We start from the raw sequence: 236,786 nt of genomic DNA, 5'->3' as shown, positions 1-236,786 counted from the left end.
GAAGCAGTTTGCCCAAGGCAGAAGCTGTTCAATCGTGCCCACCACTTCTAGGTCCCCTTGCCTCTAAATCTGTCTCAATTATTCTGTCCCGTCGCCCTCCTACCCTGTCACCACATGTGTCCTGTTTCTCTCCGTCAAGACTCTCTCCTGCTCCTCCTCCCAGAACTCCTCGCACCTTTCCACTGAAGTTGCAGATGGGGAATGGGCTCGGGGTGTCCTCGTCCCCACCACTGCCCAGACCAGGAATGAATCAGGGTGGGGACCCTGCCACCAGCCCAAATTCCAGCCCCCTCCAGCCCAAGACACCAGAAGAAGAATCCCAGAACGGGAAGTGGAGGAAGAAGGCTGCTGGCCCAGAGCCCTGCAGCAGGGGCAGACCGGAATCCACTTCCTCCTTCCCCAATCCCAGGCCTCCAGACTGTCCCCATCGCCACTCAAGGTACCCGGCCAGGGGCAGGTCCAGTTCACGGTGGCAAGAGCTCCAAGAGGGACACTGGGCAGCCCCACCACTGTGGGGGCTGCAAGCACCCCCATTCTACGGAGGCGAAAACGGAGTCCTCCAGGGGTGCAGATCAGCCGAGGCCAGATGGCAAGGAGAAGGCCAGGCCCTGAGCTGGAGGACTGAGCCAGGAGGACGCAGGGATCCTCCTGAGGTCTCTGTCACTGTAACAAAATACCCAAGAAAAATAACGGAAAAGAAGAAAGATCAGTTTTGGTCTCTGGTCTCAAGTTTCAGTTTGCGGGGGGCCTTGCCCCATTTCTCTGGGCCTGCGGTGAGGCAGAACCTCATGGCAGGCCTCCAAGGGCTCCCCACAACAGCCCCCCACAGGGAATCCACCCACCGTTGAATCCACTGAGGAGGTCAGAGCCCTCATGAGCCAATCACCTCCAAGAGCCTCACCTTTGAACCCTGCTGCGTTGGGGCCCAAGCCTTCAACACACGAGCCATGGTGTGTGTGTGGGGGGTACATTTCAGATCCAAATAAGCAATGGGTTTCAGGTACAATGTCATCAACGTGTGGCTCTGTGAATGGCCGGTCCCATTATTCTAGTGTTATTCTCCAAATAAATCAGACTCTTTTGACATTTTGTAGTAGAGATGGATATGTCATCACCAAAATGACAGAAACTAGACCTGGCTGGGTGTCGTGGACACAGAAGGCAAGGAGGATAAGACCGATGCGGAGGGGCGTGGTGGTCAGCTTTCATTACTGGGAGCAAAAGTCTAACAAGACCACTTAAAAAGGAAGGGATTGTTTTGGCTCAGAGTTCAGGTTTCAGCCCATGGTCTGTTGTCTCTGAGGCAGCAATGGCATGGCAGAGGGTGTGGTGGAAGAAAGCTACTCAGCTTGTGGCAGCCAGAGAACAGAGAGAGATGAGAGAGAAGATAAGGCCTTCCAGGGCACACCCCCAGTGACCCACTTCCTCCGACCGGCTCCTGCCTCCCACGAACCCATCGGCTGCCAATGGACTCATCCACAGATGAGGTCAGAGTCCCCACGACCCAATTATTTTCGGAAATAATCGAACACATAAATCTTGGGGAGATGTTCTAGATCCAAGCCATGTCAGGCTGCCCCTGGCCTCAAAGGGTCATGCCCATCTCCCAACGCAGAAGGATTCAGTCTATCTTCAAAACCTTAACATTTCCAGCACAGCTCAAAAGTTCAAGTCCAACGTCTCCACTGAGACTCAAGGCAAACCCTTCCTTGTGGGCCCCTGTAACCATCAGAAAGCAAGCTGCACGTTTCCCATGTGCCCTGGCACAGAGTCGACGCTCCCATCCTAAAAGGGAAGAATAGGCCTATAGAGAGAAGGGATGGTACCAGAGCAACACAGAAACCCAGCAGGGCACATGCTAAGTCCCAGCGCTCCTAGGGGACGTTCAAGGTGGTGAGAGGTGAGTTCCAAATGGCTGGGGCGGCCGCACCCCTATGGCCTTACCAGTTACAGCCCACACGGCCTCTCTCCTGGATTGGGGGCGGATGTCTATATTCCTGGAAGCTCTGACTTCCTGGAATATCCATTGGAGCTTCAAGTTCATGATCACAGCTTCAAGGGCTGCCTGAAGAGATTCCAACCCTGACACACATTTTCTGGCCTCCCGTGTCCTCCCTTTTCAGTCTGTGTGGAAGCTCCCACGACCCTGTAAACCCAGCATTTTTCATTCCTGCAAAACGAGCATCAGATGGATAACACCAAGATCCGAGTGACGGCCATCCCTCCTGGGACCATGGCTGCAGTGGCCCCTTCGTGCCTGGGTGGCTGAACACAGCAAAACAAATCCCAGGAAAACAGTTTCCTAGCCATCCTGTGGGAGCAGGGCACACCCCAGCTCTCTTTTCCAAGCAACATCTTTCAAAAGGACTTTCACTTTTGCACCTTGAACTTGGGAAGGGTGAGGTTTTGCTGATTGCTTCAAGACATCTTCCCTATAGTCTCTATGAAAAAGTTTTCAAACCTTTCTGCTCTGCCTTTTGCTCCCAATAATCACAGTAAACCTGATTAAAAGACAGCCAGCAATCCCCATGCCACAGCCTGAAAAAATGCTGCCTTCAAATTTCCTCCACCAGATTAATTAGTCTGTCACCTTCGCACCAAGTGTTAGGGCATGGACAAAATGCAGACAGGTTCTGAGCTAGAATGTAACACAAATGGCCTCCAGTTCAACTCCTAGTAAGGGTCCTCATTCCCTTCTGAAATCTTATGAGCATGATCATTACTGTCCACCTTCCTAGCAGTATTCTAGATCACTCTAGAATGGTCCATTAAACTCTGTTTACAGCAGTTTAAATCTTCTCCAGCCTGCATCTCCAAACTTTTCCAAACTCTTTCTGCAAACCAATTCCAAAGGTTTCTGAACTAGATAAGTCAAGTTAGTCACAGCAACCACCCCACTCCTGGTACCAATTTTCTGTGTCAGTCAGATTTTCATTACGGTGACCAAAGTACCCAACAAGAGCAACTTAAAGGAGGAAGAAGAGCTCATTTATTTTGGTTCATGGTTTCAGGAGTTGTAGTCCATGGTCTACTGATGGTTTCTGAGACAGAAACATCATGGCGGAAGGGTGTGGTAGAAGAAAGCTGCTCAGTTCATGGCAGCCAGGAATAAGAAGAAGGAGAAGAAGAAAGAAGATAAATTCTTCCAGGGCACAGCCTCAGTGACCCACTGCCTCCAACTAAGACCCACCTCCTAGTAGAACATTCACAGATGAGGTCAGAACCCTCAGCCTCCAAGTTGTCCTTAAAAGCACGGCCCCTGAACACGTGAGTCTGTGTGTGTGTGGGGGAGGCAATCCAGATTCCAACCATAACCAGGTGGACCAGGCTTCTCCCCAAACAAAGGAAGGGACAAACTTTTGTTGTGTTGCTGAGGTGGGTTAGGTGGTATTTCTCCTTGACCATCAGTGTGGTATGCTTATAAGGAATATTTTTCTTGTGAAAGACATGGATTGGTAGTTACCTGGTTTATTCTTGGAGATTGTGTGGCACCCGTATCCTGTCTTTTATGGTGTACCTGATCTCTGTCCTACCTGGTCCTAGCAATAAAATTGTTGAAATACTTGGGAGGGAAGGAGGAAAGACAACAGGGAAAAAAATACCAATTTTAAGGAATAACAGGTCGGGGCGTAAGGGTTTGGGTTTTTCCCCTTCCTTTCCAGATACCATGCTTTTAGTGGGTCACAGGTCAGAGCCTAAAGCCTTTAGGGTTTTTCATTTTCTGTGTCCTGGGTGGTCCCTAAGGGTCTCAATTCCTCTGTGCCTCCTTCTTTATATCATTTCTGTTTCCCACGGACTCGCCATCTCACCTGATTCTCCATTGGGGCTGGGTATGACTTCATGTGCCGCCTGCAAGTCCAAACTCGCCTTTGGCGATTGGCTAAGTGTTGGCATTAATCTATCGTCTCATTTATTTCTTGGAATTGAGATATGCTTTGTCTTTGATTGATGGTCTTCCTTGTAAGTTCTGTTTTTTTTTTAATTTTAAAATTCTAATGTGTTATGTTTGGCAGCAGAGTGCGTTACAATTCACATTACACACCTAGAGCACAATTTTTCATGTCTCTGGTTGTACACAAAGTTCCTGATCACAGCTTGGTGTCTACGTGTACTTAGGGTAATGACGTCCATCTCATTCCTCCGTCTTTCCTATCCCTGGGCCCCCTCCCAAGGGATTCTGGACTTTCTTGTAAGTGCGGAACAGTAGTTCCATGAGCATTTTTCATTTCTAAATAATTTATTTCTTAATATACTCATTTATATGTACGTATATATAAATGAATACTCCACCTTAAATAAGAGTTTAATGAGTTTTGACAAACATGTAGACCTGTGTTATCTCTAGTTCCCTAGTGTCCCCAAACAGCTATCCCCCTCCCCCCGCCCCAGGAAACTACTGTCATCCCTGAGCATTTAAATGCCACAAAGTGGCTGGGCATGGTGGCACACACTTGTAATAGGGGGTGAGGAGGCTGAGGCGGGAGGATCTCAAGTTCAAAGCCAGCCTCAGCAAAAGCAAGGCACTAAGCCACTCAGTGAGACCCTGTCTCTAAATAAATACAAAATAGGGCTGGGGATGAGGCTCAGTGGTTGAGGGCCCTGAGTTCAATCCCTGGTACCAAAAAAAAAAAAAAAGACACAAAATTTCATCTGCAGTAAAAAGGGCTGGGTAGACTGATTTTTCTGACTTTAGTCCTCACTCAGGAAACAACTTAGGTGACACACAAGTGGCTGTAGGAATTCACACCTAAGGGCTCCCTCGGGGTCAGTTTGCAGGTGATTTTTTTTTTATTCATTTTGTCTCCAGTGAATTCAGAGCTTGCTTTGGTTTTGTAAATTAACATTCCAGTGGTGAAAAATGCCACATTTTAAAAATCTGCCTTTGGAAAGCTCTTTTGTCAGTTCAAAGTCTTATAACTCTATTTAGACATGCAGTAAGCTGAACAATCCAGTCGCTGCAAAGGGGAAGTCTTTCCCGCCGTGCGCAGTTCCATTTATAAACTTAGCTGGTTAAACGCTCCTAAATATTTTAAGTTGCACGTATGGTTTGCATAATGTATTCGTTTTTCAGGTTTTCAATTTTGCAATAAACATTTCCAAGTAATAAAGTGGTTCTTGTAAACTTCAGTGCATGAGCAATAAAGTATAATGAGCGGCTCTCTCTCCGCCTCTTTTGGCTGCCCGTCCTTCTTTTGCTGAACAATGGGGTCCTAAGGCCATTCCCTTGGCTGAGTGAGGTCACTGGGTCATTGGTGGGGCAAGGAATTTGAGGTAGCCTTTGTGGGACTCTGAGCTCTCTAGAGAGCAATATGATAAAGAGCAAGCTGGATCCCTCAATCTCTCTATGGCTTCTTGGAATTGACTGTCACCATCCACAAGAACTGGCACTATGTTGTTTGGACTTCCAGCTTCCAAAACTGTCAGCTAATAGACCTATTTGCTTTATAAAATTAGCCTGGCTCAGGTACATTGTTATGGTAACAAAAAAAGTCGAATACATGTCTGTTTTTAACCCTCAGGGACAAAAAAAAAAAAAAAAAAAAAAAAAGGAGACAAATGTAAGTACCAGTCAACTTAGTGGACTCCACAAACTGAATGCTTTGCCAGACTTGGAAAAGTATGGAAGAACTTACTAACATCAACAGGTAATCCCCAAATGGAAAAATTCAGAAGAAATAAATGGATTATTTAGAGCTATAAAGACCCAACAGCAAGCATTTGACCTCTGCAGAGAGAGGAACTGGAGGGGGGTGGGGATAGACGGCTGTTTCATAAAAAAATGCATGCAGCTGGACAGGGGGTGCACACCTGTATTCCCAGCTCAAAGGCTGAGGCAGGAGGATTTCAAGTTCAAAGCCAGCCTCAGCAACTCATCGAGGCCGTCAGCAACTCAGTGAGACCCTGTCTCTAAATACAAAAGGGCTGGGGATGTGGCTCAGAGGTTGAGCACTCCTGAGTTCCATCCCAGGTACCGAAAAATAAAAACAAAAATAAAGTGCCTGCAGGTGTGTCTTCGACAATATTAACATGGAGAGAAAACAGACTCGGCACAACGCCTCGGTCATGACAAAAGTTACACTGATCATCCGACAGGGTAGCGCACTGACCACATTTTTTTGTTTTATTTTACTTTTTACTGGGTGCATTAGAATTACATGTAAGAGTGGGATCGGTTGTCACATTTTTATACATGGGCACAATGTAACAAAAAATAAATGTGGTCAGTTTCATGACCCTGTACCTCTCCTTCCTCTGCCCCCTCCCTCCCCCTGGTCCCCTTCCCGCTCTTCTGGTCTTAGCAATGTTCTGACAGAGCCATCTTTGCTGAGTGGGGGTTCTGCCCTGCTGTGGACACAGATGTGACTGTGGCCCTAAAGTGTGGAAAAAGCAAACTGTGCCCACACTCCCAACGGGAGCAGGGACAGGTGCTGTTCTTTCTGAGTCTTTTTGGTTCTATGTTCAGAGTGTGGACAGGCTGAGCTGGCTCTGGGGCAGCACACGCCCTGCCAGTGACCGGGAGACCACCCGCAAAAACCAGGCGAAGGTGGTCACCTCCCTTTGAGGTGGACATGGCCAATGGCCCCAAAGTAACTGTGAATAATTTCAGGTCCAAGGAGGATCAGCAGGACACAGAAGGAAAGAAAGAAAGAAAGGAAGGAAGAAACCCAAGAATTTTTATATGCATGAATTATCTCCAAGTGAGCTCTTTGGAGAATTTTCTGGAAGCCTGCTATGTTTTTGAAGTACCTCAACTATCAAAAACACCCCAAGGGAGCTGGGGTTGTGACTCAGTGGTGGAGCGCGCCCGCCTCGCACAGGTGAGGCCCTGGGTTTGATCCTCAGCACCTCGGGACAATAAATAAAGATATTGTTTTTTAAAAAAATATTTAAAAAGAAAATACCCCAAGGCCTGGAACAGTGGCACACACCTGTGATCTCAGTGACTCAGAAGGCTGAGGCACGAGGATCGCCAAGTTAGAGGCCAGCTTCAGCAGTCAGTGGTGACGCCAGTGACTTCATAAGGTCCTGTCTCTAAATGAAAATAAGTAAATAAATGCTGAGGCGAGGGGAAGAAAGAAAACAACAACAAAACCAAGGAGAGATGGGCTCACAGAGCTCTATGGTAAAGTGCCCCTGGGTTCAACCCCCAGCACCAAAAAAAGAGAAAAAAGTCAGTGTCATATAAACCAAAAAGGGTGGAGGATGATTTCAAATTCTCAGAGGGGGACGGGACAGCTCTTTGAAATTTCTTTGCTGTTACCAGTCCCTGAGTCGGGTGGGCAACTCTGTAAAAGGTAAAAATAATGTAAGATAAACAAAGGATACAAAATGCTGGGGAGCCAGCCAGGGTACTCCAGGGATGTTCCCAAGGGAAGAAAACGAGTCACACACAGTATGATGGCATGAGAGGGACAGAGCAGCACCACTCACCGTGGACAAAAGATAAAAGTGACCCAAACATCCGTTATAAAGAAGACAAAATTGTACCTCTAGACCCGAGATTAGATCGACATAAAATAGATTAATGGAAGAACATTAAAAACGATGGTTTCTTTCTTTTCTTTCTTTTTCTTTTTGGTGGTGCCAGAATTGACCCAGGGCCTTGTACTGGTGTAAGCTGTCACCACTGAGCTACACCCCAGCTCTGCACTTACACATTTATTGTAAGTTGCACATGTCAGGGAACTCTCCCAAGGCAAAACCTGCTGGTTTGGGTTTTTTTTTTTTTGGCACTGGGGATTGAACTCAGGGGCACTCAACCACTGAGCCCCATCCCCAGCCCTGTTTTGTATTTTATTTAGAGACAGGGGCTCACTGAGTGGCTTAGGGTCTTCTGAGTTGCTGAGGCTGGCTTTGAACTCCTGATCTTCCTTCCTCAGCCTCCGGGGGTCCTGGGACTACAGGCTTGTGCTACCTCGCCAGGTCCAAAGCCTGTTTTCATATCACGATGAACACAGGGGCGAAAGCAGCTAAGTGGTGCCAAGAGGCTGGGGCAAGATAGGAACAAGATAGGAATTATCCTTTTTCTTTCTTCTTTTACCAGGGATTGAACCCAGGGGTGCTGAACTACATCCCTCCTTTTTATTTTTTATTTTGGGACAAGGTCTTGCTAAATTGTTCAGCCTAGCTAAGTTGCTGAAGCTGGCCTTAAACTTGTAATCCTCCTGCCTCAGCCTCCCCAATTGCTGGGATTACAGGCAAGTGCCCCATGTCCGGCTAAAAGGTGCCGATGTTACCAGAATAGTTCAATGAGCTTTGACAAGTGTGAGACCTGTGTGACCACCTCCCCAGTGAGGCTCCCCAGTTCAGCTCAACAGCCAGACGCCCCCTCCCGGGGGAAACCCACGAAGTTTCCTTTGCCTTGACGTAAAGAGGGCTGGGCAGACTGCTTTTTCTGACTTTAGGCCTCTTTCAGGAAACAATTTAGGTTAAAAAACAACAACAACAAAAAACCACCTAATTGCACACAAGTGGCTGTAGGAATTTAACCCCAGGCTCCCTGGAGTCAGTGTGCACGTGACTTTTTACTTATTTTGTAACAGTAAATTCAGGGCTTGTGATAGACCCAACCTGATCTTTTCTTAAAATTGGGAGCCATCTCGCCACAAAGCCATGAAAAGCTAATTTTGGCAAAATTACTGCAAACTCTGAACCTGCTTGGAATGCCTGCCCGTGCCTTGAACTCACCCATGCCTGGCTCTCTGACCAGATAGCAGCCCTCTCTGAAACTTTAGTGGCGCCTCACAAATCTTGGCCTTCCCTGGCCAGACCCTCTCTGAGGCTCTAATGACCTTCATAAATTCTGATGTTGGGGCCAGCAAAAAAATGTAAACTACCATTAGTGTGATGCTGTCAGAGTTCTGTTATCTTTAACCCCCCTTTGTGTAACTTTCTGGGCTATGAAGCTGGGCTGCAGGAAAGCTGCAGGGCTGTTTTGTTCCTGAGGTTTTGGGAGGGAGAGGCAGCCCGGCCGGTCGAGATAATAAGCTTGCTTTAACTTGATCTTAATTGGAGTCATGGTCTTTTCTTGTGTCCTGGTCTAACACTTGCTTTGGTTTTGTAAATTAACATTCTAATAATGTTCAGTTCCATTGATAAACTTTTTAAAATTAAACTTAAACTCTTAAATAGTTTAAGTTGCATATACAATTTTATAATGTGAGATATATATATATATCTAACATTTTTTTTTTCTTTTGTACCAGGGATTGAACCCAGGGTGCTTAGCCACTGAGTCACATCCTCAGCTCTTTTTATTTTTTATTTTGATACAGGGCCTCACTAAGCTGCTGAGACTGACCTCAAACTTGTGATCCTCCTGCCTCAGCCTCCCGAGTCCCTGGGATTACAGGCAGGCTCCACGGCATTGGGCCCTATATTTATTTTTTAGTTTGAATCATCCATTTTCCCAAGGGATTCTTGTAAATTTCAGTGCTCAAACAGTAAAATTCACTGAGTGGCTCTTTCCCCTTCTTCCTTCCCTTTCTTCCTTTTGCCAAAAAAAAAAAAAAAAAAAAAAGAGCTCCCAAGGCCATGCCACGGGTGGAGGGAGGTCATGGGTAGGGAGGCTGCCTGAGCGCTGGCTCACGGAGGTGGACAGGGCTGAGCAGGATGAGGCAGGTGACAGGGGCTGGCAGGAGGGGATGGACTCGGGCCCAAGGGAGGTACCACGCAGAGGTGTTGGGAAAGTGGGGGATGGGGGCAGGGACGGGTGCAGAGGTGGCCCTGGGTCAGTGATGGAAACTGGAGCAGCTCCCAGAAGGAAGGACGGATCCCCAGGCCTGAGAACGTGAACTGCAGTTGGAAGTGTCCCTAGAGAGGAATGAAGAGTCCCTGGGTTGGGGCCAGGGAGGGCACTTAAAAAAAAAAAAATCTCGTGCAAAATCTCCATGACATGGGCTGACACCGTGTCCACCCTGCGTCAGGGAATCCACACGGAGCCACCAGGGGTCTCCTGAGCCTGGCTCAAGCCTGGCCTCTCCCTTGCTGTGTGGCCTGGACAGTGCCCTGGAGGACAGTTCTCTCCTCAGCAGAGTGGGGTGCGTGCGGCCCCCACAGCGACGAGGCTGCCCATCCCTGAGTCTCCCCCTGAACTGGACCTGCTCCTGTCGGGGCGCCTTGGCACAGGTGCCGGGCAGGCCCCAGGGCCCTTGGCCACCGGGGGTGGGGCAGGAGTGGGCAGGGGGGTGGAGTGGGCAGCGCAGGAGGGCTGCTGGGAGAGCTGCTGCTGAGGTCCCCCACGCTCCCTCTCCCTGCCTTCCAGAAACTTCTTTCAGCCCTCCCTCCACTCCCGCACTCTGGGACTCTTCTTGTGGTGTCTTGGGCCCCAGGGGCCTGGAATGGGACCCGTGTTACCAGAGTCTTGACCAATCTGAGGGGGTCCAATACCCAGGCCTGGCCACTTGGCCCAGAAGCCACACAGAAAAGGTAAGGGTGATGGCGCTCGGGTCACAGCACAGTGTAGAGCACTTGCCTGGCACGTGTGAGGCCCTCTGCGCCTTCCCAGCACCACCTACAAACGAATATTCACGACAACTAAAAATACACATAGATTAAAAAAGAAAAAAGAAAAGGTAATGGAGAAGAGCAAGACTGGGGCCAGATGCGGTGACACTCGCCTGTCATCCCAGCGGCGTGGGAATCTGAGGCAGGAGGATGGCAAGTTCAAAGCCAGTCTCAGCAACTCAGTGAGGCCCTAAGCAACTCGGTGAGACCCTGTCCTAAATAAAACATCACAAAGGGCTGGGGCAGGGGCTGGGACTGTGGCTCAGTGGCAGAGCGCTTGCCTAGCATGCGTGAGGCCCTGGGTTCGTTTCCTGGCACCACATAAAAATAAATAAACAAGTAAAATAAAGGTATTGTGCCCATCTACAACTAAAATCATATTTTTTAAAAAGGTGGGGGGGCTGGGATGTGGCTCAGGGGTTAAGCACCTCTGGGTTCGATCCCTGGTACCAATAAAAAGAAAAGCAAGGACGGAACTTTAGTCCATCACTCTGGCCCTCCTGGGAAGGCAACGGGAGCCCCAGCACCCAGCCCGGATGGTGGGGTGCTCACTGAGCTGTAGGTTTAAATAGCGGGAGAGTCGGGCAGTCGCGAGCAGTTGGCACTGTCACTTCCTCAGCTTGCGGTCTGGTTGATCATTATTTCAGTTGTGGACCCGCAAGGTGGCTTGTCACTTGAGGGGACAATCTCCATTTGCTGCTCAAGATGTTTATCCGTCAGGAGGAAGCAGTTTGGGTTCCCAGATGGCTCAGCGGGGGTCGTGGCGTGGCCTGCTGCAGGATCAGCCCTTCCTGGGCAGGTTGTTGGTGCCTGAAGGCATCTGGGCCCTTCCGGAACAGAATTTGCTGACGGTGTCCCTGCAAATCCCGTGTCAGTCTTGAAGGGGCCTCAGGTAGATTCAGGACTGATGAACCTGGTGTTACCAGTTTTTCAATGAACACTCCTTAGATGATGAACACACCCCCGTGCAGAACGAGCACGTCGCACAACGCAAGCCAAGAAAGAGCGATCCAGAGTGAAAGCCAAATGCCCGCTTCCTCCTGCCTGAGGTCCCGCTGGGCATCCGCAGCCTCAGTGCGGCAGCCTGAGCCCTGTCGTGGCAGGGTCCCCACTGGGAATCACTCTCCGCTGGGTGGTTGGGGGACTAGGACTAGGACCCCCCCTCCCTGCTTCACCCCGTTGACAATGGGAGCAGTTCTGGAAGGAGGAGTAAGGAGGGAAACAGGACAGATGTGGGCGGCGGAGCCACGTGTGCCTGGGACCCCAGCAACCTGGGCTCAAGGCCAGCCTCAGCCACTTAGTGAGCCCCTGTCTCAAAATAAAGAGGAGAGGGCTGGGGTGTAGCTCAGTTGGTAGAGCGCTCGCCTGGCGTGCACAAGGCCCTGGGTTCAATCCCCACACCACAAATAATGATAATAAATTAATAAAAAGGAGAGGAGGCTGGGGTGTAGCTCAGTGGTAGGTAGGGTACCCCTGGGTTCAATCCCTAACCCCTAAATTTGTGAGAGAGAGAGATGGAGATTGATTTGGTACAGAATGATGGAGGGAGGGAGAGAGAGAGAGAGAGAGAGAGAGTGAGAGAGAGAGAGGCCTGAGAGATGAGGGACATGATCACACCGTTGAAGAGCTCCTGCCTTTGGGTAAACGGCTTCCTATCCAGCCTCAGTCTCCCCATCTATAAAATGGGCTGATCAGCGCTCCCCGATCTGAGTGCTGTGGTCAGGTCAGTGGTCGTCCAGGCAGCCCAGAGGCTGTTGCTTTGTCTTCCCTGTTCCACTCCCAATCACTGAGCACTGACCACGTGCCCAGCACAGTGCAGGGTGCATCAAGGGACAAAGAGGACACCATCCTGCCCCTGGGAGCTGCCTTTTCTACATTATGGTCCTTGTTACTGTTGTCCTGTTACAGAGCCATAAACTGGGGCCTCCTGGAGCTGGGGTCCACCCTGGGCAGGAGGTTCCAGGCTGAGAAGGAGGAGCCTGAGACCCAGCATGTCCTGCAAGAACGGCACAGGGGTCCTGTGATAGACCCAACCTGATCTTTCATTAAAATTGGGAGCCATCTTGCCACAAAGCCATGAAAAGGTAATTTCGGCAAAATTACTGCAAATTCTGAACCTGCTTGGAATGCCTGCCCGTGCCTTGAACTCACCCATGCCTGGCTCTCTGACCAGAGAGCAGCCCTCTCTGAAACTTTAGTGACACCTCATAAATCTTGGCCTTCCCTGGCCAGACAACGACCCTCTCTGAGGCTCTAATGGTCCTCATAAATTCTGATGTTGGGGCCAGCAAAAAATGTAAACTACCATTAGTGTGATGCTGTCAGAGTTCTGTTATCTGTAACCGCCCCCCCTTTTGTGTAACTTGCTGGGCTATGAAGCTGGGCTGTAGGAAAGGTGGGGCGGCTGTCTTGTTCCCACCGTTTTGGGAGGGAAAGGCAGCCCGGCCGGTCGAAATAATAAGCTTGCTTTAATTTGATTTTAATTGGAGTCAGTGGTCTTTTCTTGCGTCCTGGTCTAACATTTTGGAGGCCCCAGCGAGATGACCCTGCCCGACCAGACCACAAGACCAGACTGCTGGAAATTCTGAAGCCGGCCTTCGCTCCAGGGCTCCGGGCTGGAGAGCCACTCTAGGGGGTGCGCAACTTGAGACGTTCCAAGGCCTCGGGGTGAGCCTCAGTCCCCGGAGCCCTGCAGTGAACTGCCGCACTAAAACTATCAGCAAGCACCTGGTGGAGGAGGCCTCCATAGGTAAGTGGCGCCTTTATAACATCTGGTATCCGGTTAAGGGAGATCTCTTCTGAGGACAGAGAGGTGGCCTGGTGAGGCTCACATATACTCCTGTCCGGACAGTACGAGAAATTGTTCTGTCCTCTGTTCTGTTCTGTAGGGAATTCCTCTGGAAGGGTAGAGAGGTGCCGACGGGCACGCATGCACTCCTACCCCGGAGCTTTGGCAAGACGTTGCATTGCTCCTCTGTTTTTCTGTTTCGGTGCAGGGTTTCTGTTTTCTTGTGTTATGTTCTGTGTTCTATATGTTTTTTGTTTGTTTGTTTTTGTGCGTTTTGTTGTGTGATTTCTGTGGTAAAAACTTAAGGATATTGGACGTGAAAATGGATGATAAAGCAAGGAAGCCTGACACCCCTTTGGACTGTGTTTTAAGGAACTGCGATGAACTTTACCCCCCTTTGTTGAGCAGGAGGAGAGAAGCTGGCTGCTGGAGCGCACCCACTGCAGAGGGCAATGCCTGCTGGGGACCTAAGAACTGAGTATCTCCCAGGTTAACAAGTGAGACTCCTTTAAAACCCCTTGTCCCTCCAGATCAAGAGAGTCACAACCTTTGGGCAGAGTCCCCGGTGTTTCTCCTTTGTTAGCAAAGCAATAAAACTCCCTTTTTCTTTTTCTCAAAACCCTGTCCTCATCGTTAAATTGGCATTAATTGGCTCTAAGTTCAGGAACCGAACTTTCAGTTACAAATTTTGATACCCCCCCCACCCCCAGAACTTTTTGAGAACGAGACTACTGAAATGTTAGGAGATGGAATGTGCTTGGGGTGGAATCCTGTAAGTAAAAGGAGGGACTGAGGGACTCCCAGCAGCTGCCGAAGCCCTGTTGCTTCGGGGAATTCCTGCCTTCCTTCCTTGCACTGTAAGGATTGTGCCACCTCTGTCTTCTTAAAAAAGAGAAAAAGAAAAAAGAGACACTTAATGCAGTAAAGTCGCTATGGAGACCCTTGATTTTATATTTCAGGTTGCCCCTCTGTGAAAACATCTGGTCCCCTTGTGGGGACATCTATGGTGCCACTGGTGTAGGAGATTTTCCTCTTATCTGTTCTGTTTTAAAGGTTTCTGTCTGTCAGCCACAGTCTGGAGCTCCTCTCTGTCTGTCCTGTGTCTTTGTTTCTGACCCTTTAAGACATGTGCAATAGTGTGTTGATATTATAAATTGTTTCTTGGGAATGATCTTGGCTGAATGTGTGGCTAAAAGATGATGTTTTATTGTAACAATCTGGTATCTGAATGGGTTTTTGATGCATTGCACAATGCTGCAGCTAAAAGTTGGGTTTAGGTAATTGTTTAGTTTATGATTTCAGATAATTCATGCCAGAGAACTTAAATACTTAGGATGGAAAACTAAAGAACTCTACTTCCAAGTTGGCAAGTAACTTCCCAATCATTCAGTCTTTTTTTCACCAATTTTGAATTGGGTAGCCTGGGAAAATGTTACTGTGTGTACCAGTGGACAAGGATAGTAAATCATAGTATGGTATCTGTTGACAAAACAAGATGTAAAGATATAAAATTTTGTGAATTGTATCTTAAACTTGTATCATAATTTTCAACATTCGAACCTGAAAATTATGACTTATAGTTAAAATGCCTTAGGCCTGAGGTGTCTGCTCAGAATAGCAGTTTTTCCCTGCTCCTTCAGACCTCAGCGAGGACTTATGTTGAAATGCAAATGAAAGAAGCCTGCAAGCTCAGTAGGAGACTGTTCTGAGACCTAAGGAAAAAAAAAAAGTAAATTGTATGGTATTTACTAATTACTGGCCAGTCATTTTTACTAGGACTCATGGTTCTGATTCAGACAGGGGCCCAGGAATTTGCATTAGGGTTTTCTTTCTTTCTTGGTTTTGTTTTTGAATCCAGGGGTGCTTTACCACTGAGCTACATCACCAGTCCTTTTAAAATTTTATTTTAAGATAGCGTTCTCATTAAGATGCCTAGATTGGCAGAGGATTGTAATCCTCCTGCTTCAGCCCCCCAAGTTGCTGGGATAAGAATCTGTATTTGGGGGGCTGGGATTGTAGCTCAGCGGTAAGAGCACTTGCCTAGCACATGCGAAGCTCTAGGTTGGATCTTCAGCACCACATAAAAATAAATAAATAAAAATAAAGGTATTGTGTCCAACTACAACTAAAAACCAATATTTTTTAAAAGAATCTGTAATTGAAGATGTTGCTCCTCTGACAGGAATCCTGGTGCAGGAGATCCAGAGACCACACTTTGAAAACCCCATAGTCCTCACAAAATGCTCTCCTGATTCACCACAACCAGCAAAGAACCATCATTTGCCTGTGAAGGTGTTTTTCCCTAGCCCCTCTCTAAGTTGGTTTCCTTTGCTTAATATCCTAGATAAGAAAATGCAAAGATTCAATCCCAACTCCTTTATTTATCCTCTCCAAGAGTCAGTTTTCTCATCTGTAAAATGGGGTAATACCGAAGCATAATGAAGATTAAATGAGAAGATACGTCTTGCGCCTAGTTTCTGACATTCACAAGGTGTATAAGAAACCCATGTTCAAAGTTCTTGCTTTCTGATGCCTAGGTTCCTTGAAAAGTAACTGTGATTAAAAACCTTCTTTTGGATTCCCACAGATTTTTAAGCATCCCGCCGCGCCCGGCATTGGTTCGCGCGCGGGGCGCGGAGAACCAGCTTTGCGCGCGGTGCCCGAGAGCACTGCGGTGGCGCCTCCAGCGGAGCTCGGTGGGGTCGGAGCGTCCGCTGTGCCGAGGTTGCCGGGTCGCGGTCCTGGCTCCGAAAGTCCGAGTTGTTTCCCGGGAAGCATGAAGGCCAGGGGCCTCTCCCTACCGCGTCTTCCGTGCGCTGGGAGCCTGGATGGGGCGTCGGGAGGAGAAAAGCGGCTGGGTGGGGCCAGGAGGGCGAGGCCGCGGGGCGTTGAACCCCCGTTTGGGAGGAGCCAGACGTCTCGGGCTGTGAAGGGTCCAGCGGAGACGCGTGGCCGCCGCAGACTCCCAGGGGCTGGGCGGCGGGGCGGGTGGATCTGCGCACTCCCGGGACCCACCCCTCGGCTCCACTCCGATTCCCTGTCCCCGAGCAGCCCCTGGGTCAGGACGGCCTCCTGCACCTTCCTGGGTTTAGAAAAGACGCAAATGACCACCTTCGCCCGCTGCCCGTGGGTGCCCGTGCTGCCAACCCCACTCTTCTCCGGCCACAGTTCCCGCTTCGGTAGTGACAAGAGGGCGAACTTAGTGGCTCCTGCCCAGGGAGCGCTGCATGCCAGCCCCAACTGCCTTGGAACCTATTTCCTCCCCTCAGAGGATCTCCCTGGCACCGCATTCTATGCTAGCATGCAGTAGGAGCTTAATAAATACCTGTTCAATGAATTTACTGCCCCCTGAGCCTTTGGAGGGAGGGGAATTCGAGCTTCACTTTGCGGGGCAGGGAGAGGGCAATGCGGTAGGTCGAGGTCCTGGCTCAGATGGGGGCCACTCCAACCTGGGTGGCTGGCCCAATTGTCTGGGTCACCCACCCGGGATCCAGTGGGTCTCCGTCTTGGGAATGGCCTGTTAGAAGCACAGCTCGCTTGATATTTTGAGCTCCCAGGAGGCCTGTGCACCAGATTGCAGCCGGAAATGGCTTCGTGGGTGTGGAAGGTGTTCGGGTTCCAGGAGCCACAGGGCTTCCTGCAGTGCTCTGGGCGTGGGCCCGGCCCAGGGTGCAGTTTTTTATGCGGCTCTTGTCCTAACCCAGTGCCCTCCGTTCCCTTCCCTGTTGCCTTCCCCGCCTCATGTGGCCACATAATTGTGATCTGGTCACCCCGTGTGCGGCCTCCCTCTCCTCTCTTTGCCTGGCTTGGCTCTTTCTCTGTGCTGTTTCCTATTACACTCTGGTGTCCGTGTGTCTTAATTCCCTTCTCCGCCTCTTCTGCTTCATTTCTGCCTGTCTTATTCTCTTCTCTCCTGCTCACAGGCATGGAGAAGGAGCAGTTGTTACCTAAAATCTCATGGCTGTCCGGCTGTGCCCTTCTCCAAAGAGTCCAGGAAGCACGCGGGCTCTGCAGGACTCTGGCTGGTGGGGCTGGGGGCTGGCTCTCCAGCTGGGCCACCTGTCCCCAGTGGAGGGCGCTCACGCTAAGGCTCCCACAGGCAAAGGGATTAAAGGCTGTGGACCTCAAAGGACCTTTTTTTGCAGACATCAGAGCACAGGGGACACCCACTGTCACATGGGAGGTGACAGGCTCGAGGGGAAAGCCCACCCGGGTTTTGAGAACCTGTTCTCCCCTCTGTCCCTCAAGGGTCCTCGTGGGGTCTCGGTATTTTGTGCATTCCCGTCAGGGTCCTGGCACCACGTCCCTGCCCCCACTTCCAGCACCAGCCCGTCACATCCCTCCAGATCCCCACTAATTCTCCTGTGTTGTGCTGAGGCTGGCCTGGCCTAAGATTGGAGCATTTGCTAAATGGGACCAGAACTGGGTCACTGAACCAGCTGTGGGGACACTTGAGCACCAGGGTGGCCACATGGGGACAGAAGGGGAAGGGAGAGGTGAAGACAGAAAGGGAGCACATTGATGCAATGAGAGAGACCATGGGCCCAATAACTAGACACTGACCCACGCGTGAGTGGGCCTTTGACTTATGGTGAATGAGCTTCTCCATAAACCATCGCATCAGGAGGGAAAATCCCTACAGCAGCCAGGCAGAGACTCTGGAGGCTGAGGCGGGAACACCTTTTGAGGCCAGCCTCACAACTTAGAGAGGTCCTATTTAACTTGGGGACACTCTGTGTCAAAAACATAAGGGCTGGGGAGGCAGCTTAGTGACAGAACACCCTGGCTTCAATGCCCACCCCAAAAGAAAAACTGGGGCACTTCCAAAGGAGGAAGCCGAGCACCTCCCAAAGCCCCACTGCTGACTGCCACTGTGAGCCGACCATGTGGTCTCGGAAACAGCCTGCGGACATTGTCCACTTGAAAACCAGGCTTCTCAGTCCTGTCAGCCTCTAGAGATTTCCAGTAAATCCCTAGAGTACTCACTGGTAGAAAGCACTCAAGAGGGTTCCAACAGGTAACTGCAAAAGCCAGATCCTACAAGTGAAAACAAACACGAATGGGAAAAACCTTTATTATGGGACTTTCTTCATGAGGGACAACGTGGTTAGGACACAAGCCAGCAGGTGGTCACAGCCTCACCTCCGGCAGGGTGTGGGGAAGTGTGAAGGGAAGGAGGTGCACCCAGGAACACCCATTCCACTCCCAGAGACCCAGACACACTCCCGGTGACTCAAATGCCGGGCCTCTTGGGACGCTTTGCTGCAGGCTCACTCTCCTGGGCACTCTCGGGCCTGGCACTGAATGCAGGAGCTTCGGGGGATTCTTGGGCTGCAGGAGCCGGCACCTTCGGTGGATGGACAAGTGCAAAATGAGTCGGGCTAGTAGCGGGGTTGCCAGGTCATGCTTGTCCTGGTTGACTGCACCAGGCAGGAGCCTGAGGGCTGGGAGGAGCGGCGGAATTTAATCCACTGCTGCATCATCGGAAGCCAATCCTGGGGAGACAAGGCAAAACAGAAAGATGTAGAGGGACTTCTCACACCTGCCTGGGCCCCAGGTGGGAAGGTGCATGTGGGTGGGGGCGCTGGGCCCAGGACATGTGCCTCTAATCCAGACATTTGGGTGGCTGAAACAGGATGGTGCGCTCAAGGCCACCCTGGGTCATCCAATAAGGGGCGGGGGGCCAGCTTGGTGGGGGGGAGCTGGTCTGACACTGGGTGCCAAGGCCCTGGGTTCTGTCCCAGCTCTGCAAAAAGAGAACCAAAACAGAGAGGGCCCTTGGGCTCTGGAGGTGAAAGGCCAGGGGGAGAATCCCAGAGGGAGAGGACCCAGAGCCCAGGGATGGGGGGACTCTGCCAGGGGCTCCTCGGGTTTAGAGGTTGCTGGGGTCTGGGTCCTGGAAGGGCACCGGGCAGCCGTCTGGGCTGATCAAAGTTGTGCAGCACAGAAGGCAGAAGCTGAGCTTGGGGTCCAGCCAGAGCCCAGGAGGACCCAGGGTAGCTTGGGCCCCTGTGTGCCCCAGGCTTCTGCAGAGGGAGCGTGGGACGTGGCCCAGCCACAGGGCAGGCCCTCCCCTGCCAGGGCAAGGTAGGGGTGTGGAGTCTCACCCCCACCTTTTGAGGGTCTAGGTGGTCGCTGGAGGGCTTCAGTTGATCCAGTGATAGAAACTGGTGTTTAGGGAAGTGCCCCTCCAGCTCCTCCCTCTGCTTCTTGCTGAGGATCAAAATAGACCAATCCTTGGCCAATGGACCTGGGAGAAGGAGGAAAATCAGAGAAGCCCCAGAGACCATCCCCAGCCGCCCCCCATTGACACTGCCCTTCCCTGGGCCACAGGGACTCAGCTGGCAAGGTGGCAGCAGCACCTTGGACAGGAAGTGATTACAGGCCCTCGCCTGTAATCCCAGGGGCTCCAGAGGCTGAGGCAAGAGGATCCGAGTTCAAAGCCAGCCTCAGCAAAAAGTGGTCTGAGACACGGAGACCAAAGGGAAATGCACTCTGGGCTTTAACTCATGGCCTGACAGCACTCAGCCCCAGACAGCCCCTCCCCAGCCAGGTCACAGAGCTTGGTAAACTGCCCTCAGCCTCAGAAACCAGGAGGCTCCTGTCAGGGATTATAGTCACCAAACCCTGCTTCCAAGTTTCCTGTAAAAAGAGCTGGGAACCCCCAAAGGGCGTCTCCCGCTTGAGACTGGCGCCATTCTTCCTTCTTTACTTGTGGGAGGCCATCCTGGCGCGTGATTTGAGTCACCTCCCTGGCTGGGAGGGAGGCGCTTAGGCACATCTTGGTTCCAGAGCTTTCCCCACCCTTCTCAGGACTTGTACCCCAAAGACCCAATCTTCGCCCCTGACCTTGGGAGACTGCCCCCCTTAATCTTCATTGGATGGGATTTTCCCCAGAGTTTTGTTCCCCAATAAAAGTCCACTCTCTCTCTCTCTCTCTTCAATAAACCTTGCCACTCTAATAGTTAGCTGGAGGCTGCAGGTAGGTGAAGCTGGTTTGAAGGTAATTAGAGTCTGTCTCAAGCTCCCTGCAGGTTCCTCCCATAATGAGCCTCATTTAGGAAGCCCCCCAACTCCAACTTAAAATAAATTAAAGCAAGCTTGTGATTCCAACCATCCGGGACTATCTCTCCAGAAACCTGTGGTTAGAGAACAGCCCCCAGCTCTCTAGGAGCACTGCTTTACAGCACTACAAGTCGCAAAGGGGGTGTCTTGAGAACTTACAGAGAGCAGGATTCTGACAAGCATAACCCAAAGGCAGGCAGTAGGTTAGTGGTCTCAGGGTTCAGCACTGAGGGAGTGAACTGGGACCCAACGTCAGAATTTCTGAGGCACAGCTGAGGTTTCAGAGGGCGTGGTATCTGGTCAGGGGAAGCCAGGCATGGTGAGTTCCAGGCACGGGCAGGCATTCCAAGCAAGTTCAGAGATGGCAGAAATTTATAGTAAAAGAGAAATACTTCAAAGGTCACATTGAAAGGAGTGAACGTCACTTTTCCCTCTTTATCCAGGAACCCAATGGTTGATTGAAATTCTCTGCCTGATTCACTCATGTGGGACCCCAAGTGGGTTCAATCAGTGCCCTTCTGGAAGCGCCTGGATAGAGATAAAAGATGCCAAGCAGTCAGACAGAGACTAATACCCTCCTGCCCTCAAACGACCATTTAAACCCTCCTTCACTGGGCCAGGGCCCCCAGTTACAAAGCTGTGTCTTGATTTCTGTCTTTAAAAACAGTCTCTGCTCTGGACCCAAGAACTGAGCTCAGGACCAGCCATTGCTCTATGACCCAGCCATCCACTCAGGGAACACAACAGTTTTGTGAGCAGGGGTGTGCAAGGACGGTCAAGAGCCTTCCTTGTTCAGACTGGCTGAAAGCAAGACATGGCCCAGTCCTCACCACTCAGGGTCATCAAGTTGTGACAGTCACACTAAACACGGGCAGGCATTAAACTGAGTGAAGTGCAGCTGAAGCAAAAGACTCTCTGCAAATCTCAAAAACCTGGTAAGAGAAAGAACCAACTCACACAATCAGACACTCTGTGTGAAAACAGGTGTACCAAGAGTGTATCAAGAGTCGCCAATGTTCCTTGGCCCTAGGACATGCTAGAGATGGACGGCAGACATAGGACCAAACCCTCAGAGGAAGGAGGGGTCAGGCACCCAGAGCCATGCTGGCTCCCTAATCAGCCCTGTGGGAGGCTGGGGACTAGCTTCAATCAGAACCTTGCTGTGGAAGAGCTGATGCTCCTTAGGCTGCCAGGGGCCAGGTTAGACCAATTCCAAGGTGAGCAAATCTGCATCCCCTGGGTCTCTTCCCCACTATGAACCCTGGGCCAATGGAAGGGAGAAGCTCGACCGCCAATCAAAGGGCCCCAGAGCCTTCTTCTTCCAGTTGCAGCTGCCAGGCATCGAGGACCAATAGAAAGCCCTGCGTGGTGAGTCTCAGGCCTCGTCCACTCTTTCCTCCACACTTGGGGGTGTCTGCTTTCTCACCCTTTGTCCTGCCTTTCCCTTCACCCACCAGCGTCTTCACTCCTGGCCTGGGTCTTGGGCTTTGGCCCACGAGGCCCTCTGCAGTGCCGTGTTCAACCTGCTTTTAGGAAACTCTGCCGACTTCCCATTGTTCTGAGCTGGGTCCCCGGCCAGGCCACCCTGTGTTCACCTGGCTCCAGCTGGTGAGTCACTGAGGAGGCTGAGACCCAGGAGGAAAAGTGGGGTGGGTTCTGAAGTGCAGACGGAGGTGAGGGTCCTGTTATTTCATTGTTTTACCACAGTCGTCAGCTGGACTGGCTTGAGGTGGCCGCCATCTGCTGTGATGCCGTCCAGGTGTGTGGTGATCACTTTCTTTCCTGGGGGGTTGCACCTGCCTTTTTTCTCATCCCACCTCTTAGGGCTTCTCACCTTTTTGTCTCCATGGAGTTCACCGACTTTGTGTCTTGTATCCTTGTTTCTATAATTGGTTTGCCTGTTGGGGCAGATGCAGAGAGGCCAGCAAATGGAGATTTTGTGGGTCCTCCTGCCGGGGTCCTGCCCTAGCAGGGCCAGGGAGTCCGGAGGATGAGTGGCGTCGGCGAAAAGATGAGACCGGAGTCGTTCCGTTGGAGCAATCTCCAGAGAGAGAGCTCATGCAGCTTTCTCTGGGTCATCTTTTATTACAATTTTTCTCATCATTATAGATTCAAAATACGTCATTGATTATATAATTTAAAACTTTGCCAAGACATGACATTTCCTTAACCATGATTGGGGGTACAAACAATGTAACATTAATTTACATTTTTCCAGGATATGACCTTCAGTTATGTAATTATTAAAAGTTCAGAATCATTAGTAAAATAATTTACATTTTTCAGATTTTCCCAAGATTTACTATTTTTCCCAAGATATGTTATTTTCTTATTAACTAACGCCAAACTACGTAACCAGACTCTAAGTCTCCTAACCAATCATTAGCCTAAAGTACACTTGTACTTTATTTCTAATCTAAAATTCCCATCTAAAAGTCCCTTTAAATCTTATACTTAAAACATCCTAAAGTTTATGAATCATTCTTAAAACATATCAGAAATCTTTACAACTAAAAACTTAAGAATCTAAATAAAATAATATTTCTAACACTATTCTAAAACTGTGTCTTATAAAGCTATTTTAATTAATTCCTAAATTTATTCTCATAAAACTGGTTGAGCTGCTTTCTCAAAGAGTTTTTGTTTCTCAGTCAAGGTGCACTAGTTCTCATCTTTATAATCTTTCTCAATAGAAAGTAAGTTCTAAAAATCAATCCACGTTCCACCAATATTAACTATGCTCATCATATATCCCTATGTAAAGCAAGAAAGGGTTTATAAAAAGACAAGAATACATCTTTATATGTTTTAACTTTCCTAAGTGTATAATATAACTTTCCTTAATCAAAAATGAAACTGCATGTGGTGAACTTTGTGAAATAAGCATACTGATTAGGTTTTCTAAGAGGCCGGAAATATGGGCTTGGGTTCTAGTTGATATAATCAATGTGGTGCCTAAAATTCTCATGACCTTTCAGAGGATGATTCTTGTCCCTTATCAGGTTTGTCCACAATGTACTGAGATAGAAGAACAGCCTTCTACTTTGTCCTTGATATGCTGAGGGGTAGTAGAACAGCCTCCAAGGCATGAACTACCTGTTCTGTTCTAGCCATCTGAAATTTAATTTGTTTGGCATTTAACATACTCCTGCCTCCTGTCAGAAACATGAGCATGAAAATGAAAAGTCCCAATTACATAAAAAAGGGTCTCATGGTTTCGGTTGCCCACCAACCAGCGTGGCTTTGCCAGCATTCATCCTCACTGTGACCCTGTCAAGACAGTGAGTGGGGGATCGCCTTCACCATCCTCCCGATTCTTTTCCTCAGTGAGTCCCCAAGATTTTTTCCCTTCATGGCAGACATCATAGGTAAGTCTACTTTACACTGTTTTCATAATTTAGGATTTTCCCTTAGAGCAAAGAAAATCTGAACATATGGCAACTCACACCATTTCCCTTTTTTGTAAATTTTATCAAACTGTAAAATTGTATTAAAATTGATATTTCCCTCTGGTGGCCAGGTTTCTCCATCAGAGAGTTTGTATTGAGGCCAGGCCAAGAAAATTAGGGGCTTTTTCTTGAGTGTCTAAGGGTCAAATCTATCCCAATTTTTCAATACGCAGGCTAGTGGTGCACCTGGTGTACTGGAGAGAGAGAAGCTCCCGTCTGAGTGAGAAGAAAACAGGACTCAGGCGCCCGCGCTGTGCGGGAGAAAACCGTTCTCATTAGGGACGTCTCCCTAAGCTTGAGCTTCCTAAAGGGTCCAGAAAACCCGTCTCTCACCTTGCTTTGCCAAGGGGTTTCTGGTCCCCTTTAGCAAAGTGCTAGGGTCTCAGTTTGCCCTGTGCCAGAGACCCTGGGAGGATTCAGACTTCAGGGCATTACTGCTTATCCTCCCAGCCACTAAAAACCCATTGCAAAAGAAAAACATGCACTCTTTTTTGTCTTTGCTCTGTAGACTAAAGGAATCGCCTAAGGGATATCTACTGGTTGTAAGGTAGGGCTTTCTATCAGAGATTACCAGAGTTGATTCTAAAAACGCCTCTCTAGCAGCTTAAAGAACACAGCTCATTTTAAACATTGGGGTGGTAAAACAGACTAGTGAAAGTTACCTATGCTCCCTAGGGAACCTGGGCAGATCTTACTAATTAACCCAGGCCTTTCTTTTAGTCCTACAACCTGAATTGCTAACATTTCTGACCTGCGAAAGGAGGGGAGCATCCAGGAGGAATGCATGCGGGGTTGGGAGTGTTGTGTAGCCCATACGGAGGCAAATGTGATTGGGGCTTTCCCTCGGTGCCATTCATCTACCGATCACCCTAGATACCCCTGAGGGCTGTCGGGAGGGGGCTCAAGAGAAAGGAACCTTAGGAATATGTCTGAGTGTAGCCCAGACCGGAATTCTGCAGTTGTTCCAAACTCCTTCCTCCACCTCCACGCATCCGAGGCAGATCAGGATTCGGGATACTGTGTACTCATGCCAATTTTGTTCTCCGGGCTCAGACAGAAAAGTTGGAAGCGGCTTTGGCAGAACCCAACATGCCTGCTCTGTATTGAGCAGGTGATTGAGAGCTGCCTAGGCCGGGAAACCTCTCACCAGAGTCTTGAAGATTGGCGGCTGCACTAATTGGATTTAAGTAGCCGTCGGGTGCCCACCTCACCCTCCAGAAAGAGAGAGAGAGAGATGCACCTCAAACAGACATGGGGTGCGTGGAAAGGGCTTACCTTGGTGTAGGTGTAGAATCTCAGTCTGGGACCTCCAATATGTTACCGCTGTTGGCCGGTGACGGGTCCTTGCTTCCCCAATGTTGAAGAATAACATCAGAGAGCACCCCGAGGCAAGGTCAGAGTAGAAATTAGAAGTTTATTAAGGGACAGCAGAAAAGACTTCTCCCGGAGGAAGAAGGGGACCCAAGAGGTGGAATCCGTGGAAGTGCGGTTGTCTCACCTTTTTATAGGTTTGGTGATGGAATGCAAGGGGGAAGGGTTAGGACACAGGTGGGGCAAACGGGCAGGAAGGACTTAATTATCACTTTTTGGGATGGGCTTATCACTTCTCTGGGATGGGCTATCTCCAAATCTGTTGGGGGCTGTTCCTGGGATCCATTAACATTTCTTTGGGGGTGGACTTTGGCCTAGGGCCTTTCTGGGACTTCATTAACATTCCATGAGTGGTCCTGCGGTTCCTGGAATCATTGTCAGCATGGCCTCCATTTTAGATTTCACTCGATATCAGACCCGATTTACCTAACTACACTGACGACCTAATTTTAAGTCTGGCTTCAGTGCTATGGTCTGGTCATCAGTGTTCAACCCATCACCTCAGCCTAGCAACGTCGGGAAATTCACTCATACACTCCCACCTACATAGACAGTTTATGCTTAGGTTGACTAAATTAAAAAAAAAATTGTTTTCACAAGAGAATTAACATTTGATTGAATTCTCAAGTGCACTTTTTAGTTTTCAGTATTCCACCTCAGTTGAAGGGAGTGCTGTGTGCGTGTGTTTAAAAGGGCGGAGAGAGCATGTGTGTTTCTGGAAAAATAAAGGGACTTTAACTGTGGACTGGAAGGTGTTTGAGCCAGAGTCTTGTTGGAAGGTAGAATTTCTTTTACATGTTAAAACAAATAGCTTTCAAAACATGACACACAGATACAGAAGATGAAGTTTGTTATTTCTATGAATTCATTGACAGTCGTCAGCTGGACTGAGGTGGCCGCCATCTGCTGTGACGCCATCCAGGTGTGTGGTGATCACTTTCTTTCCTGGGGGGTTGCACCTGCCTTTTTTCTCATCCCACCTCTTAGGGCTTCTCACCTTTTTGTCTTCATGGAGTTGACCGACTTCGCGTCTTGTATCTTTGTTTCTGAAGACTGGGGGTTGGGTGTAGGGGCACTTGCTCACTAAGCCACGTCCCAGTCCGTTTTTTTAGTATTATTTAAATTTTGAGACCATGTCTTGCCATGTGGCTGAGGCTGGCCTCCAACTTGAAATCGTGCTGCCTGAGCCCCCAGGTTATGGGGACAACAGGCGTGGCCACCGTGCCCAGCTCATTTTTAATGTCACTGGGGAGCCCTCTGTCCTGATGTTCCTTTGTTCTTTGTTCTATGATCTGCTCCTGGAACTTCAAGCTCCTGCCGCAGGCCGCTGTGGCTTCCTGACCTGGCTCAGGCTGTTCCGTGGATGCATGAGAGTAAAGGTCACTTCAGTTCAGGACTGTGTACCCCATTTTCTTTGGCCACACCCTTAGAGCATAGTCCTTGCCTCTGGCACTGTAAAGTTCTGGCGATACGTCGGAGAGGGAGACCACCCAAGAGACTGACTCCACGCAATTGGCAAAAGGGGATATTTATTGGGGATCCATTCCAGCGCGCTGGGGCTCCGTGCTCACTCAAGAAGGGAGAGCAGCCCAGAGCCCAGAGCAGAGTTCAAGCGGAGCTTAAGTACACATTTCGGAGAGGGCGGGGGGGGGGGGGGGGGGGTGGTGGTTTGCATACATCAGAACAAATCATCATGAGGCGCGGGAAAATTGAACAACAACCCTGAGTCAGGATTAGTACATACATTGGCGGGAACAATCAGGGCAGGAGTGATTGGTGCTCCTAGGTGGGGTACACATTCAAACTGATTGGTTTGGACCCTGAATATCTACGTGACAAACTGCACAGGGTCTTGAATGCTTACGTGAGGAGTTGCACAGGACCCCAGTCCATAAACCACTAAATGGCCAGTGGGGCCTTGTCCTAACTGCCTCAGGAATTTAACCCATGCTTTGCAGTTTTAGAAGCAGGTTTACAAGCCTGGTCCTTTACACTTTAACTCAGGCTCTGCGGCTTAGAATCAGCTTGGAAATTTTACCTTTACAGCACCTTCTCCTCATTCCACAGTTGACTCCAGACGTGAATTAGCCACAGCATCCTTGTGGCCAGGTGTTGAAACCTGCTCCTGGGGTCAGTTCAGGGCGGATGGACGAGCCCTCTGTCTTGATGTGTTCTGCAGCTGCTCAAGCAGCGGTGCCCAGAGGAAGGTCTGCCGTGTCTGCAGGCTCCCCGTTTCCTTTGTGAGGCTGGTTCCTGGTGCAGTCCATGAAGTGACCTGGGATACCTGTGCACCTCCTAGGCCTCCCGCCAGCCCTGAGAGCAGGCGTGCCTGGGCCACGTGACTGTCCTCAGGAAAGGCACGGTTTCCCTCCTGTGCCCCGGGGGTCTCCTGGCCTCTGCATCCATGCTGGTGTTCATGGGGGGCTCCTGGTCTGGAGCTCGGAGGGTGAGGGGTGGCTCAGGGCAGAATCTCCATGCTTCCTCTTCATCTCTGGGGTGTCGCTGTCTGATGCCTCCTGAAGCAAGTGTGTTTCTGTCTGCTCAGAGCTCGGTCTCCCTGGACCAAGGAGACCATTGTTTTGTGCATTGAGCACTAAGAGATTCCACCTGCCATTTTTTGGTTTCCTATTTATTCCATCTGTTCCATGTCCCTGTTTCCATCCTCGATGGCTGTTTTCTGGATTTTAGTTTTTCCTTCTATTTGCTTTGGCAGATAAGCCCTCTCTGGTTATATCTGAATTCTAGCATCTGTTTTGGGTTTACTGGAAATTCCTGTCAGATGTTTACTTTGATCATCTTCCCAGACAGGAATGCTGGGCCCTTGATATTCTGGTATTCCTCTTCAGGTTTTTCTGTCTTCTTTCTCTTCCTTCCTTCCTTCCTTCCTTCCTTCCTTCCTTCTAATTAGGCATATATGACAGCAGAATGCATTTTAATTCATTGTACACAATTGCAGCAGGACTTTTCATTTCTCTGGTTGTACACAACGTAGCGTCCCACCACATGTGCAGTCCTACATGTACCTGAGTGATGATGTCCATCTCATTCCACCACCTTTCCTGCCCCATGTCCCCTCCCTTCCCTCCCTTTTCCCAATCACAGTTCCTCCGTTCTCCCCGTGTCCCACCCCCATCAATGATCAGCATCCACTTATCAGAGAAAACATTTGGCTTTCATTTTTTGGGGATTGACTTACTAAGCTTAGCATATACTCTCCAACTCCATCCACTTAACTGCAAATGTCATCGTGTTATTCTTTTTAATGCTGAGTAATATTCTACTGTGTCTATATACCACAGTTTCTTTATTCATTCATCTACTGAAGGGCATCTAGGTGGGTTCCATAGTTTAGCTATTGTGAACTGTGGTACTATGAGCATTGTGGGTGTGTTACTATTCTATGCTGATTTTAAGTCCTTTGGGGGGGGTATAGACAGAGGAGTGGGATAGCTGGGTCAAATGATGGTTCCATTCCAAGTTTTCTAAGGAGTCTCCATACCGCTTTCCAGATTGGCTGCACCAATTTGCAGTCCCATCAGCAATGTATGAGTGTACCTCTTCCCCCACATCACCACCAACACTTATTGATTTATTGTTGTTTGTATTCTTTTTTTTTTTTTTTAAAGAGAGAGTGAGAGAGGAGAGAGAATTTTTTTTTTTAATATTTATTTTTTAGTTCTCGGCAGACACAACATCTTTGTTGGTATGTGGTGCTGAGGATGGAACCCGGGCCGCACTCATGCCAGGCGAGCGCGCTACCACCTGAGCCACATCCCCAGCCCGTTGTTTGTATTCTTGATAGCTGCCATTCTGACTGGAGTGAGATGAAATCTTAGAGTAGTTTTGATTTGCATTTCTCTAATTACTAGAGATGAATATTTTTTCATGTATTTGTTGATCAAATGTATACTTCTTCTCAGGAGCATCTGTTCAGCTCCTTAGCCCATTCATTGATTGGGTTTGGGGTATTGAGATTTCTGAGTTCTTTATGTATCCTGGAGATTAGTGCTCTATCTGTTGTGCATGTGGCAAAAATTTGCTCCCAAATGTAGGCTTTCTCTCACCTCATTCTTTCACTGAGAAGAAGCTTTATAGTTTAAATCCACCCCATTGATGGATTTTGATTTCATTTCTCCTCTTCAGGTTTTCACACTGGCACGGTGATGAATTTCAATTCCGTTCCATACCTCACCACACTCCAAAAGGAATTTTGCTCATTCCCTCAGGCCTCTGGGTTTTCCTAAAGGGCCATCTTCTCTCTCTCTGACAGCGTCTAGAATTCATGAGGGTGTGAATCTGCTGTTGAAAAGATCCTCATGTATGTGCAGGTTTCTGATTGTCATCCTCACACTTGTCTCCACTGACACCTTCACCTTCTTGGGCTTCTAATGGCATCCTCGCTGTGTCTTTGCATCACCTTCTGTGTCTGAATGTGCACCTTGTAGTAAAGACGCCAACCTGTGTGGCTTAGGGGCCCACCACACTGCAGAATGACCTCACCTTAAGTTGGTACATCTACCATGGCCCTGTTTCCAAACCAGTTCACCCTCTGTGGTTCTGAGGGTGACAAGCCCACCTCTGACTTCTGCAGGGGGTCACAGCCAGGCCTGAGGACACACCTGCTGTAGTCTATATGCTATTGCATGGGATCAGGGGAAGACTCTGGAGACTCGGGGGGGGGGGCTAGAAGCCTGTATGTGTCTGTGTAACATGCCACCGCCTAGCTTCTCCCCAGCGTCTGTTCTGGTCTCGTGCCCCTTCTCACAGACTTGCTGGTTTCTGGGTGAGGTCCGGGGTCCCTCCAGGCTTATCTCTGACCCGGGGCCTCCAGCTGTACAGCATCCTCTGCGGAGCACTGCTCTTCTCCATGGAGCTCTTGACAAAAGCCAGCGGTGGGTGTTTGAGGGCAGGGCTCCTCCATTTGTCACTGAGGAGACCATTACCGTCCTCTGTGGGCGTCTGTGCCGGCTTCTGTGTTGAAGGTGCAGGTGAAAGGGGTTGCTGCGCTTGCGTCTCCGGACTATTCCATGCATCCTCCCCCATGGAGATCCTCCGGTCATCCCCCACAGCCTGGAAGGGCAGGCCCATGCCTTCTGCGACCGCCACCGTCTTTGTGGCAGCTGGTTGTACCAGAAGGCTGTCTGTCGGCCCCGGGGAAGCTTCCCTAATGCTAATCCTGGGGGCTCTGTAGGGCTCCCTCCGGGCACTGCCGGAGCTGGGTTGCAGGCAATGCATGTGGACACGGAGGCCAGTGCAGGTTGGTGTCCGGGTCACCACTGCTTTCAGGCCCACATCAGTGAGGAGAGGACAGGATGCCGGTTGGAGGAATCCCCAGCCCTCACCCAGGACCAGCACGAGCTGTGCAAGGCCCTTTCCTTGTGAGTAACTCGGGGCCACCCTGACGTTTCCCTCAGGTTGTCTGATTGTCCTTCCTGGTCCCTGTCTCTGAGCATCTTCCTCTCCGGCCTGGACGAGATGGCAGCGTCTTTCTTTTCTGACTTCCGCCTCATGTGGTACTTGGATGAACTCGAGAAGAAGGAGTTCATGAAGTTTAAGGATCTGCTCCAGCAGGAGACTGTGCAACGCGGCCTCCAGCCCACTCCCTGGGTGCAGGTGTGGAAGGCCATTCCCCATGAACTGGCGAGCTTGATGACCAAGCACTATGGGGAAGTGCTAGCGTGGGACTTGGCCCTCTGTATCTTCCCCAAGATCCACAGGAAGGACCTCTATGATAAGGCCACGAGAGAGAGCGCAGGTGAGTGGTGGGCTCCTTGGGAGAGCGCAGGGGGCTGGGGCACAGGGGCTCCAGGGGGAGTCGCCGTGGGGAGAGCTGCCCAGGCTGGGGGAGTGACCTCATCCCCAGCTTGGCCCTCACGGGCAGTGAGGGCAGGTGGGCATTGTCACCAGAACCCCACCCACGGCTGAAGGACCAAGGGCCCGAGCTCCCCGGGGCCCATGGAGAGGGCTGTGACTGGGCGCAGACTGTAGCAGTTGACAGCCGCTGCCTCTGGCACCTGGAGCCGAGGTTACCTCCATCGTCCTCCTTGGAATACCAAGAATGGGGAAAACGAGGCTCCTGATGAAGTGGACGCTGGCCTGGTCAGATGGTACCCTCGGGCGCTTTGGAAGGGCCCTGAGATGCGGGTGCCCAGCGGACTTCAGTGGATGCCCTGGGGGTGCATCATTTCAGCAGGCAGGGCAGCTGTGACCTCTGGGCTGCGCAGCCCCGGAGACTCACGGTGGTGCTGCGCCTGGTCCTGCGCCTGGTCGGTCTGGAGTCTCTGCCGGGTGTCCCAGGCAGGAGGTGCTGCTAGGGCGGGTGGGGTCTTTCTAGAGTTGCTGCGAGGTGCCCAATGGTGCTCTTCACGCTGGTCCTGCGTGGGCGTCCCCGCGGTCCTGGCCTCTCTGGCCAGCCGCCTTCCTCAGCTCCAGCTTTCCGGCTCTGCCTGTTTAATAGTGGTTTCCGCCCCGGGTGGTCTCCCCACCTCCCCCAGGACCCCCACTGTGCCCTCAGGATAGGGCTCTCTCCTTCTGTGACCTTGGTCCTTCAGCGAGGACCTTGGTCCTTCCACAAGTGACCTTGGTCCTTCCCAGAATTTGGTCCTTCCCCGACCTTGGTCCTTCAGGGAGCAACCTTGCTCCTTCCCAGGCCTTGGTCCCTCTGCGCCCTTGGGCCTTGGCTGCTTTCCTCTGCGGAGTTGTTTGGATTTCCCACTTCCTAACCTGAGAGCTGGCCCAGCCATCCCTGCTAAATTCCTTGGCATTCATTCGTGCACTTCCCGCATTCCTGAGGGCCCTCTGTGCCCTTTCAACCTCACCTGTCTACCACCTGAGTGACAGGGTCCCCTCTGATGTCACTCGGCACCCCGACCTTCCCATGTCACCAGAGCCTGTGGCAACTGCAGAGCAGGACCCAGCCTCAGCTCAGCCTGAAGGGATTCTAGAAGGCTGAGCCCTTTTGTTGTTTGGCTTTTGATTGGATACTTCTAGTCTTCTGCCCTCCAAAGGACAAGAAGGCTCACCAGGATGGAGTTGGGGTGAATCCTAGGGGCCTTGTCACATCTAGTGCACCGGGCTCCCTCCAGGGAGACGAAGGCTGTGCCAGTCTCTTAGACACAGCGGGCAGGCCAAGCCTTCCTCCCGTGCTAACCCTTGTTGGGCAGCACCACAGCCCCCAGGCAGGGTCCTGTCCCCACACAGAGCTCCTGCTTCCGCATGGGGAGGCCCCTCCCTGGTTTGACGTGCATGCCACTCTCTTCACTTGGAAGCCAGCAGGGCTTTGCAGTTCCTTGCTCTCCTGGCAGAGATGAACAGGTGTGTGTGTGTGTGTGTGTGTGTGTGTGTGTGTGTGTGTAGCTGGCCTGGCAGGCCTTTGACCCAGGGGGCTGTCTGGTTGGTGGTTTAGGCTGTGGCCACAGCCTGCAGGCCCTGAGGCCATTGCTTCCCATATGGGAGATTCGGGTTCAAGCCTTCAGGTTGTGTGCGGGTTAAACTCTGATGTGCTGTGTTTTTTCTCTTGCCCTCTCTGACCAGAAAGTGGCTATCGAGCTCACATACAGAAGAAGTTCGTCAGCATGTGGTCCAGGGACTCCTTCTCTGAGATCCCTGGCTGCTTTGACCAGACATTGACCCATGAAGACCATGAAAGTCTGGAAGAGTATTTCACTCCAAGGGTACCCAGGAGGCGTCACACGGTCGTCCTCCTTGGAATACCAAGAATAGGGAAAACGAGGTTCCTGATGAAGCTGATGCTGGCCTGGTCAGATGGTACCCTCTATCGGGACAAATTCTCTTTCATTTTCTACTTATGCTGCCGAGAACTGAAGCAGCTGACGGCGACCAGCCTGGCCGGGCTCATCTCCAGAGAAAGGCCCGATGACTCTGTCCCCTTGGCGGACATCGTGGCCCAACCGGAGAGGATCCTGTTCATCATCGACAGCTTAGAGGAGCTGCAGTGCACCCTGACAGAGCCCGAGTCGGAGCTGGGCCGTGACTGGAGGGAGGAGCGTTCAGTGAAGACGGTGCTGAGCAGCCTGCGGAGGAGGAAGATTCTCCCAGAGTCGGCCCTGCTCCTGGCTGCCATACCCGGGCGCCCAGAAGGTCTGGAGAACAAACTGGACCACCCAAACATGCAAGAGCTCAAATGCTGCCAGGACAGCCATGTGAAGCAGTTTTTCTGCTGCTCCTTTGGAGACGGGGGCCGAGCCATGGCAGCCTTGAGCTTGGTGCAAAACAATGAGCATCTCTTCACCATGTGCCACGTCCCCCTCCTCTGCTGGTTGGTGTGCACATCTATGAAGCAGGAGATGCAGTGCCGGAGGGACCTGGCAGCCACCTGCTGCAGGTCCACCTCTGTGTTCCTCTCTTTCATGTTTCAAGCGTTCACACCCAGGGGCGCTACTCGTCCCAGCCAGCAGGGCCAAGGCCTGCTGAAGGCGCTGTGTTCCCTGGCCGCGGAGGGCATGTGAGCCGACACGTGGGTGTTTGGCGAAGAGGAGCTCAGGAGGAACGGGATAGCAGACACTGACACCCCCACCTTGGTGGACCTCAGGCTCTTCCGGAAGTACAGCGAGTCGGGGCTCCTACTGCTTCATCCACGCGTGCATGCAGGAGTTCTGTGCGGCCATGTTCTACCTGCTGGACAGCCCCCGCGACCACCCCAGCCGGGCCGTGAGGCCCATAGAGGCACTGCTGCTCACGTACTTCAGGAAAGACGGAGCCAGCCGGGTGTTCGTGGGCTGCTTCCTGTTTGGCCTCGTACATGAAAGTGAGCAGCAGAGGCTGGACGCCCTTCTTGGGATGCAGAGGTCGCGGGAGTTGGCGCCCCAGCTCCTGGGATGTCTGAAGAACTTGGTGGAGTGCAAAGATCCTAAGAACAAGGTGGAGTTCCTGCTGCTCTTCTATGCCCTGTTCGAGATGCAGAGTGACCTCTTTGCCAGCCACGTGATGGACAGCCTCCGCGAGGCCCACTTCCCCCTTCGGGAGGGGCCAGACTTGGCGGTTGCTGCCTACTGCCTAAAATACGGCTCCTGGTTGAGAGAGGTGACTCTGTCAGTCCCAGATACCTTTCTGGAAGAGAGGGGACCAGACCCCATGTGAGTCCCTGCAGACACTTTCTTTCCATCCTTTTTCAGAATCTGTCCGTGTGCACACAGGGTGTTGGTGACGGGGCATTTCACGTGGATTGGGTTCACTGCCTGCCTTTCCTGTCCAGTAGTCTTGACTCGTCTTATATTTTACTGTTTGTTTTTAATTAAAAACATTTTTACTTGGGGCTGGCGTTGTGGTTCAGCGGTAGAGTGCTCACCTAGCACCTCATAGATACATAAATTAAAAGATTTATTTTTGTGTCCAAGTACAATTGAAAGTATTTAGAAAATGTTTTTACTTGTAGATGTTCACAGTAGCTTTCCTAATCTCATTTTGACTTGGTGCTGAGCATCGAGCCCTGAGCCTCCCAGGTGCAGGGCAGTGCTCCACTGCTGAGCCCCAGCCCCTGGGTCCCTTCTCCCTAGTCTTCCATGGTGCTCATGGGTGAGGTGCGTGTGCTCATTCAGTGCAGTGCAGCTCTCGTAGGGAGCCCGTGGCCTCGTCCCTGAGCCTGGCCTTTCCTAGCTGCATGGATCTCCTCACCAAAGCAGCAATAATGACTGTACTGAGGGAGGAAGGTGACGGTCCCTGCGACGCGTTCCCTTCCCTTCCCTTCCAGGCCCTCGGCGGGGTTCACCCTTGGGTCACTCCCCTGGGACAACTCTCCAGATCCATTTCCTCCCAGCTGCAGGCTAGTGCTGTTGTATTCTGAAACTCTTGGTTGACTCGGACAGCCCACCAGGTGGATCCTCCTACTGTGGTGCTGCAGGGAGGAAACGGGACACACAGGTCAAGTCAGCCCACCGAGCTGGTGTGGTCAGGATGGGGCAAGGGCCAAGTTGGAGGCCAGGAGATCTGGCTGGAGGCTGGCTCTGGCCTCCTGCCTCATCTTTCCTCTAGACTGCCTCCACTGGTAACAAGGGAGGGTCTCCAACCCCAGGACCTAGGTGGCCTGGGTGGGCTATGGCCTTGCTGTGGGGCTGTCCTGAGCTGGAGGATGCTCAGAGGCATCCCTGGCCCTGCCCACTGGTGTCAGAAGCACGTCCCTTGGGCAGTACAGGCCCGAAAGGCTGCAGCGTGGCCAAGGGTCCTGGCCGAGAAGTGACCACAGGGGGAGAACGAGGTCAGCTCTCCTCTTCTTGGGAGTCCAAGCAGGTGACACTGTGCTCAGAGGCTGTGACTGCCTTGAGGTGACCTCTTTGGAGAACCTTTCGTCTCTCCTGTTGCAGGTCGAGTCGTACTCTCCTCCGGTGGCAGCAGTTCTGCTGTGTGCTCACTGCCAATGTGCACCTCCAGAAACTCCGGGTGGAAGACAGCATCCTCGGCAAGTGGGCGCTGGTATCCCTGTGTTGTCAGCTGAGCCAGCCCACATGCCGCGTGCAGAGCCTCGAGTGAGTTGAAGATGGGCCTGGGGCATGGAGACTGCTGACCTCCCTGCCAGCCTGAGGTAGAGGCTGGACCCCAGGGAGGTGTCTCAGCCCAGCGCCCTGCTGCCCGGGAAGCTCTCCCTTGGTGGTCGGCCTGTGCGTGCATTGTGGGTCCCAGAGGCCCCCTGGGCTCTGCTTCCTCTAGAAGAAACGAAGACCCCATGGCTTCCTCTAGTTCTGCCAACCACACCATCTCCAAACGTGGCCTTTGGGGGTAAACCCACCCAGGCCATTGGGTCGTGGAAGTGGCCAGTGGGTCATTTATGGCGCAGGAGTGACCACAGGCAGGCGTTCACGCTGTGCTGCCCGAGATGGGTGGATCAGAATCGTCCAGAGTCACCTTTGCTTTTGCAGGACAAGTAACTTTTCCCTTTGCTGTGAGACTGGGATTTTCTTTGAGGTGTTCACCAGTAACCCAAACCTGCAACACCTGAGCATGACCTGCATCCAGCTCTCCCAAGATGACGTCTCGCTCCTCTGCAGTGCCTTGAGCAACCCGCTGTGCAACCTTCAGGAGCTGCTGTGAGTGCTGCCCGCTAGCCTCAGGGGTGGATTCCAGAGAGGACTGGGCTGCTTTAACATGGGCATCTCTGTCCTTTCCTGTCCCTCGGGTACAAAGGTCTGGTCTCCAGAAATCGAGACCAGGATAGGGAAGTTTCTAAATATATACAGGCACTTTGCAAAACCTCGGTTCAGCTTTGGCAGAGTCTGGTGCACAATGTAACCCAGGAGAAATGCTTCCGGTGTTGGTGGCTCAGTTTGGGGAGAGAGGGACACTGGAACATTTAGGGCAGGACCCCCTAAGGCCTGAAAAGTGGAAATTTCCCTCAATGGACAAGAAACCTTTGGTTGCATTCTCCTATCCCATGCGATTGGTCTACAACCCCAGGTAACATTTTGGACTAATCTCCAATATTATTGGTGGAAAGAGTCTAACCAGGAGTGGACCACATGATTTCATTCTGAGGTTAAAGATGGGAAGACTGTGGTGTTAGAGGCCTGGTAGTGCTCACCTCTGGTGATGGGCGGAGGCAGGAGGAGCTGGATAGTGACCAGGCGGGCCTGGAGGCCGGTCATGTCACCTGGACTTCCCGGGGAGGGTTTCTTGGCCAGCACCTGGCCTCTCTCCTGGAAACTGTGTGCTCTCTGTTCTGCTTCAAGCCTTGTTAATCAAATAAGGACTCATGTTCTTTGCTCTCTGGTGCCCACAACTTCAGATCCTTTTTTTTTTTTTTTTGGTGTGGGGAATGAGCCCAGGGGCACTTAACCTCAAGAGCCATGCCCCCAGATGTTAGGGTCTCAAGAAGCTGCTGAGGCTGGCTTTGAATTCGAGGTCCTCCTGCCTCAGCCTCCCTAGTCGCTGGGATTCTGGGGCGGGGGAGTGGGCATCACCGTGCCCAGTGATGTTCACATACTTCTGACAGCTCTTTCTCTGCTGTTTCCCTGGGCACTCCTCTTTTGAGCATGAAGACCCAGATCTGTTACCAGATAACAGCTTGGTCAAAGTATAATATGTACCCCCAAACCCCATGCTTTGAAGAGTGAATCTAGTGGTCTTAGCAGAGGCTCAGGGGTGGGCAGCCGTGACAACCTTCTGATTCTGGAAGGTTTGCGGTACCTAGGAGGAGACCCTACCCACGAGTCCATGCCCCGGGACCCACTGACGTGCTTCAGGGTTGATGGATCTTCATGTTCTGCACGTCTTGTTTCCGTCGACTCACGGCCTGGGATCCTTCAGGAACAGCTTGAGTCCCTGAGCGCAAGGTTGCCACGCTGCCCTCCAGTGTTGCCCCGTCAGTGCCTTAGTCCTTTCCTGGCTGAGTTCGAGTCCCCTGCCGGGACCTGCTGCCTAGTTTCTGGTCTCCCTTGGCCAGTGGCGAGGTTGCTCTCGTCTTTGGCTGTCCTGCTGTTGCCATGGCCTGCCCTGGGGGCGTGAAGACCTCCCTTGCTGTCCTGCTTTGTCCTGGCCATCTGTGTGTCTCCTTGGAGAGACGTCCACCCTCACCTGAGCTTATGCTTTTGGAGCGAGTGGTCTCTGTTGCGCAGTCCAGAGGGTTCCTCTGCGTTGTGGGTGCAGGCTTCGCGATGTGCGAGTCGTCTGGTTGGCACACAGCCCCGCTCTGTACGGTCTCGGGGACCATCTCTTGTTTCTGTGCTCTCCTGTGTGTTTTGTGTAGCCTGCGAGAGACCATCGCCTAAGCCAAGGTCTAAGATCATTTTCTGAACTTTTTCATTGTCAGGAAGTTTGGTCTAATATGTTCTCGTTGTTGAAGGGCTTTTACTTTTAGGTGGCGCGGAGATTCAAACCCAGAACCCCACACATGATAGGCAAAGGCTCTACCCCTGAGCTGCAACCCCAGCCCTATGATTTAGACTCTGAGGTTTCAATCTGTGATCCATTTTGAATTAATTTGGAGGTAGGGTATGACGTGGGCCAAATCCTATTGTTTTCACTTCTTGAAAATATCTTCAAGCCACAGGCATCTTTAGACCCAGGAGCTGCTGCAGAATCACCCTGGAGAAATGTCAGGGCTGTGGTCGGGAGGCTTGGCAGTCATACCTGCATTGACGTGCACCTGTGTAGGCTGTGAATGTGTCCATTCTGTCATCCAGGGGCTTAGCACACGTGTGTGCCCACGCGCTGGTACAGCCACTGAGATGGGAGTCACAAATACAGGCAGAGACCCCACCTCAGGCTCAACTCTTCCGTGGGAATGCTGTCTGAGGAGGCCTCACGCATGCCATGCTGGGGAGGAGGGTCGCACTCTCCCTGAGCAACGCCATCCCCACCCTGGTGGGGCAGTAGTTGGAAAGGGGACGTGCTGGGGACAGCATCCTGAGTCCTCTAGGAAGACTGCCTGGTGTGGTGGGAGGCACAGGCTGGGGAGCAGGAAGGGCCTCGCAGGACACGGATCATGTGTGGGGCTGCCCTGGGGTCGGGGAAGTGACTTGGGGTGGGTAAGCACAGAGTGACTGGGTCTGGGCCGAGCTGTGCAGACGGGGCCTGGGGGTGATGACAGGATTCCCCAGGAGGCTCCGTGCAGGACAGGCCCTCACAGGACTAGCACCAGGGGCCAGTCCAGGCAGGGAAGCCCAGAGTACGTAATGTCCCCCTCCCTGCAGGCTGAAGGACTCGGGCATCTCCGCTAAGGATTGTGAGGCCTTAGCCTCGATGCTGGTGACAAACAGGAAGCTGAAGCTCCTGGACCTGAGCAATAATGCACTGGCTGATGGTGTGCCCACACTGTGCGCAGCCTTGCGCCACCCAGACTGCACCCTGCAGACGCTGGTGTAAGTGGACTGGGGTGGGCAAGGGGCACGCAGCATCCCGGGTCACTGCACTGTGTCCACCAGCTGAGACCGCAGCAGGGCTTCAGGGCACCAGCTGAGGATCCACGGCTCGAGGTCCAGCCCCGGGTCTGCTGCTCTCCTGCAGTCACTGGGCCTCCCAGCTGCGGGCTGCCCCTCTGTGAACGGGAGCAGAAGCAGCCCCTGTGGGGACCCCGCTGCACCTCTGCTCTGTTCTTTCCTGTACCCCGTGGCTCTCCCAACGTGGCAGAGCGTTCCTTGTAAGAAGCCATTAGAACCTGTTAGGATTCTCCAGAACCCGACAAGCTGAGGACCTGGTACCTGAGATGACCCATGCACGTCACCCTGCTCGTCACCCGTGCTCTGGGCAACAGCCTCAGGGGGCAGAAGGCTTGTCCCAGGACGGGGTGAGATGCAGAGTCAGAACCAGAACTGACAGATTCTGGCATCTGAGCTGTGCCTCTCACCCCTGGTTTTCTCATGAGGCTCTGTGTCGGTTCGGTTCCTCCTGCCTGTCTCATGTGGGTAGGGAGCAGTCAAAGGGGAGATTGGGTCCCATGAGTTCGTACACAGGACCACAGAAAGACCACCTTGAGCGTGTAGTTGAGCCGTCCTTGGGACCTCGGCCCTCACGTGACCTGCTGTCCCCTGCTTCCCCTCCAGGATGGCCGGCTGCCAGATCTGTGAGCACTTCTGCCCACACCTCTCTGAGGTTCTCCTGAGAAACGCAAACCTGAGCCATCTGGACCTCAGCAGAAACCCCCTGATGGACGAGGGAGTGGCACAGCTGTGTGAGGCCCTGCGACAGCCCTCCTGCAGCCTGCAGACACTGTGGTAGGCCGTGGAGGGTGGCCTGGTGGCCAGGCCCTGCCCCTGGCTGGGGAGGCACCTGCTCAGAAAGGACAGTGGCTGTGCCTTTCCCAGGGAGGCTGAAGGCTGTCAGGCTGAGGTTCGGGTAGAGATGCTCCTGTGAACCACAGATGCATATGTTGGGGCAGGTCCTTCAGGGGCCTAGGGATGGTGACCCAGGGAAGGGCCCTGTGGTGGGCAGAGCGTGGGCCTAGATGCCTGGCCTGTGTGCCCAAGGTGAACCTGTGTCATCAGGAGGGAAAACAGAGCCCGCCCTCCAGGGGAAAGGTGGCGAGGGGGACCCACCATCCTGTGGGCATTCAGGCTGATAAAGCCAGGGAGCTTCCTGACAGAATCCCGGGAAGCGGAAGGTCAGTGCGTCCTGATCAGGTGCCTCCCTGAGAATTCCAGGCTCCAGGGAGGTAGAGGGGAGGTTTCACCTGATCCCTTAGGAAATCTGAGCGTGCACCTCGTGGTCCAGGCTGCAGGGACGTTAGATGCCATCGTGGAAGAGCAGGAGAAGCGATCTCCTTCCTGCAGTGGTGGGTTAAGCTGCCGGTCAGTCTCTGAGAGAAGCCCACTAAAATGTCAGTACAATATTTAAAAATGGAAGCATCTTGAAGTGGAACAGGAATAAACCTAAGCAGTAGGCTAAGTGTAGGTCATGAGAGGTTCTCCCCAAATCCTTCAGACTGGATTAAAAAACAAGAATCCCAAACTAGTGCCAGCCAGACCCCCGTAAAAAGCCAGGGAACTATCCTCTGTTGGGGCAGGTGATGGAGGACATGAGCCGTGACCTTGACATACTCCAAATGGATCTTCCAAGGTCAATAAGTTCAACCCACTGAAAAGAACCTAAGCTCCAAGGAGATCAGGAACAGTGGCAAGAAGACAAGAGAGAGGTCCCCCAACCTGACTCATGGGTCAAACCGTTGCGTGTTCTGCCTCAACAAAAGAACACCTTTCAACTCTAGGAACAGGGACCCCATGGAAGCAGCAGATACTGGAACACCTAGAGATGAGGGTCATGTTCACCTCATAGGTGCTTTGCACGGTGGGTTAGAACTAATGGAAGAAAACGAGTGGCCAAAGATGGGGCACACTTGTCCAAGAGGTAGCGGGGACTGAACCCAGGGGCGCTCAACCACAGAAATACACCCCTAGTCCTTTTCTAAAACTTGTTCTTGACTTATGAACAGGACTTTCTAAATTGACGAGGGTCTTGCCAAATTGCCGAGGCTGGCCTCAAACTTGGAATCTTCCTGCCTTGGTCTCCCAAACCACTAGGATTACCAGCGTGAGCCAGTGTGGCCAGCTCAACATTGTCTCAATTGCCAAACCACCAGAGATGCAGGGCACAAGGAGAGAAGTAAAGAAGCAGATGGCACCGACAGCCGAAAGGGCCAGAAGAGTGCAAGTTCTTTGCTGCTCTCTGCAGAGGGCCACTTGTATCCACCTTCTCCCGTAGAGTGTGGTGCCGGCCTTACAAGCTGTGTGAAATGTTGTAATTGCAGTACACAAAGGTGAAATTGAGCAGGGAAGTTGAATCAGTTTACTAGCTGGATTACGTGGTGACACACTCTCGTCATCCAAGCGGCTCAGGAGGCTGAGGCACGAGGATCACGAGTTGAAAGCCAGCCTCAGCAACTGAGCGAGGCCTTAAGCAACTGGGTGAGATCCCATCTCGGAATAAGAAGGGCTGCGGAAGTGGCTGAGTGCTTAACTGCTTGAGGGTTCAGTGTCAGGTCCCAAACCAATTACTAATGCAGCTTACTTAACCATGCATCAAGTGTTATGGCTCCAGTATGTAATCCACACAAGAACTAGTGAGGCTCTGTACATTTCTGTCCTGAGACTCATTACCTGGCTTACACTCTGGCGCATCTCAGGACAGACGAGCCGCCGTCCAGTGCTCAGGGATTCCTGCGGCTGCAGGGAGCACTGCATTTCTCCACCAAGGGGAAGAGATCCTACACCTGCCGGGGGTGGGGGCGGTGACCTGTCGGGGTGTTGTGGGCACCTTAGCACCAGGAACCCGACAGATTGTTCCCAGACTCGGTCAGCTTCTAGAAGAGCATGACTTGAAGAAAACTCAAAGAGAAAACCATGAACGCGTCCAGACCATGCACACAATGAGATCAGCCGCCCAGTGTGGCTTAGAAAGAAACCTGCACCAGCGAGTCTCACTAAACCCTCATGGAAGAGCAGTCTTCTCAGAGTCTTTGCAGACAGCAAAGAGAAGAGAGCCCCACACAGACACTGGAGGACGGTAGTCTTGATAGCAGCGACAGCAGGACAGTGGGAAAGGACAAGTGCTGTGTCGTGTCCTCCGTGAAATGCAGAGGCACTAAGGAGCCCTGCAGCAAGCCAATTCCAAAAGTGTGTTGAGGGAATTCACCCGATTTGTCCCAGCATCAGAAAGGTCAGGGGGAGGGCGGGGCTGGCAGACAGAGCTTAGGCTGGGCAGCTGCAGGGCCCTGGGCCCTTCCCCGCCTCCCAAAGGAGATGCTTAGAAAAAGGTCAGTGCAGGCAACTCTCTATACGAACTGGTTAAAAGTAAAAATCTGCCTAAAAGGCAGAAAGTCGGCCTTGAGACCTATCCCTTTAGTATAACTCTTGCAAAATCATGAATATTTAGGAACTTCCTCGACCCGGTGAAGAAGAGGTTGATAATGAAATCGAACCATGGAGGACTGTCACACACTCAACTTCCGGGACATGGTTGTAACGGTTCTTAGTTCTGGTTCTTCTCTCCCTGCGCCTACTCTCTATTGAGCCATTTGGGCCTCCTCCAGGCCTCGGGAGGAGCCTGGGGATAACAGGTCTCTGCATTGTCTGTTGCCGTGCAGTTTGCAGAGGTGCCAGATCACTATGAGGATCTGTCCGGCCCTGGCTATCGTCCTCGTCAGCAACCCGAACCTGAGAAGCCTGGATGTCGGGGGCAACAGCATAGGAGATGCTGGCGTGAGGCTGCTGAAAGAGGCTCTGCTGCGTTCCCGCTGCGGCTTAAAGGAACTCGGGTGGGTGCTGGGAAGCCTCGGGTGCATCCTCAGGGTGGCAGAAGGACAGGCTGATGGGCAGGAGGAGACTGTGAGGGCAGCAGCTGGCTGCTGTGCACATCCATCCACCCCTCTGCCCAAGGCTGCCTGAGCGCTCACTGCTGGCTGCTCCTGGCTGGGAATGGCTGGTCTCACCCTGGGCTGGGGGCAGGCTGGCTGGCAGCTGTGGACTACAGTGAGACCGCCCACGTCTCATTTAATGCTTAGTCCGGCTTCTGACACAGCATCTGCATGTGCTCATCAGGCTGCCCTAGCAACATGCACAGACCAAGAGATGGAGATGCCCTGAGCGCACGTCGCTGGGTTCTGGAGGCCTCTGGAGGCCGGAAGTCCCAGCTCAAGGTGCCCAGGGCTGGTTCCTTCTCAGGGCCTGCAGGGAGGACGGCTCCAGGCCTGCTCCTAGGCTCCCAGTGCCACCTCCTCCCTGTCCCCAGTCTTCTCTCTGTGCCTGTGTGTGGCTGGACTTCCTGTTCCTGCAGGGACACCAGTTAGAGCACGTTGGGGTCCACCCTCAGTGCCTCCACAAAGACTGTCTCCAGTGCCATCACACCTGGGCTGGGGTTTCAACACGGGCCCTCTGAGGGGACACAGTGCAGCCCTGAGCAGCGCCTTGGGGGTTCCACGAGATCAGGAAGTGTACCAGGCTGGTGTGTTGGGTCCCCCCTGTCCTCCCAGTGGCTAGGGAGCCTGAGGCAGGAGGATCACAAGTTCAAGGCCAGCCTCAGCAACTCTGGAGAACTTCTCTCCAAGTAGAAAGGGCAGGGGATGTGGGGCAGTGGTAGAGAGACCTTGAGTTGGGCAACCAGTGCAAAAGCAAGAGAAACCTAGCAGGCATCTGAGGGGAGGCCCAGAACTGCAGAACCTTGCTTCCGCGGTACCAGGTTACTATTCAGAGTGAGGTTCACAGCCCTGATTCCTGTCCAAGGGCTGGGGAAAGGACTCTATCACAGAGGAAGGGGGATGCCCAGGGGTGCGGAGTGAGCCTGGGCGATCTGGCTGGAACCACCCACATCCTCTCTGTTGCAGTCTGGATTCCTGCCAATTGACCAGAGGGAGCTTTAACGACCTGGCTAGGATCATCATCTCCACTAAGAGCCTGCATACACTGGACCTCAGGAGCAACCCCCTGGACCACAAAACCGTTCGACAGTTGACCAGAGTCTTTTTGCGGACCAGGAAAGTCCTGCAGAGGCTCAGGTGAGCTGCTTGTGGTCTGTGTGGGCTCTCCTGTGCAGCTGCTGGGTACAGCCTCACTGCTGCCACATACAAGTGAAGCTCCTGCCCAGGTGTCGCAGGAACACAAGGGTGAGTTTAAAACCCGCTACACTTGACACTTGTGTAACACAATCGCACACATTACATTTGTAGATAGAACATACATTCATGCGTTTGGGGGTGACCTACCATTCTTCGGCTTTACAGTGGTGCAAAACGGCACCCGTGCAAACGGTTCTCCCTCTCAGTGCAGCGTTCAGCAGTATATGAGGTGTACTGTCCGTTATTACCCAGGAAGCTGGGTGCTGGGTGATTGCCCGGCCATAGGTGAGCTAGGTGGAGCTGTGGGGTTCAGTGGGTGAGGCTGTGAGGGGTGTGTGTGTCTGACAACGTCTTCAGCCTGCAGTATTGTCGTAGCCTTTTCGCTGCTGTGATTAGAACACCTGACAGAACAATTTGTAGAGGAGGAAAAGTCCATTTGGGGGCTCACGGTTGCAGAGGTCTCAGTCCCTAGAAGGCCTGCTCCCTTTCTTGGGGCTCGAGGTGAGGCAGGGCATCACGGTGGAGGAGAGTGGCTGAGGGAAGCCCCGCACGGCAGGGTGACCAGGAGGCAGAGACGCCCCTCTCCAGACACAAACGTCTACCCCAAAGGCAGGACCCCGAAGGCCACCTCCTCCAGCCTCGCCCTCCGGCCTCCAGGCACCACTCTGTTCATCCCATGGTAATCCCATGGGGGTGAACTCACTGAGTGGGTTGAGACTCCCACAAGCCAATCATTTCTCCTCTGATCCTTGCATTGTGTCGCACGTGAGCTTCTGGGGGACACCTCGCATCTGAACCCTAACACACTGGTTAATCGGAATGCCATCCCACCGTGACCTGAGAAGGATCTGTGTTTACAAACAGAACTTCATGTTTGGAAACAAATTGTATTTGTAAGTTATGTTAATATAGACCTAGATTATGTAAGTATGCAATTCATATTGATTTGTGACATTGACAGTTATAAATACATCATTCCCATTGCACTATATAATTTACTACTAAACACATTAGGAAACAAGTATAATGTGATACACTATTGACACATCACTCTTCTCCACCCTCGGGACCAAAGCAATCCCAGGCAGCGATCGGCCCCCGGCTTCTAGAAAGGAGCCTATTGACTTAAAACTCTGTAGCCCCCCCGCCCCAGTGCGCAGTGCTCCTCCTGCGAGGACATGGTGCGTAGTGTGCAGTGTGTCCTCGCGCTGTGGGGGGACCCTTGGGTGCTGGGCCCGTGGCTCTCCCTCCAGACGCTGGCGAGCCATTCAGAGTGTCGAGTGCGGGGGGCCGATGTCGATGGTGGACGGACTTGGCTGTGTGTCCTGAGCCTTGGGGGTCTGCGTCTCTGTTCTGGCCCATGTGTCCAGCTCGAGGCCTGGGCAAGGCTCTTGTCCTCTCCAATTACCATCTTCTCTCTGTCAAGTAGCAGTAATGGCATGAGGCGGGCTTGAGGATGTGCGTCCAGTGGCCTAGGTACGTTGGAACTGAATGGCCAGCACTGCTCTCTTCCCACTCCCTGAAGCATCTTGCCAAGATGCGCATTGAGGGGACAGTACATGGGGACGGGGTTCACGCCAGGGAGTGGCATACGGAGGCCTCTCAAACAGGAGACACATGTGTCCACAGAAGAAGCAGGACACAGGGGCCCCGAGCCTGTCATATCCGAGTCAGTGTGTCGTAGGGTGCAGGCGGGGCCCAGAGAATCACTGGGCCTCGGGTCCTGCCTGCACCGCGTCTGGTCACTGGCTCAGAGCTGACGAGGTTCAGCATCTTTCTCACTAGTCGTGGGGATGTGGTGTCTGTCAGGGTGGCTCTGAAAATGGAACGAGATGTGGTGGGACACCCAGGCCACAGAAATTATTACCGTTTTGTCTCTTTAAAGCATAACTCCAAATCCACTGGTTTCTCGCCCCCAAACCCCGGGTCTGTGTGTGCATGTGTGTGCCTGCGTGGATGTGTTGGTGTGCGTGCGTGGATGTGTACTGGGGCTTCCAACAGCAACTCTGGTCAGTGGCGTCTAACTGGCAGCTTGAGATCGGATGTGGTCCAGTTGGAGAGTTGACTTCACAGAAATTGGCCAAGCGACAACTGGGGTTTGGGAGGGTGGAGACCAGGTGTTGAACACTCACCAGCCACCTCTGCTCATCACGGGCGTCTGTCCCTTGGAGCATCACCAGGATCTCTGCGCTCTGCCTTGAGGAAATAAGGGACAAAGGTGAGATTTTCAATGTGACTGACACAGGACTCTTTTCTGTTCTGCAGAATAGACGAGACTTTGAAAGAGGACCAAATGGAAAAAGTATCAATGAAAAGGCTAACTTTCTACCGTGTCTCCTCCAAGTAGTGACAGAGCACCCATAGGGAACTAGGCTGCAAGTCCGTCCCTGCCACCCTGATTCCCGCCCCCTCCTGGGGACAACTGCAGGGGATGGGGGGGGGGGCTGGCACAGAGGTGTCCCCTCCCTGAGGCACTGACCTCCTTCCTGTGTGTCCTATAGTGTGAGGTTTTTAATTTGTTCTGTGGCCTCTCGTTAAATCTTCTACCCTGTCTCCCAGGACATTTTCAAAACCCAATAAACTATCCTATCTCAAAGCACTTGGGAAAACCCTGAGATGGAATATGTCACTCTCCAGGTGACTTGGGAAGGTGCTGGCCACACTGACCGCCTTCCTGACAGTTCTTGGGCTCTTTTCCTCTTTCTCCTGACAAAAGCTTTCTGAAAACACATTTCCACACAGTCCTTCCGCCTCACACTACAAGTAGAGGCAAACCGAGCCTGTCCCTCCCTGTCCCTGAGCCTCAGGCAGCCCTGTCATGAGATGGGTGCCCAGCCTCCAGCACCTGTCCTGTGCTCAGCTGCGTCCAGCAGTGACCGCACTGAGCTTTTCATGCCTTACCACGACCACGCTGGGGACACTATGCTGCAAGCCCTCTTCACTGTTAGTGTATCCTGTGAGCACAGATGTGCACTTCAAAATGGTGAATTTTAGCTGGCACCGTGGTGCACACCTGTCCTCCCAGGGACTCGGGAAGCTGAGGCAAGAGGCTGGAGAGTTCAAGGCCAGCCTCAGCAGGTTGGCAAGACCCTGTCTCAACAACACAAAGGGATGTTCTGCATATTTTACCACAATAAAGCGGGGAGGGGGCTGAAAATCATGAAAAGATGATTGGGAAAGTAGAATCTCCCACTTAAGTGGAGAACACCCAGGACTCCCCACCCCAGGACTCCCCACCCCAGGGCGACAGGTGACAGGAACCTGTTCTCCCAGCTCCCTTAACTGTTCCTGGAGTGCCTGTTCTACCCTGGGGCACAGTGACCCCTCTGTCCCAACAGGCCCTTCCCCAGCTGGAGGTCAGGGGAAAGCGGGAGGACAGTGCTGACCACGGAGCTCCTGAGCTTCAAACGTCCACCCTCCCAGCAGCGAGTCCCAAGAGGATGGAGTGAGGGAGCCCGTGACCACCTGGGGAGCTATGTCCACAGGTGCCCGCCACACAGTAGGCCTTGGGCTGGCCCTCCCCAGCACAGCTCTTGTTACTTCTGGAATTCCACCCCCGGGTCTCCAGCCAGAACTCTGCCCCACAAAACTCTAAAAGGGAATAAAATGGGAATAACAGAACATACTTCATTCATCCCAAAGAAAGCCATCCTACAATTTCCAGTGTCCTCCTTGATAGGAAGAAAACAATCCCCACATTCACATGTCACCCTAAGAGGACAGGCAAAGCCATCCTGAGCAGAAAGAAGGAAGCCCAGACAGCCGGCAGCAACTGGCTTCAGAGCAGCACAGAGCAGTGGTTGGCCAAGTGGTGGTGCTGCAGGGAACAGACCCGAGGACCAGGGAACAGAAGAGGGCCCCCGAGGTGCAGGGCACCTGCACAACCAGGTTTCCAACACGTCAGGAACAGAGTGGGGCAGGGGCAGCGTCTGCAAGAAATGCTGCTGGGGACAGGAAGGAAGTGAGACCCTCAGCTCCCACCGAGGACACCAATCAGCTCAGTGTGGAGGGAAGGCATCAATGGAAGGCCCACAGCTGACACTTGCAGAGGCACATGCAGGGCCAAGCGCCTGACATCAGTCTGGGCAGAAAGTGAGGCACTAATGGGCCCTAGGAAGGAAACTGTCAGCCAGGGTGAGAGGGAAGGAGGTGGCTGTCCCCCTGCCCCCAGGACACTCAGTGCTCCCACCTGTGCAGCCCAGCAGCTGCCACACCACCCTCCCCTGTGGGCTTCTAGTTACCTGTGGGCAGGTAGGCAGGCTCTCACGTCCACAGTGCACACAGCTGGACAGCCAGGATCAACTCTCCTTGGTGCAGAGCACGTCACACAGAGCGCTTGAGGTGACTCAGAAGCAGGGACCAGGAAAGGGTGTCTGTGGACTTGAGGACAGTCTCCCATGGAGCCCAGCAAGGTGGAGGTCCCCAGGGGTCCCCAGCATAGCAGTGCAAGAGCCCTGGAAGGCGAGACTCTGGGCAGTCGTGGCCCAGGAGGCTGTAGCTCCTGCAGAGACCAGGAGGGGCGGGCAGCAAACTCCTGATCCTGGTGCAGACTCTGGCGGGACCAGGCAGGCAGAGGGTGTCCAGGAAACCCTGACCACCTCTCCAACTGCCAGAGGGCTCTCACAGCCCACGCAGGAGGCTGGGAAGAACGCAGGCCTGAAATCGTGGAGGCCACTTAGAGTGACGGCTTCTGCAGGAGAACCCCAGGGAAGCGCCCATCGCAGACAGGAGACTTCAGGAACCAGCCAGGGCAGCTCCAGCCGCACCTGCTCAGACACAGCGCAGGCCACAGAGAGTGAGTCAGCCACAGGCACCAGGACTTCACGTTTAAGGAATGGCTTTCAGTTGGCAGTCAGAGAGCCACCAGAGAAAGGTGTGAGGACTGGAAAGGGACAGGGAAACCAGTCGCAGATGATCTGGCTGCAGAGCTGGAAAGCCAGAAGTCTCCCTAGAAAACCACCCCTGACAATAAGAGAGTGGGCACACACAGCGGCCAGCCAGAGAGCCCCCGACAATGCACAGAGGTCAAAATGCAAATGGAAATGAGAAGCAACTACAGAAAAGATGCCTTAGCACAGGAAGAAGGAGAAGGGAAGAAAAGGAAGTGCCTCCTTTTAAGCATAACAATAAGGAATCCTTAGGTGAGAAAAGCCAGGAAGTTCCTAGAAGGAGAATTGACCCATTAAGGAGAGAGAGCCACGCTCCTGCGTGGAAGGCTGTGCACCAAGGCGGGCGGCTTCTGTCCATCAGGATCCCTGGAGCTGAGACTCTCGCCCCAGAATGCCACTTGACCACTCCACAGGCATCTCCAGGAACATGCTGGAAGGAAGAGGAAGGAGGTGGAGACCCTGCAGACACTGGGGCCCTAAAGCCTCCTCCTGAGGGCAGAGGCCTGACAGAGGCACAGACAGGCAGACAGGCGGCCTAGGAGCCATGCGCAGGATCAGTCCCATGCCCATATGAAAACAGGGTGTCTCTGGCGGGTGGAGGGACTGTCAATAAGTGTCATGGCCCAGGTCTGGTTCCCACGGCACCCCCAGGACCATCTCCACGCCGTCAGAGGCGCGAATGCAGAAAGGAGTTGGAACCCCAGAAGCCCCAGGAGGAAACGCCTTAGTGTCTCTACAACCAGGCCCTGGAGAGGACGTCCCTACCCAAGATCAAACTTCAAAAGCAACAGAGGAAAGGAAAATTATAAAGGTTTTTTAAACCATCTATATTTTTAAAAAATACTTTAGGCAAAGCAAAGGACACGTGACAAGCTGGGAACTCTCTTTCTCTGATTCATGAGGAGCTCGTCAATGCTGAGGAAAAACTGAAATGGACTAGAGAAATTAGCATGCAAAGGGATGCCATGTCCCTTAACCTTCCAAGACCTGGGGACCTTGTAATGCTGATTAGAGAGTCACAGGTCCCATTTCTTAATTATATAAAAGGGAGAAGACGCCTGCCCTTTTACTCTTGGTGGGGCTTCGAGCAAACACAGCTGTCAGATGGGGCTGCTGGGGCTGCAGGATGGCACGTCCCTGTGGGGAAAGGTACACGCCCTTAGGATACTTGGGGAGTCCCTTCCCTGGCTTGAGGCCTAAGGTGAGGTCAGGGCAGGGCACTGACCTGCTAATGCCAGGTGACCGTGAGCCAGGAGAGTGGAAAGGCCAGATCTTGCTGGGGCTTAAGCTGCAGGAGGGTAAGGGCATCCTGGGGCGAGGGCTGCAATGCTGCTGGGCCCCCAGGCCAGGTCTCCTCTGCTGGTCCCTGTCCTTCAGGACAAGGTGGGTAAGGGAACGTGGGCGGAGGACAGCTGAGCTCTGGAGGCCTGCAGCAGCCCAGCTGGTCTTGTTCTGTCCCTCAGTCCTGGGCACCTGCGGGGGCTGGAGTGACGTCCTCCCTGCTCCCAGTCCCTCCTGCCTGCAGGCTCCAGGGGAAGGGGTCTGCTGTCTCGGTGGGTCCTGAGCCCTGGCCCCACCCCCTCCTCTCTGGGTTGGGGGGCACCCAGCCCACGTCCTGGAAGGGTGGAGCCTCTTGACCAGGTGTGCATGAAAGCCTCTTCCTGAGCCTCCTGCTCCCCTCCCAGGCTGGGCTCTGGCTCTGTCCTGAGCAAGAACACTCCATGTTGATGTGCTTATCTAAAGCCACTCGGGATGCCCCGGGTCCCCTCAGAAAGGCCTTAGGGAAGAGGAAGTGCCCCCCTCTGGGTGCTTCCTTCCCTGGGAAGCGCACCTCTCCCTGAGGATGACCTGGGCACTGATGCCCTCTGCTGGGTTAGGTGGGGGTCTCCCCAGCCCTGCAGCTGGGGCATGGCCTCAGTGGGCAGGGGCCAGTTCCCCACGTGAACGTGGAAGTGCTCAGGGGAGCTGCAGTCCAGGCTCTAGGCTGCCCTCCTTCCTGGCCCAGCCGCTCCACCCAGCAGTTGAGGGCATTTTGTTTTCCAGCGCCCAGGCTTCCGGGTGGTCCTCCCATGGACGGAGAGGGAGGGGAAACTCGGGAATTTGGGGCTGCAGTTATGATGTGGCCTTTTTAACTGATGAAGACGCATTTCTCCTCCACCGCACCCCGTCAGCCTTTGCTGTGTCCCCCTAGGAAGGCACCGACTCGCTGGCTCCCGCTGGCCTGCTGTGCGCCCCCCAGGGCCTGACCCTCGATGGTGTCTGACATCAGTCTCCCATGGTGGGCGATGGTGAGGTGGTGCTGGTCATTGGGTGAGGTGGCCTCCACTGTGGTGATTTCTAAGCCTGGGGTGCCCTCAGTATTCACTGAGGGGACAGTGTGGAGGGCTGCCCTCGGCAGGTGTCCCTCAGTCCCCATCAGGTGTCTCTGCCCTGGTCCTCTGCACCTGGGTGGGTGCCAGCCGCACTGAGCCTCTTGTGCTGAGGGCAGGGTGCGTGCTGGAGGCAGCCCACCTGCACTGAGGGCCCCGGGCCCTGTAGGGTCCCTCTGCTCTGAGCAGGGCCGTGTCTAATGATGCCAGGGCTTAAGCAGGGTGGTGTCCCCAGCGTCCCGAGCAGATGGCATGGCGCTTGTTTGCTCTTGCACCAGTGGCGGGACCTCTTCCTGCCTCCATAGGGACATGGGGACAGTCAGGCAGGACAGAGCAGCTGGACACGTCAAGCACAGCACATCACTGTGGCCTTGGGTACCACGTTGTCAGTGGTGTTCGTGTGCATCGAAAGTCCCGGACCAGCTGGACACTGTGGCCCAGGCCTGTGATCCCACCAGCCTGGGAGGCTGAGGCAGGAGGACCTCGAGTTCAAAGCCAGGCTTAGAGACTTGGCGAGTCCCTCAGCAATTCAGCGAGACTCTGTCTCTAAACAAAATATAAAGAGGGGCTGGGGATGTGGCTCAGAGGTGTAGCACCCCGGGGTTCAACCCCTAGTACCCCCTCCAACTATCCCCCCTCCTAAAAAAAAAAGGCAGAGCAGTTTTTTGGAGCTGCTCTCATTCTTTGCTCATTTCTCGGCCCTGAGCTGTAGATCCTCTCCATGGAGTAGAAGAGACAGCTATCTAAAGTATTCCTCGAAAGTTTCAAGTGTATTTTTCCCAGTTTGTTTTCTGGAGAGATGTAAGGTTTTATTGATGTGCTGCTTTGGGGGTTTTTTGGTGGGGGATAAGAATGGAGTGGGTTGACTGACGACTTCCTAGGCTTTTCTCCTATTGGATTGAAATGTTCTGTTCCATCTACAAACTACTTTAAGATCAAGTATAAAGCAGGGATTCATGAACACAAATATTTCCAACATGAGCACATCTTCCTTTTCTTTTCCTTCTAGGAATTGGGGGATTGACCCTGGGGTGCTCTACAGTGACCACATGCCCAGGCCTTTTATTTGGACAAGGGATCTCACTGAGTTGCCCCGGGGCAGCCCTTGAATTTGTGACCCCTGTGCCTCAGCCTCCCAATCACGGGGACGGCCACTTCACCTATCCCCAACTGAACTCCAGCGTCGTGGTTGATCTGGGGGTTCAAGCTCTCTGCAGGGTGTACATGCCCACCTGTGAACGTAGTTTTTACCCTTGTCTTTTACACCCCATGTGCCTCAATCTGCTTTGCTGCCAAAGGTAATGTCAACCATGGAATCGTAAAACAGTGGGCGGAGGATGTGGGGAGGACGAAGCTGGACAGAAATGCTCATGGCTAGCGTCCCCTCTGGTCCCTCTGGGTCAGCAGGTCAGCTTGTGGGCCAAGCGAATTCACCACCAGGCCCGGATGCTCTTATGTTAGAACACCTTGCTGGACACGTTGAAGGTCTTCCTGTCGGCACTGCCACTGTGTCCCTCGAGACCTCGCCATCTGCCCTCACTGCTCCTGCGTGTCAGCACCCCTGCCTGGATCCTCATGTTGGTGGTGTCCTCAGTTTCCTGACGGTGCCTGTGGTAAGGGCTCTGAGACCCAGGTGTACACCTGCTCTGCCTGGGAGGTCCATCTGGGACACGAGGACAAGGGGTCCCTGGGGTCCACCTGCTTGTGCTGCGCAGCCCTGCTGACTGCCCTGTGAACGCACTGGCTCCCAGGTGCCACCAGCAGTGCCCAGTGTCTGTCAGGAGCAGCCTTCCGGGGCTGGAGAGGCAGCCTGTGGCACAGGACCTGTCCCCGCCTGTCCCAGCCTCAGAGGACAGTGGGGAGTGGATCCTGAGGCCCGCTGCTCGGCCCTGCGTTCCTCCACCCGGGGAACTGCCTTCCCAGATCCTAGACCCACTTCAGATTGCCTCTTGGAATATTTATGGACCAGGTGTAACTCCCTCATCAGTAGGACTCACAGATATTTCAGTAGTGCCCGTACCAGGACTGTTCCCTGCGTGTGCTACACACACAGCAGCCCTCGGCTGACTGGATGCCGTGGGACAGACTGGTGGCAACTGCCAGGAACCCAACTGCTCTGCCCTGCATGTCCACGAGCCTCAGCCTCAGACGGGCATGTTGAGCCTCACCTGTGCCAAGTGCAGTTTGGGGGATGGCGGGGTCATAAACACACTGTCCCAGAACTCCTAGGGACAGGGTGGACAGGATGGCCACTGATGCTGGGTATTTTTTTTTTTTTAGTTGTTTTGGCACCAGGGATTGCACCCAGGGGTCTTAACCCACTAGCCGCATCCCTGGCCCTTTAAAAAAAATGGTTAATTTTCAGGCAGGGCCTCACTAGGTTGCTTACAGTCTCGCTAAATTGCTGAGGCTGGCTTGGAATCTGCGATCCTCCTACCTTGGAAGGTTGCTTCCGCGCCACGCGGGTTACAGGCGTGCTCCCCCCTGCCCAGCTCTGCTGCTGGCTCTGGGCTGAGGCTGATCCCTCCCCCAGGTCAATGCTGTGGGCTGAGGCTGATCCCTCCCCCAGGTCCAGCTTGCTCTGCGTTAAGGAGAGTCCACCTTCCCCTAAGGCCACGGCTCAGCCCTCCACAGCGATGGAAGCGGACCAGTTGCACATGCAACTATGGGCTGCAGTGGAGCCTCAAGGAGCTGGACGAGGAAGAGTGCCACACCTTCAAGAGACTGCTGAAGGGAGCCGGGAGCTGACCACGTGCTCCATCCCTTGGGCAGAGGTGGATGCCGCCAGCACGGCTTCTGGTCTGGCTCTACTGTGCCATGAGGACTCGAGACCAAATGCCAAGGTGTGTCTCTGGAGCATGGTTGTTTGGTCAACCCTCAGCGTTAGGAGGCAGGGGCCTTCAAATTGGTGTTTGAAAAAAAAATTCCAATTATCAAAATAAGTGGGCAGGGTCTGACCAAGTGTTCTCCAGCTTGCATCTCTCACCCTGGACATAAAGGAGCAGCTCTGGGCAGCCATCCCGGTTTTGAGCAAGGACACCTTTTCCACAGCTGGCTGGTCTGCATGGTGCACACAGAGAGGAGCACAGATGGACAATGCTAACAGCTCGTTGGGCTGTGGACTCTTGGTGTGACCTAGTGTTGAGTGTTGGTGGCCCTGAGACTCCCACATCCTTTATCTACTCTAGGCAGAAAAAAGGAAGACATCTGATTGGGGAGAGAAAAGAGAGGTGGTCCCCAAATGGTGGCATAGAAACCTAGGGCCAATCCATCCATGGGTAAACTCCTGTGGCACCTGGTTGCTGACCGGTGCCGGTGGGCAGAGCAGCAGGCTGCACCTGCCCAGGCAGAGGCTCGCAGAGGGAGAGTGCTCCCTTCAGGCAACCCCTCACCCTGTTCATTCTGAACAACACTCCATCTGCGGGACTCAGTGAAAGTGGGCTTGGACACCATCCCAGACAGTGATGAAGCACCAACCACAGACTCGTGCCAAGCCTGGACTGAGCCTCCCTCCAGGGCTGAACCACGGACTGACCACAGAATCAGAAGACACCTGCAGCCAGTTACAATCCCTGGAAGGACAGGAACCCAAGGAAGCCAGGTTATAAAGACTGGAACCAACACCCTGTACAGGGACGTGCAGATGCCACATGCAAACAGGCATCAAACTACCAGGGGACCATGACCTCACCTAACAGGCGAGATCAGCCCATCGACCGACGACGCAGCCACTGGCATGCATGATCTCTTGGGTGCAGAAATCAAAGCTGTGAGAACCAAACAACAGCTTCAAGAGAATAAATACTTGTCAGCAAAACACATGCAAGTAAAAAATGAGAAATCACAATTCCTTGAGCTGAGAAACACACTAAGCGACCTTCACTATATGATGAAAGGCATCAAGAGCCAAAGAGATCAAACAGAACAACCCGTGGTCTCAGAGACAGGCTCTTGAAATGCACAGTGGGAGGAGGGAAAAGAAACAGGAAATCTGATGGGAACCCGGGGACAGCATTGAAAGAGCCAATATTGGTGCTAATGGGGTTCAAGAGAAACTCGATTCCAAGGGAGTTGAAAGCTGATAGAAAGAGAATGTGACAGAAAACTTTCCCAAACTAGAAAGGATATGCAGGTACAGGGAGGTCAAAGATCAGACTCGAGGCAACCAAGTCTACCCTACAGCACACTCACGCTGTCAGTGGGTAGACAGGCGTCAAACCTGAAAGAAAATAAGCCACGCACAGGGTCTTCCAATTTTCTGGGCAGACTTCCCTGCAGAAGCCTCTAGGCCTGAGGCAGTGGGACCAGGTGTTCAATGCTAAGGGAATTGCAAGCTGGGAATACTGTACTCACAAAGCTACCAGGTAGAAACCACGGCGAGGTCGATTCTTCCAGCTTTTGAGTGAGGATGTCCATTGCCACCAGACCTGTCCTAAATGCTAAGGGCAGTGAAACTAGAGAGAGGGGTGGAAGGAAAGAACTGGAGAGTAAGACACATCCAGGTAGCAGTGGGGATGCAGACCAATTCAGAGCACCCCACACTACAACCATGACGCCTCCACCACTGAGCGATGTCTTTAGGACCAAGACCACCACCGATGACGCCCACCACGTTAATATGTCAAGAGGTGGCACGTGAGACAGATGGAAAATATGACAGCTCTGTGGAGCAGGAATGACACACAAGCACAGATTTCATTGTTAGTAATTTTCTCCTTTCCTATCTTTATGCTATCACTTCAAAATAACTTGTTATAATAAAAAAATGTGTTTTTTTCTAAGCCTAATCATAACCAAAGAGCAAAAATCTATAATAGATAGCAAAAAAATCAAGTAATTAAAACATGCCACCAGGGAATATAACTTAGCAAAAAAAGATGTTTAGAAAAATATATAGACGAGAACTACACTAAAATCAGAAAACACTTCACAAAATGGGTGTGTAGGAGTGTGTCTACTGAGGACTGCCTTGAATGTAAATTGATTAAACTCTGCACTTAAGAGACAAAATGGAGGGCTGCAGTTGTGGTTCAGAGGTAGAGCACTCACCTACCATGTGTGAAGCCCTGGGTTCGATCCTCAGCACCACATATTGTGGTAGTAGGAGCAAAAGTGACTCCATATTGTTTTATGACTTCATCCTGTAAAACAACCATGCCAAGTAGAAGAGTCATGACTGGGGCAAGATGTTCTTTTCCTTTTGCTGTAGAAACCTTTAAGAACACAAAACTACCTAATGGGGTATTGTTTCTGTAACTAGGGTAACGGGGCTCTGTTTCTGTAACTGGGGTGACTGGGCTAACTGGGATTGGTTAGGCTTCCCTCCGCTTGACTGCACTGTCCCACTTCTGTAACCTGTCTTGCTTGCATTGGCTAGACCCCCCGAACATCCCTTTTGCGGTTTTCAGGCTTATAAGGAACGCCCTTGCAATTTTTCGGGGCTGATCAGGGGAACAGCTTTATGTTCTGGTCAGCCGCCACCGGTGTGCTTCAATAAAGGCTGGATTCGATTATACGTGAGTGGTCTGGAAGTCAGTTTATGAAACCCTGGGAGGAAGCTTTAACTATTACAATATAAACAACCTCCACAATCTCCCAGGGCGCAGAGGCCCATTTCTCAAGTGAGGAGAGGGATTGAGAGGTCTGCCGGTTCCCAGGGTCACATAAGGGATGTGTGGCAAAACCAGGTCTCGAAACTTCTGAGCCCCCAGACCTGTGTCTCTGCCTGCGGCCTGCATACCTTCCATTCACGTTGGCTGAGCCTTTACCATGTGTCTGGGCTGTCCCAGGCACAGGGAATTTCAGTGGAGGACAAAACAGGTACCTGTCCTGGCAAAAGCAGAAAAAAAGAAGGTGCCCAGCTGGGTCGGGTGGCCCATATTGTCATCCCAGTGACTTGGGAGGCTGAAGCAGGAGGATCAAAAATTTGAGGCCAGCCTTAGCATCTTAGTGAAAGCCTCTCTTAAAATAAGAAATTAAAAGGACTGGGGATGAGGCTTAGTGGTTAAGTGCCTGGGTTAAATCTCCAGTAAAAGAAGAAAAAATTCAATTGAGCATAAAGTTTCTGAAGCGTCTTCTCAGACCAGACCAGATTTTTTAAAATCCGTACACAGAATCACACTGTCTTGATGACTCTAGCATCACAGGATGTCTGAGGTAGTGCAAGTTGTCCAGATTCTTTCTTCCCCCAAGACTTCTTTTCTATGTGTGTGCTGAGGACTGAGCCCAGGGACACTTTGCCACTGGGCCACATCCCCAGCTCTTTGAATTTTTCATTCTGAGACAGGGTCTTGCTAAGTTTCTCAGGGCCTCTCTAATTTGCTGAGGCTGACTTTGAGTTTGTGTTTCTCCTGCCTCAGCCTCCAGAGTTGCTAGATGACAGGTGTGCATCACGGCATCTGATTTGCTGAGACTTTGACTAAGAATTGGCATCTTAACAACAGTGAGTCTCCCAATCCATGAACATGGTATACTTAACCAGTGACTTAGATCTTCTTTAATTGCTTCCATCCAGCAAAGTTTCAAACTTTTCAGGGCTGGGGATTTAGCTCAGTTGGTAGAGGGGGCTTGCCTCACATGCACAAGGCCCTGGGTTCAATCCCAGCACCCCCCCCCCCGAACACTCACACACACATAATAAAGAAATAAAATAAAATATTTTGTAGCATAATTATCTGAAGAAGGATGACAGGACTTATGGATGGCTTAGACATGGCTGGGGGAGGGGAGATTGAGGAAAAAGTGGGTGGGAGTAAGGCTGAATGCCCAGATTTCTGCTTGAACCCCAGGGTGTAGGTGAGAAAGAAAGCCCCTTGTCCCAGGAGATCTAACTCAAAAGAGGAAGTGCCTGGGTTTGTATTCAGCTTAACTGACCCTGAGCCATGACCAGGAGCATCAGGTGCTGCACACCTGTGATCACAGTGACTGAGGAGGCTGAGGCAGGAGGATGGCACGTTCGAGGCCAGCCTCAGCAACTTAAGGAGATCCTAAGAACTTAGTGGCCACACTCCACACTCCCATCCCAGGCAGAGGTGGACCCCAAAGCCAACAGTACCAGCAATCCCAGGAGAGGTGACTGAGAGCAGCTGAGACCTGTCTCCTCCCTGCTCCCCTGAACAGCCAATCTTCCTCCCCTTCCTACTCCCGAGGTTCCCGAGGATCTGCTCTGGGGCTGCATTCTCCCATCTGGAGGTCCCCCCCCTCCGGCTGTCCCTGGGGTCAGGAGCCCCTCCTCTCTTGCTGTCATCTGGGGCTCTTCAAGCTAATGAGACCTGCCTGATCCCCCTGGCAGGCAGCGGCTTTAATCTCCCAGCAGAGCCTGGGGGAGGGCCAGGGAAGAAAGGGCCCTTATGGTGAGACACAGTGACCCAGCCCCAAGGAGGGGTTATGGGTGCGGGGTGCGTGCTGGGGTGTGCGGGGACGGGGTGTGCGGGGACGGGGTGTGCGGGGACGGGAGCAGACCCTGTGAGCACTGGGAGAAATGACATCCAGAAATGGAGAGGGCAGACAGGAGGAATCCTAGAGGGAGACGGACAGGAGGATGGGGGGTGTCTGGAGTGAGAGGCAGAGAGGAGGGGCAGACGGGGTGGAGCGAGGCTCGGTGCATGGAGGAGGACAGGGCCCAGGAACCAGGCTAGAGTCACGGCGTAGGGGGAAAAACCAAATGGCCAAGTGGGGGACTGACAGAGATGGGGGGAGGAGGGGAGAGACAGAGAGAGACACTGAGGTCAGAGAGGAAAAGGGAAACCGAGGCAGGAGAAGAACAATGAGGCAGCAAAGAGATGTTGGCAGACAGACTGCTGGGGAGACAAGAGGGACCCAGGAGAAGAATCCAGAAATCCCCGTGTCCCTTGTTCTTCAAATAACCTCTCAGGAACACCCACCATTTCTCTCTTTTTTGATAAATCTCTCTTGTGACAACATCCAAAGCTGGCTGGATACCAGTTAGACCTAAGGAAGGACTTCCTTGAGTGGTGGGGTCTCCTGGTCACAGACAAGAGCTGGGGCCTCCTTTCTCTGTCAGCCCTAATGGCCAAGATGTCACGGGGGGGGGGGGGGGGGAGGAGGGGATCAAGCACACTGGTGGCCCTCCTCCTCCCAGCCAATGTCACCTCCTGGTGTGCAGTCAGTCCCCCACCTCGGCCAGGATTACCCTGGAGATCCATGCCACGGCAGATGACATCACTCCCGGCCCAGGCTTAAAATCTCCCCATGGGAGGGGACCTGTTTCCTTTAGCCTCTGATGTCTGGTGACTCTTTCCAGGACCTGGGCCACCAAGAGAGCCCTGTCCCTGCTTTCTGAAGGTGAGTGTCCCCAGGAGAGACAGAGGGGACAGAGGAAGGGAGTGGGAGGGGGAAGAGGCAGGAGCGGGGGAGCCGGCCCAGCTGTTCCCAGGGCGGGGCAGGTCTGCTCTGGAGGTCCCAGGCTGCGGGGTTAGCTCAGTAATCTACCTGGGACAGAGGTTCTGTCCCCCGTCTGGGGACCCGGGCCAGGCTGTGCCCCGCAGGAGGCAGTGAGGGGCCTAGGGGTGCTGAAGGACCGGCGGCCTCTGGGGGTTGATCCCACTCTGTTTTCTTGTCTTTGCCGGGAATTTCTCCTTATCTGTGGGTTATCCGCGCACCCACCTCCCTCCCGCACCCCGATGTCTTCCCGGCCTCTGGCGCGGGGTTGGGATTTGCCTAAATACTACTTGAACAGGTGGATGAGGGGCAGACGTGGAAAGGAAGATGGGGACGCGGGGGAGGTGGGCGCGGGGACCCGGGTGGCCAGGAATGGCTGACGCGGGGATCCCTAAGGGTGACCTGATTAGGCGGGGACCTCGGTGACTGGGGCTTTGACTTTCCCACATCCCATCTCAAATGGTGGCCACACGGCCGGCTCCTGTCTGTCCGACGGAGGAAGCTGCACAGAGAGAGGCTCCCTGTCACACACTGGGTGGGACCCAGGGCCCTGCTCATGCTAGGAAATGCCGCGGCCCTTTTTATTTATTTTTATTTTTTAATTTTTCAGTTTTGAGATAGGGTCTCACTAAGTTTCCCAGGCTGGCCTCAAACCTGCCATCCTCCTGCCTCAGCCTCCCACGTCACTGTGATTATAGGAGTGTGTCCCCATGCTCAGCTCCAAGGGGGGTTTCATTCTTTTTTGTTGTTGTTTCCTTGGTACCATGATTGAACCCAGGGGTGCTTAAGCACTGAGCCACGTCCCCAGCCCTTTGTACTTTTTATTTTGAGACAGGGCCCCGCTAGGTTGCTTAGGGCCCCGCTAGGTTGCTGAGGCTGGCTTTGAACTCGCCATCCTCCTGCCTCAGCCTGGGTCCTGAATCCAAGGGCTGAGGAGGAGCCACCCAGTCTGCGTTCCAACCCTGCCCTTTTCTCTGTGTGACCTTGGGTCCTTCCTGTGGCCTCTCCGGGCCTCCATTTCTCCATTTGTCAAGTGAGGACAGTGGCGAGCCCCAGGACTGTTGGGTCAGGTGAGTCTGGGAAGCCCAGGGCACGGGCCTGGCCTTCGGAGAGCACAAGGGAGGGGCAGCCTCCTCCCCTCCAGGCAGATTTCAGGTGAGGGGCCGGGATCTGGGTCTCAGAAGACGGGGCTCTGTGCCTGGTGGAGGTCACTCACGGGGCCTCAGGGTTGAGGGGGCCTCTCTTGGTCTGGTCTCCTCCTCTGAGGAGTGCACCTCTGGGCTCCAGGGAGAGCCTCCTCCGGCCTTGTGTCTCAGTGGTCAGGAGGGCACAGCCTGGGCCTGACTTTGTCCTAACAGGGGCCCGGGATCTGTCCTCTCTGAGTGTCAGTTTCCTCCTCTGGAAGGCGATACAGAAGCTCCTTAGGGAGGTTCTCCTGGATTCTTGTTCCCGGCTCCGAGACCCTGGGTGCAGAATCTGAGCGGCTGGGAGTCCCTGGCAGCTCCTGCCATCCTCAGCTGCCTAAGTCTCCCTCCGTGGCAGGCTCTGACCTTGCACCTGAGTGGGCCTTTGACTTATGGTGAATGAGCTTCTCCATAAACCATCGCATCAGGAGGGAAAATCCCCACAGCAGCCAGGCAGACACTCTGGAGGCTGAGGCGGGAACACCTTTTGAGGCCAGCCTCAACAACTTAGAGAGGTCCTATTTAACTTGGGGACACTCTGTGTCAAAAACATAAGGGCTGGGGAGGCAGCTTAGTGACAGAACACCCTGGCTTCAATCCCCACCCCAAAAGAAAAACTGGGGCACTTCCAAAGGAGGAAGCCGAGCATCTCCCAAAGCCCCACTGCTGACTGCCACTGTGAGCCGACCATGTGGTCTCGGAAACAGCCTGCGGACATTGTCCACGGCCACTTGAGAACCAGGCTTCTCAGTCCTGTCAGCCTCTAGAGATTTCCAGTAAATCCCTAGAGAACTCACTGGTAGAAAGCACTCAAGAGGGTTCCAACAGGTAACTGCAAAAGCCAGATCCTACAAGTGAAAACAAACACGAATGGGAAAAACCTTTATTATGGGACTTTCTTCATGAGGGACAACGTGGTTAGGACACAAGCCAGCAGGTGGTCACAGCCTCACCTCCGGCAGGGTGTGGGGAAGTGTGAAGGGAAGGAGGTGCACCCAGGAACACCCATTCCACTCCCAGAGACCCAGACACACTCCCGGTGACTCAAACAGGTAGGGGTGACAAGAGATGGAGAGTGGCCAGAGGGAGGACCTGTGGGATGGGCAGGTGCAGAACCCCCACCCACTCAGAAATCTCTTGGATCTCATTTGTCTTCCTCTTCAAGGACGTCTGGAAGGTCATGTAGAGGCTCTTCAAGTGGCTTCTTGTCCCGTCTGGCAGGACACATCAACGTGGGCAGCGAACCTAGATGGGGAGGAATGAAGGGACAAGAGACATGAAAGGTGACAGCAAGACAAAAGTTCTGATCAAGCTGCAAACTCTTATTGTTCACACAGGGGTATTTATATGCTGGGGATGGGGAAGCTCTCTAATCAGCAATTGCTGGATGTGGGTGGTAAAACTGCCGAGCTTCAAGATGTCTGATGATCCTGATAACCCCAGGATGTTCCAGGGAGATAGGTAGCTGCAGGATGCCTCCCAGGCAGGATGTCTCCCAGGGGGCTGTCAGGCTAATCTTTGAAGGAGAATGTCCTTCTAGTCCCCGACATGTCCCCCTTTCTTATATAAAATATTTGACCATACCTTACCGGCCATGTTTTTAGGGGGTGATAGAGGCTCTGTTCCTCTAGAAGGCCTTAGAATATCTCCTGATCCGAGCGAGCGTCTTCACTAGGAGATTTCGAGGTGGCCTTGGCATGTTTTTGGAGGAGACGGATTTGAGGGGGGGGAGCATGCCAACCGCCATCACCAGAGCGTGTCACTCAGAGGTCTTGGGTTTTGGGATCCGTGGATCCATCCTCCTGCAGTCCTTCCTGCACCCTCCGTTATTATGGCCTAACGTCTTCACTCCATGGGTGCGTCCCCCCCCCAAGCGGAGGGGCCCATGGAGGAGCAAACGCTTATGGCAAGGGCAGAAGATGGTTGGTCAGAGCTGTTACTTATAAGAAAGAGAGATCTGTGGGGATGTAAACTTAAGAAAGAAGCCTGAGAGAAGGGTAGAACATCCTTTTAAATGTTGGCAGCACGGTCTTCCATCTCCAGTCGGTGATAGTGGACCTGTATGGGCTTAGAGGCCAAGATATTAATCTGTTCTTTAGTAAATTTTACCAGCCTGTTTATAATGCAGGGTCCTTTGGACACCATTAAAAGTAAACCCAACAAAGGGCCTAATAGTGGAAGAAGGTAGGGTAGAAATCCATTAAGCCCAGTCCAGAGGGGATTTTCAAATAGTTCCCTTCGTCTCTTTTCTAAATCTTCTTGAAGCTGCTTAATTTTAGTCCGTACTATGCCTGATTTATTGGCATAAAAGCAGCATCTTTCCCCTAAGGCCAAGCAAATACCTCCCTGGTTAGCTGTCAGCAAATCTAAGCCTCGTCTGTTTTGAAGGACCACTTCTGCCAGGGAGTCTATTTGGTCCTGTAAATCTTTAAGGGTTCCTGATACAGTTTGTACATCATCTATAAGTTGTTGAAATGGACGACGGTAAGAGTGTATAGCCGTGCCTAAGCCAGCTGTACCTGTGCCCACAGCAGCTGTTATTCCAAGGCTGGCAAGGAGTGGTAAGGCCTGTATTGCCCGCCTGTGTCTTTTGACTAAGGTGTCTAGGCTAGGAATGGGTAGAGGTTCATCTCCTGGGACAATAGTTATATCAGGGAGTAATAAGGCAAGAACACAGCCACCGGTCCAATTCGCTGGAAGCCTGGGGAAGGCTGAGTTTCCTCCACACATAAAAACTGTGCCATTGGGGGGACAAAGAGATGGGGTGGGTGAGGAATAATTTTCTACTGTTGAGCGATTTCCAAAGGAAGTAACTCCAACATCAATATCATAGGTATTATTCTGCATCGCGCCTAAAAGACATGATATAAAAGTGCCTATAGACTGTACTTTAAAAGGAAATCCAGGTTGGCATGTATTTTCATTGTCTATGATAGAATTAATAGGAACTGCCATAGGTGCTGAGGGCCATTACCAAGTAGGTATGATGCATCGAAATCCTTGCCAGCGTACCCCATGTTAAATGGACTTGCCTTGGAAATTTGCTGCGACCTTGCTTGTGTGTTTGAGAAAGGTGACCCTGCTCAATCACCAGGGTGGATCCAGGATTAGGGTGTATCTTGCAGGAAGTATCCCTGTCCTTGGGTTTAGGGCGTGACAATAGGAGTTTTAGGGAAGTTGGAGGTTGAAGATTATTCCTGCTGGGAGTAGGGCGTGCCTGCTGCCTGAGTTCCCGCTGAGTTCTCCTGGAAAGAAAGTTTTTTAGGACTTGAATTGTGCGGGAGATAGGGATTTGCCCCTGGACCTGTGTGGAGGCGGTGTGAGTTCGGAATAAAGAATTGCTGTTTGAACCTACAAAGCGGTGGTGCCTCCTGATTCTGGTGCCCCCCAAGACATGGGCACATAGGCATGATTGCCCCTGTTGTCATGTAAAGCCAGCAATCACTAGCAAGGGTGGGGTTGGAATTATTAAGCAAGGAGAAGGTAGTTTCCAAAATATCTAATGTATTGGTATCTAAATCTGGGAGCTGGGATTTAGGCAGCATTAAGGGATGATATGTGAGCTCAGGGATCTGGGGTTTCAAAAGTTTGATTATTTGAAGATGCTTGACAGCATCAGTGGGTCCTCCACCATCAGAGACCCCTGTAGGGGCCTTAATGGGCCAGCAGGAGGGTTTACCAACAGTGCCTTGGCCCCCAGCTGACTGTAACTTGGTGTATATGCCTTCTCCTCCCCGGTCAAAGAGAAGGGGGGTATAATGAATAGTGGTCCCCTCTGCTGCATGAGTTTTAGTTAGGGTGGCTTCAAAAAATTGTTCTCCCTGCTTGTTAACACAAATTGAGGCTGACGCATAACAAGAGACATGCATCGCCTGGGTATGCGTACAAGTTGCAGAACAATTTTGGAGAGCTTTGCTTGTACTGGGGGGAATGATCTTTGGCTTGTTAACACATACCCATTCAGGCTGATGAACTCCTCCGAGTTTATGGTCAACCTCAGCACCGAGGTAAGCCACCTTAGTCAAGCAGTCAGCAGTCTGGGTCCAGCTAGTGGGAGCCTGAGTCCAAGATCCTCCCCTGCATTCGCAGGGGGGGCCAAAAAGGTACTCCCTGATGTTGGAAGGTGGAGGGCCAAGGCCCCCGTATACAAACCTGTTGAGCAGAAGTGCCTTAAGCAGGATCCTCACACAGATTGTTGGCTGCATTGGAAAAAGAGGAAAATTTGTCCTCAGGGGGAGGATCTCCGTCCCTGGGTGGAGGTAAGTCATGAACCTGTTTAACCAGGCGTTCTGGTAACCATCTTGGGGCTGCTTGCTCTTGGTCCAAAACACAAGCTGAGCCTTGTCCCCAGATGAGGACAGGATCTGGGCCTTTCCATTTATTTGTAAGGGGATCGCGCCACATAACAGGTGGGCGAACAGAACTGGACGAGGGATGCCAGTGTCTGTCTGCGGCCGAATGGCCTTCACTGTCTAGGGTAAGAAAATTAAGGGCAAATAATGCATGGTTAAGGCGATCCCTGGGAGTGGTAAATACAAGGGCAGAAGCCTTAAGAAGGGTTAGCCAAGTCTTTAAGGTAAGGTGGGCACGTTCCACAATGCCTTGGCCCTGAGGGTTGTATGGAATTCCGGTAGTATGACAAATTTGTAAGGTAGCACAAAACTGTTTAAACTTGGCACTGGTATATGCAGGACCATTATCTGTTTTAATATGTATTGGTTTACCCATTATGGAAAAGGCTGAAACAAGATGAGAAAGGACATCTTTGGTAGCCTCTCCAGAATGTGGTGATGCAAAAATAAAGCCACTGAAGGTATCTATAGAAACGTGTATATATTTGGTTTTTTCCAAATTCAGGAAAATGAGTAACATCCATTTGCCAAACCTGATTGGGCAGCAATCCTCGGGGGTTAACTCCCAAGTGTTGGATGGGGAGGGAGACAGTGCAAGCAGGACATGCTTTTACTATTTCTCCTGCCTGCTGCCTGGTAATTTTACAAAGTAATCGAAGGCTCTGGGAATTTAAATGGTGAAGATTGTGTAACTCCGTGGCCTTTTGAACAGAGCCAACAAAAATTGGAAAGATGGAACGAGTTGCAGCATCAGCCTGGGCATTGCCTTGTGTTAGAGGGCCGGGAAGATCAGAGTGTGCCCTGATGTGTCCTAAGAAAAATGGGTGTTGTCTGGCCTGAATTAGCTGCTGAAGCTGGTGAAACAGAAAGGCCGCACTGGAAGAAGCCTTAATGGTGGGTGAAATCTCCAGCAGGGGCACAGAATGAGCAATGTAGGCACTGTCTGTATAAATATTAATAGGCTCATCAAAAAATGTTATAAAGACTTGTGTTATGGCAAACAATTCCACAAGCTGTGCTGACTGATAGACAGTATCAAAGGTGGTAGGCTGGTTATGATAGACCCAACCGGATCTTTCATTAAAATTGGGAGCCATCTCGCCACAAAGCCATGAAAAGCTAATTTCGGCTTTACTATAAATGACTGCAAATTCTGAACCTGCTTGGAATGCCTGCCCGTGCCTTGAACTCACCCCTGCCTGGCTCTCTGACCAGATAGCAGCCCTCTCTGAAACTTTAGTGACACTGAAGCCAGATTTAAAGTTAGGTAGTTAGTGTAGTTAGGTAAATTGGGTCTAAAATCGAGTGAAATCTAAAATGGAGGCCATGCTGGGAATGACTCAGGGAAAACAGGACAACTCATGGAATGTTAATGAAGTCCTGAAAAGGCCCTAGGCCAAAGTCCACCTCAAAGAAATGTTAACCAACAGCCCCAACAGATTTGGAAATAGCCCATCCCAGAGAAGTGATAATCCCACCCCAAAAGGTGATAATTAGGCCCACCTGTGTCCCACCCCTCAGGCCTTCCAACCTACATTCCATCACTGAAAGAACTATAAAAAGGGGAGACAACTGCACTTCCACGGATTCCACCTTCTGGGTCCCCTTCTTCCTCCGGGAGAAGTCTTTTCTTCTGTCCTTTAATAAATTTCTAATCTCTACTCCGGCCTTGCCTCGGCGTGCTTCTTTGGTGTTATTCTTCAACATCGGGGAGCAAGAACTCGTCACCGGTCAACAGCGGTAACATATTGGAGGTCCCACCGAGATATTCTACACCGAGGTAAGCGCCTCTCTACGCACCCCATGTCTGTTTGAGGTGCATCTTTCTCTCTTTCTTTCTGGAGGTAAGGTGGGCACCCGTCGGCTACTTAAACGCAACTAGTGCAGCCGCCACTCTACAAGACTCGGGTGAGAGGTTTCTTGGCCTAAGCAGCTCTCAATCACCTGTTCGGTACAGAGCAGGCATGTTGGGTTCTGCCAAAGCTGCTTCCAACTTTTCTGTCTGGGCCTGGAGAGCAATTGGCGTGAGTACACAGTGTCCGGAATCCCGATCTGCCTCGGATGCGTGGAGGTGGAGGAAGGAGTTTGGAACAACTGCGGAATCCCGGTCTGGGCTACTCTCAGACGTTTCCAAAGGTTCCTTTCTCTTGAGCCCCCTTCCGACAGCCCTCAGGGGTATCTAAGGTGATCGGTAGATGAACAGCACTGAGGGAAAGCCCCAATCACATTTGCCTCCGTATGGGCCGTGCATCACTCCCAACCCCGCATCCATTCCTCCTGGATGCTTCCCTTCCTTCGCAGGTCAGAAACGTTAGCAATTCAGGTTGTAGAGCTGAGAAAAAGGCATGGGATAATTAGTAAGATCTGCCCAGGTTCCCTAAGGTGCATAGGTAACTTTCAATAGTCTGTTTTACCACCCAATGTTTAAAATGTGCTGTGGTCCTTAAGCTGCTAAGAGAAGCATTTTTTAGAATCAACTCTGGTAATCTGCTAGTCTACAGAGCAAAGGCGACAAAGAGCACACGATTCAATGGGTATTTAGTGGTCAGGAGGAAAGCAGTAAGGCCCTTAAGTCTGAATCCTCCCAGGGTCTTTGGCACAGGGCAAACTGAGACCCTAGCACTTTGCTAAAGGGGACCAGAAACCCCTTGGCAAAGCCAGGTGAGAGACGGGTTTTCTGGACCGTTTAGGAAGCTCAAGGTTAGGGAGACGTCCCTAAGGAGAACAGTTTTCTCCGGCGCAGCATGGGCGCCTGAGTCCTGTTTTCCTCACTCAGACAGGAGCTTCTCTCTCCAATACGCCAGGTGCACCACTAGCCTGTGTATTGAAAAATTGGGATAAATTTGAACCTCAGACGCTCAAGAACAAGCGCCTCATTTTCTTGGCCTGGCCTCAATACAAACTCTCTGATGGAGAGACCTGGCCACCAGAGGGAAATATCAATTTTAAGTTTTACAGTTTGATAAAGTTTACAAAAAAGAAAATGGTGTGAGGTGCTGTATGTTCAGATTTTCTTTGCTCTAAGGGAAAATTCTAAATTATGCCAACAGTGTAAAGTAGACTTAGCTATGATATCTGCCATGGAGAGAAAAAATCTTGGACTCACTGAGGAAAAAGAATCAGAAAAATTTGGGCTGATCAAAGTACATACACCCTTCCCCCTTCAAAACCTAAGGCAGATTAAAAACTGACTCTACTGGAAGGTTAGGAAATAAGCCAGATTGCCTGGGATTGGATCTATTCAAAGGAGCTAATCTTGCAAGTGAAGGGGAAACTGAGGAATTCCCAGCAGCTGCCAAAGCCATTTTCGCTTTGGGGAAATTTCCTCATAATTTCCCTGCACTGTAAGAATTACTCCACCTAAATGCAGTAAAGTCAGTCACACTGAGACCCTCTGTGAAAACATCTGGTCCACTCATGGGAAATCTAAGGTGCCACTGATAATTAAATGGAAGTTCAAAACCTGGAGAGAATTTTTCTTATCTGGTCTGTTTTAAAGGTTATTATAGATTGTTTCTTTGGGATAATCTAGGCTAAATGTGTGTCTAAAAGATGTTTCATTGTAAAATCTGGTATCTAAATGAGTTTGAAGCATTGCATAATCTTGCAGTTAAAAGTTAGGGTTAGGTAATTGTTAAGTTTGTGATTTCAGATAATTCATGCCAGAGAACTTAAATACTTAGGATAGAAAATTAAAAGAACTCTACTTCCAAGTTGGCAAGTAACTCCCAATCATTGTTTTATTTTTTCATCAATTTTGAACTGGGTAGCCTAAGGAGATTTCACTAGGTATACAGTGCATTGATTTGGGCAAGGATAATAAATTATGATTTGGTATCTGTTTCTCTCAGTGTGTAGGATTTAGGAAAAGTGTTGAATTAAAACATTGGTCTGGCTTACTAAAATGACATTAATTAGCAACAGTCTTGGGAATTTTCAAAGCTTAATTTTAGATATACATGGTAGTGTGTGGATTTTTTCCAGGTGATTTAATGTAACTTTAGGAACTTCAGAACAAAGAAAGTAGCTTAATGATCCTGAAGGAACTTCTTCTGATGGTGTCTTTTATATTATCAAAAAAGATCCTATTTTCAGTTTTGTGTGAGCAAGTTTTTCTAGTGTAGGAAGATATAAAGATGAAATTTTGTAAATTGTATCTTATTTCTACTTCCAAACCTGAAAATTGTGACTTATGGTTAAAATGCCTTAGGCATGAAATTTCTGCTCAGAATTCCGGTTTTCCAGGTCCTTCCAGACCTCAGCCAGGGCTTACGCTGATATGCAAACAGAAGCAGTTTGGAGCTCAGGCCCAAGAAAAAAAAAAAGAGTAAAAGTGTCTTTTTATGGGAACTCAAACTAGATTAAACCAAAGAGTAAATTGTATGGCATTTACTAACTACTGGCCGGTCAATTTTTTTCTAGGACTTTTGCCTTTTCTTAGATTCTATATTTTTTTGAGCTCATGATTTTGTTCCTACAGACAAGTTAATGTTTTTCTGATAAGTTCTATTTTTGATCAACTGGAGTTTTTTTTTTTTAAACATTGCAATGAGATTTCACCTGAGAAATCTGCAAGGCCTTTTGTGTTATGTGTTACACTTGTGTTAGTGTTGTATGTCGGTATGTCTGTGTGTATGTCCATATATCATGCAGTGATATGACAATTGACAGATGAGGAGCGCTCAAAAAAATTAAAAATGGATCCAAATATCTTTGATTCATGTGATTCAAATGGCTCAATTTAAATCTGGTAAACAAATTAAAAAAGGAGATCTTAAGCTTATAAGTTATTCTAGGTGTTAAAAAAAAGGCCCTAATAAATGTCTATGAAATAATCTGCTCAGATTCAAAGGTTTACAAATATTGTTTCAAGGTGTGAACAGAAGGAGTAATTAAGAGGGTTTAAGTAAGTGATAAAGAAGGTCTGTGCAAGTTGGTTATAAGTGTAAGTTTTTGAGCAAAGTAATATTAAAGAAATTAAACAGCTGGTTAAACAAGTGCTGTTTTAGAGAATTGTGCTATGTTATTCCTTTAAAAGCTAAACTTGATTAATATAAAAACATCAGTGTAATTGGTGCCATTAATGTGTTCATATCTTCCAGATATACAAGTCTGTAAGGTAGAAGCTTTAGAAAGAGCATTATATCAAGCAGGTATTCTCAAATTGTATGGTAATTTTAGGCTTAAAAGAAAAACATGTTGGAAGTTTATCATTTGTGTTCTATAACTGGACCTGCTATCAATAAGTTATGTAAAGTTCCATGTTACTTTTTACAGAGATACAATTTAAATGTATTTTTAAGTTAATGAGAGCCTAATCTATGTAAAGGTTTTATTGTAAAACACAGAAGTACTTTGCTACTTTTCTACAAAAGGTTAAAAGCTTTCAGCCTTTCTTTAATTCATGTTTTAGATGTGATATTATGTTGTTAGCTAATATTCATGTAAACTTGAGCAGCAATTTATGTAGGCTTTTAAAATGATGTCTAAAAAGCAGAGATCAGCTTCAGAACTATAGTATTTAAGACTGTATCTGTCAAGTGTGTCTGTTTCTGCCAAGAGAGACTGCATGAAGAGCCCCACCTTGAGATAAGGCTCTATGTCCCATCTCACTGTATGTGAAAGTGACTATGAAAGAAGTAGGCCAGATTTCAGTACATTTAAAGTTGTGTCCAAAAGTTGTGTTTTTGTCACGATTGCCAGGATCTCAAACAAGGGATTATAATGTATAACTCTGCCAGAATTCAAGGTAGCTATTACATAAACTAAATATGTTTTTATCCTAGTTAGTTTTGTTTTGTAGTTTGCTTTTAGATGGTCTAAGGATTGCCTGTTAATGTTTTAAAGAGGTACTGCTTTAAGAACTCACAACCTGGGTTAACTTAAGATAAGGAGTTATCACCTACAGGATAGAGAGATAGACATTAAAGCCCAGTACTCTTAATATAAGGCTGTTGAAGTTTATTTGCTAGATGTTTAAGATTAAGTTTTAAAATTAAAGTTAAATTAAAGGGGCCAAGAAAACCAATGTTTGGCTCTTGCCCTCTGAGTCAGTCTGAATCAGGGGATAGGGTCTTCTCCAAAGGGCTCTGCAACTCTAGGCCACATAACCTCCTGATCAGGGAGATTAATGAGACCAATGGAGGACAGAAAGCCAATCAGTGCATTTGCTGTGAAGAGGAGGGTCATCAGAAAAGGGAGACATCCCTGATGCTCCCGAGGGAAGCCACATGGTCAAGCAAGGCCTGGACCCATCCTAGCGCAAATGGCACTAGCAGAACTGAGAATCTGCTGTGAAGTTCCCAAGGACTCCCAGAGACTCAGCTGACTCTTAACAATAGATGGGAACAAAGTCAGTTTGACTTGCTTCATCTTAAACACTTAGCAAAGACAGTCAAAGCCAAAACATAGCTATTCCTGGACATTTTAAATGATAATAATAGTTAAATGTAACCTCCAACAATAAGTAAACTGGAGGCTGCAAAAGAGATTCTTAGGTAAGAATGCCTGGTAACTATCAAAAGGAACTGCCAGAGTAGTTTTTAGTTTAAGGCCCACAGATATTCCTAACCTACACAGGTAGGCTTGGTGTTTGCTAGTATGGTTATCCAGCCCTAGGTAACAAAATTTAATAGACACAGGTCATAATAGTAAAGGGATTTTGCAAGATCAGATGATATTAAATTATTAAACTATCCCTTAAGGGAAAGAACAACTGTAACCCTAAAAGTTAAATGTTGTATTTACATCGCTGACATTTCTGGCAATATGACAAATATCCTTAAAGATTTACATGCTCAGATAGAAGTCATGTCCTCAGCAACTTTATCATGGAAACAATATCTTAGCTTCTGGTTCTTGGTACTTCCTGGTGGAAAATATTGTTAGTCTTTGTCTTTGCCATCATACTCATTGGCATATTCCTGTGCTATGGGATTTATTGGTGCATCAATATGGTTCCAGTACTAATGAATTCTTGTTTCTCTTATAGACCACCCATCACTCAAATGGCCCTCCAGCCTATTACTTCTCAATCAGACTTTTATCATGGACCACTCAATAGACCCGATTTTTAAAGGGGACTCCAAACTGCTTGCCCCACATCGTCCCTTTTCAGCCTGAAGAAGCCAGAAAGATTTTCTTCGTCCCCTTTCCTTACAGCAGTAAGGAGTTCCCAAATTAGAGGGGGGAATGAAGCCAGATTTAAAGTTAGGTAGTTAGTGTAGTTAGGTAAATTGGGTCTAAAATCGAGTGAAATCTAAAATGGAGGCCATGCTGGGAATGACTCAGGGAAAACAGGACAACTCATGGAATGTTAATGAAGTTCTGAAAAGGCCCTAGGCCAAAGTCCACCTCAAAGAAATGTTAACCAACAGCCCCAACAGATTTGGAAATAGCCCATCCCAGAGAAGTGATAATCCCACCCCAAAAGGTGATAATTAGGCCCACCTGTGTCCCACCCCTCAGGCCTTCCAACCTACATTCCATCACTGAAAGAACTATAAAAAGGGGAGACAACTGCACTTCCACGGATTCCACCTTCTGGGTCCCCTTCTTCCTCCGGGAGAAGTCTTTTCTTCTGTCCTTTAATAAATTTCTAATCTCTACTCCGGCCTTGCCTCGGCGTGCTTCTTTGGTGTTATTCTTCAACATCGGGGAGCAAGAACTCGTCACCGGTCAACAGCGGTAACAACACCTCATAAATATTGGCCTTCCCTGGCCAGACCTTCTCTGAGGCTCTAATGGTCCTCATAAATTCTGATGTTGGGGCCAGCAAAAAAAAAAAAAAAATGTAAACTACCATTAGTGTGATGCTGTCAGAGTTCTGTTATCTGTAACCCCCCTTTTGTGTAACTTGCTGGGCTGTGAAGCTGGGCTGTAGGAAAGGTGGGGCTGCTGTTTTGTTCCCGCCGTTTTGGGAGGGAAAGGCAGCCCAGCCGGTCGAGATTTTAATTGGAGTCAGTGGTCTTTTCTTGCGTCCTGGTCTAACACCTGGCTCCCAGGAAGAGGCGAATGGCCTGCCCCCTGCTGAAGCCCCAGTAGGTTTGCCTGGGGTCACCATTTCTGCTGTCCCTGGCAGAGTCGTAAAGATCCCAGCCGCTGCTAGCACAGGACGGGGCGGAACAGCCAGGACCCCTCTCTCCTTCCTTGCCAGGAGAGGAGGGTAGAACCTCCAGGCTCAGCGGATCCCCAGTCCTCACAGCCCAGAGGTGGCGGCCCCAGGCACGTCTCTGCCCGTCAGAGTCTTGGAATTCCCAGGCCATCGCTCGCATTCAGAAATCCGATATATCCACTGGCTTTCTCCATGACCAAAGGATCTGGGGGTTCAAGGACAACCTTAGGGTTCCTCGGATAGTCCTAGGACTTCTGCATCTGACCATCTGAGCCTCTGGAAACATGCCTGGAGTCCCGGGGCCCTGCTGGACACTGGGAGGTCTGGTCAGCCTCCTGAGGATCACAAGTTCAAGATCAGCCCCAGGAGTTGCTGGAATAATAGGCACGTGCTGCCACCACCAGCCTCTCCCGTCACTCCTAGGACTTTCTGGGTTTAGGACTTCAGGCCTTCTGGGAGTCTGGGTGCCCTGGGAATTGTGGGGTCACTGGTCTTGTTCCTAGTCCTCTGGGAACTGGGGATTTCCTGGGCATCAGGAATAATCTGGCCATCAGCAAAGGGCTCTTTGGCAGCTCCCAGGAGCATGGGAAATGAGACCTTGAGCCTAGTGACTCTGGTCTAGGTAGATGTGCGCCCAGGGCTCCCATAAACTTGTGGGTGCATCTGGAACCTGAAGTCCAAGGCCATTAGTCCACCAGCCCTCCCTCTGCTTGGGTTTGGCCTTTGGCCTTGGACTCCAGACTAGGGATCTGCCTGCTCTGCGGCAGCTCCTGGAGTTCCGCCCTGAGGACAGGACTTTGCAGCCAGTGGGCGCCCAGGAAAGGGGAAACTCCTCTGATCCTGTTAGAACCGCCTCGAGTCACGTTTTCCTAGAGGGGAACCTGATGCTTAGCGGGGTGTCACTCAGAGAGTGTAGACCCAGGGCCTGACCCCGTTGTTGGTCTCCAGAATCTAACCCCAGCCCCTGCCCCGAAAACGAGGTGATGGGAGACTTGAAGGATCACCACTTCGCCCACCGAGGCCACTGTCCCAGAGGAGCGCTTGTGTGAGCCTGCGGGAGCGGGCGGTGCCCTGCGGCTTGGGTCGGTGAAGGTCTCCCAAGCAGAACCCAAGAGCCTGCGGGGCTGCGGAGGGGCCGGGCGGAAGGATCCACTTAATACCAATGAAGACACTGAGGTTCAGAGAGGTGAAGTCAGCGACTCTGGGATCTCAGCGAATCCGTGGCCACGCGGGATTCGCACCTGCGCCCGTCGGGCAATTCCTGCCGGGGGACAGGAGGGTCTTGATTTCCTGGGCATCAGGAATAATCTTGGAAGGGGTGGCTCTGTGGCCCCCGGGACCCTGAAAATGGCGCAGGCGGGCGGAGCTGGGAATTCTGGAGGATGTCACCAGGTCGGGCAGCATCCAGCGTCCAGACAGGTCCCAACCTGCGCATCCTCCAGGCAGACGCGACGACGCCCCGCCGAGCCAAGAGGGACGGGAAAGGCCGGCTTGGGGACCCGCAGCCCATCAGCACACTCCCTGCCCTCCAACCCCAACCCCACGGTGGCTCGGACCCGACCCTATCCCGAGACTGTGGCCTCGGGGAGCGACCACCTGGGGTGACTTTCAGGGTCCCCTCTAGGGCGGGCTGGGAGAGGCTGCACCACCCACCACCTGGCACCCGGTGCTGCAGCTGGGCGTGGTGGCCGCGGGTGGAGGAGGCCGCCAGCTGGGTCTGGCAGCCACGTTTCAGGAATATTTGTCCAGAGCCGCGCCTTGGAGGGAGGTGTCCTGGGTTTGTGCCCAGATTCCCGAAGGGGCGGGGCGGGGCCCCCTGGCAGTCGTCAGTGACCTTGCCTCACTGACCCCAGCGGGTGCGGGACAGGCCAGCGGTTCCAGGCTTAGCCGGAATCTGATTGTGGCGTCCTTGGGGACAAGCGGTACCAAGGACAAGCGGTCCATCCTGGCTCCACCTGCGACCCTCCCTTCAGGCTGGGCTGTGTCCCCACCCAGGAGCGGGCGCAGCTGAGACTCACAGCAGGAGACCCGGAAAGTCTGCCCCCAGGGCTTCTGCGCTGCTGTTAAAAGTTAACTTTTATTTGGTGGTGACAAGCACACCTCGGGTCTATAGCACTGGGAAATGGCATCCTAAAAATGACCTTGTGACACAGACCACATACAATAAAAGTCATCCTTTTCTAGGTTCAGTTCCATGCATTTGGTAAACACAGCTGTGGGCAGCGCTCACACCGCACCCAGCGGACATTGCCATCTCCCTTTCCCCACCACCCGCTCATAGCGCCTGACAGTTTCTAATCAGTTCTGCATCTGTCTTCACAAACTAGTTCTTCCTGGTCCAAAACTAATTCTAAACTAAGTCTTCCTGCTCTAAAATTTAGAATTGTGTGCATGTGTGCCTATAATCACAGGAGACTGAGGCAAGAGGATCCCAAGTTAAAGGCCAGCCAGGGCAACTTAGCAAGACCCTGTCTCAAAACAAGAAGGATCAAAGATGTAAGCTCAGCGGTGGAGTTACTCTGGGTTAAATCCTCAGTACAAAAAAAAAAAAAAAAAAAAAAGAAAGAAAGAAAGAAAAGAAAAAGAAAGAAAAAAAAAGTTTGATACAGTCTGGGGTCTTCCCTTTCTTTCTAGTACATATTTAAAGCTATAAATTTTCCTCTAAAGACTGCTTTAGCTGAATTCTATTTGCTTTTTTAATTTTAGCTTTAAAATTTTATTGAGATTCAGGGTTAGAACTTAACAACTTAAGGGCTGGGGTTGTGGCTCAGTGGTAGAGCACTTGCCTAGCATAAATAAAGGTCCATAAACAATTGTATAATACACACACACACACACACACATGAATTTAACAACAATACAGTGTTATTTTGAATATATTCTAGGTAGTATTTTCACTTTCTTTACATGATTTCTGGCTATAACATTTTTGAAAAATACTTTTGGCTGTAGATGGGCACACTACCTTTATTTTATTTATTTATTTATTTATTTATTTTTTTTAGAATTTTAACATTTATTTATTTAAGCTCTCGGCAGACACAACATCTTTGTTTGTATGTGGTGCTGAGGATCGAACCCGGGCCGCACGCATGCCAGGCGAGCGCGCTACCGCTTGAGCCACATCCCCAGCCCCTATTTTATTTTTTTATGTGGTACTAAGGATCAAACCCAGGGCCTCACACATGTGAGGCAAGTGCTCTACCAGTGAGCTACAGCCCCAGTCCAGTGGTTATAACTTTTAAGAACTTATACTTTCTAATTTTTCATGAGATGCCAATTACATGCTTGTTAAAATCTTGGATATTTTTCCAATTGTTCTTATCTCAGTGTCAAAAGTTTAAAAAGTAGTGGGGCGTGGAACTCCAGGCTGTAATCCCAGTGACTCAGAAGGCTAAGACAGGAAGACCTCAAGTTCAAAGTCAACCTCAGCAATTTAGTGAGGCTCTGTCTCAAAATTAAAAAAAAAAAATTAAAAAGGTCTGGGGATATGGCTCAGTGGTAAAGCACTTCTGGATTCAATCCCCAGTATTTTAAAAAGTTTCATTTTATTTATTTATTTTCTCTCTCTCCCTCTCGCTTTCTGGCCTGCTGGGGATTGAACCGGGGGCCTCATGCAGGCAGTCTACCATAGAGTTATATGCCCAACCTCATAATAACTTCCTTTGTGACAAAATTAATATACTATCAAAATGCACAAATCTAGGCTGGGGTTGTGGCTCGCGTGCTTCTCTCACATGCATGAGGCCCTGGGTTTGATCCTCAGCACCTCATTAAAAAATAAAAATAAAGATATTGTGTCCATCTACAACGAAAAAAAAATAATTAAAAGAAAAGAACTCTTAAAAAATTGCATGAGGGGCTGGGGATATGGCTCAAGCGGTAGCGCGCTCGCCCTGGCATGTGAACAACCCAGGTTCCATCCTCAGCACCACATACAAACAAAGATGTTGTGTCTGCCGAGAACTAAAAAAAATAATAATAAATATTCTTTTTAAAAAATGCATGAATCTTCAGCGTACCTTCATCGAGTTCTGGCAAATGCATAAAACTGCGGAATCCAGGGCATGGAATGCCTCCTCACCCAGGAAGTCGCCTCAGAGATGCAGTAGTCTCCATGTAGCTGAAGTCACCCCAACCTACAGAGTGTCTCCCTCCGATCCCCTCCTTCCTGGCTCCTCTCCTGCCCCATACCTGTTTCCTCCCCAGGTCCCTGTCTCAGAGGTGGATCCTGATTTCTACATAAGTCCCCTGACCTGTCACCCACCCACCCCTCACGCCTCCCCATGGTCTGGTTCTGCTCCAGCCCTGATGTCCCCTTCCCAGGTCCCTGCCTGCATTCCCACTGAATTCCAAGAGACAGCTGGGGGGATCCCTCTAAAGACCCCATCTGGGCAGGCTGTGGTGGCACGTGCCAGTAATCCCAGCAGCTCCAGGGGTGGGGGTGGGAGGGGATGCTAAGGGAGGAGGCTCAGCAGGTTCAAAGCCAGCCCTAGCCACCAAATCCCCAGAAACAGAGAGAGAGAGAACACACTGCTGCCCACACCTTGAGAGAAAGAATGGGTGACAGGTAGATGGGCGGTGGCCCGCAGTTGGGGAGAGCTGAGGGAGGCGATGGAGCCACACAGAAGACACCCTCCGAGATTTTATTGGGGGTTAGGACGGTGTCCTGGGGAATCCTGTCTTCCCAGGAGTTTCGCCAAGAGCAGGTCAGACCTGAACGTAGGACAGGGTGATGTCGCCGTTGATCTCCAGCGTGTCCACTGTCTGGAAGGCCGGGAGGCGGTGGGAGTAGTCAAAGAGGTGCTGGCCGTTGTTGTAGACCTTGAAGCGATCCGTGCCACAGCGAATGGACAGCTGAGGGCAAGGGGCAGGCGTGAGGCCAGGCCAGGGCAGAGGCTCTGCCAGCAAGTGGGGGAGGGGACCCCAGACAGTTTTTTTTTTTTTGTACTGTGGATTAACCCAGGGGCACTTGACCTCCCAGCCGCATCCCCAGGCCTTTTTATTTTTGTTTCTTTATTTTTCTGAGACAGGGTCTTCCTAAGTTGCTGAGGGCCTGGTAAATTGCTGAGTCTGTCTTCAAACTTGTCCTCCCGCCTCCGCCTCCCGAGCTGCCAGTGAGACCCCAGACTCACATCAAAGAACTGGCCAGGGCCGAACGGGTTGTGGGCGATCTTCCGCTCCTCGGAGCCCCAGGAGCCCCTCACACGGGTGTTCCGCACCACGGCGCCCTCCCCCATGCGGGGGTTAATGTGCAGAGCCAGGTCCCCCGACGACCCCACCTTGAAGTTAATGGCAAAGCTGAGGACAGAGAAGGAGGGTCAGACGGGTCTCCAAGGAGCAGGAATGGGTGCCTGGCCTCCTGGGTCCCCCCCTGGACCTTGGCTCTGTACCTCTTGGCCGTGGGGAGCACGTAGCCCTTGATGATGATGGTCCTGCGGGCCGTCAGCCCCCCCTGCAGCCTCGCTGTGAACGGCACAGGCTGTGGGAGGAGAGATGGGTCCCGTCCACACGCAAGTCCCCAAAAGCCAGGTCCCTGCACCCCTCCCACCCCCAGTCTCAAGCACCCTCCACCCACCACAGAGCTGACCTCCGAGGCCCCCACGGCTCAGCCCCTCCCCCCACCAGTCCCCCTCCCCCAGCCCGCCCACCCCAGCCCCAAGCCCCTCAGGGTGCCATACCGGGTTGAAGGTAGGGGGTCCCATCATGGTCTGTGAACGGGAGGGGGCAGCCATGTTATTCCATGACAGTTGACAAATGCCAGGACACCCCCCCGCTGTGCACACATCCTTCTCCACCCTGGGTCAGTGGGACTGGCCACAGCCCCCCAGTGCGCCCCCACTGTCCCCATCCCTCTGACGGTCCCACAGCCCCGTACTCACAGGCAGGCTGCCCAGGTGGTGATGATTGGGCCCGGGACCCTGCAGGGATGGGTGGGGAGGTAAGGGACCCCGTCCTTCAGCCACCCACACACCTCCCTGGCTGCTCCTCTTCCGCCCGCCCGCCCAGGGGAGCCCTGGCCCCAGCAGGTACTTACATGGAGCGGTGGCAGGCCCATGGGTCCCTGTGGGAGCAGAGAGAGGAAGAGGAGATGAGTAGGACCCCAAATTCAGGGCAGAGGTTATCAAGGGCGCCTGCCCGGGGCAGCCACGGCCACCATGGCCACCGTGCAGGGGTCTCTGAAGTTCAAGGTTGGTCCCAGATGACTGTCCTGGGAGGAACTGGCCATGTTCAGGGCCCCGTTTCCCCTGAGCCTCCCCCAGACCTTCAGGACAGCGGCTGAGGACTGCTCCCTGCTCGCTGCCCAGGGTCCTGGGTCCCCAGTGCTGCCCGCTCAGCCCAGAGGCGGATCTCACAGCCCCAGCACCTCGGGACCCCTGCCCCATCACCCCATCTCCAGCCGCCATGGCCCCTCATCCACGTGCCCAGCACCGGTGCTGCCCGGGCAGAGGCACAGGAGGCAGGAGAGCCCTGAGCAGGCCCTGCGCCTGTCACCCGCTCTGTGACCCTGGGCCCATTACTAAAGCTCTCTGGGCCTCAGTTCCACATCTCACCACCATCAGTCACCGGGAGGATTAAAGGGATGTGGCAGTGTGCCCTCCCCACCCTGTCCCTTGGCCTCCTCATGGGTGACACAACCCAAAGTGAGATCAACAGTGAGTTCCTTCTTCCTGTGATTTGATCCTACATCTCTTGAGACCCCTGGAAACAAAATGTGCTTTTTCAACTGTTTAAAAAAAAATTGTGCTTTTTCTTTCTTCTTTTCTTTTTTCTTTTTCTTTCTTGGTTCTGGGAATGGAACCCAGGGGTGCTTAACCACTGAGCCACATCCCCAGCCCTTTTTATTTTCTATTTTGAGATGGGATCTCACTAAGTTGCTTAGGGCCTCTCCAAATTGCTGAGGCTGGCCTCAAACTTGCAATCCTCCTGCCTCAGCCTCCTGAGCTGCTTGTGCCACCGTGCCCTTCTTCTGAGGCTGCCTGTGTGTTTTTGGACTCCGTATTGGACGAGGAAAGCCCCCTGCTGCTGTGTGCAGCTGTTGACCGTTCCTCCCATCTCTGGGTGATGGACCCTTATGTACTCAGTCACCTGTTGGGGAACACGTGGGCAGCTCTGACTCTGGGGCTTGTTTCTTTTGAGGGTGCTGGGGGGGATGGAACCCAGGCCTCTGCCCCTGAGCTGCCGCCCTAGCCCTGGGCTTTTGTAAATGGGGCTGCAGGGGTGGTGCTGGGGTGCACGGCGGCCCTTTGCCTATTGTTCACCGAGTGCCATCCCTCGGCCATCGCAGTGTGGTGTGTCAGCTCTTTTCCAAGGACACTGTGTCTGCCGCGCTCCCAGCCACGTGGGAGGGCCGGCTGGGCCACCCGTCTGCCCACAGAATGCTCCTGAGGGCCTGACGGGCATGTAGTGGCAGCTCGTGGCTTTGATTGAGGTCCCCAGGTGACAAATGGCGTTCAGCAACCTGTCGTGAATGTGTGTGCTGCTCACAAATTCTTATCTCACTTGCTGACTCCGTTCACACACCTTCTCCTCCAGGAAGCTGTTTCTTTATGACCCTGTGACTAAGTCTTTCCTTTTCTCTCTCAAGTCCCCTGTGTGTCCTTGGCCCTGGCCCCGTCCCTCGGCCCACGCCTCCCCACCGGGGTCCTGACCACTGGGTGACGTCTCTGTCTGGCACAGAGCAGGCGCTTGGGTAATGAATGACGGTGGGGACAGGTTAAGGAGGGAAAGAAGCAAATAAGCGAGGGGCCAGCACGCACCTGATTTGGGGTGAACTGGCCCCCGAGAAAGTTGATTGACTGAAGATGCAGGTCGCCATTCACCTGCAGGTGGGTGACCATCTGCAGGGGCAGCCGGTGTCCAAATTCGTAGAAGGGGTTTCCGTTGACCACCACCTGGGGCGGGGACAAGAGGGGTCAGCACGGGGACCTGGGGCAGGTAGGAGCAGGGAGCGGGGAACAGGGGTCATCTTTTTGACTTGGGGTCATGAGTGTCACAGGGAGGTAACTGGAGAGCCTGGGCCTCAGGGACCTTGGAGTCCAGGGGTCAGAAGTCAGGCCACGGAGGGTCCAGAGAAGAGGGTTTAGCTGGAGAAGGAGATCAGGAGAGGACTCGCCCGCCGAGGCCTGGCTTTGGCACCAGATGAGTGGGTTTAAGGTCTAGCTCTGACACGCCCTGGCTGTGTGACCTCTGGTAAGTTGCTTTGTAAAGGTAAAGTTTCTAAACTGTTTCTAAGCCTGAGTTAAAATGTAAAAGACCAGGCATTGTAAAGTTTCTAAGCTGTTTCTAAGCCTGAGTTAAAATGTAAAAGACTCGGTATTGTTAAGTTCCTCTGCTACACCCAGAACCTGAAATTCCTGAGATAGTTAAGACAACCCCCTACTGGCCATTTAGCCTAGGGCCCTGTGCAGTTTGTCTCAGGGCCCAACCAATCAGTTTGAATGTGTACCCCCCCCCTTAGGAGTGACCAATCACCCCCGCCCGACCTGTTCCCGCCAATGAATGTGCTAATCCTGTCTCAGAGTTGTTGTTCAATTTTCCCGCCTCATGATGATTTGTTCTGATGTAGGTAAAGCCGCCCTCCCCAAAAAGTGTACTTAAGCTCTGCTTGACCTCTGCTCTGGGCTCTGGCTGCTCTCCCTTCTTGAGTGAGCACGGAGCCCCAGCGCGCGCTGGTTCAATAAAACTCCCTCCTGCTTATTGCATGAAGCCAGTCTCTTGTGTGGTCTCTTTCTCTGACGCTTCCTTCGCCGGACCCTTACAGCTTTACCTCTCGCAACCTCTGTTTCCTCATCTGTGAATTGGGAATCTGCTCATATCTGAGCTGGTCGGGAAGATGCAACCTGATGTGACAGGGTGTGTTGGAGGCAGGTGGAGACCGAGGTCCCTTGCTCGGTGTGGCTCAGGCGTCTGGTTCCATCATGATGCTAAGAGACAGGCACAGGGCCAGGATCCAGCTCCGTGGGACTGGGCACTTGCCACATGCTAAGCGCTGGATGTGGTGACCTCCACAAGGGACCTCAACAGCTCAAGGGATCCTTCCCATTGCCCAAGAAAACGAAGGCTATAGGTGTAGAGTGGCCAGCTGGAACCTAAGCATGGACAATCCCAGCCCAGATGCCGGGGTTAGGAATTTGGCTCCATCCCTGTCATCCCAGCAGCTTGGGAGGCTGAGGCAGGAGGATCGAAAGTTTGAGGCCAGCCTCAGCGAATAGGCAAGGCCCTGTGCAACTTAGTGAGATCCTGCCTTGAAATGAAAAAATTAAAAGGGCCAGGGCCAGGGCCGGGGCTGGGGCTCAGCGGTAGAGGCTCGCCCAGCACATGGGAGGCCCTGGGTTCCAGGCTCAGCACCACATAAAATAAATAAAATAAAGCCAACTAAAAAAATTAATATTTTTTTTTAAAAAGGGCTGGGGCTGGGGCTCAGTGGTTAAGCATTCCTAGGTTCAATCACCAGTACAGGGGAAAAAAGAAGAAAGAGAAGGAGGAGGAGAAGGAAGAAGAAATCTGGTGCTCAGACAAAGTCAACAAGAGCCTGGGCCTGGGGGTCTCCCACCACATCTGGTCCAGGAGAACACGCGCAAGGAGATTGGCCACAACAGGGGACCTGGTCAGAGGGCAGAGGCCAGGGATCCCTGCACAACCATTTGAGGTCACCAACCAGGGGCTCCAAGCCACACAACATGGTGAGTGAGAAAAGAAATGGAAGGCAGTGTCCCAGAGCCGGCTGTGTGCATACTTTAAATCAAAGGCAAGCACACCTGCCATCCCAGCAACTGAGAGGCTGAGGCAGGAGGATCACAAGTTCGAGGCCAGCCTCTTCAACTTTGTGGGTCCAACGCCACTTAATGAGACCCTGTCTCAGAATAAAAGATAAAATAAAAAGGGCTGGGAATGTGGCTCAGTGGTTAAGTGAACTTGGCTTCAATCCCTGATACCAAAATCAAAACAAAACCACCCCTGACTGAGCAGCCTGCAGGCACCCACCCTCTTTGGACCAAGGGAAAACAACATTATGAGCGGCTGGAGCAGGCAGGGGATATTAAGGAAGAACCTTCCCTTTTAGGTGTGACGGTGGCATTGTGTCTATGCTCTTACACATGGAGACATTTATGAATGAAATGACATAATGTCTGGGATCTGCTTTTAAATAACAGGGAGGCGGAGTTGGTGGAAGAGGAGACACACCACGCGCTCTCTGTGCCTGGGGCTTCCTTTCGTGTGTGTCCAGAGCGCGGAGCAGACAGAGCAAAAGTCTGCATCTGCAAGCACTCGGAGTCCTAGGTGAGGAAGGCCGTCAGCAGCCCAGGGAGGAGAAGGAGGGAAGCAGCAAGAAGAGGTGGAATAGGCAGGAAGAGAAGGAAAGGAGAGGGAAAGTGAGGCAGGAAGGGGAAGGAAGAGAGGGGAAGAAAAGAAAGAAGGGAGAAAGGAAGCCGGGGGCGGTGGTACACGCCTGCAATCCCAGCACCTGGGGAGGCCGAGGCAGGAGGATGGGGATTCAAAGCCAGCCTCAGCCACACAGTGAGGCCCTAAGCAACTTAGGAAGAACCTGTGTCTAAATTAAACATGAAAAAGGGGCTGGGGATGCGGGTTCAATTCTGATACCAAATACAGAAAGAAAGAAAGGGAAGAAGAAGGAGGCAGGGGGCAGGGAGGAGGCTGGGGGGGGGAGGCCGCGGGAGGCGCCCAGCCAGACCTTGTAGTGTTCCGCCAGGATCATGAACACCAGCTCAAAGGGGGCCCCCTTGCTGAAGGGCATGCTCCTCTTCCTCTCCTCGTTGCCCCAGCGGCCACCCTGCTGTGAGTTGAAGACCACCTTGTCCCAGCCATCGAAGCGGGGATTGAAGTGGAAGGCGATGTCCGCCCCTGGGTCCTGCCCCACCGCGAAGTTCACCTGGAACCTGGTGAGACACCCAGGGCTGACTCCCTGGAGGACACCTGCCGCCCAAGGGACCCCTCCAGGGAGCTCTGTCCCCACATTCTCTGCCCCGGGCACTACTGACCAAGCCAGGAGAGGAGGTGGTGACCTGGAGTTCCAGAGATCCACTCCCACGGCAGGCCCTTGGCTCGCTGCTCCTTGGAGGCCACCTTCCCACCCCTCCCAGCTTCAACTATTTGCTCTGGGGACTCCTGTGGTCACAGTTGACATCCATTGGTTGACATCCATTGGAGTTTCTCTGCTCCTTCCTGGACCCCGACAGTCCTTCCCCACGCACAGCCAGAGAAGCTGGGAACGCCCAGGTCAGAGCACACTGCCCATCACACCAGAAGTTATTCCAACAGGGCAGGACCCGGCTGCCACAGGGCCTTTGCACTGGCAGTTCCCTCTCCTCTCTTCCTCCATTGCTCCCTCTCTCTCATCTTGGAGGTGGCAAAAAGCTCCTACAGGTGGGCCGCAGCACCAGCTCCCTTGCAGCCGAGCCTGGTGGGACGAGGTGGGGGTCCACTTACCGCTTCATCTTCTCGTCGGCCACTCCTTGGATGTAGATGGACATTCCGATGCTGAGGCCGCCGGGGATGGGCTGGTTGTAGGGCAGGGTCTGAAGAATGGGCCGGTGAGGGGCGTCAGAGGCCATGGGACAGTCGCAGCCCTTCCCCCTCACCGAAACCCCTTCTGGTCCCACAAGCAGGGGACATGAAACTGGAGTGAGGAAACTGGGGGAAGAAGCCTGAGCATCATGATGGGGGGCCTGATGGTTGGGGGTCCCTCACGGGTTGGAGTGTGGCTCGGAGAGCAGCTAAGCCAAGGCCTGGGGTGGGGCTGGCTGGCATCTCACCGGGTTGTAGGTGGGCTGGTAGCCCGGCGCAGGGACAAAGGCCATCTTCAGAGGCTGCGCTGTGGCTTGTGCTAGAGATGAGCTAGAGGAGAGAGAAAGTGGCAGGTGGCAGGCAGTGGGTGGCCCTTATAGCAGAGGCAAAGGGAGTGGCAGGCAGGGAGGGCCGCGAGGTCCTTCTCCCAGGGATCCCTGCGCACACACTGGCTTTCCTGGACACCCGTCCCCACCTGCCCGGGCACAAAGAGGAAGTGCTCGCAGACTTCGGCCTCACCGGGGCCTTATCGGAGCCCATAAAACCCTGCCCAGACTCTGTTGGCAGAGGGAGGGTGGGACCAGGCGGCAGGGCCAGGGCAGGGCCGCAGGAGTGGCCTGGACAGCTGGGCGGTGGGAGCAGCCGGAGCTCCCGACTCTGTGGAAGGGTGGTGGCCCGAGCCCTGGCGCCCGGCAGGTCCCCACAGTATGAGGCGTCCTCGGGACAGTGCGTGACAGCCCACTCAGAGCCAGGGGTTCGGCGCCCGGTCCTGCCTCCACAACTTGTCGGCTCTGCCGTCCCGGGTCCTTACCCCGGATTTGCCCCTTTTCCTGGGGCTAAAACAGAAGTGACAGTAGCAACTCCATAGATCCTTAAAAGGAATCGCTAAACTAATAAATGCCCAGAGCAGGCTTGGCATGCAGAGGGCGCACAATTAATGTTTGGTCTTGTCACTCATTCCAGACATAAACCAGGGAGGCTGGGATTATATTCCATAAGAAAACCCAGTGGGTTTTTCCGCGGTGGAGCGCCCGCCCAGCATGTGGGGGCCCTGGGCTCCATCCCCCTGTCGCCAAAGGTTGCCAGATTCCAGCAGGGGGTCCCCTCCACTGGGGAGTAAAAGGCACAGACAGTGGGCACAGCTCCCAGCAGCAGGGAGGAGACCAGGGGTGGGTTCTTGGGGGCTTTCAGGCCCAGGGAACCCCACAACCTCGGCTCCCTCCTCCCGGGACGTCCTGTTGGCCCTGGCCACCGGCAGCTGCAGGTCACCGTTCCCGCGGGCCATATCCCTAAACCACCTTCACCACCGCCCTCCCTGGAGCCCGGGAGCATCTTAGCCCTGCCACCTATCCTCTCCTAGTAAAGACACAGGTTCTTTATAATGTTTTATTGTCCAAAGAGCGAAGAGAAGGCCCTGGGCTTGAAATCGGTGTCGCAGGCAATACACTGAGGGACACTCGGATACCGTCTCCCATCCGCTCTGTAGAGAGAAGCCGGACCCCAGGCGCCGCAGGCTGGGGACCCGAGGGCTCTCAAAGTTTGGAGAAGGTGACACTTTTCGCGTCCTTCTTCTCCATCATGGCCTGCACCGACTTGACGATGTCCTGGGTTTGTAGCATGCTCATGTTCCAGGTCGCCTGCAGAGAGGGCCACCGATCAGAGGACGGCGAGGCTCGCGCGCACCAATCAGAGGACGGCGAGGCTCGCGCGCACCAATCAGAGGACAGGCACCCACAGCCCGCGCCCCACCGGCTGCCCGGGCCTTACCATGTAGTTGAGGCCCTCGGCCACCGGGTGGTCGCGGGAGTAGAGCAGGTTGATCTTGGTGCTCTGCACGGCCACCGGGCTCTTGCTGGCAATCTCGGCCGCCAGGGCCAAGGCCGAGTCCAGCATGAGCTCCTTGTCCGGGAACATGCGGCTGCGACGAAGGGACAAGAGGGGTCGGGACAGGCAACTGGGGAAGGGCGGATAGGGTGTGGCCGCTCACAGAGGACCCCAGTAAAAGGGCCCGAGGACAGGAGGGTGCTGGCCCCCAAAGGAAACAATCCTGCTGAGGACACACGGGCCCCGGCCTGGCGCTCCCACACCCACCTGACCAGCCCACTGCTCAGGGCCTCGTCGGCCATCATCTTGCGGCAGGTGAAGGCCAGTTCGTTGACCAGGCTGCAGAAGGGAAGCGTGGGTCAGAGACGGCTGTCATCTGGGAGATGCCCTGTGGTCCCCTCCCGGGGTCCCCTCACCGCACCCACCTCTGGTTCCCGATGATCTTGGGCAGTCGCTGTAGTGTCCCCACATCGGCAGCCAAGCCCACGTCCACTTCCTGGGGGGCACAGAGGTGTCAGGGTTATTCTGCCAGGGGTGCCCCCCAGGACACCGCCATCAGGGGCTCCCCCGCCACACGCACACTCAGGCAGGTGCCCTGATCCCCGCCCTCCAGGTCTTCCCTTCGTCACATCTTTCTCCAGAGCCACGCCCTTCCTGACCCCTTTACCACATCAAGGGTCTCCATCCTGCCCCCACCCTCTCCTGCAGGCCCTCAGCAGTGACCCCAGCCTCCGGCCAGGGTCACCTCGTCCCCACACCCCACCTCCCTGGCTCGTGACCTCACGGGGACGGCCTGCCCCTGGCTTCCTCATGGCCCAGCCTCCCTTCGGAAGGTTCAGTTCCGACCCTCTTCCCGGAGGCTCGAGGGCAGGCTCCCTGGCCCACCCTGGCCCTGCTCTGCTCCGGCTCACTGCCCAGTGGTGTGCAGGACCCCGGAGGCAGGAGCTTAGGGGTAACTCACCTTCACCTGGAATACAGCGTCCTGGGTACAGTAGCGGATGTCACAGGCGGTGATGAGGTCCACACCTGGGGGGGGGGGCAGGGAAGCTGAACATCACCCTGCGGGACCTGGGGTGGCATCTGGGGGCCAAGTCTAAGGGTACTGGTTGTGTCTGGGGGCCACTGGCCCAGGTGGAAGGGCACGAGCCAGCCAGCGTGGGCACCCTGGCACGGGTGGCGGCAGGAGGCCCAGGCTCACCTGCTCCGATACAGTTCCCGTGGATGGCAGCGATCACGGGCTTGGGGCACTGGAAGGGAATGGGAGGGTCAGGGTCAGGGTGGGCCACAGAGAGAGGCCACAGAGGATGCCCTCCAGCCCCCAGAGTCACCTTCTCAATGACACTGAAGGTTTCTTGGTATCTGCTGATGAGGTCACGCAGGTACCAGCTGATGCGGGCCACATCGTCCCCTTCGGGCTGCAGGAGGTCTGAAGCCATGTCCATGAGGTCGATACCTGAAGAGGAGGCAGGCGGAGGCTCACCCACCTCCTGGCCGGGGCCAGAGCCCAGACACCATGGAACCCCCACATCAGCACAGTACAGAGGCAAGTCCCACGGACTCCCAGGGGATGACCTTGAACGTGAGCTGAACAAAGACTGCCACCAAGGCACTGCTGAGTCTGTTCAGCCACCCAGTGAGGTGGGCCCTGGGACGCACCCAGTTTGCTAGTGGGTAAACTGAGGCACAGAGAGGCAGCACACTCACCTAAAGTCCCACCAGCTTGTGAGCAGAACTGAGGATCTGGTTGTGTGCAGTGGCACACGCCTGTAATCCCAGTGACTCAGGAGGCTGAGGCAGGAGGATCACCAAGTTCACGGCCAGCCTCAGCAACCAAATGAGGCCCAAGCAACTCAGTGAGACCCTGTCTCAAAATTTTTAAAAGGGGAAGGCTGGGACGTGGTTCAGTGGTTAAGCATGCCTGAGTTCAACCCCTGGGACCACACAGCTGGCTCCAGAAGACTCATTTCCCTCTTATCCCAGGTGGGCACGGACTCAAGGTTTATGGCAAAATTGAGTCAATGGTGGTGATCTTGCCTCAGAAGGCAAGACCCAGATGGAGCAGATATTATGGCTCCCATTCAAGACAATCCTGAGTTTGACTTCTGTCCCCCCAGCCATCCTCTCTCACTCTACTCCTGGTCCCCCATTCCCTCCTGTCCTAAGCTAGTCCCCACACTCAGCCTGTGAAGCCTGGAGTCAGGTTAGAACCCCCTCTTCTTCCCTTCCATCCCACTTTCTTAGAATAAAACACCAAGTCCTCACCGGGGGCACAGCTAAGTAGTACAGCACCTGACCTGCACGCTCTAGGCTACAGGTTTCACCCCCAGGACTGAGACAGGAGAACTGCAAGTTCAAGGCCAGCCTCAGCAACTTAGTGAGACCCTACCTCAAAATAAAAAGTAAAAAGGACTGGAGATGGGGTTCAGTGGCCAAGCACCCTGCATCCAAAATAACAACAATAAAGCCTCCTGAAGGCAGATGGGGCTGCAAGGTTGTGGAGATGGAGTGACAGAGGCCCGAGCAGAAGCTGGACGCAGCGACGTCAGTCACCACTGCTGTGTGCTCCGTTTCAGCAGAGGTCACAGCATCTGACCAGCCTGCTGGCGACTAGGGGCTCCCACACTACATCTGAGGAGCCCGAATGACTCATCAAGAGCTAGGACAAGCCCAGTATGACGGCCTCTTGCGACACCACCTTCCACTGTGTGTGTGTGCGCGCGCGCGCGCGCGTGCGTGCGTGCGTGCGTGCGTGCGTGCGTGTGTGTGTGTGTGTGACTAGGGACTTTACACAGGGCAATCTTCTACGGAGTGACAACTCCAACCCTCATTTTTATTTTGAGGCATGGTCCTGCTAAGTGGCCAAGGCTGGCCTCAAATGCGCCATCCTCCTGCCTCAGTCTCCCAAGTAGCAATTGTGCCCCGCTTCTCCCCAGTTCTTCTGGTTTAACTGCCCTGGACCTGCCGAGGCTGACGACTGCCACTGCTTGAAATAAAGGGCCCAGGTGTTGGGACCAAGTGTCCCCCTCCAAAGCAAGAACACTGCAGGTTAGTCGCTGGGAACTTCTAAACATCCTTCATAACCCTGCTGCCGCTCACCCCCGTCAAGCCACAGCAGCAAACAAGTTGCAATGTTAACGCTGGGCACATAGGAATGTCCTGCAGCTTCTTTCATTTAATCTTCATGAACCCAGTGAGATGGGTCTGGTGGGATATCCATATTCTTCAGATGAGAAGCCAGCAGCAGAGAAGTGAGGGGACAATGACAAATGGTAGAAGTGGGGCTGCCTAATGCCAGAGCCCTTTCTTTTTTCTTCTGATTTTAGGGATGGAACCCAGGGCCTAATCTGTGCTAATAACATACTCTCCCTCTGTCACACCCGCTCCCCTGAGCCCTTGCTTTTAACCAGCACCACAGTCACCTGGGTCACAGTTGCAGTGGTTAAGATCAAGGATTCTGCTGGGTGTGGTGCCGCCTGCCTGTGATCCCAGGGACTCAGGAGGCTGAGGCAGGAGGATTGCAAGTTTGAGGTCAGCCTCAGCAACTCAGTGAGACCCTGTCTCTAAATAAAATATAAAATAGGGCTGGGGAGATGGCTTAGGGGTTGAGTGTCCCTGAGTTCAATCCCCAGTACCACCACCACCAACAACAACAACAACAAATCAAAAGGACTGGGGATGTAGCTCAGGGTAGAGCATTCTTGAGTTCAATCCCAGGGGAGGCGGGGGCGGAGAATAGGACCTTGGATCACAAGGTCCACTCTATCATTGGATCACTGTGACCCTGAATTTCTTCTTCTGACCTTCAAGGGCTTGCTGTTAAACACAGGTCAAGAGATAGCCACAATCAGCCAGGAGCTGAAAGATGAGAGCCAGAATGAAACCTCATCTTTTTTTTTTTTTTGGCACAAGGTGACTGGCCATTTTTTTTGTTTTTGTTTTTTGTTTTTAGTACCAGGGATTGAACTCAGGGGTACTCAACCACTGAGCCAGATCCCCAGCCCTTTTAAAAAATACTTTATTTAGAGATTGGGTCCATTAGGTTGCTTAGGGTCTCAATAAATTGCTGAGGCTAGCCTTGAACTTGTAATCCTCCTGCCTCAGCCTCCCAAGTCAGTGAGATTACAGGTGTGCACCACAATACCTGGTTTTCCCCCCTGCCCTACAATACCAGGGATTGTATCCAGGGGTGTTCTACCACTAAGCAACATCCCCAGCCTTTTCTTTTTTCAAAGACAGGGTCTTATTAAGTTGTCAAGGTGTTGTGGCTGGCCTCAAGCTGGTAATCCTCCTGCCTCAGCCTCCTGAGTTGTTAGAACTACAGATGTCCACTATCATGCCCAACACATATTCTTATGATAACACACTTGGTTAACACAGCAATAGATTCAGAGTGGTTAAGTGCCTTGTTCAAGATCACAGATCCATGACAGAAACCCAAACTTCAGGGCCTAGGACTCTGTAATGTCCTGTTGGACTCATCTATATAACATTTTTTTTTTTTTAGTAGAGGTGCTGGAGAAGGAACACAAGGTCTCATGCATGGCAGGCAACCACTCCATTGCTGAGCCACAACCCAGCCCTCTATATTTGAGTGTTTTAAATTAGGCCTTTAAAAAAATTTGATGAAAATTTAAGTTAGAGTCTGCTTAAAACCCTAATGAAGAAGCACTCCTTCTGCTCTGTCAGCAGCAGGGTGCTGGGAGCACAGTACCTGAAGAGAACATCTTTCCTGCACCTGAGATCACTACAGCCCGGCAGCCAGAGTCTTGAGCTATCTTGTTGAAGCATTCCACCATCTCTCTGTGGAGAAGCACGGAGTGAAGGCCTACATCTGGGGTGCAAACCCCCTGCCCTGATGTCCATCTCTCCCAAGGCCACTCTGACGGGTCCCTCTACCGCTGCCCCTTCCTCCAGGATCTACAGGCCAGACCTCCAGAAGGCCTTGTTCATGGCATTCCTCTTGTCTGGTCGGTTTAGCTGCACATGGAGAATGTGTTTCTCAGCAGGTGTCACCAGAAGGGACTCATAGCTGTGGCCTGAGGCTTCGCAGGGGGCTGCTCTGGAGGCCTGCTCTTGGGCAGCAGAGCCCATGGGGCGAAGGCTAACACTGAAGTCCTGATGGGCGGGTACTGTGAGTCCTGCAGAGAGAAAGGAAGACCCCCAAATGGGGACATCACATCTTCAACAGCAGAGGACACACACCTCTGTGACTCTAGGTTGGAGAAGACAAGCCCTCGGAGACCTAGGGTTAGAGGGATACGGGCTGTAAGATTGGGGGACACTTATTGTGGATCATGACCCAGGACGGAGACAAGCTGTCAGCGACTCCACACTGCGAGGCGCGAGCTGGCAACAGGGGACAGCCCTTCCTCGGGCAGCTCGGACCCTCGGTAACCCCGACAGCCTTCCTGCTTTACGGCTGCTTTGACAGCGCGACGCAGCCATGGACCCCACACAGGTCCGGAGTGACTCACGCCGCATCAGCAGGTTGCGGAGACTGCGAGAAGCCGCCATCGCTACAGTCATCGTCGCGGTCCCTGGGACTGGTTCTCCGGAGTAATCAACAGGAGGAAGTCAAGGGGCGGGGACAAAGCAGCCTACATTGGGTGAGGGCACCCAAGCCGCAGGCTAACCGGCAATGACGCCTTTCTTTCGCCATCTTTACTAAGGGCAACCGGAAGGAGGGCGCCTGGGGAGGGCCCTTTGCCCCAGTGGGAACCCGGCCTCGGAAAGTTCCGCCCGCGGCCGCGCAGCTGGGCCATGTCGGGGAGCGGAGCTGAGCCTCAGTTACATAACCATAACACAGCCGCCGCAGCCCGGCAAGTGCATATTTACATGTGTAAGTTAATCTAAGTGGAAAAAATTACTTGTCAATTAATCTAAGAGAAAAAATATTACTTTTTTTTTTTTTTAACACCTCTTTTGGTGTCTCCAGAAGAGGGTCCAAAGGAGCTTACAGAGAGGGTAACTTGACTCAGGATCAGTGAGTCCCTGGCACAAGTCATGAAAGTGAATTTTTCAGCAGGTGTCAATAAAGGCAATAAAGGAACAGATTTTATAGAAAAGCGAAGGATATGCATTCAAGGAGAGCAGGCAAGGGGCACACGCCTGTAATCTGCGACTCGGGAGGCTGAGCCAGGAAGATGGCAGGTTCAAGGTCAGCCTCAGCAATTTGGTGAGACCTTATTTCAAAATAAAAAGGGAGGGTGGATGGGGATGTGGCTCAGTAGTTAAGCAACTCCCTGGGTTCAGTCTCCAGGACCAAAACAATCTAGGGAGGATGCAGGCCATCTGGAGAGTAAGGGCCATCTGGAGAGTGAGGGGAAGGTATGTAGGGATGACCTCAGTCTGATGGTTTTGGTGGTACCAGCCTTCTCTCGGTCCTTAACTGATAGGCCTCCATTATCTGATCAGTAGGTAACACTGGAAAGTCCCCCAAGTTACAGGCAGCAGGGGCTGCTGCTGCTGCTTCTTAATATTTTTAGCTGTAGATGGACACAATACCTTTATTTTTTTGTGTGGTACTGGGGAATCAAAAACAGTGCTTCATCTGTGCTAAGTGAGCACATGTGAGCCACAAACCCAGCCCCCTATAAATATTTTTTAAAAATATCTTTTCTTATTTATTGAGTTTCCTTTTGCCTTAACATTATTTTAAAATTTATATTTTGAGGGCTGGGGATGTGGCTCAAGCGGTAGCGCGGTCGCCTGGCATGCGTGCGGCCCGGGTTCGATCCTCAGCACCACATACCAACAAAGATGTTGTGTCCGCCGAGAACTAAAAAAATAAATATTAAAAAATTCTCTCTCTCTCTCTCTCTCTCTCTCCTCTCTCACTCTCTCTTTAAAAAAAAAAAAATTATATTTTGAGGGGCTGGGGATATAGTTCAGTTGGTAGAGTGCTTGCCTCATATGCAAGGCCCTGGGTTCAATCCCCAGTACCACAAGAAAAAATTATATTTTGAAATAATCCTTAAATTTCTTTTGAAATTAGATGTGGAAAAAATTGTTGTTATTTTACTTTATTTTAAACATTAAAAAAAATTTATATACATGATAACAGTGGAATGTATTACACAAATTATTACCCATTTATAGCACAAGTTTTCATAATTCTATTGTATATAAAGTATGTTCACGCCAAACATTAAAAAATTTTTCTAATTAGTTATACATGACAGCAGAATGCATTTTGTTTCATTGTATACAAATGGACCACAACTTTTCATTTCTCTGGTTGTACATGATGCAGAGTTGCACCACTTGTGCAATCATACAGGGAAAAAAAAATTTTTTAAAGTAGACAAATCACCAGATGTGATGGTGCACACCTGTAATCCCAGCCATTTTGGAGGCTGAAGCAGGAGGATCACAAGTTGGAGATTGCCTCAGCAATTTATCGAGACTCTAAACCACTTGGTGAGACCGTGTCTGAAAATATAAAATATAAAAGGCTGGGGGCAAAACTCACTCCTTGGTTCAATCCCAATCCCCAGTACAAAAGAGAAATTGGTTTATTTTTTTTCACTTTTTTATTGGCATGTTATAGTTGTACATAATGGTGGGATGTGCTGTTACATATTTGTACATATATACAGTATTGTTTTTAAAATTTGCATATTTTTATTGGTGCATTATATTTGTATACAATGATTGGAAACATTTGACAGACATGAGTATACTGTCTTTTTTATGAAATCAAGAGTATTTGGATTTATATTTAGCAACTGATGATTTAATATGTTATAAACAACACAGATCTTTTAAAATATATATTTATAAATATTTATTCTATTTATACTTACCTAATTTATCCATTTTAATAGCTATTTGGAGATTACCCATGAAACCAAGATATCAGACAAGCACAGTTAACATTCCAAAGTTATTATTTTTGTCAAGAAAAACCCTAAAAGCAGGTGAGCACAGGAGCACCCACAGCTACTCGGGAGGCTAAAGCAGGAGGATCCCAGTTTTGAGATCTGACATAAAACTATCTAAAGTATAGCAAGTGAGCTGGGCCCAGGGGCTACTCTTGTAATCCCAGCCATCAGGGGGCAGAGGCAGGAGGATCTCGGGTTCAAGGCCAACCTGGGCAACTTAATGAGACCTTAAGCAATTTAATGAGACCCTGTTTCAAAGTAAAAAAATATTTATTTTTCTGAAACCCTCAAAAAATTTTTAAAAAGGGATAGGGATGTAGCTCACCCTATATAGCAACTGCACTTTCCCAAGGTGTAACCATTTTTAGACAGACAATGGTGGGGGTGGGGTGGGGTGATCAAGAGGACAAAGAGAAGGACACTTTTCCTTCAGGGCTACATCTGTTAAAGAGACAGGTCAGTATTGAAATAACTTATTTCCCCAAGTATTGAGTACAGAGAATGTGAAAATAAACACAAGAATCAGCGTGACTCGGTCAGAGCACAGGCTCAGGATGCTCCTGAGGGTGCAGCACAGGATGGGCTGGCTTAGCTGCGGCATGGAAACTGGCACTCAGATCATTAAGAGGCTGCCCCGGAAGACAGATCAGGTCTACAGTGGGGATTGCTGGGGTTGGCTGCTTTCTGGTGTCACATTTGAAGAACTGAGGGGGAACTCAAAATGCTGGGAGGCCCATCCCTCATGCCGGCTGCTCCCTCCCACCCACCCAGGCTGGTGGTCTGGAAGTGTCTTCTGTGGCCAGTGTTTCATGAACAAGCCCTAAGCCCTCTCTTCTAAGGGCCCAGAAGGGCTTTAGACAAGGAAGAGAGAACTATCACTTGTTCAAGTCCTATAGCGGCTTGAATTGAAAAGTGACACTTTTTGCCTTTGGTTTCAAATGGACTTAGGTAGCACCTCACAGCCAGTGACAGCCTAGCTCAACAAGGGCAGACTGGGCCATTCCGCAACTGCAGGGTAAAGCAGAGAGGAAAGGAAAGACTTAAAGCCCTTTGAGCTCCTTCATGGTTTCAGAGTTCTAATACCCTGCCAGACCCCTGGGTGGGTGTCAGCCAGCCCCTATTGCTACTCCAATCTGCATGGCTTGGGGCTTCCCCAGACACCCAACGCGGCCAGTAAGGTGACTCCAGTTTGGCTCTTCAGTCTTTAGAAGTGGAGGAAACAGAGGGAAAGACCAAGAGAGGAGCATCCACGACACATGTCAGAGCCAGGCAGAAGGGGAGGGGCTCAGACTCTCCAAAGTCCAGGCCTCAGGGTTCCCACCTGGGGCGCCAAGAGATGAAGTCATAGGAGAGAAGCAGTTATCACCAGAGAAGGGTCCTCAGAGAGGGAACTGCACTCAGGGGAGTTCCCATATACACGTGATGAAAAAGAAATTTCCAGCAAATGTCAACAGAGGTACAGATTTATTTAGGAAAGCTGAGAACATACATTCAAGGGAGAAGGCAGCTACCTCCAAAGTGAGGGATGTGTTTTTGGGGTTCCTGTCTCTTCTTTTGAATAAAACTTAGGAGTGTGGGCATTGCAAGGTATGTAGGGATATCAAGAGGTATATGTACACAATGGAATATTAGTCAGCCTTAAAGAATGAAATTATAGCATTTGCAGGTAAATGGATGGGGTGGAGAATGTCATGCTAAGTGAAATAAGCCAAACCCAAAGAACAAAAAGGCTGAATGTTTTCTCTGCTAAGCAGAGGCTGATCTATAATTGGGGGACGGGTTAAAGAAGAACAGAGGAACTTTGGATTGGGCAGGAGAGTGAAGGGAGGGGTGGGGAAGGACGGTAAAGACAGACATTATCACCCAGTATACATGTATGATTACACTACCGGTGTGACTGCACCACGCACAGCCAGAGGAATGAGAAGTTGTGCTCCATTTGTGTACTATGTGTCAAAATACATTCTACTCTCATGTATGACTGGACTGATTAGAACAAATTAAAAATAATTTTTAAAAAGATGTTTACAATGGTCTTGTCCTTCTCAGGTCCTTAGGCTGATGTGGTATCCATTATATGATTAGTAGATTACCACAGAAAGTCCCTTAAATATAAGCTTCTTAAAATGTCATATCTCTTTAATCTACTTCTTGGTGGGAAAAATTACTTCTTCTTAACAGTAAAAAATGTACCACATAAAAATAAATCAATCAAGATGTTGGGTTCATCACTAAAAATAATTGTAAAAAAATACATATTTTTAGTTGTCAATGAACCTTATATATATATGTGGTTCTGAGAATTGAACCCAGTGCCTCACATGTGCCAGACAAGTGCTCCACCACTGAGCCACAACCCCAGGCCCCCCCACCTTCTTTTTTTTTTTTTTTTTTTTTTTTTGAGACCGTCTCACTTAGTTGCTTAGGGCCTTTTAAGTTGGAGGCTGGCCCCAATCTTGCAATCTCTTGCCTCACTCAGCCTCCCAAGGCACTAGGATTACAGGAGTGCACTACCCTGTCTGGCTAAGACTGGTCCACTTTTTAATTCCCAATTTTCTGGTATGTCTGTTAACCTTCTCAGATTTGAGAGTTACTTGTCTGTGTCATTCTTCCCTGAGAAATTTCATCCCTTTAATATTTCAGAGCTGGGGGGCTGGGGATGTGGCTCAAGCAGTAGTGAGCTTGCCTGACATGCGTGTGGCCCAGGTTCAATCCTCAGCACCATATACCAACAAAGATGTTGTGTCCGCTGAGAACTGGAAAATAAATATTAAAAACTCTCTCTCTCTTTAAAAAGAAAAAAAAAATCCAGAGCTGGGGTTGTGGCTCAGTGCTCGCCTAGCATGAGTGAGACACTGGGTTTGAGCCTCAGCACCCCATAAAAAGTCACTGTGTCCACCTACAACTAAAAATAATAAAAAAATAAAAATATTACAGGGTCCTATTTTTCAGGGAAGTCCATTTCATACATTGTTTTTTTTTTTAAAAAAATAAAATCCCTTGGAAAACGCATCACCCAAGAGCATAAAAATATTGGTTAAGTAGGCTGCTTAGGGAGATGCTCACCAAGGTGGTGAACAGATGTCTCTGGGCCAGTGGGACTATGGGGAACTTCCCTTCTTAATGAACATGTCTGCCAGCCAGTTTTAGACTATATAAGCAGATTCTTTAGAAAGACAGAAACTATCTATCAACAGATGACTGTTTAGTTATCCATACTATGGAAAACACTGAAGCCTCTATACAGAAATAAAAACATATAAGGGAAAAAAATAGAAATACCTAACACATGTATAACTCTTTGGAGTAAAAAAGTATAGTTGTAAATGGCTTTATATCCAAGAGACCCCTGTGGACCATCAATGGAAGGAGACTAACAGGGAATGAAACTGGATGCTGGGTAGACCGACTGGTAAAATTTACTTTGCATCCCCTTCATTAAAAAGCAAACCGTAGTTGATTTAGGAGTGAGCTTTCTTTGGTGAAGTAGGTTGGTCCAATAGATGTACACGATGTAAATTTTAATACTTCAGATTCAATTTTCTAAGCAGGTTGTAAAGCACACCTATGTACAATTCTAAGTTGTCACTGTGATCTGTCCTGCAGGATGAGCAAAGTCCTTTAACCAACCAGACTCCTAGGCCTTGCCCGCTAACTGGAGCCATCTTCCTGGGCTCACATAGCCAAGTGGGGAGTTCTGCCATTCACTACAATTATTTAGATCCTTTAACCCAAGTAACTTCACTGCTAGGAATTTACTTCCAGATTAGTATCAGAGATGTTCTCTAAGATACTTGTGTAAAGACCATACCCTGCAATGTTTGCAGTGGCAAAATAGACCTGGGAATTACTTTCAGGACACACCCACACAATGATACTCTACAGGGGTAGAGATAAGGAGATGGTTGTGTACCAAGTATGATTCAGAACACAACACAAATGGCACAAAGGGTTCTTTTTATAAAAATGCAGATATAAAAACTTCCTTAGGAAAAAATTACGAAGTAGTTGTTAATAAACTGAGGTGGCACGTAACTCAGAAAGTTGGGCCAGGACTAAAAAAGTGAGGGCAGCCTAGGCAACTTGGTGAGATCCTATATCAAAAATAGGCTGGGGATGGAGCTCAGTGGTACAGCACCCTGGGTTCATCCCCAGGAGGGGGGTGGGAGTTATAACCATTGAGTAAATGGATTCAGCAGAACTTACTTTCTGGAGCTGTTTTTCAACTTTCTAAAAAGGCAGACATGTCCAGCATGGTGGAGCACGTCTGTAAGGCCAACTCTTGGGAGGCTCAAGTAGGATTACAGATTTTTTGAGACCCTGTCTCAAAAGAGAAACAGAGTTGTGGATTTTAAAAAAAAGGCAGACATTTACTTCCAAGGCTTAGGGCCTTAGGGTGCCTTGAAGCTTAACATTTTTTTTGGTATTGGGAATTAAACCTAGGATGGGCCAAATCTCAACACCATTTATTTGAGATAGAGGTGTCTACATTGCCCAGACTGGTCTTTAACTTGTAGTTCAAGTGACCCTCCTGCACAGCTGGAACAGGCCATGATGATGGTGCAGGGCTCTAACAGTTTACTCTGATTCTCAACTAGAGCTCGCTTGGGCACAGCCTCCAAGAATGCTGCTAAGGCCTGCTGGGTTTTCCTCTACAGGACTCCTTCATTCTCTGCACCTTCCCATCTCCAGCCCACCTTACTTCTGAGGGCTAGGCCTGCATTTCCTGAGAGCCTGGGGGCTGTGCCCTGACCCGCCAGTACCTCTTCAGAAGAGTGAGGGAAGCAAACACACCCTGCAATCCCAGCAAGTGCTATGTTTATTTTCCAAACAATTTTATTGAAATGTGCCAAGAGTACATGGGCAGCACAAATGTATGAACAGGAAAAAAAAAATCACATGTACAATAATCTTTAAAAAGTGAAGGTTAATCTTGGGAGATATCAGTTCCCCCTCTCCCCTCCCCCTCCAGACTTCCAGCATTTCCATTATGGTTAAGCCTCTACTAACCTAGCATTAAAAAAAGGAATACAAGAACTTTTGCCAAAAAAAAAAAAAAAAAACCAACGGCATAAAGGAAAGAGAAACGTTTTCCTGCTCGGGTGGGACTCTTCCTGGGCCCCTAATTAGGAGGCATGCTGAGCGGTGGAGAAGCACAACTTCAGAGTGTAAGGATACGGGCCATCTGCAAAGAAGAGGACAGAGAAGTCTGGCTGGGCTCTCCAGGGAACACCTGGTTCTCATCTGTACCCACCTCCCATTTCTGCAGTTTAACTGTGCAGAGTCTAAACTTGTCACTGCCTGATATGAAACTTAAAAAAATTAACCAAGTACACAAAGTATTTTCCCTCTTCTTCCTTCACTCCCATGGAGGAGCTCATTCCTACCATATTAGCTGTTCTACGCAATGGGGCCTGGTCCAGCAAATTCTAGTTGATGGCCAAGTAAAGCCCCCTTTGGGGTACCATCTCTGCCACTCTGACACAAAAAGAACGACAGCTTGTTGGAGGACAAGTCCACACAACTCCCAAGCAGGCAGAGTGGATGACAGCAAGCAGCCTAGCTGGCCTTCCCAGGAGACGCATCATCAGACTGCTCTCCTGGCGACCAGGTCCTAGTTGCCTGCCAGTGACAGGGAGGTAATCTCATGGGTCTTGTCTCAAAGGCAGGAGGGACAATTCTGGCCTGAAGCCAGCCAAGCTACCAAGCTACCAGGGGAATGACTCAGGACACACAGATACTCACTTGGGTTTTTCATCTGGTAATGGTTCAGGAAGCCCAAAGTCTCCAAGGCATCACTCTTGGATTCCCACTCCAGCAGTCCAGAGGAACTGCGCTCACCTGAGTAGAAAGAAAGGAGAAGTCAGGAGTTTTGGTGGACCTGACAACCACCAAGCAGGGGCCTACCATCGGCCAAGGACTCAGTGGAGGAAGGCAGGGCCACAACTCACTTTTGCCTGAGAATACTTTCACAGAAGTTGGCCGCTTCACTCCCAGCTCATCACAGATCTGCAGCAGAAACAGAGGGTGGAGGAATTCAGGGCACAAGGACTACACAAAGGGAACTCAAGCAGACCAGGGCCCATATGGCCGAGGGCTTGAGTGTTTCTGGAGGAATGGTTTCCAGTTTTTATTGTTGTTTTAAATATTTTTAGTTGTAGATAGAATAATACATTTCTTTACTTATTTTTTACATGGTGCAGAGGATTAAACCCAGTGCTTCACACTTACTAGGCAAGTGTTCCATGACTGAGCTACAACCCCAGCCCCTTAATCTCATACAATTTTTTTTTAAAGAAAACATATGGAGGGCACGATCATATATTCTTTTTTTTTTTTTAAAGAGAGAATGAGAGAGGAGAGAGAGCGAGAGAATTTTTAATATTTATTTTTTTTAGTTCTCGGCGGACACAACATCTTTGTTGGTATGTGGTGCTAAGGATCGAACCCGGGCTGCACGCATGCCAGGCGAGCGCGCTACCGCTTGAGCCACAAACCCAGCCCAATCATATATTCTTTAAAGCGTCCCTGTGACATGAAAAGAAACACAGCTTTCAATTCTCAACACTGCCAGACTGACTAAAAATATGCCTTTCTAATCTCCTCTCTTTAGTCACCATATGGGTATCAACATCCTCCAAGTGTTTGCTCAAGTAAAAAGTTCAGGGCATCACCTGAGGTCACAGTAGGGTCCAAAGTGAACTCTTGCTTTTAGCTCTCCTCTCTGGCTAGCTGTCCCACTTCCCTCTGACCAAGTTATCTAGGCCCTCCCTTTGGGTGTTATGCAGACACTGAGGTGCCCAGACAGAGAACTAAAAAATAAATATTAAAAATTCTCTCTCTCCTCTCTCACTCTCTCTTAAAAAAAAAAAAAAAAAAAAGAATGCATTCTGTCTCCAGGCTCTTGAAGACCTTCCCAGCGAATAAGCAGCAGCTCCAGCTTGCCAAAAATGCAGGAGGATCAAGGCAAACTCAACTGATGCTGCAAGTTTGGTGCCACTCTCTCATGCCAAGACTGTGAGCAAGGATCCCCACCTGTCCTTGTTTGTTCTAGCTCAACCCAGAGACCAACAGAGAAACTCAATAATTTATTTGTTGAAAAACAAAAAATAAGCACTCTGCCAGTGGTGAAGGACGAGCTATCTGAGAAGCTCCATGGCACTCACCTCGAAGAAGTTCTCTTCGGTCACCTCCAGAGGGGCATTGAAGAAGTGCAGCACATTACTGGGGTGCTGGATGCGGTTCTTGGCTGCCTGCTCCGGAGTAGAGAACCGATTGTTTCTTGATTCGCTGAAGTCTTTGTAACTGCAGGACCCGTCTTCCAGCCCGTATGACTGACCGGGCATAATGGCTGGCTGCTTGGAGACACTGTTGGAAGAAATAAAAGGGAAGATTTGTCAGACCCTCAGTTATCTCCTAAGTCTTCTACTATGGTCTCCCTCAGAGGCTCAGTGGGCCCTGTGCCTGTCTGATAGTGTGGTGTGCCTCAGGGGACCATTGCTCCACTGCAGAGGCAAGGCTGACCTGTTTTCTCCCATGGCCTCAGAAGAGGGGCAGAGAACAGATGCCACACCCCATTCCAGCCCAAGTACCCATCTCAGTCTCACTGTACACCTCTGCTAGGCCCACTCCCACCCATTTCTCCTTGGTCTTTCTCCAACCCTCCCTTGCCTGGCATGACAGAACTTACCAGACATTCATCTTCTGCCCAAACATGAAGTTGTTGTTGAGGTGAGTAATGGCTCGGTCAACAGCATAGCCATCAGCCATTTCCACCATGGCGGCCCCCGGCTTGCTTTTCATGAACTTTACCTGGGGAAAAGCAGCTGCAGTCAGCACTACTGCCCAGCTATCAAGTTAGCTACCCCTCCAAAGTTAGTCAGAAACAATAATGCCTGCTCTGGCTCTGGGCTTAATATTTTCTCACTGTAAGAGGGGAATCAGGGCCACCTGGAAAACTTCCCTGACCTATGAGCATGCTCAATCCAGGCAGCAGGGTATAGGCAGTGTTTTCCTAACTGCAAGGCAGGGCCTGGTCACAATGTAAAGGATGTTTTGTTTTGCAGGGCCAGGGACCAAACTGGTGCTGGGCAAGCGCTCTGCCACTGAGCTGCACCCCTAGCCCCAAAGGCAGGCCTATTATGTGGGTACTGCACTGAGATACAGCAAGATAGAGCAGCAGAGAGCGAGGCCAGGCTATTCAGCTCCAAGTACTGCTTATGTGAACCTGGGAAGTAATTTAACCTCCATCCTTTCCTGTCCCATTAAGGTTTGTGAAAACTGAACAAATTACTACCTGTTCCACATCTTCAACAAAACTGTACACATGGACCCTTGCGCCTTGTATTAACTCCTTTTCCTTTTTTTTTTTTTTTTTGGTAGTACAAGGGATTGAACCCAGAGGCCCTCTATCACTGAGTACATCCCCAGCCGCTGGTTAAGTTTTGAGGCAGGGTCTTCCTAAGTTGCTGAGACTGGCCTAAAACTTGGAATCCTCTTGCCTCAGCCTGTTGAGTTCCTGGGATTATAGGCATGTGCCACCATGCCCACTTATCTTTAATGGGCAAGCCAGGGGCTACAGACTTAAAAGGCTTCTAAGACCAAGTTGGTCTGAACAAAAACAACAACAAAACACACACTCGGTCTCAGGTCAGCCAACATTCAGCCCTGGCCCACAGGGAATGCAAAAAGGCCCAGGACTGACAGAACAGTTAAAAGTTTTCCAGGAAATTCTTACCTAATGTTCTAATGGGTACATTCTTATATACCTTTTGAATTTTTATATTCACATACTGGTTAAATCCTAGTTTTTTTTAACATGATAAAATCCTGGATTAACACTGGCAATTCAAATAAATAACCAAAACCACAATGACACAGTGAGAATAAAACAAAACCCATCTGCAAAGACTACTTGAGCCGCCTGAGTCACCCACTTCAGAGGCAGGTCTGTTCCCCACTGGCTCTTCCCCCTCCGCTGCCTGGCAAGCTGAGGCCCAGAGCCTTCCGTGGGCCTGCCGGGTCTAAAGGCAACTATCGCAGCAAAAGCTCACCTTCTCCACATTGCCATACAAGCAGAAGACATTGAAGACTCGATCACAGTTCATCTTAGATTGATCCAAGCCATAGACCATGAGCACAGGGCTGTCGGCGTGGGGGCCATATTCGGGTGGTGGGGGAGGGGGTGGGGGGTGCCCATACTGGGGGCCGTAGCGGCTTGGGCCCCGACGGTGACCCCCCACTGGTGGGCCCATCCTTCTCCCTTCGTAGTGAGGTGGGGGGGGCCCGTAGCCCTCATCATGGTAATGGCTGTGGTACCCACCGTGGGGCCCTCCTGGGGGGTGGGAAGGAAAGAGAGGGAGGACGGGTGAGAATTTGCGCGGCGGGCGGCGGGCAGGGGCACATGAGCCACGGGAGTCCACGGAGGGGAACCCCCTGCCCTCACCATATTCTGCGGGGTGATCTCCCAGGAGAGGGGGCTGCCTCTGGCGTTTGTTGGGGTTACTGCCAGGGTCACCTGCAGATAGAGAAAATAGTTACAAGTCGAACTCAAGAAAAGGGATGTCCCTCTCCCTTCTGACTAGAAAGGCTAATCTCAAAGTTGCTCAGCTCCCTTGAGTTTTACTGCAAACCCTTTCTTACAAGGGCTGCTGGGGATGCCTTCCTAAGTCCTAACCCAGGATGGGCATGAAGCCCAGACCTTAAGGCTGGAACCCCACTCCCCACCCCCTGCCCACACCAAAGAGGCCAGCTTCCTTTCTTAGAGAAAAGGCCAGGCTTTCTGCTTACACGCTCTTACCCACCCCAGCCTCCTGGGGAAGCCCAGCTTTCAGGTCCTCTGGGGAACTTGTGAGCTACTATGGAACCGATGGAAGGGAAGGGCCAAGAGCAGCTTTGCAATGTAATTCCCAATGAAGGGAGGAAAGGGTAAGAGCCGATAAAACAACCAAGGAAGGGCAGACACAGGATAAAGTCTGGCCACCAAAACCCCAAGGCTCTGGGAGCTCTAGGTTCCATTCTCTTGTCCTGTGCTCTCTAGTCCCTCTGTTCTCAACCCTGGGCCCAGTCACCCTCCTCCCCAGTCCCATCCAGCCCAAGGAGACAGACTGTAGGAGCTGACGAGCAGGGCAACAGCAGAATCAGATCAAGTGAGCAGTCATGTACAAGGCATTAACATTCTCAGACCCAACAATGGCGCAGATTCACCCCCCCCAACCCCAGCTGCAGTTTATAACCACTGCCATTAATTTAGCGCTTAAGTGGCAGACACTGGGCTAAACGCTTTACAGACAATCACAGCTTCTTGAATTCCTCACAACAACCCTATGAGGTAGGTACTAATGTTTTAGCCCCATTTTACAGATAAAAAAAAAACTGAGTAGTTACCTTTTAACTGAGCAGTTAAAAGACACTTTGGCTCAAGGTCACAAAGCAAGTTAGTGGCTGGGCCAGGATTTGAACCGGGTCTGGCAGACTGCAAAACCCAGGGCTCGAAACCAATGCCCCTTTCTGCCACCTGGCCTGGGTTTTGTTTTTTAACAGTCAAGTCATTACAAAGATGGAAAAGGGCTACTTACAGCAGAAGTACAGAGTACAATGTCCATTTGTCACAAAAAACAAATCTGTATTTTCTCTTACCATTGGACGCTTCAACAGTGAGTTAGCACAGTTCTGAAAGATGGCGTCCCATCAAACATACACTGCGACCCTGCATCACATGGTTTTACAGTCATAAATACAAGTTACGGTACACATCCGCTACATTTTTAAGAATTGTTTTAAAAGTCAATGTTTTGATTAAATCAAAATTGGCTCACAGATGTTCTGTCCTCAGAAGATATCAGAAAAGTGGAAATAAAGGTGTATGAAGTGGGTAGTGTCCCTCCGTGTTGTCACCTCCTCACATTGTGTGCTGCAGTGCGGTGCTTCTGGCTGTGTAGCGCTCCATGTGCGTGTCTCCTGGTATGAAGTGTGCCAGTGGCCCCACTATGCCCGCGCTTTTGGCCTTGGGAGCGCGCCTGGTTACCCACCAGCAGGTAACTGTGTGCCTCTGAGCTGTTTGGCTGTCTGGTTTTAGGTCTGTTTTGGTTTTTTGATTTTTTTTTTTGTTGTGGTTTAAGTTTTTTTGGTTTGTTTCTGATCTCCAGTTGGTGCAGATTATGTTGGCAGCCGGTGACTGCAGAAAAAATAAAAATATCAAAACAGAAAAGAAAAAAAGAAGGCCCTCCCCAAACCAAAGGACTTAAAAAAGCAACCCATATGGCGAGGAATGGAGAGAGGATCCTATTGTCTTGGAGGCCCATGGAATCTACTTCAGTCTATGAAACGTTCTCCGAAAAGAGCACCGCTGGCTGGCTGGGAGAGCTCTGTTCTCTGTGTTTCCTACTTCTGTGTACATTCTTGGGTTCAAGTTTGCTTGGATTTTGACTTTTTTTTTTTTAATGTTTAATAAAAAAGCAGTGTCTGCTGCCATGTTGCGTTTCTTTCTCTCTTTGTCTCTGTCTGCCTCTGTCTCTGTGCTTGTAGCTGTTCCTTGGAGCGCGGTGTGGTGTTCTTGATGTAGTGAGCTCAAGTCTGCGGCTGTTTCTGGGGACGTGGTGGAGGCTGCATGTTCTGTTCTCTCCAGGAAGAGCTAGTGGTTTTCTACCCTGTGTGTTGGTGAGCAATGTGCAGAGGCAGAGCCGCTGAAGTATGGTTCCTGAGGGGGTGGCGAAGCACCGCCCTCACTCCAGGTTACCTCATCAGCCCTCGTTTTTTTTTTTTGGGCCCCAGCCTTGGGGCAGCCAAAGCTGAGAGGCATCAAAACCAATGCACAGCCAGCCCCTGCCACTAGCCCCTGCCGGTCTGCACATCTTCTACTTATGTTCCTTGGAGAAGAAATGGTTGGTTGCCATGTTTCTGTTAGCAGTCATGTAATGCCATTGCCCGCTCTGGTACATTCACTTGGTCACCAATTTGTCTCTGACCTTTGGAGCAGCCAGGCCCACAGGGCCTATTGTGAGGGTCCTGGGGAGAGTCTAGCCCACCCTGCCCACTGCTTTCCCAGCTGCAAAGGCGAGCAAAACAGGCCTCCCTAGGAGTGGGGCCTCTGGCTCCCAGAGCCTCTGCGATGTCAGCAACCAGCCTCCTCCCTCAGCCCATGGCCTAGTCCGACGAATCAGACCAAGATTTGGACGGTCTTGCTGATTTTCAGAGGGGGTGCCGCTGTTTTTCAAAGGCAATCCTCCACCTCTCCCGCCTACCAAAGGCAAACCATTCTTGGCAGACACTAGGAAGGGGGTAGTCCATTTGGGCCCCCTGCAGAGTTGTTGAGTCCCCTCTACAAATGAGGTGTGGCATGTCCGCCCTGGTCCAATCCAGAATGTCTGACCTCCACAAGGTCAGCTTGCTCAAAAGCTCTGCTGCAAAGTCCAGCAGCCCTCATCACTTGCTCCATCTGTCACCCCCACAACCAGACCCTCTCAACAGCAGAGAGCAAGAGGACCATTCCTGGCCCAGTGGAAATGAGTCAATGACCCTAACCAGGCTCTAGGAGGAAAGCAGCAATATCCAACTGGGAGCTGCTACTGGGTTCTAAACCCCCTGCCAGGCTTCATCCTCAGTGAAGCCATGCTTCCCACCTGGTCCAAGCCTCAGCCTTGACTCTGCACCCTCAGCTCTTCAGAGGGCCCCAGGCAGGACTCACATAGGTCCCTCATTCGCCCTCTTATCACTGGGGTGTCTTTTTCAAGAACTGACCCCAAGGCCCTCCCATGTCCATAGGGAGCCCAATGGCATTACATAACCCTGAGCCCGGGTCTATGAAGTGCACTAGTCGAGTGAAGGCGAGGCAGGTATGTTTAGAACAAAGTGGCCGTCAGGATTACCTTGTCCACTGAGGTTGGGGTTTGTGTAGTCCCAAGTATCTTGATCATTCTTGAACACATTCAAGCGTGTAGGCTGTAAGGACAAGACAAAGCTTGAGACCAGCCATCCCCTCTCACCTAGAAGCTGCCAAGGAGCAATCACTTCCCAAACCTACCTTTGCATATTCAATCTTCAAAGTGCAACAGCCAGAATAGATGTCAGCCCCATTAAGTGAGGCCTTGGCCCGCTGGGCACTTTGCACTGAGTCAAATGTGAGCTTAATTAAGGAAGGTTCCCTCGTTGAAGCTCTTTGGAAAGGACTTCCAGTTGTCTCAGGGATGAGTTCAAGACAGTACTCAGACTGTGGTGCATGTGGGCTCTGGGGTCAGCTTACCGCCACAGCCTCAGGTGACAAGTCACAACTGTGGAGATGGGACTGGAGTATTGCCCATGGAGGAGTGGCCACTGTCCAGAGTACTCCCATGATCTGCACTAGCCCTGACATCATCAGAGATGGTAACATGTCCTCAGCATCACCACTCCAAGCCAAGTCATCACCACCTTCTTTGCCCCAGTTGTCTCTCATGCTGCCATAACCTCAGAAACATCAGGTTATAATTCCTCCGGAAAAGCCCATTAGTAGCTTCCTAGTGAACCCTGACAAAGCATCATGCTACTGTCCAAGATACTCTAAAGGAAACCCTCTCCCTTGTGGGCTACTCCACACTCTTCAAATCCTCATGTCTCCCCTCCTTATCTCATGACCTATGCAAAAGCCATTTACCCTCCACCTGAAATGCCCATTCCTGTGTCCTCATGGAAATAGGACAGCCTTCCTTGGGGACCTGTCCATGTCTCCTTTTATACTCTTTTCCCCATAAATCTCACAATTCATTCTTTCTTTTTAAAATATTGTTTACTTGTCAACAGATCTTTATTTACTTATACGCAGTTCTGAGAATCAAACCCAATCAAAACCACTTGCTAGGCAAGCACTCTACCACTAAGCCACAACCCCAGCCCTTAAAGTTCATTCTTTCTTAAAGATTTTCACTGTTACAACATATGTCTGGTTTCTAGTTCTCTCTCTAATCAGATCTTGAACTCTATAAAGGCATCTGGTATATGGCGGACATTCAGTATACACATGCTAGGCAAAAAAATGTTCCTAAGGCACACCCTGTGAGAACCCCACCCAAAAGACCACCTATTTCCCCATAAAGGATATTCCACCATCGCCTGGACTCCATTCTTCCGGAAAATGACAATTCTCTGGACAGGACCACAAGGATTACAGATAGTGTAAAGAACATCCTGTAAAAGCAAAGACAGGCAAGATGAAGGAGTCCTGGGAAATCAGTCTGGCATGGGAAAGTGACGAGGAGATGAAGAAGGGAGGACACTTTGCAGAGGAGCCTACAGGAATGCCTGCTGACACGCACCGTGGTTATGGAATAGATGGGGTTCAGGATGGTAAAGAGAAGCACACTGTTAACGCTCCGGGAGTCATCTGAGTCCCCAGGGCGAGAGATCTTCTGGCTGGTAGAATAATTGACAAAAGCAGGGTGACCAGCAATATAGATTTGGTTGTCGGCTGCGTAGTTCACTGCATTGCAAGCCCCCAACACATCTTCAAATTCTACCAGTGCTTGTCTCTTCTTCGGCATCACCACCACATAGCTGGCAGAGAGAACATAGGTTTCAATCATCTTGGGGGAATGGAAATTATGAGAACGTCTTCCAGTTTTCTTTGAAATGACCCAACCCCAATACTCCATGCCACAGGTGTAGTTTTAAGTCATCCCTTCTTCTGGGACCTTCTTCTGACCTCTCCTCCTCACTAGACTGAGTCAGGTGCCTCCCACATACCAGAGTTTACCCTATAATAGTGCTGACCTTTCTGGATGAACAAGTTTCTGAAAAAATGAATCTAGGATAATTTTGTTCCCTTTTGTATTCCCACCTATTTGTGCCAAATAGTCAATAAAAATTTGCTGCTGAGTAAAGCAATGTTGACGAGAAAGTATGAGGCAGAGAAAAAGAGAAGAAAGGATTTGGAACTTGCTACAAGAGGATCCAACCCCAGGAGTAGAGATGGTTTAAACCTAGTCAAAGGACCTCAGACCAGAAAGGCAAAATCACTACTTCCAACCAGAAACCAGTGTCACAAAAGCACACTAGGACCTGGGCACAGTGGTACACTGTAATCCTAGCAGCTCAGGAGGCCGAGGCAGGAGGATCACGGGTTCAAAGCCAACTTTAGCAACAGGAAGGGACGAAGCACCTCAGTGAGACCCTGTCTCTAAATAAAATCCAAAATAGGGCTGGGGATGTAGCTCAGTGGTCAAGTGGCCCCAAGTTCTATCCTCAGCGTGCGCGCGGGCATACGCGTGCGCGCGCACACACACACACACACACACACACAAACAAAACAAAACAAACAAACAAAAAACAAGCACACTAGGGAATTGGCTTTTCAGACCCAGCTCCTGGTCTTTGGGACCCGTACCTGATGGGTCCAAACTCCTGCAATGCCTCCACAAGGTCAGCTTCCACCACACCGTCAATCAGGCCCCTGATGTGGACAACTGGGGAGGCAGGGGTTTTGTGGGGGTCATCGTAGTTCTCCTGAAAAAAGAAACAGAAACAACACCTCATTTTGTGACATACAAGGTCATAGTCCTCTGTGTTGTTGGGAGATCCAGTCAAATAAGTTACGTGTCACCCAGGAAAGATGCATGGGGCAGAAGAGAGGGAGCAATTCAACCCAATCACCCCAAAAGGATTCTGGACCAGCAGAATAACAGCTCTGAGTGGTAGCCACTTGCCCATTGGCTCTAGCTTCTGAGAAAGGGAAAAAGGTGGAAGGGAAAAATCTCAACTTTTACATCCCTCCAAGGACCATCTCTCCTCCTGCTCAATCAAGGAAACAGAACAGTGGCTTAGAAAGCAACCTAGCAGGCAAGGCTTAAACAGCTATCTGCTGTGGTGTGAACAGACGTCTATTTTCTGCATGTGCCCCCACCTTCTTTGTATTCTCTGGTTGAGCAAACCAGGCACGACTGTTATCCACCAGTCATCCCCAAGTCCAGCCAGGGCAAAACAGTATGTGCCCTTAAACTTGTAAAGGACCAGACAATTTTGACTCCTTCATGCCTTTTATGGCTCCCACCAAAATCTGCTTTGAGAAATACTGCCTTAAGCTGGGCTAAGGAAAAAGGGGTGAGGAAACTCAAAGAAGAGCAACTTCAACCCACATCACTAAGTTCCTTCTCAGGAGAGGTGTCTTTCCAGTCACAGAGATAGCAGCCTCTGGGACTCAGGAGCAAAGTAACTTTCTCCTCCATCTCTCCTGGGCTCTGGGCCCAGCCTCCTGTCTGAGAAATCACTGGGCACAAGACCATGGAACATGGACAGAACTGGATTCTATTTCAGGAACCGACTACACAAACCACAGGAGACACACCCTTCCCGGTGGTTATGGGTCCTGAGTTCTAATTCCAGAATTGTCCCTCACTAGCTATGTAATGGAATCTCCCTTATCTTTTGCTGGTTTCCTCTCTGGAAACTGGGAATTCATATACCTGCCCCCAACCCACAGAACAGCGATTCCTTAATAGAATGACTTCTGAGCAGGTCAAACAGAGCCCGGGAAGACCGAGCAGAAGCCCTTTAATAACTTCCGTGGATGGGGCTGGCCCCGACCCACAAGGGACAACTGGTGTTGTTTCGGGGGTGGCAGATTTAAGAGGCTGAATCCCTCTTCCCGTGGACAGACGACCGGGGAATATTTGGGTTTATCAACCTCCAAGTAATTGAAATCGTAAGCAAACGTGTCAAGGTTCCAACGTCTGGCTCAACTCCCAGACAACTAAATCTGCCTCTCGCAAATCTTCCTGTTTCCAAAGCCCACAAAAATAGGGAAAATATTCTACGCTGGGGTATATTTTTCAATAAATCAATAACTGGAGGCCGGGAGTCAAGGTGTGACGCTTCTGGGATCAGACAGCGATCGGCCGGAATTCCCCACTCCGCCAGGCCGCCGCCCACCCGTTCCCGCTCCCGAGATGCCCCCCCAACCGCCCACGAGGCCAGGCGAGAGAAGCGCGCCTGCGCACCGGGCCACAGAAGAAAATGATAAAGGGGGGGAAAAACGGCCCGGCCGCGTGCCCGACCCCCACACGCTAGCCCGCGGCGCCTGCGCAATACGTTGCCCGCAACGCGAGCAGCTTCCTCCACCCCCTCAACCCCGCTCAGGATTGCGCGCACGCGCAAGTGCCTGTCCTCGCGCAATCCCCGCCGTTTGCCCAACGCCTGCCCCTCCCCCACTCCCGTCAGCGGCGCGAGGGCCTAGGCGCCTGCGCAGAGGGGCCCCCCAAAATAAATACCCTGAAAGTACGAAAATTTCCCACCCTTCCCAGAGTCTAAAGCCCTAGCCTCACCCCGCCGCCGCCTCCCGCTGCCCCGGCTCCTCCACCGCCGCCGCCACCGCCTCCGTGCTGGTCGCCGGCGTTGTCAGTCTTCAGCCGTTTAGGAGCCCGGCCGCCCTCACTGCCGCCGCCGTAGTAGCGGCCACCGCCGCCTCCGCCGCCCGCCGCCGCCATCTTCACCATCGCTCCCGACCGCCTCAGCTGCTCGTCCGGCTGCTGCCTCTGCTCCAGCCGCCGACGCCGCTTCTCCGCCCGGGGCAGCAGCCTCCGCGACATGGCGGCGCAGAACCCGCCTCCCCCCGCCTCTCATTGGGGGAGGGACCCGCCCGTCACCCGCCGCCCCCACCCGATAGGGGGAGCCACTGGCCCCGCCGCGGGGGGAGGGGAAGCTTCTGCACGCCTTACACGACTATTGGACACGGCTCACGCCGTTCTGCAGAAGGGCCCACCCTCGTTTGTCTGAAACACTCCTTATAGGTCAGGGCTTTCTGCCAGTCATTTCTCCAATCCCGCCGCCTTAAAATAAACCCCAACTTGATAGGTCAGATTTCTGGCATTGCCCGGCCTCACCAAGAGCGCCTAATAGGAGCGACTGTCCAACTTTTGGGAGAAGTCCCGCCTCCTTCCCACTTTCGTTGGTTTTGTGGCTAGTCCGTCAAACTGAAAATCTCCCCAGTCACGACTACCTTCCAGAGCCACTCTGCAAGGAGGCAAGGAAGGCGTTCATTTTTGTCTTTTTGCAGTGGTTACTACAGATGCCTATCTTTTCTGTCACCACCCAATTGGTCAATGGAGAGTGGAAAGAGTACGCTCTCGCTAGATGGTAGGACTACTGATGGTCTCTGATTGGGTGAAAAAGGGGAGCCACAGGCGCTCTTTGGCGCAGTCTAGGAACGGATCTGAGCAAGGACGCATGCGCCTATGTGCTTTTCGGAGCCTCCTGAGGCGGGGCGACTCTTCAAGGAAGCGATCGCGGGAGTATCTAGGGTATTTTTTGATTGTCTGATGTTTGCCGCTCCGGAAGTCTAGAGCCACAGAGAGGGCAATTCCCTGCTATCTACATTCCCATCACTGTACCTTGTACCTCTTCACAGCCAACCTACTCACGGCCGGTTTTTTCCCCCCTTTTTAACTGTTCTCACCCTGTCAGTTGGGCAGTCATTTCTCCACCTCTAAATTTGGCCACAGTAACTCCTTTCCGTTGGCAGAAAGGGAAGGCGCTTTCCCACACCTCTCCATCTTTGCCCTTGTGCGCCCCTCTCCGCAGAATACTTTTCCCGCTCTCCCTCCAATAGAAGCTAAGGGTCAACTCCCTGTCCGTGCAGAGTTCAGCTCCCTACCCACCCAGACCCCCAGGATTTGCCTTCTGATAACTCAAGCCACTGGCTTTCACATGACAGCCCTGAAGAGGACTCCCGGGACGGTACCCTCAGAGGCTCCAGCGAAGCCCAAAGACCCGAGCTCGGGGGCGGGGCGCCGGAGTTAGTAGTGGAGGGGCCGGGCCCAGATCCCACGCGGAGGGCCGTCCCGTGATGGGGCTGACCCCACCCCCGCGGGGGGCACTGACGAGCTAGGGGTGTGGCTCAGGGCAGGACGCTCGCTTTGCCTGCTCGAGGCCCAGGGTTCCATCCCCATCACCAAAAATTAAACAAAAAGAAAAGAATGAGAAGCAGACAAGCGAGTCTAGGGGTCATGGGAAAGGCGGAGGACGGGCCCAAAGGTGCTCCGGAACCTTTCCGCCCGGGTGAAGGGGTTCCCACAGTTTGCGCCCTGCGGAAACTAAGTTTGAAATGGGGTCAAGGGCACAGAAAGAATGGAACAGTGCCAGTTTGGGGGACTAAAGTTTTGTGGGAAAGTATCTGAGGAGACCCTAAAATCAACTGCCAAGTCGCACCCGGAAGATCACAAAACCCGGCAAGACTGGGACAGAGGGCGCCACGGGCTCCGGGCCACGTGACGTGAGCGGAGGGCGGGGTCGCGGGCCCAGACGTCAGAGGAATGCGGTGGGGGAGGGGAGGACCCCGGGCCCCTCCCCTCCCCGCCCCCGCGCCCGGCCCGGACGCCCCTCGCGCCGGCGTGCGCCGACTGAACGCCGCGGAACCGGTCCGGGCGCCGCGCGCCGCAGGCCGCTCTCCCCTCAGCGCGCGCCCACGGCGGCGACCCGGCGGCCGCGCCGTCTGCACCCCACGCTCGCGGCCGCCGCCCCACCCCCAGCCCTCCGCGCGGATGGCCGCGGGTAGCGCCTCTGGCTAGTGCCCCCGCGCCCCTCCCTGACCCCGCGCCCCAGTCCCCTACCAGCTCGGCGGCGAGCCTGGCCGGCCGTCCGGGATCGAAAAGAGCAGACACTGGGAAGTTTTGGGGGAGGGAGGGGCGGGCCTTAAAGGGACCACGACCTCTTTTCAGCGTGGAAAAAAAAAAAAATGTGTGCGGGGAAGACCGTGGAGGCCCCGAGGCCAGAAAGGAGTAGGAAGAGCGCCGCCGCCGCACTCGAACTCCGCGCCTCCCCAAACCCACACCCCCGCAGGCAGAGAGTCGTCCTTCCTCTTGGTCAGCCAAGTGCCGGGTTGGTTCGTTGGGTTGCGTGGTTCAGATGGCCAAACGGACTCGGGTGCAAGTGACTGACCCAAGGCGCCTCAGCGTGCCAGTGGCCGGGCAGGTTTGTCTGACGTCAAGGCAGAGGCACAGGCCGGCCCTGCAGTGCCTGTGTGGTTCTGGGGGCAGCAGTAGAGGAGGAGGTGAGGAAGGCTCGGGGGTCACGGTACCGTGTTCTGATAGGAGGCTGCTGCTTTGGAAACTGAGTTAGTCATCCTCACCATTAGGGACTCAGTCCTAGCACCTTCCCCAGGGTGATCGTGAGGACTGCTTGGGTGCATGGAACAAAGGGGACCTAGGAGGCTTACCCCCATTTCACAGATGACCTAAAACAAGCCCACAGAGTGCGCGGAACAGCTGGAAATTCCACAGCAGGGCCGCCTGTCAAAGAGCAAGTCACTCCCCTCAACTCTGCGCCACGCCAAGCGAAATCTGGGAAACCCACACCTACCCCCTTTCTGCTAGTTTTCTGTGGGGCACAAACACTGCCTTTCCTTTTATTTGTTAAATAGCCAAAGTTCACTCTTTCCTGGGGCCTTTGCCTTAGCTGATCCACTCACTGGATGTTCTTTCCCCACTTTGCTCCTTGTTATCTGACCTGCCTCTTCTGGGATGTCAGGTCTTGACCCTGCCAGCCTAGTTAATCTTCACAGTTTTTGTGTGTGTTTGGGTACCAGGTATTGAACCCAGGGACACTTAACACTGTGCCTGAGCCACATCCCCCCCCCCATACACACACACACCTTTTTTTGGAGAGGGTGTCTTGCTTAGGCCTCAATAGTTGCTGAGGCTGGCCTTGAACTTGCCATCCTGCCTCAGCCTGAGTTGCTAAGATGCCAGGGATGTGCGACCTTGCCAGCTCTCCATAGTTTTAATCATGGCTCCCCACTTAACTACCTTTTTATTCTTCTGCCATAGGAACCTGTCCAGACTTTGGGGGCCAAAAGTAAGTTATGTATCCCATTACTTTATTCTTTCTTTCTTTCTTTTTTTTCCTGTAGTGGGATGGAACCCAGTGTAAGGTCCTTGCTTAGCATCTGGCAGCAATCTTAAGTGAGAAAGGCTCACCACCCTGTCATACCAACCCAACCCTTCACTGCCTGCCTTCTTTCCCGTCCAAGGGAGCATCACCAGCCCCTCATACCAACCCACCCTTAACCACTCACATTAGGACCCGTCTGGCTCTAATCCCTGAACCTGCCCCATCAAAGTCCCAAACCCCAAGCCTGTTTTGCCTCTCTCCATCTAGGGAGAGATGTGCCTTTATTTGTCACCTTGGCAAAGGGAGCCTCCCTCAACGTCTACTTCAGGCCTCCAAGCTTCTCACTGCCATTGGAACTGAAGATGGCGGCTAAGTAACCTCCTTCTCCAGTGGGCACTTCCCCCCGACCTCTCTCCTTGTTATAGGCCTTTGGCTGATGCTCACCGCCTGCGTCTTTAGATTTATTCAAAGCCAGGTTCAAAGGATCTCTACCCAAACCATGAGCCAGCTTCTGTCACAGGTCAGCATCGCCTGGCTCCTCCTGACTGTCACCATTGCCTCAGTGACACCCAGCGCCCCTAACAAGGGTCCAGATGCCGCCCCTTCCCAGCAGGAAGAGGCTACAGAAGATTGATCTATGTCCCTGTCCCTTAGGGGGCCCAATAACAAAAAAAAAGGGGGGGGGAGGTAAAGTCCTTGCTTAGCATCTGGACGGCCATCTTAATTGAGAAAGGCTCACCACCCCTCACACCAACCCAACCCCTAACCACCCGCAGTAGGACCCGCCTGGCTCTAATCCCTGAACCTGCCCCATCAAAGTCCCAAATCCCAAGCCTGTTGTCTCTCTCCATCTATGGAGAGATGGCCTTCAGCTCTGACAAGTTACCTCTCCTGTGTACCTATTTCTCGATCACCTATCTCCTGGTTCCTCCCTTTCCTTTCACCCAGGGCCTAGGCAGGCCCCCAGCACCAAGCTGTAGCCCAGCCCTTTATTTTATTTTGAGTCAGGGTCTTGCTAAGTTGCTGATACTGGCCTCAAACTTGTGATCCTCCTGCCTCAGCCTCCCAAGTCGCTGGGATTTAGGTATACATTACATTTTGGATGCTTTACATTTTGTACATTGCATTTTGGTTAATGGCATGCATACCCCACAGAGGTCCCATAAGAAGGTCTAGCCTAACAGTGTCAGCCATCTTTGTGGTAAGTACACTGATGTTTGCATAATTCCCGGGGCCTCCCCCGCTTAAGTGAGGCCGCATTCCTCAGTGACCCTCTCTGCAGGCATTCAAGCATTCAACAGTTAATTGAGCCCACACCATCTGGGGCAGGTGGGTTAAAACCGTCAATGTCAACGACAGAGCTAAAATCAACACTTCGGGATGACTTTCCATGGACAATAAATAGGGAAAACTTGTGAGATGGCGGTAACTGCTGGGAAGAAAAATGAGGTGAAGGGGACCCGGGGTTGTGTGAGGGCAGCGTGTGCTGCTCAGAGGTGTCCCCAGGGGAGGCTTCTTTGGGAAGGTGACATTGTGGATACTGGGAAAAGAGCATTCCAAGCAGAGGGACAGCCAGCGTAAAGACCCTGAGGTGCCAATGGGCAGGGCCATGACTCCAAACCGCTCCTGTGGGGCTCAAAGTGGCCTGTGGCCAGCCCCCCCCCACACACTCCCCGTTACTTTGACTGTTGTCACCAGTGTGAGACACCACAGTGAAGTCCTGCTAGGGCTATAACTCAGTCATAGAGCGTTTGCCTCAGATGTGCTGAGGCCTTGGTGTGAGTCTCAGTACCACAAAAAAAGTTAATTAGGCAATAACAACAAAAGTTAATTAGGCAATACACGTTCGTGGTGCAAACAGCAATCAAACATCAAACTTGGAATGATCAGCCTCCTTGCCTGTCCTCATTTCTCTCCCAGAGGCAGCCACTGCTACCAATCCCTGAGTGTCCTTCCAGAAATATCCTAGACGCACAGAGCAGATTCTTGAACACATCCCCCATCACGAAATTTGGGAAATGTTCCGAGAATTGCATGGTTGGGCAATTTTGTCACGTGAACGTCATGGAATGTTCTAACACAAACCTGAATGGCACGGCCACCTACACACCTAAACTATGTGCAGTGCCTATTTGTTCTTTGTAGACCAAAGAGTGATTATGTGTGACATTGACTGTACGATACCCTTTTCCATATTTCATACAAATGTTTCTGGTCTTTGACTTTTTTTGGAGGATCAGTTTGTATTTGTATATAAAGAACTGCTTCATTATTTGTTTTTTGTTTTCACTCTTAAACAATCTTATAAACCAAAGCATTACCTTAAAATTGTAACGTAATGCCTAGATATTCCCCACCCACCTTAAAAAAATAAAATATTAGTGTCTTTGGGCCCTTTTCCTTGTCTCCCTTGAATTGCCTTGCCATCTCTGCACTCAAGGGGGTGACCACTAAGCCAGGCATGGCAGGGCGCACCGGTAATCCCAGGGGCTCTGGAGGCTGAGGCAGGAGGATCACCAAGTTCAAAGCCAGCCTCAGGGACTTTGTAAGGCCCTAAGCAACTCAGTGAGACCCTGTCTCTAATTAAAATCTAAAAAAGGGCTGGGGATGTGGCTCAGTGGTAAAGTGCCCCTGGGTTCAATCCCTGGTACCAAAAAGGAAAAAAAAAAAGGTAACCACTGTCGTCCTGAAATTTGTCTTTATAATATACTTGCTTTTCTTTATGGTTTTATTACAAACCTTTTTTTTTCTTTATTGTTTAATCTTTTCTGTTCAGAGATCTCATAAAATGGAATCACATTGTTTGTATTATATATAAATATGTTTATGTTTATATATAACAATAAATATAGTATATTCAATTATGAATTATCAAATATAAGTATATATTATAATAGATTATATAAAATTATAAATATAAGTTAAATCATTTATATATAAATATATGTATTTATGTTATATATGTATAATAATTTATTACTTATAATAAATAATAAAATATATTTATACGTAATATTATTTATTTCATGCAAATATACATTCATATGTTGTAAATATGTACATAAATATAAATTTTTTTCCCTCTCTATTTTTTTGTTTAGCTAAATTGGACCCAGGGTCTCATAAATGCTGGGCACATGCTCTATATCTCAGCCCTTTTTCTCTTTTGGTACTTGGAATTGAACCCAAGGTTGCTTAGCCACTGAAATACCCATCCCCAGTCCTTTTTATTTTTTTACTTCGAGACAGGGTCTCACTAAGTTGGTTAGGGCCTCCATACATTGCTGAGTCTGGTCTTGAACTCATGATCCTCCTGCCTCAGCCTCCAGAGCCACTGGAATTACAAGCATGCGCCATTGTGCCTGGCTCCGCTGAGATTTGTCCAGGGTGGTTGAAATATCTTTTTTAGGGCTGGGGTTGTGGCTCAGTGGCAGAGCGCTTGCCTAGCACATATGAGGCCCTGGGTTCGAACCCCAGCACCATATAAAAATAAATAAATAAAATAAAGGCATTCTGTCCATCTACAACTACAAAAATTTTTTTTAAATCCTTTTTTGTTCACTCATTTTTGTTATTGTGTATTATCCCATTGTAGGTATGTAACACAATCTATTCTGGCAGTGGGCTAAATAGTGTGTAGGGGGGCATTTCCTAATTATTTGGCTATAAGGAAAAAAAAAGCTCTTTTCCCATTCTTAGTGATGCTTTCTAGTAAGTACGACATGTTTCCAGCCAGAGTCTATGAGGAAGTCTTTTTCTTTTTGAGCACTACTTGGGCTTAAACCCAGGGGTGCTCTACCACTGAGCTACATCCCTGGCCCTTTTTATTTTTTATTTTGAGACAAGGTCTTACTAAGTTGCCAAGTCCACAGACTTGTGATCTTCCTGCCCTGGCCTGCCCTGTGGATTACAGGTGTGGTGCCCTTGCACCTGGACTTGTTTACTGCTGAGCTACTTCCCCAGCCCGTCTTCTTTTCAATGTCTGGATAGTTTTTCTTGCATGATGTTCGGTAATCTACTTTGTGGGTGGCCATGGGGGCTGTTACTAGGCTTTCACTAACACAAAGAGAACTTAAATGATCGGCCTGATATCTATCTATCAGTTTTCACATTGGCAAATGTATCTGTAGGATAAATGCTGCCTCAAAGAAGAGGTACGGCTTATTTAATGAATTACATTATTGTTTGTTATCACTTCTTTCTCGGTTGTTTTTTTTTTTTTCCTGCTGTTATTTTTCAAAACTTATCACCCCTGCCTTGACACTGGGGATTTGAACCCAGAGACACTGTACCACTGAGTTACAGCCCCAGTTACCATTTTTTTTTTCCTTTTTGGTACCACATATTGAGCCTGGGGGTGCTTAACCACTCAGCCACCTCTCCAGTCCTTTTTAAAATTTTTCATTTTGAAACAAATTGATTAGGGCGTTGGTAACTTGCTGAGGCTGGCTTTGAACTAGCAACCTTTAGTCTATCCTAGGGATCCGCCTATTGTGGACTTTCACTGTTCCTGGAACCCTACACTACATGACCTTTTGGGTCTGGCTTCTTTTACTTGACATGTTCGCATTGTAGGATGTGTCACTATGTATTTTTTGAGGCAGGTATTGGTGATTGGACGCAGGGTGCTTTAACCACTAAGCCACATCCCATGCCCTTTTAATTTTTATTTAAGGTCTCAGTAAGTTGCTTGGTGCCTTACTAAGTTGCTGAGGCTGGTCTTGAACTTTCGATCCTCCTGCTTCAGCCTCCCAGGCGGCTGGGCTGACAGGCGTGTGCCATTGCGCCTGGCTATTTTGTTATTTTTATTTTTATGGCCAAGTGATAGTGCCCTGTCGGGATATGCCAGATTTTGCTATTGATCAGCCGACGATGGTCATTTCACCATCCCAGCTCTCAGCTTGCTGTCTCTCTTGCCACTTGTTTTTGTTTCAGGTGATTTCCTCATCCAGGTAAATGGTCACTGGCTCTCTCTGGCCTCTGTTCCCTGACCTTTCCTCTAGTGACTCTGTCTTCCCCCAGACCCTCCCTCCCACGGTCACACCTAGACCTCATCGCAGCCGCCCAGCTTTCACAGAATCTCTGTCCCTGTATTTTGATCTCTGTCCATGACAGGTCTTTTCAATTCCTTCTCTTCAGAGGCTCGGTTCCAACAAGGCCCTGGCCTGTCACCTTGCCCCTGCTCCTCCTCCCCTCCGCCCCTCCCCACCATACTTGGCTGGCAGAACCTTGATCTTCCATTGGATCTAAGGCTCCACCTACTGCTTGCCTGCATTTGTGCAGCTGAATGGAGAAAATGTTGCCACAAAATTTTTAACTGGCCTCATCTTCAATCCATCTCACTCACTTTGAGGAGACCCGCCATGCTGCTCAGTGACTTTGCCCCATGTCCCCTGTCGTGGGCCTTGGAGGTACAATATACCACACCTTCTCCTCCAACCTCCAACAGCTTCTTCCCCATCCTCACTCCCTGCAGTGACCTTCATCCTGCTTCCTGCCAACCTCCCACCACATCCCATCCCCTTTCTTTCGCCCTCTCATTCCACCTGCCCACCAGTGCCAGGCCGGCAGCCATGTTCCCACTAACTGATGCTGATGGTCTTATGGTTCTCTTCCACTATTCAAGAAATTGGTTCTCAATGGATTCAGAGACCCAGGAGAGAAATGTGGCAGGTCCCAAAAGCAGAAATAGCCTGGCTTCCTCCATCTCTTCCTGCTCCACTTCCTCCTCCTCCACTTTCTCCATCATTCTCTTCCTCCTCTTCCTCTTCACCTCTGCAGTTTCCAAGCAGAAATAGCTTCAAGGTCTCAAATTGAAAACTCAACCAGCACAGTGGTTTATGCCTGTAGTCTACTGTGGGAGCCTGGGGAGGCTGAGGCAGGAGGATGGTGAGTTCAAAGCCAGCCTCAGCAACTTAGCAAGGCCCTAAGCAACTCAGTGAGCCCCTGTCTCTAAATAAAATACAGAAAAGGACTGGGGATGTGGCTCAGGGTTGACTGTCCCCGTATTCGATCCCTGGTACCAATAAATAAATAACTAATAAATGTATAATTTGGGGGCTGAGGGCTTAGCTCAGTGGTAGGGCACTTCCCTAGCGCTTGTGAGGCCCTGGGTTCTGTGCCCAGCACTGTCATTAATTAAATAAGTTGTACAATGTGAGGAGTTTTGACATATACTCCTGTAAAACTACTGCCACATCCAGATGGCCATAAAGTAATGAAGCTATCCATCACCCTAGAAGTTTCCTCCAGCCCCCTTGTAAACCCTCTGCCCCCACCCGCTGACAGACACTCTCTGACACCCCCAGACACCTGCGGGATCTGCTTCCTGTCATCAGGGTGAGTTCATGTTTCCCGAATGCAGTTATTCAGTGTGTCCTCCATGTCTGACTTTTCCATTCAGCATAACTCTTGAAATTTCATGCATGTTGAGGTCTATGAATAATTTGTTCCTTTTTACTTCCAAGTACTAGTTTATTACATGGCTATATCACAGTTTTTCAAGTCAGGTCAACTGAGGGTTTTTTTGTTGTTGTTGTTGTTCTTGTTCTTGTTGTTTGTTTGTTGGATTTTGGGTACTAGGGATTGAACCCAAAGGTGCTTTACCACTGAGCCACATCCCCACCCCTTATTATTTTTTATTTTGAGACAAGGTCTTGCTAAGTTGCTAAAGCTGGACTCCAACTTGTGATCCTCCTGCCTCAGCCTTCCAAATAGGTGAGATCTCAGGTGTGCACCACTAGCCTGCAGTTTTGAATTTTTGATGTAGTCCAATTTTTTTCTTTTGTGACCTATTCTTTTGAGAACTTAGCCAAGAAATTATGGCCAAAGCCAAAGTCATGAAGCTTTTTCCCTGTGATTTTCTGAACACACTTTTCTCCTAACCCCATGCAATTCACTTAACCCTGTGACACCAGATGTGAAGGGACTTTTTTCCACACACACCAACTCTGCAGCGGATACCAACGGGGTGTCCTATAATTTAACTCAATTCTGACACTTATCTACCTGGAGAGCATCTGATCCCACAGGTTGTAGGCTCAGTCAGTCCTACAAGCCAGCGCCCACTTTGGATGCCAGTCATGAGTCCCAGGTTGTCACCTGTACTTCTGACCAACCATCTGGGAGATTCCCATGATCCGCTCCTCAGAATTGATGGATTTGCTAGCATGGCTCACAGAACTGAGAGAAGCAACCGACTAATTTTTTATACAGACAGTCCCCAAGTGACTGATATTAACTTAATATTAGATGGTAACTTTCACTTAGAATTTTTAAATTTAATTTAATTTTTTAATGCTGAGGATAAAACCCAAAGCCCCCAGCATGCTAGGCAAACACTCTACCATTGAGCTACACCCTCAGCCTGATTTTTTAAATTTTGTATTGGTGCAAAAACTATGTGCGTTCAGTAGAAACCATACTTTAAGATTTTTAATTTTTTTTTTTAGTTGTAGTTGGACACAATACCTTTGCTTTATTTATTTATTTTTATGTGGTGCTGAGGATCAAACCCAGTGCCTCACACGTGCTAGGCAAGGCTCTACCTCTGAGCCCCAGCCCCATACTTTAAATTTTGAATTGTTTTTTAAACACATGGAGTTTTTTTTTTTTTTTTAGAGAGAGAGAGAGAGAGAGAGAGAGAATTTTAATATTTATTTTTTAGTTCTCGGGGGACACAACATCTTTGTATGTGGTGCTGAGGATCGAACCCGGGCCGCACACATGCCAGGCGAGCACGCTACCGCTTGAGCCACATCCCCAACCCTAAATTTTGAATTTTGATCTTTGCATGGACTAGCCAGGTGCAGTAAGGTGCAATCTGGGGCAGCAAGCCACGGCTCCGAGTCGGCCAATCAGTGGTACACATCAGTGTAATCACTGATATGTACCACTGAGCCACATCCCCAGCGTATTTTGTATTTTATTTAGAGACAGGGTCTCACTGAGTTGCTTAGTGCCTCAGAAAATTACTGAGGCTGGCTTTGAACTCTCGATCCTCCTGCCTCAGCCTTCCAAGCTGCTGGGATTGTTTTTTTCCTCAGGTTGGCTTTGAACATGCAGATCCTCCTGTCTCAGCCTCCCAAGTAGCTGGCATATGCCACTATGCTCTGCTTTTTACCTCAAGCTTTTTAGCTTTCAAAAATGATTGCAAGGGGCTGGGGATATGTATCAAGTGGTAGGGCGCTTGCCTGGCATGCGGGAGGCACTGGGTTCGATCCTCAGCACCACATAAAAATAAAATAAAGATATTGTGTCCACCTAAAGCTAAAAAATAAATATTAAAAAAATGATTCCAAGTCTGGGTGTGGTGTAATCCCAGTGGCTCGGGAGGCTGAGGCAGGAGGATCACAAGTTCCAGACCAGCCTCAGCAACTTAATGAAGTCCTAAGCAACTCAGAGAGACTCTGTCGAAAAATAAAATAAAGGACTGGGGACTTGGAAGCAGTTAAGCATGCTTGGGTTCAATCTGAACAAACTTTTATCAAAAAATAAAAAATAATTGGGAGCTGTAAATGTAGCTGAGCAATAAAGCCCTGGCTTGCCTAGCATGTGTGAAGCCCCAGGTTCAATGCAATTGAAGTATAAAAAAAAATTGTGAAACACTTTATTTCCTGGTGCATCTTTTTTAGTTGACATCTAAATTACAGGATTTTGATCATTATAAAATGTAAAATTTTAATTTTCTAAAGCCTTTTTCTGTGACACATAATAATTATCCATAGTTATAGGGTACAGGGTCGTATCACAACACGTGTCTATAACATGTAATGATCTGATCAAATAACTGGCACAGCTATCATCTCAAACATTTGTCATTCCTCTATGTTGGGAATATTGAAGTTGAAAATCTACGAGCTATTTTGGAATATAAAATTAATTGTTGTCAATCATAGTTATCCAACTGTGCAGTAGAACACTAGAAGGGATTTCTCTTGTCCAATTTTCACCATCCTCTCTCCATGTCTTCCCCTCCTATCAACTGGAAAATCTAAATGGCAGTGCACTTCTGGTGAGTTGAATTGAGGGGGCTTTTCTTTTTTTGTGTTTTGGGGGTGGGGGTGCCAGGGATTGAACTCAGGGGCATTTAACTACTGAGCCACACCCCCAGCCCTTTTTTGTTTTTTATTTAGAGACAGGATCTCACTGAGTTGCTTAGTGCTTCACTATTGCTGAGGCTGGCTTTGAACTCGAGATCCTCCTATCTCAGCCTCCTGAGCTGCTGGAGTTACAGGTGCACACCACTGCACCCAGCTGAGAGGGTTTTTCTTAATTTTCCTTCTACCTGTGGATGAATGTCCCTGTTGCTACAAGGAGACTGAATTGAGCCTCCGCCGTTGGACTCCTATTTTTCTTTTTTATATACTATTAATTTCCACTGTTACAAATGAATACACTTTTGGTAGCTTAAACCAGTAGACATATGCCAGGTCCACCGGTGCACGCCTGTAATCCCAGGGCTCTGGAGGCTGAGACAGGAGGATCGTGAGTTCAAAGCCAGCCTCAGCAACTCAATGAGACTCTGTCTCTAAATAAAATATAAAAAAGGGTAGGTGGGTACTGGGGCTGTGGCTCAGTGGTAGAGCAACCCCCCAGCATGCGCGAGGCACGGGGCTTGATCCTCAGCACCACATAAAGAAATAAATAAACAAAATAAAGGTGTTGTGTTCCTCTACAAATAAAAAAAGAAATTCTTCAAAAAAGGGGGGGCAGGGGATGTGGCTCAGTGTTTAAGCACCTTTGGGTTTAATCCCTGGCATAAAAACAAACAAATACTAGACGTATTGTCCACTCACCATTCTGGACGTCAGAAGTCTGAAATCAGCATCTCTGGGCCAGAAGTGAAGGTGTCAGCAGGGCTGCGTTCCATCTGGAGGTTCTAAAGGTGCCTTGGTCCCTTGCCTCTTTCAGCTTCTGGTGGCTACAGCATTCCCTGGCTCATGGGATCACTGCAGTCTCCAAAGGCAGCACCTTTGTTTTATTTATTTCTATGTGGTGCTGAGGATTGAACCCAGTGCTTCTCACAGGCTAGGCAATCGCTCCACCCCTGAGCCCCAGCCCCAGCCCGGGGCCAGCACCTCTGAACTGCTTTCTGCTCTGGCTTCACGCCACCCTCTCCTATTTGTTGAGATCTCCCTCTGTCTCCCTCTTTCATGGTTGCCTTTGGAGCCCACTAAAACCGTCCCAGACTCCTCCCATTTTCAGATCCTTACCATCACTGGGTGCAACGGTGCACGCCTGTGATCCCAGCAGCTGGGGAGGCTGAGGCAGGAGGATTGGGAGTCCAAAGCCAGCCTCAGCAATTTAGCAGGGCCCTAAGCAACTCAGCAAGACCCTGTCTCTACATAAAATATAAAAAGGGCTGAAGATTAGAGTTGTGTGCCTCCCCATCTGGTTCAGTATGAGTTTTAAATAGCTCAGTAGTTTCACTGGTTTTAGTTTTTTTTCTCTTCGTTCCTTCTTTTTTTTTCTCCCCATTGTTATTGTGCTAGGATGGAACCCAGGGGCCCAGGGACTGGAGAACACCAAGAAAGCACTCAACCGCTGGGCTACACCCCAGATTTTATTTTAATTTTTATTAATGTAGTTAATAGAAATTTTAGAATTACATTCATAGTTTGTATTGTACTTCTACTCTACGGGGACAGAAGACAATTAACACAAAAAATGAGTACATTGTGTTCTATGGTAGAAATAACCCACTTAACCACTCAGTGCTTAACCACCGAGCCACATCCCCAGCCCTTTTTTAAAAATATTTTATTTAGAGACAGGGTCTCACTGAGCTGCTTAGGGCCTTGCCAAGTTGCTAAGGCTGGCTTTAAACTCTTGATCCTCCTGTGTCAGCCTCCTGAGCTGCTGGATTTACAGATGTGCACCACCATGCTTGGGTTATATGGTACATCTTGAGGGGAAAAAAAATAAAGAAAAAAAATTGTCGTTGCTATATGAAATCACCACAGTCTCAATGACTTGAACAAGTTTATTACTTTATAGCTCTCTAGGTCAGAAGTCCAGAACAAAAGCCAAGTTCCTTCTGAAGTCCCAGGGGACAATCCATGCCTCGTCTTTTAACTGCTGGAGTGTCCGCCTTGATGTCCACATCACTCTGATTTCTATTGGCATCATTGCTCCTCTGACTCTCCCTCTACCTTTTGTGTGTGTGTGTGTGAAGTGGGGCCTTCCCAGGCTGACTTGAACTCCAAGTAGCTAGGACTAAAGGCTCATGCCAACAGCATCCCTGTCTCCTTTTTTTTTTTTTTTTTTGGAGCTGGGATTGGGTAGGGACATCCTTCTGGGGTGTCATTACTTTGCCTATCACTGAGTCAGGGGGAGTAGATACCGTTCTATAAAGGGCTGTCAGGGAGAGCCTCCCTGAGGTGACATCTGCATAAGGACCTGGAGGGGAGAGAGGGTACACTGAGGATATTAGGGAAGGGCACGCCAAGAAGCAGGAACAGCTCTTGCAAAGGTCCTGAGGTGGCCATTCCCTTTTCCTGGGAACACTTCTTTTTTTTTTTTTTTTTAAAGATAGAGTGAGAGAGAGAGAGAGAGAGGGAGAGAGCGAGAACTTTAATATTTATCCTTTTTTTTTTTTTTTTTTTTAGTTTTTGGCGGACACAACATCTTTGTTGGTATGTGGTGCTGAGGATCGAACCCGGGCCGCACGCATGCCAGGCGAGCGCGCTACCGCTTGAGCCACATCCGTAGCCCACCCTTCCGTCTTGCTGTCCCTAAACCGCACTGTCCCAGCCACCTTTGTATCTTGCTTGAGGAGCAAAGAGGGTCTGAGACGGCTAATCATCAGTGGCCCCTGGCACAGTGGCGACTGCCCATGGCTCCTCAAATGGCAGGTTGGCCTGTGGGGGGTGCAGGGAGCCTGAGTCAGGAGGAAAACAGGTCCCACTCCCCCCACCTCCCGCATCCCTGACTGGTGGTCACCTGGGCTCCAAGTGGGTTCTGTCCGTGCAGCGTGCGCCTGCGGTGCCACTGGCGAAGGGAGTCACGGGCCTCGGAGCTGAGCCCCTGGGGTGCGCGGCCCGCGTCAGGCTGGTAGTGGGCGATGTGGTGCAGCGCCCCAAACCACGTGGTCAGGTAGTACCCGGCTGGGGACGAGAAGGGGCGGTCAGCGCGGCTCTCTGGGTTTCTGGTCACCGGCCTTTCCTGCTGCAGGTGTTCTGGAGGTGGGGACTCACCCTCTCCCCGTAGCTCGTCGGGATCCAAGAGCTCCATTAGAAACTCCACGTCCAGCTGTGTCTCCCCAATGTGCGGACTCCAGATCAGCTCCTCGGTCAAGGCCGGCAGGAAGGCGTCGGCCCCCAGGGGTTCTGGGAAAGCCAGAGGACAGGTCCTGAGGTGGCGGGGGCGGTGGAGACATCTGCCATCCGATCCCCAGGACCGCGAGACCTGGCTGCCTCCCCACCTTGTCCAGTATGCAAACGCCTCCTACCAGAATCCTCAGGACCGCCACCCTCTGTCACCCTCTTCTTCGACGTGCGCACAGGTGCATCCTATCTGGCTCCCCCAGCCTTCAAGCCACTGCACTCCCAGTTAGACCCCCACGGCTCCTTTACCTTGGTTGTCGCCGCCCGCCAGGCCCGAGTACACGTCGCTGCACACCTCCAGCAGGAGCGCCACCTTGCGGCGCGGCGCGCACGCGGCGTGCAGGTGCTCTAGGCGCGCGTGGATGCGGCTCCGCAGGGCGGGGGCGGGGCTTGGACCCTCAAGCCCCGCCCCCTGAGCACCTGGAGGCCCCGCCCCCACCCGCAGGGCTATTTGCCGCCGCCTCAGTCGCCTCAGTTCCTGGGCGCGGAGCGTGCGGAGTCGCGTCCACAGTGCAGGCTTCAGGGGCTCCAGCACCGCCCGGCAAACGGCCGTCTCCACAGCGGGACCTGCGGGGCGTGGGGCGAGTGAGGACAGGCCACCCAGTTGACCTACTCTGGCAGGCCGTTACCCCTCCCCAGCTTCTGGTCACCCTCAGGGTAGATAGAGGTGTGAACACGTGCCTGGGACAAAGCGTAGGGCTGTCCACGCACGAGTGAGACGGTGCGTGGGGGGCACAGGTTCTTTTATTTATTTGCTTTTTATTTAGAGACAGGGTCCCACTGAGTTGCTTAGCGCCTCGCTTTTGCTGAGGCTGGCTTTAAACTCGCGATCCTCCTGCCTTAGCCTCCCCAGCTAGGAGAGCACCACCCCGCCCGGTTGATGAACGGGCTGTGACTTGCAGGAAAGGGGCAGCGAGCGAAGAGGAAACAGGTGTGCGCACCGATCAGGAGAAAGAAGGTGGATGTGAGCACATAGGTAGGGCCAAGTGAATGCGCACCTGAGGCTGTGGGGGTTCCCTTCCAGCCCTCCCCATTACCGAGATCCTCGTCCTTCTGGGGGCCCCCCAGGCCCCTGTTCCCAAAGACAGCTCTGACTTCGGGGTCTTTTGACAAGTAATCCTGGAGGTCAGTAAGGAGGTGCCGCACATCCTGCAGCAGCTCGGTGGCCGGGTCTCCTGGCCTGTGGGAACCCACGGAATCCGAGGTGAGGCGGGCCCGGAAGCCCCGGTACTGCCTGGCCACGTAGCTGCTCCGCGCCCTGGCCAGAGCTCGGACGTGGACAGTGAGCACATCCTCCGGGGCTTCCACGTCATCCTTGTAGGGGTCGTTGTCTTCGTCCTCCTCCTCTTTCTCCTCCACCAGACTGGCCAGAGCCGGCCCAGGAGGGCGCACCTCTGGGCTGAGCGGCCCTTCCACCCAGGAGACCCGGTGCTGGACGGGGTTCCTGGCGGCTGGAAGTGAGGAGAGGGTTGGGTTCCACAGAGCAGCGGGAGCAGCGCCCTCATCTCTCCCAGGGCCCCAGCTCACCTGGATCATGCCTCTGGGCAGTCTCTGGCTCCGTCGTTTGGGGGTTCTGCTCTGTTCCCCAGCTTCCGTGCGTCTCCAGGTAGAGCTGGTTCACCACAGACAGCGCCCCCCCTGAAGGGTCACCTTGTACCCTGCCAACCTGCACAGAATCTGCAGACCAGCACAAGTAGGTGTCCCAGGTGTCTTGGGGTGAGCCCTGGTTCCTTCAGAGCACCAGGAGACTTAGTTCCTAGCCTTCTTCACTCTAGACCAAGAATGGAATGCCCCCGGATCCCTCCTTTTCCAATTCTGTCCTCTGTTAGGACTCAGGAGTCCAGGATCCCATCCCCGCCTCACTAAAGGACCCCCAAATCTAGGCCTACAGCTCTCTCTGATCTCTGGCGTTGTCCTCCTTCAGACCCAGTGATCTGGTCCCTCAAGTCCAGTCCCTGTGGAGTAGAGGGCCAGCAAGGCCACCCGCTCTTCTTTACCTTTGTATTTCTCTCCGGGCACCAGAGTAGAAGAGGGCAGGAGCAGTGTTTTAGGCAAAACATCCCTGAGAAAAGAGAAGAGAACCACAGTGTGCATCTTAGGGACAGTCCCCCTGAGCCCCTTTGATGGGTGACCGGTACCTGCTAGCTGATAAGAAGGCCAGGAGATGGGGCAGGTCTGGCATGCAGAGGTTGGAGGTCTCCAGGGACACACCTGGGGGCAGGAAGCAAGTAGGGATGAGAACAAAGAAAAAAGAAAAAAAAAAAGCAACAAGACTGGAGGGTTGGCAGATTCGTCTCTCCTGGGACACTCTACCACCATCCCTGCCATCTACCCGTGCCGCAGGGGCCTTCAGAACAGGGACAGTTCCATCTCTTAGAGTCCCCATCTTTTCCTCCCTCTTGATTCTTGCATCCCACTGATGCCACCAAATAGGATTCAGTCATCAGACAAATATTCAGCAGACAAATTCGCTGGCTTCCTGTCTCCTGTGGTGCATTTTCAGTGATTAAAATGACTGGGACCATCTTAGCTCTGGTGGTCAACAAAGGTTACATTTCTGCAGTGGCCCACAGGACGGAAACTAAATCCGCCACTCCAGGAAGACCCAAAGCAAACAAAGGCCCTGCAGCGGGAACACTTACCATGCTCAAAAGACAGGGCATGGCGGGAACAGAGTGCAGGAGGGGCATTAACAGAGGTTTCCATGGCACAGCATCTTATAGGCCGCGATGAGAAGCTTAGATGTGTATCTAAGTGTGTTGTGTGGTATTGGCAGGGTTGGAGGAAGGGGTGTGCAAAGTGGGAGTGGTGTCTGGAAAGACCACGCTGAGCACAGCTACCAGATTTCAGCAAGACCAGAGCGGGGACTACCGCCATGATCTGGGCAACAGGTGATGGGAGCTCAGACTTAGGTGACAGGGGCAGGCAGGGTGGGGCCGATTTAGAAGATATTCTGGAATGAAAGCTGACAGATCCTGGGGATACATTTGGACTAGAAACCACAGGGAGGTGCCTCACCTCCAGGCAATTTCTGGATCCTGTAGGTGTTGACTTCTCCCGGTGAAGGTCCTGTCTTCAACACCAGGACTTGGCTGGGGTCATGTCCCGTGACCAGGAAACTCTGGTGGTGGGGGTGGAGGCAAAGGTCAACTTGACAAGCGTACCTATGGATATAAACTCTCCATGTGGGTGAGACTGGTTCCCCTAAGCTTTAGGACATGGGACGGTGACTCAACCTACCCGTACTATGACTGCTCTCTGCCTACTTTTTGGTTCAGGGCATGTGACCAAGCTTAGCCAGTGGACATCTTCCACGGGAATTTTGATAGAGCTCTTTGGAAAACCTCTCTCTCTCTCTCTCTCTCTCTCTCTCTCTCTCTCAAAATGCTGGGGATAGAAACCAGGGCCCTGTGCAGGTTAGGTAGCATTCCACCCCTCAAAAGATCTCTTTTTACACTGGGGTTGCTAAGTTGCTGAGTTGGTGGGAGGTGGGATAGATTCCTGATCTGGGGACTTTGTCACCATCTTTGTCACCACAAAAGACAGTGTCCTCCTGAGGAGGAAGATGTGATAGACCCTGTTAGTTGTCCTTTCCAGATCTAGCCCATATTCCTCACAGAACTCCTTGTTCAATGCATCAGCATGCCGCGCCACAGGAAAGGCCAAATGATCTGATTGGAGTGGCTCTTAGCTTTGGCCGTATAACTCCCAGGTGAGCTGGTCCCCCCCTTACCCCCTGATCCCCCAGCAGTGACTGAACCCAAGTATTCTGCCTTTGCTTTTCCTGGTCCAAAGAAAAAAAGAAAGATACAGATACATCCGGGAACTCCTTTCTTCCGGCCTGGAATACATGTGGGCTGGGCCTGGGGAATCATGGGGGAAGTCCTAAAGAATTGTGGAGCAGCTGGCCTTGATGTCACTGAGCTGCCGGCCCAGAGTGGCAGCTGCCTTTCTAGTCATGTTGAGGGATAAATGTCTGTTGAAGCCACCATAGACTGAGCCTTTGCTACAGACCCAAACACCCAGAGTCCCCACCGTTGAGAGCAAAGCCAAGACATGGGAGGAGGAGAAAGTCACAGGTTGTCTGAGGCTCAGAATCCAGACCTTCCAGAAGCTACTTTTACTTCTGGGTTTTTTCGTTTCTCACAACCGACAGGGTCCTGCCTGGTGGTCTCAAGTGTCGTGGGAGGGTCCTCAGCTCTGAGACTCACCCCTAGTGGCCACAGCTCCACCAGGGCCTTCGCATCATTGGCCTCTAACTCTGGGACCTGCCACACACCACGCGTCCTCTGCAGGTGAAGAAGTGGGGTGCCGAGGACCCCTAGAGGAGTCTTGCCTGCTCCGTTTGCCTGTGGCAGGGCCAGCCCGTGACGTACGGAGTCCAGGAGGTCAAGGATCAGAAGTGGGCAGTGTGACATGGAGCTGGGGTCAAAGGTGCAGACCGGGGCAGCCTAGGGACAAAGGGTCAGAGACGGGGCTCAGGGTCTCATGGGGATAAAGATAGAAGGGATTTATAGGTTTGGGGGCCAGAGATGGAGACCTTGGCCCTGGCAGCCCTCACCTCTCCCGCTGGTGGGAGCCGTGGAGGCCACGTCTGGCTGGACCACCTTCAGGGTATGGGAAGCCAGTGAGCCGTGGCCTGGCCTCTGACAGGGAGGGAGATAGGGCTCAAGGCTGCTCCCCACCAGTAGAGCAGGGACCCTGACCATTCAGAAAGGACTCCAGTGACCACTCACTCCAGTGCCCCAGGTTTTAATTCTTTAATTGCTGGATGGTGGAGAAATCTGGGGATGCCGGAGAAAGGCTAGTGTCATTGGTGTGGGGAGAAGACCCACAACAGAAGCTATTTGCCAGGTGGTAGGGAATATGCCAAGATTTTCTCAACTGCTATAGCCGTGCAAATGTGGACTGACTGAATGTGGACCTTGCCAAAACCCAGGGTCTGAAAGAGGTCTCTGTCCCTAATGCAGCGACATTTGTCCAATGTAAGACCATGTGTCCTCTTCTCCCTTCTCAGACTACGGAGGGGCCCTACAATATTTTTTTCTGAACCTTTTCCCTCTTTTTTCGTACCAGGGATTGAACCCAGGGGCACTTAACCACTGAGCTACACCCCCAGCCCTTTCTTTGTATTTTGTTTGGAGACAGGTCTCCCTGAGTTGCTTAAGGCCTCTAAGTTGCTAAGGCTGGCTTTGAACTTTAGATCCTCCTGCCTCAACCTCCCGAGCTGCCGGGATTACAGGCATGCGCCACCAGGCCCGGCTCAACATTTTCTTGTAAAAATTTTCAAACCTACAGAAAATCTCAAAAGAATTTTTTAGTGCATCTTTTTAGTGCATTTTTAGGGATCCACTGTGAACATTTACCCCTATTTGCCTTATTACACATCTGCTTCTTAAGCCATAATCCCTCCATCAGACCCCAGTAGTTTTTTTTTTTTTCTTTCAGTACAGGGGATTGAACCAAGGAGCTACATCCCCAGCCTTTTTAATTAATTTATTTTTTATACATTTATTTTATTTATTCACTTTTTATGTGGTGCTGAGGATCAAACCCAGTGCCTCACATATGCTAGGCAAGCGTTCTACCTCTGAGCCACAACCACAGCTCCCTGGCCCTTTTGAGACAGGTTCTCACTAAGTTGCTGAGACTGGCCTTGAACTTGTGATCCTCCTGCCTCAGCCTCCCAAGTGGCTGGGATTACAGGATGCGTCACTGTGCCCAGCTAGACCCCAGGTACAGAGTCCAAAAGGGCTTATCCCTCAGAAGAGCACTTTTGAGTATTTCCCTGTAGCAGTTCCAGGAACAGGAAAGGAGAAAACATCCCTGAGCTCAGGCCTAGAGTTAGGTGCCGTGTCCCAGGGAGGGTGGTGAGCACGGAGGGCCCTGCGAGGACTCCCTTCCCGTCTGAGGGGGTGTGCGACAGACCACCAGCAGCTAAGAGGAGCCCAGGGTTAGGAAGGAGGCTGGAGGGGCAGGTGTGTGCCTCGTCCAGTAGACGGCGGGAGGGTGAGGCCAGGAGGCGGGTGTCCCCTGGGAGGGGGAGGATGTGGGTGGTGGAGGCCAAGGTTGGGTGGGGGCAGCTGGGGTGCAGATGCCAGATGCTGGGTCCCTGGGGGCCCTACCTGTTTCCGACGGGATGCCTGGGGTAGCAGGAAGTGAAAGTGTCCTCTAGAGAGGAAGCCGAGCAGGCAGGGGGAAGAGGCGGGGCTGGGGGTATCTGAAATCAACCTTCCCCCCTCTTTCCGGGGCTCAGGGCTTAGGAGATCGGACTCTGAAGGAAGGGACTCTGACAGGTTTGGAGGCCAGAGCTCCAAGTCAGGAGGCCCATCCACCCTTGGGGTGCCCTCCTGGCACCCCTCGCTGCGTCTCTGAAGAGCCTGAAGCTCTGTGCCCTCAGTGGCTCAGGACCTCACCCCACCCGCGGGCTGCTTCGAGTACCCCCAGAAAGGAACACAGACCAGGCAGCTGACGGTTAGTTGGTTTTGGTTTTTTAATTTGTGTCCAAACAAACAACCTCCTCTGCCCATCCCCACGTGGGCAGTGGGTCCCAAGGGGAGGGGGCCCAGCACCTACTTTGGGAGGTGGAGGCAGAGACCCAGGAGCCCTATCAGGCTCAGACCCTCCCCAAACACGGTGGGAGGTGGGAGCGTACTGGGAGGGCCACACCCTGGTCTAGGGTGGGTTGGGTTGGATCTGCTTGGCCACAGGTCACTGAAGCAGTAGAGTGAGGGCCCTTGGCCCCCTTTGGTGACAGAAGTTTGGGGGCACCCCTGGCCTCCTGGGAGCAGTTAGAGGTTAGGGGAGGCTGCTCCTTAGAGGGCGTGGGCTGTTAGGTCAGGCTGCTTAGGCTTTGGCTTTAAGGGGATGTTAGAGATTTGCTGGGATAAAGTGGGGTGTGGCTAGGACCCCAGTTTTAGGAGGGAGTCGTTAGGAGACTGGGGGGTGTACGGCTCTCCCCAGAGAAGAGCTGCGAGTTAGAGGGGCCAGTGCTGGTTGGGGCTCCGCTGTCCCGGAGGGTCTGGGTGTCCTGCCTGCGAGTCGGGGCTGTCACTGGGGCTTTTCCGGCTCTGCGGTCCTGGCCCCCTCCTTGGCAGGAGGTGGGGACCTCCTGGGGGAAGCTACGGTGTTGGGGTTGGGGGCCCCCGACCCAGACTGGGCATCGATGCTGGCGTGCTCCTTCCGAACGAGGTCCTCCAGCTCTTTCTGCAGGGCAGAGTTGGCAGAAGTCAGAGGTCACATGCCAGAGGGTCAGGGGACGCGTGGGTTGGGTGGGGTCCAAGGACTGGGAGCAGATGGGCTGGGGTCCCCCAGCCACTCACCTTCCATCCGAGGAGGTCAGCGAGGGCCAGGCAGCCCTGGTCGCAGTCACCCAGCCAGGCCACGTCCCTGCAGGGCGGGCAGCACGGTCAGCGGTGGCGAGGCCAAGGCCTCTGCTGGTTCTTGTGGGTCCCTGGGCCTCTGCCTCCCCCCCGCACTGTCCCCTCACCTGTAGGCCTTCTTGGAGTCGAAGTCCATGCCTCTTCCCAGGCCCATCATCATGCCCAGGAAGGGGTCGGTCTGCAGGGGAGGGGAGACTCAGCGCACAGCCCCGGGGCCAGGTGCCTGGGCCGTGTCCCAGCTCTGGGATTTGGGTCAAGTGACTGGGCCTCTCTGGGCCTTATCTGTCTGGTAGGGACAGTCCTGGCACCCTGGGAGGGCTGCAGCGCCACACACCCTGCCCTGCCCGCAGGCGCTGCCGCCACGGATTCAACTGACTGGGTCAAAAAAGGTTTTTAAAAACTGCGTCTCCACCGGACGCGTCCAGTCCCATTTTCTTGTCATCGTTCCCTAAACAATAGCCCGACAGCAGCGCTCCCCAGCGCCCACACGGTGACGTGTTCTAAGACACCTGAGAGGGCGGAAAGCGCCCAGGGACGCGTGCAGGCACACCCTCACCACTCCACACGAGGACTCGGCCTCCTTGGATGCTGGTAACCCAGGGCGTCACCAGATGTGCTGGGGACAACTGTCCATGCTGGGAACAGCATGGAGCCCACGGGATGCTTACTCAGGCCTGGCAGCTGCGTCCCCTGTCAGTCAGGGCGACACCCCTCCCCGGGAGGGCACGAGGCCCAGCTGGGGTTCCCCGAAGGCAGCAGCTGCCGGAGCGAGGCCACCCCAGGAAACAGCTGGGAGGAGGGGCAGCCCCGCCTGTGCTGGCCTGTCGCCACAGTCGCAGGCCCTGGGCCTGACTCTTGGGTCCCAGAAGCACTTCACTCCTCTTTTGTGGCTTTAGCAGGTTTGAGGTGGGCTCTGTCACTTGCTTGAAAGGGTCCGAGTGACCCGCGCCCTGTGGAGTCGGGGCAGCCTGGAACGTGGCCGCTCCAGTTCTTGACTCCTGGGTCCGAGCTGAGCAGCCCCAAGGCCTGGGACTCCCCAGCTGGAATTCTCTCGGGGACCTGTCCCCTCCTTCTCAGAAAGCCGGCGGGAGGGAGCCCGCAGCGGGGAGGAGGGGAGGAAGGGCGACCGCGACCCACCTGGCCCGTCTTCTCCTTGTTGATGAGCAGGCGCGGGGTGGAGAGGGGCGCCCTGGGGGCGGAGGGGTGGTCAGGCTCTGTCCCGGCCGTCCCGGCCGTCCCCCCTCCTGACGTCCCACCTACTTGCTGACGAGGGAGGCGAAGGGCTGCACCTGCAGCGAGGTGCCCATGATGATGAGCAGGTCCACCTTCAGGAAGTCCTGCGCAGTGAGTGGCAGTGAGCTGGCCTCTGCTCCTCCCGCAGCAGGCCCCACGGGTGGCTGGGAAGTGACCTTCCCCGCCCAGGGGAGCAGGGGGGGGACACTTACTGACTGCATGCACGAGAAGAACCGCGCCGGGAGGTTCTCGCCAAAAAAAATGATGTCTGAGGTGGAGACAGATGGACGGACACAGAGACAGGAGGACACAGGGACACGGAGACAGAGAAAATAGGCAGGAGCCCCACCCCGAGGCTGGGGGTGGAGTCGGGGAGTAGCGGGACGGCAGGGGGACAGAACCCCAGTCTTCCCAGGACGGGTGGGGGCACTGGTGGGGAGCAGGAGTGGCCGGGGCTGGGGCGGGCAGGCGGGGCAGGCTCCCTGGCCTCGGGCTCACCAGGTTTCACCACACTCTGGCACTTCTCGCACCGTGGAGTCACCTCCGTGAAGAGCTTCTCTGGCGGGAGGGACAGGAGGAGAGGGACATGAGACCTGGCAGGGGCTGGCCGCAGCCCCCTGCCCCTCCTCACGGCAGCACGAACACACACATTCAGAGCAGGGTTCTGATGGCTGTCACCTCGGCCATGGGGACCCTCCTGGGACGGCTGCCCTGCTCAGAAAAGACTCCCCTGTTAGAGAAGGTCCCTGTCACCCCCAGGCGTCCAGGGGCGGCCCCGCACCACTGCCCACAGCTACCGAGTGAAAACCCCGACACGGGAGCAGACACGGTCCCCCAGTGCCCGCCCGGGGAACTGGAGTGGGGCTCTCCCAGGGAGTCTTGGAGGACAGCCCTACGTCCCCCCTGGGTCACAAAGGCCGGGTGACCCCTAAGCCTGGTGGCAGCAGGGACAGGGAAGGACAGGCACATGATCCCGGGATGGGACAGAACCTTAGGGCCAGCTGTTGCCCATTCTCTGTGACAGACCCCCGTCCCAGCCCTGTGACAATCACCCTTTTGCTGTTTATGATTAGGAAACAGGAAAGCACTTCTGTCCCCTGCACCCCACACACTGGATGTGTTTGTTCAACTATTCACTTGTTCATCCCACACTCGTTCAGAGCAGGGTTTCCATGGTGGCACTGGGTCTCCTTCTGCACCGACACACGCTGTTTGTGGGTGATGCAAAAGATCCCGTAGCGAGACATAAAGGGGGTGCTGTGCATTGTGTGTCGCCCCAGCTGCGTGCCCAGGGGCAGTCGACTGTCATCTGCTCAGAAAGGCCATCCCCAGTGGCTCTGCCACAACTGCACCGCTGTCCTGATGTGCTGTGGACACCGAGGCTCTGTTAGGTCAGCATAGAGAGAACCAGAAATGGCTTCCACAGCCGGACAGTGGCTTCCCTGTCCACAATGATGTCAGACATAGGCTTGCCCTGGCCTTCAAGATGTGTGGACTGTCATTATTTTTCCTGGACCCTGTCCCACATGAACAGGGATGACAGCCCCAGCGAGCCTGCGGTCTGTCCCCTCGCACCAGCCCCAGCCCTATCCCTCCAGGCCTGCCCCCAGCCTCCTGCGCCATGGATTCTGCTTGTGCATCCACTATGGCAGTCAAAGAAAGCTACCAGGTAGCTGTGCGACTTAGATTAATAAAACATTTAACAACATCAGAAGTTCAAAGCTGGGTGTGGTGGCACTTGCCGGAACCCTCAGCAGCCTGGGAGCTGGGGCAGGAGGGTCACAAATTTGAGGCCAGCCCGGGCCACTGAATGAGAACCCCTCTCCGTACAAAAATAAGAAGGGTGGGGCGCAGCTCAGTGGGGAGGGCTTGTGAGGCACACGTGAAACCCTGGGTTCCATCCCCAGAAACGCAAGAATTAAAAAATAGGAATTCACCTTTTGGGCTGGGGTTGTGCTGAGTGGCAGAGCGCTTCCCTAGCATGTGTGAGGCACTGGGTTCAGTTTTCAGCACAGCATAAAAATAATGGTCCAAAAAAAAATAAATAATAGTCCATCAACAACTGAAAAAAAAAAAAATCCACCTGTAATCAGCTATTCAGGAGGTTAAGGCAGGAGGATCCAAGTTTGAGGCCAGACTGGGCAACTTAGCAAGACCTTGTCTCAAAATTTTTACAAAAGGGCTGGGGATGCAGTGGCACAGGCCTGTAATCCCAATGACTTGGGAGGCTGAAGCAGGAGGATCACAAGTTTGAGGCCAGCCTCAGCAACTTAGCGAGACCCTGTCTCAAAATAAAAAATGAAAAGACTGGGGATGTGGCTCAGTGGTAAAGCACCCCTGGGTGCAATCCCTACTATGCCCCCCACCAAAAATTTTAGTTCCTCGGTTCCACTAGTCGCACTTCAAGGGCTCAGCAGCTGTGTGTACAAGTGGCTGTCTTTGAGTATGGTCACAGCAGGTGTCCCTCATCTCACAGCGTTCTGTTGGACAGTGCTGTTCCCAGGTGCAGCTGAATTTGCCTCCATGGGCCTTTCATGTAGGATGGGGACACAGAGCTAGGGTTTTGTGACCGCACAGAACAGGCCATGTGACCGCTTAAGGACCATCTCTGTGTGACCGAATCTGCTCTGGAGCCGCGTGCACCATGGCCTGGCTGTACAGTTGCCACCTCCCCCATCCCCCCAGGGCTGGGATCATCTGCTGAAAGAGCCGAAGCGCGGAGCAGGACAGAACAGCTGCCCACGACGCGGAGACCCTGTTCCTGCACTAGGAGTGGCCAGGCGGGCACCTGGCGGCGGAGCTCTGGCGCCTCACCTTTCATCCAGCTCAGCGGGTACTCGCGCCTGCACACGGGGCTGATGCAGTGGGAGGTGTAGAAGGTGCCGTGGGCCTCCACCAGGTCCTCGGGCTCCAGCCCTGCCACGCGCTCCAGGGTGTCTATGTTCTGGAAAGAGACGGCGGGGACATGAGCCAGGGAGCAAGTGGAACGTGGGCACAGGCCCGGAGAGGGAGAAGCCAGCAGCAGGCGTGTCTGGAAACTGTCCCGTTCGGCCAGTGGGGCCACCAAAGGGTCAACAGTTGGGGTGGCAAGCCAGACGTGGGCTACTCAGGAGACCGAGGCAGGAGGACCACGAGTTTGAGGGAAACCTGGGCAACTTAGCGAGGCCCCGTCTCAAAAGCAAAGCAACAAAAATTCAAAATAGTCAGAGGACAGGGGTTGGGGGGTGGTGGGATGACAACTCCAAAGGCCACACCCCCAGCTTCCACTAGCTCATAGGACATTTTTCTGCAAATTCAGGCCACTCTGCTTCTGTTTTTCAGTAATTTGGTTAAGAGATCCAGGCACTGTACTGATTTTTGCCAGAAGTTTGTTGAAATAAACGTGTGAATCTCAAATGTCTGTTGGAGACGGAGCCTCCTCAGATGTGGCATCCTGTGTAGTACCCAACCTGGACATCCGTACATGGTGGCTGGGCCACACACCGACATCAATAAATGAATCAAGAGGACTTACTTGGTTTGAAACACAATGATTTCCTACTTGGCAGGCATTATGGTCCGTTTCATAGATGACATGTTAACCTATATTTTTTTAAGGCATCTTTGTATGCAACTGGCCAGAATGTTCTCTCATTTTTCTTGAAACGACCCACCCCAGTTCCCATTGACAACTGCTGTTGAGGCAGGTGCTGATGAAGGCCACCAGCAGATGTGACACAGGGGTGGCTGAACTTAGAAGGTCTCTCAGACTCTGTAAACACTGGAGAGGGTTCCTTTCAAGGGCAGATGGCCCGACTCCCCTCTCAGCTCCCTGCAGTGGTCAGCTTGTCCCCATAACATGAGACAGGAGCACTGTTCCCAGACCCCTGGCGTGTCTTCGCCCCACGCTGTAACAGAAATTCTGCTTTTGCCTTTGGTAACTGACTCAGTCTACTGTCTGAGTCCTAGTGAGTGAGTACACTGTGTGCTTACAAATATCTAATTAACAGATCCAAGAGTCACAGCAGCCACCCCTTATTCGTGGGGGGGATGTTCCTGGACCCAGAAGATGACTGAAATTTTGGATGGTGTCAAATCCTGTAAATACAGATGCTTTTTAACTTATGATGAAGCTGTGTCCTGATAAGTCTGTCATACAGTGAAAATAACCTAGGTGGAGAGGGCACTGTGTACCCTGCTGGACGTCACAGCTGCACCCAGGCTCTGTACAGCACTGGTCATTGCCTTCCATGAGCATGAGGCTGCCCAGGAGCTGTGGCTTGCGATGGCTTGCTACTGCCGCCCAGCATCACAGCTTTGCCACACAGAACCAGAATTAATTTGTCTTTCCATGTTTTATGTCCTTGTGTCTCTCTGCATCATAACTCTGACATTTGGGGTCTGTTAACAAATAAAATAAGGGTTACATGAACCTGATAATCAAGATGACTGAGTGACTAACGGGAAGGTAGCATATACCATGTGGATATGCTAGATAAAGGGATGATGAAGGTTCTGGGCAGGGTGGAGCAGCACAGCTTAGAATCTCATCATGCTACTCAGTGGAAAACTGACAAACTGTTTATTTTTGGAAATTTCCATTTCACATTTTTGGACTGAAGTTGAAGGCAGGTAACCTAAACCACAGAAAGCAAAACTGAAAATAAAGGAGCACAACTACACCTCAGTACCTATGTGCTGTTCCTCCACAGCGCTTTTGATAGAGAAAGAAATTAACAAAAGGAACGAGGCTGACCTGTAGGTACTCATATGATCTCTCCAGAAAAACAAAGCTGTGTGTTTAGGATGTGGAAACACAGTCATGTGCCCCTTAGAGACAGGAATATGTTTTGAGAAATGCATTATTAAGTGATCATGGAGTGTACTTGCGTAAACTAGGATAGCTATAATGTCGCTATACTATAATGTCACTAAGGCTATGTGACCTTTTGGGGAGGGCGCTGGGGCTGAGCCCAGGGTTCACGTGTAATGAGCATGTGCTCTACTACTGAGCTACACCCCCAGCCCTTTTTCTTTTCTCTTTCCTTCCCTCCTCCTTCCTTCCTTCCCTCCCTCCTTTCTTTTTCAGGGTCTTGCTATGTGGCCAGGCCACCACACCCAGCCAGGCAATATAATCTTTTTTTTTTTTCCCAATTACAATTTTGGGGGGGGTACTGGGGATTGAATTCAGGGGCATTCGACCACTGAGCCCCATCCCCAGCCCTACTTTGTATTTATTTAGAGACAGGGGCTCACTAAGTTGCTCAGCACCTGGCTTTTGCTGAGGCTGGCTTTGAACTCGTGATCCTCCTGCCTCAGCCTCCAGAGCTGCTGGGCTGACAGGCGAGCGCCACCGTGCCCGGCTCCGGCACAGTCTCACAGGGAGTAGCCAGCGCATGAGCTGCCATTGCCACCTCCGGGAATGTTCATTCCTCTGAGAGATTTGACAATAAGCCCGATCCTTCACAGCGCTCCCCCACACTGAACGAAGTTTAGATTAAGGAGGGTGGAGTGGGGGCTGGGGGCTCTCCCCAACTGTGAGGTTTGTATTTAAATCTGAAAATAGGGTGAAGTGCTTGCAGAAGGAGACTCAGCCTGGGGGTACAGCTCAAGTGTCTGCTGACATACTCCCCCCACACCTAACCCCGACACACCGGCTGCAAATACTGAGGGGGGGTGCTCTACCACTGAATACATTCCTAGCCCTTTTTTTTTTTTTTTCTTGAGACAGGGGGCTGGGGTTGTAGCTCAGCGGCAGAGCACTCACCTAGCACAGGTGAGGCACGGGGTTTGATCCTTAGCACCACATAAAGATAAAGATATTGTGTCCACCTACAACTAAAAAATACACACACACAAACTGAGACAGGGTTTTGCTAACTTGTCCAAGTTGGCTTCAAGCTTGCGACACTATCTCAGCCTCCTGGTTAGCGGGATCCCAGGCATGCCTCGTGGCCTGCTATCATCTTTGCTTTTTAGCTAGACTGTTTACCATTTGTGCTTGATTATTGATATGATCTTAGGATCACCTGGCTATCATGCACATTCTAGATATCTTTATTTCCTTTTCCTCATTTTCTGCCTTTTTTTGGAAGTGTAGTTTTTCTTATTCCACTTCATTTCTTTTGCTGGCTTAGTTGCTATAACTGTTTTGTTATTTTAGTGGTTGCTTTGAGGGGGGGTGGGGGATGGCAAATGGTGGCCTCCTGACAAAATCCAGCCAGCCACTGGCTTCTGTATGGTTGTGAGCTAAGAATGGCCTTTTACATTTTTAAATGTGTGGTTTTTTTTTTTTTTTTAAATCAGGATAATGATGGTACAGGACAAGTGAAATTTATAAAAAAGTTCAAGTTCCAGGCTCCATACATCAAGCTGCACTGGGGTGCAGTGAGGCCCCCTCATCTCCACGTTGCCTGGGGCTGCCTTTACTCCACAACGGCAGAGTCCAGCCAGACCATCATATTTGGAGACAGGGTCTTGCTAAGGTGCCCAGGCTGCCCTTGAACTTGTGATCCTTCTGCTGCAGCAACCTGAGTTGTGAAGAATCAGCTTTTAAACAGCATGAAGCTGCTATGTGGGTGTGGACACAGAAGGTTCTTCCAGACAAGGGCCCAGTGGAACAAACCAAATACGGAGCTTCAAGCCCAGCGTGAACACGGCGTATAATTCACGAGGCCTCGAAGCTGTTTGCTGTGGAGATCACGGTGGCTTGAATGAAGGCGACAACTGTCCTAATGTGTGAATGGCACTTGCGCCTTGAGCTAAATATAGCCTTGCACATAGCTCCCAAAAGTGCTGCGTCATCACAATTCAGAAGGAGTCAAAGATGGCGTGTTCCAGAAAACTGGGTCAGTGACTCAAATAGGGACTGAGGTGGAAGAGGAGGACTACAGGAAGCATTTCATGCAGCATGAGAGTGGAACATTTTTTCCCCACTCTTGATATATTTTATATAATTAACCATTTAAAATCTCTATATGGAGTTAGATCTGTGCATTAAATATCATAGGCAGGAAGCTGGGCACAGTGTGTTTCCTGTAGTCCTAGCTACTAGGGAGGCTGAGGCAGGAGGATGGATTAGCCTAGGATTAGAGGCCAGTCTGGGCAACATAGCAGGACCCCATCTCAAGTAAATACATAGTTAATTAGATTTTAAATTACAGGGAGCAGGTGGGTGCCTGTGAATCTCACACCGACCACACATACTTATGTGGGCATCCTGGTGACAAGAGCCCTCAGTGCTGCGGCTCAGACTAAGAGCTGGGTTTTGCCCTTAAAGTGCCATCAGTGGCTACGCTGAGTGGCCCTCACACATGACTTTATGGAGGCCTCAGTTTCTCCTCCTGTTGGATGAGTAACTCCAGCCACACCAGCTGCTCTGGCCAGGATCTTCCTGCTCAAACCCAGGCTCCGTGGCCAGCTGTCCCTGCACCTGTCCCAGCTCTAATCCCTCATGCCTCCAGTCCCCCAGCCACCCACCCGCCTTCCCCTCTAGGAAGAGGCAGCAGGCACGCGGCTCAGAACTGGCGGGTGGCCCTGACTCTCCTCCTTCCCTGGCACAGACAATCAGGAAGCACCTTCACAACCTCCATACCCACCCCCTTCCCGTGCCCCCAGGCTGGCCTCGCTCTCTCCTCCTGCTTGGTCTCTGCGGCTCCTCTGCAGACCCAAGACCCGTGATCTACCCTTGTCACCTCCCTGACTCACTCCTCCTCCTCCCCTCAGGGCTCACTCAGTCCCGCTTCTTGGGGTTCTTTGTGCACTAAACGCAGCCCCCCTCGGGACCTCGGCCCCTCCCTTTGCCTGGAACCTCTTCCCTGGTAACCCCAAGGCTCCTTCACAGGTTTTGCTTAAATGTCCCCTTCTCCTGGCGCCCTGTTGACAACAGCACCTCCACCACCAACCTCCTGATTCTCCTGATTCTTCTCCCTTTCTAAATGTGCCCCTGAGACCTGTCACCATCTGACACACTAGGTCTGTGACTTCTCCATCTTGTCCTTGTGACCTCCCCTACAACACGAGAGTATCAGTGGAGAGAGGCAGAAATGACTGCTCTGGTTGCTGGCACTGGGTTGGCACCAGTGAACACCCTTAGAGAGCGCTTGGCTCATGCTGGGTGCAGGGGCACATGCCTGTAATCCCAGTGACTAGGAAGGCTGAGGCAGGAGGATTGTAAGTTTGAGGCCAGTCTCGACAACTTAGGGAGGCCTGGTTTCAAAATAAAAAATAAAAAGGACTGGTGATGTAGCCAGTGGTAAAGTACCTTTGGGTTCAATCCCCAGTACCAGAAAGAAAAAGAAAACAAGCTCTTGGCTTCAAGTCAGTTCTTAGTATCATGTCCTGTGAGTAAATCATGTCCTCAGAGAGTCCTGGACTCTCTGAGTCAGGTCTGTCCTAGGCTTGGACAGCTCCTGGAAGGAGGAAGTTGTGCCTTCCTGCTGCCACCACAGCCCCCATCTACTTCATTTGAGCAATTTGGACCCCACTTTTAAGCATTCGTGCTCCCCCTGGTGGCAGTTTTTAAGACTGCAGGTGCCAAACTGGGTGCTGGAAGATGCCTACACCCATTTATTTATTATCTTGTTGTGCTGGGAATCAAACCAGGACCTGGCACCTACTAGGCAAGGGCTCTGCCACCCAGCTGTGTGTCTCCAGCCTTTTGAAACTTATTATTATTCTGACATTTTAATTTCTTTTAAATATAATTGACTTTTTTCAAGCAAAGAAACAGAATCAACTGGTCCTCCGGGGATCTAAGTCTTGAGATCTTCAGCAGAATGACCCTACAGTACCAGGTGCTAGAAATAAGGTTAGACACCCTAAATAGCAACCACTTATCTTCATTTTTCAATAGAGAACAGCCCAATGTCCAGTTTTTAAAGGCCTGTCATATAGAACATCTTGATCTACAAAGGACAGAACCACCCAAATCATATGCAGGCTGAGGCAGGAGGATCGCGAGTTCAAAGTCAGCCTTAGCAAGACCAGAGCTGGCCCAGGATTGGGTATCAGAGATGGTGCTTATACTTTGAAAACTTACTCTGAGGCTCAAAAAATTCCTGGTTTCTGACACTAAGAAACAAAGTAAAAAATATTTCAAATGGATCCTCACTAATGTAATTTTACAGAGGTCTTCCACCAGAAGTTTTGGTAGAGTTAAGAGTAGGGGATAAGAGCTTTTGATACTTTAAAAATAAATTACTTAGTAACTAAGAAATTAAACATACCACACTCTACCATTTGCTACAATAACAAGTTGACAAAGAAGATTATTTAAAAGAAATGCTCAATCTAAAGAGGAGGGAATGGTAACACTTTCCACTACAGAATAACCTCCTGGCTTTCCTAATTAACATTGCCATTCTTCCATGATACAAATTCATCTGGAAAAACCTGTTGAGTTTTGCCAAGGCCAGATGAAAACACAGTGTTTCCTAATTAGCTAAGGAAGCTCAGTGAACATTTTTGGGACGGACCCACAAACTCTGGCCACTGTTTTGTCAAACATCTGCAAACTGCATCATTCCTCAGCCCTTAGCCATAGTTTCTGTTCAATATCTCAAAGCTGGGTTCAATTCCACTGTGACTTGTCTCAGGGCTGAAGTGAGTGTCAGTCATCAAAGTCTGGAATGTCATCATAGGAGTAACCCGGTAGCTTTTAGGTGCACAGTAGGCAGTGCACAGATGGTAAAGTCCTGGCAGGAACACCAGAATGCCAATGATCAGGACAGGAACGCGGTCTACCCCCCTCCCGGCTTTTGCTAATGTAGCCTGACAGCAGGAGGCAGCCTCTGATAATGAGAAAGGCGCCAATCAAAAATAGCACAGTGGCAAATGCAGTGGCCTTTAAGGGACCTCAGGAGGGCTTTTCTTAAACTGAAGGTCAGTGTGGCCATCATCTGGCTGGAGAGCCTTGAGCGTTTCACTTTACTACGGGGATTCCAGTAGCCAGATTAGACGGTCAGAGCACACGGAAAAACAGCTACCGTCCAAGCACCCGCCAAGACTGGGGCTGGCAGGGACCCCGCCCGCGGCTACCAGCTGAAGTGTCCCAGGCCTCATGGCACAGCTCCAACCTAACTGCTGCCCCAGTGAGAACCAGCCTGCCCCCGGAAGTTCTGAACTTGTGATCCTCCTACCTCAGCCTCCCAAACTGCTGGGATTAAGGCCTGTGCCACCACACCTGACCATGACACTGCTTGTATTCAAGTGTTATATCTCTGGTTTACAATTTGGTGCTCTGAGGTATGGGTTAGCGTGTGTGCACGCTGCTATAATACATCATGCGATTCCAAAACGCACTGATTAAACAAAGATAGAGGCACAGATATATGTGACTGGGTAAGACTCCACAAATCTCGCGGAGTAATCAGAAGGCCACAGTGTGAGCCACCCTTGCCAAGCACCCTGGCACGAGGAGGCCCTGGGTTAAGCCTCTGACCTGTGCACACCATGGCACATTTGATGCCATACTTATGATTATGCAAATGAATAAAAAGTACCACTTCCTTAAGGTAAAATGTCCACCTGAAAACTGTCACAGTGATCTTGCCAGCTCTAATCACTTCGGTGTCATCTGCTGGAAAGCTCTTAAAACAAATAGGAGCAGGCATGGTGGCGCATACCTGTGATCCCAACAGCTCGGGAGGCTGAGGCAGGAGGATCAAAGTCAGCCTTAGCAACTTAGTGAGACCCTAAGCAATTTGGAGACCCTGTCTCTAAGTGCCTCTGGGCTCAATCCCTAGTAACAAAATCAATAAATAAAAGCCAATAGGAACTCTGGGCCGTCCATGGTGTCTGGGCCGTCCCCTTAGGTGGGGGCCCTTTAGCAGCAGGCACAGGATGACCTGACAGGAATTCACGGCTCCTCACCACACACCTGAGAGGGTGAGGCTGTTCTGGAGCCCATTTTCTGAAGGGGAAACCGAGGCTGAGAGGAAGCGACTCACGGTAGGTCATGTGGCAGGGGAGCAGAGTGGCCCCACATCTGGCTGAGTTGCCCCCAAGCTCTTAGCACACAGCACGGCCCCCCAGGCGCCCGCCCTCCCGCCTCCCCTGCCCTCCCGCCTACCTGGGTGTAGCAGCGCAGGAGCAGCCCCTTCTCCTTCATCAGGCGAATGAAGTAGTGACAGATGGTCGGCTGGAGGGGGTGAGGACAGGCTGCTGTGACGTCCACGCGCACTGCCCCCTGGGAACCGTCTAGCACTCGGAGCCCCGCACCAGCCCCTTTCCCAGATGAGGAAGTGGACGTCCCGCGGTGGGGAGGTGGCAGCCAGGCAGGCTGCCCCGCAGGCCAGGTACTTGAGGACTTTATAAAGTTTGGCTGCAGGGCCCTGGAGAGGGCTTCTCCTTGTCCCCTCTCGCCCACCCCCCCCCCGCCCCCTGCAGGTAAAGATCTCACCTTGAATTGCCCAGGATAGAGTTCCTTGGCAAGGGCAAAGAAGGGTTCTGGATGTTTCTGTGGGCGAGACAGGAAGAGGGCCGACGCCCCAGGTGAGACGAGTGGGAACCAGGCAACCCCTCCCGTCCCTCATGACAGACGGATACCTTAAAGTAGCCAATCTCAAAGATGGCCTCCGGGTAGGGCAGATGGTATTTCTCCAGGTTGGCGTAGAGGCCGGTGGATGGAGAGCGGAAGTCGGGGATGCCCGCAGCTGGGGGAGGAGGGACGGAGACGGTCAGTGATTCCAGCCCCACCTATGCCCTCCCAGGCGGGGCTCAGAGGGCCCTCCCCAGCCCCCGGGGGGTGCTCCACCATTTCTGGGGCAGCGGCTGGGGAAAGGGGGCACTCACCTGTGGAGATTCCGGCTCCCACCAAACAGATGACCCTGCGACCTGCAGGACAGGAGTTTAAGGTCACTTGACACGGTTTGCTCAGCCACCTAGGCCCTGACCCCGCCTCCCCGTGCCAGGCACCACTTCAGATGCACGATGGTCTTCGCAGCCATCTCCAGGGGACAGTGTTGGCTCCGTCATGTCAGAATCAAGGAAACCAAGGTTCAGATTGGGGGACACAGTCACCAGGAAGAAGAGTCGGCAAGGGGCCAAAGAATGCACTGTCTGAGGGGCTGGGGCTGGGCTCAGGGGCAGAGCGCTCGCCTGGCATGTGGGAGGCCCTGGGTTCGATCCTCAGCACCACATGCAAATAAATAAAAATACTGTGTTCATCTACAACTAAGAAAATATTTTTTTTAAAAAAAGGAATGCACTGTTGGAAATGATACCAATTTGGGAAGACTTGGGAAGACTGAGAAGGCTGTGGGTGTGGTGGGGGGCGAGGTCCCTGGAAAGAGATGCATTTTAATATAAGCCTCCCACCCGGGGAAAAGCCCCAGCCTAGCCTGCTCAAGGCCTAAGTTCCACCCCAGCATGGCAAACTCTGACAACGGCTCATCTTCTGAACACAACCTTGGATGACCTTGTACTTCTAGCACATTCTATAGACTCTTTCATATCCTTTCCTCTGAAGGCAAACACACATCAGTCACTTGAAACTTGGTCAAGTTGAGGTGAAGTCTAAGGATCTGCCATCTCAGCCACACTCCCGAAGTTGAGGGCGGAGACAGGCTTGAGGTCATGGCTGTCCCATCCCCTGGTGGCTGTGGGGTCTTACACTGCTCCTATTACTACCCCAGGATTCAGCTTTCTCCTCTGTAAATCAGCATAATTACAGTACTAATCGCAGGCTGCTCAGAGAATGAATTAATTCACGTAAAGCTTAGATCAGCGCCCGGCACGGGGCAGACACTGCCTATGTGTGACTCGTATTCTTTGAGCCAATTGTACCAAACTTCTCAAGAGCCACAATTTGGATCCTTATAAGCATTTTGCTCCATAATTTTTACCAGTTCTCATAAAAGAAGATGGGAAGATGTGACTGACTGTCCACAAGCACACAGCTGAGCAGAGACATCCCATGGCTGTGTCAGCTAGGGCTGGGGGGACAGCCTGTCACATGGAACCCAAGCACCTGCCCATCCACCGACAGAGATGCAAGTGCAATGCCCTAGGAACTGGGTGCCCTGGGGTGTCCAATCCAAGGGAAGAGAAAAAGGGTAATCCAAGGTCAAGGTCGGCAACAGCCTGGGCCCTCGCTTCGTCTCTGGGATGCCATCCGAGCAGGCCTGGCTGGACCCAGTGGAGGCAGAAACAGGGGGATCATGTACTCTGGTTTCAGGGGACCTGGGATCCAGTCCTGCCAGCTCTTTGATCCTACAATAAGTCAAAACTTTTCAGGGCCGCAGTCTCCTCCTTTGTCCAGATCACTCCTACAGTAATGGCCTCCCCGGTAACTGTGGAGACCCAACGAGAGGCCCTTACAGGGGTAATGATTATTATAGCTAACAGCCACCTGCATGTGCCAATCACTTCAAGACCCAGTGCAGGGGGGCAGAAGACGAAGGCCTTGTGCAGCCACTGTCGGGGTCCTCTCAGGGCCTCCCACACTGGAGGATGGTGTGAGGCAGGCTCGGGACAGCAGGTCTGGGGAGACGGCAGCAGCTGGGGACAGGGAAACTGGAGAAGGCGTTCTCAACAAAAGGCTGTTCAGGACCCTCAAAGGGTCTATTGTTCCCCTGGAGGACGGCTGAGAGCCTGATTTCTCAGACTTTGGTGACTCAACTTACTGCAAGAAATATAAATTTCGTGGTGACCCAGCCAGCACACACTCGCCGAACAAGCTCCCTGTAACAACCACAGCGGACCCTTCCATGCTAGGTTCCAGGCCTCCAAGCAAAAGTCTCAATTTGTTCAGCGCCACCCCTAACCCCGTGAAGTGTAATTATTTACCCTCATTCTAGGAAAGGGACTGGCCAATCAGAGACCCAGAGCTTGATTCAGGTTGTGACCCATCTTGGGCCAATGGGAGTCAGTCTCTGGTGTTTTGCCTCAACCGATGGAAGTGTAGGTTCTTTGAGTAGCAGCAGCTGCTAACCTGGCGGAGTCTGCATCTAGAGCTGCGGGGAGTCACTCACGCCCCCCAGGGGGGGAAAAGCAGCCCCAGAGAGTTGAGACCATGGAAGCACCCAGGTCCAGCCGTGCTCAAGGCTGGGTTCTAGGGTCTGCAGAGTTTTTTGGTTTTGTTTTGTTTTTTGCTTAAGAGCTGGGTTTCTTTCTTTCTTTCATATATATATATATATTAGTTGCTGATGGACTATTTATTTATGGTGCTGAGAACTGAACCAAGTGCCTCACACATGCCAGGCAAGTGCTCTACCACTGAGCCCCAGCCCAGCCCCAAGAACTGGGCTTCTTACTATTTACAAACAAAAGATATAAGTCATTTGTGGTCAGGAATGAGAGAAGTGGCCCAACCAGCAGGGACACGGGACTTACAGCGCTCACTCTGCATGTAGCGGGCCACCCCTTCCAGGGTTAGCTCATCCAGCAGACGCTCCTTTTGGGTGCCCAGGCCCAGGGTCTGGGAGAAGAAGTTCCGCAGGAAATCCACTGGCCAAAAAGAAGAGAGCCAGCGGCTGGTGGGCGTTCAGCCAGGGCATGTAGATGTCCTCAGGGCCCTGAACCAGCCTGGGGTCCCCAATCCTCCCCGCCACTGAAGGCACAGTGCCTGGCCCAGCCAGTGGCCTCCAGACCCTGCTCTGCCCATTTCTACAAACTCCGAATGTCACTCCTGGTGGCCCCAAGGAGTGTTCCTGGACCCTGGTCCTAACTCCACAGCCCGCCCTCCCTGCCCTCCAAGGAGACACTCACTCTCAGCTTCTCCGCCAGCGGCTCCTCCTTCAGGGTCTGAGTCGGAGTCCTGGAAGGGTGGGGTGGGGGTGGCCAAGCCCCAGAAGTGGGTTAGGGAGGGAGGGGTGGGCGTGGCAGCGACACTGGGTTTGAGGGCAGGTTCTGGCTGGGAAGTGGCCTGAAGGAGGGGGAGCAGGAGAGGCCTAGTGCTGGGGCCACCATGAAGTCTGGGACGGGCTGCTGCGGGGCAGGGGCCCCTGGGCCTGCTGCTCCGTGGGCATGACCTCGCGAGGGGCTTTACTTTTCTGGGTCTCAGTGCCTCCTGGTGGAGATGGAGCTCAGGGCTGCCGTGAGGATGGAAGGGGTTGGCACAGGTGAGGCGCCTGCACAGCCCTCACCAGTGGGCGCTCCGGAAATGGAAGTGCTGGCTGCTGCTGTATCACAGGCCTGGCATCCACAGCCTCCCCTATGTCCCTGTCCTGTGGAGTGTGGCCCGCTGCCCCTGCTCACGGAAGTCATTTCCATGGGCAATGCCAGCAGAAGGTTTTGGGTCTACCCCCGGTCCCCCTGCTTGAACCCCTCTCACTGCACTCTCTGGGACTCTGTCCTGGGCCCTCCTGGCTTTCCCTAGGCTACTGCCACATCTATACCAATGTCCTCGCCTCGTCACTGATAATGCCACCTCATCATCAGACCCAGGGTTCCTGAGGCCTCACCCTAGATGACCTCTGCGTCCCTCACTCTGTGTCCCAAATTGGCCTCAGCATCTCCCCCAAACCTGCTCTTCCTCCCAGGCCCCTGGGGCAGATCTCACTGTCTTTAGTCACCCCCACCGCACACCCTTGCCCGCCAGCCACAGCCCGCAGCCCCTGGTCTGTCCACTCAGCCTCCTGAGAGTCTCTCTACTGACCCCTTCTGCCACCCCAGGGCTCTTCCTGGTGCAGACTGTCCTCTCTCCAGGGTCCTTCCCTGGCCTCCTCCTAGACTCCAGGTCTTAGTCTCTGCCTCCAAACTACCCTGACCCTCCAGGTGACGGCTGTCTGGGTCAGCCCAATCCTCCCTGCTTCGGAGGATTCTCTGGTGACTGCAGGCTCGTCATGCCACTGCAAACACATCCACAGTCCCCGTGATGTCAGTTCCAAAGGGGCCGGGACTTGGTTTGTTCACCACTGAATGCCTGGTGCTGAGAGCACAGCAGAGCAGGGTCTCTGGAACCATCCACCATTGAATGCAAGCCTGTTCTGTGCGAGGCCAGGGCTGTACCCTGCCGCGGATCTACAAATCCACAGCTCGACTAACTCAGTCTTCAGCTTTAGAGCCCTCAGATAATGCATCTTCCTGGCCACTCGCTATTCTGGTTCCAAGTTTTTGGAATAAGAACCTCCCTTCAAAACATATTTAAAAATAATTATCACTTTCTTTTTTTCAGTGCTGGGGATGGAACCTGGGACCTTGCTAGGCAAGTCCTCTACTGCTCGGCCTCAGCCCCAGCCCCTTCATCGCTTTTTAAGATTGCACAACCTTTGCAAAAACTCTGACCATTAGAAAACACATAACCTGGGCGGTTGCCTTTTGATTTCCCTGCCCCCCACCCCCACCCCCCCACGCCCGCCTTGATATAATCACTACTGGGAGCTCAATGGTAATTGCTTTTCTCTGCATATAGAAACTATTTTTGCAGAAACCGGTCCTATCGTGGTGCAAGGCTGCATCTGGCATTTTCCATGGAACAGCAGACCATGCAGCCACCTCATCCTTTCAGCAGCTACACAGCATGGCATTGTACAGATGAACCATAGTTCATTTTAGGTGTCTCCTGGCAGCCATTTAGGCTGCTTCCAATCTCGCCCTATTGTGGACAATGCGTGATTTACATCCTCGCATCTCTGTGGACTGAGGATCCCTTCTTACCACGAGACCTTGTGCTTTGGCAGTGGTTGTGCTGTGGGGGCCCGGCGAGGGGGATGCCAAGGCTGACAGGAGGCTGTCACACTCTTGGCACGGCTCTGCTGTGCCTCTGTGGGGTACTGAAGTCCCAGCCTCTGCACTGCCTATATTTGAAGCGTGCTCTCAGGGTCTGGCTGGGCTGGCATTCTTTCAGGCTGCAGACAGTGAGGCTCTGTGGTGGGGGGTCGGACATGGGACCTTCCCAGTAGGGGGGCCTGAGATGCTGGTGGGTGCCTTCGAGCATCTGTGAAGAGGCCAGTCTGTCTGTCCTGCAGCATCTAGAGGGCAGTGTGCCCAGGGCCATGAGATTATGGGTTTGAAATCCTTCCCTGTTTCTCTACCAAGGGACAGAAGACAAGTTACTCAACAGTTCTGCCTTTTTCCTACCTGGAAAAAGGCCTTACTCCTCATAGGGATACTGGGAAGATTAAAACGAGATGATGCATGAAAGCATTAATCAGAGTGCCCAGCTGGAGTAAGTAGTCAATACGTGCTGCCCACGGCTATCATTAGCTGACCACCTCCAGCTCCCCAATTTCCCACCAAGCACATCCCACTCTTTCCTGCTCCCAGGTCTTTCTATGAGCTGTACCCTCTGTGCGGGACACCACTTCCCACTGTTGCTAAGAAATTCAAGCCACGCATGGTGGTACACGCCTGTAATCCCAGCGGCTTGGGAGGCTCCTTGACAGGAGGATCATGAGTTCAAAGCCAGTCTCAGCAACTTAGCAAACTTAGAGAGGCCCTAAGCAACTCAGTGAGACCCCGTCTCTAAATAAAATATTAAAAAAAGGCTCAGTAGATATGCGCTCTGGCATCCAATCCCTGGTACTAAAATAAATAAATAAATAAATAAATAAAAATTGAAATCCACTCTTCGCTTGTTACATTGTGACTATGTATCGCTCTGAATCCTAGACCAGCCTGTGGGTTCCTCCAGAAAAGAGCCTCTTTTGGAACCTTCTGTGACCTACAAAGTTTGCTCTGGGCTCCCAAAGTGTCCAGCTACTTTCATAATCACCTTGTAGAATCACTTTCTTGTCATTTATCCATGAGATCTGCGAGTTTAGGAACCAAATTGGATTTGTCTACTAGATGAGTAAAAAAGGAGGTTCAAAAGAGACTGGGGTACGGGGGTGGGGGGGTGGGTGCACTAAAGAAAAAGTAAAGTTTGGAGGGAAGTCCTAGGGTTGAGACACACACTTTTTTTTTCCTGACAATCCCCAGAAGCCACCAGTTCCCAGGAAGCTGTACCAGTTGGGGAGAGGGATTGGGATAATGAGCTGAGGGCCCAGGGGTCACTGTCTCCCCCTCTGCCACCTCCCAGGGGGTTTGGGATGTGGGAACAAGTCCATCTTTCTCCTTCCCTCCACCCTTTCCCCCATCTCACCTGAGCCTCCTGCACCTTCCCTGCCTGGTTCTCCAGAGGGTCAGAGGCTGGGGAGGAGGGGGAGCAGAGGTGGTTACAGTGGGGGGAATGGTTAAGGGGGAAGGAAGGGGTTCAAAGTGGCAGTGGCTGGGACAAGAAGACCCACCAACCTAGTTATGCTGGAATCAGGGGTGGCGGTAAACGTGGAGTAGAGGGAGGGAGGGGATGGGGTGTAGAGGGCTGGTTAGAGAGGGGCCAAGAGGCCAAGGAGGAGAAGGTTTAGGAGAAGAGGGAGGAGGAAGTAGGGGTGCTGAAGGAAGACGCAGGGGAGTTAGGAAGGCCACCGTGTGAGCGCCTGAGCAGGGAGGAGTCAGTTTCAAGGCAGTGAAAAGTTTGGCGAGGAAGAGAGACCAGAAGGGATACCTTGGCTAGGAAACGGGTTTGGGAGAGAGGCGCAGTGTAGGTTTAGGAGAGGCACCGGAACTGAAGGGGAGGGGGGGGGAACACCAGGCACCCTAACCCTACAGCTGCCCCATCACCAGGTACCCTTAGCAACCGGGACCGCGGCAACATACTGTCCTTGGTAACGGGGTCCCCGTCAACCAAGGGGCGAGAAACACGCGATAGTAGTAACTCGACAAACGGGTGGACGAAGCGGACCCTTAAAACTTCGCGACCCAGGAGTCCACCAACCTCGTAACGTGGACCACCTAGCAACGGCCATCGGAATCCCACTCCCCTCGAGCAGCCCCTGTCTCCCGTCCCACCGCGTCTGCCCTCGGGCCCCGGGGCCTGCAGCCCTCAGCCAGGCCCCGGCGCGGCCCGACCCTCCCACCGGGGCCCCCGACTCACGGTCCGGCTCGGCCATGGGCGCGGGGCGGGGGCCCTCGGGGCTGTCACCGACTGCTCTGTCCCGTGACGGCACCGGAAATAGGAGGGGCAGGGATGCGACAGAGAACTACAATTCCCAGGAGGTATCGCGGCAGCATGCGCGCTGTCGCGTGGCGCGCTCCGCTCTTGAAAAAGGAAGACGCGCGAGAACCGGACTACGAGTCCCAGAGGGCCTGGCAGTCGGCAGCCATGTTGGTAAAGGGCGTCCGGAAAATGTGTGGTCGGCTAGAGAGCTTAGTCCCTCTGACTACTCTGATTGGTCACAGCACGGCAAGGGGGCAGGGCGTGGTCGATTTGCCCTGCTCTGATTGGGTGAAAGAGGGGGCGTGTTGGGGAATTCCCCGCAGGGCGGAAGCACCGGAGCTCCCGGCAGAGCCCAACGACAGACCGGCGGCCGCGGGGGCCCCTGAGGTGGCCGGGGCCATGGCCGGGGTTGCGTGCTTGGGGAAGGCTGCGGACGCGGATGAATGGTGCGATAGTGGCCTGGGCTCTCTGGGTCCCGACGCAGCGGCTCCCGGAGGACCAGGGCTGGGCGCGGAGCTGGGCCCGGGGCTGTCGTGGGCGCCCCTCGTCTTTGGCTACGTCACTGAAGATGGAGACACGTGAGTGAACCCTAGACTGCCAAACCGAGCCCTGGGATCCGATGTCTGGTTTCCCATTAGTCTCGGATCCCTGTGGCTTCCTAACTTTTTACTCTTAAGTCTGACCTCGATGCTAGACTTCCTGACCCTAATCCCCAAGTTCTAACTTGTGTCAAAACCACTCTCCTGCTTTCATCCTATCCCAGTAATCTCTGACCTTCCTTTCTGGAACTCTGTTCTTAGCTCCTGGCATCCACATCCTACCTACTGACCCCCAAACCCGATTTGAACCTTCCTGACCCCAGTCCCAAGACCTTAGTTAGAACTCTGGCTTGGGTTCCTTCTGCCCTCTAACCTCCAAATATGATCTTTGATCCTGATTTGTTTTTAGACGTTGATTTCCAAAATACTTGCCCCCAAATCTATGATCCTGTCTTCTAAGTAATGATCTACACAATCTTAAGTTCCACGCTACCACTCCAGACCTATTTTAGGAACTAGCGATAAGTAGTGAGGAAAAGAGACAAAAATGGATGTCCTGGGCATTACATATTTTAGTAGGACAATTAGATTGCTAGAAAGACAGGAAGAAAGAGAGACAGAAAAAGAAAGGAAGATTCAGTCGAAAGGAGTAAGTGCTTTGGAGAAAAGGTAGGAAAATGAGACAAGTTTTTAAACTGAGGAGAACATTCTAGGCAGAAGGAAGGGTGGTTGAGTCCTACCTAAGGGGCTGTGCCTGGGAAGTGGAAGTGTCCTATGTAAGGGACTGTACCTGGGGGTTTTGTTGTGTTTACTGTAGCATCCCCAGTGACTCAAGGAGTGTCTGACGGATGAGGCACTCAGGGATCTCAAAGAACCACCTTTGGTTTCATTAATTTTCCCTGTTGTCTTTTCAGTTTCTATTTTATCGGTCCCTGTTCTGACTTTTTATATTTCCTTTCTTCTGAGTGCTTTGGGTTTAATTTTATAGTTTTTCTTTTTCTTTTTTTAAATTGGGAATTGAACCCAGGGATACTCTACTACTGAGCTATATCCTTAGCCCTTTATTTATTTATTTGTTTGTTTGTTTTGAGACAGGATCTTGCTAAATTGCCAAGGTTACCCTCAAATTTGCAACCCTGTCTCAACCTCCCAGATAGCTGGGATTACAGGCATGGGTGCGCCACCAGCCTGGCTCAAATCTTTGCTTTTTTTTTTTTTTTTTTAAAGAGAGAGTAAGAGGAGAGAGAGAGAATTTTAATATTTATTTTTTAGTTTTCGGCAGACACAACATCTTTGTTGGTATGTGGTGCTGAGGATCGAACCTGGGCCACATGAATGCCAGGCGAGCGCGCTACCACTTGAGCCACATCCCTAGCCCCTCAAATCTTTGCTTTTTAACTGGACTGTTTAAACCATTTATGCTTAATTTAATTATTGATATGGTTATTTACTTTTGCTATTATATATTTCTGTGTATCTTATCTTTATTTTTCTTCATTTTCTGACTTTTTGGAAGTGGAGTTTTTGTTATTCCACTTTATGTCTTTTGCTGGCTTATTTGCTATCACACTGTTTTGTTATTTTAGTGGTGGCTTTAAGGCTTTAAGGTGGGCTTGGCAAACGGTGCCTCCAGACAAAATCCAGCCAGCCACCTGCTTTTGTATGGTTGTGAGCTAAGAATGTCCTTTGTATTTTTAAATGGCTTTTAAAAATCAGCATAATAAGTGAAAATTATAAGAAAATTCAAATTTTATCTAGATAGGGAAGGGGGTGGGAGGGAAAGGGAGGGGCAGGGGATTAGCAAGGGCTGTGAAATGTGATGGACATATGTACACATATATGAAGACCCGAATTCAGGGTCAACATACTTTATATATAAACAGAGATATGAAAAATTATGGTATATATGTGTAATAAGAATTGTAATGCAAAAAAAAAAAACAAACCCCAAAAACAAAGTACATGTATAAACGCATGAATTGGTGGGAACATACTCTATATACAAAGATATGGAAAATTGTACTTTATATGTGCAACAAGGATTGTAAAGCATTCCACTGTCGTGTATTTAAAAAAAATAAAATCAATAAAACTAACTAACTGAATATTTTAAAAAAAGAAATTCAAATTTTAGGCTCCATAAATAAAGTTGTATTGGAATACGGTGAGGCTCGTTCATGTACATGTTGTCTGGCTGCTTTTACTACAACAGTGGAGTGAAGAGAGATTTTGTGAGGGCCGGGCTGTAGCTGTGGTAGGGACTTGCCTAGCATACCTGAAGCCCTGGGTCGAATCCCTAGCACCAGGAGAAAGAAAACAAACAAAAAACCCAAGAGACTGTATGATCCCAAAGCCTAAAATAGTTATCTGTCTCCTTATAGAAAAGTTTGTTGACTCTTGCTTTAGGGTTTATAATGTATGATCTTATCAGTGTCCCTTCAAGCAGCCCTGTGCTACCTCGCATGAGGGGAAGAACCTTAGAATGGCCCACGTAGCTGAGTTGCACAGTGCTTGTGTAACATTCATGAGGCCCTGGGTCCAATCCCTAGCACCTCCAAAGAAAAAATCTCTTGGTCTTTATGCCATTCTTGTAAAAAAATCTTACTTATAAACCCTATCACACATGGATATTATTTTTAAAGTATCTTTAAAGAGATATTTACATATTAGGAAAAAAACACACTTACCCATATAGTTACCATTTTCAGGGTTACTTTATTCCTTTGGGTAGATCAATTATTTCTATTTGATATAATTTTTCTTTTCCTTGCGATTTCCTTGAACTCTTCTTGGAGCATGGGTGTGCTGGTGATTAATGCCTTTAGCCTTTGTATATCTCAAAACATCTTTGTCATTCCCCCCCCCCCCCAGGGTCTTGCACGTGCTAGGCAAGTGCTTTATCACTGAGTTACCCTCCACCCCCAGCCCTGGTCACCTGTATTTGTTTCTGAAAGATTTTAGCTGGGTAATGAATCCCAGGTTGACTGTCTGTTTTTCTGTACTTGAAAGGTGCCGCAGTCTGGCTGGGCACAAGATCACGAGCCACTCACAGCTTTGTAGATTCAAACAGCAATTCTTTATTCCCGAACTCACACCGGCCCTCTACCAACACGTTCTGGGCAAAATTCACGTACTCCACCAGGCTTTGAATCCAAAATACATTCTGAATTCAAGGGGAACTCAGGCAGCAGGATATGCCCTATTCCCAGCAGGAATAACCTTAAACCTTGAACCGCCCTAAACCCAGATTGTTCTAAACCGGGAACGCCCTAAACCCAAAAAACCTGATCCGCCCTAATCCAGTAGGATCCTCCTTAAACCCGGATCCACCCTGGTCCTTGAGCAGGGTCACCTTTCTCAAACATACATGCAATGTCACTTCAAATGTCCATTTCGAGTCCTTCCTCTAAGCAACATGGGGTACGCTGGCAAGGAAATTTCGATGCGTCATTCCTACTTGGCAATGGCTCTCAGCAGAAAGGGGTGTCTCCGTTGTGTCTTCCTGTGCATTTCCTATGTGAAATCTTCTATCTTTATTTTTATGCCTCTGAACTTATGGTGCCTTTTTTCTCTGGCTGGTTTGAAAAAGTTTTGTCTTTTTAAAAACATTTTTTTTAATTTGTTGATGGACCTTTATATTTTTTCTGTCTCCCTCTTCTTTTGGGGACCTAAATTACATGTATATAAGACTTCTTGAAGTTGTCCCATAACTCATGAATGCTACTCTCTCTCTCTCTCTTTCTCTCTCTAAGTTTTTTTTTCTCTGTTTAATTCTGGATTATTTCCATCCTGTCTTCAAGTTCATTAATCTTTTCTTCTGCTATTGTTATCTGTTGTTAATCCCATCCAGTGTGTTTTTTATTTCTGATGCTGTAGTTTTTATTTCTAGGAATTTAATTTAAATTATTATCTTTATCTCTACTGAATTTTTTGAACATATGGAATAAAGTTACATTAAAGAACATTAAAATAAAGTTACATTAAAGAACATTAAAATATTCTTTGCTAATTCTAATAGCTGTGTCATTTCTGGGTTGATCGATGGTTCTGGTGATGGATTATGTTTTCCTGTCTCTTCACATGCCTGATAATTTTTGGTTAGATTCCAGACATTGTGAATTTTACTTTTGGGGCTGTTAGTTTGGTATTCCTGCAAATATTCCCGAGTATTGTTCTGGGGTGCAGTTAAGTAACTGGAAGCAGTGTGATCCCTTTGAGTTTTGCTTTTATGATTTGTTAGGTTGGTGCTGAACAGTTCTGCATCTAGGCAAGACCATCCTGAGTAGTCTCCTCAGTGTCCTGTTAATTATGAGGTTTTGGTCTGGCAGGAATGGGCCCTTTTGCTGGCCCCGAGTAAATGATGGGTACTTTCCTCTAATCCTTTTGGATTGGGATCCCTTTGGGATCCTTCCAGACATCTGACAACTGTTTCTAAAACTATTTCTGGTCACCATGCCTAGTATACAGTGAGTGCGCCATGTTTGTTAAGTGAAGGAATACAAGAGCACTTGACCTCTGACCCCTGTCTTTGTCCCCAGGGCACTGCACTTGGCTGTGATTCATCAGCATGAGCCCTTCTTGGATTTCCTCCTGAGCTTCTCCGCGGGCACAGAGTACTTGGACCTGCAGAATGACCTAGGCCAAGTGAGCCACTGGGGACCATGTAGGGCACGGGGACCAGGGTTCCTGGAGTGATCTTAACTTCTGCTCTGTGCCCCTGTAGACAGCCCTGCACCTGGCAGCCATCCTTGGGGAGGCGTCCACGGTGGAGAAGTTGTATGCAGCCGGCGCCAGGTTGCTAGTGGCAGAGCGCGCGGGCCACACGGCCCTGCATCTGGCCTGCCGCATGCGGGCACATGGCTGCGCACGCGCGTTGCTCCAGCCCCGCCCCCAGCGCCCCCGAGAAGCCCCCAACACCTACCTCGCAGAAAGCCCCGACCACACCTCGAACCCCAGCCACACCCCCGTTGCCTTATGCTCTGAAACTGACTTGGAGAAGGAGGAGGAGGAGGAGAGTGAAGAGGACTGGAAGCTGCAGCTGGAAGCCGAGAACTATGAGGGTGAGCCTCCCCGAGGGTGAGCATCCCCCCAGGGTGAGCCTCCCCGAGAGTGAGCATCCCCCCAGGGTGAGCATCTCCACAGGGTGAGCATCCCCCGAGGGTGAGCATCCCCCGAGGGTGAGCATCCCTGAGGGTGAGTATCCCCAGGTGTGAGCATCCCCGAGGGTGAGCATCCCCAGGTGTGAGCATCATCCATATCCCCCCCCCACCCCGGGGTGAATCCCCCGAGGGTGAGAATCCCCTGAGTGTGAGCATCCCAGAGAATGAGCATCCGCGAGGGTGAGCATCCCCGCAGGGTAAGCATCCCCACAGCACAGGAAGGAGGCTGGCTCCCAGTCAGGAGAGGGTCCCAGGCCTCGGGCTCAGCTTTCCTGGCCTGAGACCCAGCCCCTTGGATCATCATCCCTAGGCCTCAGGAACCCTGGCCTTGCAACCATTCAGGCCCCAGATCATTGAGAATTGGGCATATAGGACTTAGGACCTCCATCTAATGGTCTCAGGTAGCTTGGGACCCAAACCTGCCACCCAGAGCTTCCAGGATCCAGTGGTTGGACTCAGGCTTCTCACCTGCACGGTGCATCCATCCAGGATCCCTGTTTCTACCTACAAGTCTCAGGCCCCAGCCCAGCCAGGACTTGGGGATTCAAAACCCAGTCTTAGTGCAGTTACGGCATCTGGGTTCCCAACTTTGGGCAGCAGCTTACAGGGGCAGCCCACCCCAGCCAGCCTCATGGGGAAGGAACTTGTCTGCCAAGGTTCCTGGCATCTGAGTGTCTCAGCTCCCCCATCTATAAGCTCAGCTACCTGGGACCAGGCTGTCCAGGTCGCTTAGGACCCACTGTTCAGAGCCTGGATCCCAGGCCCTTCAGCTACCCAGGTCCTTTGTGAAATAAGACGAGAGGCTCAGGTCTCCAGGCCTCAAGATCTGGGGCCCACAGCTCAAGATCCGAGGCTCTTCACCCACAGGCCCCAGACATCCTACAGCCCAGGAACGGCACCTGCCCACACGCTTAGCCTGCCTGGAACTCAGAATCCACCCGCCGTGCCAGGGAAGGAATTCAGGAGCCAGACCCCAGACATGACCCTTCTTGGACCCCCAGCTTCATGGCACTGGGGAGCTGGGCCCCTCACCCATTGTCTCACACCAGCTGCTCTGTTCCCAGGCCACACCCCGCTCCACGTGGCTGTCATCCACAGAGACTCAGAGATGGTTCGGCTACTCCGGGACGCAGGAGCTGACCTCAACAAACTGGTGAGCTGCTGTGCAGGGGAGGATCCGATGGTTGGGCCCAGGCTTCTCCTCCAGGGGCCTCTGACCTCTCTGCCACACCCCACAGGAGCCCACGTGTGGCCGGAGCCCGCTGCACTTGGCAGTGGAAGCACAAGCCACCGAGGTGCTGGAGATCCTCCTGAGGGCAGGTGCCGACCCTGCCGCCCGCATGTATGGTGGTCGCACCCCCCTGGGCAGTGCCCTCCTCCGACCCAACCCCATCCTCGCCCGCCTCCTCCGTGCACATGGAGCCCCCGAGCCTGAGGATGAGGATGACAAGTCCAGCCCCTGCAGCAGCAGTAGTGACAGCGACAGTGACAGCAGGGATGAGGGCGTGAGTCAGGAGGGACACGGGGCAGCCCAGCCGGGGGGGTCAGGGTAAACTGGCACTGGAGACGGGGAGGGGATCGTTAGGCAGGGCATACACCAGCCTTGGGCCGCTATCAAGGAACTTGGTCGGGCAGCCGCTCGAGGGCTGCGGGCATCAAGCAGGACAGACCTCAGTCGCAGTGAGGAGCGGGGCCTTGGGTTGGGGAACCCGGCAGCAGACGTGGCCTCAAGCTCCGCGAGACAGTGGGAATCGGGGTTGAAGGAGTGTGTGAAGGCAGGGGGTGGGGAGGCCTCAGTGCTGAGCGGCTGCTGGGCCAGAGCGCCAGTGGCAATGGCGGGAGACACGCACCTGGGAGCCATGACCTTAGCCATGACCTTGCTCCTCTTAGCCAGGAGCAAGGGAACCGGCTTCCAGCCAAGACCCAGTTCTTAGGGTATTGTGACTTGGGCAGTGGGCAAGGTGGCAGCTGCCTGAGCCCCTCTGCCACCCCCTCTACCCCCAGGATGAATATGACGACATCGTGGTCCACAGTGGCCGTGGCCAAAACCGGCCTCCTCCCACCCCAGCGTCCAAACCTCTTCCTGACGACCCCGACCCCGTCTGATTTTGTGTTAATATAATTTCTGATTTAATAAAACCTCAGTTCTGACAACCAGCGACCAGACTGCTGTCCAGCCTCTCCCGGGCCGGCCGTCAGGGCGCAGCGCCACACGCCAGGCGAGGTGGTTTTCTCTGTGCTTTATTCACTCGGAGGTGGCAGTGGGCCAGCTGGCTGGGGGGTTCCTGAGTGAGACGGCCCAGACCCCGCCCAGCTCGGACTTGTCCCTCAGGATTGGTTCAGGATTGGTGGGGGCTGGGGCGGGGTGCCAGGTGAGGTGGGGCTTGGGGCCAACAGTCCTAAGCCATTGGGTGTGCTGGGGGGGCATGAGCCAGGTCAGCCCTCCCTCCTGGCCCCCTCCCCCAGCATGGCAGCGGCCTTCTGCAGCTCCTTCTGCAGCTCCTCCCGCACGTGCTCCAGCCGCTCCAGGTCGTGTTCCTGGTGGGACCAGACACCGGGAGTCACAGGCAGGCCACCTCAGTGGTCACCTGTAAATGGAGGCCCTGTCTCTTCTCACGATGACGGGCCACTGTGGCCACCCCAGTTGTTGCCACATCCCATCTTGGTGCCACAACCCCAGAAGAGTGGTTGGCCAACGTGACCAGCAGGGAGGTCCCTGTGGACTGTCACGGCCAACAGGAGCAGCCACAGGACTGGCAAAGACGCCTGATTTGGGTGACCCATTTGGGATACGATGGCCATTTTGGTTACTACCACTAAGCATGGTGACGCGGCAATGGTGCCCCCCTCTAGCCCAGGTACGCAGCGGCTTCCATGTGGCCGACTTGCGCATCGTGGAATGGCAGTGACGTTAACTGAGGTGCCTCAGGGGAATAATGGTGGCCCTTCTGGTAACTGTGGTCTCAGGGGAGCCACTGGGGCCCAACGGAGGCCTTGCTTGGGTGACGTCCTGGTCCCTCATTTGTTGTGTTTTGTTTGGTGCCAGGGATTGAACTCTGGGCCCTCGGCCACCGAGCCACGCCCCAGCCCTGTTTTGAATTTTATTTAGGGACAGGAGCTCACTGAGGTGCTTAGCGCCTCGCCATGGCTAAGGCTGGCTTTGAACCCGGATCCTCCTGCCTCAGCCTCCCAACTGGCTGGGATGACAGGCGGGCCACCACGTCTGGCGGTGGGTCTTGCCATGTGGCCCAGCACTAGCAGCTTGTTTGGTGACCTGTCTTGGAGACCCCCCCTTCAGCACTCACCTCCCTCTCTGAAGCCTCTTCCTGCTTGGCCCCAGGGCTTGGCGGCGGCTGGTGATGGTGGCGCGGCGGGTCCCTGTGCCCCTCTCCTCTGCCCGCCTCGGCCCCCTGCCACAGGCTGCGGTGCCCACCCAGCATCTTCTGCCCTTTCTCCTCTGCCTCGAACTGGGCCGTCTCCTCGTCACTGGCCTTCTCTGTCACCTGCCTCTGGGGGCCCCCTCCGCCCTCCTGATGGTGCTTCCACAGGTCCTCGAAGGTCTCCACGGGGCCGCTCTCCTCCTCCTCCTCCTTCTCCTCCTTCTCTTCCTTCTCCTCCTGCCGGAGGCGGCTGTGCAGCTGCTCCTGGACCTGGGACCTGTGGATCCTCTCCTCCTCCTCCTCCTCCTCCCTCACCTCCTGGCCGCTCCGTGTCTTTCCAGCCTCCCGCTTCTTGAAGTCCCCATCCAGCAAGGCTTTCTCCTCAGGTGACAGGCAGCTGTAGGGCTCTGTGTCACACATCTCTGGCAGAAAGAGACGGTGCTCTCTGTGCCGCGCACCAGGAAACCCGCAGGGGGACTGTCCAGGACAGGGAGAGGGGCCAGCTGCGGGGCTCCCTGGCCCAGCCCGTCCCTCTGCAGGAAGCCTGCAGGGTGACCAGGCCAGGCTCAGCCAGATAGGAGCCCTGGACGGGAGGACCCAGGCAGAGCCCCGGTGGGGTGAAGCGGGCTCCGGGGGACCCGGGCCTCCTTACCTCTGTGGAGAAGAGCTGTGCAGGGTCCTCTCTGGACCTGGCCCAGGGTCAGCACCTCTGTGACCACCTCTGCCAGACAGCGGGTCAGCTGGGGATGGGGCAAGGTGTCAGGGGGGCGGTGGAGGGCAGCGGAGGCGGGAGGAGAGTGACTGGAGGGACAGGGGCAGTGGGGGACGTGGAGGAGGCTGGGAGGGGGGAACCCAGAGGATGGGGGGGTCCGCACATCTCACCTCCTCCTTGGAGGGCCTTGGTGCCAGGGGAGCAGCTGTGGCTGTGAAGAAGGGGGTTGCTGTCCTGGGCACTGACCAGCTCCCCGGCCACCTCACCTCCCCAGCCCGCCATCCCCACCTGCAGTCCAGTCGGAACCGCTGGGGTCACCACCCCAGGCCCCGCTCCCTGGGCCAGCGCCAAGGCCACCCACCCCCTGACCCCTGGGATGCTGGCGCTCACCAGGGCCCAGCAGCAGTGCCAGCAGCGGGGGCAGCATCAGCAGGAGCATGGCGGAGGCGGGCTGGGCTGGGCGCGTGTCCCTGGCGCCTGGTTGTAGGGCCAGGTGCCAGAGCCTTATAACCAGCGCAGCTCCCCGCAAGGAAGGGAGTGACCCTGCTCCGCCCTCCCAGCCTGCGGCAGGCACAGGGACAGCTGTGGAGCAGCCCGCCTGCCCCAGACCCTCAATTATTCATGGGGACGGGACCTGCACACCGCCCCCCAGCTTCCAGGCCTCGGGCGCTGTGTGTCTTCTTCCCGGACACAGGGGCTGCTTCTCAAGGGCCCCAGCGGGAGGAGGCCCTGGGCTGAGTCCAGGGACAGCCACTCACAGACCCATCTCGGCAACCGTCCTCCTCACCTAGGAAGGAACCTCACTGGCTCAAGAGGCCGCAGTTGGGCTCTGGCCTGGGTCTCAGTCCTGCCACTTGCCAGACATGCAGCCCAGGGACAATGGCTTAACTTCTGGCATTTCTGTGTTTATGAAACAAGGTTGGTGACAACCCACTCCACAGCTTGCTGGTGAGGGTGAAATAGTGTGTACGGCACGTACGGCAGTGCCCGCGCGGGGGACTGCAGGGTCTGCACGCAGTCCACTCAGTTTCATTGAGCACCTTCTACAGGCCAGCTCCCCTCCTGGGCCCTGGGGCCACAGCAGTGAACAACCTGGCCAACACCCCAGTCCTGACGCTGGAGAAGGGGTGACGACGACACACACACAGGTTACGCAGGGAAGGAGAACACTGCAGTGAGTTCCACAGAGCACAGACGTGGGGCCATGACAACTTCGTCCTTTACTCTGATGGAATGGTGGGGGCTCTGGGGAGGGAGGGGCAGGCCCTGACTTGGGGGTTCACAGGGGTCAAGGAGACAGCCGGCTTCTGTGATGATCCAAGGAGGAGACACTGGGCAGCAGGACTGGCAGAGGGCAGGGAGGAGAGGGCACGACAGGCTGTGGCAAGATTCTGAAGGTGGACTGCCAAGGTCACCGATGAGCTGGACAGGGACGTGGGAGAAACTGCTGAGGAAACCTCAGGGTCGATGCTGGAACCGGGGACAGGGGTGAAGCGAGTGGGTTCCAGCGGCCAGCAGAGGCCTGCCCTGGGGGCCCGGGCACCTGCCTGCGGTCTGGGGTTGCTGGGTGCTGCCAGCCCAGTCCTCGCTGCCACAGACCCTTGATGTCGGCTGGGACCCCCTGCCGTTGCCCAGCGCCTCCCGGGTGGCCCAGGCTCTGGCCCTGCTCACAGCCGCACAGAGGTCCCTGTTCTGGCCATTTATTGAGGACCTTCTGCCCAGCACGAGGGAGGAAAGGAAGATGGAGGACAGAAGTCTGTCGTCCTCCTCAGGCCCCAGGAGCAACAGGCCACCCAGGGACTCAGGGCGGGCGGGCGGGCAGGGGAGGGTCAAGCCTGGAGCAGGGGTGTGAGTGACTCAGCCGTCAGGAGGGTTCAGGAAAACAGGTCCCTGGGCCGGGCCTCTGCAGCCCGGGCAGCAGTGACAACCGCTGGTGTGGGACGGTCTCAGCTGGAGGCCGCCTGGCCAGGGTCTCTGGGCTTCCGGGGTTGGTTGGGACCAATGTACTGGAGAGGCACGTGGGTGGGGGCCGTGATGCGATCGGTGCCGAGGTAGGGCTGGAGCGCAGGGGGCACGAGGACGGAGCCGTCCTGGGGACAGAGGAGGCCTCAGGACACTGCCCTGCCCAGCCGGCCCCCTCCCTGGCGCCCGGGCTGGACCCTCACCTTCTGCTGGTTGCTCTCCAGGAGAGCGATGAGGAGGCGTGGCACCGCGCAGGCCGTGGCGTTCACCTGGGGACAGACGGCTCAGGCCCCGGCCCCTTGCCCCAGACCCCTTGCCCTGGCCCAGGGAGGCCGCTGGGGAGGCTCTGGGCGGGCGGCCCTCACCGTGTGCGCGAACTGCAGCTCCCCGGCCTCGGTGCGGAACATGATGTGGAGGCGGCGGCTCTGGAAGTCAGTGCAGTTGGAGGCGCTGGAGACCTGGGGTGGGAGAGGGGCTGAGAGGGTGGCCACGGGGGCTGGTTTGTCCTCCCGCGCCCGCCGGAGGGCTCACCTCCCCAAAGCGGCCTCGGCCGGGCATCCAGGCCTCGATGTCGAACTTGCGGTAGGCGGGAAGGCCCAGCTCCTGGGTGGGCATGTCCAGGACCCTGCGGCCAAGGGCAAGGCCTGAGGAAGGCTGCGGCTGAGGGGAGCAGCCGAGGCCACGGAGGCCAGAGGGCAGCGAGACAGAGGACAGAAGTGGCAGAGGGGAAGGGGTGGGCGGTGGTGTGGGAGGGGGTGGCACAGGATGAGGGCGGGGGGGCGTGGAGGGAGAGAAGGCCAGCCCCACAGCCACCTCCCCCAGGGGCACCCAGCTCTATAATGGTCACCCGGAGAAAAGTGCCTTTCTCAGCTTTAGGGACGCGGGGACAGTGACGCCCGGGTCCTCCCTTTCCTGCCTGCTTTCCACTGGATGGGAAAGAGGCGTCCTGGGCCTGCAATGGAGGCAGGGCCCTGGGGACGGGAGCAGCCAGGCCGCGTCTGCTCCTGGGAAGGTCGACAGGGACAGACAGACCTCCTGGACGGGGTCCTGTAAGCCTCATTCGGGAAAAAGGAGCAAAGGAGGCTCCAGACGGGGGAGCACCCAGCAGGTCCTTGTCCTCCTCAGCCCCGCCCTGGGCCACCCCCCAGAAGTGTCCCTCTCCGCACCGGAAGTGCAGGCCCAGCTCCGTCAAGATCTCCACCTGAAGGGACAGGAAGTCCTCCAGCAGCTGCGAGCTCTGCTCCAGCCCGGGGCCTGTCACCCCAAACATCTCCACCTGGGGCAGGGAGGGCACAGCGGTCAGGAGGCCACGGATGGGCGGGGGACACCCCTGCCAGCCAGTGCCAGCTGTGCCGACCTTGGTGAAGTGGTGCACGCGGTACAGCCCCCGGGGCTCCTTGGCCGTGTCCGTCTCGGCCCGGTAACAGGTGCTGGAACAGACCATCCTGGTGGGGAACAGGTGCGGTCAGACCAGGCAGGGCAGAGTGAACGTCACAGGTTGGGTAGGGTCTAAAGGAACTGAGTGTCACCTGACTGGCAGGTCCCTGACAGCCACAGTGTGGTCCATGAAGTAACCTGGGAGGAGAAGGGGGCAGGATGGGGTCAGCCGAGGCTGCTGCCGCCCACAGGGTAACATTCAGAAAGGCATTCCTCTGGAAACAACGCCAGGTCAGAGTATGTGGCTGGACTGTCACTGTTCTGTTGAGCAGTAAACAACCTACACAACTGTACATGTTGGCCCTTGTCCTGGGCAAGCTTCCCCCACCACTGTGTGTCCCCTGACAATCCTGCCATTCCTCACGGCTCCATCTGGGTAGGCGCTCACCTGCGAGCCCGACCTCGGCCGTGCCAGCCAAGTTGAGGTCTTCGAAGCGGGAGGGGTCAATGTTGTAAATTTGGGACGGGGTGGCATTTGGCGTCATCCCACAGCCTTCCTGGGGGAAGGCCATGGGGTCAGGCAACCTGGGCCTCCCCTAGTCCAAAGTCACAGCCCCTGGTCCCCCACAGAAGCATCGGGAATCACCCTGGCCTCCCAGTTATGGCCTGACCCCCTCGACTCAGCCCTGGGCACTGTCCTCAGGGGGCTGCTGGTCCCCCTGCCTCGGGTCCCCCACACAGGGCCTGCACCCAGGGCTTCACTCACGAACACGGCTCCTCGGAGAAGGTCTGGCACCGTCATGGGGGTGAAGCCCTGTGGGGGGTAATCGCGTCAGGACCCAAGCTCAGTCCAGAGGAGGGACATTGCAGAGTGTGCTGGTGGCGCCCCTTGTCACGCCCAAGCCCACCCCACTGCAGGGAACTGCTGAAGGCCTGAGCAGGGGCCTGGGCCTGGGTGTCCCGTGCTGGGGCTCTGGGCTGCAGTCCCTTCAGCTCCACTTCCCCCGCATGGTCCCTCCCGGGGCGGCTGGAGCTGTCACTCACAAGCACAGGTCTGACTGTGCCCTCCCCAGAGCCCTCAGGAGAAGGCCAGTCCCTCGCCAGAGCCAACACCGCTGCCATCAGCCCGCTGCCCCAGGCTCCCCAAACCCTCCACATCCACGGGCAGCGAGGGGCGGGCTACAGTGCAGCTGCCCAGCAGTCCAGGCCTCACGTGGCCTCCCTCTCCAGGCCTCGACCTCCCCGTCTCTAAGGCGGGGTGACAGCACTCGCCTCGTTGGGTTATCACAGGAATCAAGTCTGTCCCAGCGCAAGAGGCTCCCAGAACGGCGACTGTCGCCGGGCACCCTGAGCCCCCCAGGTGGCCCTCCCCTCCTGGCCCGTACCCGGCGGACCAGCTTGCTGAGGGTGAAGTTGACCAGACCGTGCTGCAGAAGGGCCCCTGCCCCGCGGAGGTAATAGGAGCGGTGGCCGGACACGTGGGACAGGCGCCTGGGGGACAAAAGACAAGCGGGTGCACATGGGCCAGGGCTGGTGGGGAGGGGCTCGGCGCCTGGGGAGGCCCAGCTGCCAGGCAGGGCTGGCATCAAACATTCATGCCGGGCAGGGCCCTGGCACTTCTCATGCACACAGAGCCCCGGGCAGGAGCGGCTGCCAGCTGCCAGGTGGGGACAGCAGGTGCGGGGACAGGGCCTCACTTCTGACGGATGATGTCGAGCTTCTCGCCAATTTCCAGGTGGCCCCGGGGTTGGAAGGAGAAAGCTGGATGTGGGTGGAAAGCAGAGGGGTGAGAGGGGAAGGAAGGGGGGGAGGAGGGTCCGGGGAGGGGGGGAGAGCGGGGGGGGGGGAGGGCGAAGAGGGGAGGCCAGGGAAGGAAGGAGGGAAACCAGGTGGGTGGGACACAGGGGGATGGGGGAGAGTGGGGGAGGCCCAGGGAGAAAAGCTGAGGAACAGGGACATAGAAGGACAGGGAAGCACAGGAAGGGACAGTGAATCAGGCAGGGGGAGTGCGCAGAGGCAGGGAGGGGGTAATAGGGGAGAGGGAGGGGGGGTTGGGGGGATGGGGTGGGGGAGGGGAGGGGGAAGGAGCTGACAACTGACAACTGCCCAGACACCCGAGCCCTCAAGACCCGAAGACGTGCTGCCCCTCCAAGGGCCCGGCCCAGACAGCGCCCTGGGCCTGGGGCATGGCCCACCTGGCTTTTCCCCGACTACGCGGAGCACTCGGGCCTGGCTCTCATCCCCGATGGGCTGCAAGGAGACAGGGCATTGTGGGGGGCGGCCTGGGGGCCGGTCCTCCCCCGCCACCCAGCACGGCACTCACGGCGTCTGGGTGGGTCTGGTTGGGCAGCCTCAGCGCCCGCACGTAGAACCGCTCCTCGAGCTGGGTCTCCCTGGGGTACAGGGGCGCCAGCTTCTTCCGGATCTCCCGGCCACGTGCCCGTAGACCCTGGTATTGAGGGTCCTGAGGAGGGAAAGGATTCAGCCCGGGACAGAGTGGAGCCCCCAGTCATGGACCTCAGTCCTCCCACAGGGTCTATGGGACACTTCCTTTGGCCCCGCATCCTGAGCTGCCTTTCAGGAACCCCCCCCCACCGCAGCTCCCGGGGCGAGGCTCACATCTGGACCCCGGGACATCCTATTGCTCTGGCCACCGGGACAGGCTCAAGACACGTGACCTGAGACAAACTCATGAGGCGGAGCCCAGGACCTGGCTGGAGCCACCAGGACTGTGTGCCTGACCCCTCATTCCCTTCCCCAAGGGGACGGCGCTGGGCTGGGGATGCCAGGGAAGCGCAGCCGCCACACCTGAAGGCGGCTTCGGAGTCTCAGGAGCTGAGGCTAGGCGCTCCCACCCGAACCACTACCACCACGGTGCCTCCCTGCCCACCCACCAGGCCGAGGTGGACTCCCTGGGTACCTGCTGCACTTGGCTGTTGTCCTGGTTCACCTGGTGGAAAGAGATGGGGGGATTAGCAGGATTAACTCGCAGGGTGAAGGCCAGCCGAGGCCAAGGGATCTGAGGCTCTGCTGTCACTGCTCCGCTGGGAAGCCTCAGAGGCCAGGCGACAGTGACACAGCTGCGGCTGTTGTTTATGTGTGTTTCATTTGGGGCATACTTTAGTTTTCTCAGGGGGGCTCTACCACTGAGCCACGTCCCTGGCCCTTTTTACTTTTTATTTGATTCTTGCTAAGTTGCCAAGCCTGGCCTTAAACTTGAGATCCCCTGCCTCAGTCTCCTGAAGGTCTGGCATTGCAGTGTACGTGACCGGCCGGCTGCAGCTGCATTTATCACCTGCCCCTCCTGCCAGGCTCTGGGTGAGAGGCCTCACATGACCTTACCTCACGGCCACTCTGTGAGGCCGGCGCAACGTGATCCCCATTTGGAGATGAGGAAACTGAGGCTCAGGGAAGGAAAAGTCTGAGAATGTGGACCCAGAGGCCTGCACCCAAGGGCCTTGGATGTTCTGAACCTTCCATGATCCAGAGCAGCTGAGGGCATCAGACAGGTGTGGGTCTAAATGCCAGGGTGCCCACCAGTGCTGTGCCCTTAGGCCAATCTCTTGCCCTCTCTGGGCCTCAGTCGACCCATCTGTGAGGGGAGACGATGGCAGGCCTCCCTGGCAGGGAGCTCCACTGTCTGTGGCCACCTGCCTCAGGCACAGCCCAGGGCCCTGCACAGGGCGATGGAATCCCCGGGGCGAGGCCTCTCCAATTCCTGACTGCAGGACTGAGGCACATCTGCCTCTGGGGCCTCAGTCTCCCCAGATGAAGCCCTGGGCTGGCACTCTTCCTGTCGCCGAGCTGCTGCCAGGATGAGGAATCTGGGCAGCACTGGCCAGTGCCTGGTGCGCACTGAAGGCTCTGTGATGTCTGCCATGGGGGGACGGGACCCCGGGCCTCGTGCTCTCTACCACTGAGCTGCAGCCCCAGCCCTGAGCTTGCTTTCGAGCCCTCTCTGGCAGAACCTCTTGGTTCCGGGACCCCTGCTCTCCCCTTCCCCATGGAACCTGCTCCGCTGGGCCCTCCCCAGGCAGTCGACGGTGCGTCCAGCTGAGGCCGACTCGGAGCAGCCTAGGCGGGCAGCAGGGCCTCATCCCCCTGCTGATGACGGGCGTGGGGTGGGGCCTGGCCCGAGACCCTAGGGTCTCTGCTTAGGGAACGGTCTCCCTGCTCCTGGAAAAGGCATCAGGCCAGAGAAGTCTGTTTCCTGCCCCTGGCGGAGTCAAGCAAGGCGATGGCGCACTGCGGCAGCCACCATGGAGCTGAGACAGAGACCGAGGGCAGGCAGGGCACCCACGCTGCAGGTGCAGAGGGACAAGGGCCTGGCGGGGACGCGGGGAAGAGCTGCTAAGTCACCCCTAGGGATGCCAGGTCCTGGCCACTGTTCCGCGAAGCTGTCGTGTGCACAGGTTCAAGTGTCTGCACTGGGAGGGACCCTCACTGCTGCTCCCCACCTGCTCAGGCCCATGCTCACCAGCAGGGCCCGCACGGCCTCTGTCACAGCCTCCTTCTCTGCCTCCAGGCTCCGGATCTGCTCTCGCAGCTGCCTCAGCTCCTGCCACACTGCAATCTGGGAGTGGACACAGGACGGAAAAGGTGAAGCCCTGGCTCCTCTCTGAGGCCTCGCCCTGCTGGTCACCTGGCCCGGCGGTGTTCCCAGGCAGAGCTCCCCACTGTCCCCAGCAGCCTTTCTCCCCACCCCCACTCAGAAGCACCTTTTCTGATGTTTTCGTGGCACGTGGCACCCCTACGAAGACAAAGCTCCATCCTCCCTGGCAGCTGCTCTTGTCCGCGTGACCAAGACATGGACGTGCCTGTGACTCTTGGGTCACCTCCCTAAAGATAAGACCCTACCCCGAACTTTCTTTTGCTCACTCCCCTGGGACTAGACGTGGACCCGGAGAAAGGCCGACCCCTGCAGAAACCGATTCCAGGCTTAAGGAGTGACCCAGAGTAACGGGTGTGGACTGCGCGTCAGTGTCCCCTGATCCAGGTTTTTTGGTTTTTGGTACTTACTGGGGACTGAACCCTGGGGTATTTACCGCTGAGCTACATGACCAGCCCTTTTTAAAAATTTTGAGACGGGTCTCACAAAGCTGCCCAGGTTGGCCTCAAACATGGGGTCCTCCAGCCTTAGCCTCTGAGTCACTGGGATCAGACATGCACCACTGCACCCAGCCTGGGTCCCCGGCCCCCCAAATTCATGTGAAAATCCTAACTCTCAACGTGAAGGTATTAGAGGTGGGCCTTTGGGAAGTCCTGAGGAGCGCAGTTAGTGCCCTTGTAAAAGGGATCACAGAAGCGCCCTCCCCTCCCACCACGAGGACGCGGAAGATGGCATCTACGAAGCAGACACCAAACCTGCTGGTGCCTTGATCTTGAACTTCCCAGTCTCCAAAACTGAGAAACAAATCTGTTTATATAAGCCCCCAGGTCTGTGTGTTGTTACAGCATCCCAGACTGCTGCCACTGAGAAGCGCACGCTGAGTGAGGTTAAGTACACTGTGGGGTGCGTCCCCATCGTCCAGCTCTAGAATGGCTCCGTTTTCCCAACTGAAACCCTTGAACAGGGACTCCCCATCCCAGCCCTCACCCCAGGCCTGGTCTCTGTGAAGTATCCCAGGTATTTCACAGAAGTAGAACGGCTGGACCACGTGGTAATTCTGTATTTAACTTTTTGAAAACTGGCAACAGGACCGTGGCAGCTCACTGCTTTATACTTCTAAGTGCAATGTGGAGGACTCTAATTCCTCCTAACATATTCTTGACAATGTTTATTTTCCTGCCCCCCCACCCCGTGATGGAGAAATAGAAAATGCTCTCTCTACCCTGAGCTTCACCCCAGTCCTATTTTGTTCTTAAACACCCATCCTAAAGGGCATCTGTCCACTTTCTGCTTTTATAACAGAATACCAGAGGCTAGGTCATGTACAACAGAAAGCAGATCACGGTTCCAGAGGCTGGAAGTCCAAAATCAGATGACAGCATCTGTCGAGGGCCTTGAGCTGTGGCACAACTTGGCAGGAAAGTGGAAGGGCGAGTGGGTGTGAGTGAGACAAACAGGAGCGGTGGCCTGTCTTTATAAAAACCACTCTCAAGGGCTGGGGCTGGGGCTCAGTGATAGAGCACTTGCCTCGCACATGTGAGGCATTGGGTTTGATCCTCAGCACCACATAAAAATAAATAAGCAAAATAAGGAAATTGTGTCCATGGATAACTAAAAAATATTTTTAAAAACCACTCTCAAGTCAGGCGCAGTGGCTCACGCCTGTAATCCCAGCCGCTGAGACGGGAGGATTACTGGTTCAAAGCGAGCCTCAGCAACAGGGAGGCACTAAGCAATTAAGTGAGACCCTATCTCTAAATAAAAATACAAAATAGGGCTGAGGATGTGGCTTAGTGGTTGAGTGCCCCTGAGTTCAATCCCAGGTACCTCCCCCCCCCCCCAAAAAAAAAACTACTCTCAAGATAACTGACCCATTCTGGAGGGAAAAGTATTAATCCCTCTTAATGTAATCGCCTCTGAAAGTTCCCCCTACCTCTTAACACCGTTATACTCAGGATCAATTTGCACCATGAGTTTTGGAGGAAACAAACCACATCCAGATCATAGCAGGGTCTAATCAATCACTTTAAAACCAAAAGAGAATTAAAAAAAAAAAATTCTTCACACATGCTAAGAGCAGAAAACTTTGGTTTCAATTGTGGGCGTGTGAAATGTATTTCTTACTTTTGGCCACAAAGACTGGAAAACCCTACCAAAGATTGTGACACTCTAAGTTACCTTCCATTACGCATTGGCTCTTGTAAACACTGGTCCCTCCACTTGGAACACACCTGTTCCCTCAATTTCTGGATCTCACGCAATCCACTGATCTTTACCTAATGCCACCCACCTCCTGAGCCCTCTCAGGCATGCTCTACTTTGCCTCCACAGCACTTAACACAGATTATAATTACGTACTTATAACTGTATGTGAAATACTTCTTTAACTAGACTGAACTCGGATCATCTTACACATGGGAGACAATAATGGAGCAAAGACTGGATTCTGGAGTCAAGACAACACAGGTTTGGGGCTGGGTTTGCCAAGCACATGTGAGGCACTGGGCTCGATCCTTAGCACCACATATAAAATAAAATAAAGGTACTGTGTCCATCTACAACTAAAAATTTTTTTAAAAATGAAGCTGGGGATATAGCTCAGTTGGTAGAGCGCTTGCCTCGCATGCACAAGGCCTGGGTTCAATCCCCAGCACCACCAAAAAAAAAAAAAAAAAAGAAGAAGAACGTCATACAAAATTCCCTCCCACTCTGTCACTTACCAACATCATGACCTTGGGCAAGTTCACCTCTCTGAGCCTTAGTTTCCCCTCTGATGTAATCAGGGAAATAACAGCACTTAGTTCATAGGGCTGTTGCAAAATTAAGTGAGGCTAAAGTCTAAAAACCATTTAGAACAGGCTAGTAAAGAATCCAAGAAAGGCTGGTAAGACTTGGGGACCTCATTATACTCAGCCCACCTCTAGAGATACGGTGACCCTGGTTCTAGTTTCCTAGCACGTAATGTCACACAAGTGCGAGTGACGTTAGTATTTATTCACCGCCTTTTCTCAACGCCTGGAAACGCAGCAGGCGCTTCTTAAAACACCTGCTCAATGAAACCATTCATTCATTCTTTGGTTTGGAATCAGGGACTATAAACCCAGGGGCACTCACCACTGAGTCACATCAGCTCTGTTTACGTTTCTGATGTAGGGTCTTGTTGATTAGCGCCGTGCTAAACTGCTGAGGCTGGCTTTGAACTCGCGATCCCCCTGATCCCCCTGCCTCCAAGCCGCGGGGATCGCAGGCGTGCACCACGCGCCCAGGGAACCGTCCATTCTTAAACTCTATTCACCTGCTCGTTCCTCGCTCTCCCCAAGAGCTTCACCCCTCATCCCCATCTGACTCACACCCCGTTCCTAATTTTCTTTGCGGACTTACAGCAAGCCCGGCGAGAGGCTGGACTACAGAGTAACGGTAATGGTCAATTCCTAGAGCACAGCGGGTACCCAGCGCACATTACGAGACAGACGCAAGATGGCACAGAAAGCATCTTTGGCATATAGTAAGGTCTTAGCATACAGCAGGGACAAGCGCCACATAAGTGAGTGCCAAGCACAACACACTGGCTAAACTAAAAATTCCTGCAAATAGCTGCCCCCGGCGCCCCCTAGCCACCGAAAGCACGTCTTGCAAGCCCAGTCAGCCGGCGCAAGCGCACTCACGATCGCGGGCAGGTCAGCCGGCCGCAGCTCCCCCTTGCGGAGGTCCAGGGCACGCGCGACCTCTTCTGGGCATGCGCACAGAGGCTCCATATCCAACTGAGGGAGAGCGCTGTAGCCCTCGCGCGCGTGCTCGTACAGGAGGTTCCGGTCTGGTTTCTCTGCAGCGAAACTCCTCCTTGGGTTCTGGCTGGAGACACAGTTTCCCTGGGGCCGAAGCCCTCGACGAGCCAACAAAGGCCACAAACGCCGAGCCATGGACGCAGCCATCTTGGACTGGGAACAAAGAGTCACGCACTCTTTATCCCGCCCACTCCGCATTTACGCCAATTAAAAAGCAGCTCTACTGCTCGGGATGAGCCAATCAGACTCTGGAAGAGATTATCCTTCCAGTGCCTTAAAAACTGTTCAATGGGGAACGTGGACTGGGATAGACTCTTCTGTGGTCCAATCATCGTCTGAGCCCCACCCCCTCATGGATAAACGAGCCAATCACTGCCTCGGTAGCACCCGGAAAGGGCTTGAGGCACCGTTCAGCGTGTCTGAGGACGGTGCGAGGGTCGGTGAGGTCAGTGCAGTCCTTAGCTCCTGCCGACCTCCCCGGCCCCGTTTCCCCTTTCCTTCTGCATGCGGACGAGGGCGTCTGGGTCCCGGGGATCCTGGTCAGAGCGAGGCTAAACTTGCGAAAGGACTCTGGCTGTGCGGTTAGACCTTTAGAGGAGGCTCCTTAGGTTCTGAGAGCGGGACTGGGAGAGTCTGACACCTTTTGCGACTACGGCCACTTTATCCTCCTTCCTGAGTCTCTTAATCCCTAACACAGGGACGCACCAAGCGGCGGCATGTCCTGGTCTCATCTTCTCCGTGGTCTCAACCTGTCCCTAAGTCGTGGTAAGTTGGGAGCTGGGGCTGCAGGGACAGAGTTCTCCTCTTTGGGACTTGCGCGCCTCTGTCGGAGCCCGGATGGAATCAGTGAGTTTAATTCAGTACGTACCTGGTCCGTTTTTGGCGTGGCTGTGGGTGCAAGAGCAAGAGGTGGTGGGAGGTAGATGCACTGATGTTTACTATGACTAGTAATCTAGTCATGCCCCGCATAACGACGTTGAGGACCATATATATACACGCAGTGGTGATCCCATTAGATTATATTGCCCAGTGATGTCCTAGCCTTCTTAGTTTAGGAACAACATAAGATCGCACAACAAGGAAATTGGCTACCATGCTGGGCGCTGTGGCATACACCTGTAATCCCAGAGACTTGGAAGGCTGAGGCAGGAGGATCCGTGAATTCAAAGCTAGCCTCAGCAATTTAGCGAGGCCCTGAGCAACTTACTGAGACCCTGTCTCAAAATAAAACATAAAAAGGGATGGGATGTGGCTCAGTAGTTGAGCACCCCAGGTTCAGTCGTTGGTACCAATGGGAAGAATAAGTGGCCAATGTCTTCTCACTTAAGTTCACCTGACTGTATTTGTTCCTTCTGCAAGTTATTATTAAATACCTCTCATGGGTTAGACATCCAAGCAAGGCCTTTAGCCATTCATTCAATTGATGTTTATCCTGAGCCTACTAGGTGCCAAGCGCTGAAGGAACTTCTCAGGCATCCTGCCTTCTGAGGCATTTCATTCACCTATTTACTGTGCCAACTTTTCTTAAGCCCCTCTGTTTGCCATTCCCCGAGGATCACAAAGGTGGGCAGGACAGGCCTGCCCCCTGCCATGGGAATCAGAGCTAGCTGGAAATGCATTGATTCGTGGGAGTTTCATACACACTACTGAGGAGGAGACATGGTCATAGTGCCCAGGATGCAGATGGGGAAACCGAGGCACTGACAGGCCAAGAATCTTGCTCAAGGACTCATCACTAGTCAGTCACTTCTAGAAATGACTCATTCCTTTTGAGGATTCTGCTGTCACTTTTTTTTTTTTAAGTTATAGATGGATATATTCCCTTTATTTTACTTATTTATTTTTCTATGGTGCTGAGGATCAAGCCCAGTGCCTCACATGTGCTAGCTAGGCAAGTCCTCTGCCACTGGGCTACACAGCCCTCTACTGTCAGTCTTACAGAAGGAGACACGGGAGTTGACAAGAGGTTGAGGGCCTGCTGGATGTGGAGTGTGAAGTTGTGGTGCTGATGGGGTATCTATGCTAGTGACAGAGGAAGAGGAGGTGGATAGATGTATGACACTGTAACCTCAGCCCAAGAACTTGCACAGGGCCCAGTGCTCCCCACTGCTGCTATGTCTGTATTATTGGGGCCAAGACATAGTAGATGCTCAGTGAAATTTTGTTTCTGAGAAGCCAGTTGTCTTTGAATCTTCTTATATCCTACATCGAGTCTATGAGTAAATCCTGGTGGTCTTCATTGGGAATATATCTACCTCCCCTACCACCTGCCTTTTCTTAGACTCCACCACAGCCACAATGGTCTCTTCTCTGTTGGTGTTGGGGACCTGGCTGGAGCAGCATGAGAAAATGAGCCAGTGGGCAAGAAGTCATGGGCAGATTGTACCTTGTGGGTCACCTTTCCCCTGATGGCGATAGAGCCACCGCAGGGATCTGAATAGGGGAGGGATATGAGCTGACTCGCAGATGGGCGTGGGCAGGGTGCAGGGAGACCTGGGAGAGGGGAGGTGCGATTAGCCCAGCCTGAGGACACGGCTGGGGCAGACTCAGATGGGCGTGGGCAGGAGGGAGAGAGCTGTGGGTTCTGACCTGAGGTGAAGGGAGAACTGCCAGGGTGTACCCACAGGTTGGGCAGGGGTTTGAGAGGAGGTCACAACACCTCCAGGAATACCCAGAAGGCTGCGGCAGCGATGGCACAAGTGTCTGTCCCTGCAACACGGTGTACGTGCTCGTGCTCCGTGTCACCGTGTCTAAGCAGCATTCAGATGAGCGCCTTCTTTGAAGAATATCATGAGTTAATTTATGTAAAATGCTTAAAACAATCTCATGGGAGGTGGTTGCTCAATAAATAGCTGTCATCTCTGTTGTCCCTAATGCCCCCAGAGGTAAGCCAGTGTGGCCAGGTAAAGTGCTTGGGCGGATGCCAGGACACCAGCGTGGAGTTAGGATGCCATCATCTGTGCTGGGGTGGTAACCCCTTTCCACTCTCCCCGCTGTGTCCTTCCAGGCCTGGCCCTGGTACCCCAGCTCTGCGCCACCCGCTCCATGGCTACACTGAACCAGATGCACCGTCTGGGGCCCCCAAAGCGGCCACCCCTGCGCCTGGGCCCCACGGAAGGCCGGCCGCAGCTGAAGGGCGTTGTTCTGCGCACGTTCATCCGCAAGCCCAAGAAGCCCAACTCGGCCAACCGCAAGTGCTGCCGCGTCCGGCTCAGCACCGGCCGCGAGGCTGTCTGCTTTATCCCCGGGGAGGGCCACAACCTGCAGGAGCACCACGTTGTCCTTGTGCAGGGCGGCCGCACCCAAGACCTGCCGGGAGTCAAGCTCAAAGTTGTGCGGGGCAAGTATGACTGTGGCCACGTGCAGAAGAAGAAGTGACCAGCCAGTGCGCTGAGGCCTGGGCACCTGCAGAACAGGGACGTTCCTTGTGGGATCTCCAGCAGGTCCTTCAAGGTCTGCTCTTCCTGTTCTAGAGGCAGCTGGTCCTGGGTTCAAAGCCCAGCTCTGCCTCTTCCTTTAGGACCATCGTAGCCCGTGAGGTTCCCTGGGTGCTGTCAGCACCCTTGGCTTCTGTGTTTAGAGTTGGCCTGAGGGGCCTCTTCTGCCATCACCTGGGAAGCACACAAGTCCCCCACGGTTGTGATGCAAACCGTCCCCACCTTTGTGCAGCATTTGCCCTCTCACTGTGGCCCTGGCAGCTACCATCCTCTCTGGGCCTCAGTTTGCTCTTCCAAAAAATAATCCCATTTGCAGTGTCCCCTCCGTTTCGTTTGGTGAAGATTAAACTACATGCCTCTGTGTACAGTGCATGCGTGCAGGGCTGTTTTAAGCTTTGAAATCAAATAGGCAGCACTGAAACCCTCCCACAGGTCGAGCGAGGGGCAGGGCACAGATAGCCCCACCCTCGAGCATGGGCACCTGGGCAGTGGCAGCCATTGTAGGGTTGAGGTGGAAGGGTGCTGAAAGGGTTTAACAGCCCCTCAATTCAACAGAGCATCTTGCTGGGTCTGTAGACAGGATGCTGCCTGGTTCATGAATTGCTAACAAAAGCCAGTTACATCTTTAAAAAAGAAAAAGGATTAAACGGGGTGTGCTGCCTGACGCGATGTAGTGACTCACACGCCTGGGTTCAACCTATAGCGGCCCCGCTCTGGGCCTCTGTTTCCAAATGGCATTGACAGCAAGATACCGACTCATGGGATCGCAGGCCTGGCCATATTTGAATTTAAGGTGTGGGAGTTGTGTTTTCATCCTTGGGCTCTGGAGCCCAGGCCTCCCCTGCACTGGCCTGGTGAGCTATAATAATAGGTCATTTAAATGGCATTGATAGGGACACCTGCATGAGAGCTGTTGGGAAGACCCCTGAGGGCAGAACTGGGAGTCACTCAGCTGTAGCCCTCTGGGTTCTGGAAGCTCCTCTTTGTGCCAAGATCGTAAACATGAAACTATGGTCCTTTAAAAGACCAGAGCTGGAGATGAACCATTATACTGATAATAGACAAAAAACACCCGTTACCTCATGTTTAGCACCAGTTTTATTGAGCTGGTTGGTTGGTTGACTGTGCCTGGAGATGAGGAAAGCGCTCCTGGCACACCTTGCTCAAGAAGTCTCTATAGAAGATGGTGTGAGTGCAGGGAAGGAGGGTGGATCTGGCTGGAGCTGAGGGCAGGGACCCGGCCCCAGGGGAGGTGCTGATGGGCAGCGGGGTGGACATTGCTCAGCAGTGGGGGGTTCATGGCCCCACAGCTGGATCCCGGAGACTCCCCAGACCACATGGGATTTCTTTGAGGTCTTTGCTGGTCTCCAGGTCAGATGCTCTGAACGGCCTCCGCTCCCTGCCTGCAGTCAGCTCACCCCAAAACACGCAGACCAGTCACCAGGGAATGGTTTACCCACTGACATCACATGAGGAAATAATTTATAGACATGAACCAACTAAATGTCAGTTACTTTTATGACACCCCCAGCTGGGGAGCTGAGGAAGCTCTAAGGAACCCCCTGGGTCCCTGGTTTGTCACACAGCATGAGGACGGCCACGCCAAAACAGCAGCAAGTGGGTTACGGGAGGTGTGCCCGGAAGAAGCCACACGGGACCCCCACTGTCCCTGAGTATCCTCTGGCTCTGGGATGTGAAGCCACCCTTGATTTTGACAGCATCCAGCAGGTGGCAGTGCAGCCTGGACTTCGGGGTCAGGCTGGTCACTAGGACGGGCGGATCCTGATTCTCACGCTGGAGTGGGTCACCAGGGCACCATAGTGTCCCACCCAAGAACGCATGTCTCTCCCGTACTGCTCAAAAGACACGTAGCGGATGCCCTTGCCGAAGTTGGTGAAGACGTGGGAGACCTGCGGGATGAGAAGGAGGGGTCCTGTGCTCGCCTCTTCGTCGCCTCAGCAGGTGCTCCCGAATACCCAGCAGGCACCTCTGGGCCCTGCTGGGGGTGCTAGGGGACAGCAGTGAGGCCAGCAGCAAAAAGGACAAGCACACAGGGTAAGGACTGTGTTCACCTTAACAGTACCCTGCACACAGTAGGTGCTCAATGTTTGTTGAAGGCTGTTGTGCTAATACATCTGCAAACATCCTGGAACGAGGTTCAGAAACCGTCAGCTATTGCTACTGGCGTCCAGCCGATGACAGCGGAGAAGGGAAGCCCCGCAGGTGACAGGTTGGGCGGGTGGGCCTTGGAGGGAGGGGGTCGAGGGTGAGGGGAAGGCGCTCTGGACCCACCTGTCGGCAGCTCCTCTCAGTCCACTGAAGGACTGGGTTGGGGGACGCTGAGAACTTGACCACTTCGTTTTCATACGTGTCCAGGAGGCGGACCCGAAGCCGGTAGATGCAGCCGCAGTTTTCTCGGGCGCCCCACCTGCCGGGTGGCAGTGAGCCTTGATGCTCCTGCAACCCAGCCAGCTGGTTCTGGGTTGGGCATCAAGGAGGGAGGCCGAGGCTGGTTTTCTCTGCACCCAAATGAGGGTCCTACGCACCTACACGGCTTGGGCATCTCCGGGGGCGGAGCCTGGTTCTGGGATGGAGCCAGAGTCCGTGGGGGGAGCCTGGGTGCCCCCGGAGTGGAGTGGAGCCTGAAGGGCTGTCGGGGGGGCTAGACTAGGGTGCGTGGGCTGTGAGGCTCGGGCCCTAGCCACAACCTAGGGGAGGAGCCCGAAGATCTGGAGAAAGAACTGGAACCCCAGGGAAGAGACGGAGTGCTGCGCGGGGAACCTGGGTGCTCTGGAAGGAGGGAGCTCGTGTAAGCTCATGGTCCCCACCCCAACTGTGCTTCCTCTGAACGTCAGTTCTTAGGGCATGGCGGTGCTTTCAGAAGCCTTGGACCTTAGGGTCAACGCAGAGTTGGGGATGATGGTGACATCAGACCAGTTGCTGGCCTCATGTGAACAACCCAGTGGGTCTGCTGGGAAGGGGGTGGGGAGGCGGGCATACCCGTGCCCTGGGCTCACCAAGGGTCCACCCCTCCCTGGCTGTGCAACTACGACAGTCTGCTTCACCCAAAGAGCGCGCAGTTCCAGCCTGACCTCCATGGAGGCTGGAACTGAGGTCTTGCTGCGCCACCACCATGGCTCACCTCTGTGGCTCCAGGACAGACTGCTACTCCACTCACCAGTCGGCCACGCAGATCTCGATCTGGGCGCTGTCCAGCAGCTCCTGCCACATGCCCTCCATCACCAGGTCCACAAGCTGCCTCTTGAAGCACCATCTGGGAGGGGAGACGCAGGAGATGGAGCACACAATGCTGATCTTCAAGCTGCACCTAGAAATCACCTCCTCCAGGACGCTTCCTCGGATCACCATGCCTAAAGTAGCGGCTCGGTTTGCTTTCCAGGATAGGAAGATGCCCGATAGGCTGTGTCACTGCGTCACTGTGCTGGGCATCTCTCCTTGTGTCTCAGATCCCCTCCCCTTTTTCCACCCTGTTCTGGGCTCCAGGAGGCTGATCTATATACCAGCCTGCCCTGAGTGCTTGTGGGGGACTGGGGTATGAGTGCAAATGGAGGTCACACAGTGGACACACAAGCAGGGAGTTCCTGGGCCTCCTAAAATGTGGGGGCCCTCTGGGCATGGTGGTGGGTACCTGTAGTCTTAGCTACTTAGGAGGCAGAGGCAGGAGGATTGCTTGGGCCCAGTTTGAGACCAACCTGAAGTTTGAGACAAGATCCAGTCTCAATTAAAAAGAAAAAGAAAAATGTGTGGGGTCCCAGGGCCAAGGTCGAATGATCTTTATGGCATTGTCACCCTTATTTTCTGCTTCCTGATGGTGGGCCAATGGAGTGCTGCAGCAGGAGATGCAAGGAAGGGGACAGAGTCAAAGTCAGGTACTAAACCTACTGGGTCCATCCTGAGAGACGGCTGTGTCTCCCAAAGGAAGACACAGCCCCTCAGCACCCTCTGCTTACAGCTTTCTCTGTCCTTTTTCAATAGCTGCTTCCTCCCTTCCCCTGAAGGCTGGAGGTGGCAATGTCCATCCTCTTCTTCATTACTAGCCCAGCCCTGGGGTCCAGTAGGATCCCCTGTAGTCTGCCCAATATTTACAAACAGTTCCTTTTCCTAATTTGAATGTAAGATACTAACAGAAATAGTGTAGCCCTCTTTGAGAATACAACAGACATTGATCTGTGGAGCAGAAGAGTGTGAGGGACAGACCTAGGTATATATTCAGACGTCATAAATGATACAGACAGCAACACCATTCTATGGGGAATGGAAGGATTCTGTAGCAGACAGTGCTGGGAAAACTGCCTCAGTATATGGTGTGTGGGGAGTTGGTCCTTACATAACAGCACATTCAAGAATAAAGATCTAATGTAAAGAGCTGTGAGGTTACTAGAAGAGAATATAAGAGACATATAAAAGACCAGTGTCAATATCTAGGGTGGGGAGAAATTGTTTTAAAAAAAATTCAAGAATACAATTTTTTTTTCAGTTCTGTGTATCATACCAATGGCCTCATGTATGCTAGGGAATCGCTCTCTTTCTAAGCTATACCCCCAGCCCAAGAATACATATTCTAAAGCAAAAAGAGAAGTTTGATCATACAGAAATAACAGATTTCTGCCAACAAAGAACACAGTTAGTAGAGATGGCAGATTGGGAAAAAATTTCTGCCACTCCCAGGATGGACAAGGGACATCTAGACTACAAGGAATTTCCCCCCCCCTCCCTCCCTACCTGCACTGAGGATTGAACCCAGGGCCATTTAACCACTAAGCCATATCCCCAGCCCTTTTTAAATTTGAGACAGGGCATCGCTAAGTTGCCGAGGCCGGCTTTGAACTTGTCTTCCTCCTGCCTTAGCTTCCCAGGCTGCTGGGATTACAGCGTGCATTACCACACCCAGCAAGACTACAAGGAATTCTTGCATGTTTTAGGAAAAAGATTTCAGTCCTAGTGGAAAATATGAACAGGTAATTTACAAAAGAATGAATTTTAAAAGCTAGCAAGCACATGAAGACATGCTTCATTATTAGTAAACATAACAATGCAAAATAAGCAAAGAGATATCACTTCACCCATATGTAGTGGCAATGACTAAAAAGCTAGGTAATGCCACAAGGGAACCTTTACCTAAAGAAGAGGACAAGCAGAATGAGTATGGGGTGTGTGTGGGGGGGCAAGTACAAGAGAGAATCAACTAATTAATCAAATAGTTTTGATGTCTTCATAGTATTTATCATAATCAGAAGCTCCGGGGCTATATCACCTGGGTGCAAACCCCAGCTCCATCACTAGATATTAGTTTATCTCTGAAATTCAGCGTCCTATTATAAAATGTTCCAACAATAATACCCGTGTCATAGGGTTGTTGCCGAAATTGAGTTACATGTAAAGTGTGTAGCATAGGCTAACCCCTCTAAAATGCTTGTTGTGTTGTTATGTTACTGTTTATGTTTGTCCCCCCAACTCTACATTTAAAATGAAAAAGAAAAACGGGCACATTGCCAACGTTTCTGATTTTTCCTTGTATCTCTGGCCTATAAAACTGCCTGGAATCTGAGTATTTGGCAGGCTTTCAACAAACGTTGGTAAATGGATGAAAGAGGAAAGAGACTGAAGGTAGGGACAAGGATGGTGAATCGGGTTCCTTGCCCTCTTTAGGCCATTACCCCCACGAACAAGGGCCACTCACTCGAAAGAAGTCACAAAGCAGGTCTGGGAAGGGGCCCCTGGCACCAGTGTCAGGTTCTTTTCCACAGCCCAGCCATTTCCTCCATGCTCCACCTCCCAGCCTCTGAAGCCCTCTGCGAGAATGAAACAGTTGAATGACAGACAGCCTCAGGCCAGGTGGCCCGGCAGAGTGCCCCGCATCACCACCTTGCCCCGCCCACCAGGCCTGGCATGTGGTATCCCTCGTCCCACAACCTCGCCACACAGACCGCCCATCCACTCAGCTTCTCAGCCCCATTCGGTCCTTCCTCCTCGGTCCCGCCCCTCTGTTGTCCTCCCCTCAATCTCTGCAGCTACCCTCCTCGCCCGCCCACTCTCTGGGTTTCCCGCCCTGCAAGGTGGTCCAGGCTTTCTATGCAAGCTCCGCCCCCTCCAGCCTTCCATTGGCTTCAGCCCAGCACGCCCCTGGCTCCACTTCCTAGGCCACGCCCACCGGGTTTACCTCTCCAGCTTCCCGTCTCAGCCCCGCCTCCTGGGCCCTCCAGCCGCCTTGCCTATTGGTTATATCTCAGGCCCTGCCCACAGCCCTGGGCCCGCCCGCCCCTCAGTCTCGCGGGGCCTCACCCCCCACAGGTCTCCAGTCCCCGGGCCCGCCACATCTTCCCGCCCCGCCCGGACACGCCCCCCGCCCGGCCCCGGCCCCGCCCGCGGCACGCACGCTCTCCGCAGGAGTTGAAGATGAGGTTGCGGCCCAGGGGCGCCCGCAGGCAGTAGCGCGCCAGGGCGCAGAGCGGGAGCTCTTCTTCGTCGTCGTCGCTTGGTGGGCAGCGCTGGGCCAAGGCGTAGAAAGCGCGGCCCTCGGCGCTGCGGTCGCGAGCCAGCTGAAGCAGCCACACGGAGGGCCCGTCTACCACGTCGCGCCAGGCGCGGCACACCGGGCGGCAGCGGGTCACTAAGGCTCGCGGCGGCACGTGGCTCAGCACCTGCACGAGCAGCTCCGGGGGCAGCACGTCCAGGGCCACGGGCGGGTCTGCGGGCAGCCGCCGCCGCGACGGCCGAGCGCCCATCTCCCGCCGCCGACGTCCTGCAGGTCGAGAGGGGGCGGCGAGTCAGCGCCAAGGTCATGGGGTCCCTGAGCGACCCAGGGGCTGCCACGGCCGGGAAGCTACGAAGCTACGGACTCGGTTCCAGCCTCCTGGCTCTGAACATTGATAGAGAAAGAGAGACCCTCACTCTTCCTCCTTCCTTCTGGGGCAAAAGACCCCTCCCTGGGCCGACTGACTCCATTAGGCCGCTAACCCTAGCTCCCATCGCACTTGTGCCAGGCAAAGCACTTTATATGACCATAAGATACAGACCCCAACCCTCCCTTGACCACTCTCTCCTACCCCTCCAGCGACAGCTTTCTATCCAGGGTCTCATGCATACTAGGCATGTGCTTTACCTCTGAGCTACATCCCCACCCCCATTTCCTTGTTTCTTTTTATAGCAATGCTTCCTGCAACTAAGTGAGAGGCCCAGTCTCAAAAAAAAAAAAAAAAAAAAAAAGCCGGTGCAGTGGCCCACACCTGTAATTCCAGCAATTTAGCGAGGCCCTTAAGCAACTCAGCAAGATAAATAAATAAAAAGGGCTGGGGACTGGCTCAGTGGTTGAGAGCCTCTGGGTTCAATCCCCAGTACCAAAAAAAAAAAAGAATACACAGGAACCAGCTTGGTAGAGCTGTCTCCTAGCATGTGCAAGGCCCCAGGCTCCATCTTCAACAAACAAAAACCTTCTCAAAACAATTGTCTAGACTCACCACCTCACATCTTCAGCTTTCATTCTCTTGCCAACCTTTCAGTCCGGCCTTGCTCCCTGCCCTGTGCTGAGATGTTGAGGTAACAGCGACCTCCAGGATGCCAGGCCTAGTTACTGTCCCTTGGTCGCCTTGCTTGACCTCAGCAGCATCTGCTGATTATTCACCCCACCTCCCCTCTGGACTCCTGTCGTCTCAGGTGGTTTCTTGTCAGTCTCCCTGGCTGGCTCTTTCTCTTCTCTCTGATCTCACAGAGTCGGAGCTGGGCCTCTGAAACTCTTCTCCATCAATCTTTGCCATCCCTCTCCCCCTTGCTTCTCTCCTCCATGGTCGCTCCTCACAAGCATCCAAATCACAGGTAGTGCCCTGCCCTCCTTGGAGCCCTCCTGTGACTCCACCCCACTCTAGGTGAAAGCTCAGTCCTTCCCGGAGTCCACGAGGCCCCTGTGATCTGCTTCATCCTGTCTATTCTCATCTCCCTCTCAGTCACTCTGCCCCAGCCACACTGGCCTCTGTGCCTCTGGGGCCTCTGTGCCTCTGGCTGTCCCCTCCACCTGGATCCAGATGATTTCTTTGCTTACTTCCAAATATGCTTTAGGTCTTTGCTCAAATGTCAGCTTTTCCACGGGGCCTTCCCTGACAACCTTATTTACAACTTCAGGGCGTCACCACCACTACCTACGCCCCTTCCCTTCAACTCACTTAACACTTCTCTAACACACCTATCACCTTCTAACAGAAAACACGAATAACTATGCGATTAACTTATTAATCCTCTTTAATATCTGTCTTTCCTACCATATCATAATCATCATGAGGGCAGAAATTGTTTCTTTTGCACATGGCCTACAACAGTGCCTGATTCATACTAAGTGCCTACAACAGTGCCTGATGCATACTAAGTATTCAATAAAGAGAATGTTAAATGGATGAATGGGCTGTCGTGCAGCTCAGTGGTTGAGCGCTGGCTTGGCATGTGTCAGGCCCTGGGTTCTATCCTCATGGCTGCCAACAACAAAACAAAACCCCACAAAAATACAAGCAAAACCATTTCGAGGATGAGGGAACTGATGTCACACATGTGTAACCAGGTGGGACACATTTATTTAACAAGAACTCAGTGACTAGCTCAAGGTCTAGTCAAAACTCACTTCATAACCCGAGGCAGATCCCTCGAGTAGGGAAAGCACAGAGTCGCCCACCCATCGTGTCTGGGTCCAAGTCCCAACTAAGCTTCCAGCTAGTTTTAGGATCACCGGCAAGTCGCTTAACCTCTCTTTACCTGTTTCCTCTTCTGAAAATGGGATGTTAAAAGTGCTGACTTCTGCTGAGCGAGGTGACACATGCCTGTAATCCCAGTGACTCGGGAGGACGATCACAGGTTCAAAGCCAGCCTCAGCAATTTAGCAAGGCTGTGAGCAACTCAGTGAGACCCTGCCTCTAAATAAAAACTAAAAAGGACTGAGGATATGGCTCAGTGGTTAAGTACCCTTGAACTCAATCCCCAGCACCAAAAAAAAAGAAAAAAGTGCCAACTTTATAGGGCAATAGTGAGGATAAGGCAAATCAATATTTATTTATAAAGTGCTTACAAAAAGCCCGTGGGGGCTCATAAGTAAGAGCGATATTAATTTAATATTAAGCACCAAATTATGTCAGTTGCTAATACTATTATTACGCTTCACAAAAAAGCAACAAGCAACTATTCAGCTGTGATATTTTCACACAGTGTATTTATTGGCCCTAATTAAGCCATCGTACTGTGCGTCTAAGCTGGATCATCTCACTGAATCTGATCATCTTGTTAACAGGCGAAACAATCCTCCAAGGTCGCCCTGGGTTAAGAGGCTCCAATGAGCTAATGCTTGTCATATGGGCGCACACAGGAAGCGCTCAGTTCATGTCAGCTATTATTATTTTTAAGCAGATTGATTAAGGTTTTGTTTGAAAGAAAAGAGGACTGGAGGGCTGGGGATGTAGCTCCATGGTAGATCACTTGCCTGGTATGTGCAATGCCTTGGGTTCAATCCCCAGCACTGAAAAGAAGAAAAGATTCTCTCAGGCAGGTGTCCCCTGGATAGGGCAAAAATTCTATTATATCTTTTTAATTTTTATGTTGAGATGGGGTCTCAGTAAGTAGCTGAGGCTGGCTTTAAACTTATGATCCTCCTGCCTCAGCCTCCTGAGTTGCTGGGATGACAGGTGTGCACCACCAGACCCAGCTCTGATACCATCTTTATCCCCACTACAGAAGAACTGAAGTCATGGAGTCAGATTTTAGAGAGATGAGTTTGTGCTTTTTTCCACTTGGTTGTTAGTTGTATTAATAATTGTCTGTGACTCCTAAACCAGCCACCAGTTTGCCTGGCAGGGACACGAGACCAACCAGGTCCACTCTTCTTAGGAGTGTGCTGGTCTTTGGCAATCTGGGGCTGGGGTGGCTGTCTCAGCCAATGAGGGCACTCAGACACCATTAAGGAGCAAGGACCTCCAAGAGAGACGCTTCTTGCCAGGCACAGTGGCCCACACCTGTAATCCCAGCAGCTCAGGAGGCTGAGGCAAGATCATGAGTTCAAAGCCAGCCTCAGCAACTTAGCAAGGCCCTAAGCAACTCAGTGAGACCCTGTCTCTAATAAAATACAAAAACGGGCTGGGGATGTGGCTCAGTGGGTTAGCGTCCAATCCCTGGTACCAAAACAAACAATATAAAAACGCACCTCTTGCGTTCTCAGCCATCCTACACAAACCACACAAGCAGCTGCTCAGGACACACCAGGTCCCTCACATCCAACATGTTGCAGCCTCAAGGCCAATTTCAAGCCCGGTACTTCCTGCTGCCCTACTTGCCCCAAATAACTACAATGACTTTCCCTACTGACATGTTCTTCCCGAGTTTATAACTTCTCATTACGTTGCAGGGTCTTTGTGACCACCTCAGCTTCCAGAGCAATGCGGAAGTGACGTTGCCCAGGGATTTCCAAAACCTCACAAGGCCCCTGCCTGGTGGGCCCTCCTTTGGAGCCCTGAGTCCAGGGGTGTGCTGCTAAATGGTTAACAAGTGGCTCTTAGGAGCCGGGTGGGGAAGAGCTGGGATTTATAGACTCTGTGACTTTCCGTGGGGTAAATCGTACCCACGAAGGCTGATTACAAACGGCCCAAGTGAAATCCCTGAGCTGTGGGGTTGGCATGAGCTCGAAAGAGATTTGCACAATTAATTAGCTAGAGCAAGCTGCCTGTGTCATGGCAGGAGCCTGGGTGCCCTGCAGTCCTCATGCAGAGAGAGGAGGAGACAGGGAGGTGGCACCAGCTGCTCCAGCCCCAGCTGTTTCAATCTCCTCACGGCCAGATGCAGGAATGAAGAAGTTCTGGGATGACCCAGCCTCGGCCACAGTCCGATGGCAACTGCATGAGACCCTCCCCCCAAAATGTGGGCCACTTAGCTGGGCTCAGTCAGTCCCTAGAACCACAAAAGATAATAATAAAATAACATTTTTTGGGGGCAGGGGGATTGAACCCAGGGGTGCTTTACCACTGAGCCACACCCTAGACCTTTTTATGTTTTGTCTTATTTATTTGTTTGTTTGCACTTTCAAAAAAGATCAATTAACATAATTTCATTGAACTCAGGGGCACTTGACCCCTGAGTCACATCCCCAGCCCTTTTCTGTATTTTATTAAGAGACAGGGTCTCACGGAGCTGCTTAGCACCTCACATTTGCTGAGGCTGGCTTTGAACTTGTGATTTTTCCGTCTTAGCCTCTGAGCCACTGGGATCACAAGTGTGTGCCACCATGCCCGGCCCTTATGTTTTATTTTGAGACAGGGTCTCATTAAGTCACAAAGAAAAGGGTCTTGCTAAATTGCTGAGGCTGGCCTCAAACTTGCAATCCTCCTGCCTCAGCCTCCCAACTGGTTGGGATTCCAGGTGTGCACCACCTTGCCTGGCCTGAATTGTTGTTCATCAGGCTGTTATGCAGCACTAGCTAGATGGAACTATGCTTGGGGACCTACCTTGAGTGGGATGGAGACCCTTGAAGTAGCCCCCAATAAGACACAGTAGGTGTCCAAACTTAGACCTATTTGAATTCAAATCCTGATGCAACCCCCTGTGTGATTTGGGGAAATCCAAATCTCCCCTGTGTGATTTGGGGAAAAAAATATTTATTTCCTTTGTAGCTTGTAAACATAAGTCAGGAATAGCATGATTTTATTAAAAACGTTGGTTTAAGTACTACGACTGCTATTTTTGTTTGTGTAATATCTTTCTTTATTTCATTTTATTTAAAAATCTAGAATTGGATCTTTTGTCCCCTGAGAATGTGGTCAATGACTCAGTGACTCATTTCACCATAAATGGAGAGTCTATCCTCTGTCTTCATGGGTCCTCTATCCTTGGACTCAACAAGCACTAATGGTACTTATTTGGGGGAAAAAAAAGGACGTATTTTGTTGTTGTTGTTATTCACTAAACAATACAACAACTATAAATAGGAATTATAAGTGATCTAGGGATGACTTAAGGTTTACAGGAAGGTGTACATAAGTTCTATGCTGCTTGATTTATTTTTTGTTGGTGCTGGAGATCAAACCCGGTCTTCAAGCATGCTAGGCAAGTCTCTACCCCTGAGGGGCATCTCCAGTTCCACTCTTGTATAAGGACTTGAGCATTCCAGGATTTTGGTATCCTTGGGTGAGTGGAGGGGATCTTGAAACCAACTCCTGGGGATCTCAAGAGATGGTGGTATGTGCTGAACACAGCAGAAATGATTCCCTTCCAAGAGAATTTGAGAGCATTACAATGTCAAGCTGGGCAGAGGTCTACTTATTTAGAAAGCATATATTTTTTTCAATTTCTTGATCTGAGGGCTGGTTATATGTTCAAGATGCACTAGGATTCGATAGGTCGTTGGGTGTGGTGGCTCGAGCCTATAACTCCAGCAGCTCTGGAGGCTGAGGCAGGAGAATTGCAAATTCAAAGCCAGCCTCAACAACTTAGCAAGGCTCTAAGCAACTCAGCGAGAACCTGTGTCTAAATAAAATGTAAGGGGCTGGGGATGTGGCTCAGGCGGTAGCGCGCTCGCCTGGCATGCGTGCGGCCCGGGTTCGATCCTCAGCACCACATACCAACAAAGATGTTGTGTCCGCCGAAAACAAACAAACAAATAAATAAATAAAATATAAAAAGGGCTTGGGATGTGGCTGTGAGTCAAGTGCCCTGGCTCCGATCCCTGGTACACACACACACACCAAAAATAGTGAACGAAAGACGAGACTATATGTGATGAAGGAATCCATAGGGACAATCTAACATCATGTAAATCTACTTAGGGGGCTGGGGTTGTGGCTCAGGGGTAGAGCGCTTACCTCGCACATATGAGGCACTGGGTCTGACTCTGAGCACCACATAAAAATAAAAAAAAAATCAAAATAATTATGTTCATCTACAACTAAGAAATATTTTTTAAAATTTACCTAACAGTTCTTTAACTTGTATAGTTTATGGAAGCCAGAGACCTTTTAATAGTGACTAAGAAATTTTGCACAAAAATACCTATTACTCAATGAGTATTGATGCATTTGTTTTGGCTTGTTTAAATATATATATATATTTTTTTTTTTTCTTTTTTCTCTTGAGAAACTTAAGAGTAATGATCATTTTTATTTATTTATTTATGAATGGTCCTGGGGCTGGGCTTAGATTGTGCCAGACAGTGGCTGCGGCCGGGTCGGTGAGGGCTTCCTTGCACCTGGGATGGGAAGACAAGAAGAGTTGGTGCTTGTTCTCAGGCTTTTCTGTTTTCACAGGGTCTAGCAGGAGCCTGCACTTTCAAAAATGATCGATTAACATAATTTCATCTGCAAGGCTGATTGCACTGGGCAGGTTTCACCAGCAAAGAATTCTCCTGCCCCAAATTCAGACAGCATCCCCAACACACCGCCTTCATTGTCTATAGTCCTGTTTTTACTTTGTAAGTTTTACTTTTATTAACTGCATCAGCTAACAACCATTAGAATAACTTGCGTATAGTCTTGGTATGATTAGAAATATTTTTACTTGATGTGATATTATACATTTTTTGTCCTTAGAATGTCATTTCATGCTAGGTGCGGTGGTGCATGCCTGTCATCCCAGTGGCTCAGGAGGCTGAGGCAGGAGGATCGAGAGTTCAAAGCCAGCCTCAGCAACAGCGAGGCACTAAGCAACTCAGTGAAACGCTGTCTCTAAATAAAATACAAAATAGGGCTGGGGACGTGGCTCAGTGGTTGAGTGCCCAAAGTTCAATCCCAAGTACCCCCCCCCCAATAAAGAAATGAAAGTGGGATGCTCTCTGATGATTCACCTGGGGAAGGGGACAAGAGGAGGTGGGTCCCTGGGTACATCATGAGAGCATCAGGGAGAGCTGTGAGCGAGCCATCAGGTCAACGCCAGAAACCACCAACAACCCCCATCCCAGAGAGAGTTGCACCACAGTCGTGAAAGCTGGGTGGTGGTGGGACTTGGGGTGGGTGCACATGCACGTGTAAATCTTTTCATTTATTTTTTTGCACGTGGATCCTATACTTTCTCGAATGGGCACCACTAAATAAAAAAGAGCTTCGCTGATGCATAGTTGACCTTCACCCAAGCGCACACAGGTCCAGTGCGCAGCTGGGAAACCCTGACCACGCTCAAGAGGCTGCCGCCATCTAGGGTTTACCCCGTCCCAGTGAACCCCCAAATGCCATTCCAAAGCAACGACTAATCTGCGTTCTGACGTTTCCTATAATTCCATGGCAATAGAATGACAGCGTGTCCAGGTATCCCACTGCCTCCGGGTTCCAAGCCGCCAAGTTGGAGGGGGCCCTTTAAACCTTTCTCCCTGGGCCGCGGACGCGATGCTACGTTTTGTCAGTAGATGGCGCCGGAGAGGCGCCGCGGGAGGCCGGGTGGGCGGGGCGGGCGGCTCCCGGGCCGCAGCGTCTCCCGCGGTGGGTCCCGCGGCGCGGGGCGGACGGCAGCGCTCACCTCGCCCGAGAACCGCTTTCCCGGCAAATTCCATTCCAGGGAGCCTTTGCCCTTGGACGGCCACAGCAAACCTGCTCCAGCAAGGTCAAGATCTCCCCCAGGGCTGCCCCTTCTCAGCCTCTCTCCCCTTACTTCGACTGGCTGATCTTTTTATCTACTATTTATGTTTCTTTTCTTTCTTTAATTCTGCCCCCCCACACCCCCAGACTTGGTCTCACCCTGTGGCTCAGGCTGGCTTCCAACTCCTGGGCTCAAGGTGATCTGCTGCCTCAGCCTCCCTAGTGGCTGGGGCTACAGCTACACCCAGCATGGAATCTGCTATTTTTATATTCATCACTGTTCTTTCTCTTTGTTTTTTAGCAGCCAGTCGCTTGCACTCTGATTCCCTGTTATAATTAATCATTCTGTAGCTTAAACATTCTCTGTTCAAATTCCTCTGTGGTTTCAGTCTCCTGATTGGACCCTGACTGACACATATAATACGTGCTTCCTCACATGTACTTCCTTCCTTCAGCATAACGTGTGTGATTCATCTACATGGTTGGGTGTGTTCATCCGTCGTTCATTCCTTTTTTATTGCTGGGTAGTATTCCATTGAACAGATAAACCATAATCTGTCCACTCATCTGGGTTGTTTCCAGTTTGAGGCTATTATGAGTCAAGCTGCTAGGATCATTCGTTACACACACGTGTGGACATACATTTGCATTTCTTTTGAGTAAATACCTAGCAGTAGAATTCCTGGGTCATGGGGTAAGTATTTAACTTTTTTTTCCCCTTGGTACTTGTGATTGAACCCGGGGAAGCTTTACCACTGAGCTACCTCCCAGCCCTTTTTATTATTATTATTATTATTTATTTTGAAATAAGGGATGGCTAAGTTGCTGAGCCTGGCCTCAAACTTTGATCCTCCTTCCTCAGCCTTCCTAGTTGCTGGGATTACAGGCCCGTGCCACCACACCTGGCAACTCTTTTACTTCTGAACGGTCGCTGGTGTGTTTCTAACCTGCTACAGATGGATACACAAGCTCATACTAAGACAAGATTAAGATTCCTTTCTCTTTAGGAGGATTGATATGTTCGAAGATTCAGCATGGCTTCCCCTTCAAGAAGGCAAACTGAGCTACTGATAATCAAGATGTGTCACAGCCTGTGTGAGCCTGTGGACACGTTAGTGTCCAAATGTGGGTGCCTGGTGATCAGAGGGAACCCCGATCCCACACCCGGGTTCACCTCTTATGTGCCTGTTCTGTGCCAGACTCTCCACACGTTATCTCAGGGACCCCAAGTGCAGAGACCCACTGGAGTGGAAGCCCCCTGAGGCAGGCTGGGTGGGAGAAACGGACTGAGGCTGGGACCCGGACTCACCAGGGGTCCTCAGCTTGGCTGCATCTTCCAGCTTCCCCAGAAATCCCAGCTTTTATGTGAAATCACTCAAATTTGAAATATCAAGATGAATCTTAGAAAATCAAAGTACAACGTGGGCCAGATAAGACATCTCTCTGCAGACCCGGGAACCCACCGGGGGTTCCAAGCAGTGGAGGGGAGTGGGGATTGGAATCTGGGCAGTGTGGCCTCCCTCTTTAAGGCCACCCTCCAAGCCAGGCGTGGTGGCACACATCTATAATCCCTGTGGCCCAGGAGGCTGAGGCAGGAGGATCGCAGGTTCAAAGTCAGCCTCAGCAACTTAGTGAGACCCTGACTTTAAATAAAATATAAAAAGGGCTGGGGATGCGGCTCCGTGTTAGTTAAGCATCCCTGGGTTCCATCCCTGGTGCCAAAAAAAAAAAAAAAAGAAGAAGAAGGGAAGAAAGAAAGTAAGATGGAAATCCTGGCACCCACAGGCCACCTGCAAAACTGAGTTCTCCGTCGTCCTTTGAACCTGAGCAAGGGCGTGGGGGAGCAGGACTCTGTTACAATAGCTCCACGTCAAAACCAAAGCACACGGGAAGCCCAGACCTGACACCCAGCCTCTTGTTTGGAAAAGTGTTTGGACGGCAAGGATCACCAGAGGTGGTGGCCTGCACAGGAGCCGCTTGACGGAATACGGAAGTCCACAAGCAGAACTGACCCCAGAGGACAAAGGGACAATCGGAGGAAACAGAAGAAAAGAAAAACCTTCACGGGACACCTAGGGCCGGTCTCCTGGGCTTTGGACCTGCACCAAACGGCCCAGGCTTGTTTAACACTCTGCTGCTGCCCCGTGTGTGTGTGTGTGTGTGTGTGTGTGTGTGTGTGTGTGTGTGTGTCTAGAGATTGAACCCAGGGAGCTCCACCACCAAGCGACAACCAGCCCTTGTTATTTGTTTTATTTTGAGACAGGGTCTCACCAAATTGCCCAGACTGGTCTCCAACCTGTGATCCTCCTGCCTCAGCCTCCTGAATTGCTGGGTTTACAGGTGTGTGCCACCAGACCCAGCTTAAATCTTTTTTCTTTTTCTTTTTCTTTTTTTTTTGGTACCAGGGATTGAACCCAGGAGCGCTTAACCACTGAGCCACATCCCCAGCCCTTTTTATGTTTTATTTTGAGACAGGGTCTCGCTAAGTTGCTTAAGGCCTCACTAAGTTGCTGAGGCTGGCTTTGATCTTGCAATCGCCTCCCGAGTTGCTGGGTAAAATAATTCCTGAACAAGGGGCCCCGCATTTTCATTTTGCCCAGGGACCCGTAAAGGATGCAGCTAGTCCTAAACACACTTAGGTTGAGACGTGCTCAACAAAACAGGCGGCCCATACTATAAAGGGAAGGGACAGAGATCCAAGAAGTGGATCGGATGATCACTAACAGGAAGAAGCTTCTCACAGAAGGGAATAATTAATTAATTAATGAGTAATAGGAGGAAAAAAAATGGGAGGTGTTAATTCTAAGGGCCAGAGCGCAGAGGGGAGGAGAGAGAAGGGACACTCACCGGTTACCAGCTTCGGCCAAACCAGCAAAATCACCAGCCCCACATTCCAGACCAGATGTTGAGATCCTGTCTCAAGCACCAGGTGGCCGAGCCACCCGCACCCTGCATCCTGCCCACAGCCAGCCCTACCCAGGGACAGGTGCTTGCCACAGTCGGTCCTCGGTTCCCAACCTTCTGCGGGGCCACCGCATCCCAGGTAGCTTCAGTGGAAACGGTCGCCCCCCCTCCCCAAGAGTCACAAAGGTGCTCTGGCTGCCAGCTCTGGTGGGTGGGCTTTGAGCTGTTACCTGGCCTAGCTGCTGGCCCTTCCTGGAACTTGTCCCCTACCAGTCCTTCCTGGCCAGCAGTTGACTCGGCTCATTACCTCACAGGTTCCTTGGTCTCCAGAATCTTTTCCCTGGTGCAGGGCTGGAGCGGAACCCAAGGCCTCAGGGTGCTGGGCACGTTCTCCACGCCTGAGCTCCACCAGGGACCTTCGGGAATTTTAACTGAGAAATCGAGAAAAAAACCCAAAACCTTATTTGTGTTAGATCCGTTTAATGCAGCCCAGGAAACAGGATTCAGAGCTGGGGATGTGAGTTAGGGTAGAGCCCGGGCCTGGCAGGCTCCATCCCTAGGACCACAAATAAAAAAAAGGAATCGTTTTGACCTGGAGACTAGGAGGATTCTCTCTACAGTGGCTCTGTTTATTGTTTCATTTGTTTGTTTATACTGGGGACCCAACACAGGAGCCCTGGACCACTGAGCCGCATCCCCAGCCCTTTTTTATGTCTTATTTAGAGACAGGGTCTCCCTGAGTTGCTTAGGGCCTCACTAAGTTGCTGAGGCTGGCTTTCAACCTGCGATCCTCCTGCCTCAGCCTCCTGGTCTCTGGGTTTGCAGGCGTGCGCCACTTTGCCCGCCTTGTTTATCGGTTTTCATGGGAAAAGGACTGTCTTTTTCTACCACTGGTTCTAGGACAACTGGAAATCTACATGCAAAGGGAGGAATTTTAGATCATTGCTTCACACTCCATCAACTCAAAATTCATCACGCACCTAAGCTTCGGAGTTAGAACTGGGGCTGGGGCGCAGCTCAGGGTAGAGCATGTGCTTATCATGTGGGAGACCCGTGCTTTCCCCCAGCACTGCCCACCCCGAGTTAAAACTGCAGAACTATTAGGAAGAAACAAGGGAAAAATTTTGTGATTTCAACTTAGGCAAAGATTTTTTTTTTAGATACAATACCAAGAGTGTGATTTTCTTTTCTTCTCTTCTCTTTCTCTCTCTCTCTCTCTCTCTCTCTCTCTTTTGTACTGAGAATTGAGCCCAGGGATTTACCACTGAGCCACATCATCCACAGGCCTTTTTATTTTATTTTATTTTATTTTTTGAGAGGGTCTCGCTAAGTTGCTTAGGGCCTTGCTGAGAGGTTAAAGCTGGCCTTGAACTTGCAGTCCTCCTGCCTCAGCCTCCTGAGTTGCTGGGATTATAGGAATATGCCACCTTCCCTGCCCAAAAATATGAATTTCAAAAGAAAAAAAAAAGACAATCCAGACACCATCAAGATAAAAGAAAACAAAATCAAAACTACACTGAGATTCCATCTCACTCCAGTCAGAATGGCAATCACCAAGAATACAAGCAACAATAAACGCTGGTGAGGATGCGGGGGAAGGAACACTCATACTTTGCCGTGGGACTGCAAATAGATGCAACCACTTGGAGATTCCCCAGAAAACTGGGAATGGAACCACCGTTTGACCCAGCCATCCCACTCTTCAGTTTATACTCAAAGGACTTAGAAACAGCATACTACAGGGACACAGTCACATCAACATTTATAGCAGCTCAATTCACAATAGCTAGACTATGGAACCAACCTAGGTGACCTTCAACAGATGAATGGATAAAGAAACTATGGTATATATACTCAATGGAGTATTACTCGGCCTTAAAGAAGAATGAAATTATGACATAATTTGAGGGTAAATGGGTGGAATTAAAGAATATCATGCTAGGGGCTGGGGATGTGGCTCAAGCAGTAGCGCGCTCGCCTGGCATGCGTGCGGCCCGGGTTCAATTCTCAGCACCACATACCAACAAAAATGTATCCGCCGAAAACTAAAAAAATAATAAATAAATATTAAAATTCTCTCTCTCTCTTTAAAAAAAAATGAAAGGTATAAAGAATATCATGCTAAACAAAATAAGTCAATCCCAAAGAACTAAAGGCTGAATGTTTTCTCTGATACGCAGATGCTAATTCACAATAGGGACGGGGAGGAGAGGTATTTTAGACCAGACAGAGGGGAGTGAAGGCATGGAGGTAGGAAGGATAGAAGAATGAATCAGATATCATCATCCTACGTGCAAATATGAGTACACGACCTGTGCAACTCTACATCACGTATGACCAGACAGATGAGACCAGGCGGATGAGAAGTTGCACTCCATTTACGTATAATGTGTCAAAGTGCACTCCACTGTCACGGATAACTAATTAGAACACCCCCTCCCCCCAAAAGAAGCCTAATTAAATAAAAATATAATGAAATAAAAAGAATAAAACTTTTGTACTTCAAAAAACCCCATTAGTGCTTGCCCACCATGCCTGGGTTTGGCCCTCAGCATCACTGCCAAGAAAACAAATCAAAACCTTTGAGAAAATGAAAAGAGAAGGGTATGGCCCAATGAAACAATCCTTGCCTAGCATGGGCAAGGCCATGGGTTCAATCCCTGGTCACACTCACACACACACACACTCACACACACACTCACACACACACACACACACACACATACACACATGACAAGCTATAGATGGCAGAAAAAATTGCAAATCAGATTGCAAAAAAGATGAAGGACTTGTATTCAAAATATGTAAAGAACACTGAACATTCACTAACAAGACAAACCAACTAAAATGGATGAAAGATTTGAATAGACATTAATTTAAAAAGATGCAGGAATGACTAAGAAGCAGATGAAAGTTGCTTAATGGAATTAGGCATTAGGAAAATACAAATTAAAATCTCCAGAAGAGGGACTGGGGTTGTGACTCTGCAGTAGAGCGCTCACCTAGCTCGTGTGAGGCCCTGGGTTTGATCCTCAGCACCACATAAAAATAAAATAAAGATATTGTGTCCAACTATAACTAAAAAATAATAAATATATTTTTTAAAAAATCTCCAGAAGACACTTCACAGGCATCACAATGTCTATTATTTAAACTGACACTGTTGACAAGTGTTGTGGGGGATCTGGAGACGACTGGGACCTGGTGGGAATGTAAACCTGTATATCCATGTTTAAGCTTCTTTAAAAATTGAATATTAAAAAAAAGCTAAGCATCAACTTACCATGAGATCCAACAATTTTGAGTAAATTTTCTACCCAAGATAAATAAAAACAGACATTCACACAAAGACACAGATGCAACTGTTCATATCAGCATTGAACATTCAGAAACAATTTAAATATCCATTCATTGAAACCTAGACAGAATGTGGTATGTCCATTCAATGGAGTACTATTCAGCAATAAAAAAATACAAACATGCTACACACCCAAACCAGTGTGAAAGCCAGACAGAGAAGACTCCCTGTTACACAGGTACTTAAATGAAATGTTCAGAAAAAGGCAAGTCTATAGATACAGACACTGTCTTTTTGCAGTGGGGCCAGGGGGAGAACAGAGTGACTACAAATAGGCAAAAGGAGCTTCTGGAGGTGACAGAAATGCTCTTAAACTGTGATGATGGCTGCAGCAACTGCAAGATCATGAAAAGTCACTGAGTTTTCTACTTAAGGGGGCTGACTTATGGCTCGTAAGTTTGTAAATTTCACCTTTTTTTTTTTTTTCTTTTTGTGGTAGTGAGGATTGAACCGGGGTGCTCAGCCACTGAGCCACATCCCCAAACTTTTTTTATATTTTACTTTAGAGACAGGGTCTCGCTGGGTTACTTAGGGCCTCTCTAAGGTGCTGAGGCTGGCTTTGAACTCCTGATCCTCCTGCCTCAGCCTCTCCACTGGGATGTACTGGCTTTAAATCTCACCTCTTAATAAGGCTGTTAAACAGAAGAGTCCTGCAGACTTCCTAGGCTATACCTATTGTCCCAGGGTCATTAGGGTGATCCCTCAAAGTCCAGAAGGTGGATTCCTGGGGAGAGAGAGGGTTCCTAACCAGAAGGAGCAAATGAAAAACTTGAGCTAGCAATGGCCCTGTTGACCTGGACACAAGTTCCTCAGGTGGTTGCTTTATGATTATCTGTTAAATTGTACAAGCAAGATGTGGACCCTTTTCTGTATGGATGTTATATTTTGCAAATAAGAAAAATAGTGCCATCAATGAACACCAGGATAATATACACCAGAGAAGGACACGTCTAATTGTATCTTAGTGGAAACAATAATCATCCGTATTGAGGACATTCTTTATGTGCATCATCCGGGTCCTGGGAAATTTCTGGGCAAGAGGGCATCACGGGGCTAGCAAGGGCCATGGGTTTGGGGAATTGCTGATGACAGGTGAGCCCTTATGGGTGGGGGGCCTGGACCCCAGGGGGTGCCCGAAACCAGGGATGGTACTCAGACCTATATGGACTATGTTTTTTCCTGGGCACACACCTACGGCAAAGTTCAATTTATAGATTAGGCACCGTGAGAGATCAAAACAGTGACTAATAATAAAATAGAAAGTTTTAACAACACCAAGTCTTAAAAGTGATTTGAATTCAGCTTCTGTCTTCTTTCCTCTCCCTCCCTGCCCCGGCCCCCGGCCCAGTACTGGGGATCGAGCCCAAGGGAGCTCTACCACTGGGCTCCAACCCAACCTTTTCAATTTTAGTTTCAGACAGGATCTGGCTAAGCTGCCCAGGCTGGCCTCGAACTTGCGATCCTCCTGCCTCGACCTCCCGAGTCACCGGGATCACAGATAGGTGCCATTGCCTAGTTTCAAATGCAGTCTCTCTCTCCCATCTGCAGGGGGCTGTCCTCGCCTTCTGTCATCCTGTGAGATGCCACGGTGCCTGCCTGATGAGATGAAGGAACAGAGGTGAAGGGCAGGCATCCGGGCCTCGTGGCCGAACCCTAGGCTGCTGTGTAAGGGCGACTGGAACCGAGCCCCGGGGTTTTGCCACAAGCCACCTGGTCATTAACATCGAAGGCAGCTTCCAAGTAACTAAGAGGGGGCTGTGTACACAGGACAAAGGATGGATCTGCGCCCCAGGCAGGAAGGAGCGGGCGTCAAGAGAGTTCGCCATGCTCCTCAGACCAGCCTGCCATTTCAATCTCGTGAAGTGCTCATTTCTGGAATTTTCCATTTCGGATTTTCTGACTGCAGTTGACATAGGGAAACTGTAACCAAAGCAAAAGCGCAGAGGAGGAGGAGGAGGAGGCCCTCTCTGTGGATGTGTTTGGTTGCCCAGGGCCCCCTGGTTATCAGGGTTTGCCTCATCTTGGAAAAGTCTAGTTTCCCAAATGCGCCCGCGGACTTCTAGTAACCCCCTCGCCTCACGGTTGTGGGGAGATCAGATGAGATCAGGGCCTGGCCCTCAACAGATGTGAGCCGCGGAGAGAAGCGTGTTACTATGATTAGCAGCTGGGGCCCCAGGGTGGGCCTCCATGTGTCGGAATCATGCCTCACTGGAACTCTGACCAGGAATGTGGGAGGGAGACGCCTTAGGAAATCACCAGATGAAACACCGCAGGACCCAGAACTGTCCCTAGGGCACAATCTAAACCACACCGGGAATTTTAAGAAAAAAAAAACAAAAAAAAAAAGACAAAAAATGCCCAGTTCAAAAATCCATCCCAAGCAAAAAAAAGTGGCAGGGAGGACCCACCAGTGGTCATGATGTTACCAGTGTTCACGGGAAACAGACGGTGGGAGTCAAGAAAACCCCTTCACCAGGTAACAAACGCTCCTGTTAGCTGAGCATCTACTTTGCTCTGGGCTGGTGGGAAGTACTTTACAAAACCTCAGGAAAAACTCACCAACAACTCCATGAGGTGGACATTGCTTTCCCCATGGGGAAACTGAGATTTGGAGGAGAGAAGCTACGTGCTCAAAGTCACCTGGCAAGACTGTGGTAGAGCCATGGTGAGAGACGAAATCACAACGAATTTAGTTATAGATGGAATTAGTTTTTATTCACAAGTCATAAATCAGGGTGGCCTTGTGTGTGTGTGTGTGTGTGTGTGTGTGTGTTAATGGGGATCTAAACCCAGGGGCACTCTACCTCAGAGCTACACCCACAGCCCTTTTTATTTTTTTTTTATTTTGAAACAGTCTTGCTAGGTTGCTGAGGCTGGTCTTGAACTTGAGATCCTCCTGCCTCGGCATCCGGAGTTGCTGGGATGACGGGCCTCTGTGCACGGCTCTGGCAGCCTCCATTCTACAGTACGGAATGTGAGGTCCTACCAGCCTTGGGAGAAGAGTGGGCTTTGTAAGGTGAGATCGAGGGAACAAAACAGTAGGACCAAAAAAGCTGACTGGCCAACACCATGTTATTTAGGTTACATTCTGGAGGGGTTATGGCAAAGGGAACTTCCTCACACACTGACTCAGGTAGACAGGAATGTTGTTTTTTGTTGTTGTTGTTTTTAGGAAAAATGGTGTGTTTGGGGTTTCATCTGCTTCTTTAAAAGTTTCCGTGATAATGTAGCATTTGGCATGAGTGACTCCATTTTGGTTGGTCCTGTCCCTTGGGGCCTAGCTCAGGAGCTCAGGACGCCCATCATTTTGTTTAAGAGCCGGGACTTGAATCCTAATGTACAGGATCTGTAGATTGTGCCACTATATGAATCTCCTCTATCTCTTTCTTCATTTCTAGATAATTTTGCTTTATGTTTCCCAATTTTTTCTTTTAACATTTTCATCATGTAGAAAACTTTGAAGAATAGTAAAATGAACATTTTGCCATACTGTACTCCCTCTGTTTGCGCTACTAGTCACCCAGGCTGGCCTTAAACTCCTGATCCTCCTGCTTCAGCCTCCCAGGTTGCTGGGTTTACACACTTGTACCGCTGTGCCCAGCTCTGGTTTTCTTAATTCAAACCACTGTCATTTATTTATTTTATTTATTTTTCTTTCTTCTTCTTCTTCTTTTTTTTTTTTTTCCTTCTGGTACCAGGGATTGAACCCAGGGGCACTTAACCACTGAGCTTCATCTCCAGCCTTTTTTATATTTTATTTAGAGACAGGGTCTCACTGACTTCCTTAGGGCTTCACTGAGTTGCTGAGGCTGGCTTTGAACTCGCAATCCTACTGCCTCAGCCCCCTGAGCCGCGGGGATTACAGGTGTGTGCCACCATGCCCGGCCCATTTCATTTTTTCTTAAAGAAATTATACTTTTTTAATCACAGAAAAAAAAGTTGGTAGGCTCATCTTCTATTTGATTTAGGAGCTGTATATACAACCTGATTGGCTAAAAACATTTTATAATTTACATGTATATTGAGACCATTTATTTTTTTTAATGTATCTTTTAAAGTATGCTCCTTAGCCAAGCCTTACAAAGAAGAGGTGTCAACAGATAATGGGCATATTTATCGGAATAAGAAATACAAGTTCATTTTTTAATTAATTTATTTATTGTGGTGCTGGGGATGGAACCTGAGGCCTCACGCACGCTGGACAAGTGCTTGCCCACTGAGCCACCCCCCTAACCTAGAAATACAAAAGTTTAAGAAATTATTTTATGTTAGGAAAGTAGTCCATAGAGAAACTAAGAATCATGTTATGATCATATGGAAAAGACAGGAAGTTTGGAGCTGATGAAAGTCGTCTCCTATTTTAAGCAAGGGATCAATGGACACATTGTTTAAGGGTTCAAAAATGAAGAAATAATCCAAAAGTTTGCTTTTAAGATTTGGAAGCATTTACCCATAGCAGAAAAAGTTTAAAAACATGCACGATGGATGACGAGTTACTTTATCCGTTTTTGAAAAGTAAATTAATTACCAAAAAAAAAAAAATTATAGATCTCTCTGCCCAGCAGGAGAGCAGCTAGTGTTTAAACGACTGTTTGTTGTCCCCACCCCCCACCCCCCAGCTCGCAGGCTCCCTGGGTCCCACTGTCTTTTCTTCTGGTGGCTTCCCAGGACATTTAAGCCATTTCTCTTTATTTAAAAACCCTTTCGTAATATCTCACTCTCTCAAAGTGGGAAGCAAACAGATGCTGTCTGAAGTTGAGGGAACAAGGAGAACGTTCATTGAGGGAAAATAAATAAATAAATCCTGAGCTTTGCAAAGTAACTCGGGCGAACTCCGAGGCGGAGGCGTGGCCACCGCCACCCCCAGGCTGCAGAGCCGAGGCCCGGGCTCCTGACGCGCAGCCTGGGGACCGGGCGCCGGCGGCCAGGGGCGCAGCAGGCGGCCGGGGCGGTTCAGGGAGTAGCGAAGGGCGACACCCGCGGAGCCGCGGGGGGGTCGGGGTGGCGGGGTGCGCGTTGGGGACCCGTTTTAAGAGCAAAGCTCAGGACGGTGCGGGGCTTCCCACCGAGCGTTTGCAGAACTCTGGAGTTTACGGGGGGCTGGGATGGAGGGGGCCTGGGAAGGGGGCGCAGGGTCGCCCGGGGACCCACCCCACCCCGGGGGCACCCCGCTGCGGGTGAGGACGGAGCCCTCGGTCACACCTGGGTCCCTACCTGTCCGGCGCTCCCCGGGCGGCCCGCTCGCAGGGCTCTGGGGACCGGGGTCGTCTTCCCGCCCTGCTCGGGAGGCAGTCGGGGGGCCCCCCGGGATCGGCCTCCCCAGGGAGCCCCGGGACCCGGCTCTGGGCAGCCGGTCCTCTCCTCGGGGCCGGCGGCTGCAATCCGGAGCCCGGACCCGCGGCCGAGCGCTGTGGCCCGCGGGCGGGAGGTGGCCCTGCGCCGGCGGCTGCGCCTGGAGCCAGCGAGGGCGGCGCCCGGATCCGGAGGGAGGGCCGGGCCAGGAGCCGTCCCGCGCTCGAGATCCCGGGAGCCGCGCTGTCCCCACGTGGCTGCCTGAGATCCGGGACCCGGGTTCGCCCCCTGGGCACCTCCTCTCGGCGGGTTCCGCCGCCCCCAGGCCCCCGCGGTGGCGCTGCGCCGGGCTCCCGGCTCCCCTAGCCCTTCCCAGTGGCCTGGGGCTGAAGCCGCCTCCGCCATTCACCAGGTCCCTCTGATCCTGCGCCCCTGCTCAGCCTGTCGGTGGCCCAGCCGAGACTGTGAACCAGAAGCAGACTACATAGCTTTTTGTTTTGTTTTTTTGGTTTTGTTTTTGGTACTGCGGATTGAACTCAGAGGCACTTGACCACTGAGCCCCATCCCCAGGCCTGATTTGTATTTATTTAGAGACCCGGTCTCACTGAGTTGCTTAGCGCCCTGCTTTTGCTGAGGCTAATTTTGAACTCGTGATCCTCCTGCCTCAGCTGCCAGAACTACTGGGATTACAGGCTTGCACCCCTGCGCCCAGCTCAGACTACACAGTTTTACAACAGTCACTAAATTATTTACTTCTACAGACAATCGCTATTTATTACAGATCAATTAGAAACAACGCAGGGGAGTCCTCATTCCAGTAATTGGATCATCAATGGATGGTAAAGCCGTAGGTAAAATGTTGTTAGGGAAAGGTCCAAAATTCACATCCAACAGATGACTTCATTACAAAGGTGTGTGTGTTGGGGGGATGTACCTATATAGTGGAGTGGGGAGAGGTAGGCAAGACACCTCCTAGCCAACTGATCATATGGTATCCCCAACATTGGGACATCCTGACTTCAAATGCATCTGGATACATCACAAAATTGCCTATACAGATCCTTTTTGAATTCAGGGGTGCTTAACCATTGAGCCTCATCCCCAGACTTTTTTATTTTTTATTTGGAGACAGGGCCCTGATGAATTGCTTAGGGCCTCACTAAATTGCTGAGTTTGGCTTTGAACTTGCTATCCTCCTGCCTCAGCCTCCTGAGCCACTGGGATTACAGGCATGTGCCACCGATCCTGGTTCCCAGTGCCTCCTCCTGCATGTATGCTAGGCAAGCTCTCTGACATTGAGCTACATCCCCTTTGCAGAAGAAGTATAGGAAAGATGATGTGAAGATACACTGGGAGAAGATGGCCACGTGATTGAAGTACCGAACCTACAGGCCAACAAATGCCAAGGGTTACCAGCAAACACCAGAATCTGGGGAATCAAGGAAGGATTCTTCCCCAGAGCCATCAGAGAGGGCATGGCCCTAATGATACCTTGATTTCTTTTGTACCATCTGGAACTTTGAGACAAGGAATTTCTTTATTTCAGAAGAAAAAGAAAAAGTGTTGAGCCTAAATTTAACAATGAGGAAACAATCAGGTAGTGAGAATGGGAGACGTCCCCAAGACAACTGGCCAGGACTCTTCAAAAGAGTTAATATATGGCTGGTGCCCTGGCGCACACCTGTGATCCCAGAGGCTTGGGAAGCTGAGGCAGGAGGATCATGAGTTCAAAGCCAGCCTCAGCAATGGCAAGCAACTCAGCGAGACCCTGTCTATAATCAAAATACAAATAGGGCTGGGGATGTGGCTCAGTGGTTGAGTGCCCCTGAGTTCAATTCCTGGTACCCTCCCCCCCAAAAAAAAGAGTTAACATGAAAACAAAAAAGAGATCAGAGAGTCATAACAATCAAATATGGTTGTTGCAACCCTATTGGGTACTGAAGTAGCTTTGACTCAGGCTTTCTCCTGCTCAGTGCAGATTTTCTGTTCCCATCTGGGTTTGTCTCTTGGTATTCTCAGAGGAATCCAGCTGGTGTCTGCGGGTGATGGAGGTGCACTTTCTGTTCCTAATAGTGGGCTGTTTTTGCACCAGGTCTCTACCCTGCATTGCAGTATGAATGGGTGCTTTGAGCCTGCGGGTGAGGCTTGCTGCTGGGCTGGTGACTCCCTGTGGGTGAGTGAGAGTCTTGGAACTCCTCTCTGGCTTCCCTTCCTTCTGCTACAAGTTCAGGGTTAGGGCTGGCTGCCAGGTTTTTTTTTTTTTTTTTTTTCTTTTCCATTTTAGATGCCAACATCCACCCTAGTTACCACCTGGGACAGTAGAGTTGAGTCTCCATGGAATCACCCTTCAGCTCTGGTTTTCCTGAAGTTGGGTGGCCTGTGCCCTGGGGAAGAGGGAGGGAGATGGCAGAAAGCTCAGACTGACTAGCATTGGTGCCATTCTGTCTCCATTGTCGCATGTTTTCCACAACCTGGGTCATTCTGGGCTCCCTATTCCCCAGGTTAGAAATAATGAGGAGTGAGTTCTGCGCGGTGGCCCACGCCTGTAATCCCAGCAACTCGGGAGGCTGAGGCAGGAGGATCCCAAGTTCAAAGCCAGCCTCAGCAACTTAGCAAGGCCCTAAGCAACTCAGTGAGACTCTGACTCTAAATAAAATACAAAAAGGGTTGGGGATGTCCCTCAGTGGCTAGGCGCTCCTGGGTTCGATCCCTGGTTAAAAAAAAAAAAAAGTAATAACAACAACAACAACCATCCACAAGAAATCATACAAGTGCTGGGAAGCGGGTCGTCAAGGCAAATGCACTTCTGCAGAAAGCTGGCTCCCAGCTGTAGTCGTGCCAGCGAGGGTCCTGGGCGGGCAGTTTGCCTGCTCTTACCTCAAACCCAGCGCTGCGCTGCCCTCCACTCTGATTGGAGGAGCTCTGGGCTTCAATCTCCGTGATTGGCTAACTTTAGAATTAGGGCGGGCAAAAGGGAAGGGCTCCAAGTGGCTCCAGTTAAGGCTGTATGACGTCTTGAAGGTGGACCCCCAGACTTTCTATTTCTCCTGCCTGAGCCCCGTCCTAAATGTCATCATTTCCCTGTGAACCATGTCTTCTGCCTCCACCTGATTTGTCTACCAGAAACGTGTTCTGTTGGTGTCTCATTCACGGATGGTCTCCGGGGTCCATTGAATCGAAATGGACATCGAAAATATCCACATCCCGAGCCCCAGGATTTGCAAATATATCACCTTACCTGGCAAAAGGGACTTGGAAGATGTGTCAAGTTAAGGATCTTGCGATCAAGAGATTATCCTGGATTATCTGGTGGGTCCTGAATGAAATCGCAAAGCTCCTTCCAAGAGGGACCAGGGGGAGTTAGGCAGAGGGGTGTGGACTGAGAGCGGAAGCAGAGGCTGGAGGGATGTGCTTCAAAGACGAAGGAGAAGGCCACAAGCCAAGGAACGCAGGGGTCTCTAGAAACTGAAAAGGGAAGGATTGGTGGCGCGCTGCTGCAGACCCAGCTACTTGGAGGCGGAGGCAGGAGAAGCGCTTGGGTCCAGGAGTTTGAGACCAGCCTGGCCAACATAGTGAGACCCTGTCTCTTAAAAGAAAAGACAAAACAAAAAACTACGACAAAGTCACCCCTCCCCCCACCCCCCCAAAAAAACTGAAAAAGGTAAGAACATGGATTCTTTCCTTAGAGCTTCCAGAAGGAACCAGCCTACTGACACCTTTTTTGGGGGGAGAGGGAGGAAGAATTGCTGGGGATTGAACCCAGGCGTGCTTTACCTCTGAGCTACTTTTCTATTTTTTATCTTGATAGGGGGTCTTGCTCAGTTGCCCAGGGTGGCCTCAAACTTGTGATCCTCCTGCCTCAGCCTCCTGAGTCACTGGGATTTCAGGTGTGGGCCACCACACCTGGCAGCCCCTGCTGACACCTTGACATTGGAGCAGGGGAGCTTAGTCCCACTCCCATCCCCAGAACTGCAAAAGAACAATTTTTGTTGTTTCAAGCTACTGAATTTGTGATAATGTGTTACAAAAATGACACACCTTGTTACAAATTACGGGATTGGTTATGACAGCAGTGGGAAAACGATAGGGTCTCCTTTGCCATCTCTTTGCCACCGTCCTTTGATGCCCCATCACTCTGTGTAGGCAAGAGTGTACAACAGGACCGTTTAGGCCATTTGTGCTGCTATCACAAAATACCTGGGACGGGGTGATTAGTAATGAACAGCCTGGGTCTCCTTTGAAGAACTAGGCCAGGGTAGAGAGTCAGCGGGATGGTTTTGTTCAGCCGGCTGAGTCACCAGGGGGCTGTGGGTTGCCAGAGGGCTGCTGGCTAACAGGAGAGAATTTCAAAAGACATGAAAAGAATTTGAAAACAGGATCTAGCTTTCATAAACGAAATCTCCCCAGGGAAAGAAACAGGAGAGGTGTTTACAGGACGGTGGAATGTGTGCTAGTGGTGGTTTGCGGCTATGGTTTAGATATGTCCCTACCCCCCAAACCTGTATGGAAAAGGGTGGGTGCCGCTGTTGGGAGGTGCTATGAACCGTCAAAGGTTGGGGGGCCTAGTGAGACCCCCTCCCTAGGTTGTTAGGGACATGCCCTCAACCCGGGTGGTGGACTCTTGCCTTCCTCTCTTTCTCCGCTCTCTGGCCCCAGATGTGAACATTTGCTGGGGCACATGCCCTGGTCATGGTGCGCCACCCTCACCAAAGGCCCACACCAATGGGCCGCCTGATCTTGAACTTGAACCTCCAGACCAGTGAGCCAAAGGAAACTTCTTAAGTAGCCGGTACCAAGTATTTCATTTCAGTGACATGACACCAACTAATACAGTTGCCTTATGATTTCCAGAAACGAGCCGATACTCATTAACAATTGAACTCTGTTTTGGGGGGAAATGCCAAAAATTTACTGAACGCACCAGATCTGTAAGAACTTGCTTATCACTGATCAGAACAGGATTGATTAAAAAAAAAAAAAAAAAGAGGGTGTGTTCATGGGAGTTTGGAAAAAAACAAAATTTAGTTGCTGTAACAGGCATCCAACTTAAAAGTTTATTTCTCTTTCTCTGCTCCTCTCCAGACTGATAAAATGGCCTTGGTTCAAGAAGTGACTCAGGGACCTGGGCTTCTTCTAGGTCCCTGAACTATAACTTGCTGCCACTCTGTCACATCACATGTTGCTGGTCCAGGAAAAGATCAAAATGCCAAATTTAAAATAGGTTAGTGATGGCATATTGCTTCACACCACGGTAAATTTTAAAAAATGTTGCCGTCATAAGTTGGGGACTCTGTATCTGTTAGCTACTGCTGTGTAACATATTACCCTTCCCCCAAAAAAATAGTGGCTTAAAAACAACAATTTTTATCTGACATCTTCTGTGGTCAGAAATCTGATGCCTCTGAATTAGGGTCTGTCTCAAAGATACAAGTAGGATGTCAGCTGGGACTTGGAGCCATTTCAAATCAATTGGGAGGATCCTTTTCCAAGATGACTGGCAGGCCTGTTGGCAGGCGTCTGGTCCTGACTGGCTATTGGCCAGATGTTCCTTACCACGTGGGCCTCTCCATCGGGCAACCTGCCTTGTGTCTCTCCACAGAATAAGAGTCAGCAAGAGAAGGCCAGTAAGACAGAAATTGTAGGCTGACAAAGGAGAGAGGGTTTTGAATGTTCTCAGTACAAACAACATATACAGGTGGTACTTTTTGGGGGGGTAGAGGTACCAGGGATTGAATTCAGGGACACTTAACCACTGAGCCACATCCCCAGCCTCCTTTCGAATTTTATTTAGAGACAGGGCTTTGCTGAGTTGCTTAGGGCCTCGCTTAGTTCCTGAGGCTGGCTTTGAACTCCTGATCCTCCTGCCTCAGCCTCCCGAGTTGCTAGGGTTACAGCTGTGTGCCACCTCACCAGGCAAAATGGTATATGTTTATGGTGATATGTTAATGATCCTGATCGGATCGGATCATTATGCATGTAGACATATATTTCCGTGTCAGACTACCCCCCACACACACACACACATACACACAGGTCACTGTCCTTTTGAAGTCTCAGTGCATCATTTTGCCATCTTTCCTTTTGTTACAAGTGAGTCACTAGGTACAGTTCACACTGAGGGGGAGGGGATTCCACAACGGTGTGAACAACGGTGTGAATACCAGGAAGTGGGGGTCATTGAGTGCCCTCCCAGATAGACACTGTCTCCTACAAGTGTGGACAAAAGGGAGTCGGAAGATGGGGACGATTAACTGTGCCTGTCTCTCTAAGGGGAAAATCAGTTGAATGTATGCAGGGGACAGCGGTGCTTCTAGACCCCAAAGGTGACCACAGTGACCCCGTGAGCTTCCCGGTGCCTCCGGGGGAGGCGTTTGTGCCAAGGAGGGCCTCATGCCTTCATATTTGAAGTTAATTTCCAAGGTATTAAAGCTACCAATTAAAACATTGTCTTCCGCAAGCTTCCAAGTTCTATTTACAAGGATTAATTCTATTTATAAACCTAAGAAAATTTTAACAGCCACTTTCAGGAGCTGTTTGATTAATGTTCAACCAACTCGAGCTTCAACAGCCCCACGTCCCACTTAGAATCTTAGCTAATTAAATTCCCTGAAATGTTCTGCTTTCGCAAATTCAAACTGTTCGATTTTTCTCCGGAAGCTCAACAGAAGTTTCTAAGAAGCAATACCTGCCCAGGCACTTAATGCTTACAATAAATTAAACATATCAAGGTCTGTTAAGCATACTAGTTTCCTTTACTGACTTAGACCGAAAACCTCTTTTATTTATGTTTCAGTGGAAAAAAAAAAACTCGAATCTAAAATAATGAATTACTCAATTATTCAATTTAGCTGGGAAGATGTACATTTATGGTTCACATTTGTCACACTTTTTTTTTTTTTTTGGTACCGGGGATTGAACTCAGGGGCACTCAACCACGGAGCCACATCCCAGCCCTTTTTTGTATTTTATTTAGAGACAGGGGCTCACGGATTTGCTCAATGCCTCACTAAGTTGCTGAGGCTGGCTTTGAACTCGAGATCCTCCTGCCTCAGCCTCCCGGGCTGCTGGGATCACATGTGTGCACCACTGCGCCCAATACTGGATTTTCTTAACAAATAGTTTTAATTCCAACCATTCCAAATGTTTCTTAAATATATTACACAAAAGTGTTTATTCTGTGGGTTTGGTTCCCGTCATCCCTGAAGGAAACAGAGACTTACAAAACCCTCAGGGAAAAAGGGAGTTAATGAACCTGACCCACCAAAACCAGTTGACCAGCAGGGCGGGTGGCACATGCCTGTCATCCCAGTGGCTCAGGAGGCTGAGGCAGGAGGATCGCGAGTTCAAAGCCAGCCTCAGCAACTTAGTGAGGCCCTAAGCAACTCAGTGCCACCCTGTCTCTAAATAAAATACAAAATGGGGCTGGGAATATGGCTCAGTGGTTAAGTGCCCCTGGGTTCAATCCTGGTACCAAAAAAAGAAGGTAATTGACCTACTCCCCCCATGACCTGGCTTTGTCAAACCCTATAAAACTGCCCGTTGTTGGAGCCTGTCACTATTTTCCCCTTGAAAATGCACCTCTCCACCGCTTAACGAAGTGTCGCCATCTGCTGAGGGTGGCCTCTCTTTCTTCTTCTTTTTGTATCCTCTTCCACTTGCTTTCAGTCCCTCTGTTCAAAGTCACGCTTCCCGGCCTCCATGGAGAGAGGCTCTTAGGAAAACAGTTCGCCCCCGTGCAGGGAGGCTCATTCTTGGTCAGAGATGGGGAGCCGGAGGGGAGACTTGGATTTCCTAGTTATGAAAAGACACGGACTGAGTCCTTATTCGGTGGTCACCCTAATGGAAGGACTTCCTGGGCAGCAGGGGTCTGGGCCGCGGCCTGCGTGCCAAGTTCTGGGGTGCCGTCCCCTCAGTTGTCCAACTGCGACTGGCTCCTGAGTCACATGGTCTCTAGCAGAAGAGGCAGATGGAGGCACAAACCCAGGGACAAGGTTTTTCTTGGGACTTGGATAGAGCAGCATGGAGACTTTAACCTTGAGGGAGGGGCGATCAGTCTGGGCCAAATGTTTCTCTCTCTCCCTGAATCCTCACATTTATCTTGTGAGAAGGATGAGTGGCTGCAGCTGTTTAGAGAACACATGGGAGAGGAGGAGCAAGCTGAACCCATGCGAGTTAACAGAAGTCAAGAATTCTGGGAATTTGCTGTTGGGGTGTCCACTCAACAGCTTTTTTTTTTCTTTTTTTGGTTATGAGACCACATCCTCAGCCCTTTGTACTTTTTGTACTTTTCATTTTGAGGCAGGGTCTCACTAAGTTGCTGAGGGCCTTGCTAAGATGCTCTGGCTGGCCTCCAGTTTGCAATCCTCCTTCCTCAGCCTCCCAAGTCTCTGGGATTGCAAGGTGGGCCACAGTGCTGGGAATCAACAGTTTTATTCTTTATGTTGTTTCTTCTTGGAGAGTCCTGGCGAGGCGATCCTGGCTTTAATGATGTCCCTGGTTTCTGAACTGATGCGGCAGTTTGGGAGAGACTGAGTGAGAGGGTAGGGAAAGGGACATAGCATGCTTTCTTTGTGTGTGTGGGGGGGGTACCAGGAGTTGAACTCGTGTGCTCAACCACTGAGCCACATCCCAGCCCTATTTTGTATTTTACTTGGAGACAGAGTCTCACTGAGCTGCTTAGCATCCTGCTTTTGCTGAGGCTGGCTTTGAACTTGCGACCCTCTTGCCTCAACTTCCGGAGCCGCTGGGATTGCCCAGCCGTAGCATGCTTTTCATAGCTAACAAGCCATGAGTTAAGGCCCAGGAGTGAATCTGCCCTATTTTAGGGGGTGGGGGGCCCATAACCAGTGACATCAGGAGGATGTGTGAAGTTCTCCCTCCGTGACTCACCCTGGATGGCCACGGGCTGCTCTAGGTACTGCCCAAAGCTACTCTAAATTCCTTCCACATTCAGTCTCATTCAGTCGGGTCCAGCAACAACCCCTGGGGACAGTTAAATGACACCCAGTGTGCTGATGATATGGCTCCAAATCCCTTTGCTCCTGGCCACGCTGAAGTCACGGATGGTGACCCAGAGATGAGCAGGCACAGCCCTGTGGGTCCCTCAGGGGTAGCACAGATTGTCGCCAGGAGAGCTCAGCTCCCGCCCTGTGTCAAGTGTGGAGGCGGCACAACAGTCTGAAATCCACCAGGCCCCCACCCCCACCCCATCCAGTGTGTCAGCTCCCCCCTCCCGGGGCCTGGTGCACAAGGCAGACCTCCCCCAGCCCCCGCTCCACTTCTTCAAACCTCAGAGGCCCCACAGGCTGGAGGAATGGAGGAGGAGGAGGTGAGGGGCCCACTTGGGGGAGATCAGATGTCAGGCCCAAGGGCTCCAAAGCCAGCCCTGCCTGTCAGTCAGCCCGGGAGGAGCACCCGTGATTGGCAGCACCTATGATATGCAGAGCCTTGGGGCGGGGCCTCCCCTCCTGAAGGTAGACAGCTGTCACCCAGGGGTTGTAGCGACCCTGCCTGATACTGGTGGCAAAAGTGGGACAGCGTATGCATACATTCTGAAGGAAAATCAGCAGAGTTTGCTGTGGAATTGGGTTTACTGTGAGAAGGATGGGAAGGATGGGAGGGGACCCACACAGGAGGCCCGGGCCTCTGCTCAGGGCAGTTGGCTAAATGAAGACACATCTCCCTAGAGAGGGGAGGGGAACAGGTAAGGACCGGTTCAAAGTGGCGCAGAATCATATTTTCTGGGCTCATGCTCTGAACTTCAAGGCCAAGGTTTCGTCTGGATTTTGTCACCATCACCTGAGCAAGGGATGCCCTGAGGGAACAATCCACCCACCGATCACCAGACAGAAGTTTTGCAGAAGGACTCACCCCTCCAAGTGTATTCTGATATTTTCTATCGTATTTTATTTTAAAAAATTGCCTGGGCATGGTGGTGCATGCCTATAATCCCGGGGATCCCAGAGGCTGAGGCAGGAGGATCCCAAGTTCAAGGCCAACCTGGGCAATTTAGCAAGTTTGTGTCTCAAAATGAAAAATACAAAGAAGGGCTGGGAATGTAGCTCAGTGGTAGAGGACCCCTGGGATCAATCCCCAGTGTCACAAAAATTTTTTTTAAAAGGTGAAATAAAATAAAAATGAAGCAAGGTAAATTATGCCAACAAGGGGTCCCTCAAGGATTCTGACTCAGAGATAGGCACACTGTGTGACAGTCCATAAGTAAATGGCCCAGGCTGGAGATGACTGAGGACCACGTGTGCTCTACTCACATGCTGCAGGAGTGGCAGGACAGCCTAAGAATGCGAGGGGCCATGTGAGATGGGGCCAGTTAAACTTCAGCAGGTTCAACCACCAAGGGGAAGACAGGGAGAGAGGTCACCTGGAGCTGATTGGTTTCTGCCACAAAACTATGGCAGGCACAGCACTAAGCTTGAACAAGTATGGTTTAATCAAATTCCCACGACCCTACGAGGAAGTTATATGACACAGGAGTGCTTTTGGTTGCAAGTAACAGGAACTCCAGCTAACAGTGGGTCTCACTAACAAAAGAGTACTTATTGTTTTGCAGTATTGGGGGTGGAACCCAGATTCTTTATTTCTTGCACTGAGTATTGAACCCAGGGGGTGCTTTACCTTTGAGCTATATTCCCACTCATTTTTTTTTTTTTTAATTCTGAGAGAGGGTCTTGCTGAGTTGCTGAGGCTGGCCTCAAACTTGCAATTCTGCCTCAGTCTCCCAGGTCTCTAGATGATAGGCCCGTGCCACCCTGCCCAGCCAGAACCCAGACTCTTGAGCATGCTAGACAAGTGCTCTACCATGGAGCCACAGCGTCTCCAGCCTATGAGGGCACTGAGTCATTTAACAAACACTTTGGGACAAGCTACCTCAGGCTTGGTCCAGTCGTCCAATGATATCTTCAAAGAGCAAAGTTGTTTCTATTCCTTTTTTGCCATTAGCATGTTGGCTTTTATCCACCAAGATGGCAGCCTCAGTTGCAGAACTTGATACCCAAAGGCAGGAAGATGTGGGAAGTGATGGCCGTCCAGAAAAACTCTTCTGATGCCTCCTTGACCAGAGCTGGGTCACATGGGCTACCTATATCTGCAAAGGAGGCTTCGAGAGCAAGCATTCAGCAAAAGAGAGTACTTTCATGTGTTCGTCAGCTTTCTGTTACTATAACAAATACCTGCTCTAGTCAGACTATAAAGAAAAAAGGTTTTTTTTTTTTGGCTCAGAGTTTTAGATCTGGTGACCTGATTGGTTTCTGCCACAAAACTATGGCAGGTACAGCACTAAGCTTGAACAAGTTGCTGTGGGCCTGGGGCGAGGCAGCATGCGTGGTTAAATGTGTGGTGGAGGAAAACTGCTCATCTTGCTGCCAGGAAGTAAAGGAGGAGGAGGAGGAGCCTGGGGTCCCATAATCCCACAATTTGATGGCACACCCCCGATCACCTAAAGACCTCCCTCTTGGTTTCACCTTTTAAAGTTTCCACCACCTCCCGATAGCACCACCCTGGGGACTAAGGCTCTAACACATGGGCCTTGAGGATCATTCGAGATCCAAACCATAGGCCCTGGGTTCCTTCCCCAGCAACACACACACACACACACACACACACACACACACACACGATCCAAACTAGAGCAGGCAGCCGTGCAGCTACGGATGGAGGGTTCCACCTCCTTGCCTGAGGCTGGACATACTGTTGTACAGTGGGGTTCTGTTCACAGGATCTCCCACGTGGGACTCGGGGGACTCCACGGTATTTAACAATGCCGTGGTGTCTCAGCGACCATCAATCCCGATGCAGGTTGGAGCAAGTGACTGGGTTCCATAGGAGGGCGCTTGGCCGAGGGCAGTCCCCCACGGGTGTAGAGGACCTTCCTATCTGAACCACCTGTTGGCTCTGTTCCAGATCCCAGGAGGTCAGTCCAGAGCCCGGCCTCTTCCCCTGCAGCTCCTCCGCAGTCCCCTGGGCGCGTGTCTGTGTGAGGGAACAGACTCCCCTGAGGAGCTAGGCTGCGCCTTCGCACTCGGCACGCACCTCCACTTTCCGGCGTATCTACGAGGTGCGTGATATTAATTACGTGCAGTAATTATAATTACCATCATCAGCCATCATCCCTCTGAGCCAGCCTCGGTTCTCAGCGTATCACACACGTCCCCGCAGCCTGCATCCTGTTAGAGAGGGCCCGGGACGGCGGGATGCAGCTCTGGGAGACCTGCCATCACTATGTGGAGGGGAGGAGGCCCTTAGGAAGTGGCTTGCCAGCTGGGCTCGGTGACACACGCCTGTGATCCCAGAGGCTCGGGAGGCTGAGGCAGAAGGATTGAGAGTTCAAAGCCAGCCTCAGCCCCGGTGGGGCCCTAAGCATCAGCGAGACCCTGTCTCTAAATAACATACAGAAGAGGTCTGGGCTGGGGCTCTGGGCTCAATTCCCGGGACCAACAAAAAGGTCTGCCCAAGACGCTGGGTCTCCCCTGGTGTGGGTCTGCCCCACCCAGGGCCCAGAGGCTCTGGCAGCATCTGGAAACATTTTTGGTTGTCACACTAGGAGGAAGAGCGGCCTGGACATCTAGGGAGGAGGGGACAGGGATGCAGTTAAATATCTGACCATCCCCAGGACAAGCCCTCCCAGCCAAGGATCATCCAGCCTCCAAGGTCAATAGAACCCAGACTGAGACACGCTGCCCTAGAGACTGTCACGCCCTTGGGACAGAGGCGTGTAGGGAACAGCCACGGAAGCGGGATGAGTCATCGTCCCCAGCTGCCCACAGCGCGGTGTGTGGTCAAGAGTGGCACACACTGTGGTCAGCCACGCGACCATCACGCTAGCTTCATACTAGAGGTTCGAGACATAGAAATTAGCTAGTGAGTTCAAATTAAAGACACGTGACTCTCGATTTACCTTATTTGCCCAGCTTCTGCCTGGAGCCACCTGATGCACTAACAGGGTTTACACAAGAGGCCAGCAAGAGAGAGAGGGAAACACGCCAGGGAGTGAGCTTTTTGGGGAACAAGAAATTCAGGGGAAAATTCCATCCAATGAAGGTCGAGGGGGACAGCACTCCAAGGTCAGGGTCAGTGATTGGCCTTCAGGTCAGTGGTCAGGCACATCTCCACATGGACAGGCCCTCGCACCTGGGCAGGGTGGGGAAGGCTCTGACACAGCTGGTCTAAGCACCTCACACCCAGCCAGGGAGGTAGCTCAGATCACGTGCGAGAACGGCTTCCCACACCGTAGTCCAGTTGCGTGATGGACATTAGTGACCAACAGCCATCTTCACCAAAGGGGGCGGACTCGGGGTGACGTTGAATGAAAGAAGCCACCATTTACATCAAGTTCACACGCAGGCAAAGCATCTATGATACGCGTAGACCAGTGTGTGTGCGTGCAGGTACCTGTGCACAGGTGCACAATCCATGGATGGCGTTGGTGCTCTTGAACTTGGTATAAGTGGATGCACACAACCTGTAGGGTAGAACACTAATGGGGTGGGGAGAGAGAGTATTGCAGAACTCAGGATAGTGACAATCTCTGAATCGGGCAGAAGGGGCGGGACCCGTCGTGGGCTTCTGAGGCACTGGTCACTACTTGGTGGACACGGAAGTCTGTATTTTATTATTGTTTAAAAATAAGAAACCATGAAAACACACACACATGCACACACGCACGCATACACGCACACACGCACAGAGCTCGTTTCTTATGTAGGGTTTCCTGGGAAACACTCGGAGCTGGGGACTCGCAGGCAGATGGTTCTGGGGGGCTCTTTGGGGTGATGCTTGTGTGGAAGCAGGTGTTTCTGGGGTCTGGGGAGAAGGTACAGGTGCCACCCAGCCTCAGCCAGTCCTACAGAGGACTTGGGACTGGGGATGGCCCAGTTGGGGAACGGCGTCAGACTTTTGTACACTGTTCTGAACAGACATGGAATGCGGCTGGCCCTGGGGATGGTCGCCAGCTTGAGCCAGATGGTTGTCTCTGGCTGCAGGGACGCCCTGAGACAGGCGCAGCTGAGCCCCAACACCGACCCTCCAGCAGCTGGGGGAAAGAGAGCCCCAGACCTGAAAGGGGTCTGTGTGGCACGTGGCGGCACACACTGTGCTTTTGTGCCCGTGACATGTTTCCCAACAAAAAATTTCAAAAGATCTAATATAATATGCCATATTAACAAATTAAAGTAGAAAAAACACATTTGATAGAATTTGACACTCTCTTATAGCAAATGGTGACGGCCAATTAGGAATGAGAGAGAATCTTCAATCTGATAAAAGGAACCTAACACAACTCAGTAACCAATGCCCAACTTAATTAGAAAAGTCCCCCTGGCCAGGCATGGGGTGCACGCCTGCCCTCCTTGAAACTTCGGAGGCCAAGGTAGGAGGACCACAAATTCGAGGCCAGCAACTTAGCCAGGCCCTAAGCAACTTAGTGGGACCCTGTCACCAAATAAAAATTAAAAAGATCTGGGGATGTGGCTCCGTGGTGAAGCAGCCCTGGGTTCCATCCCTGTACTCGAGAAGGAAAGGAAAGAGAGAGGGGGAAAGAAGGGAGGGAGGAAGGGAGGGAGGGAGGGAGGGAGGGAGGGAGGAAAAAAGGGGAAAACTAATCCCCTTAAAGAATTAACACAGGGGCTGGGGATGTGGCTCAAGTGGTAGTGCGCTCGCCTGGCATGTGTGCGCCCTGGGTTCGATCCTCAGCACCACATACCAACAAAGATGTTGTGTCCGCCGATAAAATAAAAAAATAATAAAAAATAAATATTAAAAAAATTCTCTCTCCTCTCTCTCTCTCTTTAAAAAAAAAAAAAAGAATTAACACAAAACTTGAGCAAGTCTGTGGGATATAAGGTCAACATAGGAAAACACCCAAGAGCACTTCTGTAACAGCGGCACAATTGTAAAACATGACTCTTTTTTTAATAAAGATTCTATTCTCTTATAAAACAAAAAGTCTGCTTAGCCCAAATGCCAAGAAAAGATTTCCTGTTCTTTTGGAGTAAACTCTGAGCCTTATCACAGGACGACAAAGATGAGCTCACACAGGAGACCGTGTCCCAGCCCAGAGGAGCCAAAGTGGACGGGTTAAACTTGACCCCAGGGGTAAAATGTATGATCCCCGAGGAACCTAAGAGGTCCTTGGAACAGGCCGACCCGGGGAGCCAGAAAGCAGGAGGCGGGAGGAGTGGGATGGGGGTTAGTAGTGGGAGGATGAAGGAGTTCTGGAAGTGGATCCCGGGCACCATGTGGTCAGTGTGGTTTAGGCCTCTTCTGGATTATACACTTAGAGTGGTTAAATGTTTACCATATGTATATATTATCATGTTAAAAAAGAAAGTGGCTCGGTGGCTGGGGCTATAGGGCAGTCAGCAGGGTGCTGGCCTCGCAGGCACAAGACCCTGGTTCAATCCCCAGCACCACCAAAAAGAAAAAAAAAAAAAAAGTGAGTGGCGTGGGAGGCTGAGGCAGGAGGATCCTGAATTCAAAGCCAGCCTCAGGAATTTAGTGAGGCCTGAAGCAACTCAGTGAGACCCTGTCTCTAAATAAAATATAAAAAAGGACTGCGGATGTGGCTCAGTGATATATAAGGCCCCCGGCCCTGGGTTTAATCCCTGGCATCAAAAACAAAATACATAAAAATATAATAATAATAATAATAATTATTATTATTATTATAATAATAATAGAAGGAAGAAAGGGGGAGAAAGAAAGAAGAGTGGATTCAATATATTTAATTCAATACGTCTAAAGATGGAAAGTGTAACACTGAATGAAAACAAGTTGCCGGAGACCCATGAAGGTGACCTTCTGTTACACTTGGGCTTGGGTCTGGCCATGTGGAAGGGACAAGCAAAATCACCACACCCTACAGGAGATCACGCCACTGCTGTCTTCACCCGCGCCTGCCTCCCCTCTCTGCGGTTCCTTGGACGTGGCTTTCCTCAGGGCCCTCTCTCCTCAGGGTCCAGAATGGAGCTCCGGCCATCACATACTCATTCCAAGCATCCAGAGCGCTGAAGAGAAGGTGGAAAGTGGGCCGTGACGAAGCCAGAACTTAGTCAAGTGCAAGGGAATCTGGGAAATGTAGTTTTAATTCCAGGGAGATTTTCCTAGCCAGAGATTGTTATGGTTTCTATTGCTCCACTGATAGGTGAGAAGGGACGTCAGAAGACACCGGGTGGGTCACCCCACACCATCTGTGACAGCAACTGCTACCTCCATCCGTTTCTTCATCTGTGTCCTTTTTCTTCCTCTCACCCATAAAAGCCATCAATATTGAGTGGGCCACCCAGTAAGAGTTCCCAGGCTCCTCTCAGCTAGATGTCCCCATGTGACTAAGTCCAGGCCCACGGATGTGGAGCTATTTCGGGTGACTTCCAGTTCACCTGCTTTGAAACCCAGCCAGTTTCCCACACTTCCTCGTCGCCCTCTCCCTGCTGGATTGGAAATAGTGAAGATTTCAATCGTTTCCTTGAACCTGGAGATGGAACGTGCTAGAAGATCCATCAAGGATCAATGCCACCCACCTGCCCAGCCGGCCCACAACCTGTGGAGCATTGGACTTTAGGTGCGTTTCTTGTTGCTTGTGTTTTGGAGCAATTGTTCCGGCAGCCTCGCCTGCGACGTAATGAATGTAGAAACCGATGTCAGAAGTGAGATGCTAACTCCACAGCATTAAAATAAACGCGGGGCATTGTCTTAGTGATGGTACTTCAGAAGGCAGAGACCTGGTACTGAGGGGGACACGCTGGTGACTTGTTATGTACTGAGGGTGACACGCTGGTGACTTGTTATGTCAAGAAAAATGTTCTGGGGCCCAGGGTGTAGCTCAGTGGTACAGCACTTGCCTAGCACAGGAGAGGCCCTGGGTCTGTCCTTAGCACCACACACACACACACATACACACACACACACACACACACACACAGTGTAGAAACGTCTTCTGTGATAACCAGGTTATCAGACCATTGGTCACCTGAGCTGACAGGTCTCTAGGCAAACGCTTAGAAAAACTCCTTTTGGGGGTACTACTGTTTGTACCGTGAGGGCCTTCAGAGAAACAGAGCCAGTGGGAGATCAGATACCTTTTATTTATCGTCGTGCGTTGCTGGACGACATGACGTTCTAGGAACTGCATCCTTAGGTGATTTTGTTGTGTGAACATCAGAGAGAGTTTAGCAAACTCAGACACCTCTGATGTTTCCAGGCAATGAGACTGTGAGACACCAAGTGTGTGCAGCCCCTGGCTGACGGAACGCCATCACGGAACCCAGGCCCGCACGCGGACGCAGGTGCTGGTTCATTCACTGTGGGAATTGGCTTCCATGCTAATGGAGCCAGGAGGCCCCCCCAAGCTGAGAACCGGGGAAGCTGGGGATGTGGCCTCTGAGTCCCAAGGCCTGGGGCACAGCGGGGGGCTGGGGGAGGGAAAGTAGGTGATGGTCAAAGTCCTGACCGGAGTCCAGAGGACCAAGGGACAGGAGCATCAATGTCTGAGAGCCACAGATGGAGGTGCCAGCTCACCCGGGTAGGGGGAGTCGGCCCTCTGTCTGCCCTCTGCTCTGTGGACGGGGTGATGCCGGTCCACCTTGGCGAGGTGGTCTTCTTTATTCATCCTGCCAAGACAAGCCAGATCTCTTCCAGAAGCACCTCCCAGACATCAGGTTCTCCCATCTGGGCATCCCCTAGCAGGTCAAGTGGACCTATAGAATCAACCATCAAGCAAGGCATGGTGCTGCACACCTGTGATCCCAGTGGCTTGGGAGGCTGAGGCAGGAGGATCGCGAGTTCAAAGCCAGCTTCAGCAATTCAATGAGGCCCTAAGCAGCTCAGTGAGACCCTGTCTCTAAATAAAATACAAAATAGGGCTGGGGATGGGGCTCCGTGGCTGAGTGCCCCTGAGTTCAATCCTGGTACCAAAAAAAAAAAAAAAAAAGAATCAGACAGATAAAGAAGGAAGTTCTACATATTTAGAACAATCAAAGACATTTGGGGTCTAGCTAGGTTCACATTTCACATGAAACTCAATTCGGAAGTGTGCAGAAGAGAGTCGACATACACGCTTGAAGTTTCTTATCTTTTTTGGTGGGTCGGGATCTCCCTATGTCCAGGTTGACTCCTGAGCTCAGGTGAGCCTCCTATCTCAGCCTCCCTAGTAGCTGGGACCATAGGTATTGCTACTGTGCCCCCCGAGGCTTTGATTTTTATTAATTAATTAATTAATTGATTTTTGGTTCCACGGATTGAAACCAGGGTGCTTAACCACCGAGCCACATCCCCAGCCCTTTTTTTCTATTTTATTTAGAGACAGGGTTTCACTGAGTTGCTTAGGACCTCCCTAAGTTGCTGAGGTTGGCGTTGAACTTGCGATCCTCCTGCCTCAGCCTCCGGAGGTGCTGGGATTGCAGGCGTGGGCCACCGCCCGACAGTGAGGCTTCAGTGTTTAGAAGGGCATGTTGCCAAGGCTGGCCCTTGGCTGGCATCGGGAAGCCTGGATTTTGGAAGCGCTTCCACCACTCCCTGACTGATAAGGTAGTTCATTGTGACTAGACTGTGCAAACAAAGTGGTTCAGGCTGATCACTGTGTGCGCCAAGAGCGCAGACTCCCAGAAGGGAGGGCACTTAAACCATATTGCTTGCGCAACCTTGGCAACGTGAGACTCGCTTATTAGTCCTGGAATCCAAGGTGCCAGATGTCAGCCAGGAGCTGGCCTTGCAGACTGGTCTCTCTAAAGATGCTAAGCATTTGGTGACAGGTGAATGGAAAGTAGGATGTTCATTTATCAGCTCTCAAACTATCTCTGCCCACACCCCGTGCCATCTGACTTCTTGTTGTTGTTATTATTATTATTATTATTGGGCACCAGGGACTGAACTCTGGGGCACTCAGCCACTGAGCCACATCCCCAGCCCTATTTTGTATTTTACTTAGAGACAGGGTCTCGCTGAGTTGCTTAGGGTCTCGCCATCGCTGAGGCTGGCTTTGAACTTGCGGTCTTCCTGCCTGAGCCACCTGGTCCAGCTCTGACTTACAATTAACAAAGGGCAACATCTTAGTTTTACGTGAAAAATCCCAGCAAATACCCCCAGGATCAAGTGATCAAAGCCATTAGCACACACCATGGGTCCAAGGAACCTCATGAGCCTCCTGCAACTTAACCTGACCAGAGGCCTGGTGGTCCGGGTGGAGGTAGGAGATGTTCCCGAGGGACCTCTTGTGGCATGTCACAGCGTAGGTCCCACAGAGGGCTGTCTAAACCTGTGACGGCCTCAGAGTCCAAGTCCTATTCTTTGGCACGTGCCTGCTTTCTACTTAGCACAGCACCTGCCGAGGCTGAGCCCACAGCAGACAGAAGGCTGTGGCCGGAGCCAGGCGAGCAGCTAGCACCGCGGCTGCAGGAGGCCAAGAGTCAGGGCTCCTCTTCAGCAGCAGCAAAGCCAAGAGGCTGCGGGCCAGAGGCTGGGCTCCAAGTCCCCTGGCTGTGCGCGGCTGCCCTCACTCACCCTTTTCTCTCCTGTCGGTCGATTACTAAATGAAAGAATTAATCTGAAAAGATGATATGCTCCGTGATTCCAAGTGTATGGCATTCTGGAAAAGGTGAAACTGGGGAGAGAACAAAGATCCGTGGCTGCCAGGGTTGAGGGGAGGGAGATGAATATGTGAGCATGGAGCATTTGTAGGATGGTCAAACTATTCTGCATGATGCTGTGTGTGTGTGTGTGTGTGTGTGTGTGTGTTTTATTTTTTGGTCCTGGGGATTGAACCCAGAGGCACTTTGCCACTGAGCCACATCCCCAGCCCTTTTAATTTTTTATGTTGAGACAAGATCTTACTAACTACTTAGGGCCTTGCTAAGTTGCAGAGGCTGCCCTCGAACTTGCAATCCTCCTGCTTCAACCTCCCCAGCTGCTGGGATTAAAGATGTGTGCCACCATCCCCGGCCATTATTATGTGTTTGTGAAGGTCCATGGCACGTACGACACCAAGAGTGAGCCCTAATGCAATCTATGGACTCTGGTGACAATGTGTCAACGTAGATTCATTGATGGTACCAAAGGTACCACCCCAATGGGACATGCTAATGGGAGGGAGGCTGTGCACGTGTGGGGCAGGGGTATGTATATTGGGAACTCTGTGCCTTCCACTCATTTTTTTTGTGTGTGTGAACCTAAAACTGCTGCTCTAAAAAATTTTAAAAAAGGCAAAAATTTTTTTTTCAGTTAAGATGAAAAAGAAAAATAGAAAGAATGTTCACTAGCCTGGAAAATGACCATCCTCCGAGGGTCGGGCATTTGATTTTTAACAGGGCTCATTAGCCAGCTCTAAATTGCTTTTCTAAACTCTCAAAGTGAATTCCCATCTGGAGATCATGTCTCTTCACAGCGTCTCCCTCCTCCAAAGGCTCCCATAGGCCAGAATATGGAAAAGCCATCACTGACAGAGACTGGCACTTGTTCCCAAGACCAGCCCGGCATTCACTTGTTCAAATTCCAGTCCTCTCAGGTGGCAAAGAGCAAGGCACAGGCCACACCCTCAGATCACCCTTGCAGATCTGTCTGCTCAGGTGACCTCTAGTGTGAATCAGAAGCACAACTCTTCTGTGTGCTGGGGATGGGACCTGGGGCCTCACACTGAGCTACTCCCCCAGCCCCAGCCCCGGGCAGCTTTCCAAATTTTCCTCTTCCTCTGTTCCCACTGCAAGTTCACTCTCGTCTTTAGCAGTCAACATTTTTTTGTTGTTGTTGTTTTGGCTTGGGCACTGGGTACAGAACCCAGCGACATTTAACCACTGAGTCACACCCCCATCCCTTTTTATTTTTTATTTTGAGACAGGGTCTGGCTAAATGGCTGAGGCTGGCTTTGAACTGGCGATCCTCCTGCCTCAGACTCACTGGGATTACAGGCCTGCACAACTGCGCACCCACCTTGCCGTAACCACTTGGCAGAGTTCGTAATGGCCCAGGGATTTCAGCTGGGAGGAGGGTGGGCTCAGCAGCCTCTAAGGCTGAGGAAATCCCTGCAATCGTGTGCGTTTTATTTTGTTTTTTGTTTTTTCTTTCCATCTGGGTTACCTAAAGTATGGACCCAGCCTTGCATTTTTTTTAAAAGATAGTGTGTTTCTTTAAAATTTTTATTTAATATTTTATTTACATTGTAGTTTTTGGCAAGCACAACATCTTTGCCTGTTTGTGGTGCTGAGGATCGAACCCGGGCCACACCCATGCCAGGGGCGCATGCTACCGCTTGAGCCACATCCCCAGCCCAGACAGTGTGTTTTTAAAAAAAATTGTTTTTTTAGTTGTAGATGGACACAATATCTTTAAAAAACATATGTTTTTTTCTTTAGTGGTCAACGAACCTTTGTTTTTTCATATTGATGTGATGCTGAGAATCCAACCCAGCGCCTCACACATGCGAGGCAAGTGCTCTACCACTGAGCTGCAGCCCCAGCCCCTTGCAAATGGACTTAACCATTTTCCTTCTCATTTGGAGGAGAACAGTGCAATCTTTTAACATTTAGTTCATCTAAAACTCAGTGGGGGGCATTTGACCTCTTTTGCTTCCCTCCTGGGACAGAGAGGGACAGGGCCAAAGGCCTCCCGGGCTGTGTCTTTTTCTGAGTGAGCTCCCACCCAGATGGGCCACGGTGGCTTGTGTCATGGCTCCAGACGTGGAATCCATGGTCTTAAGTTCCCTAGGTCGCATCTGCCTCCTGCCACACGGCGGCTCATCCGCTGTTTCATACCATTGTGAAAGTCGCTGATGCCAAAGTGGAGTCACTTCGGTACACATCCAACAAGAGGCCTGAGAAGGAAGTCCCCAGACATGTACTCCATGACAGGACTGACCACAGGATTCCCACCGTCACCCAGCTTCCCCAAGAGGCACTGTTCTGTCAGGCTGTGTGCACGAGAACACTCACCCGCAAGGGCTGCCGTCAGCCTCCCGCTAACACCAACTTCCCTGCAGCCCTCCGTCTTCGTAACTTTGGTTTTGAAATGACTTACATGGACTTCTTCTCTGTCTTTAAAATATTCTCCATCTGCTGGGCCTGGTGGCACACGCCTGTCATCCCAGTGACTCAGGAGGCTGAGGCGGGAGGATTGTGAGTTTAAAGCCGGCCTCAGCAACTTAGCAAGGCCCTAAGCAACTCAGTGAGACCCTGTCTCTCTCTAATAACACTAAAACAGGGCTGGGGCTGGGGCTCAGTGGGTAAGTGTCCCTGTTTTAGTATCCCTGATACCAAAACAAAAAACAAACAAAAAATTATCCTCTCCCGGCTGCCTGGCTACACCTATGGCCAGCCAGAACGTGTGTATCCTGAATTGCAGATCACTTACTCCCCCAATAACTCACTTATTCTTGAGAACTTGTTTCTTTCTTTCTACTTTTAATACCTTTGTTTATTTTCATGTGGTGCTGAGGATCCAACTCAGGGCTTCACATGTGCGAGGCAAGCGCTCTGCCACTGAGCCCCAGCCCCAGCCCCAGAACTTGTTTTCTTGAAGTTTCTTTCTAGGTTGGTGCATGGGTAACCTCCCGGCCACTGGAGCATGGGGTTGTGTCCGCTCTGTCTCTGTTTTCCTTTCCCTTAACTAGTGTGATAGGCATATTTTAGCTAGTCAGGGTCATAAGACAAGGCAGAACCTGGAGGAATCCACACTCAGATGCTTCTGACCTCTGTCTCCCAGGAAGGTCATGCAATGTCACGTTGCTAGTGTGTAACAACCAAAGCCCTTCCTGGGGACTGATCACAAAGGCCCCTCTCCTTAGCAGGGAAGAACAGTGGGAAACTTCCAAGTTGAATCTTCCAGATGCCAGCCACAGGCCAACCCTGCCCGCAGGCCTCTCTAAAGATGGACCCTGGGACCTGCTCTGTTGGATCCTTTTCTGAACAGGGGGTTAGTGAATTGATGTGAGGTTCCTGATTTTGATAGTTGTAATTCTGTAGGAGGACGCCTTTATTTGTAGAAAATACCCAGTAGAGGGGCTGGGGTGGAGGCTCAGTGGCCGAGTGCTTACTTAGCACATCCTGAGGCACTGGGTTCGATCCTCAGCACCACATAAAAATAAATAAATAAAAATAAAGGTATTGTGTTCATCTACTACTAAAAAATATATAGAAAAAGGAAATACAGTGAAGAATTTTATAGAGAGATTGATAAGGCATCAAGTGGGATATGCACTTCTAAATACTTGAGCATGCATGAGGCTCTGGGTTCCATGACTAGGACTGAAGAAGAAAAGGAAAAAGCTCTTTGTGCCATGCACTTCTTTAATATATACCATATATCTAAAAAAATAATATAACAGGGGGGAATCCATAGGGGACGGGTGGAGAAAGAGAGGGATAGATTATAAATTGACAACTACTAGGGCTGGGCAAAAGACCCGTGGAGGTTATCATACTCTTCTACTTTGTTTTGTATTTGGAATTCTGCATAATCACAAAATACAATAACAGAAAGATGGTTCCAGAGACCCTGCTCTGCTGTGCTCTCAGCACCAGGCATTCAGCAAAGATGTCTTCTAGATGGGGTTACTTCTGGAAGAGGAGGGAAATGGCACTGTGGGTGCTTTAGCTCTATCTGTAGCCTTGTATTTACACACACACACACACACACACACACACACACACACCCCACGCAGAACTTTAGAAACATAGATAAGCAAAATCAGTCAAAATACAAAAATGTCACCACCATATATATTCATGCAGTGTAACACGCATGTGTGTGCATGCATTCCTGCTGTGGTCTAGATGTTTATGTACCCCCCAAATTTGCAGCCTGGAAGTTAATACCCATGTGATTGCATTCAGAGGAGGGACTTTGGGATGGTCATGAGGGCGCCACCTTCATGAATGGGATTAGCGCCTTTATAAAGGGGTCGAGCAAGCCCCAGGCTCCTTCCAACAAGTGAGGAGACGAGTCTCACCCATGACCCGCACAGACAAGATGATCTGGGTTTAAAAGGGCTGGCTGCAACTTTGAACTAAGAAAGTGGCGAAAAATCACCCAACACAGAAGTTTTTCAAATCGAGGGCAGGATGGCTCTGCGACATGAAGGGTCAGCTTCCATGCTGGAAAAAGAGCGCTGCCCAAGGTTCCTTTGTCTTATAGCAGGGGGCATCAGAGGCAGGGATAAAGTCTCAGGGGTGGAGTCTTGCTTCCTGCTGTCTTGTGGTCAGCAGACGGACTGACATCTGGGCAGGTCACACCTGTCTCAGGTGGCGCGGGGGATCCTAGGCAGAGCTGGAGGGCAGGCGTACCTGCATCTTGCCATCAGACAGGGAGCCCCTCAAGAGGCCACGATGCACAATAGTTCACACACACAGCCCACGACAGCTCGTGACAGACAAGGACAGGCGCCATCTTGAAAACTGTCAGCCCTCAGCAGACACAGCCCAGGGGCAGCTTGATCTTGTGCTTCTCGTCTGCAGAACCTTGAGCACGTTTCCGCTGTCCATAAGTCACCCAGTCTCATGTCATTGGTGACAGCAGCCCAAATGCGTGCCGACAATGCAAAATGAATGCCTGTGACAGACACGTCTCCAGGCAGTGGGTTCCCTCTTTCCGTTCCTGTAAAGGTTCACCTCATTCTTCATTTTCAAATTCCCCCGCTCACCCACAAATGTCCTCTAGAGCGGAACTGGGTACTCTGGGACCACCCCCACCTGTGCTTAGGACCTTCGGGTCTGCTGTAGACTGCCACAATCCCCTGTTCGTGATCCTGGCGGGATCCCCACATCTGGGTTGGCTCTTCAGTGGAGCATGCCCTGCTCCTTCCCCCACTCTGGCCCCGGACTTGCAATGGGTTGGTTTATTTTTATGTATTTATTATTTTTACTTTATAATGGCATAAGAGACTATGCATTGGAAGGCGCACTGTGAATTTGGAATTCTCTTTCCCAGGACTAGCCACGGGCAATCCAACACTCTCTCCTCATGCTGGGCATTGCTGGTGGACAGCAGCTCCAGGTCACAATCAGGAGAGAAAACAATGGAGAGCACCTACACTGTGCTGTTGCTAAGCCATGATGCTCCATGGATTAGGTACAGTCAATGCATATTTGACTGATGGTATCGATTTACAATGGGTAGCCCCATTGTGATTTTTCTTCGGTCCTGGGGATGAAACCCAGGACTCCCACCTGCTAGGCAAACACTCTTACCCCTGAGTCATCATATGTTTTAAAGAGCATCTGTATTGCAAGGCGAGACTGGATGTCTGAGCCATTCAAGATCAGGTGGATGTTGTGTAATACATCAACAGCCACCGCACTGTGCCTTTGCTCAGGTGACCAGGCCTCAAACACCTCATTTATACACCCAGCACCAAGTCAGCAGTGACCATGGAATGGCCCAATCCTGCCATTGTGTGGTTCCACGTCACCTTCATGACTAAGGCCATGAATACGGTGTCACTTTGACCCTACACCCATCTGGTTCCCACCCACCATCTGCCTAATGCAAGGACACTGACTGGAAATTTTTGTCTGCATCAAACATTTTCTTAGTTCCTCTGAACCAAGTCATTAACTTAGGCAGTGACATGATATTTCTACTAAAAAGATCTGAGCCAGGTGCGGTGGCCCAGCGACTAGGGTGGCTGAGGCAGGAGGATCACAAGTTCAAAGCCAGCCTCAGCAGAAGCAAGGTGCTAAGCAACTCAGTGAGACCTGTCTCTACAGAAAACACAAAATAGGGCTGGGGATGTGGCTCCGTGATCAAGTGCCTCTGAGTTCAATCCCTGGTACCAAAACCCAAAACCAAAAAACAAAGATCTGAGGCACTTTTGGCAAAATAATAAATTTATTATATATGATCACCAGATGCATTCTAGATACATTATATATCATAGCTGACAGATTACTCTCTTGCTGTTCGGAAAACAAAATGTCAAAATGAAAAATAAAATCATTTTAAATATCACACAATTACAGAGGTCCTTGAGGATCAGGGCTGGGCTTGAGGTACCTCCTCATTTCCCAGGGAAGCCCGTGTGGGCAGATCTATCTCCAAATCCTGTCTGAACCAAGGTGACCTTTAGCTTCAAGGCCTGGGTCCAGCCCTGCAGCTCAGAAGGCCCCGAAGGTCAAGGTCACCACCCAAGGCGGGTGCAATCTGGCTAGAAAGCGTTCAGAGTCCAGTGCAGGGCTTCCCTGAAAGGACAGCTAAGTCCCTGAAGCAGAAAGGAGAGGGGACAGGGCAGAGGGGGCTGTGCTGAACTGCTGGTGGGGGGAAGAGGGGTGAGAGGCCCCCTCAGGCGCTGCCTGTGGGTCTCCATTGCGCAGTGCTGTGTCCACCCAAAGCAGCAGCCGTAGGCAGACCTGATGGAAGACCAGGCTTCCAGTGGTTTCCAGAACCTGAATGCAGGGCCCAGAAGGACCCTGGCTGCACCCTGAAGTTCTCGGTGTGCCGGGGAGGTAGAAGCACTTGGTTAACGAGGGGTCCCAGCCAAACGTCCCGGCGCCTAGACGGCATGGTCAGGCTCTCTCACAAGAAAGGCGTCCCTGGTCTAGGACTGAGAGACTCGTAGGATCACGCTGGAGTTGGTCACACGGGCTCCATAGTGGCCAGCCCAGAACTGCGTGTCCTGCCCCCAGTGTTCAAAAGACACGAAACGGACGCCTGTCTTGATGTTGGAGAACACATGGGTGACCTGTAGACAGAGGAAGGGGTTGGTACTGTTATGTGATGGCTGAGATGGGGGGCAGAACCTTCTGGAAGGTGGTATTTTCCAAAGATGGCAGCAACATCATCTACCCTCCTACAGGTTCTTCTAGAATCTCGCTACTCCTTCATTAATTGGTGGAATCCAATCCCCTTCTCCTGGGATTTGGGTGGGTTTGCTTAGAACCAAGAATTTGGTAGAAGTGATGCTGAGTAGATTTGGCCAAGTGACTTCCCAGGCTAAGTCAGAAAAGGTGACAGACTCACTTTTCTTGCACCTCACCCCTGAGCCACCATGGAAGCAGCCTGAGTGCCCTGAGGCCGCCATACTGTGAGGAAGCCCAAAGCAGTCCAAGCCCAGAGACCCCAGGGAAGCTCCGGGAATCAATGAAAAAAGAGATTCTTGGCAGGTCACCAGTTGCCACCCACACACATCACCTGCCACCCTGCCCTTCAGCTCCAGGCCTCGTCTGCAGGCCACTGTCTGAGCATGAGGGCCTGGAGCCAGCACGGCCCACCTCAGCCTTTCTCCAACTACTGACTCAGGAGATGTGAGAGGCAACAAAAGGACTGCTGTTGATTTTAAGTCACTCAGTTTTGGGGTGATTTGTTACACAGCAATAAGTAACCAGTATGGACCCCACCATCCTTTCCCTACCCCGTCAGACTCACCTGAAAACAGATATTGTTGTTCCACTGCTCGATGGGGTCAGGCACAGCAGAGAAGGTATCTAGAATGGTCTGGTCAGCGTCTAGAAGTTGGACAAGGAGTCGATACTTACAGCCACAGTCGTGTCTGGCTCCCCACCTGTGGAAGGAGAGAGCCCTTGAAGGCTGGACTTGCCCCTCCATCTCTCTGGGTGTCTGCCTGCTACCTGAAGGCCTTCCCCAAATATACAAATCCAGCTCCTCAATGTTCTTCTGAGCGACCTCTGGACCCCTGGAGCGCTGTGTCTGAGAGGTGTCTTTATTTGATGGAGACTTGAGGATACTAGTGTCATAGGGCAGGGGCTGGTCATGCCTATATAGGTCACTCCAGAGTGGGAGCTGGTCACTCCAGAAAGACCAACAATGAGGCTTTGGTAGCTTTGAGTCAATGTCAATTGATCTGAAGGCTGAGATTAACCACACAGTCAGGCGGTGAATCGACAATGCCTATCAGATGAAGTCCCAATAAAAACTCTGTAAATGAAACTCAGTAAGCCTCCTGAGTTTCGCCATGAAACTCACGGTGAGAGTCCACGAGTCTTGTCATACATCAGTGCTGGGAGGGTGACCAGTACTAACTGCAGGGGAAAAGACCAAGGGAATTTCTGTTTTATTTTTTGGTACCAGGGATTGAACCCAGAGGCTCCTAACCACGGAGCCACATCCCCAAGCCCATTTTATTTTTAATTTTTTCTTTCATCTTTTTTCTTTTTAATTTTTTAAATTGTCATTGGACCTTTATTTATTTTTATGTGGTGCTAAGAATCGAACCCATGCTTCACACATGCTAGGCAAGTGCTCTACAGCTGAGTCACAACCCCAGCCCTTATTATTATTATTTTTTTTTTGACACAGAGTCTTGCCAAGTGGCTTAGGACCTCACTAAGTTGCTGAGGCTGGCTTTGAACACATGATCCTCCTGTCTCAGCCTCCCGAGTTGCTGGGATTACAAGTTTGTGCCAACTCGCCTGGCCCTATGTGCTTCTTTTGACTGATTTTACTCTGTATTTTCCTTGCAATAAACCATAATTGTATAATAGTTTTCTGTGGGTCCTTTAAGTGAATTAGTGAGAGTGGTTTTGGGAGTCCTCTAAACGTGAAGCTGGTATTAGAAGTGAGGGTGGTCTTGGGGACAGTGCCTTCTAACTCTTGGCTTTAAATTCTCATAGACATTGATGCCTGGCACTCACCCTCAGAAACATGGTTTAATGGACATGCGGGAGTTTGAAAAGCCACCTGGGTGATGTGCAGAAAAATTTGGAACCCACTGATTCTTTCTTATTTATGTATCTATCTATCTATTTATTTATTTATTTTTGTGGTACTGGGGGGTGAGTGCTCTACCACTGAGTTACATCCTAACCCTATTTTGAGATAGGGTCTTGCCAAGTTGCTGAGGCTGGTGCTGAGATCCTCCTGCCTCAGCCTCCTGAGTCGCTGGGATTACAGGTGAGCACCCTGCTTCATTCTTTACAGTCAAATGATGTACCTGATCATAAGAGACAGGTCTCACAATTTGACAAACAGTAATTAAATAAAAAATAAAATTTATTGGAAACGTATCTCTTAGATAAGTTTCAGGTAGGGGTTATGTTGCCTTGACTATAAGTGAAATTGCTAAGACCCCAAATTCCAAAGTCAGCTGGCCTGGATCCCCATGAGTCTTTCCATCTGGGGACCACCAACGACAGTGAGGACTTTTTTTTCCCCTTGTAAAGCTGAAGAAGGGGAACTGAGGAAGAGAGAGGGGAAAAACAACCATGATCTTTCCACCACAGACAGGATCTGCAGCAGATGAATTTCAGAATAGGCGACATACAGCCGTAGAGACTATGGGGTTTGGCTTCCTTAGAATCACCTGAGTCATGTACCCCCCGGGAACCTTCATGTACTCCTGTTTCAACAAGACTGAGCTGGGCCCAAGGCCCAGTACTGGATCCAATCGGATGTTTTCCAATCCAGACCCCTTTGGAGAGGAGGAAAGGGCTCCAGGGTGGGATCGCCTCTTCCTCCCTGACCTGCAGTTCCTTTATCTGTAAGGGGTGGTTAGGAGCCCACATTGAGCTGCCCATCAAAGGCCAAGCCACAGGCCGCCAGTCTTAGACAGGGGCTGCTTGTTACCACACTCACCAGTCAGAGACACAGATCTCAATCCTGCCACTGTCCAGCAGTTCTGGCCACAGACCCTCCTCCTCCAGGTCCAAGACCTGCTTCTTGCGGCACCAACTAGGAACGTGGGAGAAGGGTCCATGAGAACGAGCAGATCTTTCTCCTCCCCCACCTCCCAGTCCTTGGAGAGTAGGGGCTTTCACCGGAAGGAAGTTACGAAACAGGTTTGTGAAGGGGCCCCCGGCACAGTTCTCCTGTTTTCTTCCACCACCCAGCCATCTCCACCGTGCTGCACCATCCATTTCCGGAGGCCTTCTGTTAAATAAAAGGATGGTAAGCCTAGCTACTGGAGGCTGACAAAGGAGGACTGCAAGTTTGAGACCAGCCTGGGCAATATAACGAGACCGTCCCAAATTAAAAAAATTAAAAGGGCTGGGGATGCAGTTTAGTGAAGATGGAATCCCCAGTACCGGAAAAACAAACAAACAAACAAACAAAGCCTCCCAAACCTGAGGCCTGGGTCCAAGCACTTTCCCACGGGAGACTGAGCACTGCCTCGCCCCAGCCCGGCCCACAGCTCTGCGGACCTCGCCCCTGCCCACCCCCTCCCTGCAGGCCCCGCCCCGCCCCGCCCCGCCCCCAGGCGGACCTCGCCCCTTCCCACCAGCTCCCTGCAGGCCCCGCCCCGCCCCCAGGCGGACCTCGCCCCTTCCCACCCCCTCCCTGCAGGCCCCGCCCCGCCCCGCCCCCAGGCCCAGGCGGACCTCGCCCCTTCCCACCCCCTCCCTGCAGGCCCCGCCCCGCCCCCAGGCGGACCTCGCCCCTTCCCACCCC

General features: G+C 51.7%; 12 protein-coding genes, 6 long non-coding RNA genes, 1 other non-coding gene and 1 pseudogene across 31 annotated transcripts; 8 read left to right on the top strand and 12 right to left on the bottom strand.

Annotated features, from left to right (window-relative positions):
- Positions 1–9,664: 9,664 nt before the first annotated feature.
- LOC144370822 (uncharacterized) lies at positions 9,665–16,631 on the top strand. Of its 3 annotated transcripts, XR_013430786.1 has the most exons (4): positions 9,681–10,040; positions 10,265–10,428; positions 10,553–10,708; positions 12,415–16,631. It is a non-coding gene; the product is annotated as an uncharacterized LOC144370822 (long non-coding RNA). The 3 variants fall into 3 exon arrangements; XR_013430785.1 differs by having other exon boundaries at positions 9,665–10,040; positions 10,265–10,708; XR_013430787.1 differs by lacking the exon at positions 10,553–10,708 and having other exon boundaries at positions 9,695–10,040.
- Positions 16,632–18,338: 1,707 nt separating this feature from the next.
- LOC144371052 (uncharacterized) lies at positions 18,339–19,538 on the bottom strand. Its single transcript, XR_013431211.1, has 2 exons — positions 19,408–19,538; positions 18,339–18,789 (listed from the first exon to the last, which is right to left on the bottom strand). It is a non-coding gene; the product is annotated as an uncharacterized LOC144371052 (long non-coding RNA).
- A 3,925-nt stretch (positions 19,539–23,463) lies between these two features.
- LOC101972894 (NACHT, LRR and PYD domains-containing protein 4) lies at positions 23,464–46,766 on the top strand. Its single transcript, XM_078032111.1, is given in 11 exon segments — positions 23,464–23,727; positions 30,594–30,934; positions 32,713–33,754; positions 33,756–34,274; positions 35,499–35,660; positions 36,051–36,218; positions 38,820–38,987; positions 39,669–39,839; positions 42,704–42,874; positions 43,940–44,110; positions 46,436–46,766. Coding segments are annotated over 10 exon segments (2,934 nt in total). The 5' UTR covers positions 23,464–23,727; positions 30,594–30,654; the 3' UTR covers positions 46,518–46,766.
- Positions 45,038–52,032, bottom strand: LOC144370821 (uncharacterized). Its single transcript, XR_013430784.1, has 3 exons — positions 48,412–52,032; positions 46,303–46,366; positions 45,038–45,588 (listed from the first exon to the last, which is right to left on the bottom strand). It is a non-coding gene; the product is annotated as an uncharacterized LOC144370821 (long non-coding RNA).
- LOC144370820 (uncharacterized) lies at positions 50,329–56,215 on the top strand. Its single transcript, XR_013430783.1, has 3 exons — positions 50,329–50,442; positions 52,438–53,041; positions 53,998–56,215. It is a non-coding gene; the product is annotated as an uncharacterized LOC144370820 (long non-coding RNA).
- A 3,273-nt stretch (positions 56,216–59,488) lies between these two features.
- Positions 59,489–72,971, top strand: LOC144370818 (uncharacterized). Its single transcript, XR_013430781.1, has 2 exons — positions 59,489–59,732; positions 60,863–72,971. It is a non-coding gene; the product is annotated as an uncharacterized LOC144370818 (long non-coding RNA).
- A 5,138-nt stretch (positions 72,972–78,109) lies between these two features.
- On the bottom strand, positions 78,110–86,225 carry Lgals4 (galectin 4). The gene is made up of 10 exons (XM_013363424.4): positions 85,255–86,225; positions 84,929–85,017; positions 84,174–84,378; positions 81,238–81,372; positions 79,515–79,541; positions 79,360–79,398; positions 79,159–79,188; positions 78,871–78,959; positions 78,613–78,778; positions 78,110–78,334 (listed from the first exon to the last, which is right to left on the bottom strand). The coding sequence occupies exons 1-10, from the start codon at positions 85,297–85,299 to the stop codon at positions 78,188–78,190; spliced, it is 972 nt and encodes a 323-aa protein (XP_013218878.1). The 5' UTR covers positions 85,300–86,225; the 3' UTR covers positions 78,110–78,187.
- A 153-nt stretch (positions 86,226–86,378) lies between these two features.
- Positions 86,379–92,462, bottom strand: Ech1 (enoyl-CoA hydratase 1). 2 transcript variants are annotated; one of them, XM_078032108.1, is made up of 10 exons: positions 92,305–92,462; positions 91,761–91,968; positions 91,542–91,630; positions 88,159–88,283; positions 88,029–88,077; positions 87,792–87,856; positions 87,256–87,326; positions 87,098–87,169; positions 86,774–86,960; positions 86,379–86,643 (listed from the first exon to the last, which is right to left on the bottom strand). In XM_078032108.1, the coding sequence occupies exons 1-10, from the start codon at positions 92,354–92,356 to the stop codon at positions 86,539–86,541; spliced, it is 1,023 nt and encodes a 340-aa protein (XP_077888234.1). In that variant the 5' UTR covers positions 92,357–92,462; the 3' UTR covers positions 86,379–86,538. The 2 variants fall into 2 exon arrangements, with proteins under 2 accessions (XP_077888234.1, XP_077888236.1); XM_078032110.1 differs by having other exon boundaries at positions 86,774–86,924.
- A 100-nt stretch (positions 92,463–92,562) lies between these two features.
- LOC144370819 (uncharacterized) lies at positions 92,563–102,115 on the top strand. The gene is made up of 2 exons (XR_013430782.1): positions 92,563–92,669; positions 101,596–102,115. It is a non-coding gene; the product is annotated as an uncharacterized LOC144370819 (long non-coding RNA).
- Positions 99,532–114,435, bottom strand: Hnrnpl (heterogeneous nuclear ribonucleoprotein L). Of its 3 annotated transcripts, XM_005336394.5 has the most exons (13): positions 112,002–112,295; positions 110,069–110,187; positions 109,002–109,239; positions 108,788–108,873; positions 107,735–107,831; positions 107,580–107,652; positions 104,159–104,230; positions 103,767–104,047; positions 102,404–102,525; positions 101,880–102,081; positions 100,665–100,722; positions 100,459–100,554; positions 99,532–99,898 (listed from the first exon to the last, which is right to left on the bottom strand). In XM_005336394.5, the coding sequence occupies exons 1-13, from the start codon at positions 112,263–112,265 to the stop codon at positions 99,840–99,842; spliced, it is 1,767 nt and encodes a 588-aa protein (XP_005336451.2). In that variant the 5' UTR covers positions 112,266–112,295; the 3' UTR covers positions 99,532–99,839. The 3 variants fall into 3 exon arrangements, with proteins under 3 accessions (XP_005336451.2, XP_077888233.1, XP_013218869.2); XM_078032107.1 differs by lacking the exon at positions 112,002–112,295 and adding an exon at positions 114,285–114,435 and having other exon boundaries at positions 103,767–104,230; XM_013363415.3 differs by having other exon boundaries at positions 103,767–104,230; positions 112,002–112,297.
- Positions 114,436–126,125: 11,690 nt separating this feature from the next.
- Positions 126,126–134,272, bottom strand: Rinl (Ras and Rab interactor like). The gene is made up of 11 exons (XM_013363406.4): positions 134,015–134,272; positions 132,101–132,340; positions 130,908–131,010; positions 130,028–130,100; positions 129,887–129,951; positions 129,417–129,566; positions 128,927–129,340; positions 128,139–128,456; positions 127,761–127,892; positions 127,507–127,670; positions 126,126–127,424 (listed from the first exon to the last, which is right to left on the bottom strand). The coding sequence occupies exons 2-11, from the start codon at positions 132,305–132,307 to the stop codon at positions 127,362–127,364; spliced, it is 1,689 nt and encodes a 562-aa protein (XP_013218860.3). The 5' UTR covers positions 132,308–132,340; positions 134,015–134,272; the 3' UTR covers positions 126,126–127,361.
- Positions 134,273–134,364: 92 nt separating this feature from the next.
- Positions 134,365–155,471, bottom strand: Sirt2 (sirtuin 2). 4 transcript variants are annotated; one of them, XM_040279604.2, is made up of 16 exons: positions 155,340–155,471; positions 154,509–154,555; positions 151,193–151,349; positions 150,818–150,931; positions 148,277–148,318; positions 148,031–148,137; positions 147,885–147,941; positions 147,555–147,623; positions 139,319–139,448; positions 137,003–137,062; positions 136,717–136,772; positions 136,532–136,608; positions 136,409–136,460; positions 135,379–135,449; positions 135,212–135,278; positions 134,365–135,095 (listed from the first exon to the last, which is right to left on the bottom strand). In XM_040279604.2, exons 1-16 carry the CDS (start codon positions 155,353–155,355, stop codon positions 134,940–134,942), a joined length of 1,278 nt encoding a protein of 425 aa, XP_040135538.2. In that variant the 5' UTR covers positions 155,356–155,471; the 3' UTR covers positions 134,365–134,939. The 4 variants fall into 4 exon arrangements, with proteins under 4 accessions (XP_040135538.2, XP_005336454.1, XP_040135541.1 ...); XM_005336397.5 differs by having other exon boundaries at positions 151,193–151,241; positions 155,340–155,470; XM_040279607.2 differs by lacking the exon at positions 154,509–154,555 and having other exon boundaries at positions 151,193–151,241; positions 155,340–155,421.
- LOC144370817 (transmembrane protein 230 pseudogene) lies at positions 139,376–146,444 on the bottom strand (annotated as a pseudogene).
- A 233-nt stretch (positions 155,472–155,704) lies between the features above and the next one.
- Nfkbib (NFKB inhibitor beta) lies at positions 155,705–163,259 on the top strand. Its single transcript, XM_005336401.4, has 6 exons — positions 155,705–155,980; positions 160,480–160,585; positions 160,665–161,001; positions 162,165–162,253; positions 162,339–162,605; positions 163,105–163,259. The coding sequence occupies exons 1-6, from the start codon at positions 155,802–155,804 to the stop codon at positions 163,204–163,206; spliced, it is 1,080 nt and encodes a 359-aa protein (XP_005336458.1). The 5' UTR covers positions 155,705–155,801; the 3' UTR covers positions 163,207–163,259.
- Positions 163,260–163,325: 66 nt separating this feature from the next.
- Ccer2 (coiled-coil glutamate rich protein 2) lies at positions 163,326–166,239 on the bottom strand. Its single transcript, XM_005336474.5, has 5 exons — positions 165,583–166,239; positions 165,363–165,403; positions 165,133–165,220; positions 164,406–164,902; positions 163,326–163,638 (listed from the first exon to the last, which is right to left on the bottom strand). The coding sequence occupies exons 1-5, from the start codon at positions 165,629–165,631 to the stop codon at positions 163,537–163,539; spliced, it is 777 nt and encodes a 258-aa protein (XP_005336531.2). The 5' UTR covers positions 165,632–166,239; the 3' UTR covers positions 163,326–163,536.
- A 150-nt stretch (positions 166,240–166,389) lies between these two features.
- Positions 166,390–177,121, bottom strand: Sars2 (seryl-tRNA synthetase 2, mitochondrial). 2 transcript variants are annotated; one of them, XM_078032101.1, is made up of 16 exons: positions 176,806–177,118; positions 173,009–173,104; positions 171,452–171,481; positions 170,855–170,995; positions 170,727–170,781; positions 170,229–170,292; positions 169,917–170,022; positions 169,298–169,345; positions 168,980–169,088; positions 168,684–168,729; positions 168,512–168,599; positions 168,321–168,430; positions 167,686–167,779; positions 167,520–167,612; positions 167,358–167,423; positions 166,390–167,282 (listed from the first exon to the last, which is right to left on the bottom strand). In XM_078032101.1, the coding sequence occupies exons 1-16, from the start codon at positions 177,070–177,072 to the stop codon at positions 167,139–167,141; spliced, it is 1,557 nt and encodes a 518-aa protein (XP_077888227.1). In that variant the 5' UTR covers positions 177,073–177,118; the 3' UTR covers positions 166,390–167,138. The 2 variants fall into 2 exon arrangements, 1 of the variants encoding a protein (XP_077888227.1); XR_013430780.1 differs by having other exon boundaries at positions 167,208–167,282; positions 167,520–167,629; positions 176,806–177,121.
- Positions 175,728–175,799, top strand: Trnaa-cgc (transfer RNA alanine (anticodon CGC)). The gene has a single exon. It is a non-coding gene; the product is annotated as a tRNA-Ala (tRNA).
- Positions 177,122–177,233: 112 nt separating the features above from the next.
- Mrps12 (mitochondrial ribosomal protein S12) lies at positions 177,234–180,732 on the top strand. Its single transcript, XM_005336402.5, has 3 exons — positions 177,234–177,370; positions 177,623–177,690; positions 179,933–180,732. Exons 2-3 carry the CDS (start codon positions 177,642–177,644, stop codon positions 180,301–180,303), a joined length of 420 nt encoding a protein of 139 aa, XP_005336459.1. The 5' UTR covers positions 177,234–177,370; positions 177,623–177,641; the 3' UTR covers positions 180,304–180,732.
- Positions 180,733–181,442: 710 nt separating this feature from the next.
- Positions 181,443–206,897, bottom strand: LOC101974318 (F-box only protein 17). 4 transcript variants are annotated; one of them, XM_078032104.1, is made up of 6 exons: positions 206,379–206,511; positions 186,760–187,125; positions 186,064–186,175; positions 183,541–183,636; positions 182,655–182,790; positions 181,443–182,272 (listed from the first exon to the last, which is right to left on the bottom strand). In XM_078032104.1, the coding sequence occupies exons 2-6, from the start codon at positions 187,106–187,108 to the stop codon at positions 182,129–182,131; spliced, it is 837 nt and encodes a 278-aa protein (XP_077888230.1). In that variant the 5' UTR covers positions 187,109–187,125; positions 206,379–206,511; the 3' UTR covers positions 181,443–182,128. The 4 variants fall into 4 exon arrangements, with proteins under 4 accessions (XP_077888230.1, XP_077888231.1, XP_077888232.1 ...); XM_078032105.1 differs by lacking the exon at positions 206,379–206,511 and adding an exon at positions 198,114–198,237; XM_078032106.1 differs by lacking the exon at positions 206,379–206,511 and adding an exon at positions 198,037–198,056.
- A 25,358-nt stretch (positions 206,898–232,255) lies between these two features.
- LOC101954677 (F-box only protein 27) lies at positions 232,256–236,540 on the bottom strand. Its single transcript, XM_078032100.1, has 5 exons — positions 236,462–236,540; positions 236,156–236,267; positions 235,974–236,069; positions 233,808–233,943; positions 232,256–233,124 (listed from the first exon to the last, which is right to left on the bottom strand). The coding sequence occupies exons 2-5, from the start codon at positions 236,248–236,250 to the stop codon at positions 232,981–232,983; spliced, it is 471 nt and encodes a 156-aa protein (XP_077888226.1). The 5' UTR covers positions 236,251–236,267; positions 236,462–236,540; the 3' UTR covers positions 232,256–232,980.
- Between the last annotated feature and the right edge of the window lie 246 nt (positions 236,541–236,786).

The sequence above is a fragment of the Ictidomys tridecemlineatus genome, chromosome 15, assembly GCF_052094955.1.
Source record: "Ictidomys tridecemlineatus isolate mIctTri1 chromosome 15, mIctTri1.hap1, whole genome shotgun sequence".
In the NCBI taxonomy this organism is placed as follows: domain Eukaryota; kingdom Metazoa; phylum Chordata; class Mammalia; order Rodentia; family Sciuridae; genus Ictidomys; species Ictidomys tridecemlineatus.
The sequence above is the reverse complement of the archived record's forward strand: the minus strand, read 5'-3'. Positions and strand labels throughout refer to the sequence as shown.

Bases quoted from the DNA above. Each gene is read 5' to 3' on its own strand.
- Lgals4 (XM_013363424.4), bottom strand. From the start codon at position 85,299: ATGGCCTTTGTCCCTGCGCCGGGCTACCAGCCCACCTACAACCCG. The intron at 79,189-79,359 runs GTGAGTACGGGG...TCCCGTTCACAG, and splicing joins ACCACCTGGGCAGCCTGCCT to ACCATGATGGGACCCCCTAC. The intron at 78,335-78,612 runs GTGAGTCTGGGG...CCTTGCCCTCAG, and splicing joins GCCCTGGCCAGTTCTTTGAT to CTGTCCATTCGCTGTGGCAC.
- Ech1 (XM_078032108.1), bottom strand. From the start codon at position 92,356: ATGACTGTAGCGATGGCGGCTTCTCGCAGTCTCCGCAACCTGCTGATG. The intron at 91,631-91,760 runs GTCTGGCCTGTA...GCTTCTCCACAG, and splicing joins ATGAACAAGGCCTTCTGGAG to AGAGATGGTGGAATGCTTCA. The intron at 86,644-86,773 runs GTAAGGCCCGGG...CCCTCTCTGCAG, and splicing joins CCGAGGGCCTCAACTACATG to GCGACCTGGAACATGAGCAT.
- Hnrnpl (XM_013363415.3), bottom strand. From the start codon at position 112,265: ATGTCGCGGAGGCTGCTGCCCCGGGCGGAGAAGCGGCGTCGGCGGCTG. The intron at 102,526-103,766 runs GTGAGCTTTTGC...GCTTTTCCCCAG, and splicing joins TGTATGGCAATGTGGAGAAG to GTAAAGTTCATGAAAAGCAA. The intron at 100,555-100,664 runs GTGAGTTGTGGC...CTTTCTACTCAG, and splicing joins GAAAGTATTCTCAGGCAAAA to GTGAGCGCAGTTCCTCTGGA.
- Rinl (XM_013363406.4), bottom strand. From the start codon at position 132,307: ATGTCACACTGCCCACTTCTGATCCTTGACCTCCTGGACTCCGTACGT. The intron at 129,952-130,027 runs GTACCGGTCACC...CTCTTTTCTCAG, and splicing joins GCCTTCTTATCAGCTAGCAG to GGATGTTTTGCCTAAAACAC. The intron at 127,425-127,506 runs GTGACCACCAGT...CACCCCCCACAG, and splicing joins AGAACCCACTTGGAGCCCAG to GCCAACCTGCCATTTGAGGA.
- Sirt2 (XM_040279604.2), bottom strand. The intron at 139,449-147,554 runs GTAGGCGGGAGG...GTCTCTTTCCAG, and splicing joins TCCTGCGCTGCTACACCCAG to AACATAGACACCCTGGAGCG. The intron at 136,773-137,002 runs GTGAGCCCGAGG...TCTCCACCTCAG, and splicing joins CCAGAGTGTGGTGAAACCTG to ACATCATTTTTTTTGGCGAG.
- Nfkbib (XM_005336401.4), top strand. From the start codon at position 155,802: ATGGCCGGGGTTGCGTGCTTGGGGAAGGCTGCGGACGCGGATGAATGG. The intron at 161,002-162,164 runs GTGAGCCTCCCC...CTCTGTTCCCAG, and splicing joins GGAAGCCGAGAACTATGAGG to GCCACACCCCGCTCCACGTG. The intron at 162,254-162,338 runs GTGAGCTGCTGT...CACACCCCACAG, and splicing joins GAGCTGACCTCAACAAACTG to GAGCCCACGTGTGGCCGGAG.
- Ccer2 (XM_005336474.5), bottom strand. From the start codon at position 165,631: ATGCTCCTGCTGATGCTGCCCCCGCTGCTGGCACTGCTGCTGGGCCCT. The intron at 165,404-165,582 runs GTGAGCGCCAGC...CCTTCTTCACAG, and splicing joins GGCACTGCTGCTGGGCCCTG to CCACAGCTGCTCCCCTGGCA. The intron at 163,639-164,405 runs GTGAGTGCTGAA...TGGTCCCACCAG, and splicing joins AAGAGGCTTCAGAGAGGGAG to GAACACGACCTGGAGCGGCT.
- Sars2 (XM_078032101.1), bottom strand. From the start codon at position 177,072: ATGGCTGCGTCCATGGCTCGGCGTTTGTGGCCTTTGTTGGCTCGTCGA. The intron at 170,782-170,854 runs GTGAGTGCCGTG...GTCTCCTTGCAG, and splicing joins ACCAGACCCACCCAGACGCC to CCCATCGGGGATGAGAGCCA. The intron at 168,431-168,511 runs GTCGGCACAGCT...TCCCTGCCCCAG, and splicing joins GCGTGCACCACTTCACCAAG to GTGGAGATGTTTGGGGTGAC.
- Mrps12 (XM_005336402.5), top strand. From the start codon at position 177,642: ATGTCCTGGTCTCATCTTCTCCGTGGTCTCAACCTGTCCCTAAGTCGT. The intron at 177,691-179,932 runs GTAAGTTGGGAG...GTGTCCTTCCAG, and splicing joins CAACCTGTCCCTAAGTCGTG to GCCTGGCCCTGGTACCCCAG.
- LOC101974318 (XM_078032103.1), bottom strand. From the start codon at position 206,861: ATGGCGGAGGCGGCTTCAGCCCCAGGCCACTGGGAAGGGCTAGGGGAG. The intron at 183,637-206,378 runs GTAGGGACCCAG...CTCCCCTCCCAG, and splicing joins GCCCGGGGAGCGCCGGACAG to ATGGTGCTTCAAGAGGCAGC. The intron at 182,273-182,654 runs GTGGGTCCAGAG...CTCATCCCGCAG, and splicing joins CTGAGAGGAGCTGCCGACAG to GTCTCCCACGTCTTCACCAA.
- LOC101954677 (XM_078032100.1), bottom strand. From the start codon at position 236,250: ATGGTGCAGCACGGTGGAGATGGCTGGGTGGTGGAAGAAAACAGGAGA. The intron at 236,070-236,155 runs GTGAAAGCCCCT...CCACGTTCCTAG, and splicing joins TGTTTCGTAACTTCCTTCCG to TTGGTGCCGCAAGAAGCAGG. The intron at 233,125-233,807 runs GTGAGTCTGACG...CTCTGTCTACAG, and splicing joins ACAACAATATCTGTTTTCAG to GTCACCCATGTGTTCTCCAA.